The following is a 288,358-nucleotide window of genomic DNA, read 5'->3' on the forward strand; positions in this document are numbered from 1 at the left end:
CTCAAGAGTCAGGTCAGGTGGCCTGGTATTCCCATCTCTTTCAGAATTTTCCACAGTTGATTGTGATCCACACAGTCAAAGGCTTTGGCATAGTCAATAAAGCAGAAATAGATGTTTTCCTGGAACTCTCTTGCTTTTTTGATGATCCAGTGGATATTGGCAATTTGATCTCTGGTTCCTCTGCCTTTTCTAAAAACCAGCTTGAACGTCTGGAAGTTCACGGTTCACGTATTGCTGAAGCCTGGCTTGGAGAATTTTAAGCATTGCTTTACTGTCATGTGCTGCTGCTGCTGCTGCTGCTGCTAAGTCACTTCAGTCGTGTCTGACTTTGTGCGACCCCATAGACGGCAGCCCACCAGGCTCCCCCATCCCTGGGATTCTCATGTGAGATGAGTGCAAATGTGCAGTAGTTTGAGCAATCTTTGACATTGCCTTTCTTTGGGACTAGAATGAAAACTGACCTTTTCCAGTCCCGTGGCCACTGATGAGTTTTCCAAATTTGCTGGCATATTGAGTGCAGCACTTTCACAGCATCATCTTTCAGGATTTGAAATAGCTCAACTGGAATGCCATCACCTTCACTAGCTTTGTTTGTAGTGATGCTTTCCAAGGCCCACTTGACTTCACATTCCAGGATATCTGGCTCTAGGTGAGTGATCACACCATCATGATTATCTGGGTGGTGATGATCTTTTTTGTACAGTTCTTCCGTGTATTCTTGCCACCTCTTCCTAATATCTTTTGCTTCTGTTAGGTCCCTACTATTTCTGTCCTTTATTGAGCCCATCTTTGCATGAAATGTTCCCTTAAAGTGAAAGTGAAGTTGCTCAGTCATGTCCAACTCTTTGCGACCCCATGGACTGTAGCCCACCAGGCTCCTCTGTCCATGGGATTCTCCAGGCAAGAATACTGGAGTGGGTTGCCATTTCCTTCTCCAGGGTATCTCTAATTTTCTTGAAGAGATCTCTAGTCTTTCCCATTCTATTGTTTTCCTCTATTTCTTTGCACTGATCCCTAAGGAAGGCTTTCTCATCTCTCCTTGTATAGACAGCTTGAAATTTGCATCTCTATCGCTCTTCTCTGATGGCTTCTTCAAAAACTCTTAGAATCATTGCCTCTAGTTGACTTCGCACATTTCAGTTGAAAGTTCACTTTAGAAAAGACCATCACTTCTCATGAACATCAGACCTTATTTTTCCTGTGTGCATCCTTTTATTTTCTTATTTATTTTTACCTCCTCTGGCTGAACAACCTGCAGTTGACGCAAAGACTTCATTTTCCCTCCAGCTAAGTTAAATCATTAGGAGCAACTTCAAATTTAGAAAACCATGATCCCCTGCAATTTTAAAAAAATGATTTATTTTTCTGAATGTTCTGGATAAAATCATTAAGAAAAAAAAGATCACTCAAGTTATACTAATTCAAAATCGTTTCCTCTGGTTTTGTAGTTTTTAAACTATGTTGGACTAAAGATATGCCTCCAGGAACAGGGCTTCCTTGATGGTTCAGTGGTAAAGAATCTGCCTGCAATTATGGGAAATGCAGGAGACACAGGTTCAATCCTTGGGTTGAAAAGGTCCCCTGGAGGAGATGGCAACACACTCCAGTATTCTTGCCTAGGAAATCCCATGGACAAAGTCTGGTGGGCTACAGTCCATGGGGTCTCAAAAGAGTCAGTGATGAATGAGCGACTAAGCACACACACAGGAAAGGCTAAAATATTAAGAGCAATTTTTACATTATAGAAGGGGAAAGACATGAGCCAGATCGTTCCGTCTCTGGTGTTCTATCCAGGGGACCCAGAGTTTGCCTTTATTACTGATATGAACTGTAACTAAGTCCCGCAGTTGGGATTACCTATAAGAAGGGCACAGGGTTTGGGAATTCGCACTGGGGGTAATTATACTGGTGGGTTAGAGACTGGGGCCATTTGCAGAGCCAGGAGACTCTCTGAGGGATGAGACAAGAGTTCCCACCAGAAGTTTGGAAAGATGCATTTCATGTTGATGAGTGCATTTGAATTCACCCACTGGGGCTACCCTGGTGGCTCAGTTGGTAAAGAATTTGTCCACAATGCAAGAGACATGGGTTTGATCCATGAGTTGGAAAGATCCCCTGGAGAAGGGCATGGCAATCCACTCCAGTATTCTTGCCTGGAGAATCCCAAGGACAGAGGAGCCTGGCAGGCTACAGTTCATGGGGCCTCAAAGAGTCAGATATGACTGAGCAACTAAGCAGAGCATATTTTACGTAGGGTTGTGAAGCAAGATTTTTAAAAACAAATAATTAAATATTCATTTGCTTTTAAGTGGAAGTGGATGTTATCATTAATTTCTCATCGTATTGTTAAAACATAAACTGAGGCACGTTAAAATTGTCAGGAGTTCATTTGAGTATGTGAGTACATGCGTGCGTGCTAAGATGCTTCAGTGCACCAGTGGTAAGTCGCTTGGGTCGGGACAGGACTCTTTTCGACCCTGTGGACTGTAGCCCAGCTCCTGTGTCCATAGGATTCTCCAGGCAAAAATACTGGAGTGGGTTGCCATGCCCTTCTCCAGGGGATCTTCCAGACCCAGGGATCAAAACTGCACCTCTTACATCTACCTATATTGGCAAGCAGGTTCTTTACCACTAGCGCCACCTGGGAAGTCATGTCCAACTCTGTGTGACCATTATGGATGGTAGCCCGCCACACTCTTCCGTCCATGGGATTCTCCGATCAAAAATACTATAGTGGGTTACCATGCCCTCCTCCAGGGGATCTTCCTGACCCAGGGAAGCTGAGTCTCCCGCATCTCCTGCATTGCAGGTGGATTCTTCACCACTGAGCCACCAGGGAAACCCTTCATTTGAGCATATACCAATTCAAATGGTGCAGCACCAAGCCCAAAATGGTTATTTCTCCAATGAAAGAAGTTGGGGGTAGGTTTTTATAGAAAAGATGTGGAAGCAAAGCAAGGGACTAATTTGATTGACTATTGCTTAGGCAGTTTTCTCAGCTGGGAAAGCCTAGTTGACCCTTTGTGCTGTGTTCTTCCGTGCACTGATTCTGCCTTAGGTTTGGACAGGCTCTCAAGACATTGGAACCACCACAGCACATTGACCTCCTTGTTCAATTACTTGAACACTATCTAAAGATGATATGAAGCTCAAGGATGCTTGTTGTGATTATTTTTCAGTAATAAGGAAAAAAGTATCTCTTTTAAGCCAGAAAGAAAAACACCAATACAGTATACTAACACATATATATGGAATTTAGAAAGATGGCAATGACGACCCTGTATGCAAGACAGGAAAAAAGACGCAGCTGTCTATAATGGACTTTTGGACTCAGAGGGAGAGGGAGAGGGTGGGATGATATGGGAGAATGGCATTCTATCATGTATACTATCATGTAAGAATTGAATCGCTAGTCTATGTCTGACGCAGGATACAGCATGCTTGGGGCTGGTGCATGGGGATGACCCACAGAGATGTTATGGGGAGGGAGGTGGGAGGGGGGTTCATGTTTGGGAACACATGTAAGAATTAAAGATTTTAAAATTAAAAAAAAAATAAAATAAAAATAAAATAAAATAAAATGATGGCCTGGGAATAATTCTATTAAAATGCCTTGTTTTGCTCTTGGAATTACACAAGTAATGTGAACCAAGAGGGACCAAGCCTGTGCATAAACAGATCAAGCAAGTGCTGATGGGGAGGGAGAAGACAAGAGTAGGTGACTTAGGGCAGTGCAGTCCCTCTGCACTCACCCTTGCTGAACCATGTGACAGAGAGGAACGTTCCCATGTCTCCTTTAAGTTTCACGCTGCTTCTATCTCCTGGCTCTTATTCCTACAGCTCTGACCACTTCTTCTCAATCTTCTGTTGTGGTTCCTCATCTTTTCCCCAGAATATAAACCGATGTCCCCAGGGTGGCATGCTCATCTTGCATCTTTTTCACTCCGTGCACATTCTCAAAATATTCTTAAATACATCAGTGAGTGTTCTATCTCATACACGCCTACAACCCCCAGTTCTATGTCTCTCATTCAACTTTCCATCCAGACTCATATTTCTAATTTCTAGGCGATGTCTCCACCTGAATCATTTAAAAGAATTCTAACTCAGTGTGTCCAAACTGAAATTATCATTCTCCATTAACATATTTCTTCCTTTGTGTTATCAGTATTTGATAAAGGTTCCTCAAAGCATGTGGCTTCTTGACCCCTTTCGGCTCTTCTTCACACTTTTCTTCTCTGCTGCTCAGTCACTTCAGTCGTGTCCGACTCTGTGCGACCCCATAGACGGCAGCCCTCCAGGCTCCCCCGTCCCTGGGATTCTCCAGGCAAGAGCACTGGAGTGGGCTGCCATTTCCTTCTCCAATGCATGAAAGTAAAAAGTGAAAGTGAAGTTGCTCAGTTGTGTCCGACTCTTCACGACCCCATAGACTGCAGCCTACCAGGCTCCTCCATCCATGGGATTTTCTAGGCAAGAGTACTGGAGTGGGTTGCCATTGCCTTCTCCTAGAAGGCTAAAATATAACTTTTCATCTCTATTCCTACTTCCATGGTGCAAGTTTTTAAGTTCATTGTCCCTCACCTATTGTTTCAGTAGCCACCTCAATGAATTCCATATTATCAAATAAATGTTTCCTTTTAAAAAACAATTCTTGGTTTCACTGTTACAAGAGTAATAAAAGTAAATTGTTGACATTAAAAAAAAAAAAGATTTAAATTGACAGAGAAAAAGCCACTTAAAATTTCACCACACAGAGACAACCACTAGCTATTTCAATGTTCATATAGAAAGAGATTAATACAACACAAGCTGGTGCTTTAAATTGTAGTCCTCCAGAAGCCAACTCTGAGTGATGCATTTGAGTAGGAATAATTCATTAGAGAGGTGATTCCAGAAACTATCAGGATGAGACTATGATTGTGAGCTAGAGAAATCAAGAGAGCCAAAAGGGGTGCCTTACGTCACAATTGCTGCCGTGACACCAGGCACCATTGCGCTGGAGTATCTGGGAGGTCGTATGGGAAACATCTGAGCCATTTTACCCAGTGCACAAGAAAGCTAGAGTATTCAACCACAAATCTGTGTCTTCCTCTTTGGCTGAGGGCTGCTCCCCGGAGATAATTCCCTGGGCCAGTCACACTCCTGTAGCCAGCCAAGGCTCTAGGGCTGAGGGTTGCAGATGCTTTCATAAGAAGCCTCTGGGTAGAAGACAGCAATGGTGGTGGGGAAAGGGTGGGACATCAACACCATTGGCTTGGCACTACTCTGCTTCCCATCTTTCTGAAGTTTTCCACCAACCTCAGAGTAATCCAAGTGCCTTCTCTTAGCATAACAGACTCTGCCTTTTGTCTGTCCTTGAATATCAACCTCTGAATCCCTGACAATGACACACACGGACGACGTCATGCTCTCTCAGGCCTCCACTTGCCTGTTTGTGCAGTTGCTCCTACCTGGGTTACACTTCATTAGCCCTAAGGATCATAACTCCTCCTTCAAGACACAGTTCGTGAGAGACCTCTTCCCTGGTCCTTTCCAGCAGTGTCACCTCTGTTTGCTCCTACTGCGCATTACATATTCTTCATTATAACATTCTTTTTTTGCATAATATATACATATATGTATGTATAATTATAAAATTGACACTTCTTAAATTTAAACAGAAACAAAAGAACCAAAAAACACATTGAAACTCCACCTTAAAAGATAAATAACTTTAATATTTTGACTTACCGATTATGTATTTTTTCACAAATAAACATACACAATCATATTATTATATGTGAATAGATTGTCCTCTACTGCATTATATTTGTAACCTGATTTTTTTTTTAACTCAACATGTCACTCTCTTCTTTCCAAGCAAGCAAATGTAGATCCTTAGCTTCAAGTGTAATAGTTGGATATGTCTGATTATAAATATGTACTCTAATTTGTTAATCAAGCCTCTATTAGTGGGCTATTAAAGCTGTTTTCAATAGTTTGCTATTATAAGCAACTGCGTAATGGCTAGACCTCATAAGAAAATTACTTATTATTTGACTCTCTTCCCCAAATGGTCTACGGCTACTCAGGACATTGCCTTGGCTCACGCTTCTTTCTTCTGAAAGGGAAACTCTTTTTTTGTTGTTTAGTAGTTATTATTTCTTGTAAAAATCTTTTCCTACAAGAGAGAAGTAGCATTCACAACCCTTTAAAGCATATCCTTCATTCTAGATTGCCCAATTAAATCAAGGAAAGCTTCAAAACACTTTAGGGCAGTGAGTTTCAAGCTTTTTTGACCATGACCCACAATAAGTAACACATTTTTAAAAATCATGAATCAGAACATACTTTTATATAACCAAAAGTTCACTAAATCATACTCTTACAATGTGTAACATATTTTGACATGTTCTGTTCTGTTTTATTTTAATATATTTTAAATGAATATACTGTTATATTTATTTCTTTAGATCTAGATGTAGCCCTCTAATTGATTTTATGAGTCACTCACGGCTTGCAACCCACAGTGTGTAAACAGTCGTAACGCAGCAAGAGAACTGCTGAGGTGTGCCAGTCCTGCTGCGAATTTTTTTGGCTTTTCAACTTTGCTGTAAGCAAACAACTCTGAAGTAATATTTTCTTCTTGTTGCCAGAGGTTTTGTATTTTAGATACCAGTCTGTGCTATCACCACCGCCACTGCACAACCACCTACACATACATTCTCATTGACAGAAATGGCTTTCAGCAGTGAAAATTTGAGGGATATTTATATATATATATATATATATGCCAATTAAAATTATGGCATTGTACGTACATGCACGGGCTTCTCTGAGGTAGACCAGTGATAAAGAATCTGCCTGCAAATGCAGGAGACACAGTTTTGATCCCTGGGTCAGAAAGATCCCCTGGATAAGCTAAGGGCAACCCACTTCCGTATTCTTGCTTAAGAAATCTCATGGACAGAAGAGCCTGACAGGCTAAAATACATGGGTTGCAAAAGAGTTGGACACAACTTAGCGACTTAACAAGAGCAACATACATGCATGCATGCCAATAAATACACACACACACACACTCAATGGTCCAGCGAAGCAGAAACGGAGGCTTAGGAAATAGAATACCTATCCATGAAGTGATACCAGCTAATGGGAGAAAAAGAAGGATGAACCAATTTCAGATAACCTGAGATCCCTGATACAGTTTAGCAGGTGTGTTTTGCCCTGTCAGAGGCTTCACATCAGGACTCCAATACCCCAGGTAGCAAAGATTCCGCCCACCCAGCACAAAGGACCATTGTTGCTCAGGCCCACTTTTCCTTCATTATTGAGACTTCAGCTCACCTCCCTTCCACTTCTAGCTCATCCTCTGTCAATTCCTCTTTATGAGGACCCAGGGGTCTCTATGGGCTGCTTCCTTCTACCAACTACATGAACCTCTGATGGGACAACTATAGGCCTTCAAAAAAGAGCCAAGATTCATATCTTGGGTGACAGGGGAAGCAGTGAAATTTGGGAGGAAAAATACTATCCATTATAGGAGCTTTCAAATTTTAAAAAAATATTTTTTTTTTCTGATTTATGCATTGCCTTATTTTTTTCCTGAGTTTAATCAGTCACATAGCTGATATGTATGTTTAAATCAATCTTTTACTGTAATCAATTGATAACTGAGTGTCTGCTGTGCTTATAGTAGCTACAGGGCATGATTTGAGGTTCTTTGAGGCATATGAAGAAATAAAAGAATGTGTTTCTGGCCCTCAAGAAAAAATGGTTCTGTGGGAAAGATAGGGTTCATGTATATGAAAAGAAAATGTGCAGCAGTTAAAGCTGAAGGCAAATTAAGTAATTTAGAAAATCATTTCTCCAGGAGCTTGAAAGCAAGTGTATAAATGTGGACTCTACCTGGGGAGGTAAAATTTGAGATGGGTCTGAAAGATGAGTAGCATTTAGCCAATGGCCTGGAGAATATATCCTGGTGAACTAAACACAGGCAAAATAGCAAAGAGGATAATTGGTGGGGTTGGGGGGAGCAGTGGGTAAATCCTTCAGGCAGTGGCAGAGTTCCAGAATGACCCTGAAAGTCAAGTTGGGGGCTGGGCCAAGGCAATCTGTTCAAGGCCCAATATATTGCCATGTACTTAGGTTATAAGGACATAAATAAACCCTTTGAATTTGCAGTTTGTCATCTCGTCTCCCATTTTTGATGAATTTTTCGAATGCTGTCTCTGAGCATATATTTCCAAAAGCTCTCCAGACAGCAATTCATGTTCAGTTGGCTCAGCATGGAGCATTCTGTGGAGTCTATAGCTAATGAGCGATTGGAGAGCAAAGCTGAGCAGTGATTGACTGATAGTCACGTACAGGTCCACTGATATTGCTTCAGGGACCTGTGTTGTTGTTTTTTTTTATATCCTTCAGCTTTTCCTTGATGAATTGTTACACTATATATAATATGCAGCCAATAGTCTAATTATAAAAATGTCTATCTCTTGCATACGGCAGGCAGCATAACGTTAAGGGAAGCACATAAGCGTAGGAGATGGAACAGACGTGGATTTTGCAGTTAACTCACTGCACAACCTTGGGCAAATCAGATACTCTCCCTGAATCAGATAATCTCATCTGTAAAATGGGGTGATGCTCTCTATCTCATGGTGACTGTGGGGGATCAATGGGGATCAATCTGAGGGAAATCTATACCGAAAAATTTTGTAAACTGTAAATCACTATGTAAGAGTGGGGTGTGATAGTTTTTGCCTCATCACTACTGCCCTCTCGTTTGTTAAACTACTAATTGGAATGTTACCTAAATTCATCGTTGACTTTTTGTTTCATCAAGCTCTAGAGCAGTGAATCTGATCTTCATGTGGCTCCAGTTATAAGTGAAAATGGGCTTCCTGCATAGCTCAGTTGGTAAAGTATCCACCTGCAATGCAGGATTCCTGGGCCAGGAAGATACCCTGGAGAAGGGATAGGTTACCCGCTCCAGTATTCTTGGGCTTCCCTTCTGGTTCAGCTGGTAAAGAATCCACCTGCAATGCAGGAGACCTGGGTTTGATCCCTGGGTTGGGGAGATCCCCTGGAGAAGGGAAAGGAGATCCCCTGGAGAATCTCCACTCCAGTATTCTGGCCTCGAGAATTCATGGACTTTATAGTCCACGGAGTCACAAAGAGTTGGACACAACTGAGTGACTTTCACTTTCATAAGTGAAAATAATAAGGAAAACAACAATAATGATAAATACTGCTTTTGGTATTACCTCTGTGAAGGGTGCTGTTATGAGAGTTTCATATGTTACATTATTAATCCTCACAACTCCGTGAGGTAGGTACTGCTATTATCCCCTTTACAGATGGGAAAAATGAGACTCCAAGAAGTTGAGTAATTTGTCCAGTAAGAAGAAGAACTGGGAGTCCAATCCAGGCAGTCTGGGTCTAAAGTCTATATTTTAAACTATACCTTCTTCCCTAAGGAAATATAGACACTCAAATTTCATATTTTCCTGAAAGGTCTGTGGATGACAAATTTCAAACTCCCATTTTGGAGGAAAACAATAGTGTTCACATTTAGCATTCTTTAGAATGTATGACTCATTTATACATTTTTTTTTTCTAACACGGTAGCTATATTTCAAGAGTTGCACATACAGAAACCCAAAATGGAATTTCCCATTCCTCACTTTTACCCACCCTCCTTTTTACCCTAATTCTATAAGACCTGTGACAGCTGTGTTTGAAAATGTTAAGGAGGAGATCAGCAGGCCAAACTCTCTCCCACCAGCCCACAAGGCTTCCCCTCCTCCATCACCCTGGACAGGTGACTCCTTGCTGAGAACAGCATGAATGTTCAGATTGTACTACTGCTCTGTTCTTAAAAGTGAATTTGGTTTGGTGAATGTCATCCAACTTAAAAAATCAAAGAGCCTCCTCCAGAGCTGGCAGCTCAGAGCTCTTAGAAAGGAAATTTAAACTGCTTCCATAACCCACAGGGAAACAGCTGCTGAAAGAGCTACACGTGGAGTCAATGCAAGGCACTGCTCAAAACGGCCATCACAGACGGCGATTTTCAGCCGGTGAGCACTCCTTCCCGGAATGTTCCCTTCACAAAGAGGATGCTTTAGAAGGCAGAGCTGCAAAACTATGACTGCATGCCTGAGGTCAGGGCCCCGGAGGAGGCATGAGATTGCTGGAAGGTGTCAGAGGTGGGTCCCAGCCAGAGTAGGGATTCTGGGATCTTAAAGTTCCTTCCAGAAGATTTTGGGTTGCGTGTGGCTCGTTCTTATGGATGTAGAAAGGGAGGGTTTCAGCAACACACACCTCGAACACTCCTCTCTCTATTCCCCATGAAGCTATAATGGAAGAAATCCCACACTCCACAGAGTGTCGGCTTTTTACCTTGACAACATCTCCCCAGGTAATGTTAAAACTATGTCATTTATAATATCAAATGACATTTATTTTAAATGCTCTTTCCTGTTCTCACTCTTTTTCCATGAAAAATAGAGTACTTTTAATTGTTTGGAGGAAAGGCTGTGTCATATACGGTGTTGAGCAATACAAGTATATGAGGAAGGCGAGGGAATGGTGGTAGCTGTACTCAGCAAACCTGAGGGTTGGAAAAGCTACCTTCATTGTCACCATCACCACTTTTTAATGTTTGCGTACATTATATTATTTCATTCTCACCATAACCGTAGCAAGCGGTTACTCTTAGTGTCTCATCCTGAGAAATCTGAATCACAGAATCTAAACGTCTTGTCCAAAGTCGAATCATCAGTTTTTAAGGGTTTGAACCCAGATATACTGGTTCCACAGCTACTACTAGACTGTAGTCTCAAGATCAACTTATAGTTTCTTAATAAATATATATTAATTACTTATTCTGAGCATGTGAAATGGTAAAGAAACAAATCTTTTTTTTGTATACCTACAGCATTAACTTAAATTTAATGATATTGTTGAATCCATAATTTGATTCCTGTTTCATTGTTTTATTTATAGAAATGTTGTTGTTGTTCAATTGCTAAGTCACGTCCAATTCTCTGCAACCTCAGGTACTGTAGCACACCAGGATCCTCTGTCCTCCACTGACTTCTGGAGTTTGCTCAGATTCATGTTCATTGAGTTGGTGATGCTCATTCTCTGCTGTTCCTTTCTCCTTTTGCCTTTAATCTTTCCCATCATCAGGGTTTTTTCCAGTGAGTCAGCTCTTCACATCAGGTGGCCAAAGTACTGGAGCTTCAACATCAGTTCTTCCAGTGAATATTCAGGGTTGATTTCCTTTAGGATTGACTGGTTTGATCTTCTTGCATTCCAAGGGACTCTCAAACAGTCTTCTCCAGCACCACAATTCGAAAGCATCTGTTCTTTGGCGCTCATACTTCTTTATGGCCCAACTCTCACTTCTGCACATGACTACTAGAAAAACCATAACTTTGTTGGCAAAATCATGTCTCTGCTTTTTAATGCACTGTCTAGGTTTGTCATAGCTTTCCTTCCAAGGAGCAAGCGTCTTTTAATTTCATGGCTGCAGTCACTGTCCACAGTGGTTCTGAAGCCCAAGAAAAGAAAATGTCACTGCTTCCACTTTTTCTCGTTCTATTTGCCATGAAGTAATGGGACTGGATGCCATGATCTTAGTTTTTTAAATGTCGGATTTTAACCAGCTTTTCCACTCTTTTGTAGAAATAGGCAGACGTTAAGGGATGTGCGCAAGATGACTGTAAGGAAGTAATGGTGCCCACATCTCGGGACTATCTGGGATACTGGTATCAACAGAAACACAGGAGAGGAGCCTCTTGAAACCTCTCTCTCTCTCTGTCTGTCTTTAATAATAGGTAGACCTCCTCCTGGCAGAAGGCTGAGATAAAGGCAGATGTGGCAAACCATTCCCTTGTTCTTATTGTAAGTTTAAATTTGCTTATGAACTTGAACTTGCTTGGGCTTCCTAGCTCCTCCCCATCTTCCCTGCCAACCTAGCCCTCAGAAAGGCTTGCCCAGTTTCTGAGCTCCACTCACTGTTTGGGTCCCAGAGGGCCAGCTGATGCTGCCCACTCAGGCTCCAGTCCAGCCCTGGGCCACTGGTTCTACCTCACACTCCCTTCCCAATTCCAGGGCAGAGCAGAGAATGGGTCTAAAAGTTGTTCTTTTTCCCTAAGAATCTCACAGTTGTAACCAGGGATTCAAAACACACATTTGTGAAACAATAGACAACAGCAGGAGAGCCTTGGAAGCAAAGAGTGTGTGTAAAGACTTAAAAGGAAAATAAAAAGACAAAATAAAAACCATCAGCAGAGAGTGTAAAGGACTTCAGCATAAATCTAAGCTATTTTCCAGGAATCCTGGTGACAGCTGAGCTTTCTTCTGGCTGCCAGTATCCCTGAGCAATGCAATCTCCCCAGAGGCCAGAGTTTCAACTTCCAATGGAGATCAGCCAATTAACTACCAATGAACAGGTGTGTGTGCTTTTAGCACATGATATGCAAAAGAAATCCACAGGAGGCCTAGCATCCAGCTAGGCAGTACCCCTCCTGGTGATCTGCTAAGGAAGATGGTACAGTGTTTCTACAGCTGAAGATTCTATGATGTGGCTTATAACTCAGACCTAACCATGCCATCCCAGCTCCTTCCTCTTCTTACCCCCACAATCATTACCCTAAAAAGAATTTTCACTTTAGAAAGTGACCTTGGTGAGCTGAAGCTTGTAGTTTTAAAAGCCCCCTAAGGTTTCATTTTGAAAAGTCACCCGTAGACTTTAGATTGACTTTCTCTTGAAGGCAGCTTAAACCTTGTTCATTTGGGAGCACAAAAGAGAAGGTTTAGGAATCCCAAGGCTTCAATTGCCAGCTGTCTCATTTCTCTGCTCACATTTTTTTTTTCTCCTCTCCAGCAAGATTAAGATGAGTGAAATAATTTCTTTCTTTTAAGATATCATTGTAACATTCAAGTTTTCCATTACTGTCAATTTCTTGAAACGTGTCTCATTAGCATTTTCAGAACAGTTTTAAAAAATCCTTTCATCAAGGAAAAAAAATTAAATGCAAGTTAGTTGTCACGGGATTTCATTGACATAAATTTGTCCTCTCTTGTCTTCATTTCTGCCTTCTCAGTTCCTCAGTTTAATATCTTAGAGTCTGGGAATCATACCCAAGTCTCTGATTTGAAGAGCTGGAAAGATGCAGCCTAGATTACAAAGTAAATTGTCTTGGTCACAAAGTATACAGAGGGATTCTGAGACCTGTTTAGACTGCACCCCATAAAACTGCTAAGTATTAAAGGGAGAAGTGCCAAAAGCCCAATCAAAGTCATGTAAACAACATTCTGGAGGAAATCAACCCATGACCCCAGAGTTTTCAGCAAGCGCCACAGGCTTTTCATGGCTTTAAAAAGCAGGGAAGAAGAGCAGGTTAGTGAGCAAACTTGAGGAGCCTTGAGTCTCCTTAATGCCTATGCAGCTATCAGGTAAGAGCTCACTGGTGTTACATCTCAGTGATGAAGACCTAATCAAGTCCTTATTTCTCCTAACCTGAAAGCACTTTTGCAAACGCACCTGGATTAGCACTAAGGAGCTAATTATTTGGGGAGCTGAGATCACTCTTTAGAAGAGGAAACACCTTCTCCCAGGGTCAGGAGCGGCAGTGTCTTTTAAAGCGTTTCCTGGAACCCGGGGACATAAATTTGGAAGCTGCCTCAGCAAGTTGAGCACTCTGTCTCTCTTGGGAATTGGGACACTGTGAGGTAGGAAATGTGGGTCATTTACGTGGCAGTTGGGAGAGAGAAAGAGAAAACATGCAGACTGAGTGGCCTTCGAACCAGAAACGCGGGCTTGGCAAAATCCAGAGTTGTGTACTCCTAATCTTCTATGTGATGATATGTGATATTAGTTTCTATGTGATATCAACTGTAAACTCAGGTTGTTGGAAGTTGTATTCTACTAAGGCAATGGCACCCCACTCCAGCACTCTTGCCTGGAAAATCCCATGGACAGAGGAGCCTGGTAGGCTGCAGTCCTAAGAGTCTCTAAGAGTTGGACACGACTGAGTGACTTCACTTTCACTTTTAACTTTGATGCATTGGAGAAGGAAATGGCAACCCACTCCAGTGTTCTTGCCTGGAGAATCCCAGGGATGGAGGAGCCTGGTGGGCTGCCGTCTATGGGGTCGCACAGAGTCGGACATGACTGACGCGACTTAGCAGCAGCAGCGACAGGGTATGGAAGGCTTTTTGGTATTTTTAAGGGAAGCAGCATTTTTATTGGCAATTTCTGCCCCAACTCTTCACTGTAAAAGAGAGGGCGAAAGCTAAAGTGAGCATCTCTTACAACCTGAGAAGCAGGACTTTCTAGGCCCCATATTTCCAAATATGGTGAAAATTGAATTGAAAAGTGCACCTGGTCTTAGGCGTCCATCATTTCAAAGACCTTCTTTGTACTAACCAACTGTTTGTATGTTGCTTGTACTTTCTTTGTTAATCTACATCTTTTCTTTCTCCTTCAAGTTTAAGTAAAATTTCCTTTGAAGTTTTACCTTGTTTTACAAAAAAATTATTTTGTCTGACAAGGTTGAAAAAAATTCACCTGCTAAAGTCCATCATAGGCTTTAAAATTTTCTCACCTAATAATTGAGCAAATACTTACTGAGTGCCTACTATGCTTGAGTGTGGTTCTAAGAGCTGTGGAGTCATTTGTTAACAAAATTAACCAAATCTCTGCCTTCAGGGAGCTTCTAGGCAAGGCTAAATAAAAAAAACAGATACATTATTATGTATTGTATTAGAAGGTGATAAAAGTTACATGGATATATGAAGCCTGGAAGGAGAATTGCTAGTTGGAGGGGGATGGGCTTCAGCTGGTGTGATAAGAGATGTTGTTTATTCCCCAAGCTGTATCTGAAATGGGAAGCACATGGTAAGAGATAGCTTTACTATAAAGGCAACAGGAAGGAAGAGAAGGAAAGAGTTAGCAGGTCTGGGGGCTGGGACCCCAGGAATTGATCTAAGCTTAGGGAACAGTAAAACACAATTTTTTTTATTGTTACCTCTTTTAATAGGGGGCCAGATCACATAGGGTTTTGAAGGTCATCGTAAAGACATTCAGGCCTCTCTGGTGGGTCAGAGGGTAAAGAATTCAACTACAATTCAGGAGACCTAGATTCGACCCCCGGGTCAGAAAACTCACCTTGAATAGGAAATGGCAACTACTCCAGTATTCTTGCTTAGAGAATCCCATGGACAGAAGAGCCTGGGAGGGGCTACAGTTCATAGAGTCACAAAGAGTCAGACATGACTGAGCAACTAAGCATTAAGTATATACATGCACATAAAGACATGATTTTTATTTGGAATGGGTTAGAAATTCTTGAAGGATTTTAATCAAGAGAGTGATATGAACGGACAATATTTTTGAAAGATGTTAGCTGTAATGTTGAGGCTAAACTCTAGGGAGACAAATAGAAACAGGATTTTGTAATTTGGGGACAATTAAAATTAAATACTTTTAAGAAAAATAAGTTGGAATCATGGAAGGGATATATACACATATATGTGCATGTGTGTGTGTGTATATATATATGTATATATCTGGAGAATGAAATGGCAACCCAATCCAGCACTCTTGCCTGGGAAATCCCATGGATAGAGGAGCCTGGAGCGGGGTGGGGGGCGGGGGCAGGCTGCAGTTCATTGGGTCGCAAAGGGTCGGACACCACTGAGTGACTAAACAACAACAAATATATGTATGTATGTGTGTGTGTGTTGCAGGAAGTGGGATGAGATCTTGTCTAACACCCAGAAATGAATTGTCCAAGGAGTAGGCTCTTGTCTAACACTTGGAAATGAATTATCCGAGGAGGCATATGCACTGATGAAACAAGAGGCTTTATTGGGAAGGAGCACCCAGGCAGGGAACAGCAGGGTAAGGGAACCCAGCAAGACTTCTCTGCCATGTGGCTCACAGTTTCGGGTTTTATGGTGATGGGGCTAGTTGTCTCTGGCCAGTCATTCTGACTTAGGGTCCTTTCTGGTTCTGTATGCATATCTCAGCCAAGATGGATTCCATCGAGAAGGATTTGGGGAGATTTACATGTCATAAGTACTGGTGTCTCTTGCTCCTTTTGACCTCTCCCGAATTTTTCTGGTTGGTGTTAACTTGTTAGTTCCTCATTCCTTACCAGGACCTCCTGATGTAAGATAACTCGTACAATAAGATATCGTACCTGACCAGGATGGGCAGTTTTGGTCAATATTTCCCTAAGATATACACACTTGCCTTTGACTTCTCAGAAGCAAATCCTTTTTCTAAGTCACCTTTCCCTCTTAAATTTCCTTGAGTTTGAACTTAGATCACTTTGCATCAGAATATTCTAATTGGACTTTTTATTGCTCTGAAAAAATAGAAAGAGAGACTTCTCTGGAAGGCTAGTGGTTAAGACTTCACCTTCCAATGCAGGGGATGCAGGTTTGATCCCGGGAAATGGCAACCCACTCCAGTATTCTTGCCTGGAAATTCCCATGGATGGAGGAGCTTGATAGGCTACAGTTCATGGGGTCGCAAAGAGTCAGACACAACTGAGTGACTTCACTTCAGTTCACTTCACTTCACTTAAGGAGCTAAGATCCCACATGCCTAGTGGCCAAAAACCCAAAACATAAAATGGAAATAATATTGTAGCAAATTCAATAAAGACTTAAATGGTTTCCGTCAAAAAAAAAAAAAAAAAAATAGAACCTATAACCTCAAGGCTTTCTCCCCCTGCCCCAAGGCTTTTTTCTTAACACCAAAAAAAAAAAAAAGTTTTAACTAAAAGTTTCTCCAAATGCCTAAGAAAAGAAGCACTTTGAAAATGGCTAATTAATATTCTAATGACCTTTACAAGAGAAAGTATCTTAAAGTGTTCTTGGCATTAGACATTCCTAAGACCTTAATTCTCTAGCATATATACTAATGCCCATACTTGTCTGGGGCTTCACAGGTCGCTCTACTGGTAAAGAACCCACCTGCCAAGGCAGGACACACAAAAGATGCAGCTCGATCCCGGGGTCAGGAAGATGTCATAGAGGAGGGCATGGCAACCTGCTCCTGTATTCTTGCCTGAAGAATGCCATAGACAGAGTAGCCTGGCTACACTCCATAGGATCATGAGTCAGACACCACTGAAGGGATTTAGCGCACACATACTTTTCTAGATGGGAAAGTGACAGGGAACTCAGTAGGCACACCTCATTTTACAGATGGAGAAATGGGCCCAAAGTTACAAAGCAAAAAGGTAGCAGAGTTGAAATTTCCACTCGGCTCTGCGAGGTAAAAGCCCTTTGCTCATGGTTTCTGACTACCCAGAGTGTTGTATGGCATATCCCACAGGAAGCATGTTTGAAAGCATGTCAGAAATCTCAGTTACCTTCTTCCATGGTCTCTGGTTTCTTAGGAAACAAACCTCTATTCCTCTCTTTAAAGAAAAAAAAAAAAAAAAAAAGGGCATCTGATTGGTTGTGACTATGGGGAAAGGAGTTGGAACTAGAAAGGCCAAAGTGTCTGGGGTTGAGAATTAAGCCAGCATACCTGTGACTAGGCCTGGCTGTCGCCCTCAGTTGTCCAGTCTCAACATCATGGATCCAAAACCAACATACCAAGTCACATCACCGCAAGATGAACCCAGACCTGAGGGAGCAGCTGAATTTGCCCTCCCTGTTGTCTGGAGTTGTTAAATAACTCACATAGTCTCAGATGAAGTGAACTGAACTCATCATCCCTTTCCTCCTGAACCGAAACAAGTTAGAAAAACCAAAGGGCAGCCACTGGCTGCAGAGAGGGAGCTCCAGTCTGTCGGAAAAGAAATTGACCGTTTACAAACAACTCCAACTACAAACAGTTTTCCCTCTAAAGATGTGCAGATATCCTTCTGGGTAAAATCGGTCAAACCTGACCTTTAAAAACAAGATGACTGGCTAATTTTTTTTTTTTTTTCAATCTGTCAGATAGGATCTTAATAGAACAACCTTTAGGATATTGTAAAATGAATTTAAAGAGAAAATAATTATTTCAAGAGCAGTGCTAGGAGACTTGGTGGCCCTTTCTGCATGTGCTGCAGCCTTGTGTGTCACAGTCCCTGAAAATCCTGCCTCTCGCACTTGGGACACAAAGCAAGCCAGCCCAGGCAGGCAGGCACTGATTTGAAACCAGTCTCCAAGAAAACAAAGAAAGCTGAGAAGCTGTCAGCAGGCAAGTTTGCTGAAGAGCTCTCAGAGAGGAGCACCCATCCGGACTCCAGGGGCTTTGCCTGAGAGGTGACCAGTCACCTGGGGGGTGGGGGGCAAGAGGCCCCTGACAGAAACAAAGCTCAGGCTGTGGGGAGACAGGTTCAGGCTGATGCTGAGAGAAAGCAGGTCCTCAGGAAGCTGAGGCTATAAATGCTGAGGCTATAAAATGGCACAGAGGCAACCCACTCCTTTGTCTACTGCACAGAAAACTTGCCTTCAAAGGGGGATGTTTTGTACTGTGTGCACATAAAAATTATTCTAAGTAGGAAAAAGTGTTTTTTCATTCTCTGAAAAAAGTTTTCGGAATATTGATTGCACTATCTTCCTTCTCTGTCTTTTTTTTTTTTTTTAACTTTATTTTACTTTACAATACTGTATTGGTTTTGCCATACATTGACACGAATCCACCATGGGTGTACATGAGTTGCACGAATATTTTGTATATTCACTAATTATTTGACCTTACATACAAAAGAAACGGAGAAGGCAATGGCACCCCACTTCAGTACTCTTGCCTGGGAAATCCTGTGGACAGAGGAGCCTGGTAGGCTGCAGTCCATGTGGTCGCTAAGAGTCAGACACGACTGAGCGACTTCCCTTTCACTTTTCACTTTCATGCATTGGAGAAGGAAATGGCAACCCACTCCAGTGTTCTTGCCTGGAGAATCCCAGGGACAGAGGAGCCTGGTGGGCTTCCGTCTATGGGGTCACACAGAGTTGGACATGACTGACGCGACTTAGCAGCAGCAGCAACACAAAAGAAAAGTCCCAAGGAGAAATAGTTCTCGTGTTTTTAAGATATGTGTTGTTTCTTACATCTTTTTAGCTTTTTTGTTGCCGTTGTTAATCTGGAAAAAACTAGTGACCATAAATGAACTGGTTTATTCTGAGAATATAGATTAAAGGGAGGAGTTCACTGACACTTATATGGGGATACTGGGTGACCTCTGGGCAGCTGCAGCAAAAGGCATTCTTAAGGCAGGGTATGAAAGTGAAAGTGTCACTCAGTCATGTCTGACTCTTTGAGACGCCATGGACTGTAGCCCGCGAGGCTCCTCTGTCCATGGAATTCTTCCTGGCAAAGATACTGGAGTAGGTTGTCATTTTCTTCTTTAGGGGATCTTCCTGGCCCAGGTATCAAACCTGGGTTTCCTACACTGGGGATATAAACTATGAAAATAACTTCAAATATACAGAAAATGTTATTTTAAATGTATTTATAGCGTTGATCTTTAAAAATAATAGTAAAAATCATGAAACAGTGAAGAATCTCCATTTGCTATTAAAGTAATGATTATAAACATTACTTGAAATACTTTTGATATGATGTTGAGTGATTTTTAAAAATCTGATTTGGCTTCTGATTCTGGCAATATGGTGAATGGAATTTTCTCCATAACTCTCCCATTGAAAACAATAAAAATGCTAAGTATTGTTTTTTGTTTTGATGAATCTTGAGATATCCAAAACATGTGAAAGAGGCAATTATTCTTAGGTAAGCCAAAGTATAGTCCAGCATTTGCTCTAATGGCATTTGCCAAATCCTGGTAACTTTGAACTTCTGATTTAATAGCTGCTCAGAGTCACCCTACATGAGGTATAAGATATAAACCCTAAGGCACACCTAAGGAGGAAAATCTAATGGAAGACTCCAGCATTAAGCTGGGAGACCAAAGGGCAACATTTTCAGTATAAGAGTACATGAGAAACAAATTCACTGTGCAGGAAACACACACACACACACACACACACACACACACACAGAGCAAGGTAGGGTAAATCAATCTCCCTTGAGAATATATAACTACAAGTCAGTTTTCACATAGGATCATGGTCAAGCTGAAAAATAGAAGTTATTTGCAGGATGCTGGTATCCCAGCCAACATCAGAAGCAACTCCTATCTGAGGAGACCCAGCTTTAAACCACTTCTCAGATAATTCCTACAAATAAAGTTCTGAGGAACATATACTTACAGTCAGATATCATAACATATCATAAGGAATTGCCAACCAGAAACAGCCAACAGCAGAATCCGTATTGCGAAGAATTCAAATATTATCAAAGAGTATATGAAAGGCAAGTTTAACACATCTAAAGAAACAAAAGAGAAGTTTAAAAAATATAAGCAAGGAACACAAAATTACAAAAAGGAACACAACAGTTGTGAAAAGACTAAAAATAATTTTCAGAAATAAAAACATAATTATTGAAATAAATTCACTGGATGGGGTAACTGATTGAACATGACTGAGGGGGAAAATCAGTGAAATGCAATACAGATATGAATGAATTATGCATAATGCCATACAGTTTTAAAAGGAGAGAATACAAAGCAGGGTTAAGAGACACGAAGGACAGAGTAAAAAGTTCCAACAGATGTCTAATTAGAGTTTCATAGGGACGTAAGAAAGAGAACATATTAGAAAGAGTTCAAGAGATACCCAACAGTTTAAAATAAACAACTGATCCTCAGATTTAGGAAATAAAAAAGAATTCCATGCAATATGCATGCATAGTGAAACTGTAAAACAAGGCAGAATTGTAAAGCAGCTAGAAAGTTAAAATGTTTCTACAAAGGCACTGTAAATAGCTTGATTGATTTTTTTTTTCCTACAGTATCAAAAAGCAGAAGACAATGAGTGATATTCTAAAATGCTAAGAAAAAATGACTATCAACTTACATGGAATGTGTGGTGAAATTACCTTTCAACAATAGGAAGGAAAAAATATCATATCCAGGCTAAAAGATACCAGAATTTACCACCAACAGATTCTTATTAATGATGATTCTCAATAATGAGTTTTAAGAAGTGGTAATACCAAATGGAAAGACATAGATGCAGAAAAGAATGGAGAGCAAAGACATATAGATACGTAGGCAAATCTAAGCGAATATTGACTATATAAATATTTTGTCCAAAAAAAGCCCAAATACTAGACCTTAATAGCCTCTAAATGAGAGAAGATGGATTTGATCTGAAGTATTCTGATGTCTTTTCATTTGAGAAGAATTTAAAAATAATGGTTAACATTAGACTTTTAAAGTATCCATGTTAAAATATCTATGGTAATTACTAAAAGAATAGATATGGAAAAATACAACCTCCAAACTTATAGAAGGCAAAATAAAAAAGAAAAATCTAATCACTTTGCAAAATTTAACTATTATAATTAGAAATATACATACATATATATGCTATATATATGTGTCTGTATATATATGTGTGTGTATATGTATACACACACGTACAGTTGACCCTTCATATCCATGGGTTCCACATGCATGGATTCAACCAACCATGGCTTAGAATATTAAAAAAAAGATTTCAGAAGTGTCCAAAGAACAAAACTTGATTTGCCACATGCTGTCAACTATTTACATGGCATTTACAGTGTATTAGGTAATATAAATAATCTAAGATGGTTCAAGATGTGCATAGGTTATATGCAAATAATATAACATTTTATATAAGGGACTGGAGTATCTTCACATTTTGGCATCCTTAGGGGAGTCCTGGAAACAATCTCGCGCAGATACCAAGGGACAACTGTATGTGCGTATGTGTATGTAATAAAACTATTTTAGGGTACTTTTATAGAGATAATAATTGGAAATCAAATTTAAGGAAGTCAACACATTGACTTGATATATTTACTGTTGCAATGTGATTGCCACTGTAGCATTAATTAAGACCTCTAACATATCACATAATTATCCTTTCTTGTAGTAGTGGGAACAATTCAGAACTAGTCTCTTAGCAAGTTTAATATTAGTAATATAGCTTTGATGCCTATAATCACTTAAAATAAAAAGAGATACTTTTTGTGATAAAAAGTGAATCTTTGTGATACTCCCTGGAATTCTCTAGGCCAGAATACTGGAGTGGGTAGCCTTTACCCTTCTCCAGGGGATCTTCCCAACTCAGGGATCAAACCCAGGTCTCCAACATTGCAGGTGGATTCTTTACCAACTTAGATATCATGGAATCCAATCATTAAACTGTGTATTAAACCTCCAGGATATGTTTATCTACTGTATGCAAGAGAGTGTCCTTAAACAACATTTCTCTTATTCCTGCTTCTGCCCCTGGAAATCACCATTCCACATTGTGGTTTTTCAGTCTGTGTGTTTTAGATACTATATATGGGATATCATATAGTATTTGCCATTTTCTGTCAAACTTATCTCACCTAGCATAATGTTCTCAAGGTTCATGTTGTCAAAATTTAGAGCATCTTCATTTTTCTCATGGCTGATACTATTCCATTGTGTTACACACACGGACACATACCGTGTCTTCATTTTTGACATCTGAAATATATATATTTTATTTTATTGAAGTATAGTTGATTCTCAATTAGTTTCAGGTGTAGTTCTTAGTTCAGGCACTCAGTCATGTCCAACTCTTTGCGACCCCATGAACCGCAGCACGCCAGGCCTCCCTGTCCATCACCAACTCCCGGACTTCACCCGAACTCACGTCCATCGAGTCCGTGATGCCATCCAGCCATCTCATCGTCTGTGTCCCCTTCTCCTCCTGCCCCCAATCCCTCCCAGCATCAGAGTCTTTTCCAATGAGTCAACTCTTCACATGACTTGGCCAAAGTATTGGAGTTTCAGCTTCAGCATCAGTCCTTCCAATGAAAACCCAGGAATGATCTCTCTTAGAATGGACTGGTTGGATCTCCTTGCAGTCCAAGGGACTCTCAAGAGTCTTCTCCAACACCACAGTTCAAAAACATCAAAACTTCAGTGCTCAGCTTTCTTCACAGTCCAACTCTCACATCCATACATGACCACAGGAAAAACCATAGCCTTAACTAGACGGACCTTTGTTGGCAAAGTAATGTCTCTGCTTTTGAATATGCTATCTAGGTTGGTCATAACTTTCCTTCCAAGGAGTAAGCGTCTTTTAATTTCATGGCTGCAATCACCATCTGCAGTGATTTTGGAGCCCCCAAAAATAAAGTCTGACACTGTTTCCACTGTTTGCCCATCTATTTGCCATGAAGTGATGGGACCAGATGCCATGATCTTAGTTTTCTTAATGTTGAGCTTTAAGCCAACTTTTTCACTCTCCTCTTTCACTTCCAACAAGAGGCTTTTTAGTTCCTCTTCACTTTCTGCCATAAGGGTGGTGTTATCTGCATATCTAAGGTTATTGATATTTCTCCCAGCAATCTTAATCCAGCTTGTCCTTTTTCCAGCCCCGTGTTTCTCATGATGTATTCTGCAAAGAGTCGGACACAACTGAGCGACTTCACTTCACTTCTAAAGGGTCCTGTAGGTCTTCATAGAACTGTTCAACTTCAGCTTCTTCAGCATTACTGGTTGGGGCATAGACTTGGATTACTCTGATATTGAATGGTTTGCCTTGGAAATGAACAGAGATCATTCTGTCGTTTTTGAGATTGCATCCAAGTACTGCATTTTGGACTCTTTTGTTGACCATGATGGCTACTCCATTTCTTCTAAGGAATTCCTCCTGCCCACAGTAGTAGATACAATGGTCATCTGAGTTAAATTCACCCATCCCAGTCCATCTTAGTTTGCTGATTCCTAAAATGTTGATGTTCACTCTTGCCATCTCTTGTTTGACTACTTCCAATTTGCCTTGACTCATGGACCTAACATTCCAGGTTCCTATGCAATATTGCTCTTTACAGCATCAGACCTTGCTTCTATCACCAGTCACATCCACAACTGAGTATTGTTTTTGCTTTGGCTCCATCCCTTCATTCTTTCTGGAGTTATTGCTCCACTGATCTCCAGCAGCATACTGGGCACCTACCGACCTGGGAAGTTCCTCTTTCAGTATCCTATCATTTTGCCTTTTCATACTGTTCATGGGGTTCTCAAGGCAAGAATACTGAAGTGGTTTGCCATTCCCTCTCCAGTGGACCACATCCTGTCAGACCTCTCCACCTTGACCCGCCAGTCTTGGGTGGCCCCACACGGCGTGGCTTAGTTTCTTGGAGTTAAGTCCATGTGATTAGATTGACTAGTTTTCTGTGATTATGGTGTGTGTGTCTGCCCTCTGATGCCTCTCACAACACCTACTGTCTTACTTGGGTTTCTCTTACCTTGGATGTGGAGTATCTCTTCACAGCTGCTCCAGCAAAGCGCAGCCACTGCTCCTTACCTCAGACGAGGGGTATCTCCTCACAGCCGCCCCTGCTGACCTTGAACGTGCTTTACCATCTGAGCCACCAGGGAAGTCACCCATGGACCATGGCAGAAGCGAGCAGGCTGTGACAGACCATGCAGAAGCCTGGCCGAGAGGAGCTACCCTTCACCCAAAGTGAGGGGCAGCGACCGAGAGGAACTATCCCACACCCAGAGGTCTGGGGCCGCAGCCGAGGGGAGCAACCCCACATCCAAGGAGAGGTGGCTGCGTGGGTATAGGAGGGCCAAGTGGAGTTTCAGGTGTACAGTATAGTAATTCAAAAATTTTATAGATTATACTCCATTTACAGTTATTACAAAATAATTGCTATATTTCTTTGTGCTGTGCAATATATCTTTATGCTTATCTATTTTATACATAGTAGTTGTATCACTTAATTCCACACCACCGTCTTGCCCCACTCTCTTTCCCTCTCCCCAGTTGTATCCACTAATTTGTTTTCTACATCTGTGAACCTGTTTCTATTTTGTATATAAATGTATTAGTTTTAGATATCATACATAGGTAGTAACATACAGTCTTTGACTTCTTTCAGAAACCATAATTAATGCTCTCTAGATTCATCCACATTGTTGAAAATGGCAAATTTTCACTCCTTTCTGTGACTAATATTCCTGTGTGTGTGTATCTACACACACACATTCATCTATTCATCTGTGGATGGGTATTCAGGTTGCTTCCATGTCTTGGCTATTGTAAATCATGCTACTATGAACAATGGTGTGCATGTGTCTATGGAGAATAGTATGGAGGCTCCTTAAAAAAACAAAAAATACATTTGTGTCTCTTTTGCTGTCTCACATACAGGGTTATCATTACCAGAGAGATGATACGGGGAGGGTGGTGGGAAGGGGGTTCAGGATTGGGAACTCATGTACACCCGTGGCGGATTCGTGTCAATGTATGACAAAACCAATACAGTATTGTAAAGTTTAAAAATGAACAATGAACAATGATATTAGAACAAAATTGAAAAAGAAATAATAGAGTTAGTGGGATCCAGCAATCCTACTCCTGGGCTTATACCTGGAATAGAAAAAACTCTAATTCAAAAAGATATATGCTCCCTATTTACAGCTTTTTAAGGAACCTCCATATTATTTTCCATAGTGACTTCACCAATACATTCCTACCAACAGTTTACAAGGATTCCATTTTCTCTATATCCTTGCCAACATTTGTTATTGTGGTCTTTTTGATGATAGCCATTTTGACAGATGGGAGGTGATAGCTCATTGTGGTTTTGATTTACAGTTCTCTAATAACTGATGATGCTGAGCATCTTGTGACGTGCCTATTAGCCATCTGTATGTCTTCTTTGGATAACAAAATGTCTGTTCGGGTCTTCTGCCTATTCTTTAATAGGATTTTTTTAAATGTTAAGTTGTACAAGCTGTTTTATATATCTTGGATATTAACCTTTATCAGTCATATCATTTATACATTTTTTTCTGACATTCTGTAGGTTACTTTTTCATTTTGTTTCTTCTGCAGTGCAGAAGTTTTAAGTTTGCTATCATCCCACTGGTGTTTTCTTTTTCCCTTTTTTATTTGTGCTTTTAGTGTCATTTCCAGAAACATCATTGCCTAGATTAATGTCAAGGGGATTCTTTCCTATTTTTTTTCTAGGAATTTTATGGTATCAGGTCTTATGTGTAAGTTTTTGATCTGGGGCTTCCCTGGCAGCTCAGTGGTAGAATTAATTTTGTGAGTAGTATAAGATAGGAGGATTGCTGGATGGTATGGTAATTCAGTTTTTAAGTTTTTGAAGAAATTAAAGTGCTTTACTGTTATTGTATTCTTATTTATTTCATCCTTCAAATGTCAATATTTGCTGTGTATCCTTGGATGAGCCAGTGTTGGGTACATACATATTTTACATTGTTAAACATTGATGGATTGGCTGCTTTACCATCTGTATAATAACCTATCTTGTGTCTTGTTCCTGTTATTGTGTAAAATTTATTTTATCTCATAAGTATAGCTACCCCCACTTTCTTTTTGTTGCCTCTTTCCTGGAATATATTTTTCTATTCTTTTACTTTGAGTCCCTGTTCAGCTTAAAAGATGAAGTGAGTCTCTGGTAGGAAGGTGGGTATTGTTTTTATTCATCTAGAAATTCAGCCTTTTGATACATAGATTCATTCCATTTACTTTCAGAGTAATTACTGATGTGTAAGAATCTGCTTTGCTGTCTTATTAATTGCTTCCTGGTTGTTTTGTATTTCCATTGTTACTTTTTCCCTCTGTTTCTGCCTACCTTTGTTATTTTCCATGCTGGAATACTCTATTTCCATTCTTTGTCTTTTGTGGAGCTATTTAAGTTTCTGTGTTGTGGTTACCATGGGCTTACAGAAAACATCATATAGATGCAATAGCTCATTTTAGGTTGAAGGCAAATTATATTTGATCACCCATAAAGGTTTCACCCTTTTACTCCTCCCTTTTATATTATCAATTTATCTTTTTATATATTTTTAAAATCAATTTATAGTAGTTATAGTTATTTTACTATTCATTTTCTTTCATCTTTATACTATTGTTGCTGGTTAAAACACCATTATAAGAATTATAGTTTTCTAATCCTGACTACCCATTTTCACCTTTACCAGTGTGCTGTGTGCTTTAATATGTTTTCATGTCACTTATTAGCATAATTGAATTTTCAATTTGAAGACTCCTTTCAGCATTTCTAGGTGGATTTAGTGGTAGTAAACTCAGTCAGCTTCTGCTTGTCTGGAAAAGCCTTAATTCTCCTTCATATCTGAAGTTCAACTTTGATGGATAAAGTATGCTTGGCTGATATATATGTTTTTTCTTTCAAACCTTTAAATGTATCATTCTGTTCTTTTCTGGTCTGTAGGGTTTTTGCTGAGAAATCACTGATAGTCTATTGGAGGGTCTATAGGTTACATTCTTTTTTCCCCTAGCTGCCTTCAAGATTCTTTCTGTTTCCTTTATTCCTCACAATTTCATTATAATATCCCTTAGGGAAAGGCTTTTTGCATTGAGATAATAAGGTAATCTATTCTGATTAGAATTATACAGTAAATATATAAAGAGAAAAAGATTAAATATGAATATGGCAAAATGCTTTAAAAATAGAGACTGGACATGACTGAGTGATTGATACACTAATTTTATGATTAAAAAGTAAGAGATTGTTTACTTGCATTCTGTAACTATGATATCACTAAATCTAGCATTTAGAAAAAACATTTATTTTCAAACTATCAAGACATGTTTGCAAGATTAAGAAATTACCGTAGGAATTGCATCTCTAAGTAGCCTTTCTGAACATCAACAGCCATGAAGCATACTCTTCCTCATTGAAGGGTAAATGACTCTACTAGTTTTCCGTGAAATGTTGTCTTTGAGAGTTCTTGCTACTTTTGCCCCACAACCGATCCACTTGAGAAGTCTGACAGTTCATCTTTCATAATACTTCCTGCATCCATCCTTCCCCTCAGTTCTTAATGAATCCTACTCAGAGTGACAAGGTTGTTCTGCCCATTTACCTCCCTGAAAGTATTATGTTGCCTTATACAAATTCTTCTCAACTCTGAAAATACTTTGATTTTTTTCAACGATTCCAAAAGCGTGGATGGCCCCTCTCCACCCCAATCCCTGTGCTATGCATCTCCTGCTGGCTCTTCACATATCTATACTTCTGACCCAGTTTGAACTCTTACTTTTTCTGTAAATTCTTCTTAGACCAGCCCAAACTCAACTAGTTTCTTCCTCCTAGAATTTTCATTTTTGGCCTTTATCCTTTGTTGTTTTGTATTAAAAGCATTAATGTTTATTCTGGGCTACTATTTAAAATAGACTCACTTTTTACAGCAATTTTAGGTTCACAGCAAAATTGAGCAGAAGGTACAGAGATTTTCATATGCTCCATACCCCCACACATGTATAGGTTTTCTCATCATCAATAACGTCCAGCATAATGGTACATTTATTACAATTGATGGACTAATACTGACACATAATTATCATTCAAAGGCCATAGTTTACAGTTCATTCTTGGTCTTGTGTATTCTTGGGTTTGGATAAATGTCTAATAACATGTACCCACCATTATAGCATCATATAGAATAGTTTTACTGCCCTAAAAATTCTCTGTGATCCACCTATTCATCCTTTCCTCCACATGATCCCTAGTAATCACTGATTATTTTACTGTCTCAATAGTTTTGCCTTTTCCAGAATGTCATGTAGTTGGAGTTATGTAGTACTTAGCCTTCTCATATTGGCTTCTTCCATTTAGTGATATGCATTTGTTTCCTCCAGGTCTTTTTATGCCTTGATAGCTCATTTCTCTTTAGCACTAAATAATATTTCATTATATAGACACACTATAGTTTATTTGTTCACCTACTGGAGGACATTGTTGTTGCTTCCAAGTTTTGGCAATTTTGAATAGAGCTATTATAACCATTCCCATCACTTCATGGGAAATAGGTGGGGAAACAGTGGAAACAGTGTCAGCCTTTATTTGGGGGGGCTCCAAAATTACTGCAGATGGTGACTGCAGCCATGAAATTAAAAGACACTTACTCCTTGGAAGGAAAGTCATGACCAACCTAGATAGCATATTCAAAAGCAGAGATATTACTTTGCCGACTAAGGTCCGTCTAGTCAAGGCTATGGTTTTTCCAGTAGTCATGTATGGATGTGAGAGTTGGACTGTGAAGAAGGCTGAGTGCCGAAGAATTGATGCTTCTGAACTGTGGTGTTGGAGGAGACTCTTGAGAGTCCCTTGGACTGCAAGGAGATACAACCAGTCCATTCTGAAGGAGATCAACCCTGGGATTTCTTTGGAAGGACTGATGCTGAAGCTGAAGCTCCAGTACTTTGGCCACCTCATGCGAAGAGTTGACTCATTGGAAAAGACTGTGATGCTGGGAGGGATTGGGGGCAGGAGGAGAAGGGGACGACCGAGAATGAGATGGCTGGATGGCATCACGGACTCGATGGACGTGAGTCTGAGTGAACTCCGGGAAATGGTGATGGACAGGGAGGCCTGGCGTGCTGTGATTCATGGGGTCACAAAGAGTCGGACACGACTGAGCGACTGAACTGAACTGAACTAATTATAACCATTTGTGTGCAAGTATTTGTGTGGACATAGTTTTCAACTCCTTTGGATAAAACACCAAGGAGTGTGATTGCTGGATCATACGGTAAGTGTATGCTTAATTTTGTAAGAAGCTGCCAAACTATTTTCTAGCATTTGGTGGTATTATAATTCCGGATTTGGTCATTCTAATAGGTATTCATTGGTATCTCATTGTTGCTTTAAATTTCATTTCCCTGTGACATAGGATATGAAACATCTCATTTTACATGCTTATTTGCCATCTATATATCTTCTCCCTAGCTATTTTTAAAGTACCTAATTTTTTGAACCAAATTTCAGCTGTCAACCTCTAAACATTCAATTCCGTCTGTCTAGCCACAATCCCAGCCCAGCTACTCCATAGGTTCTTGCCTTTCATGCTTTAGAATGGCATTTCTACAAGCATTAGGAGAATTTTTGAGATTTTGAGAGTTCCTCTAAGATGTAGTTCAATTCCAGGTTAGCCTTTAAGAGTCATTTACATACTATTTGTTCTGTTACTGGAAACAGATGGAGACAGGTATAGAGGACATAGCCTTTACTCATCGAGGGAGTGAGGACTACAGGAGACCAGCCAAAGGACAGTTCTACAGAAAAGAAAAAAAGTGGTAGAAAAAGACTAGATTTCAGGATGGGTAAATAGTCCATTAATCAGGCTCTTGTAAAAATGCCTATCCACTGAGCTACCTGCCCCTCCTCAGCAGAAGGCAGAAAACAGTAGTTTCTTACATCAGAGTTAGCCCTGAGAAGCTGTCCTTTTTGTCCTATCGATAGCAGGAATTGGCTCATGTGACCTTGGAAGAACAAATTTAGGGCAATATCTTGAATTGATTGTTGTCTAGGTTTTTAAAGAGGAACAAATATACTTCTCCCAAATAAACTAATAGCTTACTTTGGAGTTCAGTTATAACCAAGAAGACTAAAGGGATTTGGTCATGCCTGGGTCACTCCTTAAACTATTGATGGCCAGCTCCTTTACCAAGCAATGGACTTGAGTGACAGCCAGCTAAGAAAATTCAAAGTGCCTATCACCTGAAACAAGGAGAATAAATAAAGTGATTATAAAATTTCCTCAGGCAGTCATACACGATATTTGAACTGATGACTTCATAAAACATTTGGTGATAGAATAACCTACTTTGATAAAGCCCAGGGGTTGTCAGAATATTGCACCCTGATCAATTCAACATCACCTTCATATACAGCTGAGAACATGCATAGATCTCAAAGGGAAAGTTATATATTCCCATTTCCTACCCTTTGGTCAAAGAGGATGTTAGAGTAGACATAAGGAGACGGGGGAGCCCTTTGCTATCCTCTTTCAAATAATTAATGACATAAAGGTGTCTGCTACTCATGGATGACCCTGTACCCACTAAGAAGCAACTCAGCCTCCTCCTTTCACTGTTCTGCCACCTGAGAAAGGTGGGACTGAGAGTCATTTGCTGCCATGCCTGTCACCATGTCTGAACCAACCTGGAGCTGTCAAGCCAGCAGCTCTCCATCGCAGTAGCACACTGGGGTAACAGCTGTCTTTGTTCAGTAGAGATAATTCTTATCCCTGTCTGTAGTTCAGGATTTTATTTTATTTCTATTTTTGACATAATATACAACCTGTTACACATACACCAAATTGCTTTTATGAGGAAGACTAGAAAGAAAATACTTCACATGGCTTTGGTAATATATCCAAGTCTCCTTGTAGCACAGAAAGCATGCCTGCCTCCTGCCTGTAGAGGAGCGGGTCTGAGGGCTCTGACTTCTGTCAAGTGCCGCGCCTGAGTCACTGCATAAGGCATGAATTTTCACAGAAGCAGAAGAGAGTCAAAAGGAGGCAGGACAGTACTACACTATGATCAGATATAATAACACCCTTTTTGTTCATTTTACTTGCCTCTACTCACCAAAAGCTCTGATTATAAATTTAAGAGTAGAATTTACCAGTCACTAGAAGGAGAATAATTTAATGGGAAGTTAAAGCTGTCCTTTGTAACATCCATCTCATGGAATGTGTGTGTTTGCTACTAAGAAGTTTATTAAAAGCCTTCTCATCCATTGTCTCCTTTACTTGAACCATTACATGAAACCGGTATTATATATTCTTTTTCTTTCAAATGAAAAAACTGAGATAATTTAAACCATACAAAATAGTTGTATGATGGTCCTAAATCATACAAAATAGTTCTTTATGCAGGCAGGTTCCATCCTAAATGTTCTTTCAACCCTGTACTTTTCACCCTAGAGCATCCTGCCTCTCTGTACTTTGGAATCTCTTAACTATGAATGTAGATCTGCCACCCATGAATTTGCGCAAACACTTTTATAGTATTGGAACATACAACATAATCCATACCAACTTAGAGCAACCAGTTCCATAAGATTATTTTTTGCTGTGGAAAACAGAGCTCTTCTCCTCTCTGCCCCCTCCCTCCTTTTTCCTTCCCTCCTTTTATTCTTCCATTTTTTTCCCGGGAAGGTTGTTAATGTATTGCTCAAAGGGGACCTTCCCTGTTTCTAGCACTTCTCCATTCAGGAAAGGAGTTTGTGTTCAACCTGTTCCATTTGTCATTATGAATTTTTGTCAATCCTTGCTTGAGCTCTGGCTTTGCATACTGTTACGGTTTTAACTTAATCATAGATCCTGCCTTCCCACATCCGGTGCAGGGCAGAATTTGCTTAGATTGACAACTCCTACAAGATAATTCATTAACATTGGCTCCTCCACTCCAAGAAGCTCACCCCAGGTTCAACACAGAGCACTCCTACTTGCCTGCTCCTTTGTGTATCCTCTTGATAGAGTCTCCTTCCTCTGTTTAAGCTCCCTATGGATAAAGTTGTATTTCTGTCTGCTTCTCATTACAGTACCTAGCTCAATGTCTAAATCTGAGCAGCTAAGGAGTAAACATTTGCAAAATGAAAAGGTCTCCCCTTTCTTGTACTGAGATTCTTTCATTTCTTTTGCATTTTAATGTCCCCTTTCCATTCACCAGTTTCAGAGTCTAGAACTTTACCCTTTAGCAGAAGATTGTTGCTCATTTGCCTATCAGTGTGGGTGCCACATTCCAACTTCCTTCCAAATGCTACTGACAATGTCTGGCATCTTACTGGTCTTTATAGGCTTAGACAGATTTATAGTTATATGGTTCCCTGAAGTGTGGTTAGTAGATGAGAGCTTTTTGAACTTTAATGTATAACTACACAAATAAGTATTTTCTGAAGTGCCTTCCCACTCTTGTTTTCCCAGAAGTTTATAAGCCATTTATCTTCTCATTCCCACAGCCCTATGAGATCTTCTTACAAATACTGCAGCATTCTGATGTTTCATAACACCAATGAATGTGAATTATATAGGTAGCAGAAAGATAGAAAAAATTCCAGATTCCAGATAACATCAGGGCTCACATTCCTCCCACTAAGGAATCCATTTTTCTCTCCCATTTACTTGAAACTTAGGAAGATGGGTTGGCTCCGACCCCTCCGAAAATAGTAGCTTTGACCTATCCTAATTTTAAATACCCAAATGCAGTATGCTTATTCTTTTATCCTCATATCAGTTAAAGACCATTCTAGCTTTTTCTTGCCTTGAGTAAAAATAAGTAGTCCTGTTAGATTCATAGAATATTGTTCTCAACTACTCAAGTCCAAATTTTCATGATAGAGAATGTATCTGATAATTGTTAGTGCTATTTTTGACAGATGTTCAATATGTAATAATGATCTGCTGCTTTGACTAATCCAGCCAAATCAACAGCTTTAAACAGAATTCAAAGGCCAGTTTGGGAGCACTGCCAATATCTATTCCAAGAGATTTTAACAGTAAAAATCCTCAAGTGAAAAAGAGAGAGAAATGTAAATCATTAGACTACTTCCAAAAAAAAAAAAAAAAATCATACCAGGAAAAATAAAGCATAATAAAATGTGGCTAGTATAATAGTTTGTAGGTTCAATATTTACTAGTTTGTATACCATCTGAGCTATTTCCTTTAATCAACCATGCACATGGCACTTTTATTCTCAGGGGACATTATTGCCATGACAACTTTATCAGGCTAAACACTGAAAAGCAGCTCTTGGAGCAATCTCAATATGAGTACGGTTTACAATATTATTTATGTTATTCTTTTATCAACATCCTTGGCATGCCAAACAGAGATGAGAAATTTTTTTAAATGACTATTAAAATCACAATAAAATGTAAAAACTTTACAAAGAGAAGAGGAATAAGCCATTAGGCTGAAAAATGGGCAATCAAAGGAGCTATTGCACTCGGCAGATGGAAAAGCAGCAGGTGCCATGGTGTGATGGGACCTTGCTTCCCATCATGCATGCTCTACAATGATGCAGCCTGACAGGGAAGGGAATTAATGTGTCGGAGCAGGTACTTTCTGTCCATTAGCTGATTCCCAATTCGTCCTCGCAGACTGCTACCCGTGGCTCTTGGATAAAATGGTTTGCAATACACAGCGCCAAAACTTGTATGGGGAAGCACAGCTGTGAGTAGCCCTCTTTCAGTGCCTCAGCTTAACAGAGTGTGAGTGACCAAGTAAATATTTCTCCAGCCCAAACTGGGATTAGCGATTTCAGTCTCTGAATAAATTATTTGAATACAGATGCTGTGCACACATCCAGGTGACAAAGGGCCACAGGCTCTCAGTGTGGGAGATGGAAGGGAACACTGATGAAGAGAATTCCCAAGGTAACAAATTAGCTTTCAAACAAATGAGTCTCAGGAAAGCTCTGAGAGTACACTCAGCTCTCTGCATTCAAAGAAAAAAATGCCAAATTATAAAGGGGCAACTTGAACTGGTGGGTCAGCTGAGACAGACATGGCACATTAGGCATGGTAAACACTGATGCTCTGGGGCTTTGTCATGTGTCAGGCTGGTTCTTCTTTCCATTCCCTTCCCAAGCCTGAGTTTCAGGCTAAGATGTTCCAGATCTTACATGTGAAACCTCAAAAATAGAGTGAAATAGACACAGAGTTTAAATTAAATTTGTGCAATTGGTAAGATTAGGTCTTTCCAGATCTTTGTGCAATAAACTAATGGAATTGCACAGTTGTTTACTGGCCTCGGCTGTTAACACAACTAGACTTATGCTGCTGCTAAGTTGCTTCAGTCGTGTCCGATTCTGTGCGACCCCATAGATGGCAGCCCACCAGGCTCCCCCGTCCCTGGGATTCTCCAGGCAAGAACACTGGAGTAGGTTGCCATTTCCTTCTCCAGTGCATGAAAGTGAAAAGTGAAAGGGAAGTCTCTCAGTCGTGTCCGACTCTTGGAGACCCCATGGAGCCTACCAGGCTCCTCCGTCCGTGGGATTTTCCAGGCAAGAAATGGTAAACCTTATTTTTTTTCTATCCATTTTCATGACTGCACTGGAAAGTCAAAGCTGGCTCTCTCACTCATTATGTATAGTCATCAAAGGAAGGAAATGGGTATGGGCTGCATTTATGTTAAAATTATGTGCATTTCAAAGAAGCATTAACCTAAGAATTCAAGCCTTCTTCATCCCCTAGTTTAGGTAGTGAAAGTGTTAGTCACTCAGTTGTGCCCCACTGTTTGCGACCCCATGGACTGTAGCCCACCAGGCTCCTTGGTCCATGGGATTTTCCAGGCAAGGATACTGGAGTGGTTTGCCATTTCCTGCTCCAGGGTATCTTCCCGACCCAGGGATCAAACCCAAGTCTCCAGCACTGTAGGCAGATTCTTTACCAACTGAACTACCAGGGAAGCCCTTAGTTTAGATAAGGGGCATGTTATTCTATTTCAAACCATCCTGTTTTTTTCTGCACACTTATCACATTGGCATTTATAAATAATTTTCATTTAATTTCTGTCAAATCTCACTAAATTTTAAGTGACCCCAAGGAAAGAAACTGAGTGCACCTTGCCTCAGCACTTAGCAAAATACTAGCCACATGGTAGGAGCTCAGTATTAGTAGAAAGAGAAAGAGTTGGAAGGAAGGAGATAAATAATGCAGGAAGAAAATAAGGAAGATGTCAAGAGAAGACCCAGAAGATGTAAAGTAATCCTTAGCACCTTTATACTTCTCTATATCTTCTTTAGAAGCCTCCATAAAAGCTTTAAATTTATTGAGATGCCGAAACAAACTATGCTAAATAAAGAGGAGGAGGACGAGTGAGGAGAAGTGTATGTTTGCATTGACAGCAATAGGATGGATATCATTGAATGGTATCCAAGGACATCTGAATAGACGAGTATGCATATGCTTGGTCATGAAATTAATTTTATAAAGAGACAATGAAAATGGAAATATTTCAGCTAGAATAGAGTGAGTTTTAACTTAGAGGCCACACCAAGAGAGTTTAAAATTACCCTTTTATGTCTTGTGGTTCTTATCTCAAGTGTTTGAAATAAGTAACTATATTTGGTAGTATTTGACTGTGTGGATCACAATAAACTGTGGAAAATTCTGAAAGAAATGGGAATACCTGACCACCTGACCTGCCTCTTGAGAAACCTGTATGCAGGTCAGGAAGCAACAGTTAGAACTGGACATGGAACAACAGACTGGTTCCAAATAGAAAAAGGAGTATGTCAAGGCTGTATATTGTTACCCTGCTTATTTAACTTATATGCAGAGTACATCATGAGAAATGCTGGGTTGGAGGAAGCACAAGCTGGAATCAAGATTGCCAGGAGAAATATCAATAACCTCAGATATGCAGATGATACCACCCTTATGGCAGAAAGTGAAGAGGAACTAAAAAGCCTCTCAAGGAAAGTGAAAGAGGAGAGTGAAAAAGTTGGCTTAAAGCTCAACATTCAGAAAACGAAGATCATGGCATCCGGTCCCATCACTTCATGGGAAATAGATGGGGAAACAGCAGAAACAGTGTCAGACTTTATTTTGGGGGGCTCCAAAATCACTGCAGATGGTAATTGTAGCCATGAAATTAAAAGACGCTTACTCCTTGGAAGGAAAGTTATGACCAACCTAGATTGCATATTAAAAAGCAGAGACATTACTTTGCCAACAAAGGTCTGTCTAGTCAAGGCTATGGTTTTTCCAGTGGTCACATATGGATGTGAGAGTTGGACTGTGAAGAAAGTTGAGTGCTGAAGAAATGATGCTTTTGAACTGTGGTGTTGGAGAAGACTCTTGAGTGTCCCTTGGACTATGAGGAGATACAACCAGTCCATTGTAAGGAAGACCAGTCTTGGGTGTTCTTTGGAAGGACTGATGCTGAAGCTGAAACTCTAATACTTTGGCCACCTCATGTGGAGAGTTGACTCATTGGAAAAGACTCTGATGCTGGGAGGGATTGGGGGAAGGAGGAGAAGGGGACGACAGAGGATGAGATGGCTGGATGGCATCACCGACTCGATGGACGTGAGTTTAAGTGAACTCCAGGAGTTGGTGATGAACAGGGAGGCCTGGAGTGCTGCGATTCATGGGATCGCAAATAGTCGGACACGACTGAGCAACTGAACTGAGGACATTCAGTTTGGATCTGATCATCCTTTTATTCATCTCTCTCCTCAAATGGAGTACAAGCATACTGACTCTGCAGGATTATGCAAGGCAATGATTACTATACATTTTTAATGTGAAGTAAAACAGTGAATAAAGAACCAATGATAATAATACCTGAAGTGCACCGCACCTAAGAGTTTCCAAGATGATTTAATATTATTATTTAATCCTTAAAACAGTTAGTTAATCTAGTTATTTAACCTTAACGGGATCATTAATCTGGGAGCAAGGATTTACTAATTATACAACATTCATAAAGTTACTTAACTTCTCCATCTCATAGTTCTCTCTACTAAAACCATCAAAAAAGATCAAAACTTGAAAGGATAATGAATGGAAAATACTTTGCTCAATAAATGTTAACCATGATTAGTCTTATTATTATTTAGTGGCACAGATATCACTAACTATAATTTACAGATCCCAATGAAAGAACCTCATAAATTAAATGACTTCATTGCCCCAGAACTCATATTTCTAATTCTGAAATCATCATGCTCTGTACTATGCCAATTTTATTCTAAGCTGCAGTTGACTTTAAAATCTAAGTTTGAGGATGTGTGGCCCCTTTGGAACACCCTTCACCACAGGATCCTAGGGACAGAAACTTGGTGTGGAGCCAACGCATCAAGCCAACAGAATCAAGGTCTTGGAATACCAGCCCTGCTGGAGAGGTCAGCCAATATCAGCTGCTTCCCAAGGCCTCCAGAGAACCTGACATTTTGCCTTTCCTTCAGTTTGGTTCCTGTCAGTTTCAAAAGAGACAAGCTTTTGGGAATGAAACTGATGTGTTTGTGTGACTGTTCCAGGCTGCCAAAATTGACAGTGGCTGAAACTGATGAAAGTAACCAATTTGTCAATTTCCGCAGAAGGAGAGCTTTGAAGACAGAGATTGACTATCCTTTTCCTGCTTGATCTGAAAATTTAATTTTTCCCCAACTTCAAAAAGTTTTGTGTTTACTCCCATAAATTTTATTGGACTGTATTCTGGATACAACCTGAATTGGTCTCACAGTTTAAACAGATGGTCAATTCCATCAAAATCCAATTCAGTGTATTGTTTAGCAGTGTTATTTTACATTGGGTTGACTGACAAATTTATTTTAAATGGCTAAAAAAAGTTATTAAAATGTGGAATCACTTCTAAATCCTGCTGCTTTTGAGCTTTGATGCTTCACAGGGAAACCCCATAGCTTTAACTGATATATACACAGTCAAAAATGCAATCAGATCAGGTCAGAACTCTATTGCACCTGCCAACTATCTGGTTTTGATCATCTTTGCATGAGTAAATCAAAATTATCTTTAGAGACTTAAAATTATACTAGAGGTGTTAGGATTCTTGGGTTCCAAGTCTGCTATTCACCAGCTATGTGATTTTTTTCACATTACCACCTTTGATTCTCAGCCTTTCCCCCTATGTAATGAGGTTAGACTACAGCAGCATTTTCCAAAGTGTGTTCTTTAGAAAAAGCTTTCTTACACGGGACATTAATAAGTCTAACAAAAAATACATGATAACTTTCCACATAACTTTGGAGAACATTAGTTAAATATGCTTACTGACTATAAGACTTCAGATTCTTTATCATCTTAACATGTTTAACGGATATAGTTCTCAGTCATAAACCCGAGTGTACAATAAAATAATGATACTTTCTAGATCCCATCCTGCCAAAGTGCTAAGAATCTTCTCTTCGGTTATGTAGGGGATATTGGTTCTGGAATCTCCAGGGGCAGAGGATATTAGTGGCCCATCTTGTCCTAAGTCATCAGTCCACAGAGTTTGTTTCTGGAACTGTCTACATGAGAGATGAGTCAGCTTTTTCTATAAAGGGAAAGATAGAAAATAGAATAGGCTTTGCAGACCTTTCAGACTCTGTAACGACTCAGCACCACCATTGCTCAGTTCCGTCATTTTACTGCAAAAGAAGCCATATACAATATATAACATATACCAAACTGTCTTCTTTTTTAACCATTTTAAAATGTAAAAACAAAACTGATGGGCTGTATGAAAAACAGATGGTGGGCTGTATCTGTCTTCCAAGCTGTAGTTTATCATCTTCTGGTCTAAATGACTGGCTCGTTGATGCTTCTGTATAAATTTCTTGTTCTGAGCTCCCAGTGTCTCATGATTTGATGCATTTTTTATTTATTCATTCAATATTTATTAAGCACCTATTAAGTATCTGGTTCTGTGAGAGGTGTAGTGTATACAATAACAAATAAAAAAGGCATGGTTCCCACCTCCTTGAACCTTAATGCTTAATTGGGGTGTTAGATACCCCACAGGTAAAGGAATGAAACTATAGTTTAAACTAAGTAAGTTCTACAAGAAGGGTAACCAACCACCATGGTTTGCCTAAAACCTTCTTAGTTTTAGTATAAAAAACTTTGCATCCCCCAAATCCTCTGATTCCCAAACAAACAGGGGTGGATGATCACCCTACAGAGGTAAAAGCTGGTGCTATAAAAGAGAATAACAGAGTGGATATACTTTATATTGTAGATATAGTCTGGAAATCTTTTTGAGGGTGTATCATTTAAATCTGAGAATTGAAAGACAAGGAAAAAAACGGAAACAAAAGAAACCCAGTCATATGAGAGGAAGGAACGAAAAGTATAGGCCAAATAAATCACTTGTTTACAAAAAGCTTTGGGCACTCAGGAAACTGTAAAAAGGAAAAGAAAAAAAAGCTATTTTTAACTAGGGCAGATTAAACGAGATAAATGACAGGTTGAGATAAAATTAGAGCTGTAGGCAACGGACTATTACTCAGCTATTAAAAAAAATGCATTTGAGTCAGTTCTAATGAGGTGGATGAAACTGGAGCCTATTATACAGAGTGAAGTAAGTCAGAAAGAGAAACACAAATATAGTATATTAATGCATATATATGGAATTTAGAAAGACGGTAACAGTGACCCTATATGCAAGACAACAAGAGACACAGATGTAAAGAACAGACTTTTGGACTCTGGGAGAAGTCAAGGGTAGGATGATTTGAGAGAATAGTATTGAAACCTGTGTATTACCTTATGCAAAACAGATGACCAGTGCAAGTTCTATGCATGAAGCAGGGCACTCAAAGCTGGTGCTCTGGGACACCCAGAGGGATGGGATGGGGAAGGAGGTGGGAGGGGGGATTTGGATGGGGGAACACATGTACAGACAGGTCTAATTCATGTAGATGTAGTAGATGTATGGCAAAAACCACCACAATATTATAGGGTAATTAGCCTCTAATTAAAATTTTAAAATTACTTTAAAAATTAGACATGTAGGAATGACTCATCACAGTCCAAGGTAAGAAGTTTGGGTTCTATTCTAAATGTAGTAGAAAATCATTGTCGTTATTCAGTTGCTAAGTTATGTTTGACTCTGTGACCTGCAGCATGCCAGACTTCCCTGTCTACCTCCAGAGTTTGCTCAAACTCATGCCCATGGAGTTGATGATGCTATACAACCATCTCACCCTCTGGTGCCCCCTTCTCCTCTGGCTCTCAGTATTTCCCAGCATCAGGGTCTTTTCCAATGAGTCAGCTCTTTGCATCAAGTGATCAAAGTACTGGAGCTTCAGCATCAGTCCTTCCAGTGAATATTCAGGGTTGATTTCCTTTAGGATTGACTGGTTTGATCTCCCTCCTGTCCAAGGGACTCTCAAGAGTTTCTCTGGCACCACAATTGGAAAGCATCAATACTTCAGTGTTCAGACTTCTTTATGGTCCAACTCTCACATCTGTACATGAATAGATCATTATCTAATTTAAAAGGAAGGTTTTTCAAATATTTTCTGCCTAACCCAAGGATTTATTATTGTTATTTAGTTGATAAGTTGTGTCCAACTCTTTCTGACCCCATGCACTGTTGCCCACCAGGCTCCTCTGTCCACTGGGATTTCCCAGGTAAGAATACTGGACTGGGTTGCCATCTTCTTCTCCAGGGGATTTTCTGGACCCAGAGATCAAATCCAGGTCTTCTGCCTGGTAGGCAGATCCTTTATCACTGAACCACCTTGGAAACATGAAAACATTAATCACAATCCTTTTTTTTTTTTTTCTAAGACATACATTGTATATTGGTTACACCAAAGATGATCTTCATATCTGAGGTTATTGATATTTCTCCTGGCAATCTTAATTCCAGCTTGTGTTTCTTCCAGTCCAGCATTTCTCATGATGTACTCTGCATATAAGTTAAATAAGCAGGGTGACAATATACAGCCTTGATGTACTCCTTTTCCAATTTGGAACCAGTCTGTTGTTCCATGTCCAGTTCTAAGTGTTGCTTCCTGACCTGCATACAGATTTCTCAGGAGGCAGGTCAGGTGGTCTGGTATTCCCATCTCTTTCAGAATTTTCCACAGTTTATTATGATCCACACAGTCAAAGGCTTTGGCATAGTCAATAAAGCAGAAATAGATGTTTTTATGGAACTCACTTGCTTTTTCCATGATCCAGTGGATGTTGGCAATTTGATCTCTGGTTCCTCTGCCTTTTCTAAAACCAGCTTGAACATCAGGGAGTTCACGGTTCACATATTGCTGAAGCCTGGCTTCGAGAATTTTGAGCATTACTTTACTAGCGTGTGAGATGAGTGCAATTGTGCGGTAATTTGAGCATTCTTTGGCATTGCCTTTCTTTGGGATTGGAATGAAAACTGACCTTTTCCAGTCCTGTGGCCACTGCTGAGTTTTCCAAACTTGCTGTCATATTGAGTGCAGCACTTTCACAGCAACACCTTCCAGGATTTGAAGTAGCTCTATTGGAATTCCATCACCTCCACTAACTTTATTCGTAGTGATGCTTTCTAAGGCCCACTTGACTTCACATTCCAGGATGTCTGGCTCTAGGTGAGTGATCACACCATCGTGATTATCTTGGTCGTGAAGATCTTTTTTGTACAGTTCTTCTGTGTATTCTTGCCACCTCTTCTTAATATCTTCTGCTTCTGTTAGGTCCATACCATTTCTGTCCTTTATCGAGCCCATCTTTGTATGAAATGTTCCCTTGGTATCTCTGATTTTCTTGAAGAGATCTCTAGTCTTTCCCATTCTGTTGTTTTCCTCTAGTTCTTTGCATTGATCGCTGAAGAAGGCTTTCTTATCTCTCCTTGCTATTCTTTGGAACTCTGCATTCAGATGCTTGTATCTTTCCTTTTCTCCTTGGCTTTTCACCTCTCTCCTTTTCACAGATATTTGTAAGGCTTCCCCAGACAGCCATTTTGCTTTTTTTGCATTTTTTTCCATGGGGATGGTCTTGATCCCTGTCTCCTGTACAATGTCACGAACCTCATTCCATAGTTCATCAGGCACTCTATCTATCAGATCTAGGCCCTTAAATCTATTTCTCACTTCCACTGTATAATCATAAGGGATTTGATTGAGGTCATACCTGAATGGTCCAGCCGTTTTCCCTGTTTTCTTCAATTTCTACCAATTTCTGAATTTGGTAATAAGGAGTTCATGATCTGAGCCACAGTCAGCTCCTGGTCTTGTTTTTGTTGACTGTATAGAGCTTCTCCATCTTTGGCTGCAGAGAATATAATCAATCTGATTTCAGTGTTGACCATCTGGTGATGTCCATGTGTAGAGTCTTTTCTTGTGTTGTTGGAAGAGGGTGTTTGCTATGACCAGTGCATTTTCTTAGCAAAACTCTATTAGTGTTTGCCCTGCTTCATTCCACATTCCAAGGCCAAATTTGCCTGTTACTCCAGGTGTTTCTTGACTTCCTACTTTTGCATTCCAGTCCCCTATAGATGACACCACCCTTATGGCAGAAAGTGAAGAGGAACTAAAAAGCCTCTTGATGAAAAAAAGTTGGCTTAAAGCTTAACATTCAGAAACGAAGATCATGGCATCTGGTCCTATCACTCCATGGGAAATAGATGGAGAAACAGTAGAAACAGTGTCAGACTTTATTTTTGGGGGGCTCCAAAATCACTGCAGATGGTGAATGCAGCCATGAAATTAAAAGACACTTACTCCTTGGAAGGAAAGTCATGACCAACCTAGATAGCATATGAAAAAGCATAGACATTACTCTGCTGACTAAGGTCCATCTAGTCAAGGCTATGGTTTTTCCAGTAGTCATGTATGGATGTGAGAGTTGGACTGTGAAGAAGGCTGAGCACTGAAGAATTGATGCTTCTGAACTGTGGTGTTGGAGAAGACTCTTGAGAGTCCCTTGGACTGCAAGGAGATACAACCAGTCCATTCTGAAGGAGATCAACCCTGGGATTTCTTTGGAAGGAATGATGCTAAAGCTGAAGCTCCAGTACTTTGGCCACCTCATGCAAAGAGTTGACTCATTGGAAAAGACTGTGATGCTGGGAGGGATTGGGGGCAGGAGGAGAAGGGGACGACTGAGGATGAGATGGCTGGATGGCATCACTGACTTGATGGACGTGTGTCTGCATGAACTCCGGGAAATGGTGATGGACAGGGAGGCCTGGCGTGCTGTGATTCATGGGGTCGCAAAGAGTCGGACACGACTGAGCGACTGAACTGAACTGAAAGATGATCTGATCTAATACAGGGGATGAGTGTGATAGTAGGGTGAACAATGAGGAAGAGAAGAAGTTAAGTGTTAGTAGCTCAGTTGTGTATGGTTCTTTGAGACTCCATGGACTATAGCCTACCAGGCTCCTCTGTCCATGGGGTTCTCCAGGTAGGAATATTAGAGTGGGAAGCCACTCTCTTTGTCTGGGGATCTTCCTAGCCTGGGGATCAAACTCATGTCTCCTGCATTGCAGGTGGATTTTTTTACCATCTCAGCCACCAGTAAAGTATGTAATGTAAGTAAGTAATAAGTAAAGAAAATGCTTAAACTATTCTTTCCAGATGAGGAATTTCTCAGGCTCCCCCTACTAATTTCTGCTTCAGATTCTCTAATAGTCATTCAGTTTCCCTGTGTGTGTGTGTGTGTGTGTGTGTGTGTGTGTGTGATAAGATTTTCATGTGTCCATATGTCTGCTTTGGCTGGTACCTTATAGGCTAGTGATTAGGTACTATGACCTCTCTGGAGTTAATCTGTGATTCTCCCCAGATACTTTGTTTTGGTTGGCTTCTCTTGACCTCACCCACTGCAGCCAGGGCAGTAGAAGATCACTTTCTATACATCTCGAGTTTCCCTGGTGGCTCAGACTATTCCTCCTGCAATGCAGGAAACCTGGGTTTGATCCTTGGGTTGGCAAGATCCCCTGGAGAAGGGAATGATTACCCACTCCAGCATTCTTGCCTGGAGAATCCCATGGACAGAGGAGCCTGGTGGACTACAGTCCATGTGATTGCAGAAAGTCAGGCAGGACTTGGTGACTAACACTTTCACTTTCCTATACACCCTAGGACTGCATCTAGGATGACCGGTCATGTTCATCTCGGTGGGGATGCACTGGAAGGTAATGACTCAAAACATTCATTTGGCATCTTCAGATACAGCTGCAGCCCATCCACATGTTGATCTTTGAAACTTTAAAGAAAGTACAGAAGGCCTTCACAAACACCTACAAGAAACAGCGCAGGCTCTGATTTCTGGCTGAGGTCTCATGTAGGAAAGATGCATTTCATTGACTTGCATTAACAACTCTGGTAATAGGAATGGAGTTACTGACATTTCCATTTCGTGGTGTGAACACTCCATCATAATGAGGGGGGAGTGTGGTTGTTAACTGCCGTGTTGTTAGCACAGGAAAATCAAAATGATTTTTCATCGTTTGTCCCATGTGAAAAACACCCTCATTTAAATGTTCTGAGATTGCTCCCAATCAACTCCAAGGATCAGGCTGGTCCACAAATTTGCCTTTGGTTAGTATGATAATGAGACTTCAACTGCACACCAAATAATTGTATTTACTTAAATTTATGATTGTGCATTAGAGTGTTCAGTAGTATTCAGGAGGTCTTGAAGCCATAACTTACAGCCTCGACCTCACCTTCTTCTATACATTTTACTTTTAGAAACTGCTATTTAAATGCAGATGGCTGTATAAATTTCCACTCCTGACCTGAAATATATCCAGCAATATATGCTATGATTAATTGGTACTTCAGACCTCCGTTTCCCCCCCGCTCAGGAATCATCCATTTTGCAGCCTGTGAGATAAAATGATAGGCTCCTCTCTAGTAACATACATTCTCTCTGCAGCTTTCAAAGACTAGCATCGAGCAGCAATAGTGGACATTTAATCTCTATTCTCTATCACGTCTTGTTTAAAAATTACCTTCAATAGCCAGCCAGTTTGTGAAGGCCACTCTCCCTGAGTTCAGAGTCTCTCAGTCACATTCTTTCTTTTTTATTATTAAAGGCCAAGCTCAGAATCCCTATGTTCATCACCACTAAGTATTGATACAAGCCACAAATACTGCCACTGACAGTAGTTAAAAATGCAGCTAGGTTAATGCTGACATATTGTTATCTTTTGAGGGCCAGTTGATATGTGTTCATTTATAATCTAATTGTATGTCCACTTTTTAAAAAATCAGCTCCCAGTGTGGAATGGATAAAAATACAATTACCAAATGATATGTGTAATCATTCAGAGCTGTTAGCTCTAAAAGGTGATATTGCAGTGACATTGAGAAAATTAGATCTATTCTTCATACAATTATATGGCTACACTTTCACTCTAATGCCATTCTAATTGGAAAGGAACATTGAAATGCGAAGCTGAGTGTGTTTCACTCTCTAATTATCACTGAACAACTCATTCTTAGGATAGGTTTCTGGAAAAGACAGTTGCCAGAATGCTTTGATAATTCCAAATGCTCATTGCTGCTTTCATGTCAGGTAAAGCTTGTTTTCATTCAATAAAATTTAGATGGCCACTGATAACTTATGAGAAATAAAGATTTGGGGGAGTACTTATAATTCTTTTAGTCCATTCATGTCTTTGAAAAGAAAAATTCTATATGGATACACTCCCTCCACTTTTACTTCCAAGTGGACCCTCAAAATGTAAATATTTGCCTTCCTATTTTATAGAGTGGTTGAGAGGCTCAAATTTTATAATAAAAGTACAAGTTATTTTGTAAACTTCTAAGATACATGTAAATATTAGCTGTTACTCTTATAATTGCTATTGTTGTTAATCATCTGTCAGTAGATGTCAAGACTTGATTTAGTGAGTCAGTTGCTTTAGGGTCACTGCCTATAGAAATTATGATGTCAAGTTAATATCTCTGGCCTTAATTAGATCCCTTCTGTACAAGTCAGTGGTGTCTGGATATGTGTGCATTTAATAAGGACCCTCTTCCATTTCCCTATTCTCAGTATCATAGATTTATCTAGCAAACAGTACAGCTAAAGTACTAGTGTGTGTTAACCACTCAGTCGTGTCCAGCTCTTTGAGACCCCATGGACTGTAGCCCATCAGGTTCATCTGTCCATGAGATTTCCCAGGCAAGAATACTGGAGTGGGTAGCCATTCACTTTTCCAGAGGATCTTCCTGACCCAGGGATTGAACCCAGGTCTCTGGCATTGTAGGCAGATTCTTCACCATCTTAGCCACCAGGGAAGCCCAAAGTGCTATTATACCCCATCAATTATTCTATTATTAGACTATAAGCCCTAAGAAGCTGATAACTGTGTCTCTTCATGGAAGGTATTAAATATGTCCATACTGTCTGAACAAAAGAGTGAACACTTCTATTTTGTATTTCTTCCTTCTTTATAAGCATTCCTTATAAAGCATTCCTTCCTTTACATCATTGAGCATGATTATAATAACTGCTTTCAAACATTTGTCTTTGAATTCCAACATCTGACTTATTAGTTATCATGGTGTAAGTTTCCACAGCTTGTCTTTTCCCTTGAAAATGGATCAAGTTTTCCAGATTTTTGAATTGTATTTTAGATATTATGAGTGATGTCATAGGGACTCCAGACTGTGTTATGTTCTTGCAAAGATTACTGATATTTTATTGCTGTTTTAGTGGGTAATTTGGCTTGTCTCAAACTGGAAACTTTCGGAGAGCCACTCAGTTATTTTGGTAGCCAGGCTGCTTTCAGTCTGCCCTGTGCATGTGTGTGGCGAGGGGTCAGTTTGAGGTGTACACAGATTAATATATACAGAACATACTGTTTACCTTCTCTGGCTCTTTTCTTTTTGGGATTCCCCCAAACCCATTCTAGCGGCTGTCATTGGTTCTCCATGCCAGAAAGATTGAAGTTTTATATAGGAATTTTAGCTGCTCCAAGTACACTGACTGCATTCTGACCTTGAGCTAAAAGCAGTAAAAAATGGAAACTCACACCATGTTGTTTTCTTCATCCAAATGTCAATGGCTCTTCAGAATCTGCCTAGATTTTGTTCACTCCTAGGGCCTTGTGTTTTCCATAGTTTATAGTTTTTATCTGTTGGAGGATTTCTTTTATATTCTACGATGCATGATGAAAATTAGATTCAGAGAAGTAGTTGTTGTTCAGTCGCCAAGTCCTGTCCGACTGTTTGCAACCCTTGGACTGCAGCATGCCAGGCCTCCCTGGCCCTCACCATTTCCTGGAGTTTACCCAAATTCATGTCCATTGGGTCGGTGATGCCATCCAACCATCTCATCCTCTGTCGCCCTCTACTCCTTCTGCCTTCGATCTTTCCCAGCATCAGGGTCTTTCCCAATGAGTCAGCTGTGTGTATCAGGTGGTCAAAGTATTGGATCTTCAGCTTCAGCATGAGTCCTTCCAATGAGTATTCAGGGTTTATTTTCTTTAGCATTGACTCTGATTGCCTTGCTGTCCAAGGGACTCTCAAGAGTCTTCTCCAGGACCACAGTTTGAAAGCATCAGTTCGTTACCACTTTGCCTTCTTTATGATTCAACTCTCACATCCATACATGACTATTGGAAAAACCATAGCTTTGACTATATGGACCTTTGTCAAAAAAGTGATGTCTCTGCTTTTTAATATACTGTCTGTTTTTGTTTTAATACACTGTCTATATTTGACTTCCCTGGTGGCTCAGACATTAAAGCGTCTGCCTACACTGCGGGAGACCTGGGTTCAGTCCCTGGGTCAGGAAGATCTCTTGAAGAAGGAAATGGCAACCCACTCCAGTATTCTTGCTTGGAAAATCCCATTGATGGAGGAGCCTGATAGGCTACAGTCCATGGGGTCACAAAGAGTCAGACACAACTGAGCGACTTCACTTCATATTTGTCACAGCTTTCCTGCCAAGAGGCAATTGTCTTCTAATTTCATGGTTACAGTCACCATCAGCAGTGATTTTAGAACCCAAGAAGAGGAAAGTTATCACTGCTTCATCTTTTCCCCTTTAATTTGCCATGAAGTGAAGGGGCCAGATACCATGATCTTAGTTTTTTTAATATTGAGTTTTAAGCTGTTGTGTTTTTTTTTTTTTCCACTCTCCTCTTCCACATTCATCAAGAGGCTATTTAGTTTCTCTTCTCTTAGTGCCATTAAAGTGGTATCATCTTTATATCTGAGGTTGTTGAAATTTCTCCCCATAATCATGATATCAGTTCGTTACTTATCCAGCCCAGCATTTCGCATGATGTGCTCTGCATATAAATAAACATGGTGACAATAAACAGCCTTGTTGTATCCCTATCTCAATATTGAATCAGTCAGTTGTCCCATAGAGGGTTCTAAATGTTGCTTCTTGACCCGCATACAGGTTTCTCAGGGGACAGGTAAGATGATCCGGTATTCCCATCTCTTTAAGGGTTTTCCACAGTTCGTTATGATCCACATAGTCAAAGGCTTTAGCATAGTCAATGAATAGAGGTAGATGTTTTTTTTTCTGGAATTCCCTTGCCCTTGCTATGATCCAGAGAATGTTGGCAATTTGACTTCTGGTTCCTCTGCCTTTTCTAAACTCAGCTTGAACATCTGGAAGTTCTTGTTTCACACAGTACTGAAGCCTAGCTTGAGAATCCCATGGACGGAGGAGCCTGGTGGGCTACAGTCCACGGGGTCACAAAGAGTCGGACATGACTGAGCGACTTCACTTTCACTTTACTAGCACAGGAGATGAGTACAATTGTCCAGTAGTTTTAACATTCTTTAGTACTGTTCTTTTGGGGAGCTGGAATGAGAACTGATCTTTTCCAGTCCTGTGGCCACTGCTGAGTTTTCCAAATTTGCTGACATATTGAGTACAGCACTCTAATAGCATCATATCTTAGGATTTTAAATAGTTCTGCTGGAATTTCATCACCTCCACTAGCTTTATTGGCAACAATGCTTCCTAAGGCCCGCTTGACTTTGCACCCCAGAATGTCTGACTCTTGGTGAGTGGCCACACCATTGTGGTTATCCAGGTCATTAAGATCTTTTTTGTACAGTTCTTCTTTGTATTCTTGCCATCTCTTCTTGATCACTTCTGCTTCCATTAGGTCTTTACTGTTTGTGTCTTTTATTGTGCCCATCTTTGGATGAAATTTTCCTTTGATATTTCCAATTTTCTTGAAGAGATCTCTATCCTTTACCCTTCTATTGTTTTCCTCTCTTTTTTTGCATTGTTCATTGAAGAAGGTCTTCTTGTCTCTCCTTGCTATTCTCTGGAACTCTGCATTCAGTGGTGTATATCTTTCCCTTTCTCCCTTGCTTTCTTGCTTCTCTTTCCTCAGCTAATTTTAAAGCCTTCTCAGACAATCACTTTGCCATCTTGCTTTTCTTCTTCTTTCACTGCCTATTGTACAATATTATGAACCTCTGTCCATAGTTCTTCAGGCACTCTGTTTACTAGATTTAATCCCTTGAATATATTTATCACCTCCACTGTATATTCCTAGGGGATTTAGGTCATACCTGAATGACCTAGTTGTTGTCCCTGCTTTCTTTAGTTTAAGCCTGAATTTTGCTATAAGGAGCTGATGATCTGAGCCGCAGTCTGCTCCAAGTCTTATTTTTGCTGACTGTATACAACTCTGTTTTCAGCTACAAAGAATGTAATCAATCTGATTTTGGTATTGACCATTTGGTGATGTCCATGTGTAAAGTTGGCTCTTGTGTTTTTGAGAAAGGGTGTTTGCTATGGCAAGTGAATTCTCTTGGAAGAATTCTGTTAGCCTTTCCCCTGCTTCATTTGTACTCCAAGGCCAAAGGAGGTCTTCTAGGTCTTCATAGACCCATTCAACTTCAGCTTCTTTGGCATGGGTGGTTGGACATAGACTTGGATTACTGTGATGTTGAATGGTTTGCCTTGGAGAGAAACTGAGATCATTCTGTTGTTTTTGAGGTTGCATCCAAGTATTGCATTTCAGACTCTTTTGTTAATTATGAGGGCTACTCCATTCATTTTATGGGATTCTTGCCCACAGAAGTAGATACAATGGTCATCTGAGTTAAATTCACCCATTCCCTTCCATCTTAGTTTACTAATTCTTATATGTAGATGTTTACTCTTGCCATCTCCTGCTTGACCGTGTCCAATTTATCTTGATTCACAGACCTAATATTTTAGGTTCCTATGCAATACTGTTCTTTACAGCATCAGATTTTACTTTCATCACCAAAAACATCCATAACTGAGCTTTGTTTCTGCTTTGGCCCAGCTGCTTTCTGGAGCTATTAGCAATTGCCCTCTGCACTTCTCCAGTAGCATATTGGACAACTTCTGACCTGGGGGGGCTCATCTTTCAGTGTCATATCTTTTTGCCTTTTTATATAGTTCATGGGGTTCTCACAGCAAGAATACTGGAGTGGTTTACCATTTCCTCCTCCAGTGGATCACATTTTGACAGAACTCTCCACTTTGGAGCTACTGTCTTGGTGGCCCTGCACAGCAAGGCTCATAGCTTCACTGAGTTACACAGGCCCCTTCTCCACGACTAGGCAGTGATCCATGAAAGGGCAGAGGTAGTAAGACTTATCTATAAAACCATAGAGCTTCTTTTAATTCTCCAAGTCATGACCATAAAAGCAAGCAGTCATGCCCATGTTGTCTTTCTTGATTCTAATACAGGATTTATTTTGTCCCAGATTACTCTCCTCTCAGTCACTTTAGCACACTGTGAGTGACCCCTCTCAGTTTAGGCCAGCACTAGAATAAAATTTAAAGATGCACCAAGAGGTGCAATTGCATTAAAGACACTTTCCTTCATTACTGTAGCTTTAATTCAGAGTTTGTTCAGTAAATGCAACAGTAGTTCCAAACTCTCAACCAACAATAGTGGCCACCTAGGATGAGGGATGGTGATATTAGATGATAAATCCAAAGAACAAACAACAAGAAAACAAGCCTACATCCACCTTCTAATTTTTTTTAAATGTACTGGACTATGAAATCAATGCATATTATCATAGTAATTTCCCAGGCTTAAATTTCCTCTTTATAAATGAAATGTTGTATTAAACCATTTCTCTGGGCTCTTGTAGTCCAATGATCTTATTCAATTATTTTCACAAAGACACTGATTACCATTTAGATTGTCAATATCCATTCAGATTGTAGGTCTGGAAACTTAAGGGACTTAAGAGACAGCAAAAGTGAAAGTTTGTGAACCCACTGAAAGGTGTACTGAACTATTAGGATGATCAGAAAATAACCCTTCTTAATTTTCCTGTTTTCAAAATGCTTTGGAGCTACTGTGCAAATTCAGTCATAATCCCCTTCTTAACCTTTGGTTTTCTAGGATTAACTTTTTCTGAGTTCAGGATTTATTGATTCATTACATGGGGGATTTATGCATCTCCAGTAGGTTTTGTAGGGAGATGACTTCTTGACTGTTTCTTTTGGCTTATTTCTTACATTCTCTGAGTATTTGGTCATAAAATAAACATTAGTTTTGAACTGAAAGAATTAAGAGCAATGCTGATGAAAAAGTCACAAATACAACAAACCCTAGGATTATGCTGATTACTCTGTAATTTATATCCATGTGCTTAGATGGGAATAGTAATATGCCCTAGAACTTGTAGACAATGGTATCCCTCTGAGTGTCAAATTATAAGGTCAACACTTAGTGGATGAGTTAAGCTATACTCAGCAAGAGCAAAAGTAGGGTATATTCTCCAAATGATACAGTTTTGTGAAATAAATCTAACAGTATAGTAAAAACCTATTTGTTAGAGGCCTAGACTGTGCTTAGAATTCTAGTTATATTATTCTCATAACAAACTTAGTAGATAGTACTGCCATCTCCATTTTGCAGATGACAAAACCTAAGCTCAAAGATGATTTGTAATTTGTCCAACACCATTTGTCTGGTCAGGATCAAAGCCGGGGCGGGGCTGGGGTGGGGGGGGGGATCTTACTTTGTCTATTTCTAAGCCTATATACTGTTTTCTGATTACAAGGCCTCTCATAAAGCTACAACCAAAAATGACCCCAAAAGGAAAGTTATAGCAATAGGGATGTGTTTCTATGAATATGGAGAAAAGAAGAGTTAAATGGGCAATGAGTGTTTATCAGACTTTTTTAATGCCCCAATACCACTCAACTTTATTCAACCTTTTTTGCACTAATTCTTAGCAGTCTGGTGCTGAAACTCCAAACTAGATGCCAGGCCTTTTTCTATATCATAGGCAAAATTGATTAATATATATATATATATATATATGTCCTTTCTTTGTAGGTTTTGGTCTTCATCTTATAATGTGGTTGAGCCTTGGAGTCTGTTTTCCAGAATGTTCTAATCTCAATTATGGTACATATTTCCATCACTCCTCAGGAACTAATGCCAGATCCTGGCCCTTTTCATCTTCACTTGAGCTCCAATTCACAGTTATCCTTCTGATGGCACACACTTCAAACCACTGGAGAAAACACTCCCAGCCTGCCCCAGCCCTTCTCAGATCAGCCCCTAAGACTCCACCTGCAGTGTCACGTCCATGGTGCCAGACTAACCTTCCTTAAACATCAGGCTCATCTTGACCTCTAGGCCTGTCTCCTCATTTGTAAAACAAGGTGTCTGAACTAGATGATCTCTAAGATTACTTCTTGCTCTAAAACCATATAAATTCTTCTCATGTATAAGTGCACATCTTATTCTAGTATTCTCCAGAGAGTGGAGTGAGACACCAAAACTATTTTCTCTTAGCATGCTTTCTCTGCAGAAAAGTTTTCCAGATATGAAACACTTTTCATTCAAGGTGTCAGTTATTCAAATCTGTCACAATACAATTTGAATACAGACTATTTAATCACAGAAGTGCTTTTAAGTGACCTTGTCATCCCCACTCCATTTGATTTGTTATAATTTACATCCTTTGTACTAAAAAAAAGAAGTATTTTTTTCTGAAGATGTTTCCTAGCTTAGAGGACCCATGGGAAATGTACAATTCCTTGTGAAATGCAAACAGTGTTTCCTTTATGAGTGTTCCACTTTGTTTCAACTTTTAAGGTTACTGAAGTGACAGAATGTCCCCCAAATCTTGTTGTCATTATGAAAGTGGCATTTTATTTCAAGGAATAATAGCTGCAGGAAAATAATTTCACAAGGAAAATGTGAAACTGAGTTCAAAGTTTTGTAAAAGCTAGCCATATTTTCTTGGGAGTCAGGTTATCCCATGTAGTCAGCTACCTTCAGCTAAGGATGTTTTCCTGGGAGTAGGCATTGTTGGAGAGGCTTAAACTTCAGCCTGGCACAGAAATCACTTATCATGAGGTGAGTCAGACATCTCAAGTGGCTATTAATTTTATAATTTATTTTATACTAGTATTAGAGTTCTTCTTTGAATTAAGTTATTACATATGATCCAGTGATTCCATGAACCAACCATCAACTAGTCAACCTCATTAATAGTTTCATGTCTACACAGTTGATACATCCAGCCCTAGTACATACATGCGGCTTCCCTGGTGGCTTAGTGGTAAATAATCTGCCTTCCAATGCAGGAAACACTGGAGACACAGGTTCGATCCCTGGGTTGGGAAGAGCCTCTGGAGAAGGAAATGGCAACCCACTCCAATATTCTGGCCTGAGAAATCCCATGGATAGAGGAGCCTGGTGAGCAACAGTCCATGAGATCACAAAGAGTCAGATACGATTTAGCAACTAAACAACTACAATAAGACATACACATAGAGCATCAGTAATATAAAGAATCATTTTCAATCACTTGATATAAGCCATTCTCCAAATAAAATCACTGGAAATCTCATACAGAATTCAACTGGCCCAAAAATCACAGTCATGCCACACACATACACACAGCCATATGTACATGCTCTCCACCCTGACTCAGGCCAGTCCAGACTGGGATGCGGATCCCTGGATCCTCCTGTTCCTCCCTGTGCCCTCCTCTCTCAACTTTACTACACAGTGACTTTTACAGAAAGGGAAAAGGAGCCCTCTGAGGGGGAACTGGAAAAGGGACAATAGGCAAATTTAGGGGTAGGGGAGTCCACATCTGGGCCTTGCCACAGGGGCCACAAACACCCCCAGTCCCTCACCAGCCAACATTGGATGCAGTGAACAGAGGAGAACAGGGAGGCACAGAGGGCTGTGGGTCTCTATGCCTTCCTTCGCCTGTGAGTGAGTGGAGACCATTACAATCTTTACTCAAAAAAAAAAAAAAAAAAAAAGCCTGCAATGTAGCCACTGAAGAAAAGGACAACTAAAGATGCAAATAAGAATATTCCCATTATTCAGATTAAATCTTCTAGGAATGACCTTACTTTTCTCAACCTCATTCACCTGACTCTCAGTGGTCCATTTTCCTCAAGTTGTGACACTTGAGAGTCCCTTGGACTTCAAGGAGATCCAACCAGTCCATCCTAAAGGAGATCAGTCCTGAATGTTCGTTGGAAGGACTGATGTTGAAGCTGAAACTCCAATATTTTGGCCACCTGATGCAAAGAATTGACTCATTTGAAAAGACCCTGATGCTGGGAAAGATTGAGGGCAGAAGGAGAAGGGGACGACAGAGGATGAGATGGTTGGATGGCATCACCGACTCAGTGGACATGAATTTGAGCAAACTCCAGGAGTTGGTGATGGACAGGGAGGCCTGGAGTACTGCAGTCCATGGGGTTGCAAAGAGTCAGACATGACTGAGCAACTGAACTGAAGTGTGACATCAGAAGTGGAGTCTTACTTCACATTGGTATATTGAATATAAGATGTGTACATATCAGGCAGGGGTCAATTGTGCTGACAAACAATCTTATATTAGAAATTAAAATATTGCTGTGGTCACGTCTTACAGATTAGTGCATGGTTGCTGCTGCTGCCAAGTCACTTCAGTCGTGTCCGACTCTGTGTGACCCCATAGACGGCAGCCCAGAAGGCTCCCCCGTCCCTGGGATTCTCCAGGCAAGAACACTGGAGTGGGTTGCCATTTCCTTCTCCAATGCATGAAAGTGAAAAGTGAAAGTGAAGTCGCTCAGTCATGTCCAACCCTCAGCAACCCCATGGACTGCAGCCTTCCAGGCTCCTCTGTCCATAGGACTTTCCAGGCAAGAGTACTGGAGTGGGGTGCCATTGCCTTCTCCAAGTTAGTTTTGCTTATTTTACTCTGGTGCACATTTCTAACTTTATAAACTAATCTAGATTTTTTTTCATGTTTCAAAAAACATGATAATCTCAAATAAGGCTTGAAAAAATTTCCCAAAAGACTCTAAGAAACTCTTCAGTAGTGTGCTCATTGATTTATACTATTTTGCATGTTATTTGTTGTATGTTTACTTTCAATAACCTCAGTATTAGACACTTTAACAAAAATAGAGTTCCTGACTTCAAGGATCTTTAGTCTAAAAAGGAGAAATAGGAGCAAATGAATAATAGCAGTTCAAATTGGTAAAGTCTATAAAAAGACAAAACAAGAGACAAAACTTTTTTTCTGAAAAGTTTGTCAAGGAATCAGTTCAGTTCAGTTGCTCAGTCTTGTCTGACTCTTTGTGACCCCATGAACCACAGCACACCAGGCCTCCCTGTCCATCACCAACTCCCGAGGTCCCCCAAAACCCATGTCCATTGAGTCGGTGATGCCATCCAAGCATCTCATCCTCTGTTGTCTCCTCCTCCTGCCCTCAATCTTTCCCAGCATCAGGATCTTTTCAAATGAGTCAGCTCTTTGCATCAGGTGGCCAAAATATTGGAGTTTCAGCTTCAACATCAGTCCTTCCAATGAACACCCAGGACCGATCTCCTTTAGGATGGACTGGTTGGATCTCCTTGCAGTCCAAGGGACTCTCAAGAGTCTTCTCCAACACCACAGTTCAAAAGCATCAATTCTTCTGCACTCAGCTTTCTTTATAGTTCAACTGTCACATCCATACATGACTACTGGAAAAACCATAGCCTTGACTAGATGGACCTTTGTTGACAAAGTAATATCTCTGCTTTTTAATGTGCTATCAAGGGTGGTCATAACTTTCCTTCCAAGGAGCAAGCATCTTTTAATTTCATGGCTGCAGTCACCATCTGCAGTGATCTTGGAGCCCAGAGAAATAAAGTCAGCCACTGTTTCCCCATCCATTTGCCATGAAGTGATGGGACTGGATGCCATGATCTTAGTTTTCTGAATGTTGAGCTTTAAGCGAACTTTTTCACTCTCCTCTTTCACTTTCGTCAAGAGGCTCTTTAGTTCCTCTTCACTTTTTGCCATAAGGGTGGTGTCATCTGCATATCTGAGGTTACTGATATTTCTCCCAGCAATCTTGATTCCAGCTTGTGCTTCATCCAGCCCAGCATTTCTCATGATGTACTCTGCATATAAGTTAAATAAGCAGGGTGACAATATACAGCCTTGACGTACTCCTTTTCCTATTTGGAACCAGTCTGTTGTTCCATGTCTGGTTGTAAGTGTTGCTTGCTGACCTGCATACAGGTTTCTCAAGAGGCAGGTCAGGTGGCCTGGTATTCCCATCTCTCAGAATTTTCCACAGTTTATTGTGGTCCATACAGTCAAAGGCTTTGGCATAGTCAATAAAGCAAATCCCTATGACTATACAGTGGAAGTGAGAAATAGATTTAAGGGACTAGATCTGATAGACAGAGTGCCTGATGAACAATGGACGGAGGTTTGTAATATTGTACAGGAGACAGGAATCAAGACCATCCCCAAGAAAAAGAAATGCAAAAAAGCAAAATGGCTGTCTGAGGAGGCCTTACAGATAGCTGTGAAAAGAAGAGAAGCAAAAAGCAAAGAAGAGAAGGAATTCCAGTCCATCTTATTACGCTGATTCCTAGAATGTCAATGTTCACACTTGCCGTCTCCTGTTAGACCAGTTCCAATTTGCCTTGATTCATGAACCTAACATTCCAGTTTCCTATGCAATATTGCTCTTTAAAGCATCGAACCTTGCTTCTATCGCTAGTCCCATCAACAACTGCGTGTTGGTTTTGCTTTGGCTCCATCCCTTCATTCTTTCTGGAGTTATTTCTCCACTGATCTCCAGTAGCAATTTGGGCACCTACCGACCTGGGGAGTTCCTCTTTTAGTATCCTATCATTTTGCCTTTTCATACTGTTCATGGGGTTCTCAAGACAAGAATACTGAAGTGGTTTGCCATTCCCTTCTCCAGTGGACCACATTCTGCCAGACCTCTCTACCATGACCCATCTGTCTTGGGTGACCCCACATGGCATGGCTTGGTTTCATTGAATTAGACAAGGCTGTGTTCTGTGTGATCAGATTGGCCTGTTGTCTGTGATTGTGGTTTCAGTCTGTCTGCCCTCTGATGCCCTCTCTTAGTACCTACCGTCTTACTTGGGTTTCTCTTACCTTGGATGTGGGGTCTCTTCAGGGCTGCTCCAGCAAAGCACAGCCACTGCTCCTGACCTTGGAGATAGGGTAGCTCCTCTCGGCCCCCACCCCTGACCGGACGGCGGGTAGCTCCTCTTGGCCATTCCTGCGGCCATCACAGCTGCTGCTCCTGTGGCCACTGCAACCAAGTAATAGTTGAATAAAATTTGAAAATATTAAAGTATATCATTTTAGAAGTTTTGACATATATATATCCCCTTGAAACTATCAGTACAATCAAGATGGCTCACTCATATGCCCCAAAGTTTTCTCCTGCCCCAAAATTTTCTCCTTCCTCCCACCAATACAAATTCCACCCTACCCTGACAAGTAATCAATGATCTGATTTCTACCACTATCAATTATTTTCCATTTTCTAAAATTGCATATAATATAGTTATGCAGTGTGTATACATGGTCACATATTCTACTGAGAATAATTATTTTAGAATTCATCCATGTTGTAGCATATGTTCATTTTTTTCTTTACTATTTCATTGTATGGATATATCTCAATTTTATTATCTACTTGTTGGACATTTAGGTTATTTCTAGTTTGGGGCTATTATAAATAAAGGTATGAACATTTATGAACAAGTTTGTGTATGAGAATATCCTTTCATTTCTCTCAGGCAAATACTTAGAAATATATGGCCAGGTCATATGGGTCACTTTTCAGGAAACTGCCAAACTCTTCTCCAAAATGTTTGAGACCATTTTACAATCCCAGTGTATGAGATTTCTAATTGCTCTAGTTGGTCAGCACTCTATTAACAGTTTTAGCCATTCTAGTAGCACTATAGTGGTATCTCTTTTTAGCTTTAATTTGCATTTCCCTAGTGAATAATAATCCTGACAACAACTTTCCATGTGCTTACTAGCCATCTGTGTATCATCTTTGGTGAAGTGTCTGAGCAAATGTCTTTCCTATTTTTAAATTTTCTTGATTGTCATTTTATTAAGTTGTAAGACTTTCTTATTAAGTTGTTAGAGTTCTTCATACATTCTCGATACAGATCTTTGGATGGGTACAAAGTGAAAGTGTTAGTAACTCTGTCGTGTCTTACTCTTTGTGACTTCATGGACTGCAGCTCACCAGGCTCCTCTGTCCATGGAATTCTCCAGGCAAGAATCCTGGAGTGGGTTGCCTTCTCCAGGGGATCTTCCCCACACAGGAATCATACCTGGGTCACCCACATTGCAGGCAGACTCTTTACCAACTGAGCCATCAGGGAAGCTTGGTTCAGTACATGTTTTACAAAAATTAACTTTCCCAGTCTGTGACCTGCTTTTCATTTTCTTGTCTTGCTATTTGAAGATCAAAAGTTCTTAATTTTTATAAAGTCTGTTTATTGACTTTTTCCATTTATAGTTAGTGAATATTGTATAATACTTAAGAAACTGTAGCTAAGAACATGGATGATTAGGTTTTTTTCTGAATGTTTAAAGTTTTAATTCTTAAATATTTAGTTCTATGATCAATTTCAAGTTAGTTTTTGTATATGGTATTTGATTAAGAACTGTTCTGTTTTTCAGGCACAATTTAATATAAAGATCATCCTGTTTTCATTGAATTGCCTTGGTAAACTAGTAAAAAATGAATTGAACATATATGTGTGTCTTTATCTGAACATGATTCCAAGGAACCATCTTCTGTCTTCACAGTAATATCATATTGTCCTTATCACTGTAGTTTTAAAATGTTTTGATAATAATATCACTGTCACTGTATAAAGCAGGTTTGAGATATTAATAAAAGTATATTTCTAAATCAGAATAACTAAATACCCTTTGCTCAAAAAAATAAATTAAAATGAAAAAACCAGCACCCTGAAAAAAAATAAATCTTATAATCTCATTGTATAAGACCCCAAATTTGGTCTTCTCTTTCAAAGTTATTTTGGCAATTATAAGCCCATTTCATTTTGATATAAAGTTTAGAAAATTGCTTGTCAACTTCTGCAAAAAAAAAAAAAAAAACCCGAGTGGATTTTATTTGGAATTATACTGAATAGTTAGATCAACTTAGAAAATATTGTTATCTCAACAATACTGAGGATTCCTATCCATTAATATAGCATTTCTCTCCATTTCTTTAGATTTTTTAACTTTTTCCTAACAATGTTTGCCAGTTTGCAGTGTATAAGTCTTGTGCACAATTTTACATATTTATCACTAAATATTTCATATTTTATATAATATTGTAAACAGTATAGCACTTTTAATTTCAATTTCTGATTTCTCATTGCCAGTATATAGAAACACATTAATTTTTCTATATTAATCTTGTATGTTGCAAATAGGCTAAAGTTATTTATTCATTTTAGTAACATATTTATAGATTTTCTAGGATTTTCTACAGTCTATAAATTTACAGTTTTCATTTCAACCTAGATGTCTTTCATTTAGTTTCTCATCTCCATGAACTATTTAGAACCTTGAGAACAGAACTGAACAGAAATGGTGAGAGCAGACATCGTAGCCTTATTTCTAATCTTATGAAAATATCATTTGTCTTTCATCATGAAGTATGATTTTAGAAGTAGGATTTTCTTTGATACTTTTTATCAGCCTGAGAAAATTCATTTCTTTTTCTAATTTCCTGGAGCTGTTACAAGGGAGGATATTGGATTTTTGTCAAAGTGTTTTTCTACATCTTATTTAGATAATGCTATGTTTTCCCTTTCCATCTGTTAATATGATACATTACATTGATGTTACTAGTCTTTAATTTTAGAATAGTTTTAGAGTTATAGAAAAATTGAAAAGATAGTACAGAGTTCTCAATATGCCCTATATCCATAGTTTCTGCTGTTATTCATAATATAGTATTAGTGTGATACATTTGTTATAATTAATAAACTAACAGAGTTAACACTGTTATACAGTTCATAGTTTATTTGTACATGTGTGCTAAGTCTGGGAAGCCCTTGTAGCTTCTTTAGATTTGCTTAATTTTACCTAGAGTCCTTTTTCTGTTCCAGGATTCCATCCAGCATATGACATTACAAGCAACTGTCAGGTCTCTTTAGACTTTTGATTGGGTGGTTTCTCAGACTTTGAGTTTTGAGGAGTATTAGTCAGATGTTTTGTAAGATTCCCTTTATTGTAATAAAATCATGTTTTCTTTTGTGATAAGACTGAATTTGGGCTTCCCAGGTGGCACTGGTGGTACAGAACCTGCCTGCCAAGGCAAGAGATGCAGGAGTCGTGGGCTTGATTCCCTGGGTCGGGAAGATCCCCTGGAGGAGGGCATGGCAACCCACTCTACTCTTCTTGCCTGGAGAAATTCATGGACAGAGGAGCCTGGGAGATTATGGTCCACAGGGTCACCAAGAGTCATACATGATGGAAGTGACTTAGCATGCACACACACAAGACAGAATTTATGGGCTATAGAGAAGAACAGAGTGGTAAAGTGCCATTTTTATCAGATTTTTAAAATCATTTTTAATAAAATCTACTATTTGTAACATCAGCATAATTGGTGTTAACTTTGTTCACCTAGATCAGAAAATATTTTCTAGGTTTCTCCACTGTAAATTTCTCCTGTTCCTCCTTTTTCTCATTGTACTCCTCAGAAAAGAAGTCACTATGCACAGCCCACAATTAAGGAGTAGGGAGTTATATCACACCTTTTTGAGGATAAAAATATTTACGTAAATTATTTGGCATGTTTCTGCACATGTCTCTTCTCCATTTAGTTACTTACTCAGTCATTACTTTTATCAATATTGACTTGGATATTTATGTTATACTTTGGATTATATTATATATAATAATATATATTATAATAAATCATATATTTATTTCATTTTCTTGCTCAAATTGTTAAGCTTGGCCACTGAGGACACGTTCAGGTGGCTCTTGTGTCCCTGACATTTTCTCATCATTATATTTTTGTTTTTGTTTTCTATGTTTGTTTATATCTTTAGTTTCCGGCATTACAAGATTCTCCAGGCTCATCTTGCATGAAAGCTAAAATCTCTCAGTCATGTCGGACTCTCTGTGACCCCATGGACTATACAGTCCATGGAATTCTCCAGGCCAGTATACTGGTGTGGGTAGCCTTTCCCTTCTCCAGGGGTTCTTCCCAACCCAGGGATTGAACTCAGGTCTCCTGCATGGCAGGTGGATTCTTTACCAGCTGAGCCACCAGGAAAGCCCAAGAATACTGGAGTGGGTAGCCTATCCCTTCTCCAAGTGATCTTCCCAACCCAGGAATTGAACCGGGGTCTCCTGCATTGCAGGCAGATTCTTTACCAGCTGAGCTACCAGAGTCTTGCATATTTCTTGCCCATGTCCTAGAATAAGTAATTTCTCCAAGAATCCCTGGTTCTTTTTATAGGAAACTGGTATTAGAAATCAAGTTTCCAGTGTTAGGTGCACATGTTGCTTCTGTTGTTAATAGAAGCATAGAATCATTGCTTCTATTCTATCTCAGTTGACAGAGCAAGGATACACTAGTGTGTATATTAAAATCTGTTATACATATGTCTGTATAATATAAAAATGTATACAACCATGTTTTACTACCTGTATCTGTAATAAGCTAAACATTAGTTTATACTGATGTTCCCAGCTCTAATTCATTATTACCACAGGGATCATTCTAGCTTCCCCCTCTTTCTTACCTTTAAACTCTCACTATAACAATAAGAACTCCGATTTATTTACTTAATTGCCAGTTCCAGCATACATGTATTGCAGTATCAGAATTATTAAACTGTTCTTCATGGGAGACAACTTTACAAACCTCACTACATTTGCTCATAAACAGTTCTTTTTGCTTTTACTACTACATGCTGCACTCCTTTCCAAAGGTAATAGGTCAGCACCTTTCCCTGAAACTTTTTCAGTTAGTTTCATACATTTGTTACACAGTTAGACTGTCTTCTCACACTTCACAGGCCTTCCAAATATTTTCCTTATAACAGCACACATTAAGATTCAGTCTGTGCTGTAAAGTTTTATGGTTTTTGAAAACTGTATACTGTCTTGTCAGAGAAGGCAATGGCAACCCACTCCAGTACTCTTGCCTGGAAAATCCCATGGACGGAGGAGCCTAGTGGGCTGCAGTCCATGGGGTCACTAGGAGTCGGACACAACTGAGTGACTTCACTTTCACTTTTCACTTTCATGCATTGGAGAAGGAAATGGCAACCCACTCCAGTGTTCTTGCCTGGAGAATCCCAGGGACGGGGGAGCCTGGTGGGCTGCCGTCTATAGGGTCGCACAGAGTCAGACATGACTGAAGCAACTTAGCAGCAGCAGCATACTGTCTTGTAACCACCATTACAGTGTCATACAAAGTAATTTTACTGCCCTAAAAATTCCCTATGCCTCACCACAACCTCTACCACTAGCCACTGATCATTCTACTGTCTAAATAGTTTTGGCTTTTCTAGAATCCAGTATAATGGAGATCATACAATGTTTAGCCATTCAGAATGGTTTCTTTCACTTCACAATATATGCTTAAGATTCTCCCATGTATTCATGGCTTATATGTCATTTTAAAAGATTAAATAATATTCCATTATATAGATACATCTGTTTGTTTATTCATTGACCCATTCAAGGAAGTCTTGTCACTTCTAGTTATTGCAGATATGAATAAAGCTGCTATAGATATTTGTGCATGGATTTTTGTATAAACATAAATATTCATATGGATACATACCTAGCAGTGTTATTGCTGGGCTGCATAGAAAGAATGTGTTTAGTTTTATAAGGAGCTGTCAAACTGTCTATCAAAATGGCTCTATCATTTTTCAATCATACCATCAGGGAACAGAATTCTGTTGTTCCACGTCCTCACCAACACTGGTATTGTCTTTTTTGGTTTAATTTCCTTTTGGGATTGTAGCCATCCTAATAGATGTATATTGACAACTATTTTTGTTTGAATTTGCAATTCCCTAATGACAAGTGATATTGAACATTTTTTCATATGCTTATTTGCCACTTGTATATTTTTTCGTGGGGTGTCCAGATCTTTTGCCCATTTTTAAGCTTTTTGTTTGTTTTCTTACTGCTGAGTTTTAGTAGTTTTTTATGTAATTTGGATATAAGTCCTTTATTATATGTGCATGATTAGTCACTTCAGTCATGTCTTTTGTGACCCTAAAGACTGTAGCCTGCCAGGCTCCTCTGTTCAAGGGATTTTCCAGGCAGGAATACTGGCTGGAGTGGGTTGCCATTTCCTACTCCAGGGGATCTTCCCAAACCAGGATATCTCCTCTAGAGCAACCTGGGAAGCCCTTATCTTATATATGGGTTTCAGGTCTGTGTCTTTTGATAGCAGTGACTTTTAAGAAGCAAAAGTTTTAAGTTTCAATGATGTCCAGTTCATTATTTTTTTCCTATTATTGACTGTGCTTTCAGTGTTGTATCTAAAAACTCAATGCCAAACTCAAAATCATGTAGGTGGTCTCCTATTATTTCTTCTAGAAGTTTCATGATATTACATATTATATTTATATGTATGATTATTTTGAGTTATTTTGTCAAAGATATAAGTCTCTAGCTAGTTTCTGCTGCTGCTTCTCCTTTTTATCCATTCCTCCTTCTGTCCATATAGATGTCTAATTTTTCAGCAGCATTTTTCATCTCCAGAAATTGTTTATTTTACAACTAGAAGTTTAGCATTTGTTGAAGAGACTCTTCTTTCCCCAGTAAACTGCCTTTACTCCTTTGTCAAATGTCAATTACCTATTTTTGTGTGGGTCTGATTCTGGGCTATCTACCTTATTCCACTGATTTATAGGGTGGTTTTTTTTCCTTTTTTTTTTTTTTAACAGTACAACGCTAGCTCCATAACTGTGGCTTTATGGTAAGACTTGAACTGTCAGTTCTCCAACTTTGTTCTTCTTGAGTATTTTGTCCATTTCTATTTTATGGAAGGTCTTTTGCCTTCCCTAAAACTTTAGAATCCGTTTTTCAATATTCTATCAAGATTAATCCCTGTTGATGTGAAGGATTACATTAATTGATGTTCAAGTGTTGAACCAGCTTGCATACCTGGAATAAAACCCACTTGGTATTGGTACATAAATTCTTTATACATTATTAGATTTGGTTTGATAATGTTCTCTTAAGGATTGTACCACATATGATCATGAGAGAAGTTTCCCTGTAGCTTTCCTATCTCATAATGCCTTTAACTGATTTTTTTAGGGCAATGTTGACCTTATAAAATGAGTTAGGAAGTGTTCTGTTGCTTCTGTTCCCTTGATATTGAAGAGAATTGGTATTAATTTCTTAAATCTTTGATAGGATTTAACCTGGTATTTTTTTAATATTGATTATTGATTAAGTTTCTTTAATGGATACAGACTTATTGGATGATCTATTTTCCTCATGTGACTTTGGTAATCTCTGTCTTTTAAGGAATTGATACATTTTCATTCATTATTAAATCTGTAGGCATAAAGTTTTTCATTATACTCATATATTGTCCTTTTTATATCTAAGGAATCAGTAATAAGGGTACACCATTTGTTTCTAATATAGGTAATTTGTGTTCTCTCTTTTGTTCTTGATTAATCTGGCTAGAGATTGATAAATTTTATTTATCACACTGAGTAGCTGATATTTGGAGAAGGCAGTGGCACCCCACTCTAGTACTCTTGCCTGGGAAATCCCATGGATGGAGGAGCCTGGTGGGCTGCAGTCCACGGGGTCGCTAAGAGTCGGACACAACTGAGCGACTTCGCTTTCACTTTTCACTTTCATACCTTGGAGAAGGAAATGGCAACCCACTCCAGTGTTCTTGTCTGGAGAATCCCAGGGATGGGCGAGCCTGGTGGGCTGCTGTCTCTGGGGTGGCACAGAGTCGGACATGACTGAAGTGATTTAGCAGCAGCAGCTGCTATTTGGTTTTGTTGGTTCACGCTAATATTTTCTGTTTTCAACATCAATAATTTCCCCTTTAATTTCTATTAGCTGTTTTCTTCTGCTTGCCTTAGGCTTAAATTTCTATTCTTTCTCTAGTTTTCTAAAGTGGAAGTTAGATGTGAGCTGTGATGAAAGACTTTACAAAAGTCTCTAAGTATAATAGTGGATTTGTCTATTTTTCATTGCAGATCTATCAGTTTTTGCTTCCCATATTTTGACACATTATTGTTTGGTGCCAAAATATTAAGGATTGTTATATCTCCTAAGAGAATTGACTTATTTATAATTAAGTGGTATTCTTCTTTATCTTTGATAATTTTTTGTTGTTGTTGTTCTGAAGTCTGCTTTGTCTGAGGTTAATGTAGCTACTCCAGCTGTCTTGGGTTAGAATTAGCATATGATTGTCAATCACTTTACTTTTAACTATTCTGCAATTTTAGATTGAAAATATGTTTCTTATAAAAACGACATATAACTGGATCTTGCTTTGTCTATAATCCACTCTCAGTTCAGCCGCTCAGTTGTGTCCAACTCTGCGACCCCATGGACTACATAGCATGACAGGCTTCCCTGTCAAACACCAGCTCCCAGAGCTCACACAAACTCATGTCCATCGAGTCAGTCAGTGATGCCATCCAACCATCTCATCCTCTGTGGTCCCCTTCTCTTCCTGCCTTCAGTCCTTCCCAGCATCAGGGTCTTTTCCAATGAGTCACTTCTTCGCCTCACATGATCAAATTATTGGAGTTTTGGCTTCAGCATCAGTCCTTCCAATAAATACCCAGGACTGATTTCCTTTAAGTTTGATTGGTTAGATATCCTTGCAGTCCAAGGGACTCTCAAAAGTCTTCTTCAACACCACAGTTCAAAAGCATCAATTCCTTGGTGCTCAGTTTTCTTTATAGTGGAACTTTCACATCCATATGTGACTACTGGAAAAACCATAGCTTTGACTAGATGGACCTTTTTGGCAAAGTAATGTCTCTGTTTTTTAATATGCTATCTAGGTTGGTCATAACTTTTCTTCCAAGGAGCAAGTATCTTTTAATTTCATGGCTGCAGTCACCATCTGCAGTGATTTTGGAGCCCCCCAAAACAAAGTCTGTCAATGTTTCCATTCTTTCTCCATCTATTTGCCTTGAAGTGATGGGACTGGATGCCATGAACTTAGTTTTCTGAATATTGATTTTTAAGCCAACTTTTTCACTCTTCTCTTTCACTTTCATCAAGAGGCTCCTTAGTTCTTCGTTGCTTTCTGCCATAACGGTGGAGTCATCTGTGTATCTGAGGTTATTGATATTTCTCCAAGCAATCTTGATTCCAGCTTGTACATTATCCAGCCTGACATTTTGCATGATGTATTCTGTCTAAAAGGTAAATAAGCAGGGTGAAAATATACAGCCTTGACATACCCCTTTCCCGATTTGGAACTAGTCTGTTGTTCCATGTCCAGTTCTAAGTGTTGCTTCCTGACCTGCATACAGATTTCTCAGGAGGCAGGTCAGGTGGTCTGGTATTCCCATCTCTTTCAGAATTTTCCACAGTTTATTGTGATCCACACAGTCAAAGGCTTTGGCATAGTCAATAAAGCAGAAGTTTTTTCTGGAACTCTCTTTCTTTTTTCATGATCCCAGGGATGTTGGCAATTTGATCTCTGGTTCCTCTGCCTTTTCTAAAACCAGCTTGAACTTCTGGATGTTCATGGTTCACATACTGTTGAAACCTGGCTTGGAGAATTTTGAGCATTATTTTGCTACTGTGTGAGATGATACAATTGTGCGGTAGTTTGAGCATTCTTTGGCATTACCTTTCTTTGAGATTGGAATGAAAACTGACCTTTTCCAGTCCTCTGGCCACTGCTGAGCTTTCTGAATTTGCTGGCGTATTGAGTGCAGCACTTTCACAGCATCATCTTTTAGGATTTGAAATGGCTCAACTGGAATTCCATCACCTCCACTAGCTTTATCAGCAGTGATGCTTCCTAAGGCCCACTTGACTTCACATTCCAGGTCTAGGTGAGTGATCACACTATTGTGGTTTTCTGGGCCATGAAGCTCTTTTTTTGTGTAGTTCTGTGTATTCTTGCCACCTCTTCATAATATCTTCTGCTTCTGTTAGGTCCATGCAATTTCTGTCCTTATTGTGCCCATCTTTGCATCAATGTTCCAGTGGTATCTCTACTTTTCTTGACAAGATCTCTAGTTTTTCCTATTCTATTGTTTTCCTCTACTTCTTTGCATTGATCACTGAGGAAAGCTTTCTTATCTCTCCTTGCTGTTCTTTGGAACTCTGCATTCAAATGGGTGTATATTTCCTTTTCTCCTTTGCCTTTCGCTTTTCTTATTTTCTCAGCTATTTGTATGGCCACCTCAGACAACTGTTTTGCCTTTTTGCATTTCTTTTTCTTGAGGATGTTCTTGATCACTGCCTCTTGTACAATGTCACAAACCTCTGTCCATAGTTCTTCAGGCAGTCTGTCTTTCAGATCTAATCCCTTGAATCTATTTCTCACTTCTACTGTATAATTGTAAGGGATCTGATTTAGGTCATACCTGAATGGTCTAGTGGTTTTCCCTACTTTCTTCAATTTAAGTCTGAATTTGGCAATAAGGAGTTCATGATCTGAGCCACAGTTTAGTTCCAGGTCTTGTTTTTGCTGATGGTATAAAATTTCTCCATCTTTGGCTGCAAAGAATATAATCAATCTGATTTTGGTATTGACCATCTGGTGATGTCCATGTGTAGAGTCTTCTCTTGTATTGCTGAAAGAGGGTGTTTGCTATGACCAGTATGTTCTCTAGGCAAAACTCTGTAGCCTTTATCCTTCATTTTGTACTCCAAGGCCAAATTTGCCTGTTATCCAGGTATCTCTTGACTTCCTATTTTTGCATTCCTGTCCCCTATAATGAAAAGGACATCTTTTTTGGGTGTTAGTTCTAGACAGTATTGTTGGTCTTCATAGAACCATTCAACTTCAGCTTCTTCAGCATTACTGGTTGGAGCATAGACTTGGATTACTGTGATATTGAATGGAAATGAACAGAGATCATTCTGTCATTTTTGAGATTGTACCCAAGAACTGTATTTCGGACTCTCTTGTTCACTATAAGGGTTACTCCATTTCTTCTAAGGGATTCTTGCCCACAGTAGTAGATATAATGGTCATCTGAGTTAAATTCACCCATTCTAGTCCATTTTAGTTAGCTGATTCCTAAAATGTCAATGTTCACTCTTGCCATCTCCTGTTTGACCACTTTCAATTTGCCTTGATTCATGGATCCAGGTTCCTATGCAATATTGCTCTTTACAGCATCAGACTTTACTTCTATCACCAGTCACAGCCACAACTGGGTAATCCACTCTAATCTCTGCCATTTAATGCATGTATATCCCATTCATATTTAGTGATTATTGATATCACTGGTTCAGTATTTACCACATTTATAACTGTTTTCTATTTGCTGTACTTGCTCTTTCTTCTCCTAATTTTTTGCCTTTTCTGACTTTAGTTGAGCATATTATATGAATCCATCTTCTCTCTTTTAGCATATCAACTGTGTATATATATATATTTTTTAATTAGTGGCTACCCTGGAGTTTGCTACATATATTTACAAATCATGTAGGATCACTCTTAAAAAACAGTACATCACTTCATAGGGAGGACATTCCTCCCATCTATTTCTCACTCATATTTAAATCAGTCAAAGATGGCCTTTGTGAATTGGCCTCTAAATTTATTCTTTCACTGCTTTCTGAGATTCATTAGCTTAAAAGTTCATATGTTCCAATTTTTACATATTCAGTTACCTTAATAATAGACCAAACAAGCAGATTTTTAGACATTTAGAGACTGCTATAAGAGAGTTTCTTCATATTCAGACCTGTCAAGGTGTCACTCAACAAAGCTTATATATGTTATTGCCTTTTATGGTCATATTTTTTACTAGATCAGCACCCAAGAGCCCTGAATTTCCTACACTTATAACATTACTGTCATTTATTCCACTTATCTATATTGTATGATGGCCCAATACACTGTTACTATTATTACTATATTACAGTTATCTATTAACTCATTAAGGGATCAGTTATATATACATTTAAAAAATATTTTTTCCATTATGGTTTATCTCAGGATATTAAATACATATCCCTGTGCTATACAGTAGGGCTTTGTTTATTCATTCTATTTATAACATTTTTCGTCAGCTAACCCCAGACTCCCACTTTGTCCATACCCTACCCCACCTCCTCCATTGGCAACCACAAATCTATTCTCTATGAGATGCCAGAGATTTTATTTCTTCTGGTGTTCTTGTTTTTTTGATGCATATTTGTCTTTGCACTTCCCTAAAAACTCTCTCTTAAATAGAGTCTGAGCCTTGGAACTCTTTCATCCTAATTCACTATTATTTTACTGGAGGACTGTTGTGATGGTAGGGTGTGGGAGACAGGGAAATAGTCCATAATCTTCCGTTTTTAACTAGGCCTGCGTCACTGGATGATCTTCACAAGTATTTCTCACCTTTTCTTTTTCTTAAGTGAGATGGAAAGGCTTACAGGTGGTTGGAGTTGAATAATTTTTATTTCCTAACCTCAGACAAGGTTCTGGTAGTCTTTCCCCTCATTGAGCTGGTCTTTCTAATAGAGAATTTTCTAGTCCTTTTTCCCTTTCATAACAGAAACATGAGTGTTTTCATGGCTCTTTACCATGAGTATCTGATTATGTCCAAGTAAAATCAACAAAAGTATATCTCTTCTGCTGCCCTCAGAAGTTTCTCACTCTCATACTAGACCACACTTTGCCTCCAGAAATTCATCAAAGACTGTTTCAGTGTTCTTACCAGTTTATAGGGTAAAGCGTTTGCCTGCAATGCAGGAGACCTGGGTTCAATCCCTTGGTCAGGAAGATCCCCTGGAGAAGGAAACGGCAACCCACTCTAGTACTCTCGCCTGAAAAATCCCATGGACAGAGAAGCCTGGTAGACTACAGTCCATGGGATTGCAAAGAATCAGACATGACTGAGCCACTTCACTTTCACTTTACCAGTTTATAAGAACTGTAACCAGTTCGTAAGCAGTCTGTACCAGCAGCGACTGCTCCATTCAGGCTAGTCTCAGCTGTGATTGTCTATATTCAACCTGTCTCTCCAGATTTCAGGATGTGCTTTGCCCTGAGAACTCAATTCTCTGATTGATCTAAAAAAAAGTCATTAATTTTCCATTTGTTCAGCTTCTTCTCATTGAAAGGACAAGAATGCTTATTTCCAAGCTCTTTATGTGTCAGAGCTGTAAAAGTAAGACCTATAGATTTATTTCTCAGTGTGAAGTTAACCTAGCATTTCATGGATGAAGCTCATTTGATTATGATATATTATCATGTTCACATATCACAGGATTTATTTGCTAAAATTTTGTCAATTTTTACATTTATGTTCACAGGGATATTAGTTTGTAGTTTCCTTTTTTAGTAATGTCTACTGTTGTATTGGGATCATGATAATATTGGCTTCACAAAATTACCCATTCTCTGGATTGGGAATGGGAAAGTATGCCCCCTTCTTCACTTTCGTGAAGGATTTTGTATATTATTGGTACTTTGTACAGTCAGCAAAAACAAAATGGGGAAATGACTGTGGCTAGGATCATTAGCTCCTTATTGCAAAATTTAGACTTAAATTTAGGAAAGTAGGGAAAACCACTATGCCATTCAGGTTTGACCTAAATCAGATTCCTTATAATTATACAGTAGAAGTGACAAATTCAAGGGATTAGATCTAATAGAGTGCCTGAAAAACTATGGATGGTGGTTCATAAAATTGTACAGAAGGGTGTGACCAAAACCAACCCCAAGAGGGAAAGAAAAAGGCTAAATGGTTGTCTGAGAAGGCCTTACAAATAGCTGAGGAAAGAATAGAAGTGAGGGGCAAAGGAGAAAGGAAAGATATACCCATCTGAATGCAGAGTTCCCAAGAATAGTAAGGAAAGCCTTCTGAAGTGAACAATGCAAAGAAGTAGAAGAAAACAATAGAATGGGAAAGACTAGAGCTCTCTTCAAGAAAAGTGAAGGTTATCAAAGGAACATTTCATGCAAAGATGGACACAATAAAGGAGAGAAAAAATATGGACCTAAGAGAAGCACAAAATATTAAGGAGAGGTGGCAAGAATACACAGAAGAATTATACAAAAAGGTCTTAATGACCTGGATAACCATGATGATGTGATTACTCACTGGAGCCAGACATCCTGGAGTGTAAAGCGGGCCTTAGGAAGCATTACTATGAATAAAGCTAACCAAAGTGATGGAATTCAGGCTGAGCTATTTCAAATCCTAAAAGATGATGTGGTTAAAGTGCTACACCTGATATGCTAGCAAATTTGGAAAAGTCAGCAGTGGCCACAGGACTAGAAAAGGTCAGTTTTCATTCCAATGGCAAAGAAGGGCAATGCCAAAGAATGTACAATATTGCTCATTTCACGTACTAACAAGGCTATTCTCAAAATCCATCAAGCTAGGCTTCAACGTTATGTGATCCAAAACTTCCAGATGTACAAGCTGGATTTAGAAAAGGTGGAGGAACCAGAGATCATATTGACAAAATCTGTTGGATATTAGGAAAAGCAAGGGAATTTCAGAAAAAATGTCTACTTCTGCTTCATTGACTATGCTAAAGCCTTTGTGTAGATAACAAACTGTGGAAAATTCTTAAAGAGATGGGAATACCAGACCACCTTACCTGCCTCCTGAGAAACCTGTATGTAGGTCAAGAAGCAACAGTTAGAACCAAACATGGAACAACTAACTGGTTCAAAATTGGTAAAGGAGTACAAGGATGTATATTGTCACCCAGATTATCTAACTTATTTGCAGAGTATATCACGCAAAATGTTGGGCAGGATGAAGCACAAACTGGGATCAAGATTGCTGGGAAAAATATCAACAACCTCAAATATGCAGATGACACCACCCTAATGGCAGAAAGAGAACAGGAACTAAAGAGCCTCTTGATGAAGGTGAAAAAGGAGAGTGAAAAACCTGGCTTAAAATTCAGCATTCAAAAAATGAAGATCATGTATCTGGTCCCATCACTTCTTGGCAAATAGTTGGGAGACAATGGAAACAGTGACAGGCTATTTTTGCTTGGGTTTCAAAAGCACTTCAGATGGTGACTGCAGCCATGAAATTAGCTCCTTCAAAGAAAAGCTACGATAAATGTTCACAGCATATTAAAAAGCTGAGACATCACTTTTGTGGGCCTCCCTGGTGGCTCAGTGGTAAAGAATCTGCCTGCCAATGCAGGTGATGCAAGAGATGCGGGCTTGATCCCTGGGTTGGGAAGATCCCCTGGAGGAGGAAACAGCAACTCACTCCAATATTCTTGCCAGCAAAGGTTTGTGTAGTCAAAACTGTTTTCTCCAGTAGTTATATACAGATATAAGATTTGGACCATGAAGAAGGCTTAGCACCAAAGAATTGATGCTTTCCAACTGTGGTGCTGCAGAAGACTCTTGAGAGTCCATTGGACAGCAAAGAGATCAAACCAGTCAATCCTGAAGGAAATCAACCCTGAATATTTATTGGAAGGACTAATGCTGAAGCTCCAATTATTTGGCCACCTGATGCAAACAGCTGACTCATTGGAAAAGACCCTGATGCTGGAAAAGATTGAGGGTAGGAGAAGGGGGCGACAGAGGATGAGATGGTTGGATGGCATCACCTACTCTATGGACATGAGTCTGAGTAAGCTCTGGGAGCTGGTGTTGGACAGGGAAGCCTGGCATGCTGCAGACCATGGGGTGCAAAGAGTTGGACACGACTGAGCAACTGAACAACAGAGCTAACGACAACAATTATTAGTACTCTTTCTTCCTGAAATATTTGGTAGGATTTGCTAGTAAAGCCATGTGGGTCTGGAGTTCTCCTTGCAGGAAGTGTTTAGCTATAAATTCGATTGCTTTTATACAGATAAGGCTATAAGAAATAATTTATTTCTTCATGAATAAACAGGTATTTTGTATCTTTCAATGAACTTGTCCATTTCATTAAAGTTATTGAATTTGTTTTCATTAAGTGGTTCGTAATATTCTCTTCATGAGATGGTTGGATGGCATCACCGACTCTATGGATATGAGTTTGAGCAAGCTCCAGGATTTGGTGATGAACAGGGAAGCTTGGCGTTCTGCAGTTCATGGGGTCACAAAGAGTCAGATATGACTGAGTGACTGAACTGAATATTCTCTTATGTCTCTAATATCTGTAGAATATTTATAAATGTTGCACCCTCATTCCTGATAAAGGTCATTTTTAATCTCTCTCTCTCTCTTATGTGCATATGTACATATATGTTGATACATGTAGCTATTTGTTCCACAGTCATTCTGTCTAGAGATTTATCATTTTATTGAATTTCTCAGAGAACCAGCTTTTGGCTTCATTGATTTTTATCTACATTTTAATTTAATTGATTTCTACTCTTTATTATGTCCTTTCTTCTGCTTACATGGAGTTTAATTTTTTTCTTTTCTATTTTTTTTTAAAGGGGAAACTAAAGTCATTGTTTTGATACATTTTCTTTTCTATATGAATATTTAGTGCCATAAATTTCTGTACTACTTTAGCTCTCTTGTACATATTTTGATATTTTATGTTGCCATTTATTTTCAGTTCAAAATACTTTTTAATTGTCCTTTTGATTTCTTATTTGAAGTAAGGGGGTATTAGAAATGCTTTATTTCCAAATAGTTATTGATTATCTAGATATCTTTGTTATTAACTTCTGATTTAACTTCTTTTTAGTCAGAGAACAGAGTTTTATGATTTGGATTCTTTTAAGTTTATTGAAACTTGTTTTATGGCCCAGCTTAAGTGGTTTATCTAGACAAATGTTTCAAGTAGACTAGAAAAGAATTGTAGTATATTTATTCAGCTGTTTTAAGTGGAATGTTCTATAAAATTTAATTAGCTATAGTTGGTTGAGAGTGTTGTTCAAAACTATATCCTGAATGATTTTCTGCCTACTTGTTCTATAAATTATTGAGAGAAGAGTATATAATAGTTTGCTCTAATCATGAATTTGCATATTTTGCCTTATAATACTACCAGATTTTGTTTCACTTGTTTTCCATCTCTGTTATTAGGTACATATACATCTATGATTGTTAAGTATTCTCGATTAATTGGTCCTTTTGTCATTTTGAAAAAACCCTCTTTGCCTCTGGTAAATAGTATTTTCTATAAAATCTACTTTGCCTGATATTTATATAATCACTTGAGCTTTCTTTTGGTTAGAGTTAGGACAGAATATCTCTTTTGTTTTTAACCTACTTTGCTTTATATCCAAAGTGAATTTCTCATTTGCAACATATAACAACATATAATTGGGTTTTGCTTTTTTATCCAATATAATAATCCCACTTTTTACTTGGGGTGTTTAGGGCATTTATTTAACATGATTATTTTAACAGTCATGCTTAAATCTACCATCTTGCAAATTGTTTTCTACTTTTCCCATCTGTTCTGTTTCCTTTTCTCTCTTTTTCTGCCTTCTTTTGGTCTTTCTGCTTTTGTTGGTTTCAAAGCTATAATTCTTATTTTGGCTTCTGTTTGATTGCTTTAAACTTTGTGATATACAAGTTAATTACACGGTGGTGGTGTTCAGTTGCTAAGACATGTCAGACTCTTTGCAACCCCATGAACTACAGCACAACAGTCCTTCCTGTCCTCATCTCCTCTACACTGTTCTCTATTGTGGCCATACCAATCTACATTCCTATCAACAGTGTAGGAGGGTCTCTTTTTCTCCATACCCTCTCTGGTATTTATTATGTAAAATTTTTGATGATGACCATTCTGACTAGAGTGAGGCGATGCATCATTGTAGTTTTGATTTGCATTTCTCTAACAGCAATGTGAGCATTGTTTCCTGTGCCTGTTAGCCACTTGTATATCTTCTTTGGAGAAATCTCTAGTTACATCTTCTGCCTATTTTTTGATAGGTGTATGAACTGTTTGTATATTTTGGAGATTAAGCCCTTGTCAACTGCATTGTTTGCAAATATTTTCCCCCATTCTGTGGATTGTCATTTTGTTTGGTTTATGGTTTCCTTTGCTGTGCAAAAGCTTTTAAGTTTAATTAGGTCCCATTTGTTTATTTTTTGTTTTTATTTCCTTCATTCTTAGAGATGGATCCCAAAATATATTTCTGTGATTTATGTCAAAGAGTGCTCTGCCTATTTTCCTTAAGGAGTTTTATAGTATCTGGTCTTAAGATTTTCTATTTGTCAGTGATTTTAAATAATTTTATTATAATGTGCCTTCATGTTGTTTTTTTAACAATATTTTGTGCCTGTGGTTTGTTAATTTTGGTTCTGTGGGTTTGTAGTTTCCATCATATTTGGAAAATTTTAGGCCATATATCTATTTTTTCTCTGTCCCTTGAGGTTCTAATTATACACATCTGCCTAAGTTATCCCACCACTCATGGATATACTATTCTTTTCTTCCCCCCACCTCCCTTCTCTTGTTCATCTTGAATAGCTTCTATTGCTATATCTTCAAGATTACTAATCTTCAGTAGTATACAATCTGGTAAACTCATACACTGTATTGTTTATTTCTAGAAATTAGATCAGAAACTTTTAAAGAAATCTTATGTCCCTATTTAACATGCTCAGTCTTTTTCTGCCTTCTTGGTTGTCTTACTTCCCAGTCTACCAATATCATCATTAATGTCATTTCTGGGTCTGTTTTATTGATTTTTTTCTTCATTACTAATTTCAGTTTCCTGTTTCTTTGTATACCTGGTAATTTTGGGGGGGGGGATGCCATATACTATGAATTTTGCTTTTTGAATGCTATATATATCAGTATTCCTATAAATATTCTTAAACTTTGCTCTGGGATATAGTTAAGTTACTCGGAAGCACTGTTGACTATTGAATAATATGAGTTTGGGCTGCATGGATAGACTTATACGTGACTATTTTGTTTTCCACTAGTAAGTACTATAGTACTTACACAGCCACATCTGTGATTGGTTGAATATGCAGATACAGAGCTGTGACTATGGAGGAACCACATATATGGACAGCTGACATGTGGATTTTTGGTGCTCCTAACCTCTATGTTTTTAAAGGGTCAACTGTGTTTATTTTGCTTTCAAAGCATGCTTTTAAGTTTTGTTTTGGTGTAAAGCAGAACTTAAATACTCTGCCTAATGCCTCAAGAATTATGAGGTTTTTTTTTTTTCTTTCTGGCTGATGAGAACATGAAATATTCCTAGACATGCACAAGCTTTAAAGATTTTTTTTTTTCCCTTAGCTTCCTTCACATAGATTTTCTCCTTAGCTTCAGGTAGTTTCCTCATCTACACATACTGATCAATGCTCAGTTAATGACACTAGAGATTTATGGAGCTTTCTTCATGTATCTATCTCCCCTTTCTTATTCTACTCTCTTTAAATGCAGTGTAGCTCCTTTACTTCCTGGGAATCCTAGCCCCATCTTTTCACCCAAGAAGTTTGTTGGGCTCTTCATTCCTGTGTATATGAATATTATATATTTTTTTCTGAGGTACCACCTGGAGACTCGAGGAAGTAAGGTGGGAATAACCTCAGGACTTAAATTATTTGTTTCCCCTCTCAGTGGCCACTGCCCTGTGTTGCTTAAAACTCCAGTATCTGAACCTGTTCCCTCTTTATTCCATTTCAGCCCAGCACACTTCTCTTTGTCCATAAACTTAAGTAAGTATGTGGTTCTGTTATAAAATTTATTCATCTCATTTTTTTTTCTCCTGAGAGGAAAACATTCAACAAAAACATAGTAAAATAGATTTTTTTAAAAAATCCCCCCATCTCAAGATAGCTTTGCTGCTGCTGCTGCTGCTAAGTCGCTTCAGTCGTGTCTGACTCTTCGCGACCCCAAGGACTGCAACCTACCAGCCTCCTCCGTCCATGGGAGTTTCCAGGCAAGAGTCCTAGAGTGGGTTGCCATTGCCTTCTCCACAAGATAGCTCTGCTGCTGCCGCTGCTAAGTCACTTCAGTCATGTCTGACTCTGTGCGAACCCATAGACGGCAGCCCACCAGGCTCCCGCGTCCCTGGGATTCTCCAGGCAAGAACACTGGAGTGGGTTGCCAATTTCCTTCCCCAATGCATAAAAGTGAAAAGTGAAAGTGAAGTCGCTCAGTCGTGTTGGACTCTTCGCGACCCCAAGGACTGCAGCCCACCAGGCTCCTCCGTCCATGGGATTTTCCAGGCAAGAGTACTGAAGTGGGGTGCCATTGCCCTCTCCTATAAGATAGCTCTACAGACAGGTAATAGTCACAGAACTAGGCTTAGGAAAGCATTTTCCCATCCTACTTCCATCTTAATCAGTCATCTACCACTGTTCTTTGAGATGACAACCTATTGTTGATATTATTTTTTATTGTTTGAAGTCACTAATCTTTTTTCCTTTTATTGAAGTACAGTTGATTTACAATATTAGTTTCAGGTATACAACATAGTGATTCAGTGTTATTATGCTTATACTAAATTGAAAGCTGTGGTATTAGGTATATTCCCTATACTGTATAATGTATCTTTGTAGCTTATTTTATACATACTAATTTGTACCTCTTAATCCCAAACCCCTATCTTGTCCATCTCCAATTTCCTCTCCCAACCAGTAACCACTAGTTTGTTTTCAATGTCTGTGAGTCTGTTTCCATTTTGTTATACATACTGCTGCTACTGCTACTAAGCTGCTCAGTTGTGTCCGACTCTGTACAACCCCATAGACAGCAGTCCTCCAGGCTCCCCCATCCCTGGGATTCTCCAGGCAAGAACACTGGAGTGGGTTGCCATTTCCTTCTCCAATGCTTAGTTTTTACATTCCACATATAAGTGTTAATATACAGTATTTATCTTTCTCTGTCTGACTTATTTCACTATGCATAAGGCCCACCAGGTCCACCCATGTTATTCCAAGTGGCAAAATTTCATTCTTTTTTACGTGAGTACCCACTGTATTTATCCATTCATCTGCTGAAGGACACTTAGGTTGCTTTCATGTCTTGGTTACTGTAAATAATGCTCCTGTGAACACTGGAGTGAATTTATCTTTTTAAACCAGTGTTTTCATTTATTCAGATATATATCAAGTAGTAAAAATGCTGGATCATATGGTAGTTCTATTTTTAGTTAACTCCATACTATTTTCCACAGTGGCTGTACCAATTTATACATTTCCACCAGTGGTGTAAAAGGGTTTCCTTTCTTTCATATCTCCATCAACATAAGTTATTTGTGGTCTTTTGATGATAGATATTCTTACAGGTGTGAGTTAATACCTCATTGTGGTTAAATTTCTCTGATAGTTATATTGAGCAAATTCTCATGTGCCTCTTGGTCAAGTATATGTCTTCTTTGGAAAAACAAATGTCTGTTCAAGTCTTCTGCCCATTTTTGATTGGGTTGTTCAGTTTATTTGTTTGTTTGTTTTGTTTTACTTTTGATATTTAGTTGTATGAGTTGTTTAAAATGCTTGGGATGTTGCAGATATTTTCTCCCAGTCAGTAGTCTGTATTTTCATTTTGTCAGCAGTTTTCCTTTGTTATGCAAAACCTTTTAAATTTAATTAGGGCCAATTTATTTATTTTTGCTTTTGTTTACCTTAAGAGACAGATCCAAAATAAAAAATTGCTACAATTTATGTCAAATAGAATTGATACTTTTGAACTGTGATGTTGGAGAAGACTCTTGAGAGTCCCTTGGACTGCAAGGAGATCCAACCAGTCAATCCTAAAGGAAATCAGTCCTGAATATTCATTAGAAGGACTGATGCTGCAGCTGAAACTCCAATACTTTGGCCACCTGATGCGAAGAACTGACTCATTGGAAAAGACCCTGATGCTGGGAAAGATTGAAGGCAGGAGGAGAAGGGGATGACAGAGCATGAGATAGTTGGATGGCATCACTGACTCGATGAACATGAGTTTGAGTAAGCTTCAGGAGCTGGTGATGGACAGGGAAGCCTGGCATGCGGCAGTCCATGGGGTCGCAAAGAGCTGGACACGACTGAGCTACTGAACTGAAGTTATGTCAAAGAGTGTTATGCCTATGTTTTCTTCTAGGACTTTTATGGTTCCCAGTCTTACATTTAGGTCTTTAAACAATTTTGAGTTGATTTTTGTACTGGGTTGGCAAAAAAATTAATTGGGTTTTTCTATAAGATGCTACAGAAAAACTGTAGAGAACTTTTTAGCCAATCCAAAACATAATATGAGTGGATGTTCTAATCTCATTGTTTTACATGTAGTTGTCATGTTTTCCCAATACCACTTAGTAAAGAGAATGTCTTTTCTCCACTGTATATTCTTGCCTTCTTTGTCATAGATTAATTAACTGTAACTGTGTGGGTTTATTTTGGGGCTCTTTACTCTGCTTCATTTATCTATGTGCCTGTTTTTGTGCCAGTACCACCCTATTTTGATAACTGTACATTCATACTATATTCTGAAGCCAGGGAGTGTGATAACCTCCAGCTTTATTCTTTTTTATTAAGATTTATTTTTGCTATTCAGGGTCTTTTTTTATTTATTTGAATTTTAAGATTATTTGTTCTAGCTCTATGAAAAATGTCATGGGTACTTTGATAGAGATTGCATTAAATATGTACATTAAGTCCTCTATATATGAACAAATGCCTCTCTGAGAGCATGTTTGTAAGTCCAATTTGTTCATAAGCCCAACAAAGTTAGCCTTGGTACCCAACTAACACAATTGGCTATATAGTATTGTACTGTAATAGATTTATAATACTTTTCACATAAATAATACATAAAAAACACAAACTATAAAACATTTTTTAATCTTACAGTACTTTGAAAAGTACAGTAATATAGTACAACAGCTGGCAAATAGGGGCTGGTAGCAGTACCAACCACATCATCACTGCTTTTATACTCACTTCCAGGCATCCCAGGCTTGAAATAAAGATACTTTACAACTATACTCTATATAGTACTGTACAGTAAAATACACAAAAGCATAACCACCTGTAGAAGATGCATGCACATGACAGTGTACACCAGACATGTGAGCTAACTTATATGATTGGACAAATTAACACAAGTTTGCATCTTTGAAAGTTCACAACTTGTATGTAGGGGATTTACTGTAGAGAGCTTTGCTTAGTATGGACATTTTAACAATGTTAATTCTTCCAACCCATAAACATGGAATGTCTTTCCATTACTTTGTATCATTTTCAAATTCCTTCATCAATGTCATGTAGTTTTCAGTCTTTCGCCTCCTTGGTTGAGTTTATTTCTATATCTATTTTTTTTGATGCAATTTTAAATAAGATTGTTTTCTTGCTTTCATTTTCTTATAGATAATTATTATATAAGTAAAAGCAACAGATTTCTGTATATAATTGTATCCCACAACTTTATAGAGTTCATTTATTCTAATAGTTTTTTAGTGGAGACCTTAGAGTTCTCTGTGCAGGAGACCTGGGTTCAGTCCCAGGATCGAGAAGATCCTCTGGAGAAAGGAATGACTACCCACTCCAGTATTCTTGCCTAGGAAATCCCATGGATGGAGGAGCCTGGCTGGCTACAGTCCATAGATCGAAAAGAGTTGGACTCGACTGAGCAACTAACACTTTCACATTTAGGGTTTTCTGTAAACAGTTTCATGCCATCTGCAGACAGTGACTTTTACTTCTTCCCTTCCAATTTGGATGCTTATTTCTTTGTGTGTGTGTGCATGTGTCTGATTGCTATGGCTAGGATTGTCAATATTATGATAAATAGAAGTGGTGAGAGTGGACATGCCTGTCCTGTTCCTGATCTTAAAGGAAAAGCTTTCATCTTTTCACCACTGAGTATATTAGCTGTGCATGTGTGTGAGTGTGTGTGTCACTCAGTCGTGTCCAACTCTGCAACCCCATGAACTGTAACCCACCAGGCTCCTCTCTCCATGGAATTCCCCAGACAATAATACTGGAGTGGGTTGCTATTCCCTTCTCCAGGGTATCTTCCCAACCCAGGGATCAAACCTGGGTCTCCTGCAATGCAGATGGATTCCTTACCATTTGAGCCACTAAGGAAGCACTTGTCATAAATAGCCTTGATTATGTTGAGATATTTTCCCTCTAAATCCACTCATGAGAGTTTTTAAGATGAATGGAGGTTGAATTTTGTAAAAGCTCTTATTGAGATGATCATGTGATCTTTATTCTTTCCTTTTGTTAATATGGTATCTCAGATTGACTTGCAGATATTAAACTGTGCTTACATGTTGTGACTAAATCCTGCTTTATCATGTTGTGTGACATTTTATCTATTGTTGAATCCAGTTTGCCAATATTTTGTTGTTTCTTTGCACCTAACCTATAATTTTCTCTTTGTAGTGTCTGTCTGATTTTGGTATCAGGGTAATTATAGCTTTGCAGGATGAATTTGGTAGTGTTCTGCCCTCTTCGATTTTTGGCAGTTTGAGAAGGTTAGGTATTAGCTCTTCTTTATCTGTGTGGTAGAATTCCCATGTTAAGCTTCCTAGTACTGGACTATTATTTGCTGGGAGTTCTTATATTACAAATTCATTTTCATTTCTAGTGATTAGTCTGTTCAAATTGTTTGTTTCTTCTTGATTTAACCTCAGTAGGCTGTATGTTTCTAGAAACTTGCCCATTTCTTCTAGGTTGTCCAATTTGTTGGCATAAAATTGTTCATAGTAATCTCTTATCATTTTTTATATCTCTATGATATCAGTGGTTATTTTTCTTCATTTCCTATTTTATTTATTTAGGTCTTACGTCTCGTTGAGCCTGGCTAAAGGTTTGTCAACTCTGTTTATGTTTTAAAAACACAGCTGTTGGTTTCGTTTATTTTTTCCATTGTTTTTAAGATCTCTTATTTCTTTCCTCTCTGCTCTTCCTTATTTTCTTTCTTCTGCTGACTTGGACTTGTTTTTCTTTTTCTTATTCCTTCGTATGATAAATTAGATCATTTATTTGAGACTTTTCTTATATATTGAGGGAGGCCCATATCACTATACACTTCCCTCCTAGAATTCCTTTTGCTGAGTCCTGATTTTGGAAAGTTGTCTTTTTTTTTTTTTTTTTTTTTTACTTTATTTTACTTTACAATACTGTATTGGTTTTGCCATACACTGACATGAATCCACCACGGGTGTACATGAGTTCCCAAACATGAACATCCCTCCCACCTTCCACCCCATATCATCTTTTATCTTTATTTGTCTTGAGATATTTTCTGATTTCCTTTTGATTCCTTTACTGACCTACTTTATTATTATTATTTTTAGCAGCATGTTGTTCTGTTTCCACATTTGTTTTTCCCATTCTTCTTCTTGATATGATTTCTTTTCTGTCATAGTACTATCATTGGGAAAAAATGCTGGATATAATTCCTGTTCTCTTAAATATGTTGACTTGCATGGGGGCCTAGTATGTGATCTGTCCTGGAAAACTTCCATGTGCACTTGAAGAAAATGCATTGTCTGCTTTTTTTGCATGGAGTGCATTGAGATAGCTATTAAGCAACTTTAAGAAAGATACCTCATGAAAATCGAAAAAGTCACTTTCAGTCTGAGTATGTCTTTTGCTGAAGTGAGTCTCTTGAAAGCAGCATATAGTTGGGTCTTTTTTTTTTTTTCAATCTGATCAGCCACCCCATGTCTTTTGATTGGAACATTCTTTCTATTGACATATAAAGGGATTATTGACAGATATATACTTATTGTCATTTTGTTACTTGTTCTAGTTGGTTTCCTTTTTTCTTCTTTTTTCTTTCTTTCTGGTTTGATCATTTTCTTTAGCAGTATACTTATATTCCTTTCTCTCTAGTTTTTGTGTATCTATTACTAAGGAATCAATAAATATGGAACTATATCAACTTGTTTTTAGCTGATAGTCACTTAAGTTCAAGCACACTCTAAATGATCTACATTTTTTACTCTCCTTGCCTGTATTTTGTATTTTTGTGTCATATTTTACATTTTCATATTTATCCCTTAACTGTTTATTTTATTTACAGTTGTTTTTTTTAAATTCTTGTCTTTTATTCATTGTCCTAGCTTATTTAAGTGCTTGATCCACAACCTTAACTATATATTTGACTTTACTTGTGGGAGTTTCCTCCTTTACATTTTTTAAAATTAATTAATTTATTTTAATTGGAGGCTAATTACTTTACAATGTCGTAGTGGTTTTTGCCATACATTGACATGAATCAGCCATGGGTGTACATGTGTTCCCCATCTTGAAACCCCCTCCCACCTCCCTGCTCATCCCTCAGGGTCATCCCAGTGCACCAGCCCTGAGTACCCTGTCTCATGCAATAAACCTGGACTGGCAATCTATTTCACATATGATAATATACATGTTTCAATGCTATTTTTTCAAATCATCCCACCCTAGCCTTCTCCTACAGAGTCCAAAAGTCTGTTCTTTGTATCTGTCTCTTTTGCTTTCTCGCATACAGGGTCATCATTACCATCTTTCTAAATTCTATATATATGCATTAATATACTGTGTTGGTGTTTTTCTTTCTGACTTACTTGACTCTGTATAATAGGCTCCAGTTTCATCTACTTCATTAGAACTGGTTAAAATGCATTCTTTTTAATAGCTGAGTAATATTCCATTGTGTATATGTACCACCGCTTTCTTATCCATTTATTTGCTGATGGACATCTAGGTTGTTTCCATGTCCTGGCTACTGTAAACAGTTCTGCAATGAACATTGGGGTACACATGTCTCTTTCAGTTCTGGTTTCCTCAGTGTGTATCCCCAGAAGTGGGATTGCTGGGTCATATGCAAATTCTATTTCTAGTTTTTTAAGGAATCTCCACACTGTTCTCCATAGTGGCAGTACTAGTTTGCATTCCCACCAACAGTGTAAGAGGGTTCCCTTTTCTCCACACCCTCTTCAGCATTTATTGTTTGTAGACTTTTTGATAGCACCCATTCTGACTGGTGTGTGATGGTACCTCATTGTGGTTTTGATTTGCGTTTCTTTGATGAGTGATGTTGAGCATCTTTTCATGTGTTTGTTAGCCATCTGTATGTCTTCTTTGGAGAAATGTCTGTTTAGTTCTTTGGCCCTTTTTTTTTTTAATTTTAATTTTAATTTTTTTAATTTTTATTTTTACTTTATTTTACTTTACAATACTGTATTGGTTTTGCCATACATTGACATGAATCCACCACGGGTGTACATGCGTTCCCAAACATGAACCACCCTCCCACCTCCCTCCCCATAACATCTCTCTGGGTTATCCCTGTGCACCAGCCTCAAGCATGCTGTATCCTGCATCGGACATAAACTGGCGATTCGATTCTTACATGATAGTATACATGTTACAATGCCATTCTCCCAAATCATCCCACCCTCTTCCTCTCCCTCTGAGTCCAAAAATCCATTATACACCTCTGTGTCTTTTTTGCTGTCTTGCATACAGGGTCGTCATTGCCATCTTTCTAAATTCCATATATATGTGTTAGTATACTGTATTGGTGTTTTTCTTTCTGGCTTACTTCACTCTGTATAATCGGCCCATTTTTAAATGGGGTTATTTTTCTGGAATAAACAGAGCTACAGGACCTGCTTGTATATTTTTGAGATTAATAGTTTGTCAGTTGCTTCATTTCCTATTTATTCTCCCATTCTGAAGGCTGTCTTTTCACCTTGCTTATAGTTTCCTTCATTGCACAAAAGCTTTTAATTAAGTCCCACTTGTTTATTTTTGCTTTTATTTCCATTACTGTGGGACGTGAGTCGTAGAGGATCCTACTGTGATTTATGTCAGAGAGTGTTTTGCCTATGTTCTCCTCTAGGAGTTTTATAGTTTCTGATCTTACATTTAGATCTTTAATACATTTTAAATTTATTTTTGTGTATGATGTTAGAAAGTGTTTTAGTTTCATTCTTTTACAAGTGGTTGACCAGTTTTCCCAGCACCATTTGTTAAAGAGATTGTCTTTAATCCATTGTATATTCTTGCCTCTGTCAAAGATAAGGTGTCCATAGATGCATGGATTTATCTCTGGGCTTTCTATTTTGTTCCACTGATCTATATTTCTCTCTTTGTGCCAGTACAATACTGTCTTGATGACTGTGTCTTTGTAGTAGAACCTGAAGTCAGGCAGGTTGAGTTCTCCAGTTCCATTCTTCTTTCTCAAGATTGCTTTGGCTGTTTGAGGCTTTTTGTATTTCCATACAAATCGTGAAATTATTTGTTCTAGTTCTGTGAAAAATACTGTTGGTAGCTTGATAGGGATTGCATTGAATCTATAGATTGTTTTGGGTAGTATATTCATTTTCACTATATTGATTCTTCCAATCCAGGAACATGGTATAGTTCTCCATCTGTTAGTGTCCTCTTTGATTTCTTTCACCAGTGTTTTATAGTTTTCTATATATAGGTCTTTTGTTTCTTTAGGTAGATTTATTCCTAAGTATTTTATTCTTTTTGTTGCAATGGTGAATGTAATTGTTTCCTTAATTTCTTTCTCTTTTCTCATTATTAGTGTATAGGGATGCAAGGGATTTCTGTGTGTTAAGTTTACATCCTGCAACTTTACTATATTCATTGATTAGCTCTAGTAATTTTCTGGTGGTGTCTTTAGGGTTTTCTATGTAGAGGATCATGTCATCCGCAAACAGTGAGAGTTTTACTTCTATTTCCAATCTGGATTCCTTTTTCTTTTTCTTCTCTGATTGCTGTGGCTAAAACTTCCAAAACTATGTTGAATAGTAGTGGTGAGAGTGGGCATCCTTCTCTTGTTCCTGACTTTGGGGGAAATGCTTTCAATTTTTCACCATTGAGGATAATGTTTGCTGTGGGTTTATCATATATGGCTTTTATTATGTTGAGGTATGTTCCTTCTATGCCTGGTTTCTGGAGGGTTTTATCATAAATGAATGTTGAATTTTGTCAAAGGCTTTCTCTGCATCTACTGAGATAATCATATGGTTTTTATCTTTCAGTTTGTTAATGTGGTGTATCACATTGATTGATTTGCGAATGTTGAAGAATCCTTGCATCCTTGGGATAAAGCCCACTTGGTCATGGTGTATGATCTTTTTAATATGTTGTTGGATTCTGTTTGCTAGAATTTTGTTAATGATTTTTGCATCTATGTTGATCAGTGACATTGGCCTGTAGTTTTCTTTTTCTGTGGCATCTTTGTCTCATTTTGGTATTAGGGTGATGGTGGCCTCATAGAATGAGTTTGGAAGTTAACCTTCCTCTGCAATTTTCTGGAAGAGTTTCAATAGGATAGGTGTTAGCTCTTCTCTAAAATTTTGGTAAAATTCATGTGTGAAACCATCTGGTCCTGGGCTTTTTTTTTTTTTTTTTTTAGTTTTTTATTTTTTTAATTTTAAAATCTTTAATTCTTACATGTGTTCCCAAACATGAACCCCCCTCCCACCTCCTTCCCCATAACATCTCTGTGGGTCATCCCCATGCACCAGCCCCAAGCATGCTGTATCCTGCATCAGACATAGACTGGCGATTCAATTCTTACATGATAGTATACATGATAGAATGCCATTCTCCCAAATCATCCCACCCTCTCCCTCTCCCTCTGAGTCCAAAAGTCCGCTATACACAGCTGTGTATAGTCTTTTTTCCTGTGTATAGTCTTTTTTCCTGTCTTGCATACAGGGTCATCATTGCCATCTTTCTAAATTCCATATATATGTGTTAGTATACTGTATTGGTGTTTTTCTTTCTGGCTTACTTCACTCTGTATAATCGGCTCCAGTTTCATCCATCTCATCAGAACAGATTCAAATGAATTCTTTTTAATGGCTGAGTAATACTCCATTGTGTATATGTACCACAACTTTCTTATCCATTCATCTGCTGATGGACATCTAGGTTGTTTCCATGTCCTGGCTATTATAAACAGTGCTGCCATGACCATTGGGGTACATGTGTCTCTTTCAGTTCTGGTTTCCTTGGTGTGTACGCCCAGCAGTGGGATTGCTGGGTCATAAGGGAGTTCTATTTGCAATTTTTTAAGGAATCTCCACACTGTTCTTTTTAGTGGCTGTACTAGTTTGCATTCCCACCAACAGTGTAGGAGGGTTCCCTTTTCTCCACACCCTCTCCAGCATTTATTGCTTGCAGATTTTTGGATCACAGCCATTCTGACTGGTGTGAAGTGGTACCTCATTGTGGTTTTGATTTGCATTTCTCTGATAATGAGTGATGTTGAGCATCTTTTCATGTGTTTGTTAGCCATCCATATGTCTTCTTTGGAGAAATGTCTATTTAGTTCTTTAGCCCATTTTTTGATTGGGTCATTTATTTTTCTGGAATTGAGCTGCATAAGTTGCTTGTATATTTTTGAGATTAGTTGTTTGTCAATTGCTTCATTTGCTATTATTTTCTCCCATTCAGAAGGCTGTCTTTTCATCTTGCTTATATTTTCCTTTGTTGTACAGAAGCTTTTAATTTTAATGGTCCTGGGCTTTTGTTTGTTGGAAGATTTCTGATTACAGTCTCAATTTCCATGCTTATGATGGGTCTGTTAAGATTTTCTATTTCTTCCTGGTTCAATTTTGGAAAGTTATACTTTTCCAAGAATTTGTCCATTTCTTCCAAGTTTCCCATTTTATTGGCATATAGTTGCTGATAGTAGTCTCTTATGATCCTTTGTATTTCTATATTGTCTGTTGTGATCTCCCCATTTTCATTTCTAAATTTGTTGATTTGATTCTTCTCCCTTTTTTCTTTGATGAGTCTGGCTACTGGTTTGTCTATTTTATTTATCCTCTCAAAGAACCAGCTTTTAGCTTTGTTGATTTTTGCTATAGTCTCCTTTGTTTCTTTTGCATTTATTTCTGCCCTAATTTTTGTGATTTCTTTCCTTCTACAAACTCTGGGGTTCTTCATTTCTTCTTTTTCTAGCTGCTTTAGGTGTAGAGTTAGGGTATTTATTTGATTTTTCTCTTGTTTCTTGCGGTAAGCTTGTATTGCTATGAACCTTCCCCTTAGCACTGCTTTTACTGAATCCCATAGGTTTTGGGTTGTTGTGTTTTCATTTTCATTTGTTTCTATGCATTTTGATTTCTTTTTTGATTTCTTCTGTGATTTGTTTGTTATTCAGAAGAATAATAATTTGTTGTTTAGCCTCCATATGTTTGTATTTTTAATAGTCCCCCCTCCACCCCACCCCGTAGTTGACATCTAATCTTACTGCATTTTGATCAGAAAATATGCTTAGAATGATTTCAGTTTTTTTTAATTTACCAAGGTTATATTTATGGCCCAGGATGTGATCTGTCCTGGAGAAGTTTCCATGTGCACTTGAGAAAAAGGTGAAATTCATTGTTTTGGGGTGAAATGTCCAATAGATATCAGTTAGGTCTGACTGGTCCATTGTATCATTTAAAGTTTGTGTTTCCTTGCTAATTTTCTGTTTAGTTGATCTATCCATAGGAGTGAGTGGGGTATTAAAATCTCCCACTATTTTGTGTTACTGTTAATTTCCCCTTTCATACTTGTTGGCATTTGCCTTACATTGAGGTGCTCCTATGTTGGGTGCATATATATTTATAATTGTTATATCTTCTTGGATTGAGCCTTTGATCATTATGTAGTATCCTTCTTTGTCTCTTTTCATGGCCTTTATTTCAAAGTCTATTTTATCTGATATGAGTATTGCTACCTCTGCTTCCTTTTGGTCTCCATTTGCGTGAAATATTTTTTTTACAGCCCTTCACTTTCAGTCTGTATGTGTTGCTTGGTTTGAGGTGGGTCTCTTGTAGACAGCATATATAGGGATCTTGCTTTTGTATCCATTCAGCCAATCTTTGTCTTTTGATTGTGGCATTCAATTCACTTACATTTGAGGTAATTATTGATAAGTATGATCCCATTGCCATTTACTTTGTTGTTTTGGGTTCGAGTATATAAACCTCTTCTGTGTTTCCTGTCTAGAGAAGAACCTTTAGCATTTGTTGAAGAGCTGGTTTGGTGGTGCTGAATTCTCTCAGCTTTTGCTTGTCTGTAAAGCTTTTTTGATTTCTCCTTCATATTTGAATGAGATCCTTGCTGGGTACAGTAATCTGGGCTGTAGGTTTTTCTCTTTCATCACTTTAAGTATGCCCTGCCATTCCCTCCTGGCCTGAAGAGTTTCTATTGAAAGATCAGCTGTTATCCTTACGGGAATCCCCTTGTGTGTTATTTGTTGTTTTTCCCTTGCTGCTTTTAATATTTGCTCTTTGTGTTTGATCTTTGTTAATTTGATTAATATGTGTCTTGGGGTGTTTTGCCTTGAGTTTATCCTGTTTGGGACTCTCTGGGTTTCTTGGACTTGGGTGGCTATTTCCTTCCTCATTTTAGGGAAGTTTTCAACTATTATCTCCTCAAGTGTTTTCTCACAGCCTTTCTTTTTTTCTTCTTCTTCTGGGACTCCTATGATTCGAATGTTGGGGCATTTGACATTGTCCCAGAGGTCTCTGAGGTTGTCCTCATTTCTTTTAATTCTTTTTTCTTTTTTCCTCTCTGCTTCATTTATTTCCACCATTTTATCTTCCACCTCACTTACCCTATCTTATGCCTCAGTTATTCTACTGTTGGTTCCCTCCAGAGTGTTTTTGATCTCAGTTACTGCATTATTCATTATTGATTGACTCTCTTATTTCTTCTAGGTCCTTGTTAAACATTTCTTGCATCTTCTCAATCCTTGTCTCCAGACTATTTATCTGTAATTCCATTTTGTTTTCAAGATTTTGAATCATCTTTACTATCATTTATTCTGAATTCTTTTTCAGGTAGACGCCCTATCTCCTCCTCATTTGTTTGGTTTGGTGTGCATTTAATCATGTTCCTTTACCTGCTGCATATTTCTCTGCCTTTTCATCTTATTTAGATTGCTGTGTTTGGGGTGGCCTTTCTGAATGCTGGAATTTTGTAGTTCCTCTTTACTGTGGAGGTTCTTCTGTATGGGTGGGGTTGGATGAGTGGCTTGTCAAGGTTTCCCGGTTAGGAAAGCTTGTGTCGATGTTCTGGTGGGTGGAGCTGGATCTCCTCTCTCTGGAGTGCAATGAAGTGTCCAGTGGTATGTTTTGAGGTGTCTATGAGTTTGGTGTGACTTTTGGCCGCATGTATTTTAATGCTCAGGATTATGTTCCTGCATTGTTGGAGAATTAGCTTAGTATGTCTTGCTCTGAAACTTTTTGGCTCTTGGGTGGAGCTTGTTTTCCGTGTAGGTATGGAGGCTTTTGGATGAGCCCTTGTCGATTAATGTTCCCTGGAGTCAGGAGTTTTCTGGTGTTCTCAAGTTTTGGATTTAAGCCTCCTGACTCTGGCTTTCAGTCTTATTCTTACAGTGGCCTCAAGACTTCTCCATCCATACAGCACCCATGATAAAACATCTAGGTTAATGGTGAAAAGCTTCTCCACAGTGAGGGACACCCAGAGAGGTTCACTGAGTTACATGGAGAAGAGAAGAAGGAAGAGGGAGATAGAGGTGATCAGAAGAAGAGTGGGAGTCAAAAGGAGAGAGACAGATCTAGCTAGTAATCAGTTCCCTACATGTTCTCCACACCCTGGAACACTCAAAGAGATTCACAGAGGCGGGTAGAGAAGAGAAGGGGGAGGGAGGAGATAGAGGTGACCTGGGGGAGAAAAGGGAAAGTCAAAAAGGGGAGAGAGCAATCAAGCCAGCAATCACACTCCTAAGTAAAAATCGGTACTGAAGATTAGATTCTTAAAGGTACAAAATTGATAACAAAAACCAGAAAGCAAAGATTAAAAATATAGAGTAGAGGTTAGACTCAAAAAATACAATATTAAAGAAACAAAACAAAATCACAAAAATTATAAAATATATATATATGACATTTGCTTTAAAAATAACGTCTTTTTTTTTCTTTTTTTGCAAGGTAATAGTAGGTTATAGATTGGAGAAGGAAATGGCAACCCACTCCAGTGTTCTTGCCTGGAGAATCCCAGGGACGGGGTAGCCTGGTGGACTGCTGTCTATGGGGTCTCATAGAGTCGGACACAACTGAAGCGACCTAGCAGCAGCAGCAGTAGGTTATAGAAATGAAAATTAAAGGAGTAATAAAGAAGTTTTAAAAAAATTTTTTTAATTTAAAAATGATCATAGTAAAATATATCTAGGAATTTCTTTGGAGCTATTGAGGGCAGTGTGGGGTCAGTTCAGTTTCAGATAGTTCCTTGTTCCAGCTTATACTTCTCAAGGTCTATAGGCCTCTTCCAATGTAGTCAGTGCTAACTACAGGGTTTTAATTTGTTGCACCTGTGTCACTTCTGTAGCTGGTCCCTCCTCTTTGTTTATTTTTACTTTCTCTGCTTGCAAGTCTCTTCAGTGTCTAATTTCCGCCCAAGGAGGTGAAAGTGGTCACTTATTTAGGCTAACTTGAGTAGTTCTGTGGGGAGGGAGGAACACTGCAAACAAATACCGCTGGCATTTGTGGGGAGTGCTTGAGATGTCTGGGACACACTGGGCTTGCCCCCACTCACAGTGTGTGTGCTTTCCCGGTCTACACTCCTCAGGCTTCAGGTTGCTCTGCAGAGGAACTGTCTAAAGCAGGCCCTGGGTTGCATGCACTTCTCAGGTCTAAGCCGCTCAGGTTCAGGTTCTTGGGTACTCCACAAAGGCACAGAGTCAGTTGAGCCTGTATTTTGTGCCCTTCCCAGGTCAGAGCAGCTCAGGCGACCAGGTGCTTGGCGAGCGCACTCTCCCACCTAGGCGGTGCGTCTTATCACCTCCCCAGTCCCAGCCCCTCAGTTTCCTGGGTGTGCAGTGCAAGCGCTGTCTCAGGTGTGCCCTGTGTCTCCTCTTGGGGCTGATCTCAGGCTGCAACCCTCCTGGTGGATGTCAACCGTCCAGGATCCCAGGAAGATTTGGTTATTAACTGGGAGCCTGCTCACAGTTTGTTGGAGGATGCCATCTCTGGAGCCAAGACTGCCCCTTGCCTTTTGGCTCTGGCTGTCTCCTGCCTGCTTCTCTGCCTCTGGCCTGCAAATCTTCTGCTTAAAAAATCAGCTGATAGCCTTATGGGGGTTCCCTTACATTTGACTCTTTGCTTTCTCTTGCTGTCCTTCAAATTATCTCTCCAACTTTCACCATTTTAATTGGTGTGGGTCTCTTGGGTTCATCTTGTTTGGAACTCTTTGCTTTCTAGATCTGGATATCTGTTTTCTTCTTTACAGCCATGATTTCATTAAATACATTTTACCATGTTTCTCTCTCTCTTCTATTTCTGGGCCCCTATATTGTGAATGTCAATATGTTTGATTTTGTCTCAGAGTTTCCTTAAACTGTTCTCTTTTTTAATTTGAGTTTCTTTTTGATCTTCTGATTGGGTGGTTTCCATTATACTGTCTTCTAGATTGCTTATGTATTCTTCTGTATTCTAATATGCTGTTTTTTTATTCTCTCATGTTTTTAATTTCTATTATATTTTTCAGCTCTGACTAGATCTATTTTCTAGGTTCTTATTAAAAATTTTTAATTCTGTTCTATTTTTTATGTACTTCAGTTATCCTTCTTGTTACTAATGCTTTGAAATCTTTATCCACTAAATTATTTCTATTTATTTAGGTATTTTTCATGGTTTTTTCTTTTTCTTAACATTTTAAGCAAAATTCTCTGTCTTTTCATTTTGCTTAACTTTCTCTATCTCTGTACAATTAGGTGAAACAGTTACTTATTCCAATCTTGAAAGAATGTTCTTGTATGGGAGTATCCCTAAACATTCTATATGTACCTAGCGGCTTTCATGGGAGAGCTACATCCAAAAGTAAGCATGGATCATGTCTTTCCCCAGGGTTTGCTAATAGCTACAACTTTAGTGGCGGGTGGGACTGGAGATAGAGGGGATAGAGGCCAGAACCAGTTGTGAGCTAGGGCTTCTCCTAGGCTCAGTGGCTGTCACCTCCCTATGTGAATACAGTAAGATCCCAAGATGCTAGAAAAGAAGCCCTGAGGGTCAGTTCTGGGCTGGTTCAGTTCCCTCTGAGTGTGTGCTCTCCTCATCCCAGCAGTGGTACCTTTGTCCCAGAAAGGAGCAGCACTGGAGCACGATGGGCCATACTGGGCACTTGGCATGGGTCTGGGCATATACTGAAGTAGTTCTGGCATGCCAGTCAGAACTCCAAATCAGTCCTGATCTGCCAGTGCTAGGAATGGCCACCCTCACCCTGTTCAGGTCCTATCCAGCTCCATCCCCCTTGATTGTCCATTTTCTTCTTTGGAAACAGCAGCCTTTGCCCTAGTGGGGAAATGTACCAGTGCAACCTATCACTTTTCTTTCCTCTCTATGCAACTCTGTGTAGACTACACTTTACAACCTTTGTTGTATAAGAGTCTTTCTACCAGTCTCCAGTCTGTCTTCAGTGAGAATTCCTCCTCCATACAAATAGATGTATTTGTGATGTCATTGTGTGGAGACGTGAGCTCAACAACCTCTACTCTGTCACCTTTATTTTCCCATCTTATTTGAATAACTAGCTAAAAACAGTACTAAGTGCTACCCCAAGCACTTCTCTATCCCATCTTTCAACACTATGATTGCCTATAGGACCCATTTATGTAAGAATTCTAGTACTTTCCCCACCAACTTCAGCAGAAAACTCTTAGTCCTTGTAAAGTCACCTAGGTGATATGTGACTTACATATCAGTCAGTTCAGTTCAGTTCAGTCGCTCAGTCGTGTCTGACTCTTTGCAACCCCATGGATGGTAGCACTCCAGGCCTCCCTGTCCATCACCAGCTCCTGGAGTTTACTCAAACTCATGTCCATTGAGTCGGTGATGACATCCAACCATCTCATCCTCTGTCGTCCCCTTCTCCTCCCACCTTCAATCTTTCCCAGCATTCAAATGAGTCAGTTCTTTGCATCAGGTGGCCAAAGTTTTGGAGTTTCAGCTTCAGCATCAGTCCTTCTGATGAATATTCAGGACTGATTTCCTTTAGGATTGACTTACATATAAAGACATTAAAAAAACTTGTTCCAGTAGGTTACCCATTGATCGTGGATGGAGGATCTCAATTTAGTTAGATCTCTATTAAATGAGATACTTGGGGAGTAATAAACTGAATGTAAAGGCATTGTTTGTAGCCATGTAAAAGTCATATGTTTTATATGGTGGTGGTTTAGTCACTAAGTCATATCTGACTCTTGCAACCCCATGGACTGTAGCCTGCCAGGCTCCTCTGTCCATGGGATTCTCCAGGCAAGAATACTGGAGTGGGTTGCCATTTCCTTCTCCAGGGGATCTTCCCAACCCAGGAATTGAACCCAGGTCTCCTGCATTGCAGGTAGAATTTTACCAACTGAGCTACGAGGGAAGCCAAGTGTTTTATATAGTGATGTGATTAATGTGCTTTTTTTTTTCGTGCGAAGAGGTTGTTATTTTTTGTTTTCCTTAGTATTCAGTAGAATACACAGAGTCTAAAACCAAAAAACGGCAGAGGTGGTTTTTGTTTTTGTTTTTGTTTTTTCATTTCAAAGGTAACTTCCAAACAAAGTACATAGATTCATTTTACCCTTGAGTTTTCTTTCCTGTGGTGTCATGAAACAATTAACACCAAGGTTTGGAGGTTGACAAACCAGGAACTATCTTTGTATTTTTCTGACGTATAAAGAACTAAATGAGGGATAAAATAAAGACAGATTAAGGATGAGTAGAATTTTCTCCATAGGAACCACAAGCGCTCCAAGTGGTCACTATGCAGTGTTCAGGAACATTGCCAAGTCTGCTATTCTTCACAGTTTGCCCAAAGGAGAATGCTCCTCATTTGCTTCATCTGTTTGCATAGGCACATTCTTAGTGCTAATAAATATGAATACTGATAATAGGAGCTCCAATTTTCATTTGAGCCAGGATCTTAATGTCCAAGTTTTACCTATTGTTAACATTTTTCTTTCCAAGAATAAATACTTTCAGGTTTTATGACATGATGGCAAGCATCTTCAAAACAGCTACCTTCCTTTATACATATCTGTACTACTTGCAGTGCTTACCAAGTGCCTTTGAATATGGCTAAATTAACTGCTAACCAAATGATCTTATTGTGTCAAATTTGAAATTCTTGGGCTTTGCTTCCATTTTTTCTGAAGTTTTTGAATTTGTGTGTTTATGTGTATATTTCTGTGTGTACTCAATTACCAGATGATGAGTATGTTAAGTATCTTCCATTTGACCTTCCTGATCCAATTTCCACTCTTCTCCAAAATGCTTTCTGTTCCCGAGGGCTGCCTATTTGAATTACATCACCCTGCTCCTTCTGTGCCCCCATTAGCATCTATTTGGGTTTATCTAATGGAGATCCTCAGCAGGAGGTAGAAGACTGATCCTGGGGACTTACATGGGGACAGCTGAAGTAAGAATAGATGTATGTGAGGAGTGATAATTAGGCCTTAGTGTGCTTTGGGAAAAGAAGGTTATTGCTGGTTATTGCTGTTGAAATATCTTGTGAAATTTTTAAAGATAACAACAGTGAGATTATCTACTTGACCTTTGCATAGGGATATATAAAGCAGAGGTCAATCAGTGAATGAATGAGTGTCATATTCCTGTCCACTCTGGGTGTACCGCCATGTTGAGCTGAAGTTCTGGGAAGAAAACTGAAGCAGATTCTTCCCCATACTAAATTTTCTTGGAGGTGTTAGTGAAACCCATGGAACTTGAGCAAGCATTGCCCAATGTTAAATATACTATCCAGAGACTTATAGAAAATTAATCTTGTACCTGTGTACTCTGGGGATATTTTTTCTGTTGTCAATCAAATGAAAGTTTATATTTAGGTTTTAGGGATCATATAATAAAAAATATTCAAATGAACCCAAAGAGTATATATAGTAACAATAAAAATATTAAGGTCAAGAAAGAGCTTATATACAATTCAGAAAAAAGTAACAAAATCCAACAAGTTAGCTCAAGGATTTTATTCTGTAAAACAAATCAGAAATAAGATAAGATCAAGGGCATTCAGAAGCAGAAGTTTTGTGGTAATGGTGATAAGGAGAATAGGTGAAGATTTTATGAATTGGCTAAAGATCCCTAATCTTTAAGACCCATGAGTCGAGCACAAGGCTGGAAAATACACTGACAGAATTTGTATACTCAAATTACATAATAGCATTCCACATACAGAAGGCGCCCAATACATATATAGTAGATGTTTGTTAAATATAAAAAATGCTAAATTTGCCTGAATGAGGTTTAAATGTTCAGTGCCTGGCAACAGAATGAGTTATCCCATGAAAATCTCTCCAAGGTGAGTTCTGATTTTTTATTACTAATAGTTCTAGGTGAGAATGTGCTATTATTCAGATCAAGATGGATTATAGGACCTAGTGAGTTTCTCAGTATGCCAAGAATCTGGCAGATTAATTCTGCATATTAAGTATTTGTATTTGTATCAAGGATTTGTATTTGTATCACTTAGAACTTCTTCTCCCATGCTGTAAAACTAGAAAAAAATACACATCACCCCTCAGTATCTCAGTTCCCACTAGGTTAGTATCAGAGAGAAAAGAGAGTAACTATAAGAATGATAAGACAGAAATCAGGATGGAGGGGGAGAGGAGAAATCAGTTCATCCTTCTTTAAAGATTTCTTTAACATTTAATTTCCCTCTTACCTGCAGGCAGTTTTCTAAAGGTGCACATTTAACTTCTAGGTTAAATATGAAACTTGAAACCATTGGTACTGTGGCATAAATTAAATAAGGAGAGAATAGAGAGTGATTTGTTTTTCTCCTGGAATAAAACCCCAGTACTCCTCCAGGGTTGTGTGAAAGGCTGAGGAATCTGTGGTATAAATACTTTAATTAGCTGACAGCTTGTGGGATGAATTACATCTGATCTCTGTTCATGATGCTTGTATAATAAAGGACTTAATTGTTTCATTTTTTATAGTATAATGGATGGGTGGAAGAGGATGATAATTTGAGAATTGATTCATTTAAAGCGGTGATTGCAATATTGTTCTGAAATGTAGACTATAACATGTAGAAGGTTATAGAGAAAGTAGGTAGGTGTCTTCAGCTTCTGGAGACTGTACCTTTGCCCTCTGTCTGGTTGGGAAGCTGACATTTCACCATCAAATAGCGCTATAACTTTTGTCTTTTGCCATCTTTTGCCATCAAGAATGTAACAGCCCCTTAAGAAAAAGTTGTTTATTTGTAATTGGAGGATAACTGTGTTACAATATTGTGTTGGTTTCTGCCATACCTCAAATGATTCAGCCATAGGTATACATGTTCCCTCCCTCTTGAGCCTCCCTCGCCCATCCCACCCCTCTAGGTTGTCACAGAGCCCCAGATTTGAGCTTCTTGAGTCATAAGGAAATTTCCACTGGCTATCTAATTTTACGTATGGTAATAGCCTCTTAAATGGTCTCTCTGCCTTGGGTTTTATCTTCGTCCATCCTCCACTCTACAGCCAGAGTGTTCCACCAGTGATGGTACTCTGACTGGGCTTTTCTCTATTTGATAATCATTCAGTGCTGCCCTGTAAGGTAAACTACAGGATTTTTAACACGGACTTGAAATGCCTGAGCCTGCTCTCAGTGGCTTCCTCCCCTCCCTCTGTCTTGCGCGTTATGCCTCAGTAGCACCCAAGTACTGAAAAGTCCTTGATAAAATCACATTTCTTCTCTCTGAATTTCTGCTTATGCCATCTCCTCTACAAGCAATGCTCTTTTGCTCTCTCTAGATCTTTCTTTCCCAACTTTTATATTGATCTTTTAAGAAGACTCAGTCATTATCTCTTCTGACCATCCCACCTTCTTCCTAGCTGTATGCCCCTCATTAATGCCTCCAAATGATCCTGTAAGTAGTCTATCAAAGCATTTCTCCCACTTTATTACAAGTGTTTATGAAAAATATCCCATTAAATGGTGAGTTATTTAAAATCAGGTCCTTGTTATATTCACCAGGACAGAACAGGTGTTCATTAAATGTTCATTCAATAAATAAATGAATGAAAATGTGTTTTACTCCATTTGTTCAACAATATTACAGTAAAAGTAGCATTTTACCAAATATTAAGTGAGTTTTGAATAAATCACATATACACAACTAACATTTGTGGAGTGAAATGCCACAAAAATTAAATTGGTGAGGAAGAAACCTGGACATATGTGCTATCCAATGTAACTGATACATTTAACGTTTCATTTAATTGTTACAGTTCAGTCACTCAGTCCTATCTGACTCTTTGCGACCCCATGGATTGCAGCATGCCAGGCCTCCCTGTCCATCACCAACTCCTGGAGTTTACTCCAACTCATCTCATACTCTGTCGTCCCCTTCTCCTGCCACTTTCAATCTTTCCCAGCATGAGGGTCTTTTCAAATGTGTCAGTTCTTTGCTTTAGGTGGCCAAAGTATTGGAGTATCAGCTTCAGCCTCAGTCCTTCCAATGAATATTCAGGACTGATTTCCTTTAGGATGGGCTGGTTGGATCTCCTTGGGGTCCAAGGGACTCTCAAGAGCCTTTTCCAATACCAAGTTCAAAAGCATTATTCTTTGGCACTCAGCTTTCTTTAGAGTCCAACTCTCACATCTATATATGACTACTGGAAAAACAGTAGCCTTGACTAGATGGACCATTGTTGGCAAAGTAATGTCTCTCCTTTTTCACAACCTATATAGGTTGGTCATACCTTTGCTTCCAAGGAGTAAGCATCTTTTAATTTCATGACTGTAGTCACCATCTGCAGTGATTTTGGAGCCCCCCAAAATAGTCTGTCACTGTTTCCACTGTTTCCCCATCTATTTGTCGTGAAGTGATGGGACTGGATGCCGTGATCTTAGTTTTCTGAATATTGAGTTTTAAGCCAACTTTTTTACTCTCCTCTTTCACTTTTATCAAGAGGCTTTTTAGTTCTTCTTCACTTTCTGCCATAAGGGTGGTGTCATTTGCATATCTGAGGTTATTGATATTTCTTCCAGCAATCTTGGTTCTAGATTGTGCTTCATCTAACCCAGCATTTCTCATGATGTACTCTGCATATAAGTAAAACAAGCAGGGTGACAATATACAGCTTTGGCATACATACTCCTTTCCTGATTTGGAACCAGTCTGTTGTTTCATGTCCAGTTCTAACTGTTGCTTCTTGGCCTGCATACAAATTTCTAAAGAGGCAGGTCAGGTGATCTGATATTCCCATGTCTTGAAGAATTTTCCAGAGGTTGTTGTGACCCACACTGTTAAAGGCTCTGGCATAGTCAATAAAGCAGAAATAGATGTTTTTCTGGAACTTTCTTGCTCTTTTGATGATCCAAAGGATGTTGGCAATTTGATCTCTGGTTCCTCTGCCTTTTCTAAATCCAGCTTGAACATCTGGAAGTTGATGGTTCACTGTTTTAGCCTGGTTTGAAGAATTTTAAGAATTACTTTGCTAGCATGTGAGATGAGTGCAATTGCGTGGTAGTTTGAACATTCGTTGGCATTGCCTTTCTTTTGGACTAGAATGAAAATTGACCTTTTCCAGTCCTGTGGCCACTGCTGAGTTTTCTGAATTTGCTGGCATATTGAGTGTAGCACTTTCACAGCATCATCTTTTAGGATTTGAAAAAGCTGAACTGGAATGCCATCACCTCCACTAGCTTTGTTTGTAGTAATGCTTCCTTAGGCCCACTTGACCTCACACTCCAGGATGTCTGGTTCTAAATGAGTGATCACAGTATTGTGGTTATCAGGATCATGAAGACCTTCTTGTATCATTCATATAGACCTTCTTGTATAATTCTTCTGTGTATTCTTGCCACCTCTTCTTAATGTCTTCTGCTTCTATTAGATCCATACCATTTCTGTCCTTTATTGTGCCCATCTTTGCATAAAATGTTCCCTTGCTAGCTCTAATTTTCTTGAAGAGATCTCTAGTCTTTCCCATTCTATTGTTTTCCTCTATTTCTTTGCACTGATCACACTTTCTTATCTCTCCTTGCCATCCTTTGGAACTCTGCATTCAAATGGGTATATCTTTCCTTTCCTCCTTTGCCTTTGGCTTCTCTTCTTTTCATAGCTGTTTGTAAGGCCTCCTCAGACAGCCATTTTGCTTTTTTGCATTTCTTTTTTCTTGGGGATGGTCTTGATCCCTGTTTCTTGTACAATGTCATGAACCTCCATCCATAGTTCTTCAGGCACTGTGTCTATCAGATATAATCCCTTGAGTCTATTTGTCACTTCTACTGTATAGTCGCAAGGGATTTGATTTAGGTCATACTTGAATAGTCTAATGGTTTTCCCTACTTTCTTCAATTTCAGTCTGAATCTGGCAATAAGGAGTTCATGATCTGAGCCACAGTCAGCTCCCAGTCTTGTTTTTGCTGACTGTACAGAGCTTCTCCATCTTTAGCTGAATATAATCAATCTGATTTCGGTACTGACCGTCTGGTAATGTCCACATGTACAGTCTTCTCTTGTGTTGCTGGAAGAGGGTGTTTGTTATGACCAGTGCATTCTCTAGGCAAAACTCTGTTAGCCTTTGTCCTGCTTCATTCTGTACTCCAAGGCCAAATTTGCCCATAACTCCAGGAATTTCTTGACTTCCTACTTTTGTAATCTAGCCCCCTATAATGAAAAGCACATCTTTTTGGGGTGTTAGTTCTAGAAGGTCTTGTAGGTCTTCATAGAACCATTCAACTTCAGCTTCTTCAGCATTTTTGGTCAGGGCATAGACTTGGATTACTGTGATATTGAATGGTTTGCCTTGGAAACAAACAGAGATCATTCTGTCACTTTTGAGATTGCACCCAAGAACTGCATTTTGGACTCTTTTGTTGACTATGATGGCTACTCCAGTTCTTCTAAGGTATTCTTGCCCACAGTAGTAGATATAATGGTCATCTGAGTTAAATTCACTCATTCCAGTCCATTTTAGTTTGTGGATTCCTAAAATGTCGATGTTCACTCTTGCCATCTCCTGTTTGACCACTTCCAATTTACCTTGATTCATGGACATGACACTCCAGGTTCCTATGCAATATTGCTCTTTATAGCATCGGACTTTACTTGTATCAGCAATCACATCCACAACTGGGTGTTTATCTGCTTTGACTCTGTCTCTTCATTCTTTCTGGAGTTATTTCTCCACTCTTCTCCAGTAGCATATGGGGCACCTAGGGACCTGGGGAGTTCATCTTTCAGTGTCCTCTCTTTTTGCTTTTTCAGACTGTTCATGGGGTTCAAGGCAAGAATACTGAAGTGGTTTGCCATTCTGTTCTCCAGTGGACCACGTTTTGTCATAACTCTCCACAATGACGCATCTGTCTTGAATGGCCCTACAGGGCATGGCTCATAGTTTTATTGACTTAGATAAGACTATGGTCTATGTGGTCAGATTGGTTAGTTTTCTGTGACTGTGGTTTTCAGTCTGGCTGCCCTCTGATGGAGAAGGCTTATGGAAGCTTCCTTATGGGAGAGATTGACTGAGGGGAAACTGGTTCTTGTTCTGATGGGCAGGGCCATGCTTAGTAAATCTTTAATCAAATTTTCTGTTGAAGGATGGGGCTGTGTTCCCTCCCTGTTATTTGACCTGAGGCAAAACTATGGTGGAGGTAATGAAGATAATGGTGACCTCCTTCAGAAGGTCCCATGCATGCACTGCTACACTCAGTGCCCCCAAACCTGCAGCAGGCCACCCCTGATCCATGCCTCTGCCAGAGACTCCTGCACACTCATGGGCAAGTCTGGGTCAATTACTATAGATGTCATAAAAAATAAGTAAATAAAAAACCCTCTTTGTCCTACCTATATTATGATTTAATCTAGTGACTTATCTAAGGACTTCCCTGGTGGCTCAGATGGTAAAAGTGTCTGTCTACAATGTGGGAGACCCGGGTTCAATCCCTGGGTTGGGAAGATCCCCTGGAAAAGGAAATGGTGATCCACTCCAGTACTATCGCCTGGAAAATCCCATGGACAGAGGAACCTGGTAGGCTACAGTCCATGGGGTTGCAAAGAGTCGGACACAACTGAGCTAGTCACATTTACAGAGGAGGAAGATGTCTTGCACAAACAGATCTGACTCTCATACTGAGCCTTTCAAACACCATTATACATCTAGAGCCTTGTATTGTAAATAATATTCTGTGAATATTGGGGAGTATGTATCTTTTTGAATTAGAATTAGATGGATCCATAGGGTATTATAATTACTGAAATAAATCAGACAAAGACAAAAGCGGTATGCAATAATATATGTGGAATCTAAAAAAAAAAAATGCAAATATAACAAAAGATAAGACTCACAGATAGTCTGGTTCCAGACTAATTTAGCTGCCTCCTGAGAAACCTGCATGCAGGTCCAGAAGCAACAGTTAGAACTGAACATGGAACAACAGACTTGTTCCAAATTGGGAAAGGAGTTCATCAAGGCTGAATACTGTCACCCTGCTTATTTAACTTGTATGCAGAGTACATCATGTGAAATGGCAGGTTGAATGAAGCACAAGCTGCAATCAAGATTGTTGGGAGAAATAGCAGTAACCTCAGATATGCAGATGACACCACCCTTATGGCAGAAAGTGAAGAAGAACTAAAGAGACTCTTGATGAATGTGAAAGAGTGGAGTGAAAAAGCTGGCTTAAAACTCAACATTCAAAAAATGAAGATCATGGCATCCAGTCCCACCACTTCATGGCAAATAAATAAGGAAAGAATGGAAACAGTGACAGACTTTATTTTCTTGGGTTCCAAAATCACTGCAGATGGTGACTGCAGTCAAGAAATTAAAAGATGCTTGCCCCTTTGAAGAAAAGCAATGACAAACCTGGACAGTATTAAAAACAGAGACATTACTTTGCCGACAAAGTCCATCTAGTCAAAGCTATGGTTTTTCCAGTAGTCATGTATGGATGTGAGAGTTGGACCATAAAGAAAGCTGAGCACCAAAGAATTGATGCTTTTGAACTGTGCTGTTGGAGAAGACTCTTGAGAGTCCCTTGGACTGCAAGGAGATCCAGCCAGTCCATTCTAAAGGAGATCAGTCCTGGGTATTCCTTGGAAGGACTGATGCTAAAGCTGAAGCTCCAGTATCTTGGCCACCTGATGCCAAGAGCAGACTCACTAGAAAAGATGCTGATGTTGTGAAAGATTGAAGGCAGGAGGAGAAGGGGACAACAGAGGATGAGATGGTTGTATGGCATCACGAACTCAATGGCCATGAGTTTGAGCAAGCTCTGGGAGACGGTGAGGAAAAGGGAAGCCGTGCGTGCTGCAATCTATGGTATCACAAAGAGTCAGACAGAACTGAGCAACTGAACAACAATATAGATACAGAGAACACACTAGTGGTTACCAATGGGGAGACAGAAAAGAAGAGGGGCAAAATAGAAGTAGAAGATTAAAAGGTGCAAAGTATGTATAAAATTAATAAGCTATAAGGATATATAGTACAACACAGGAAATATAGCCAATATTTTATAATAACTTCAAATGGAAGATATTCTATAAAAATATTGAATCACCCTGTTGTATACCTGAAATTAACAGTATTGTAAGTCAACTATACTACAGTTAAAAAAAAAAAAAAACACTCTGCAAATGCTCAAATAATCCTAATGCTACTGGCCCTTGGCCCTTACTTTATGTGGCAAGGCTAGAGAGCTCAACTCCATGTAGAGTAAAATGGCTTGCAGGAAATTGAATGTCACAAAGTCAAAGTATTTTATTGCTGTGCACATAGCTAACCTGAAAGTTTCTGCCACCTTGTGTTAATATTTAAGTGGATTTTAGATAATATTGTTGGCTCATAGTTTGATCAAGTTATCATTTGTCATGATCAAATTGAATTATGAAAATTTCAACTCTTTTTCTCATAACAACTTCAGGAATGTTCATTTTATTTTTATTGTTTTTATTTTATGTTATCTTTCACTGGGCTTCCGTGGTGGCTCAGAGGCAAAGAACCTGCCTTTCAATGCAGGAGATGTAAGTTCAGTCCCTAAGTTGGGAAGATCCACTGGAGGAAGAAATGGTAACCCACTCCAGTATTCTTGCCTGGAAAATCCCATGGACAGAGGAGCCTGGCAGGCTGCAGTCCCTGGAATAGCAAAGAGCCAGACATAACATCAGCTGAGCACACAAGCATTTTGTACTAGCTAATATTTTAGAACCAAGCCCATATTTCTGACCTGTGAGTCACACAGGAGGCCTCTCTAGATTTACAAACCATATTCAGGCATCAAAATCACAGTGTTTTGGGAAAGGTCATGTTCAATATAGACACTTGGGAGGAAATGAGAAAATATGATAACACTCAAGACCATGAAAGAGGAATTCAATAGGGTTAAAATAAATTAACTAGAGGAAATCTAAACCAGATCAATCAAAATTTATTTTTTTCAATCAAAATTTTAAAAAAAATTATTGGAAAAGAAGTCTAAGAAGGAAGTAAAATCCAAATATTTAGAACATTGGTGTTTTAAGATACAAATATTCAAAATTATATATGTGAGGAGAAAAAACAAGAAAAAGAATAAGGAACAAATTAGACTAACCCTCAAATTTGATAGAATTTAAAACCAAAGAGAATAACCTTATACAGTATGTATGTCAGTACCATCAGGCGGGGAAGTCTTTCTAAGTGCATTATGTATCTTATCTAACTTAATTCTCTCAAGAACCCCATGGTGAGCCCTTTTATTAACGAGAGATGATGAGAAAGAAATAAAATTACAATGCTGTTTAACAAGTTCTTAGGAACAAAGTGGTACAATAACCTACTTTTAAAAATATAGCCCTTTTAGAGATTCTATAATAAAAATAAGAATTACTCATTTTGTTAACATTTATTGGGCAAGTAACAAGAAAGCACGTGTAAGGATATTACATGTATTATTTAATTTTAATAATAATCCTATGAGTTAGGAGTGCTACTACTGTTTTCCTTTTACTGATGAGGAAATTAAGATTTAGTGAGATTATGTAATATCCAAAATCACCTAGCTAGTAGGAAACAGAACCAGAACTCAGCATTTTCCTAACAGCAGTTGGTTCGTTTCCAATTTTATAATATTTTTTTTAAAAAACTGTATTCTCGCATACAGGGTCATAATTATGCAGCAAAAGAGACACAGATGTATAGAACGGACTTTTGGACTCTGAGGGAGAGGGAGAGGGTGGGATGATTTGGGAGAATGGCATTGAAACATGTATACTATCATGTAAGAAACGAAGCGCCAGTCTATGTTCGATACAAGATACAGGATGCTTGGGGCTGGTGCATGGGGATGATCCAGAGAGATGATGTGGGGTGGGAGGTGGGAGGGGGATTCAGGATTGGGAGCTTGTATACACCCGTGGTGGATTCATGTCAATGTATGGCAAAACCAATACAGTATTGTAAAGTAAAATAAAGTAAAAATTAAAAAATTAAAAAATTAAAAAATAAAATAAAAAACTGTATTCTCATGCACATCCAGGAGAATGAAAGTTTTTTTAGGTATATATCTATAAGTGATATTGACAGAGTATAAGAAATATTCATGTTCAACTCTGCTATGAAATGCCAATCCACATTTCACAGAAATTATACAATTTACACCCTCTTCAAAAGTGAATCAGTTCTGCATCCTTGCCAAAACCTGATACACTGTGATAGTTTAACTTTTCCTTATTTTATGGTTTAACTTGTGTTTTCTCTGGTTAATAATGGATTGAATATTTTCAAATGTTTATGGATCATTTTTGATCCATCATCTGTGAAGTTCCTTCTCATTGCTTCCCCTCCTCCCCATTTTCCTACTGGGATTTCTTTTTTGTCTTTTTTTTTTTAATTGGAGGATAATTATTTTACAATGTTGTCTCTGTTGTACATCAAAGTGAATCAGTCATAATTATATATCCTCCCCCTCTTGAGCCTCCCTACCCCCATGCTCCACTGCTCTGGTTCATCACAGAGCTCTGAGTCAGGCTCCCTGTATGATACAGCAGGTTCCCACTAGTTAGTTATTTTACACATGAGAGTGAACATATGTCAGTGCTACTCTCAATTTGTGCTACCCACTCTGACCCCTGCTGTGTCTACCATCCCTTCTCTACATCTGCATCTCCATTTCTTCTCTGTAAATTGGTTCATTAGTACTGTTTTTCTAGATTCCATATATATGTATTAAGATATGATATTTGTTTTTTCTCTTTCTGACTTACTTATTTCTGTATAACAGGTTCTAGGTTCATCCACCTCACTACAAGTGACTCAAATTTGTTCCTTTTATGGCTGAGTAATATTCCATTGCTTGTATGTATCATATCTTCTTTATTCATTCATCTGTCCGTGGACATATAGGTTGCTTCAATGTGGACATATAGGTTACTTCAATGTCCCTGAGCTGCAATGAACATCAGGGTGCATGTGTCATGGAATTATGGTTTCTGTAGGGTATATGCCCAATAGTGGGATTGCTGGGTCATATGGTAGTTTTACTTCTACTTTGTTATGAAATCTCCATACTGTTCTCCATAATGGTTATACCAGCCTACATTTCCACCAACAGTTGAAGATGGTTGCCTTTTCTCCACATTCTCTCCAGCATTTATTGTTGCAGGTTTTTGTTTTTTTTTAATGACTATGGCATTGTGAAGGGGATGACAGTGGATGAGATGGTTGAATGGCATCATTGACTCAGTGGACATGAGTTTGAGCAAATTCCAGGAGATAGTGAAGGACAGGGAAGAAGCCTGTTGTGTTGCACTCCATGGGGTCACAAAGAGTCAGACACAACTGAGTGACTGAACAACAAAAACACTCTGATTGGTGTGAGGTGATACCTCATTGTGGTTTTGATTTGCATTTCTCTAAAACTGAGTAATGCTGAGCATCTTTTCATGTGTTCACTGGCCGTCTGTATGTCTTCTTGGAGAAATGGCTGTTTAGGTCTTCTACTCATTTTGTGATTGGGCTGTTTGCTTTTCTGGTATTCAGCTGTATGAACTAGTTGCTTATATATTTTAGAGATTAATCCTTTGTCAGTTGCTTTGTTTGCAATTATTTTCTCCCATTCGGAGAGTTGTCTTTTAAAATTGTTTGTTGTTTCCTTTGCGGTGCAGAAGCTTTTAAGTTTAATTAGGTCACATTTGTTTATTTTTGTTTTTATTTTCATTGCTACAGGAGGTGGGTCAAAGAGGATCTTGCTGTGATTTATGTCCAGGTGTGTACTGCCTGTGTTTTCCTCTAAGAGCTTTATAATTTCTAGGCTTACATTTAAGTCTTTAATCCATTTTGAATTTATTTTTGTATATGGTGTTAGGAAGTATTCTATTTTCATTCTTTTACATGTAGCTGTCTAGTTTTCCCAGCACCGCTTATTGAAGAGGCTGTCTTTTCTCCATTGTATATTTTGCATCTTCTGCCAAAGATAAAGTGCCCAAAGGTACATGGGTTTATTTCTGGGCTTTATATCTTATTCCATTGGTCTCTATTTATTCTTCTGTGCCATGTACTGGGGTTTCTTTTCAACTCACAGTATTTACATACTATAATATTTGTTGTTTATATGTATTGTAAATATCTTCAAGTTTATATCATTTTATTCAGTCTCTAAATGGTCTTTTTTAGCAAGAGAAATCGTTGAATGTTTTCCTTTTATAGTTTGTGTTTTTCATATCTTTTAAAACAAATCTTTATCTACTAAAGGTCTAATAAGTGCAAGATTGCCTTCTAAAAGTTTTATTATTGCTTTCCTTTCACACTTAAGCCTCTAGTTGTCCTGAGTCTGGTTGTTAAGTGGATGTGAGGTAGGAATTTCTGACAGATATAATCAGAGCCCACCTTTATTTTTTAACCTAACTCAGAGCTCACTAAGAGTCCTACACTGGCTTCCTACCTCAAACATCTACCTGTCAGGAGGGGCTTCTTGGGGCTTTCTTTAACTTCCAGCTGCTGTAGTGGTTAAAGCAGGTTTGGCCCAAGATAGGGCTGGCTGAAGCAGACAGAGGGTCAATGCCCCTCCACGCCCTGCCAAATGACCAACAAATGAGGGAACAGATTAACTAGAAAAGTAATTTGCTGCCCCCTAAAGGGGATGGTTGTGAACTATGTTTCACACCATCTCTCAGGGAGTTCTCAGTAGACTTGAGCCCAAGTTTCCAAAAGTGATGACCACTTATTTACATACTTTGCCAACAAAAGTCCGCCTAGACAAAGCTATGGTTGTTCCAGTAGTGATGTATGGATGTGAGAGTTGGACTGTGAAGAAAGCTGAGTGCCAAAGAATTGATGCTTTTGAACTGTGGTGTTGGAGAAGACTCTTGAGAGTCCCTTGGACTGCAAGGAGATCCAACCAGTCTATCCCAAAGGAAATCAGTCCTGAATATTCATTGGAAGGACTGATGCTGAAGCTGAAACTCCAATATTTTGGCCCCCTGATGTGAAGAACTGACTCATTTGAAAAGACCCTGATGCTGGGAAAGATTGAACGAGTGAGGAGAAGAGGACGACAGAGGATGAGACAGTTGGATGGCATCACCGACTCGATGGACATGTGTTTCAGTAAACTCTGGGAGTTGGTGATGGACAGGGAAGCCTGGCATGCTGCAGTCCATGGGGTCGCAAAGAGCTGGACATAACCAAGCAACTGAATTAAATTGGCTTTGTTCCCCCTTCCCTGTTGCATTTCCTTACTTGCTGATTTATTTCCTGAGATCATCTCTCAGAGAAATAATATTTCCAAATTCTTAATTTAGGTTTGGTTTTGGCTATAACCCAAACTGTCCTACAAAGCAGACCCTCAGGAAAAGATCTAAAACTAGGTCACTTGCTAGTCATATGGCAGGAGGTCTCTCTGTTACTGGTAGTAAGTAAAGTGGCGATGATCCCTGGTATGCTGCAACATCACACTTTAAGACCGCTACGTATGACTTCCTGAGAAGAAGCACAGATGAAAGGAAAAGACTGCCCCATATATAGTCCCAGCATTTGAAATTTACGGGGGGAAATGTTGATCAGGTAGTGAAGTTGGCTAGACTTTGTTAACTACCTAGGAAACATGAAAATGGAGAAGTTAGTGTCACTCAAATATTAACTTAGGGATTGTTGTGACAGGCACATGGCCTCTGTTGAATATTTGAAGAGACCCTCATCTCCTGCAGCTAGAGGGTGAGATGTACTGAAAATCAGGATTAATATTAGATTGCACAGATGGCAAGAGTTAGGAAGGAGCTGAATAAATAGGCATGACAAATCTACGCTAAAAGTAGTGTCCTGATAAAACAGGAGATAGAACCATGAATTCTGGGGTGGAGATCCTGAGCTCCTAGATAGCTCTAAACCCTATGGGTCACCAAAAGAACTTCCTAGCTCTTTGTGAGAGTAGATCAGATATAAATTGCTTAGAAACCATGAAAAGGTGATGATTCACAAGATGAGCTTGTTCTCCTTAATACAAAACAATTCAATGTCTCACCTCATTGATTGTATTTAGACTTGGAGCCTGTCCTGATACACTGCTGGAATGATACCTTGCAGCTTGGAAATGATGCTTCCACAGTAGCAGTGCTCAAAGGGTAGTCTATAACTCTGTAGGGATCCTACAGACCCTTTCAAGGAGTTTATAAGGTTAAATTATTTTCATAATAATTCTGAGATTAATTTTTAATCTTCTGTTTGTTGACATTTGTGCCAAAGCAGTAGTGTATCAAATTCAGGTGTTTTAGCAAAAATCAAGGCATTGACACCATACTGTACTAGAATTCTCCACTGCCAGTTTTAAAAGTCAGTTTTCTAACAGATGCTCTTGATGAAGCAGTCAAAATTATTATATTATTAATCTTAAAAATCTTGACACTGGAGTAAGTGTATTTTTAATACTCTATGTGACAAAACAGTGAGTATGAATAAAGCTTTTGCTGCATACCAAAGTATGATCATTACATCACGAAAAAGCACTTCGGCAATTATTTTACTTGAAAGCTGAACAAGCCTCTTTAAGGGAACAGGATTTTTCCTTGAAATAACCACTGACAGGCAAAAGATGGTTATTCAGATTTGGTTATTTGGCAGTCATTTTCTCAAATTAACAAAGTAACCCTGCCATTTCAAAGAAAATAAAGTATTTGTTGCCAATGATGACAATTTAAGTTTAAAGTAAAAGTTAGAATCGTGGGAAATTTATATATTATATACCGATCTTGAACACTTCTCAACCTCAAGACTTTCTGAGATCAACAATTTCATTAAAAAGCATGATTTAAAAAAAGAACATGATTTTCTTAATATTGTATAATTAAATGAATAAACATTTAGAAGATCTGCTTAAGTCAGTGAGCTAATATTTTGTAAATGCATCGGTATATGGAGAAGGAAATGGCAACCCACTCCACTGTTCTTGCCTGGAGAATCCCAGGGACGGTGGAGCCTGGTGGGCTGCTGTCTATGGGGTTGCACAGAGTCGGACACGACTGAAGCGACTTAGCAGCAGCAGCAGCATGATGTTTCAAGATCATGCATGACAAAGATTTATTTAAAAGTTCACAGTGAGCTAATGGATTTTATTTATTTATTTTTCTTTCTTTATTTTGTAATTGAAGGATAATTGCTTTATAGAATTTTGCTCTTTTCTGTCAAACCTCAACATGAGTCAGCCATAGGTGTACATACATATATCCCCTCCCTCTTGAACCTCCCTGCCATCTCCCTTTCCATCCTGCCCCTCTAGGTTGATACATAGCCCCTGTTTGAGTTCTCTGAGATATACAGCAAATTCCCATTGGCTATCTATTTTACATATGGTAATGTAAATTTCCATGTTACTCTCTCCAAACATCTCACCCTCTCCTCTCCTCTACCTGTGTCCGTAAGTCTGTTCTCTATGTCTATTTCTCCACTGCTGCCCTGCGAATAAATTCTTCAGTACCATCTTTCAAGATTCCATATATATGCGTTAGGATACAATATTTATCTTTCTCTTTTTGACTTCAGTTCCAATCAATCGCTCAGTCATGTCCGACTCTTTGCGACCCCATGAATCGCAGCACGCCAGGCCTCCCTGTCCATCACCAACTCCCGGAGTTCACTCAGACTCACGTCCATCGAGTCTGTGATGCCATCCAGCCATCTCATCCTTTGTCGTCCTCTTCTCCTCCTGCCCCCAATCCCTCCCAGCATCAGAGTCTTTTCCAATGAGTCAACTCTTCGCATGAGGTGGCCAGAGTACTGGAGTTTCAGCTTTAGCATCATTCCTTCCAAAGAAATCCCAGGGCAAATGCATTCCTTTTTATGGCTGAGTAATAGTCCATTGTGTATGACTGCACAGTCCATGGGGTTGCAAAGAGTCAGACACAAATGGGCACCATTCACATATGTACCACAAATTCTTTATTCATTCATCTGTCAGTGGACATCTAGATTGCTTCCTGTTCTAGCTATTGTAAATAGTGTTGCAGTGAACATTGGGGTACATGTGTCTTTTTCAGTTTTGGTTTCCTCAGGGTATATGCCTAGGAGTAGGATTGCTGGGTCATATTATGGTGGTTTTATTCCTAGTTTTTTAAAGAATCTCCAGACCACTTTCATAGTGGCTGTAGCAATTTACATTCCCACCAACAGTGCAGCAGGGTTCCCTTTTTTCCACACCCTCTCCAGCTTTCATTGTTTGTAGACTTTTTGATGATGGCCATTCTGACTGGTGTGAGATAATATCTCATTGTAGTTTGATTTGCATTTCTCTAATAATGAGCTATATTGAGCATCTTTTCATGTGTTTGTTAGCCATCTGTATATCTTCGTTGGAGAAATCTCTGAGTAGGTCTTTTTCACACTTTTTGATTGGGTTTTTGTTTTTCTGGTATTGAGTTGTATGAGCTGCTTGTATATTTTGGAAATTAATCTTTGTCAGTTGTTCCATTTGCTATTATTTTTTCCCTTTCTGAGGGCTGTCTTTTCACCTTGCTTATAGTTTCCTTTGCTGTGCAAAGAGCTAATGGATTTTAATGTAATAGGATGCAAAGTTCATGGAAATTATTTCAAATGCCATATCACAACTATGTTTTAAGAAACCACTACTTGTCAAGTTTTAGTATAATCCTAAAAAGTGTTCACAAATATCCAAAAGGGTTATTATAATCTCCTTCCCTTTTCCAAATACATATTTTTTTGAAGTTGGATTTTCTGTACACATTTCTATCAAAACATGTTACTACAGATTGAATCCAAAAGCATGGAATTTTGGATGCTATTTAGTCACGCATCCAAAAGATGTAAAACAATGCCACTATGCTCACTAGTTTAAAAAAAAAAAAAAGTGCTTCAGCACTCCCCTACTGTGGGGCAAAGGTCCTGGTGTGGGGGAAAAAAAAAAAAAACACTTAAAGGGGAAAGAAGCAGCTAAAGCCTGACCCTCTGGGCTTGTGCTCCAGCAACTTGGGAGCAGACCCTACCCCTGATGAAGTGGTGATGGCCACTAAGCACAGAGGAAATCCCACCTCACACCGTGCCCAGGTTTTAGCTTATCCATCTCCACCCCACATCCACAACCAAGGTGACAGCTGCCAGCACACCATAAGGAAAGAAATGACTGGCATCAACAACAAATCCACCCCTCCCCTCAAAGGCAATGGTGGCACACAGTCTGCACAGGGACATTCCTACATAAGAACATACCTTCGAGACTGTAATGGGTGAATGGTTCACCTAGGCACATAGAAGCAGAAAAAGTTAATTAAAAAAAAAAAAAAAACAGAACTAATATCAGTTGAAAGAACAAGAGAAAACCCCTGAAAAAAAATAATGAAACAACTTACCAGATAAACAATTTTAAACATTGGTAATAGAAATGCTAACTGAATTAGAAAAAGGGATTGATATAAACACAGATCATTATATCAAGGAACTAGAAAATATAAAAAGGACCCAATCAAAGATAGATAATTCCATATCTGAATTAGAAATCACTATAAGGAATAAATAGCAGACTAAGACACTGAAGTATGTAACCTGGAAGATGGAATTATGGAAACCACCTATCAGAACAGCAGGCAGAAAGAAATTTTTTAAAGTAATATATGGGACATCAGGGACAACATTAAATGTACCAACATGTGCATTATAGAGGTTCCAGACAGAGAGAGAGAGAAGGGGAGTGAAAATGTATTCAAATAAATTATGTCTGAAAATTTCCCAAATCTGAAGAAGTAAACAGACATCCAGTTACACGAAGCACAGAGGGTTCCAAACAAGAAGAACCCGAACAGATGCACACCAAGACATATAATAATGAAAATGGCAAAAGTTAAAGACAGAGAATTCTAAAGCCAGCAAAAGCAAAACAAAAAGTCAGATAAAAGGGAATCCCCACAAGGCTGTTAGCTGATTTCTCTGCATAAACTTTGAAGGCCAGAAGGGTGTGACATGACACCTAGAACACACTGAAAGGGAAAACCTTCACCATAGGATGCTCTACCCAGCAAGATTATCATTTAGAATAGGAGAGATAAAGAACGTCTTAGATAAACAGAAACTGAAAGGGTTCATCAATACTAAACCTACCCTAAAAGGAATGTTGAAGGGTCTTTTCTAAATATAAAAACGTAAGAATCTATAGGGTAGGGAAAACTCCATCAGGAAAGGCAGATATATGCTAAAGATTGAAGATCACTTGAATAAGAAAGACAAAAAATGTAAAAGCAACTATAACTACAATAAATAGTTAAGAAATAAACGTGAAGTAAAATAAGAAACCAAAAACAAAATGTAGAGGAAGGTCCTATCAAGCTACCAATGGTGTTTTTCACGGAGCTAAAACAAATAATTTCACAATTTGTATGGAAATACAAAAAATCTCAAATAGCCAAAGCAATCTTGAGAAAGAAGAATGGAACTGGAGGAATCAACCTGCCTGACTTCAGGCTCTACTACAAAGACACAGTCATCAAGACTGTGTGGTACTGGCACAAAGACAGAAATACAGATCAATGGAACAAAATAGAAAGCCCAGAGATAAATCCACACACCTATGGACACCTTATCTTTGACAAAGGAGGCAAGAATATACAATGGAGTAAAGACAATGTCTTTAACAAGTGGTGCTGGGAAAACTGGTCAACCACTTGTAATAGAATGAAACTAGAACACTTTCTAACACCATACACAAAAATAAACTCAAAATGGATTAAAGATCTAAACATAAGACCAGAAACTATAAAACTCCTAGAGGAGAACATAGGCAAAACACTCTCTGACATAAATCACAGCAGGATCCTCTATGACCCACCTCCCAGAATACTGGAAATAAAAGCAAAATAAATAAATGGGACCTAATGAAAATTAAAAGCTTCTGCACAACAAAGGAAACTATAAGCAAGGTGAAAAGACAGCCTTCTGAATGGGAGAAAATAATAGCAAATGAAACAACTGACAAAGAATTAATCTCAAAAATATACAAGCAACTCCTGTAGCTCAATTCCAGAAAAATAAACGACCCAATCAAAAAATGGGCCAAAGAAATAAACAGACATTTCTCCAAAGAAGACATACAGATGGCTAACAAACACATGAAAAGATGCATTGTCAGAGAAATGCAAATCGAAACCACAATGAGGTACCATTTCACGCCAGTCAGAAAGGCTGTAAGCCAAAAGTCTGCAAGCAATAAATGCTGGAGAGGGTGTAGAGAAAAAGGAACCCTCTTACACTACTGGTGGGAATGCAAACTAGTACAGCCACTGAAAAGACAAGTGTGGAGATTCCTTAAAAAACTGGAAATAGAACTGCCTTATGACCCAGCAATTGCACTGCTGGGCATATACACTGAGGAAATCAGAATTAAAAGAGACATGTGTACCCCAATGTCCATCGCAGCACTGTTTATAATAGCCAGGACATGGAAGCAACCTAGGTGTCCATCAGCAGACAAATGGATAAGAAAGCTGTGGTACATATTCACAATGGAGTATTATTCAGCCATTAAAAAGAATATATTTGAATCATTTCTAATGAGGTGGATGAAACTGGAGCCTATTATACAGAGTGAAGTAAGCCAGAAAGAAAAACACCAATACATTATATTAGCGCATATATATGGAATTTAGAAAGATGGTAACAATAACCCTGTATGCGAGACAGCAAAAGAGACACAGATGTATAGAACAGTCTTTTGGACTCTGAGGGAGAGGGCGAGGGTGGGATGATTTGGGAGAATGGCATTGAAACATGTAGAATATCATATGTAAAACAAATCGCCAGACCAGGCTCGCTGCATGGTAGAGGATGCTCGAGGCTGGTGCACTGGGATGATCCAGAGGGATGGGATGGGGAGGGAGGTAGGAGAGGGGTTCAGGATGGGGAGCACATGAACAGCCATGGCAGATTCATGTTAATGTATGGCAAAACCGATAAAATATTGTAAAGTAATTAGCCTCCAATTAAAATAAATAAATGTATATTTTAAAAATGTAGAGGGAGGGAATAAAAATATGTATCTTTTATAAGTTACTGTTAGTTTAAATCAAGTATATATAGCAATTGGTCAATACATATGAATCCTATGGTAACTACAAATTGAAAACCTACAACAGATACATAAAAGTCAAAAAGCAAAGGACCCAAGAATAATACAGAAGAAAATCATCAAACCAAAATGAAAAGCAAAAAGAGTAAACAGAAAAAACTAGAGAAACAACTGGAAAAGAAGTAATAAAATGCAATAAGTAATTCTAACAACACAAGAGATGACTCTACACATGTACATTACCCATTGGTCAATACCAAAATCAGATTTATTATATTCTTTGCAGCCAAAGAAGGAGAAGCTCTAGTTCTATACAGTCAGCAAAAACAAGACCTGGAGCTGACTGTGGCTCAGATCATCAGCTCTTTATTGCAAAATTCAGGCTTAAATTGAAGAAAGTAGGGAAAACCAGTAGACCATTCAGGCATGACCTAAATCAAATCCATTATGATTATACAGTGATGAATAGATTCAAGGCATTAGATCTGACTGAGTGACTGAAGAACTAAGGATGGAGACTCATAATGTGGTACAGGAGGTGGTGACCAAAACCAACTTCAAGAAAAAGAAATGCAAGAAGACAAAGTGGTTGTCTGAGAAGGCCTTACAAATAGCTAAGAAAAGAGAAGTGAAAGTCAAAGGAGGAAGGGAAAGATATACCCATCAGAATGCAGAATACCAAAGAATAGCAAGGAGAGATTAAAAAAACTTTCTCAAGTAAACCATGCCAAGAAATAGAGGAAAAAATAGAATGTGAAAGGCTAGAAATCTCTTCAAGAAAATTGGAGATATCAAGGGAACATTTCATGCAAAGATGGGCACAATAAAGGACAGAAACAGCAAGGATCTATCAGAAGCAGAAGAGATTAAGAAGAGGTGGCAAGAATACACAGAACTGTACCAAAAAAGTCTTAATGACTCAGATAACCATGATAGTGTAATCACTCACCTAGAACCAGACATCCTGGAGTGTAAAGTCAAGTGGGCCTTGGAAAGCATTACTAGGAACAAAGTTTGTGGAGGTGATGGAATTCCAGCTGAGCTATTTCAAATCCTAAAAGATGATGCTATTAAAGTGCTGCATGCAATATGCCAGCAAAATTGAAAAACTCAACAGTGGCCACAGGACTGGAAAAGGTCACTTTTCACTCTAATCCCAAAGAAGGGCAATGTCAAAGAATGCTCAAATTGCAGTACTATTACACGCATTTCATATGTAGCAAGATTATGCTCAAAGCCCTTCAAGCTAGGCTTCAGCAGTATGTGAACTGAGAAATTTCAGATGTTCAAACTCAATTTAGAAAAGACAGAGGAACCAGAGATCAAATTGCCAACATCCACTGGATCATAGAAAAAGCTAGGGAATTAAAAAAAAAATCTACTTCTGCATCATTGACTATGCTAAAGCATTTGTGTGGTTCACAACACACTGTGGAAAACTCTGAAAGAGATGGAAATACCAACCCACCTCACTTGCCTCCTGAGATGCAGAAAAAGAAGCAGCAGTTAGAACCTGTCATGCAACAACAGACTGGTTAAACACTGGGAAATGATAAGGACAAGGCTATATATTATCACCTTGCTTATTTAACTTACATGCAGAGTATATCATGCAGAATGCCAGGCTGGATGACTCCAAGCAGCAATCAAGACTGTCAGGATAAATATCAATAACCTCAAATATGCAGATGACACCACCCTTATGGCAGAAAGTGAAGAGGAATTCAAGAACCTCTTGGTGAAGCTGAAAGAGGAGAGTAAAAAAACTGGCTTAAAACTCGACATTCAGAAAATGAAGATCATGGCATCTATCATGGCAAATAGATGGGGAAAAAGTGGAAACACTGATAGATTTTAGTTTGGAGGCTCCAAAACCACTGTGGATGGTGACTACAGCCAAGGAATTAAAGCCTTTTTTTGCTCCTTGGAAGAAAAGCTATGACAAACCTGGACAGACTATTAAAGAAACAGAGACATCACTTTGCTGACGAAGGTCTGTCTAGTCAAAGCTATGGCTTTCCAGTAGCCATGTATAGATGTGAGAGATAGATCATAAAGAAGGCTGAGGGATGAAGAATTGATGCTTTTGAGCTGTGGTGTTGGAGAATTTCTTGAAGAGTCCCTTGGACAGCAAGGCAATCAAACCAGTCAATCATAAAGGAAATCAACCCTGAATACAGTTGGAAGGACTGATGCTAAAGCTCCCATACTTTGGCCACCTGATGCAAAGAGCCAACTCACTGGAAAAGGCCCTGATGTTGGGAAAGATTGAAGGCAGGAGAAGAAGGGGATGACATAAGATGAGATGGTTGGACGTTATCACCGACTTGATGGACATGAGTTTGAGCAAACTCCAGGAGATTGTGAAGGACAGGGAAGCCTGGCGTGCTGCAGGTCATGGGGGTCACAAAGTGTCAGATACAGCTTAGCAGCTGAACAACACATATCTTTCACTGATTACTTTAAATGTCAATGGACTAAATGTCCAGTCAAACACATAGCATGGTTGATTGGAGAAAATAAGACCCTTTAACTTGCTGCCTATAGGATAGTTACTTCAGGGCAAAGCAATGGAAAGATATCTAGTGGCTCGGATTAGAAGAATTAATATTATTATAATGTTCATACTATCTAAAACAATCTACAAATTTAATGTAATCCCTATCAAAATCCTTAACAACATTTTTCACAGAACTAGGACAAATAACCTTAAAATTCATATGGAAACACAAAAGACCCAGCATAGCCATAGAAATCTTGAGTAAAAGACTAAAGTTACAGGTATCACCCTCCCTGATTTCAAAGTATATTGAAAGACACAGTAAGCAGTATAATACTGGCAGAAAAACAGACATATAGATAAATGGAACAGAATAGAGAGCCCATAAATAAATGCATGTACCTATGATCAATAATCCATGATAAAGTAGGCAAGAATATACAATGGCGAAAAGACAGTTTCTTCAACAAATAGTGTTGGAAAAATGGGGCAGCCACATGTAAAACTGTTAGGTTAGAACATTTCCTCACACCATACACAGGAATAAACTCAAGATATTTTAAAGGCCTGAAGCCATAAAACTGGAGGAAACAATACACTGTTCATGGGAATGTAAATTGGTACAGCCACTATGGAAAATAGTATGAAGGTTCCTCAAAAAACTAAAAATAAAACTACCATATGACCTAGCAATTCCACTCCCAATGTATATCGTGAAAAATTGAAAACATTAATTTAAAAAGATACAAGCACCCCAATGTTAATAGCAACACTATTTATAGTAGCCAAGTGGTGGAAATAACCCAAGTGCTCATCAACAGATAATCGAATTAATAAAGTGTGGTATATTACTCAGCCACAATAATTCTGCCATATGGAACAATGTTAATAGACCATAATAGAGAATATTATGCTTAACGAGTTGTCAGACAAAGACAAATAGTATATGATGTCAATTAATATGTGGTATATAAAAAATAATACAAATGAATATATATGTATATGTAAAACAGAAACAGATTCACAGATATGGAGAACAAGTTTGTGGTTACCAAAGGGGAGAGGAACAAATTAGGGATATGGAACTGACAGATTATATAAGCAGATATGCATAAAACAAGCAAGTAATAGGGGTATATTATATGGCACAGGAAATTATAGCCAATACCTTATAATGGAGTACAATCTACAAAAATACTGAATCACTATGCTGTACATCTAAAGCTAATATAAAATTGTAATTCAACTATATTTCAATAATAACAATACTAAGAAGCTCTCTGTAGACCATAGTGGGGGACAGAAGACATCATTTTAGTGTCAACAGAGATGACAGAATTCCACAACAGCAGAGTCCAAATGCTGACACATACTAATCAGAGGAACAGCGGTGATAATTATCAAATGGTCAACATGAACGGAATGGCAACCTGTGGATTGCCTTGATTCACTGAATTCCTCATTATAGCTAAGAGACCATAGTATTTGTATGAGGGAAATATATAAGATGATGATAAAATTCTTTATCGTGGAATTTTTAAAAAGATTTTTAAGATAGAAAGCAGAAGACTGCTGTCAGTGCTTCAGTGTAAAATCACAGAACCTTGCCCAGTTTCCTGACTTGAGCCATTTCTCAGAGTCCATCTATTGAAGGACAGGTCAGACACTTCTGAGGAAGGACCCTATAGTCCTACTGCAAGTATGTACAAGTATTCCCCCAGTACTTCCTCAAAAAGGTCCGCATTAATTCAGGGGGCTTATATACTGGAGAAGGAGGAATACTCAGAGCTTTTGTGGGCTATTGAATACAGAGTCTGAGATGACAGGAATGCCAAAGGTGCAAAAATGCCAACTTTGTCCCCATTAGGGTGTTACAGAATGGAGATCATGAGTCCTATAGACCAAATACATGTAAGTATCTCACAGAGGGCCCATGAGGTCTGCCATCTACTCTGTGTTCACTTCACTAGTGCTTGAATAAATAAACTTAGCAGCTAAAAAAGCTCTCATCTTCATTTTCCAACCTGTGGAGTAACAGCCTTTATAATAGAAAAGGCAAAATTGAAGCAATTGCAACTGTACTCCCCTAGCCAAGATACTAAATTGTAAGTAAAATCATAACCCAGCTGGAACTTCAGAGAATTGAAGATTTAAAGGATAAGGGATGATTGTTTCCAACCTATTTCTGTTTAATTCACTGGTATGGCCCTGCAAAAAACCAGATGGATATGGCAGATGGTGATAGGCTGCAGTAAACTTAACAAATGGCAGCCCCAATCATAGATGCTGTGCTGAAGATCGTATCTTTGCTAGAGCAGATGAACACAGCCTCTGATTTGTAGTAGCTATTGATTTCTTTAATGTGTTCATTTCAATACTCATCAGAAAGGAGAATCAAAAACAGTTTGCACTCACCTGGGATAGATGGCCATATATGTTCACCATCTTGCTATATAGTTCTGCTAGCCTTCCTCCTGTCTGCCATAATACAGTACAGCACCTAGATCATCTCAGTATCCTTTAGGCCATTACACTAGTCCATTATATTGTCAACATGTTAAAATTAGACCTACTGATCATGAAAGTGACATGTGTTCTAGATGGCCTGCTAAGACATGTGTATGTAAGAAGATAGGGAATTCCCAAGATTCAGGGAGATTGTTGAAGACTTTAGAAATCTTGTGGCAGTCATGAATGTACCATTCAGGTGTCTCACCCCTCCCCACTCCCTTTTTTGATGTGGACCATTTTTTAAGTCTTTATTGAGTTTGTTACTATATTGCTTCTCTTAATGTTTTGTTTTTGTTTGGCTGTGAACATATGGGATCTTGGCTCCCCAGCCAGAGATCAAACTCCCTGCACTAGAAAGCGAAGTCTTGAGCTGTGGACCACCAGGGAGGCCCTTAGATCTCCTTTAAGAGAACTGGCTGCAGGGAGCGTAACTGCCTGAGAATCTCAGCTTGCCACCACTGGGAACCACCACTACTATTGTACAGTACCACGTTTCCCCTGGTCAGTAACTGAACACTGTGGGCGTATAAATGCAGACTAATTTCTGTGGTATGTGGGCTGACTGCTCTAATGGGTAATTTTGACCCATTACTTATATAAGTATTGACTGGTTTAGTCACTAAGTCATGTCCAACTCTTGTCACCCCATGGACTCCTCTGTCCATGGGATTCTCCAGGCAAGAATACCGGAGTAGGTTGCCATTTCCTTCTCCAGGGGATCTTCCTGACCCAGGAATTGAAGCCGGGTCTCCTACACTGTAGGCAGATTCTTCACCAACTGAGCTGTGAGGGAAGCCCAGGACTAATATAAGCCTGACCATGATTTTCTTAGAAATGTGTCCAGTCTGTTTTCCTTCCCAGTCTTCCTTAATTTCCCTTCTCTTATCACAGATGTCAGGCTTGCATCACGTTCAGAAGCCCTGCACTGCCCACTCCAGTTTATTCCCCTTTACCTTCCCCTAGTACCCTCCCTCCCATAAATCTCTTGCACACCTGATCCAGTCTCAGGGTTTGCTTCTAGTAGGACCTTAGTTAACACAAGGTCCAAAGATCTGGAGCATACAGAACATTTTCTTCAATAAAAAAGGACACCTTATTACAACTTGTACACTAAAAAACAAGCATACGTTTTGTAGGACTCTTAAGAGTATATACCACATATGGAAATGATCTTCCAAACCCTGTCAAATGAAATAGAAGGCTACCAGTTTTGAGTGGAGCCCCAAGCAAGCATTGAGGGTCTATCCACCAGAGTTATTTATTACAAGCTGAGTGTTGTCAAGTCCACTGCCTTAAAATTGATTTAGAGCCAAAACAATCTTTACTGTATGATGACAACAGGACATTTGGAGTCCCAAGGGAACAACTTGGTTACACAAAGATGTAACCCAAACCCCATTGTTGCGCAGGTATCTTCCATCAGCTCACACTTATGATCTCATTGGAGTTTCCTTATGGCCAGCTGACATACAAAGAAAAAACCTAGACAAATTACAGATGGTTTGGCACTATATATCAGTCCTAGTTTAAACTTGACAACTGCTATACTGCAGTTTCATTCACAACTGTTACAGTTGTGAATGGAAATGCTTATGGGCAGAAACTCAAGTACTGGACTTGTTTTTCACTTTATGCGAAGGGGGTAAGTTGTAAGAGCTAAGGACTCTTGGATAGAGCCAAGACAGAAAGTTCTTGGGTGGAGAAACTACACGGACTTTTGGGCAGAAAATAAAAATGGCATAGCTACATGGTCAAGGTCTAGAAAGGAATAGATTAGAGGAGCAGAGACAAGGAATTCCAGGGAAGAAGGATGTGAAAGGACCAAAAGGAATAAGCAAAGAGTGTGAGGATTTCTTTGGTTAATGGCTGCCAGATAATGCAGGCACTGAAAAACCAGGTAAAAAGAGTGACCCACCAAGTGAAGGTCAGTCAACCTCTGTCTTTGGCTACCTAGCCCAGTGCTAGCCCAATGGGATGATGAATGAAATAGTTTAGGTGGTAAGGATAGAGGTTGTACATGGACTCCCTCTCATCAAGGCTAACACAGATATTATCACTAGTGAATATCCAACTTGTAAGCAGTAAAATGTATGCAGAATTCTCAAAATGCCATCTTTTAAGGAGAACAAGTTATCCACTTGATTGGAAGGTTGATTACATCTGAACCTTTCAACTCTGGAGACTGCAGTAATCTATTAAATTGGAATATGTTTGTATTCTGGTTGAGTTTGTATTCCCAGGTCACAGCACTTGTGCCAGTAACAACTATCTGAGGGCTCACATAGTTCTAATTTATTCATAAGAAATATTATACAAGATAGTTTCAGGACAAGGACCCATTTTTATATCAAAGGAGATGGAACAATAAATAAGTACATGATGAAAGATGGGTGTGTACCATATCACCAGGAAGCTGCAGGCCTGACAAAATTTTACAGTGGCTGTATTAATACCAAGTTAATGTACTAGCTTGGGGATAACACTCTGCAAACTGTGATAGCTATGATAAACCAATTGCCTTTTTATTTTCTGAGTATAAAATATAACCAGAAACCATAGGCTATAAATATGATTAATCTTCCTAACCATAAATCCATGTGATCCAGTTGTCAAATTTGTCATTTCCATACTCATAACTTTAGGCTCTGCTAGATTAGAGGTCCTGGTTCCCACGGGTACTACTAGGGTGATTGTTGTTGTTCCATCACTCAGTCATGTCTGACTCTTTACACCCCATGGACTGTAGCATACCAGGCTTCCCTGTCCTTCACCATCTCACAAAGCTTGCTCAAACTCATGCCCATTGAGTCAGTGATGCCATCCAACCATCTCATCCTTTAACGTCCCCTTCTCCTCCTGCCTTCAATCTTTTGCAGCATCAGTCTGTGTTGTGTTAGTCACTTGGTCGTGCCAGACTCTTTGTGATCCCATGGACTGTAGCCCATCAGGCTCCTCTGTCCATGGGGATTCTCCAGGCAAGAATACTGGAGTGGGTTACCATTCCCTTCTCCAGGAGATCTTCCCGCCCCAGGGATCGAACTCAGGTCTCCTGCACTACAGGCAGATTCTTTACTGTCTGAGCCCACTGATCCTTTCTAATGAGTCACCTTTTTGCATCAGGTGGCCAAAGTATTGGAGCTTCAGCTCAGCATCAGTGAAGCATCACTAGGGTTATGAAGTGAAGTGAAGTGAAGTCGCTCAGTCGTGTCCAACTCTTTGAGACCCCATGGACTGTAGCCTACCAGGTTCCTCCCTCCATGGGATTCTCCAGACAAGAGTACGGGAGTGGGTTGCCATTTCCTTCTCCAGGGATCTTCCCAACCCAGGGATCGAACCCGGGTCTCCAGCATTCCAGGCAGATGCTTTAACATCTGAGCCACCAGGGATAGTAAGTCTTTAATTGAATCTGATCAATGTGAGCTCCAGTGGACCAACAGGCAAAAATAAAGAAGACAGTTCCTATACTGGCTAAAACAATACAGCCAGTGAATGTAAATGAGGAGCTGAGATTGCTGCTTTATATTGGGACAGAATTATGTCTGGAATGCTTAGGTCTTCTGGTGTATCTCTTGTACCTGGCATGTTTGGTGATAATAGTAAATGGGCATGATAAGGATGAGTTAAGCAGAGGTTCAGGCCTTGAGGGGCTAAAGATGTGTTTCACTTCACTGGGCAAGAAATCTATAATAATATAAAGTCTGGATAAGGGTGAGGAAAGGGGATATATGAATGTTAATTTCATCCTTGGGATTGACTGAACAAGAGTGACTAGTCTGTCTCACTGAACTCTTTCAGGATTTTTGTTGTGAGGTTGGGAAGGGCTGATACCTTTAAGAACCAGAGATAGGATATGGGGAACTTAAATTGGGGCCTAAGGAGCACTAAATGATATGCACAATGAAAAGTAATGTTGGAGCCCTCCTCAAACAATTGTTCCTATCCCAGAGGATATTTGCAAACTTGTTGGACAATTTCTATACATACCAACAATGGCCTGCCTCAGACACCCGCATCCCTACACCTGAGATCTCTTTCTCACTGTGGGACCATATTTATCTGGTAGACACGGGCAAAACACAAATCCCCAAGAGGTAATACCTGTTGTAGCTCTAAAGATAGCCCCAAATTCTTTGACACTCCTCACATCAAGAGGTGGGGTCTCTTCCTCCTCCCTTGCATCTGGGCTGGCTTTGGTGACCTGATTGAAGTAGAAATGACCCTGCATGCATTCTGAGGCTAGGTTAGAATATAACACGCAGATTCTGCCTTTTTTTCTCATCTTGGGGGCCTGACCCACAATATAAGAAAGCCAACTTTCTTATATAAGAAATAAGAATATAAGAAAGCCTCATATTCCTTTAGGATATGAGGAAGCCATATAAAGAGACCACCAGAAGGTGTTCTAATTGCTAGCCTTTGATTCTTCCCAGAACAAATGCTAGATATGATGGAAGAATCCTCCAAATGTTTCTGGTCCCTTCTATTTGAGTCACTGTCGGTCATTTGAGTCTTAGTGAAGTCTCTAGGAACTGTGGAGCAGAGACAAGCCATCTCCAAATTTGTCCCATTCAAGTTTCTGCCCGTAGAATCCATGAACATGATAAAACATTTTGGTTTTCTGTTTGTTTTGGTTTGTAATGCCCCTATTCTTAGGGTGGTTTGTTACTAGCAATCAACAACCATTACCTGGCCCTGGGATCAACCATCAACCAATGAGAGATAGGAGGTTGTCAATATATACCCAGCTTCTTTATCCTTTAAATGTTAAAGTGTTCCACAGAGTGTCTCAGGAATTTCCCAGCAGGACTGAGTCCCCCTTGTCCAAAGAGGCAATCAATTTATGAACATACTCTTTATTTGCCTTCATCTCTTTCCTTCTTTGGAGAAGGCAATGGCACCCCACTCCAGTACTCTTGCCTGGAAAATCCTATGGATGGAGGAGCCTGGTAGGCTGCAGTCCATGGGGTCGCTAAGAGTCAGACACGACTGAGAGACTTCACTTTCACTTTTCACTTTCATGCGTTGGAGAAGGAAATAGCAACCCACTCCAGTGTTCTTGCCTGGAGAATCCCAGGGATGGGGGGGCCTAGTGGGCTGCTGTCTATGGGGTCACACAGAGTCGGACACGACTGAAGTGACTTAGCATTTCCTTCTTTACTTTCTCCATCTCTGACTCTGCTTCCCCAGGATCTCTCAAATAAACTGCTTGCACCCAGATCCTTGTCTCAGGGTCTGTTCTTGCAGAAATTCAAACCAAGAGTGGATCCATTTGTATTTTGCTGTTTTCCAGTTTCTGTACAGACCATATCTGTCCTCCATGTTATTTATTGAAAACTCATTCTCTCTGCTCTGATGAATAGTACCACTTCTGTTACAGATCAACTGTCTACATATAATTATTTTTCTGGGTTGAAGTTTCTGTTTCATTGATGTATTTATCCCTGCACCAGTATTAACATTCCTATCTGTTAAGGCCAGTCCTCTCATTTCTCTTTTCTTATTCAGGAAAAGCAGTGAACATTCATGTCTAGATATAAATTTTATAATATGTTTGTGAGTTTAAACACAATACATATTGGAGTTTTTATTAGAAAGATATTCTATAGCTCACTTTGTGAATAATTGATACCTTATGCTACTGGATGTATTAGTTAGAAATATATTGTTGTGTAACATATTACAAAGTGCAGTAGCTTAAAACAACAGTTACAGTTGTATATTATTTCTCATAATTTTTGTGAGTCCAAAATTTATTGGGAAGCAGCTTTGCTGAGTAGTTCTGCCTCAAGGTCTCTCATGAGTTTCTACTGTAAGTCATCTGAAGACTTGACTGAGGGTGAAGGATATACTTCCAAGATGGCTTCTTCACCTAGATGTTGGCTAGAGGCCTCAGTATGAAAGATCACGACCCAGATAATCATGATGGTGTGATCACTCATCTAGAGCCAGACATCCTGGAATGTGAAGTCAAGTGGGCCTTAGAAAACATCACTACGAACAAAGCTAATGGAGGTGACGGAATTCCAGTTGAGCTATTTCAAATCCTAAAAGGTGAGGCTGTGAAAGTGTTGCACTCAATATGCCAGCAAATTTGGAAAACTCAGCAGTGGCCACAGCACTGGAAAAGGTCAGTTTTCACTCCAATCCCAAAGAAAGGCAACACCAAAGAATGCTCAAACTACCACACAATTGCACTCATCTCACACGCTAGTAAAGTAATGCTCAAAATTCTCCAAGCCAGGCTTCAGCAATATGTGAACCATGAACTTCCTGATGTTCAAGCTGGTTTTAGAAAAGGCAAAGGAACCAGAGATCAAATTGCCAACATCCGCTGGATCATGGGAAAAGCAAGAAAGTTCCAGAAAAACATCTATTTCTGCTTTACTGACTATTCCAAAGCCTTTGACTGTGTGGATCACAATAAACTGGAAAATTCTGAGAGAGATGGGAATACCAGACCACCTGACCTGCCTTCTGAGAAATCTGTATGCAGGTCAGGAAGCAACAGTTAGAACTGGACATGGAACCACAGACTGGTTCCAAATAGGAAAAGGAGTATGTCAAGGCTATATATTGTCACCCTGCTTATTTAACTTATATGCAGAGTACATCATGAGAAACGCTGGGCTAGAAGAAACACAAACTGGAATCAAGATTGGTGGGAGAAATATCAGTAACCTCAGATGACACCACCCTTATGGCAGAAAGTGAAGAGGAACTCAAAAGCTTCTTGATGAAAGTGAAAGAGGAGAGTGAAAAAGTTGGCTTAAAGCTCAGAAAACAAAGATCATGGCATCCGGTCCCATCAGTTCATGGGAAATAGATGGGGAAACAGTGGAAACAGTGTCAGACTATTTTGGGGGGCTCCCAAATCACTGCAGATAGTGATTGCAGCCATGAAATTAAAAGACGCTTACTCCTTGAAAGAAAAGTTATGACCAACCTTGATAGTATATTCAAAAGCAGAGACATTACTTCGCCGACTAAGATCCGTCTAGTCAAGGCTATGGTTTTTCCAGAAGTCATGTATGGATGTGAGAGTTGGACTGTGAAGAAGGCTGAGTGCCGAAGAATTGATGCTTTTGAACTGTGGTGTTGGAGGAGACTCTTGAGAGTCCCTTGGACTGCAAGGAGATCCAACCAGTCCATTCTGAAGGAAATCAACCCTGGGATTTCTTTGGAGGGAATGATGCTAAAGCTGAAACTCTAGTACTTTGGCCACCTCATGCGAGGAGTTGATACATTAGGAAAGACTGATGCTGGGATGGATTGGGGGCAGGAGGAGAAGGGGACGACAGAGGATGAGATGGCTGGATGGCATCACGGACTCAATGGACGTGAGTCTGAGTGAACTCCGGGAGTTGGTGATGGACAGGGAGGCCTGGCGTGCTGCGATTCATGGGGTCGCAAAGAGTCGGACACGACTGAGCAACTGAAATGAACTGAACTGAACTGGGGTAGCCTCAGTGCCTTCATGACATGACAGCTCATTCCCTCAGAGTGACCAAGAGAAAGAGCAAAGAGGAAGCTGTACTGCCTTTTTTGACTTAGTCACACGCAATCACTTCTATATATTCTGTTTCTTAAAAGTGAGTCACTGAATCCAATCTACACTGGAGGATAAGAATTTATTTATGTCTTTTAAAGGGAAAAGTATAAAATATTTGTTTAGATGTTTTAAAATCCTCCCATTGTATCCTATCAATCCATGAACATAATATATATTATGTATATATTATATATACTATATATATATTTTTTTTAATTTCAATAAGGATTTGTCACTTCTCCTTGAAATCTTTGAAAAATTTTATTAGGTTTATTCTGAACTGCATTAAATGAGTTGATGTGGTTTTTGTTTTATTTTGCAAATTGTACCTTTCAAAGATTGTCATTTTATATTTCTGACTGTGCTATAGAAATAAAAAAAACTTATTTTGCATGCCAAACATTGACAACAACCTTGCTAAGTTCATTGGTGTATTTTCTAAGTATATAATCATACATTAGTGCATCAATTAAGGTCACAGTAGGAAGCTGGTGGCATCCTAAAACTGGGTTATTAAGGAGAATTGAACATTATAGGGACTCTTTACAAAGTGGAAAGAATATATTTAGGGAAAGCAAAATTTCATGATGAAAAATCTACAGCTAATAACCTACAGAGTGATTACCATCCCCTTGCCTGAAGGGGCAAAGTAGGGCAGTGGTTACTTGAACCTCAAGGAACAAATGTATGGAAGGGCAACCTGGTGAGATTATTGGTGTTTATTAGAGGGAAAAAGAGAAGGAACCAGGGAAACATATACCCCAGCCTTTATTTCCTATCTTCCAATATTCTATTGATATATCCTATTGGCTGAATTCAAGTAAAGGCCAGAAAATAAAAGGGTTCAGGGGTTTTCATGGCAGCATCTGCAGGCAGCTCTACATCTGGACCCAGTTCACAGGTAGGTATCAGACCAATTGCCTACTCATATGTAAGAGACTGGTATTCTCTGCCCATGGGGTGAGCAGAGGGCTTGAACACAATTCATTCAGGTCAGTGACCTGGCACAGACTAGAATGAAGTAGGTGAAATGAAGAACCAAAGGGGAAAATGAAAGGCATTTACCACAATCTGCAAAATCAATGTCAATTTTATTTCTTCTTTCCTAATCCTTGTTCCTTTTGATATTGTTTGTTAATATGCCTGTTTTGATGGAAGAAAAAATGTCATACAAAATGAAAAAATATATACATATCTGGTGAAAAACTTCCCAAATATAATGTCTGTAAGTCAACAGAATCTGACACCATGTGTCCTTAGGTACTAGGAGAACTAGCAAGTAAATCTACAGGCCCCCTAGAAATATATTGATATTAGGATATATATGGAAGTTAACCCAGGAAGTTAAGAATGGGTTAATTTAATATTAAAACTTGAAAAGAGACTAATACAATTTGTTACACAATGCCCAATCCCCTAGGAGACTGAAAGATCATAGATTGTGATCATTTGGCTGTGTGATAATTAAATCATGCCACTAACGATTGGGTTTGCTTTTTTGAGGGATTTACAGATCACATTGAAAATGGAAAAGTTATAGATATTTCCTGTTAAATTTTAGCCTCATGAGATATCATCATACTAGGGTTTGAAATATTAATATATAGTCCTCATTCCAGTACTATTAGCTGGTAAAATAGTTGGTCTCTCTCTGGGGTACCTAAACTTAGTTCAGTTCAGTTCAGTCACTCAGTCGGGTCCAACTCTTTGTGACCCCATGAATCTCAGCAGGTCAGGCCTCCCTGTCCATCACCAACTCCCAGAGTTCACTCAGACTCATGTCCATGGAGTCAGTGATGCCATCCAGCCATCTCATCCTCTGTTGTCCCCTTCTCCTCCTGCCCCCAATCCCTCCCAGCATCAGAGTCTTATCCAATGAGTCAACTCTTCACATGAGGTGGCCAAAGTCCTGGAGTTTCAGCTTTAGCATCATTCCTTCCAAAGAAATCCCAGGGCTGATCTCCTTCAGAATGGACTGGTTGGATCTCCTTGCAGTCCAAGGGATTCTCAAGAGTCTTCTCCAACACCACAGTTCAAAAGCATCAGCCTTCTTCACAGTCCAACTCTCACATCCATACATGACCTCTGGAAAAACCATAGCCTTGACTAGACAGACCTTAGTCGGCAAAGTAATGTCTCTGCTTTTGAATATGCTATCTAGGTTGGTCATAAGTTTTCTTCCAAGGAGTAAGCGTCTTTTAATTTCATGGCTGCAATCACCATCTGCAGTGATTTGGGAGCACAAAAAAATAAAGTCTGACTCTGTTTCCACTGTTTCTCCATCTATTTCCCATGAACTGATGGGAACAGATGCCATGATCTTCGTTTTCTGAATGTTGAGCTTTAAGCCAACTTTTTCACTCTCCTCTTTCACTTTCATCAAGAAGCTTTTGAGTTCCTCTTCACTTTCTGCCATAAGGGTGGTGTCATCTGCATATCTGAGGTGATTGATATTTCTCCCAGCAATCTTGATTCCAGCTTGTGTTTCCTCCAGTCCAGCATTTTCTCATGATGTACTCTGCATAGAAGTTAAATAAGCAGGGTGACAATATACAGCCTTGACGTACTCCTTTTCCTATTTGGAACCTGGCTGTTATTCCATGTCCAGTTCTAACTGTTGCTTCCTGACCTGCATACAGATTTCTCAAGAGGCAGGTCAGGTGGTTTGGTATGCCCATCTCTCTCAGAATTTTCCACAGTTGATTGCGATCCACACAGTCAAAGGCTTTGGCATAGTCAGTAAAGCAGAAATAGATGTTTTTCTGGAGCTCTCTTGCTTTTTCCATGATCCAGAGGATGTTGGCAATTTGATCTCTGGTTCCTCTGCCTTTTCTAAAACCAGCTTGAACATCAGGAAGTTCATGGTTCACGTATTGCTGACGCCTGGCTTGGAGAATTTTGAGCATTACTTTACTAGCGTGTGAGATGAGTGCAATTGTGTAGTAGTTTGAGCATTCTTTGGCATTGCCTTTCTTTGGGATTGGGATGAAAACTGACCTTTTCCAGACCTTTTCCTCTATTTCTTTGCATTGATCACTGAAGAAGGCTTTCTTCTCTCTCTTTGCTATTCTTTGGAACTCTGCATTCAGATGCTTACATCTTTCCTTTTCTCCTTTGCTTTTCGCTTTTCTTCTTTCACAGCTATTTGTAAGGCCTCCTCAGACAGCCATTTTGCCTTTTTGCATTTCTTTTCCATGGAGATGGTCTTGATCCCTGTCTCCTGTACAGTGTCACAAACCTCTGTCCATAGTTCATCAGGCACTCTATCTATCAGATCTAGTCCCTTAAATCTATTTCTCACTTCCACTGTATAATCATAAAGGATTTGATTTAGGTCATACCTGAATGGTCTAGCAGTTTTCCCTACTTTCTTCAATTTAAGTCTGAATTTGGTAATAAGGAGTTCATGATCTGAGCCACAGACAGCTCCTTGTCTTGTTTTTGTTGACTGTATAGAGCTTCTCCATCTTTGGCTGCAAAGAATCTTTTTTGGGTGTTAGTTCTAAAAGGTCTTATAGGTCTTCATAGAACCATTCAACTTCAGCTTCTTCAGCATTACTGGTTGGGGCATAGACTTGGATTACCATGATATTGAATGGTTTGCCTTGGAAACGAACAGAGATCATTCTGTCGTTTTTGAGATTGCATCCAAGTACTGCATTTCGGACTCTTTTGTTGACCATGATGGCTACTCCATTTCTTTTGAGGGATTCCTGCCCGCCCGCAGTAGTAGATATAATGGCCATGTGAGTCAAATTCACCCATTCCAGTCCATTTTAGTTCGCTGATTCCCAGAATGTTGACGTTCATTGTTGCTATTTATTGTTTGACCACTTCCAATTTGCCTTGATTCATGGACCTGACATTCCAGGTTCCTATGCAATACTGCTCTTTACAGCATCAGACTTTGCTTCTATCACCAGTCACATCTACAGCTGGGTATTGTTTTTGCTTTGGCTCCATCCCTTCATTCTTTCTAGAGTTATTTCTCCACTGATCTCCAGTAGCATATTGGGCACCTACTGACCTGGGGAGTTCCTCTTTCAGTATCCTATCATTTTGCCTTTTCATACTGTTCATGGGGTTCTCAAGGCAAGAATACTGAAGTGGTTTGCCATTCCCTTCTCCAGTGGACCACATTCTGTCAGACCTTTCCACCATGACCTGCCTGTCTTGGGTTGCCCTGTGGGCATAGCTTAGTTTCATTGAGTTAGACAAGGCTGTGGTCCTAGTATGATTAGATTGACTAGTTTTCTGTGAGTATGGTTTCAGTGTGTCTGCCCTCTGATGCCCTCTTGCAACACCTACCATCTTACTTGGGTTTCTCTTACCTTGGGCGTGGAGTATCTCTTCACAGCTGCTCCAGCAAAGCGCAGCCACTGCTCCTTACCTTGGATGAGGGGTAACTCCTCACCGCCACCCTTCCTGACCTTCAACGTGGGATGGCTCCTCTAGGCCCTCCTGCGCCTGTGCAGCCACCGCTCCTTGGACGTGGGGGTTGCTCTTCCCAGCCGCTGCCCCTGGCCTCGGACGCAGGGTGGCTCCTCTTGGCCGCTGCCCCTGACCTCTGACACGGGGTATGTCCTCTCGGGCATTCCTGCGCCATCACAGCCTGGCACTCTCAGCTGCTGCCCCTGACCTCGGACGTGGGGTAACTCCTCTTGGCCGCCGTCCTTTGGGCATGGGGTCCTCCTGGCTTCTGCCCCTGACCTCGGACATGGGGTAGCTCCTCTCGGCCGCGCTTAGTGCTTAGTGCTCCAGTTGCAGCCTCCTGCGCTTAGTGCACTGGTCGCACCTAAACTTGCTGCTACTGTCGTGTCCGAGTCTGTGCGACCCCATAGACGGCAGCCCACCAGGCTCCCCCATCCCTGTGATTCTCCAGGCAAGAACACTGAATAAAAGTAGTATCACAAAGTCATCTACCAGGATCAAGGTGAATCATTATTCTTATCAAATACTTGGAAAGGTCTTTCAAAAATATGTCCATCAAATTTCTGAATATTCTTTAATTAAGAGACACTCAGATTCTGAAAGACTTAGACAATATTTATCTTGGAAAAAATTACTTTAAAATACCTGTAATCCAATAGCTGCAAATGTAAAATTGGACAGTTGGGCCTAAAATGTATATACAAGCACAGCACATGGGAAAATGATGAGGTGCAAGAATAGTTCCGAGGCCTCAACTTCTTTCTCTCCAAAGCATAGTGAGGGTACTCCTGAAGTGTACAATGCATTATATATGTATTCATGAGATGCTCTTTCAGGAGAATCAGGATTAAAAAGGAACAGAATATTATTGAGAGGATGACATATGGAAATATTACCAGAAAAGTTTATAGAAAATAAGCAGACTTTATAGGAAATACCACAGGGAATCCATACAGAGAACTGGACAGACATACAGGCTCTGGAGTTCTTCTGTCCTGGTTCATATCACATTTGCATCACCCACTGCTGTTTCTCCTCAGAGGAGTTCCTTAATTTTTCAAAGCTTCCATTTCTTTGGTTGTAAGATGATAGTAACAATTTTATGCATGTAATGGCACTGTTATAAGAAAATAAATGGGATAATAACTGTAAAGAATTTAGGACATTACCTGGCATCCGGACAGTGCTAGAGGGACTCCTCCAGTGAGAGGTAGGCTATGAATTTCTGTCTGTGACCAGAGGCTGAGGAAGAGGCAGAGCAAGGAAACTTAAACTCCATATTAAAGACAGAAGTTAGAAATCTATGACTTCAGGGAGTCTTCTAAGTATGCCCCTTTGATACACATTATACCAAAAAAGAAGTGGATTAAGACAGTTGAGCTGGGAAGATATGGCCAATTCACAGTGGAAACCAATAATATCACTAATAATAATAGATCTCCACTCATCCTTGGAAGGAATAATTTGTTAAACTTCTTAGGCAGATGGGTTTGGGTAAAGACTTCATTCACCCCAGACATGGGTATGCCCAAGAAACCACAGATGGTGGATAGCCACTCACCTGCCCCCAAAAGGGTGAGATTAGCAGGTCTCCTAATCCACTAAGCTGATATTTCACTGAAGGGGCTGTGCCTACTTAAAGTTGTGCAGTGCTTTTGACTTTTTGCTACCCCATGGACGGCAGCCCGCCAAGTCTCCTTTGTCCATGGGGATTCTCCAGGCAAGAATACTAGAGTGGGTTGTCAGGCCCTCCTCCAGGGGATCATCCCAAACCAGGGATTGAACTGGGGTCTCCTGCATCACACACAGATTCTTTACCAACTGAGCTACCAGGGAAGTACTTAGGATTAGGGTAAGCAAAATTACTTAAGATGATAGAGGATAAAGAGGAGAAAGACTAAGGTCAACCAGGAGCATCATCCTTTTCCCCTGTTTCCTCACAAAGCACTTGCCCTCTTTAAAAAAAAAAAAAATTATATTGAGGTATAGCAAATTAACAAACAATGTTGTGGCAGTTTCAGGGGAACAGTAAAGGGACCCAGCCATAAATATACATGTATCCATTCTCCCCCAAATTTCCTTCCCATCTAGGCTGCCACACAACATTGAGCAGAGTTCCTTGTGCTATATAGTAGGTCCTTGTATCTCAATAAATGCTCTTCAAAATAGCAAAGAATATTTGTTTGATAAAATTTCAAATTATTACACTTTCCAGGATGTTCCTATGTTTTGACCTGGCCCTGACCATATACTAAATTTTCCTGAGGCTGGCTGTCACCTTGTCCTATTACCTAAATCCCCTGCTACTTCTGCGCTTGTTTATCCTTTATGAACTCAATATTCTGGAGGAGGAAAGATAGGAATGGAGACATAGGAAATTTAAAAAAAAGAAATACTTAAAATATTTCTGTCTTAACAAATTTAGTGAGAGTGCAGAAGGAAATAAATCAAGTCTTTGGAAGCTCTGTGTTTTGATTTGGCATGTCCAGGCTCTATTTTCCTAGCAGTAGAATTCTTTTATATACTTGCTCCCTGAGGGGTCAAGATCCAGAGGCTGAAAGAGTGTCTTCATGGTTAAATTTTTATTTTTCAGCTCTCTAAGTTACAATGTCTAACTAAAGAAGTAGTGATCTTCCAGACACTATTCAAACCCCAAACTAGGATGAAATCCTTCAGGAATATGTAACTGTTTCAACAAGGTGACATTACAGGAGTGAGGAAAGGCCTCTTGGATCTGTTTAAGGAACAGAGGCTCAGAGACTCTTTGCGTTTGAGCTTTATTTATATTCCCTAATATTAGGCACTCTTCTAATTTGGTGATTTTTGATTAGTGGGAATAAATTTATGTCCATGTTTAATCATCAACTGTTCAGAGTAAAGACTCAGTTCTATAACAATCAAATCCAAAAACAAACCTCCCAATGGATACATTAAGCATTTTTACATTACTAAGCATTTTAATAGCACTACCCCAAAGTAGTATGCTTATTATTACTAGAAAAGCAAAAATTCTCATAAAGCTTCTAAATTTTGACTTTCATATCTATACAATTGAAATGCTGGACCACAAAAAAAGAATTTTTTTTCCCCAAACTCCATTTTGCCAAGTATCAAAGTTCCATTATGTGCCTCAGTTACCACTGCATGGAAAATCTCCCAGAGCACTTCATTTGAAGTTTTACTTGTATCAGTTTTCACATGTTATCATTAAGATAGTATTTAATAATGTAATCCATTGTTTTAAATTAAAGTTTGAAAATATTAGACTAGAAAATCCCTAAGGTTCCTTACAGTTTTCATATTCTTTAACTTTACTAATTAGGGATTATTTAACTAGCAAACAGAAAGCTAAGGTGTGGCTTGATTCATATCTTCACTACCACGAGCAATTCTATGAAAGGAAAGCTTATTGGCCATTTTCAATGTCCACAGGGCAGCAACATGAAAGAAACAGGCTTAGATTAAAAGAGGAATGTTTAATTTAAATTTAAGGCTAAGATTTTTAACCATTATAATGATGAACAAGGAAGATGGAGTGGGTAATCATCAGCTTTGGAGAACTGGGAACATTTTCTTCAGCTGTGGAGTCAATTACTTTGACTCCATGATGAGAGAAGTCAATAACTTTTAAGAAGCTGGTGGGGGAGAAAGATATCTCTTATTTGATGCAAAGATCAGTCTAAGACCTAACTGCAGAAGCAGCTTACATTAGTGATCTTTCTGTGCAGCTAATTAAGGCTGCCTGGATGCAAAGAACTTGAGCACGGTTACTCCATGTATAAAACAGGTATACATAGTGGTTCTCAACCTTGGCTGAAAACCAGAATCACCTAGGGAATATAAAAACTATGGATGTCTGGGCTCCAACCCTGGTAACTTGTTTGTGGGAAGAAGGTTGCAAACCAGGGATGAACAGGTATACATCGAAGGAGAGAGGTTATAGTTTGATTGACTTTAGTATTTTGTTTTGGCTTTTTTTTTTTTTTTTTTTAAGGAAAAGGCAAGAAACAAGCTGGGAGACTAGTTTTAGAGAATAATTGATAGCTTTGACATGTGGTGTCTATGTGCTAGGAGAAGGACAATTCAACTAGCATGGAGTTAGTGGAATGTTAGTGATAGTGTTAGTCACTCAGTTGCATCCAGCTCTTTGCAACCCCTGAACTGTAGCCCGCCAGGCTTCTCTGTCCATGGAATTCTCAAAGCAAGAATACTGGAGTAGGTAGCCGTTCCCTTCTCCAGGGGATCTTCCTGACCCAGGGATCAAACCTGGGTTTCCCACATGGCAGGCAGAGTCTTTACCCTCTGAGCCACCAGGGAAGCCCATGATTTAGTGAAAGGTTGGGGAAGGTTATTGGGGAAATGTTAGGAAATTATAGGAAAGAACATAAAAGAATGGAGAAGAGCTCTTAGGCTAATAAATCTATGGTGAAGAAGCTACTTTGTTAGAGGGTGGCAAAGACAACAAGAATTTTGAGAGGGGGAAAATGAGAGGTGACAGGCTGGAAGGGACCAGGCATTGGATGTTAAGTGACAGCACAGGTGAAGCTGGAGTAAAGACTTCAGTCTCGCCTTGCCTGGGTCTGAGGCCAGTGAAAGGAGTAACAGTTGTTGGAAAACAGTGCTGACCAGAGCGATGGAGCTGGCCTCAAGGGAGGGAGAATCCACGGCCTTAAGAGCAAGTCAGTGAGTTTGTTAACAAAGCCGGGAATTGGTTAAACAGGAAAACTCACAGGAAAATGTCTTCTCAGGAATCAAGAATCTGCTGCTGAGGAAATAACTAAGGAATAACACCTAACTGTGTGAAGAGATCTTAAGACAGCTCGTCTGGAGGTGCCAGCTGGCTCTGGACTCAAGAGAAGAAGCAGGTAGGTGATTTCAAACTCTTTAAAATAACCACTCCAACCTTTCTGACACCAGGGACAAGTTTTGTGGAAGACAATTTTTCTATGGAGCAGGGCTTGGGAAGATGGTTTCAGGATGATTCAAGCACATTACAGTTATTTCTAATTTAATGCTGCCGCTGATCTGCCAGGAGGTACCAGATTTTGGTCCAGAGGATGGGGACCCCTGGGATAAAGAAATCCTGGCCCCAGTCCCTTCTTTAGTGCTGAAAATCATGTTTTAGATGGTATTAAGCTTTTTTTTTCTTATATGGAGTTAACTTCTGTGGCTTCTGCTTGTGTTGCTCTCGGGGAAAGTTCAGGTAGGTCCCACTAGGTGTTCCAACTGTATTTCTGCCTATCAGGTATAGTTTCAATAATTCGTATTAAATTGTATAAAGTTGAATATGTCACCACTGTTAATTCTGTCAAACATACAATCTAGACTTGAAGGTATAGTATCACTAAGAATAACTTTAATTCTATTCCTTGCTAAAGAACTCTTAAGACAAAAGATGTATTCTGAGGTCTGATTCTTACTACGGAGATCAGGCTTTCATTGACATATTAGTACCCGAGCCTTCTGCAATGAGTGGCACCACTCAGCCTCTGATTCCCAGGTGTAGTCTTCCACAGCAGTGTACGTGTAGTCTGATAGAATATTTTACCCTCCCGAAAGCGAGGGTAGTGTGGGGAAAGGAAGCAGTCAGAGAAGTAATTAAGTCCCCATAACAACGGGCACTGGATCAGTGAATAAATCTCCCTCAGGCTTGCCCCGTTCTCGAGATCTGGACAGCTCTTCTCCCTTCCCATCCTCTTGCCTCCCCAACCTCTTCTATTTCAGAAGCAGAGTCCTCCTCTCAGCTTTTCTGTCTTTTCAAGTTATGATTGATAGTGTATGTAAAAGACTTGGAATCAAGTCATGAGAGGATGCAGGGAGACATAAAAGCTGATCTCATCTTACTAAGGGTTTGAAAATAGCCCTTTGAAGTACTTAAAAAAAAAAAAAACTGCCTTGTGCATTGTCTTAGTCTTTTCAAATTGCTATTTCAAAACAAAAAACTACCACAGACTGGATGACTCAAATGCCGACCATTCATTTCTCACAGTTCTGGTATTTGGGAAGTCTAAGATCAAGGCACACGCAGACTTGGTATGTGGTGAAGTCTTGTTTTCTGGCTCAGAGATGGCTGTCTAATTGCTGTGTCCTCACATGGCAGAAGCAAGAGAGCTCTCTTGAGTCTCTTCTATAAAGGGCACTAATCCCATTCACAAGGGCTCCGCCATCATGACCTAGTCACCTCCCAAAGGCGCCAACATAGAATTAAGGGGAACACACTCAGTCTATAGCATACATTTTTTAAAAAATCAGAACTCAAGTTTGGATCAAATTCCTATTTCACAAACTCAATGGTCAGTGTCAATGGCCAGTGGTTTAATATAATATCTCAAGGCCTCTGTCATACAACAGAATTATATTCCTAGTTTACCAATCCCAGAAATATATCCATTTGTCACTTTTGCTCTTAGTATGGACTACTACAAGAGACAATAGAAAAGGAACTTGAGGTTAATTCTTAAGCTTCTGTGGTATAACATATCTCCACTTGTTGCCTCTCCTGAAACAGCAGTCAGTAAGCAACCAGGGTTCTCACACAAGAACCTGAGTGGCACAGAGTGTAGATAAGGTCCACATGACCTCACCTACCCTCGCCATCCAAGTACAAAATCTTTAACATATTTAACAACGTTGTGTCAAATTGTTTCCCAATTATGGATTCTCTTTTGAGTAATTAATTAGCAGTGGTACAAGAATTTTATTTTTACCAATAAAACATATCATAGAGAAACTGTCTCTTTGTCTGAATGAGCTCAGTCTAGAAATCCATGTGCTAATCTTTCCTCCCCATCTCAACAACAACAACAAAAATATCAGCTTAGGCAATTTGTGAGGTATTTTGGTCACTGAAAGGATTTTCCTATGCCTATGACTGGAAAAGGTCAGTTTTCATTCCAGTCCCAAAGAAAGGCAATGCCAAAGAATGCTCAAACTACAACACAATTTCACTCATCTCACACGCTAGTAAAGTAATGCTCAAAATTCTCCAAGCCAGGCTTCAGCAATATGTGAACCATGAATTCCAGATGTTCAAGCTGGTTTTAAAAAAGGCAGAGGAACCAGAGATCAAACTACAAACATCCTCTGGATCATGGAAAAAGCAAGAAAGTTCCAGAAAAACATCTATTTCTCCTTTACTGACTATGCCAAAGCCTTTGACTGTGTGGATCACAATAAACTGTGGAAAATTCTTAAAGAGATGGGAATACCAGACCACCTGACCTGCCTTTTGCGAAATCTGTATGCAGGTCAGGAAGCAACCGTTAGAACTGGACATGGAACCACAGACTGGTTCCAAATAGGAAAAGGAGTACGTCAAGGCTGTATATTGTCACCCTGCTTATTTAACTTATGTTCAGAGGACATTATGAGAAATACTGGGCTGGATGAAGCACAAGCTGGAATCAAGTTTGCTGGAAGAAATATCAATCACCTCAGATATGCAGATGACACCACCTTTATGGCAGAAAGTGAAGAGGAACTAAAAACCCTCTTGATGAAAGTGAAAGAGGAGAGTGAAAAAGTTCGCTTAAAGCTCAACATTCAGAAAACAAAGATCATGGCCTCTGTTCCCACCACTTCATGGGAAATAGATGGCAAAACAGTGTCAGACTTTATTTTTTTGGGCTCCCAAATCACTGCAGATGGTGATTGCAGCCATGAAATTAAAAGACGCTTCCTCCTTGGAAGGAAACTTATGACCAAACTAGATAGGATATTGAAAAGCAGAGACATTACTTTGCCAGCCAAGGTCTGTCTGGTCAAGGGTATGGTTTTTCCAGTGGTCATGTGTGGATGTGAGAGTTGGACGGTGAAGAAAACTGAGTGCCAAAGAATTAATGCTTTTGAACTGTGGTGTTGGAGAAGACTCTTGAGAGTTCCTTGGACTGCAAGGAGATCCAACCAGTCCATTCTAAAGGAAATCAGTCCTGGATGTTCATTGGAAGGACTGACGCTAAAGCTGAAACTCCAGTATTTTGGCCACCACATGCGAAGAGTTGACTCATTGGAAAAGACTCTGATGCTGGGAGGGATTGGGGGCAGGAGGAGAAGGGGACGACAGATGATGAGATGGCTGGCTGGCATCACCAATTCGATGGATATGAGTTTGAGTGAACTGCAAGAGTTGGTGATGGACAGGGAGGCCTGGCGTGCTGCGATTCATGGGGTTGCAGAGTTGGACACGACTGAGTAACTGAACTGAACTGAGTCAATGAAATGTTCTTTCGCCATGGAAATTATTTGAATTCTTGGATGTCTCCTAAGCTGGACAAAGGGGAACAGCTCCTGGATAGAGGTGTCAATATGAACTTGTCACTGTCTGCTGGTATTATTCAATAACTCTGCATTCTTCTTTGCTAACATCTGTTCCTTCCCCAAATACCTAAAATCAGTCACTGATATCAGGCCCCTAGAATGCTGTATTTGGTAGAGAATCAGCTGTTTTCTCAGCTTGTGCAGAGCACTGCAAACCCTAGTGTGGAATATAAAGTGTGTTAGTCATTCAGTTGTGCCTGACTCTGAGATCCCATGGGTTACAGTCCACCAGGTTCCTCCGTCCATAGGATTTTCCAGGCAAGGATACTGGAGTGGTTTGCCATTTCCTTCTCCAAGGGGTCTTGCCGACCTAGGAATCAAACTTGGGTCTCCTGCACTGCAGGCAGATTCTTTACCAGGTGAGCTACCAGGGAAGCACTATATGGAACACAACTCAAGTATTAATTGTTGGTCTTGAACACATCCCCTTGTTGTTCTTGCTCACTCGTTCAGTCATGTCTCGACTCTTTGCAACCCCATGGACTGCAGCATGACAGGCTTCCCTGTCCTTCACCACCTCCTGGAATTTGCTCAAACTCATGTCCACTGAGTCGGTGATGTCATCCAATTCTCATCCTCTGTCCTCCCCTTCTCCTCCTGTCTTCAGTCTTTCTCAGCATCTTGGTCTTTTCCAATGAGCAGGGTCTTTTACAGTGAGTTGGCTCTTTGTATCAGATGGCCAAAGTATTGGAGCTTCAGCATCAGTCCTTCCAATGAATACTCAGTATTGATTTCCTTTAGGATTGACTGATTTGAACTCCTTGCTGTCCAAGGGACTCTTGAGTCTTCTACAGCACCACATTTCGAAGGCATTAATTCTTTGGCACTCAGCTTTCTTTATACTCCAACTCTCACATCTGTACATGACTACTGGAAAAAGCATAGCTTTGACTATACAGACTTTTGTAGGCAAAGTAATGTCTCTGTTTTCTAATATGCTGTCTAGGTTTGTCATTGCTTTTCTTCCAAGGAGCAAGAGTTTTAATTTCATGGCAACAGAAGCTATATGAATCAGCTATCTGATTTTGGAGCCCAAGCAAATATAGTATGTCACTGTTTCCATTGTTTCCCCATCTATTTGCCATGAAGTGATGGGACTAGATGCCATGGTCTTAGTTTTTTGAATGTTGAGTTTTAAGCCAGCTTTTCACTCTCCTCTTTCACCTTCATCAAGAGGCTCTTTAATTCTTCTTCACTCTATGCCATAAGGGTGGTGTCATCTGCATATCTAAGGTTACTGATATTTCTCCCAACAATCTTGACTCCAACTTATACTTCATCCAGCCCAGCGTTTCACATGATGTACTCTGCATATAAGTTAAATAAGCAGGGTGACAATATACAGCCTTGACATACTCCTTTCCCAATTTGGAACCAGTCTGTTGTTCCATGTCCTATTCTAACTGTTGCTTCTTGACCTGCATACAGATTTCTTAGGAGACAAGTAAGGTGGTCTGATATTTCCATCTCTTTAAGAATTTTCCATAGTTTGTTGTGATCTATGTAGTCAAAGGCTTTAATGTAGACAATGAAGCGGAAGTAGATGTTTTTTTCTGGAATTCTCTAGCTTTTTCTATGACCCGACAGATGTTCTCAATATGATCTCTGGTTCCTCTGAAGCCTAGCTTGGATAATTTTGAGCATTTCCTTGCTAGCATGTGAGATAAGTGCAATTGTGCAGTAGTTTGAGCATTCTTTGTCATTGCCCTTGTTTGGGATTGGAATGAAAACTGACCTTTTCTAGTCCTGTGGCCACTGCTGAGTTTTCCAACTTTTCTGCCATATTGAGTGCAAAACTTTAACAACATAATTTCTAGGATTTGGAATAGCTTAGCTGGGATTCTATCACCTCCACTAGCTTTGTAATGATGCTTCCTTAAAAATCCACTTGACTTAACAGTCTAGGATGTCTGGCTCTAGGTGAGTGATCATACCATTGTGATTATTTGGATTATAAAGATTTTTTTTAATGGTTCTTCTGTGTGTTCTTGCCCCTTCTTCTTAATATCTTGTGCTTCTGTTCAGTCCATACTGTTTCTGTTCTTTGTTATTATTTATTTATTATTCACATCCCCTTAAAGATGAGCAGACTCTCTCTCCCTGGAAGGTGAACCTCTTTCCTCTCATGGCCTTTTCTGATTCCTGTCTCTACCTGGAAGAGACAAGCTCAAGGCTTCAGTTACCTAAAGCTTATCTTTTGCTATGGAATTATGACCTCTACACTCTACCAAGGGGCAGTAGAATTCTCATTCATCAAGTGAATTAGAAAATACTGTATAGATAAAGAGCTTTGCTCCTCCAGAACCTTGCCAAAGAAATATGGCCCAGGTAAATTACATACCAGAAATGATGTGATTCCGCAAAGTCTTTGTCCATCATTCACTAGGAATTTCTCTTGACATGCGCTAGTCTTGTTGAAGAAAATTTTCCTGAACAGATAAGTGCTGTTTTACCCTTGCCAGTCATGGAGATGATATAACAACTGCTCCTTAATCTTAATATAGAGCCACTGAGTCCTTCTTGAACACTGTCAGCACCCATTTAGACACTACTGATGGGCATATCACTCTTGACCTGGAAGTGTTGCTATTTCAATAAGAGAAATAGTGGTGATAAGAGTTCTGAATCACTCTTTGGTTGCATGAAGGTCTAGCAAATTATCCCCATAATTCAGTTACTTAAATTCTGATCTTATAAAATCAGTATTGTGATTTTGACCGTTCAATAGTAAACATAGGCTTCCTCAGATGATGATCACTGAGAAGCCCCTTGAAGACAAATGACGTTTACATAAAATATTTAAATATTATTATATTACATAATAAATAAAATCAATAAAATAATAAATATTAACAATGTTTCAATACTATTATATTATAGTGTATATATATATATACTATTAACATATTGAATATTATTATATGCAATATGAGATGTTCTCAAAAAACATTTTGAGTACAATTTCCCTTGGACAGCCTGCTAATTCAGATCAGACAATCTGGCTCTTAGCATATAATTTGTACATCATATATCAAGGCATACTCCAACTTCTATTATCATTCAATACCGAATCAAATTTAGGAGGCATTACTTACTGGTTAACAATTGTTCACCGTGAGCAAGGTGGTGAGGTTGTCACGCAAATGCAAACCTCTTGCTCATCAACAATACTGTGACATGCTAAGACCTGGCTAAACTTCATTATGATTCCTATACACCCTATCTCTATTCAAGTCTATGTTGTAGCTCACAATGGCTCAAATTGTGAAAGAAAAAATGTTACAACTCTTTATATAATCAATGCATTTTCAATAATAAACAGAAGTTGCTGATGATTTCTCTCCCATGAAGCTTTCTGATAGCTAATTTGTACTGTGAATCTCAATAGTTTTGTCCCACTATGAAGACATATCTGAAAATACAAATGTTACTTATTCACCTAATTTGCCATTGATAGTGGAACCTTTGCCAGAAATTCAACTTTTATTTCTCTCTGAGCATAAATATTTGCCATCACTGATCTTACAAGGTTCTCAGTGGTAGAGATCCACATCTGTGTTTCCTATCAGAGTGTATTTAAGGGCCTCTGGCTTCAGATTTTTCTATTTCTTATGACAAAATTCATAAGAAGTTCGAGCTAGATGTTATCTTTTTGCATGAAAAGTTAAGTGGCTTGCCAAAATCTCGTGCCTTAATTGAAAATGGTGCAGAAGTTTCTGCCACTTGATGCAAACTTCTTGACAAATAAGGAAGTGTGGGCAAACTGCCAATCGAACAGAACCCAATTCATATTTTTATTTCCTGCCACTTTTTTGGCTGCTTGAACAAAATAATTACTCATTCTCTCACCTCAGCACATAAACTGACATTCTAGACTTGCATTAAAGACCTGTTAAAAATTTCTTAATGATGTTTTAACTTGCGGGATTTCTTGTTCATATTATGAAAGTGCCATCAAATAACCATTTATTTAATTGGCAATGATAAGAAGGCTTACTTTAACTGCAGCTGTGTGCCTGCATATATGGATGATGACTTTCTCCAAAATATCTTTACAACTATCCCCTAAGTGAGTGGGAGGCCAGTCTGACCCTTTCTGGAGTCCAGTGACTGACCATCAGACACCTTGTGATAGAGAAAACATATCATTCCAGGAATAGCTATATTCTGCCTTCTTTCTTTCTTGATATCACCTAAGGCAGCCTCAGGCAATTTGGGGATCTAAGCATGATTTAAAAACAAACAAAACAATACACTTGGAGGTTTTTCTTCCACAATTCTGCAGGTGCTAGATGATGAACTGAGACCAGACCTCCATTCTATCATGTTCCTAAGCCAAATATGCTATGAAGTCATGAATTTTAATAAAGGCATTTTAAAATTCAAAGGGGTTATTTTACTTATATCCAGCTTCATTCAGCCTGGAAGATTTCTTTTTAAAAAGGTATATCCAGGCTTTAGCTTAGATGAAAGAATCATGTCATTAATCCCTTAAAAATGTGGATATTCCTTTTGCATTTTCTGCTGAGCAGGTCTGAGGCCCTGCTAAGAATTTTAGATGACTTCTAGACCTTGCAATAGCTCCGCAGAGGCTAAAAGCAAGACATTTATTGATTTCGTGGCCGTTTTCTACACAACCAAGAGTTTCTAGAGCTCCTGATATGTAAGATCCGTGCCTTCCCTGAGTCCTAAAACTGGGAAAGTGGTGAAATTAGGATGGGGCATTTATTAGTTAGTTGATCATTGCCTTAAGATGACAGATGTGCTAAAGTGATGATAAGCCTTTATCTGAGCCCCCATAAAGTCTTGATTTTCTGCCCAGAGAGGGGACAAATCCAGAACCAGAGCTCTTAGGATTTATGAAGGCTTTTATCAAAGGACTGTCCTCCAACATTTTCAGTGGGTAAAAGAAAGATTTATGTCTTATCTACAGTTTTTCCAAACCCCATATTCTTAGAGTATAGGTATTCTGTAGAATTGAGAAGACATCCATTTCCAAAAGACCCATGTAATATGGTGGTAAAAAAAACTATCCTATTATGACTAGATTGAATTTAACCTGAATATTTTATATATGCAATCCAATTATATGTATACACATGTGGGCAAATCTATTTATACATATATATACACATACGTACAAAATGATTATGTATATAATCAAATCTTGTACATATATATAAACTCAAATCTTGCATATATAATCCAATCTTATGCATAATCAAAGTATAGATAAAATTAAATTATATGAAATCAAATTATATATAATCAAATTATAAAATATAAAATGTATGTGTTAATATAGATCTATATATACTGTTAACATTTATTTTTATTTTTTGAGTTGAAGGGAGATAGATTTTTAAAAATTTTTTATTGGAGTATGAAAGTGAAAGTGAAGTCGCTCAGTCGTGTCCAACTCTTTGCGACCCCAGGGACTGTAGCCTACCAGGCTCCTCTGTCCATGGGATTTTCCAGGCAAATAGTACTGGAGTGGATTGCCATTTCCTTCTCCAGGGGATCTTCCTGACCCAGGGATCGAACCCCAGTCTCTCGCATTGTAGACAGACGCTTTACCGTCTGAGCCACCAGGGAGTATAGTTGATTTCAAATATTCTGTTTCTGCTGTACAGCAAAGTGAATCAGTTATACATATACATATATCCATGCTTTTTTAGATTCTTTTCCCATAAAGGCCATTACAGAGTATTAAGCAGGATTCAGTGTGCTATATAGTAGGTCCTTATTAGTTATCTATTTTATATATAGTACTGTGTATATGTCAATCCCAGTCTCCCAATTTATCCTCTCCATCCCCTGCTGCTGCTGCTGCTGCTGCTACTGCTAAGTTGCTTCAGTCGTGTCCAACTCTGTGCGACCCCATAGATGGCAGCCCACCAGGCTCCCCCGTCCCTGGGATTCTCCAGGCAAGAACACTGGAGTGGGTTGCCATTTCCTTCTCCAATGCATGAAAGTGAAAAGTGAAAGTGAAGTCACTGTGTCGTGTCTGACCCTTAGCGACCCCATGGACTGCATCCTACCAGGCTCCTGTATCCATGGGATTCTCCAGGCAAGAGTACTGGAGTGGGGTGTCATCACCTTCTCCACCCCATCCCCTGGTAGCCATGAATTTGTTTTCTACATATATGACTCTATTTATGTCTTAAAAATAAGTTCATTTGTACCATTTTTTTAGATTTCATATATAAGCAATATCATATTTGTCTTTCTCTGTCTGACTTACTTCATTTATTATGACAATCTCCAAGTTCATCCATGTTGCTGCAAATGACATTATTTTGTTCTTTTTATGGCTGAGTAACATTCTGTTCTATAAGCGCGCCACATCTTCTCTATCCATTTCTCTGTCGATGGACATTTAGGTTTCTTCTATATCCTGGCTATTGTAAATAGTACTGCAATGACCACTGGGGTGTGATCTTTTCAAACTATGGTTTTCTCTAGATATATGCCCAGGAGTGGGATTGCAGGATCATATGACAGCTCTATTTTCAGTTTTTTAAGGAACCTCCATACTGTGCTCCATAGTGGCTATACCAGTTTACATTCCCTCCAACAGTGTAGGAGGGTTCCCTTTTCTCTATACAGTCTTCAACATTGTTTGTATCGATGATGGCCATTTGGACCAATGTGAGGTGATATCTCATTGTATTTTTGATTTGCATTTCTCTAATAATTAGTGATGTTGAGCATGAGCATTTTATATATTTGTAGCATTAATTTAACCATCTAATTTTATATTGTTCTTAACTTGCTTTAATATAAGAACCTCACTGACTTCATAAAGTAGGCTTCTAGACTATTCCAACAATAACAGCCCTCTCCCCACAAATCAGTAAACCAATATGTAGATTCTGTTAAGGCTAAGTATAGTCATTCCTGTAATATATAAATAAATGGGGGAAAACACAAAATATATGTCCATTGAATCCACTGAAACATCGGTTTGCATTAACAAGCCATTAATCAAGTAATATATATAAGCCTTCTCTTATAACAGTGGGTCATGGTGATTTGTGTGTCTTTGAATGATTCAGTGTTGTATCAAAGCCAATAACAACTCAAAATATTTAAGTTTTTCCTTTCTCTGACACATTGTCACCCAACATTATAGCAAAAATATGCAGATTTTTTCATGGATTTATCCTAAAAGGGACTCATTCTTCTCTTCAATCGAGAAGCTCTGGGTCTTTTAGCAGACTTAGGTAATAAGTTGAATTCTTACTATGATAGCTCCATTCATATTTCTCTACTGAACCTATGCCTCTTAAGCATAAATGGTTATACCATCTAAAGTAGTTCATCCCTAAAGGTTATGTGATTCTTTAGCAATTATAACAGATTCATTCAAGTTAAAGGTCTAATTATTATTCCACTCTTCTAACAGAGAAACTTTACATACCTTTATCTTCAATAAGTCCATGATTACTACCCTGGACTCCCATCATTCCTATAAAACTGGGATGTCTTATCATTGGTATCATTTCTGGCTTACAAAGAGAATATTCACACAGATCTCAAGATTGTTGAACCCTCCTAGGAAATATGGTTAAGGTATGAGTGAATGCATTGTTTGCAACAGGTGAACACCGTTTCCACTTTTCTGTGGATAGGAATGAAGTCTATTGTCTATTATCACAGTATTAGACTTTTAAATACATGTAAGAGTTGACTCCAAACTATAATTAACAAGAGAAGTGGGGAGAGATCTCAAGTGTTTGAGATCTCAAGTTTATTATTAAATAATAAACTTTCGGCAATACTACCATATTGACGAAATTGGCCTAACCAAAGCTTCTTTCTGTCTCTGATCAAAATTCTGTATCATCCTTTTTCATACATGTAATTAAGGTTTCTTCCATACAACTCCGACAGATTCTGTAACTCTCCTGATATATAAGCTGTCTCTCCCTGAAAGTGTTAGTCACTCAGTCATGTCTGACTCTTTGCAACCCCATGGACTGTAGCCCACCAGGCTCCTCTGTCCATGGCATTTTCCAGGCAGGAATACTGGAGTGGGTAGCCATTCCCTTCTCTGGGATTCTTCCCATTCCAGGGGTAGAACGTGGTCTTTGGCATTACAGGTGGATTCTTTACCATCCAAGCCACCAGAGAAGCCCATCTCTTCTAGAACAGATCTTCAAATTTTCCCAAAGAACATGTCAGGAGTTCTTGTTTTGTGTCAGGAGTAATGAAAGTGTGCTCTTAGAGGCAATTGCCCTAGGTGAAATCCTTTAAAGTGCTTTAAGCAGAGGAAAGTTGATTTCTTTAGATGAGAAGAGGCTGCTTTCCCAAGTTGGGAGTTGGGAGATTTTAGAGAAACACAGTTCTCAGTTTCTTATACCTAATAAGATGTTCTCATGTCGTGGCTAATGACCTCAACCTATTTCAGTCAATGCCCTAATACTAGCATAAGGTTTGACAAAGTAATATATCTCTACATCCAGCACAGTTGGGAATAGGATCTGATTTTTGATCATGTTTTCACAGTGGCTATGTAAGTAATGGATTCCTTTGTGTTCTCTCAGGAAGCTTTCTGAGATTCTCCACCAGTTCCTTCAGCTGAATGTTCAAGCCTGTAGCCTATGTCTTTTAATAAATTCTTCACATTTAAAGGCAGCCAGTCTATAGTCCTCACACTCACCACTGCTCCAATACCATTAAGTAGCTATGATAATTTTCCTAATTTTCATGTGCTGACATGATATCACAGATACCCACCAATAATGTTTTGAGGAACTATGGTATCACTAAAAGTTCTAGAGGATTAGCATCCCATTGTCCCTCTGAAAGAGGATATCTATGCCTCATCAAACTCAAACCCTCATTTTCTTTTCTAATTTTCTTGGGGCTGTTTCTGATAACAATGCTTTATCAGTAATAATTTAGGCTGTAACTAGAAGGAATACTCTGAAAATATTCTGAAGAGAATGTAGTGAAGCGACTACCTGTAGATTATTCCTAATTGAATCATAAAAAGATACTGAGATACTCAAGGATGAGCAAGGTCAGGAAAAAAAGTTATTCTTAGGATTTCAGAGGCCATAGGAAAGTAATGTTATCAAAATTTGGTGAGACTTGGAGCATGAATAAAGGGCTTTTTTCCCACTCAAGCTGTTAGAAACTAAACCTGGTTTATGGAACGGAAGAGATTACAAGAAGCAAAGCCATGTTTTCTTTAAAACAAGTCTTATATAGCAAAGCATCTACCTGTCTGTGTGATATTTGCATGGACCAGACATCTGTGACCCCCTCTTTGTCAGGGTACTCAGGTTTCTCTGCTCAACCTGCCTTAATGAGAGGAGAGTAGTCTGTTGCCCATTCAGTCTCTCTTGCAGCTTGCTAGTGAATCATAAACTTGCTTTGGGACAGTTTCCCATCACAGAAGGAGATAAGGAATTAAGACTCACCACATACTGTGTTCATAGTTGGCTGACAAGAATCTGTTTGTATAATTTTCAAAGACTTCCAAGTCAGTTAACAAAAATAGCAGACTCCACAATCATTATAAACATTATCCCTAACTCATTAAGTTTCCTGTTGTTTCCCCTTCTACTTACACAGCATCCTAATTCACTAAAGAGCTGAACCTACGTGTTGGAATGCTTGTAAGATTTCCAAGATTATGAAGTTATTGCCCCAATCAGTAGGGCTCCTTTTACGCTCTGACGATCACGTGGCCTAGAATCTGTTCATGTTTGGGAACGCATGTAAGAATTAAAGATTTTAAAATTTAAAAAAACAAAACAAAACAAAATAATAAATAAGCATGGGGTTTTAGCAAAAAAAAAAAAAAAAGAATCTGTATCCATTTGTGTTTCTACTTTTTAGTACCACTTCTGTACCAACTGCTTTAAGAAAACAAAGTAACCCTCAAAAGTGTAGACTGAGACATGTACTTGAGTACAAGTATTTTATCTGAAAATTGATCCCACAGTAGAAGTTTGGAGAAGGAGAAAGAAAGTGAGGAGGAAAAGCTGGTGTTAAGAAGATGAACATGACTAATGAAGTGCCCTATTCATCAGAAGACCTTACAGCTCACACAGGATACTTCTCTGTATAGTTTGACCACTGAAGGCTAGAGCACTGTTAAACTGTCTCCTGCCTCTAACTGGTCAAAAGGTTCCTCTGGGAGTGTTAACTATACACTTCTGGGCTCTACTTGTTTAGGTACACAGCAAGATTACTTAGCATTAGAAGACCAAAGGATACAGAGTGGGAAGATGCCCTCCATTGTAAATGAGGTAATGGGTAAATGTGCTCTTAACAAGAAATAAGTCTGAGCCCCCACAACTGTCCACCACAGTTGATATCACATGGCCTGAAAGGCTATGTATGACAGGGGCACCAGGATTATCTGTATAGATGGATAACTGAGCAGACAAGAAAAGTATGACTGCAAATGTGAAGAAGAAGGGTGTCATGTCTATTTAAGGTCTGAAAATTTAACACACGTTTTGATAAAGGGGATTTTCCTGAGGCCTCTAAATGAAAACAGTGTCCTTATATCTGTAGATAAATTCTTTAATGTTGATAGTCTGAGAAAAGGCCAATCACACATGATACAGAGGCTCTAGCCTTTCAAGAGGAACGCATAAAGGAAGTTAACACAACTTTTTAATTTTTTACACATACACATTAATGTAAATATTTATTTGGTTCACAGAGTAGTTTCAAATTTTATAAAAATCAATTCATAATGGTCAACTCACTAAATGCTATTGTTCAGGTGCTCAGTCATGCCCAACACTTTGCAACCCCATTGACTGCAGCAAGCCAGGCTTCCCTGTCCTTCACTCTCTCCCAGAGTTTGCTCAAACTTATGTCCATTGAGTTGATGTTAGCATCCAATCATCTCATCCTCTGTCACACCCTTCTCCTCCTGCCCTCAATCTTTCCCAGCATCAGGGTCTTTTCCATTGAGTTGGCTGTGTGCACAGGTAGTTCAAAGTATTGGAGCTTCAACATCAGTCCTTCCAAAGAATATTCAGGGTTGATTTCCTTTAGGATTGACTCCTTTAGGTTTGATCTCCTTGATGTCCAGGGGGACTCTCAAGAGTTTCTCCAACACCACGGTTCAAAAGCATCAATCCTTTGGGCTCAGCTTTCTTTATGATCCAACTCTCACATCCATATATGACTACTGGAAAAACCATAGCTTTGGCTATACAGACCTTTGTCAGCAAAGTGATATCTCTGCTTTTTAATACACTGCGCAGGTTTGTCATAGCTTTTCTTCTAAGGAGCAAGTGTCTTTTAATTTCATGGCTGCAGTAACTGTCTGAAGTGATTTTGGAGCCCAAGCAAACACAGTCTGTCACTGTTTCCATTTTTTCCCCATCTATTTGCCATGAAGTGGTATGAATGAATGCCATGATTTTTTTGAATGCTGTATTTTAAGCCAGCTTTTTCACTCTCCTCTTTCAAATTCATCAAGAGGCTCTTTAGTTCCTCTTCTATTTCTGCCATAAGGGTGCTGTCATCTGCATATCTGAGGTTGTTGATATTTCTCCCAACAATCTTGATTCCTGCTTGTGAATCACCCAGCCCAGCACTTTGCATGATGTAGCCTTTGACTGTGTGGATCATAATAAACTGTGGAAAATTCTGAAAGAGATGGGAATATCAGACCACCTGACCTGCCTCTTGAGAAATATGTATGCAGGTCAGGAAGCAACACTTAGAACTAGACATGGAACAACAGACTGGTTCCAAATAGGAAAAGGAGTACATCAAGGCTGTATATTGTCACCCTGCTTATTTAACTTCTATGCAGAGTACATCATGAGAAATGCTGGGCTGGAAGAAGTGCATGCTGGAATCAAGATTGCCAGGAGAAATATCAATAACCTCAGATATGCAGATGACACCACCTTTATGGCAAAAAGTGAAAAGGAACTAAAAAGCCTCTTGATGAAAGTGAAAGAGGAGAGTGAAAAAGTTGGCTTAAGCCCAACATTCAGAAAACTAAGATCATGGTATCTGGTCCCATCACTCCATGGGAAATAGATGGAGAAACAGTGGAAACAGTGTCAGACTTTATTTTGGGGGGCTCCCAAATCACTGCAGATGGTGATTGCAGCCATGAAATTAAAAGACACTTACTCCTTGGAAGGAAACTTATGACCAACCTAGATAGCATATTGAAAAGCAGAGACATTACTTTGCCAGCAAAGGTCTGTCTAGTCACGGCTATGGTTTTTCCAGTGGTCATGTATGGATGTGAGAGTTGGACTGTGAAGAAAACTGAGTGCCGAAGAATTGATGCTTTTGAACTGTGGTGTTGGAGAAGACTCTTGAGTCCCTTGGACTGCAAGGAGGTCCAACCAGTCCATCCTAAAGGAGATCAGTCCTGGGTGTTCATTGGAAGGACTGATACTAAAGTTGAAACTCCAATATTTTGGCCACCTCATGCAAAGAGTTGACTCATTGGAAAAGACCCTGATGCTGGGAGGGATTGAGGGCAGGAGGAGAAGGGGATGACAGAGGATGAGATGGCTGGATGGCATCACCGACTCAATGGACGTGAGTTTGCGTAGACTCTGGGAGTTGATGATGGACAGGGAAGCCTGGCATGCTGTGATTCATGGGGTCACAGAGAGTTGGACACAACTGAGTGACTGAATTGAACTAAACCTGGCGTATAAGTTACATAAGCAGAGTGACAGTATACAGCTTTGACATAATCCTTTCCCAATTTGGAACCAGTCTGTTGTTCCATGTCCAGTTCTAACTGTTGTTTCTTGACCTGCATACAGGTTTCTTAGGAGACAGGTGAGGTGGTCTGGGACTCCTATGTCTTTGAGAATGTTTCAGTTTGTTGTGACTCACACAGTCAAAGTCTTTAGTGTAGTCAATGAAGCAAAAGTAGATGTTCTTCTGTAATTTCCTTGATTTTTCTATGATCCAACAGATATTGGCAATTTAATTTCTGGTCCCTCTGCCTTTTCTAAATCCAAGTGGTACATCTGGAAGTTCTTGGTTCATGTGCTAATGAAGCCAACCTTGAAGGATTTTGAGCATTATTTCCTAGCACGTGAGATAAGTGCAATTTGTGCCATAGTTTGAACATTCCTTTGGCATTGCCCTTCTTTGGAACTGGAATGAAAAAAACTTTTCCAGTCCTGTGGCCACTGCTGAGTTTTACAAATTTGCTGGCATATTGAGTGCAGCACTTTTACAGCTTCATCTTTTAGCTCAGCTGGAATTCCATCACCTCCACTGGCTTTTTTATCATAGGAAGGCTTCCTAAAGCCCACTTGGCTTCATACTCCCGAATGTCTGGCTCTAGATGAATGATCTCATCATCATGATTATCTGGGTCATTAAAACCTTTTCTGTACTATTCTTTTCTGTATTCTTTCCACCTCTTCTTAATACCTTCTGTTTCTGTTAGGGCCATATTGTTTCTATAATAGCCAAGTTTAAAATTGCCTAATAAACTTTGTTTTTCAAATGCCAGTTTCTCTGACTTCATAGCCACAGCTGACAATGAAACCTTAAATCAATATTTGAGGTCATTATGATAGAGACATAGGCCCAAAGCTCCCAGGATGATGGTCCCTGGCTGGAGTAGAATGCATTGCTTCAGAAATAATGTTACTTTGACTAATCAATAGGAAGTTTTTGTCTATGACTCTAGCAGGTTTCCCAGGTGGCTCTAGTGGTAAAGAACTCACCTGCCAATGCAGGAGATATAAGAGATATGGGTTCGATCCCTGAGTTGGAAGATTCCTTGCAGGAGAAAATGGCAACCCACTCCAGTATCTCACCTGGGGAGTCCCATGGACAGAGGAGCTTGGTGGTCTGCAGTCCACAGGTGGCAGAAAGTCAGACATGACTGAAGCAACTTGGCATGCATAGTTAACTTCATGTACAAACAAAACATTTCTCCCATTTCTGTTTCTGGCTTAGTTGTTATTTGTGCCCATATTCTTACCTATTAGAGGTAATCCTACAAGATTTTGTCTACTAAATTTCAGCTGAAAACACTTAACCTCTTCAATCTGTTTACCTAAAGAATCTAATTAAAAACACATAAAGTTCCAAGCAAAATAGGTTAATTTTGGCTCTGTTACTAATCCACATCTTGGGTACGTTTATTAATCTCCTGTAGTCACCTGCCTGCAATGTGAAAGACCTGGGTTCAATCCCTGGGTCAGGAAGATCCCCTGGAGAAGGAAATGGCAACCCACTCCAGTACTCTTGCCTGGAAAATCCCATGGACAGAGGAGCCTTGTAGGCTACAGTCCATGGGATCACAAAGAGTTGGACACAACTGAGCAACTTCACTCACTTTAGCCACCGTTATTACATCTCATCTGTCTATACTCTACCAGTCAACAAAGTCATGAAATTTACAAGTAGTTATAGGTAGTATGACCAACCTAGACAGCATATTAAAAAGCAGAGACATCAGTTTGCCAACAAAGGCCCATCTAGTCAAGGCTATGGTTTTTCAAGAAGTCATGTATGGATGTGAGAGTTGGACTATAAAGAAAGCTGAGTGCTGAAGAATTGATGCTTTTGAACTGTGGTGTCGGAGAAGACTCTTGAGAGTCCCTTGGACTGCAAGAAGATCCAACCAGTCTATCCTAAAGAAAATCAGTCCTGAATATTCATTGGAAGTACTGATGCTGAAGTTGAAACTCCAATACTTCGGCCACCTGATGTGAAGAACTGACTCATTGGAAAAGACCCTGATGCTGGGAAAGATTGAAGGTGAGAGGAGACAGGAACAGAGGATGAGATGATTGGATGGTATCCCCAACTTGACGGACATGAGTTTGAGTAAGCTCCGGAGGTTTGTGATGGACAGGGAAGCCTGGCGTGCTGCAATCCATGGGGTTGCAGAGTCAGACAGGACTGAGAGACTGAACGGAACTGAACTGATATGTAGTAATAATGTGGGTATACTGTATTTACTGCTTCTGAGTTAGTGGAAGGCACACAGTTTGAGGTCATTCAGCAGTTTTCCTGGCATTTTTTACCTGAACAGCATGTGAGGCAGTACTTCCATCCAGCTGCCAGAGAATAATACTCATTCTGATTCAAGTAGACTCGATACTCTGATTCAAGTAGGAAGCTCTTGATGACTTCTCACTGGTAAAGAAGACAGATCAGTCCTACAGTTTTTCACCCAAATATGATATGCCCAGATTTTTTCTTGATCCTATACTAAATAGGACCCTTCTCATAAATGACAAGAAAAGTAAGAACATGCCACTTTATTATTTGTCAGCAAATATTAAATAAGTTAGAATGTAATATGACAGATTTTTTTATTCTATTAAACTTCTTAAAAAGTGAAAGAGCCAAAAATCATTAGCAAAGATTTATTATAAATAATCTGGAACAGAAATAAATATTTGTAAACTAAAGAAAAACTTTAGTGACTTAAGATAAAATATCAGTATTTCACAACATAAGAATTTTTTAATTAGAAAATTTCAAATGAAATGTTAATAGAAGTAAATATTAAATGATAAACCTAAATGAAAAATTAGCAAAAATAACTACATAAAATGAGACGCAAATCAACTCAATTTAAATTCAGTTTAACACTAAATAAACTACATTAAGGAGAAAGACTTATTATGCCCAACAGATAGAAGGGGAGAGAGTCTGCCATCTAGAGTTCCCCAAGCCAGGTCCTCACATATGGAGAAGCACATGCATGCCTCAGGGGCCGAATATGAAATGCACCCCCACCTCCTTATACTGCCCCCAGCCATCCCATCACAACCACCCAAAGCAGAGTTGTATGTGCAGCCAGCACTTTGGTCTGGGCTTCTCTGGAGCCCTTGGTGCAGCTTCCCAGGGCATTTGCTCCTTCACCATCATCCTGGATGAGAAGCTCTTGATGAACTGAGAACTGGCAGTCTTCCTGCTTTAGTCTCAGAACAATGGGCTGCTCGAGATCATGATGCAGAAGAAGACGGCCAGGTGAAGATTTCCAATGATCTACTCTGAGCCTTGTATTACTTCAAGGACATGAAAGCCATCGTGACAAATATGACCACCAAGAAAAGTAACTGCAGCTACACTCATGATTTCAAGGAAAAGGATGGCTACAAATTGCATGTTAAGATCACGTATGTGGACAAGATGCGCCAGAAGCCCACATTGAAAGAGGTTTTCTAGTAGTTGCCTCATCACTTACACGGATAGGATTCAGGCAAATGCAGATAGAGAAAAGGATGAATAAGCTGTATAAGGAGACATCCCTGGAGAAGATTAGTTCCAGCAGCATACCCCTGGTTATGTGCAGGTTTTGTAGGAGAAAAGAAAAAGGCCCCAGAGATAGCATCATCCTGCAGTGGGCAACACAACAATGCCAGCACCCATCATCAAGTGATCCAAACTTTTCATGTCTGATTCCTCCCCAAATTTAAGTAAATAAGTTCCCTTCTTGTTTTTATTCCCTTGGTCGTGGTGCACATTTGAGGGTTAGACCTGAGAGAAGGGACAGACCATTCAGGTAGGATCTCCAGCTTTGCTGCTGTCAGAAAGGCTTGCCTCTGACTCATCTTCAGCTATGTGGCCTCAGACTTATCAGTGAACCTCTGAGCCTTTCTTTTGACATTTGAAAAATAAAAACATCCATTCTTCATGGAATGGTTTCCAAACATCAGATGGCCTTGTATATTTACTTAGCAGGTCATCTGCTGAAATTCTGAGGTAAGCAAGCCCAGTGGATCGCAAACACACATGGCTTAGTCTCTGGCACTTGTTGGATGAGAGTTGGCCATTAAATGACACAAATTATAAGAGATTGTTTGAAAATGTACCCAGGATTTGTTTTAATCAGGTATGGTAAGTCACAAACAAGGAAATGACTGTCATGAAGGAAGAAGTTTTTAAACTCACAGATCCCTAGAAAGAGGCAGCACAGCACAATAGGTCATGGGAAAACAGTGGGGTCAAAAGGCAGAGGGAACAAGGGGAAAATGTGAGTTAGGGCCTTTATTGTAGTTAGCACAATATAGGAAAAGCAAGGCAAAGTCAACAGGCTTAAGATTGGCTAGCTTGAATAGTTTCACTAGGTTCTGGGGTAAAGGCAGTATCTGTATTTGTGGTACCGGGTCCTGGGGAATAGTTGACCCAGTTGTGAGAGCCAAGTGGGGGATATTAACTCCTCATCAGATATATGATTTTCTGGAGTAATTGGAATGGAATAATTTCTCCATTCCATAGGTTGCCTTTTTGTTTACTGATTACCTTCTTTGCTGTGAAGAAGTTTTTTAGCTTGATGTAATCCTATTTACTTATTTTTGCTTTTACAGCTTAGTTATTAGTGTTGTATCAAAAAATGCATTACCAAGACCAATGTCAGGGAGATTTTCCCCTATGCTTTCTTGAGGAGTTTTATAGCTACAGGTCTTCGGTTCAAGCATAATTCACTTTGAGTTGATTTTTTGTGTACGGTGTAAGACAAGTATCTACTTTTATTCTATACATGTGGAGACCCAGGTTTTCCAACACCTTTTATTGAATAGACTATTGTTTCCCCAATTTATAATCTCACTGCTCTTAAAGATTCAGTTCAGTTCAGTCACTCAGTCATGTCCGACTCTTTGCAACTCCATGAACTGCAGCACGCCAGGCCTCCCTGTCCATCCGCAACTCCCGGAGTTCACTCAAACTCACGTCCATCGTCCATCGAGTCAGTGATGCCATACAGCCATCTCATCTTCTGTTGTCCCCTTCTCCTCCTGTCCCCAACCCCATGCTGAAGATTAGTTGATCATATATGCATAGGTTTATGTCTGGGCTCTCTATTTTATTTCACTGATCTATGTGTCTCTAGTTACCCAGTACCATACTATTCTGATTTCTATAACATTGTAATATAATTTGAAATCATGAAGTGTAATGGCCTCAGGATTTGTTTTTCTTGATCAAAATTGCTTTGACTATTAAAGGTCTTTTATGATCACTTCTGAATTTTAGGACTTGTTTTCTATTTCTGTGAAAAATCCATTAGAATTTTAACAGGAATTATAGCAAATCTGTAGATCATTTTGGGTAGTATAGACATTTTAACAATAATAATTATTCCAGTCCATAAACCCAAGTTCTCTATCCATTTATTAGTGTTGCCTTCAATTTATGTCATCAATATTTTATACTTTGCAACGTTTAGATATTCATTTCCTTGGTTAAATATAGCACTAAGTATTTTCTTCTATATGATGCTATTGGAAATGGGATTGTTCACTCACGATTAGTATTGATATATAGAAATTTGAATGTTGATTTTGTATCCTGACACTTTATTGAATTCATTCATTAGTTCTAACAGGATTTTTTTGTGCATCTGTAGGTTTTCTACATGTAAGATTACATCATCTTCAAGCAGAGATAAATTTACTTCTTCCTCTCCAATTTGGATGCCTTTTATTTCTTTTCCTTGCCTAATTTTTCTGGCTAAGACTTCTAATCCTGTGTTAAATAGAAGTGGTAAGCGTGGACATCCTTGCCCTGTTCCTGATCTTAGCTGAATCATTTTCAGTTTTTCACCATTGAAATTGGTGTTAGCTATGAGCTTGTCATACATGGACTTTATTGTGTTGAACTAAATTCCTTCTATGCCTAACTTGCTGAGAATTATTCTCATGAAATGATGCTAAATTTTTTAATTGTGTTTCCTACATCTAGTGAGATCACCATATTATTTTTATCCTTCATTTGTTAATGTGTTTTCTCACATTAATTGATTTGCATATGTTAAACCATTCATACAACCCAGAGATAAAAATAAACCCCATTGTTCATTGTGTATACTACTAATACTTCTGTTGAGAATTTTGGTAAACATTCACCAAGGATATTGGCATGTAGTTTTCTCAGTCTTTGTCTTTGTCTGGTTAGGTGTCTTTGGTTAGGGTATCAAGTTGATATTGGCCACATATCAATAAAATGCATTTGGAAGTGTTCCTCTGTGTTTGGAAGAAGAGTTTAAGTAAGATTGGTTATCAATTCTCTAAAATCTTTTGAAGAATTCACTAGTGAAGTCCTCTAGTCCTGGGCTTTTCATGTTGAGGAGTTTTTTGTTTGTTTGGTTGGTCAGTTTTATTTATTTATTTTTTACCAATTCAATATATTCTATTGCTACTGGTTTCTTTAGACTTTCGATTATTTTTACTTATTCTTGGTAGGTTATATATTTCCAGGAATTTATCCATTTCTTTTTGGTTGTCAATTTGTTAGTGTATAATTGTCCATAGTGATCTCTTATCTTTTTTTTTAATTTTCATGACATAAATTGTGATGTCTCCTCTTCCATTTCTGACTTTGACTCTTGTCGTTTTTCTTAGTCTAGCTAAAGTATGTCAATTTTGTCTTTTAAAAAATAAATTTAATTTGATCAATTTTCTATTACTTTTCTACTCTGATTTCTTCCTGCTCTAAATTTTATTATTTATTTCCTTCTGCTAACACTGAATTTAGTTTGTTCTTTTACTAATTCATCGAAGTATAAATTTAGGTTGTTTATTTTAGATCCTTCTTCCATTTTAATGTTGGCATTTATTTCTATAAATTTCTTTTAGTATTGTTCTTATTGCATCCCATAAGATTTAGTGTGTTGTGTTTTTATTTTTATTTGTCTCATGGTATTTTTTGATTTCCCTTTTGATTTCTCCTTGGACCCAGTGGTTCTTCAATAGTGTGTTTAATTTTTATATATTTGTTATTTTTTTCTATTTCCCTTCTGTATATGATTTATAGTTTCAATCATTTGTTTGAGTGAGATATTTGGAATTATTTCAATCTTATATTTGTTAAAACTCTTTTGTGATCTAGAAGGTGAGCTATTCTAGAAATATTTCATGTGTACTTGAGAAGAATATATGCATTCTGCTACTGTTGTATAGAATGTTCTATACATGCCTCAGCATATAGTTGAATCTTCTTTTTTAATGCATTCAGCCACTCTGTATATTTTCACTGGTGGGTTAAACCCATTTACATGTGAAGTAAGTATTGACAGGTAAGGATTTACTATTGCCATTTTGTTCATTTTTTTCTGTCTGTTTCATAGTTCTTTTGTTCCTTTTGTCCCATCTTGCTATATTCCTATATAAATTGATGATTTTTATAGTGATAAACTTTGATTCTTTCACCTTTATCTTCATGTATCTACCATATATTTTCTTTGTGGCTATCAAGAGAGTGGCTTAAAATTTCTTATAACAGTCTGTTTTAAGCTGGTAGTAACTTAACTTCAATTATAAGCAAAATCTCTACACTTTTATTCTCCTCACTCCACACACACTTAATGCTATTACTGTCAAATTTTAACTCTTTCTAAATTGTGTGTCTAGTTACAAATTTTGTGGTTATAATTTTTCTTAAAACTTTATCTTTTATACTAGGATTAAAAGTGATTTATATACTATTATTATGGTATTACATCATTTTGTGTTTGTCTCTGTTTTTGTCTTTACTGATGAGAATTATATTTTTATATAATCTTGTATTATTTAGCATACTTTTATTTCAACTTGAAAAACTCCCTTTAACACTTTTTTTTAATAATACTACATATTCTGCCTTAGAGATGTATGCATCATTAGCAAACCTATCTAGAGCATCTTCGTACTTCTTTTTCAGTAGTGATTCCATTGTATGATGTACTGTGATTTATTCAACCAGTTCCCTGTTAAATAGACATTTTGGCTACAAAGTGATGTTGTTATTTATTCATTATTTTTCGCTGCACTGAGTCTTCATTGCTGTGTGAAGGTTTTCTCCAGTTGCGGTGAGTGGGGTCTACTCTCTAGTTCTGGTGCACGGGCTTCTCATTGTGATGGTGTCTCTTGCTGTGGACCATAGGCTCTAGGGTGCACAGGCTTCAGTAGTTGTGGCCCATGGGCTTAGTTGCCCCATGGCATGTGGATCTTCCCCAATCAACATTTGAACCCATGTCCCCTGCACTAGCAGGTAGACTCTTAACCAGTGAACCACCAGAGAAGTCCCCTTTAACACCTTTGTAAGGCAGATCTAGTGATTATACATTTCCTTAGCTTTTGTCTGTCTGGGAAAGTTTTCTAACTCTCAATTTCTGAAGGACAGTTTATATAGGTTTAGTACTTCTTGGTTTGCAGATTTTTTTCCCCTTTCAACACTTTGAAAATATCATTCCAGTCTTTCTTGACATATATGGTTTCTTCCAAGAAATCTGCTTAATAATCCTATGGCAGTTCCCTTGTATGTGACGAGTTAGGTTTCACTTGCTGTTTTAAGAATTATTTTTGCCATTGACTTTTGATAGTTTAATGCATCTTGATGGTAATTTCTTTGGGCTTTAGTTGGTTGGATTCTTTAGGTTTCACAAATCTATATGTCTATTTCCCTCCCCATATTTGGAGGGATTTTCAGCTGCTATTCTTTAATATTTGTGTCTCTGTCTCTCACTCTCTCCTTGCTCCCAAATGTGTATACTGTTTTGTTTAATGGTATCTCATAAATCCTGTAGGTTTTCTTCACTCTTTAAATACCTTTTTTTCTTGTTGCTTCTCTGAAAGTACAGTTTAGAATGACTTCTCTTCAAGTTTGTTCATTGTTTCTTCTGCTACATTGAGTCTGTTTTTTAAGTTCTCTGTTATTTTTTTTTGTTTATTTGATTGATTTTAATATAGTCATTGCATTTTTCATCTCCAGAGTTTCTGGTTTTGCTTTTTTTTTTACGGTTTCTGAATCTGTTGAACTTCTCATTTTGTTCATGAACTTTTTAAAAATTTAATTTAGTTGTCTACATGTAGTCTCTTGTAATTCACTAAACTTTTAAAAGTAACTATTTTTAACTCTGGGAAAACATTTCACAGATTTCTGTAAGTTCTTTTATTGGAGATTTATTTTGTTCCTTTAGTGGAATCATGTTTCCTGATTCTTCATGACTCGTGTAGCCTTGTGTTATCTGCACATTTTAATAAGCAGTTACTACTTCCAGGTTCCATAGAGTGGCTTTAGCAGGGAAAATCCTCCACCAGGCACTCTGGCCCCAAATTCTGTACAGGCTGGTTGGTAGAATCCACAGGTGGACCACATGGGACCCAGTGCTGGGGCCTGTGGGTATGCAGACCAAGTGCTAGGGTCTGTGAGTGGACATTCCTGGTGCCAAAATCTGTGAGCAGGTGATCCATGGGCAAGCAGATCTGCTGCCAGGGAGCCACAGGCCAGAAGCTGAGATCCATGTGCTGGTTGCTGAGAGCCCTCACCATTTTTCTTTGTTTTTTAGCTGCCCCCCAGCTCTCTAGCTATGTGTTAGTGTTCTGGGTGAGGCATGATAGAAGCAAGACTCTCAAGTAGCACTCCCAGAAAGTTGAGGAATCAGATGTGCATTTCAGTTTTCTTTCCCCCATTGGAAACCTGTGTGCTAAGGGGAGCTCTGTTGGTGCAGTGCTGTTCTGCTTTGGGGGAGGAATAATGTCGGTAAAGTGAAACTGTCTTTCTTAAACTTTTTGATGCATCTTTTCACAATTCTGTGCTCTACTCAAGTGCCATAACCATCTCCTAGATTCTATGTTCTCCTAGACTGCTCATGAAAATATTTTCAACTGTGGATGGTTTTTAAATTCATATTTCGTATGCAACAAAGACTAAAATCTCTCTCCCATCCCACAATCATGATGATATTGCTCTAATTTAAAGATATTTAAATCATTCAAAGAATCTTCTTTGATCTCAGTGGGGTAAAATTAGAAATCTATAGCCAAAAAGAAAATTGGAAAGTCCAAATACACGGAAATTAAGTAACATACTCCTAAATAACCAATGGGTTAAAGAAGATATCACAACTCAAACGAAGAAATACCATGAGACAATTAAAAAACTATCACAATATACCAAAACCTAAGGGATGACACAAAGGCAGTATTCAGAGGGAAATTTACTACTGTAAAATCTATGTTAAAAAGAAAAGGAGAAAATATCTAAATCAATTACCTAACCTTGCACCTTAAGTAACTATAATAAAGTAAAACAAACAAACTAACTAACTAACTAAACTAAATGAAAAGCTAGCAGAAAGAAGAGATCCATAAAGATTAGAATTCAGATAAACAAAACAGAGGATAAAAAGGAAATAGAGAAAACCAACAAACCCTAAAGCTGTTTCTTTGAAAAGATAACAAAATGACAAACATTTAACTAGACTGACCAAGAAAAAAAGAAGACTCAAGTTACCAAAGTCAGAAATGAATGTAGAAGCATTACCACAGACTTTATAGGGGGAAATATTATAAGAGAATATGATTAGGCAAATAACAAGCAAAAATATTGAGACTATAATCAAAAATTTTTCAATAAAAGCCCAGGACAGATGGCATCACTGGTGAAGTCTGCCAAATATTTAAACAATTAACACCAACAATGGATTCTTAGTTATGATACCAAAAGTACAAGTAACAATAAAAAAAATAGATAAATTGGACTTCACCAAAATTAAAAATGTTTGTGGATCACAGTATACTATCGGGAAGGTGAAAATACAACATATAGAATAGGAGAAAATATTTGCAAATCATATATCTCATAAGTTCTAGTTTATGGAATATATAAAGAACTTATACAATTCAAAACATAAAGATAAACGTTGCTGTTGTTGTGTTCATTGCTAAGTCATGTCTGACTCTTTGAGAGTCCATAGACTGCAGCATGCCAGGCTCCTCTGTCCTCCACTATCTCTTGGAGTTTGCTTAAGTTCATATCCATTGAGTCAGTGATGCTATCTAACCATCTTAGCCTCTGACACCCTCTTCTCCTTTTGCTTTCAGTCTTTCCCAGCATCAGGCAGGGTCTTTTCCAATGAGACGGCTTTTTGCATCAGGTGGCCAAAGTATTGAAGCTTCAGCTTCAGCATCACTCCTTCCAGCCAATATTCAGGGTTGAATTCCTTTATGACTGAGTGGTTTGATCTCCTCGCAGTCCAAGGGACTCACAAGAGTTTTCTCCAAAACCACAATTTAAGAGTATTAATTCTTCGGCACTCAGCCTTCTCTGAGTTCCAACCCTCACATTTGTACATGACTACTGGAAAAACCATGAAGTGATGGGACCGGATGCCATAATCTTAGTTTTTTGAATATTGAGTTTTAAGCCAACTTTTTCACTCTCCTCTTTCACTTTCATCAAGAGGCTCTTTAGTTCTTCTTCACTTTCTGCCATAAGAATGGTGTCATCTGCATGTCTGAGGTTATTGATATTTCTCCCAGCAATCTTGATTTCAGCTTCTGCTTCATCCAGCCTGGCATTTCACCTGATGTACTCTGCATATAAGTTAAATAAGCAGGGTGACATTATAGAGGCTTGATGTATTCCTTCCATGATTTGGAAACTATCTGTTGCTCCATGTCAGTTCTAACTGTTGCTTCTTGACCAGCACACAGATTTTTCAGGAGGCAGGTCAGATGGGCTCGTATTCTCATCTCTTGAAGAATTTTCCAGGGTTTGTTGTGATCCACACAGTCAAAGGCTTTGGCGTAATCAATAAAACAGAAGTAGATGCTTTTCTGGAACTTTCTTGCTTTTTTGATGATCCAACAGATGTTGGCAATTTGCTATCTGGTTCCTCTGCCTTTTCTAAGTCCAGCTTGAACATCTGGAAGTTCATGGTTCACATACTGTTGAAGCACGTGTTGGAGAATTTTGAGCATTACGTTGCTAGCATGTGAGATGAGTGCAATTGTGCAGTAGTTTGAGCATTCTTTGGCATTGATTTTCTTTGGGATTGGAATGAAAACTGACCTTTTCCATGATCCCCTCATGGCAAATAGACGGGGAAAAAATGGAAACAGTGAGAGACTTTATTTTTGGGAGCTCCAAAATCACTGCAGATGGTGACTGCAGCCATGAAACTAAAAGATGCTTGCTCCTTGGAAGAAAAGCTATGACCAACCTAGACAGCTTATTAAAAAGCAGAGACATTACTTTGCCAGCAAAGGTCCATCTAGTCAAAGCTATGGTTTTTCCACTGGTCATGTATGGTTGTGAGAGTTGGACCATAAAGAAAGCTGAGCACCAAAGAACTGATGCTTTTGAACTGTGGTGTTGGAGAAGACTCTTGAGAGTCCCTTGGACTGCAAGGAGATCCAACCAGTCAATCCTAAAGGAAATCAGTCCTGAATATTCATTGGAAAGACTGACGCTGAAGTTGAAACTCCAATACCTTGGCCACCTGATGTGAAGAACTGACTCATTGGAAAAGACCCTGATGCTGGGAAAGATTGAAGGTGGGAGGAGATGGGGATGACAGAGGATGAGATGGTTGGATGGTATCATCAACTTGATGGACATGAGTTTGAGTAAGTTCCGAGAGTTGGTGATGAACAGGGAAGGCTGGCATGCTGCAGTCCATGGGGTCGCAAAGAGTCGGACACAACTGAGTGACTGAACTGAACAAGTATTGGAGCTCCACATTTAAAACTGTCTAAAACTGAACTAAACTGGAAAAATCATAGCTTTGACTATACACACCTTTGTCAGCAAAGCAATGTCTCTGGTTTTTAATATGCTGTTTATGTTTGTCATAGCCTTCCTTTGAAGAAGCAAGCATCTTTTAATTTCATGATTACAGTTACAGTCCACAGTGATTTGGGAGCCCAAGTAAACAAAATCTTTCACTGCTTCCACTTTTTCCCCTTTTATTTGTCATGAGGTGATGGGAACAGATGCCATGATCTTTGTTTAATGTTGAGTTTCAAGCCAGCTTTTTCACTCTCCCCTTTCATCTTCAACAAAAGGTTCTTTGGTTCCTCTTTGCTTTCTGCAATTATGGTGCTATCATCTGCATATCTGAGGTTGTTGATATTTCTACCAGTCTTGATTTCTGCTTGTGATTCATCCCACCCAGCATTTCCCATGATGTACTCTGCATAGAAGTTAAATAAGCAGGGTGACAATATACAGTCTTGTCATATTCCTTTCTCAATTTTGAATCAGTCTATTGTTTCATGTCTGGTTCTAACAGTTGCTTCTTGACCTGCATGTAGGTTTCTCAGGAGACAGGTAAGGTGGTCTGGTACTCCCATCTCTTTAAGAATTTTCCAGTTTGTTGTGATCCACACAAAGGCTTTAGCATATTCAATGAAGCAAAAAGAAATGTTTGTTTCTGAAATTCCCTTGCTTTCTCCATGATTGAGTACATGTTGGCAATTTGATCTCTGGTGGTTCTGTCTTTTCTAAACCCATCTTGTACATGTGGAAGTTCTTGGTTCACATATTGCTTAAGCCTCACATGAAGCATTTTGAGCATAACCTTGCTAGCTTGTGAAGAGCACAATTGTGTGGTAGTTTGAACATTCTTTGGTATTGTCCTTCTTTGGGATTGGAATGAAATCTGACCTTTTCTAGTCCTGTGGCCACTGCTGAATTTTCCAAATTTGCTGGTATATTAAATACAGCACTTTAATAGCATCATCTTTTAGGATTTTAAATAGATCAGCTGCAGTTCCATCACTTCCAGTAGCTTCGTATGTAGTAATGCTTCCTAGGGCCCAAGACAAACTACTCAATTAAAAATAGATAAAGAAATTCCACAAAAATTTCTCCAAAGAAGATATACAAATGGCTGATAAGCACACCATTAGTCACTTGGGAAATATAAATCAAGCCACCATAGGATACATGCATATTACTTTATACCTCCTAGGATGGCTATTAATAAAAAAGAAAGAAAAATCCAAGTGGTTTCACTATATAAAGAAATTGAAAATCTTGTACACAGCCAATGCAAATGTAAAATATTAAATGCCAGGAAATATTAAAGCCACTGTTAAAAACTTTGGCACTTTTCTTCAAAAGTTAAATGTAAACTTACCACATGATTCAATGATTCTGCTCCTAGATATATATTTAAATACAGACAAACATGTATTCTAGCCAATACTAATATACAAGTGTTCATAGAAGCATTATTTACAATCAGATCAGTTCAGTCGCTCAGTTGTGTCCAATTCTTTGTGACCCCATGTACTACAGTATGCCAGGCTTCCCTGTCCATCACCGCCTCCTGGAGTTTACTCAAACTCATGTCCACTGAGTCAGTAATGCCATCCAACAATCTCGTCTTCTATCATCTCGTTCTCTTCCTGCCCTCAATCTTTCCCAGCATCAGGGTCTATTCACATGAGCCAGTTCTTCACATCAGGTGGCCAAAGTATTGGAGCTTCAGCTTCAGCATCAGTCCTTCCAATGAATATTCAGGACTGATTTCCTTTAGGATTGACTGATTGGATCTCCTTGCAGTCCAAGGGACTCTCAAGAGTCTTCTCCAACACCACAGTTCAAAAGCATCAGTTCTTTGGCGCTTAGCTTTTTTTATAGTCCAACTCTCACATCCTTACATGACTACTGGAAAAACCATAGCTTCGACTAGACAGACCTTTGCTGGCAAAGTAATGTCTCTGCTTTTTAAAAAGCTGTCTAGGTTGGTCATAACTTTTCTTCCGAGGAGCATTATTTACAATAGCCCAACCTAAATGGCCATCAACTAGTAATGGGATAAACACTGTGATATATATTCATACAGTGGAATGCTAGTCATAAAAGGGGATGAAGTGCTGAACATGCTACAACATGAACTTGAAAAACATTATGCTAAATGAAAGAAGTTAGACACAAAAAGTCATATATTGCATGATTCCATGTATATGAAATATGCTAATGTTTCCCTCTCTCCTCAGCATCTGAATAGATGGAGACTGAGAGGCAAGTCAGTTAGTTCCCCTGGAATACCACCCTAGATTGGACAAACTGAATTTGTCTGGTATATATTATGAGAAACCTCCTTTTTGGTGCCTAGGTCTTATTTCCTTGACATGAAGGACTTTCTGTGATAAGCATCCCTAAAAGGGTCTGGTTTCCAAAATGTATTGCTCCACCAAGAGGCTGGATAGGTTGTCAGTTTTACGTAGAAAGTCTTCATAACTCTCTCTCCAAGTGATTTCCTTGTTTCCGCCCTGCCTCCTGAAAATATCCATTTGGTTAGTAGATGAACATCATTTGATATGTGACCCATGAACATCAGTTTGTAGATCTGGAGCAGGCTTGCATCATGGACAGGGAAAGAGACAAAACAAACCAGCACTGCAAATGGCTTCTCTATGCCATATGTACAAAGGGTAGAAAAGCAAGGTTAAAATATGGGTCTATGAGTGTTCTAGAAATGAACTATAAGTATCCTTATGCAACTTCCCCAGAAATAAGTTCTTGATCATATAGAGAAGGAGCAGAGGGGTGGTGCCTCTGACACCCTCTCTTACTCCCCTAGCAGCTTGCAAGTAGCTATATGTACACCTTAGGAGGCGGGGGATTGTCTACGAGTGTGCACATTAAACCTTCAGTGAGGGCATCTCAGTTCAGTAATGCCTCAGAAGCACTGTGGTTGGCTTCTTAGTAAAGGGTATTAAATAGCTTAATGGAACAATCTGGGAGGCCTGAGACTGTTTTTAACTTTCTTAACATAATCTGATATAAACTTCTAAATTACTTTGAGGCAGTTTTAGTATGACTGACTACTTTTTTGCCTTTGGCCCAACATGATTATCTAATCTTGGCTGATGTGTGAGAGGAGCAGCTTCTGTGGAATAAACTTATATAAAAACAATGCCAGAGAAATAAATGAGAAACTGGAACAAATCAGTGCATGGCCTCCCAATTAGGATCCTCTCTGGGGCCATTCAGAAAACAAAGCAAATAGGCCATTCTGCCTGCTGAGAATAATTCCAGCAAGATCCCATCGTCTCCCTGTTCCAAAGCCAGAATTGCCAGTTTTCCACAAGAGACATTTATAGGGAAATATATTGTTGACTTCTGTGCCTCTGTAAATGATAGTCTGCATTGAAATAGCCTATTTCCTGAACCATCTGACAAGTGGTGTTGATTAGCAGGCACATGTGAAACTTGGGACCTTTTATGCACAGATATTTGTTGAGACTTCTGCCCTCACATCACTGTAACAAACTGATCAGAGTGAGGAACAAAATGTTCATGGTAGGGTGTACTCAGGACTTCTGGAACACCTCTGGCTTTAGGTCTCAGTGTTCTGAATTTTTACTGCAATGTGTCTATGCCACTTGCCCATGTATGAAGTTCCATACAACCTGATCCAATCTGAGTGGAGAGCATGACTTCATTAGTTCCATTTTTCAGTCAGGATTTGAATCTCTGACCATATGGACAATTTATTTTTCTCTTGGTGACTGATTCTATGCTTATTCTCTGTGCTTGTACACAGGTCTTGACTGAGACCAACCTATTAGGCTCATTCTTAGGGCTGATAGATATGGTCAAAGATGAAGATGATTGATACACTGTCTTTACATTGCAATCTCCTTAATCATTATTCACAGTCAAGGAGATGTTAACTAAATAAACATTAGGCATGAAGGTCAAACCCTGCCTCTGGGAGCAGGAAGTCTCTAGGAGGGGCTCTTGAGAGTATTGAACATGAAGATATAAGCTCTAGAATATCTGAAGGGTACCTGAAAAATAAACACTCATCTGACACATTGTCAAATAAAGTAGTGCCCATAAGCCTTTATTAACAATGATTCAATTTGTGGGAATTCCCTGGTGGTCCAGTGGTTAGGACTCCATACTTTCACTGTCCAGGGCCCAGGTTCAATCCCTGATTGGGGGAACTAAGATCCCACAAGCCATGCCAAGAATCCATGATACAATTTGAGTAATAAGAGCTATTATTCAAGTCTATATGCACAGTTTATATAGACCAGTATAGAAACACAGGGTATAGACTGGAAAATACCTTGTATTCTTCCTAAAGATCTCCATTGCTTGATGGTTTAGGGTCAAGTGAAGGAGGTGGTATACTCCAAGAAAGAGTGCCCATAATATTTGGAACCTCAAGCTGGACACAGAAACCAAAATAGTGAGAAGTATCTGACAAATATGACAAAAGGTAAGCTACAGGCACATTTTCTGAACAAAGCTCTACATTGTGAAGAAAGCACGATCCAAGAAATTTATTTGAAGTTTCTCAAAGAGACACCATCAATACTGCAGTGTGAAAGAACTTTATTTATCTGGGTGGGAAAAGTTGGAAACTGCATGGCACTCTGGTAGAAAGCCCTTTGTTTCAACTTGCAAGATTATCTTACGTAAGCTCTCAATGCCATTCAGCACCAAGACCACCACTCTCTAATTATTTGCCAAGGAAACCCAGATTGTGCTACCTACCATTATGTGAAGTTATTATTTTTTTCTTTTTAAAGTCTTTTTACCATTTTTACCTTTTGTGTCAGAAATAACAGTACTAAAAGTTTCATTTGAGTATCTTAATATAAGTTTAAGCTAAAGGCAAGATAATCCCCGGTTCTATTACCCTTTTTCATATTTTCTACAGGCCTGTCTAATTGGTTTATTCCAAGTAGACAGCTAACATTTGAGTCACCTGGGGAGAGCAAAGTGTTACAGCATGCACATAGGAATGCTCCCTTTTCATTCTCCATGCTTCTTTTATTGCTATCAGGGTACCAGGAACTTAGGAGGGTCTGCCCCATGTGCTCTGGTGGTGAATGATATACCTTCGTGGCCTGCCACACAAATGGCAGAAGACACTGGAATGAGGGGAAGGGATGAAGGTTGATCAGATCTATTTCTGAGACTGTAATCAATATTCCTCTCAGGTACAGTGGATATTGCTGGGTCCACCATAAAGATAGGAACTAGGCCCTTCTCTGGAGGTTTTCCTTCAAAACAAGTACCATGGCCAAGGCTTTGTACTTATCCTTAGGCTGCTATGGAATATCTTATTCTCTTTGTGAAGAGTTCCTTTGCCACTTTTTGGAGCCATGTGAAGCAGGCAGCAGGCTCTAAAGAGGAGGATGAAAGGGTATTAAAGAATGTAAATCCCCTCATGGGGAGGAAGACAAACTGTTCTCCTAGAAGCAGGAGTTCTATCCCTCACAGTCATTCAATGTAGAATTCCTCCCTTCTGTCTAGGGAGATATCCGGTAGGAAAGTATATCAGAACCTAGAGCTTTTCACAGCTCTTTTAGTAATAAAACAACCAGGAGCTCTTATTAAAGCTCACATGGCTGTCAGGATCACTGTCATGATCATTGGCTAACCTTTGGAAGCAGTAGGGTATGGTGGTCAAGAATAAGAGTTCTATGGTGACCAGGAGGTAAGGGTAGGAAAAGGGATAGTTAGAGGATTTGGGTGGACGTGCACGCACTGCTATATTTCAAATGGATAACCAATAAGGACCTACTATATATAGCACAGGAAACTCTGCTCAATGTTATGTAACAACCTAAATGGGAAAATGTATAACTGAATAACTTTGCTGTACACCTCACACTATCAATATTGTTAATCAACTGTACTCCAATATAAAATAAAAAGTTGAAATGAGTTCTGGAATCAGAGTTGAAATTCTAGCTCCATGGTTTCCACAAGATTATATAGCTTAAGTTAATCTTCATGGCTCAATTTCCTCTTCTTCCAAATGAAGGTAGTAGTACCTAGTTTCTAGGCTTCTGAAGATTACTGAGAGGGACTGCCCTGGTGGTCCACTGATTAAGACTTCACCTTCCATTGCAGGGGATGCAGGTTCAATCCCTGGTCAGGGAGGTAAGATCCCACATGCCTTACAGGAAAAACAAAACAAAACATAAAACAGAAGCAATATTGAAACAAATTCAATGAAGACTTTAAAAGTAGTACACAGCAACAACAACAAATCTAAAAAAGATTTTCTCCGGTGATCCAATGGTTAAGACTCCATACTTCCAATGCAGGGGGCATAGTTTGATTCTTGGTCAGGGAACTAAGATTCCCACATGTCGCATGGCCAAAAAATCAAATTACCATTTTTTTCATTTTAAAAAATAACATGAGATAAAATAATCATCATATTGCATGCATGCTAAGTCGCTTCACTCATGTCCAACTATTTGCAATCCAATGAGCTATAGTCCACCAGGCTCCTCTGTCCATGAGATTCTCTAGGGAATACTGGAGTAGGCTGCCATGCCTTCTTCCAGGGAATCTTCCTGACCCAGGGACTGAACCCACATCTCCTGCGCTTCCTGCATTGCAGGCAGATTCTTTACCATTGAACTACCAGGGAACCCCACAGTCATCAAATTGGTTAGCTTCTATTAGTATTGAGTCCAGCAAGTGTTAAATTTGACAAACCAGTGGATTAGTATTAGTTAATCTTTTAACCAATTGGCTATTGTTTTGGGGGTTGATATTTACTACCAAGGGGCTTCCCTGTAGCTCAGACGGTAAAGAATATGCCTGCCATGCAGGAGACCCCAGTTCGATCCCCAGGTTGGGAAGATCCCATGGAGAAGGGAATGGCAACCCACTCCAGTATTCTTGCCTGGAGAATCCATGGATAAAGGAGCCTGGTAGGCTACCATCCATGGGGTCACAAAGAGTTGGACACGACTGAGCGACTAACACTACTACTACCACGGATCAGCTATTCGGATGAGGTACAACGTCAATTACTTAAGGGAATCAATACACCTTCAGTCAAATGTGACTGTGGAGAGTGAGAGAATATGCACAGCTCTGACTTCTATGACCTTCTGAAGTACTTTCTGGTGGTAGACATGCAGGAGAGCCAAGCAATGCTCAAATATCTTCGTAACACAAGATCATGTGAAAATATATCCTCTTCGGTAGTGGGGTTGAGACCCAGGCTTTCGCTTCTTTCTGAGGAGGCCTTTTGCTGGAACTGAAGGTAAAAGAAAACTCTCCATTCAACTGAGGCATATCCCTGCTTTAGACAAACTTTAAGCAGCTGCTAAAAAGGCCCTATTAATCACTCTGAAATATAATACAGATGGCTACATGTTTCCATGATGCTAAGATTTTAGAATTCCCTAATAGATGACTTTGATGGGATGAAAAAGAGTCATTAACATGGCTATAGAAATCTAGCTTCCCCAGGATAAGGTGCCATTATATATGAAAACATTTCACTGATAATTTTAAAAATTGTCATAGTGAAGAGTTGTCTACCACTTTTATTTCACTTGACATTGTTTAAGACTAATTCGTGTATTTTCACATATGCCTATCATTCATTCATTTTTACTACCTTATAACATTCCTCAGTTTTTTTTTCTTCTGGCTACTTTAGTTTCCTTACAGAAATGGTAATTCTGAGAAGGGAAAGACTGACTGTATTTAGTTGTAAAGGCAAAGCAAATCCTGTCAGGCAATTTCAACCTTCTGCTTGATATTTTTACATCAAAAACCCATTTCTACTAGGGCTAAGGATATTTTTCTTGGCTGATGCACCATAGTCGGGAATTATTTAATATGAATTGTTGGAATATACCTTGGGAGTGACATCTCTAATTTTATATGGCTCCAGCTAGTCTTGGCAGCACATTAAGACCTAATGTGATTTGTTCTATAGTTAATTATACTGTGTGTTGGGAACTTACCAAGTCAGAGTCTGATGGAAGAGTATGAATAGCGTTGAAGAAGGAAACAGTAGGAGGAGGCCATAAAATTCCATATAGTTCAGTTTGTCCTGAATACAATCTCAAAGCTCTGTGTTAACTCCAAGTAAGTCAAATAGAAAATCTCTTATGTTAATAACCAAGCCAGTTGACCTCAGGAGTGCTTCCGTATATGGTCTTATGCTTCTCCTCAGCTTGCAAAAACTCATCTTGGAGCTCTTTTCATGTCACGTCTTGGCCACTGATCAGTAGCTATGATGGTAGCGGAGGAAATGATATATTAAAAAAGTTAAGTCTGTTTACAGTAGAAGAAACTGATTTAGTTGGAAAGGGAAGAGCTGTATGTTAATTGGACTGCAGAAGTTTTTTTTAATGTGAAAATTTTAATTACACTGGCACTAAATGCATAAATTACCTCTGATTATCTTGCAATAAGAGATTTTCCTTTTATATCTGATCTGTGATTATCATAAAATAGTGAACAGATTAGTTAATTTAAAGAGGACTTTTTGATATATGGCACCATATTTTGGATTTCCTAGACCTCTAGGGTTTAGAGAAGTTTTATGATAAACTCACCTAAATTAGGTAGATGCAACTTTTGGCTCAGACAGTAAAGAATCTGCCTACAATGTGGTAAACCTGGGTTCAATCCCTGGGTTGGGCAGATCCCCTGGAGAAGAGAATACCCACTCCAGTATTCTGGCTTGGGAAACTCTGTGGACAGAGCAGCCTGAAAGCTTCAACTCTGGGGCTTCCCTTGTGGCTCAGCTGGTAAAGAATCTGCCTGCCACCCACTTCAGTATTCTGGCCTGGCAAGGCAAGTTCCATGGACTGAGTGACTTTCACTTAACTTCACTTCAAGGCACCTCAGACTACTGGATCTACAAGATTAAATCTAATGGTAACTAAAGACATCTCTTTGCCACATACCACACTATATATATATTATTTTATTTGTCTACTTTTGATTATTTTAATAACTCACTGTAGGGTGGCATTTCCATTTAATCAAAGAGGAAGCTAAAGCTTATCATAAAAAGATATTATTGTTAACTTTGCTCATAATTGGTAAATTCTAGATTGGAGATTTTCTAATAGGAAACAGTATGAAAGGTAAAAAAAAAAAAAAAAAGATTATGAAAAGACAGGATATAAAGCCACATTGGCCCTGAGGACAGGTAAAAGAATTTAGAATTAATGGGTTCACCAATTCAATTCTCGAGAAGTAAACTTAAGATGAAGTTTAGGGTATGCAGTGTTTATTAGGGGTTGACATCTATGAAAGAAAGGATTAGAAACAGGATTGGGAAGAGGAAAATGTTTATTGCAATGCAGGTACAACAGAGGCTCAATCTACCTGGTGATCGAGCTCTCAAGAAAGTATCGGCTATCAGCAGCGTCCATCATTGGTCCCAAATGGCTATGCCCCTTTCAGTCTCCAGACATAGGCTTTCCAAGGAAGGGTGTGAGCTTGGGTGTATTGGGTCTCAGCAGTTAATGCAGAACCTGAAGAAGCTGATTACTGGAGGCTTTCTGGGACCCCCATGTTTCCAGTAGCTGGCAGAAAGTTTTCTTTGGAAGAGAGATCTGGTTGGCGCATCTCCATGTCTACTGCAAATGGACTACAGTACAGTGGATCCTATATCCTCTTTTATCTGAACAGGATTATACTATCCAGTTGACTCAACTAACCACAGTCAACAGATGCCTTCCATGGTTGTGCTATTGTATCCATGTGATAACAGCCTTAAAATTTTACTGAAGTAAATAACTGGATGGAAAGGGCCACTGAAAGGGAGAAACTGACAGAAGACAGTGTTTAGAAGGGACCTTAGAATCTTAGATGCATGCTTTTTTCTTTATGAGATCCCCTGAACAAGATCAGATCTATTTATGGATGAAGCCCTTACTGCTTCAAACTAATGAGAAGTCCATTGGTTGATAAGAGGATGTTATTCAACCCAAGTTCAATTGTCTTTCTATTGGCCAGTGTGTATCTATGGCTACAAGGATAACCTCTTAGGCAACATATCTTTGGTCTATTCTTTAATTTAATTTTAATTTTTTAACACTAAAAACATTTTATATTGGGATATAGCCAATTAACAATGTTGTGATAGTTTCAGGTGAAGAGTCAAGGGACTCAGCCACACATATACATGTATACTTTGGTCTGTTCTGGAGGCATTTCATAAAAGTGAGCTGAAAAGATAAGCCACAACTTGCAGGGTATCTAAAGCTCTCCAGATTATGGTTGAACTTGGGATTCTGATAGTAACAGCAAAACTAATACTGGCAGACATTCTAGATTTCCAAACCTTCCTGCTTTCCCCAGAGGCCTGCATAATCCCAGTTAACAGGAAAATATCAGCTTAATCCAATATAGCCTACTTAGCACATTATCTCTTTCTAGAGTTTAATTCAACATTACATATTGAACAAACTCCATATACCAAGTCCTATGCTAGGCTCTATAGACATTTTCTTTATATAACATAGCAGATATCTAATTCTCTAACAGTTGCAAAAACTAAAAGAAGAGAAGCTAAAACTCTTGCCAAGTGATTCATCTGACAAACAGCTGATTTGTCTTGCTTCAGAGACCTTGGTAATTATAACATATTCTGTGCAAGTATATGAACACATACTAATATCTAATTGCCTGAATATTAGGGAAAGGAGATGACAACTGAATTCTCAATGAGGATTTTTCAGAAAATGTAGTATTTTTGAATACTACATAAAACACTCTTGACCTCCAATTTTGATACCATTTCTTGTTGTTTAGAGTACAAATGGGGTACCTGTTTTCTGAATATAATATAATAAATATCTGGGCCTCCTGAAAAGAGCTTTGTAAGATGAGGGGGAAAAGACTGGAGTTATCCCAGACACCAGTGCCTTAAATTCATATTGGCTCCTTGCTCTGGATACGTCTTCTCCAGAGGTGGAGGCATGAGTGGCCAACAAATCTCCTGAAGCCTCAGCAAAATTTGATCTCCTGCTCTGATGATACCTTGGTCTAGCCCTGGTGTCCCACGGTGAGTGAAATTTCATAGAACCCCTCTGTGAGTAGGTAGAAAGAGGAATGTGTGAGAAGAGCAAGCTTTCCTTCTTCTCAGTCACTTGTTGGAGAACTTCCTGTAGATCACATATTACATGTGGACTATGTGTATTACACGCATACTCAGATTCTGACACAAGGTGATGAACCACTCCAGTGGTGCAGGAAACCTCAAAAGACTTTGAAAAGTCAGGGTGGGAGGGAAACTTAGTCCTTTTCTCTCAAGCCACCAGATCCAGACACACACAACATCAAGTAGGTGGTAGCAAAGGTGAGGAGATTTTCCTCAGCTTTAAAGGCTGACTTTCAAAGAAATGATAGACTGAACAATAGCTCAATCAGCCACATCAGCCATATGAGCTTTCTTCCTAGTTCTTGTTCCACCCAGCTCAACGTGAAGCAGGACAAGTAGAAGATACAATTCAGAGGGTCATTCTGGTTCTCACTGGGGCATGAATGTTGAGGTGCCCATCACTTTCTAATGACAAGTACCCAGGTGAGATAAACAGGTACCAAGTTTGCCATCCTGTTTCAGGGTAAGGAGATATTCCATTGGCCATAAACTTTATGATTCTGAGACTGAGATAGAGCTTCAACTCTTGATGGAGCTAGAGTTTAGGCAGGGGGGTGTCCTTTCAAATCAACCAAGCTGCTTTCCTTAGGCACCTATGATAGATTATTTTAGAATATCCTATCAAGCTCTGGGGTAATAAATTAGTGGAATTTCTAACCCAACTGAAGATCTAAAGTTTAGCTACAGTTCTACAGGACACATTTTGTTGTTGCTGTTGTTCTATCACTAAGTCATGTCTGACTCTAGCCCCACAGATTATAGCATGCCAGGCTCCTGTCCTCCACTATCTACTGGAGTTTGCTCAAATTCATGTTCATTGAGTCAGTGATGCCATCTAACCCTCTCATCTGCTGCCACCCTCATCTCCTTTTGCCTTCAATCTTTCCCAGCATCAGTCTATTCCAATGCTTTTCACATAAGGTGGCCAAAATGTTGGAGTTTCAGCTTTAGCAACAGTCCTTCCAATGAATATTCAGTGTTGATTTTCTTTAGGATTGACGAGTTTGATCTCCTTGCTGTCCAAAAGTCTTCTCCAGCACCACAATTTGAAAGCATCAATTCAGTTTTCAGTCTTATGATCCAACTCAAGTCCATACATGACTACTGGAAAGACCATAACTTTGACTATACAGATGCTTACCAGCAGAGTGATGTCTCTGCTCTTTAATATACTATCGAGATTTGTCATACCTTTCCTTCCAAGAAGCAAGCCTCTTTTAATTTCATGACTGCAGTCATCGTCCACAGTGATTTTGGAGCCCAAGAAAATAAAATATGTCACTGCTTGTTTCCACTTTTTCTTCTTCAATTTGCCATGAAATGATGGGACCAGATGCTATGATCTTAGTTTTTTAAATTGCGTTTTAAGCCAGCTTTTTCACTCTCTTCTTTCAACTTCAACAAGAGGCTCTTTAGTTCCTCTTTGCTTTCTGCCATTAGGATGATATCATCTGCATATCTGAGGTTGTTATTTCTCTTGGCAATCTCGATTCCAGCTTGTGATTCATCCAACCTGGCATTTCACATGATGTAGTCTACATAGAAGTTAAATAGCTGGGTGACAATATACAACCTTGTCATACTCCTTTCCCAATTTTGATTCAGTCAGTTGTTCCATGTCCAGCTTTAACTATTGCTTTAGGACCTGCAATCAGGTTTCACAGGAGACAGGTAAGGGGGTCTGGTATTTCCATCTCTTGAAGAATTTTCCACAGTTTATTGTGATCCACACAGTCAAAGGTTTTAGCATATCCAATGAAGCAGAAGCAGATGTGCTTCAGGAATTCCCTTGCTTTTCCTAAAACCCAATGAATTTGGCAATTAGATCTCTGGTTCCTCTGCCTCTTTGACACCCAGCTTGTACATCTGAAGTTCTTGATTCACATACTGCTGAAGCCTAGCTTAAAGGATTTTGAGCATAACCTTGCTCGCATGTCAAATGAGCACTCTTGCACAGTAGTTTGAAAATTCTTTGCCATTGCCCTTCTTTAGGATTGAAATGAAAACTGATCTTTTCCAGTCCTGTGCCCACTGCTGAGTTTTCCAAATTTGCTGACATACTGAGTGCAACACTTTAACAGCATCATCTTTTAGGATTTTAAATAGATCAGCTGGAATTCCATCACCCCCACTAGCTTTGCTACTAGTAATGCTTCCTAAGGCCCACTTGACTTCACACACCCGGATGTGTGGCTCTAGGTTAGTGACCACACCACTGTGGTTATCTGGGTCATTAAGACCTTTTGTATATGGTTGTTCTGTATATTCTTGCCACCTCTTCTTAATCTCTTCTGCTCTATTAAGTCCTTATCATTTCTGTCCTTTATCATGCCCATCCTTGCATGAAATGTTCCCTTGATATCTCCAATTTTCTTGAAGAGATCAGGATTAAAAATGATAGGTGGTAAGGACCTCATATTCAAAAGCAGAGACATTACTTTGCCAACAAAGGTCTGTCTAGTCAAGGCTATGGTTTTTCCAGTAGTCATGTATGGACATGAGAGTTGGACTGTGAAGAAAGCTGAGTGCTGAAGAATTGATGCTTTTGAACTGTGATGTTGGAGAAGACTCTTGAAAGTCCCTTGGACTGCAAGGAGATCCAACCAGTCCATTCTAAAGGAGATCAGTCCTGGGTATTCTTTGCTAGGAATGATGCTAAAGCTGAAACTCCAGTACTTTGGCCACCTCATGCGAAGAGTTGACTCATTGGAAAAGACTCTGATGCTGGGGGGGATTGGGGGCAGGAGGTTAAGGGGATGACAGAGGATGAGATGGCTGCATGGCATTCTTGACTCAATGGAGAGTTTGAGTGAACTCTGGGAGTTGGTGATGGACAGGGAGGCCTGGCGTGCTGCAGTTCATGGGATTGCAAAGAGTTGGACACGACTGAGTGACTGAACTGAACTGAACTGAAGGACCCCTCCTAGATTAAAGGTATGTTCATCCTCACTGGAGTGAGTGTCCAGAGGAGCCCTGAGGGTCCTTTATCAAGTTTTCAGTATTGTCATCATAGAGATAAGAGTAACTGGTACTGAACGCTCCCTATCATTACTGCTTTTGCATATTCCTTTAAGAATTTAGCTGGGACCTTACAACATACTGGGCTTCCCTGATAGCTCAGTTGGTAAAGAATCTGCCTGCAATGCGGGAGACCTGGGTTTGATCCCTGGGCTGGAAAAATCCCCTGGAGAAGGGAAAGGCTACCCACTCCAGTATATTGGCCTGGAGAATCCCATGGACTGCATAGTCCATGGGGTCGCAGAGTTGGACACAACTGAGTGACTTTCACCTCACTTCACTTCATCAGGAAAGGCAAGAAGCTCTTGCACTTTTCTAGCAGACATTGTCCTGCAAAATTGTTTGAACTGACCAATGAAGTCCTAAGGTTGAACTTTGGATACTTCTTCTTGCACTTAGGTTTTTATAATTGATCTTGGAGACATGAGGTACATTTTATGCTGATTCACCTATGAGTATTGCCAAAACCAAGGAAAATCTATAATCCCTGGCTTCCTCCTGAAAAATGAAACTGAGATCCAGATTTTGCTCACTCCTACTAATTGTAATGAACAGATTTTTCAGTTTTGCTAGTAACATAGATACCAGAAATACAACCATTGTCTCTATAGTAATTCTGTAGTTATTGGAGATTAGATTTCCATTTCTCCAGATTTTCAGGAGAGAAAGAGCTAAACAAAGAATTAATGTTAGAGATCTGTACCTTTACAAAATATAATAATAATTTGAAGAGAATCATTAGTGCCATTTCTAAGCCCATCAATAGTCCTGGGGCTATTAGAGAACGAAACTAAGAACCAATGGTTCACTGCCAGTGATACAGTCCAGGTGTTGAGTTCAAGCTATAGATGGCAGAATAAAGTAGTGTTATATACCTACACCAGTGTATTAGAGTTAAACTGAAAAGTCTAGAGCAGGTCAGTATCTACCATGAAATCATATTCCAAATAACAAGCAGAGATTAAGTAAGATGCAGGTAGATCAAGTTGACTTAGACAGTTTTAAATGTGGAGCTCCAATACTTGTTCAGTTCAGTTCACTCACTCAATTGTGTCTGACTCTTTGCAACCCCATGGACTGCAGCATGCTAGGCTTCCCTGTTCATCACCAACTCTCGGAGCTTACTCAAACTCAAGTCCATCAAGTTAATGATACTATCCAACCATCTCATCCTCTGTCGTCCCTGTCTCCTTCCTCCATCAATCTTTCCCAGCATCAGGGTCTTTTCCAGTGAGTCAGTTCTTCACATCAGGTGGCCAAAGTATTGGAGTTTCAGCTTCAGCATCAGTCCTTCCAATGAATATTCAGGACTGATTTCCTTTAGGATTGACTGGTTGGATCTCCTTGCAGTCCAAGGGACTCTCAAGAGTCTTCTCCAACACCATAGTTAAAAAGCATCAATTCTTCAGCGCTCAGCTTTCTTTATAGTCCAACTCTCACATCCATACATGACTCCTGGAAAAAAAAAAAAAACACAACCATAGTTTTGACTAGATGGACCTTTGTACTATGTAATCATACTGTGCATTAAAATTTGGTATACTACTACTGTACTAAGAGAGCAAGAATCCCTAAAGCTATTCTGTTAGTTAAAAGATAGGCTAGAGCTGTCAAAAGGATAGTGATAAAAGTAATTATCTTCAAGACTGAGCAACTGGAGGTCATGACAAACCTGACTCACTTTTACTAAACCTTCTGTTCCACAGCTTCTGTGAAGCCAGAATGCATAGATGCAATGGCAATTAATATTGAAAATAATTATTTTGGGTCACATTATTTTTTCTAGCCACATGTGAGATATTGCAACATGATAGAGTTCTGAAGTACCCACTCTGGCTAGGGTTTCAGTTCTATGTTCTCGACAATGTAGGTCTTAATACTCATGGGACCTTGGCCTGCTAAATTGACTTTTCCTTGCTATAGTCATTTGGGGCATAGGTTATAATGGTTTGGCTCAAACAAGCCTCAGGCATTCATTCCTGGGGATAAGGTATGATGGGACTGGTTATGAAAGGGTATTATATTCCTTGCCAGCTTTTACTTATTTGCTGTTTGGACAACATTTATTTTTCATTCTAAAGCTCAGTTTCCCATATTAGTTTTATTTTAAAAGTAAAATAACAAATGCATGTGGTAAAGAGTATAAACAGGACAAAAATGACACAAAGTGAAACTAAAATGTCTCTCCAAGTCACCTCCACAGAAGCAACTACTGTTAATAGGTTCTTGTTTATACTTCCAAGAAATTGTACTGCATTTACAAAGACATTATTCTCTGCATTGTTATTTTCTTTTCTCACTAGCAACTTAGAAAATTTCTTCCATATTAGTACATACTGATTCATTTAGCTATTGCAAGAATTTAGATATTTTCTCATTTTAATTGAGATATAATTGACATACAGTATTGTTTAAGACCTATAGCAATGATCTGACTTACATATATTGTAAAATTGTCATAGAAAATTTAACATCCACCATCTCATATAGATACAAAAAAGAAAAAAAAATTTTGCAATGTGATAACTATTAGGATTTACTTTCTTAACTTTCATGTATACCATGCAGGTGGAGAAGGCAATGGCACCCCACTCCAGTACTCTTGCCTGGAAAATCCCATGGATGGAGGAGCCTGGTGGGCTGCAGTCCATGGGGTCACTAAGAGTCGGACACGGCTGAGCGACTGAACTGAACTGAGGGCTTATTACAGGATATTGAATGTAGCCCCCTGTGCTATACAGTAGATTCTTGTTTATCCATTCCATACACAATAGTTTGCATCTGCTAGTCCCAAACTCTCAATCCAACCCTCCCTCACACCTCTTCTCTCGGCAACCACAAGTCTGTTCTCTATGTCTATGATTCTATTTCATAGGTAAGTGTCATATTTTAGATTCCACATATAAATGATATCATATAGTATCTTTCAGTTTTTTACTTACTTTGCTTAATATGATAATCTCTAAGTCCATCCATGTAGCTGAAAATGGCAGGATTTTCTCCTCTTTATGGCTAGTATTCCATTGTATATATGTCCACATCACTTTTATACATTCATCTGCTGCTTGCATGTCTTGGCTATCATAAATTGTGCTGCTGTAAACATAGGGGTGCATGTATCTTTTTTAATTATAGGTTTTCCAGATATATGTATATAATTATGTCACCTGAAAATAGATATAATTTTACTTCCTTTCCAATTCTAAAGGCTTTCATTTCTGTTTCTTGCCTAATTGCTCTGGCAGAGACTTTCAATACTATATTGAATAGGAGTGATAAGCGCTTCTGAAATGGGCAACCTTATCTTGTTCCTGATTTTACAGCAAAGCTTTCAATCTTTCACTGCTAGTATGATCTTAGCTATGGCCTCATTATATATTGTCTTTATTATGTTGAGGTACATTCCTTCTATACCTATTTTATTAAGAATTTTTATCATGAACAATGTTAAACTTTGTCAAGTTATTTTTTCTGATATTGAGGTGATGATATGATTTCTATCTTTTATTTTGTTAATGTGATATATCACATTATTAATTTATGTTTGTTGAAGCATCTCTGTATCCCAGAGATAAATCCAAGTAGATCATGGTGAATGACCTTTTTAATGTCCTTCTGAATTTGGTTTGCCAGTAAGTTACTGAGAATTTTTTCATGTACAACATCAGGGATATTGTTTGTAGCTTTTTTTTTTTTTTTCTGGTAGTGCCCTTTTCTGGCTTTAGTATCAGTATAATGCTGGCCTTGTAAAATGGATTCGAGAGTATTTCTTCCTCTTAAAATTTTTTGAAAGAGTTTTCAAAGGATTGGCACTAATTCTTATTTAAATATTTCTAAAATTCACCTATGATGAAATCTGGTCCTGGAATTCTGTTTTGTGGGAGATTTCTGATAACTGATTCAATCTCCTTACTTGCAATTCATCTGTTCAGACTTCCTACTTCTTCCTGATTTAGTCTTGGTAGATTGTATATTTCTAAGAATGTTTCCATTTTTTTCTAGGTTGCTCAGTGTGTTGATGGACATTTGTTCAGAGTAACCTTTTGTGATACTTTATATTTCTATGGTATCAATTATAAAGTCTTTTTTTCTTCCATGTATAATTGTGCTGATCTAGGGATCCTCTATTTTCTTTGGTGGGTCTAGCTAAAAGTTTGTCAATTTTATTTATCTTTTCAATAATCAACTCTTAGTTTGGCTAATCTTTTCCATTGTTTTCTTATTCTCTATTTCATTTATTCCTGCTCTAATTTTATCCATCCTTCTATTCAATTGGGCCCAGTTTGCTATTTTTCTAGTTCTTAAGCCATGGTGTTAGGCTGATCATTTGAGAAATTGTGTGCTTTTGGATGTAGGTGTTTATTAGTGTGAACTGCCCTCTTGGAACTTATTTTGCTGCATCCCAAAAGTTCTCATATGTTGTGTTTCCATTTTTGTTTTTCTAAAATTGCTTTTAAAATTCCTCCTTAATTTCTTCTTTAATCTTTTGGTTGCTCAGGAGAATGTTGTTTAATATCCACATATTTCTGAACTTTCCACTTTTCCTATTGTTTGTGATTTCTAGCTTCATGCCACTTGCTCAGAGAAAATACTTGATATTAATTCAGTCATCTTGAATTTGTTAAGACTTTATTCTTTGACCTAACATGAGTATCCTAAAAAATGTTTCAAATACACTTCAGAACAATGTATTCTGCTGTCCTCAGAAAGGACAGCTCTCTATATGTCCGTTATATAAGTACATATATGTACATATGCTCTCTGTATGTCCATTAAGTGCATTTGATACACAGTATTAATCAAATCTTCTGTTTCTCTATTAATTCTCTGCCTGAATGATCTATCCATTGTTGAGAGTGGGGTATTAAAATCCCCAACATTTATTGTATTGCCATTTTCCTTTTTCCCTCCATTTAGCTTTGTCAGTTTTACTTTTTATATTTGGGGGTTCTGATGTTGGATACATAAATATTTTAAACTGTTGAATATTCTTGGCAGATTGTTCAGTCTCTAAGTTCTGTCTGACTCTTTGCGACCCCATGGATTGCAGCACGCCAGGCTTTCCTATCCTTTACCATCTCCCAGAATTTGCTCAAATTCATGTCCATTGAGTCAGTGATGCCATCCAATCATCTCATCCTCTGTCGCCCCCTTCCTCCCCTGCCCTCAATCTTTCCCAGCATCAGGGTCTTTTCTAATGGGTTGGCTCTTCACATTAGGTGGCCAAAGTATTGGAGCTTCAGCTTCAGCATTAGTCCTTCCAATGAACATTCAGGGTTGATTTCGTTTAGGATTGATTGTTTTGATTTCCTTGCTGCCCAAGGGATTCTCAACAGTCTTTTCAGCACAATTTGAAAGGATCAATTCTTTCTTGGTGGATTGACCACCTTTTTATCATGATCTGTTTTCCTCCTTTATCAGTCAAAACAGATTTTAACTAAAATAGATTAAAACATAGCTACCTGCTTTCCTTTGGGGTATTACTTTCTTGAAATATCTTTTTGAAACATCCCTTCATTCTCAGTCTATGTGTATTTTTCAGATTAACACATAGGTAGCATATTGTTGGATCTTGCTTTGTTATCAAGCTATTCTAGTCCAATCAAGTCTTTTGACTGGGGAAATTAATTTACATGTAAAGTAATTATTGATAAGTAAGTTTTATCGATAAAAGTAAAAAAAAGTAATTTTAATCAATAAAAGTAATTTTATTGATAAAAGTAAGAACTTACTATTGCCATTATGTTAATTGATTCACCCAGCCCATGAAATAATACATCTTTCCAATTGTTCATGTAGCTTCAATTTCTATCAGCAATGTATTATAAGTTTCCAGAGTATAAGTTTTTTTACCTCCTTAGATAGATTTATTCCTAAGTAATTTATTCCTATTTTATTCTTTTTGATATGATTGTAAATGGAACACTTTCTCATTCTAATAGTTCATTTGTTAGTATATAGAAACACAACAGATTTCTGTATTTAATTTTGTATCTTGTAAATTATTATTAGTTCTAATAGTCTTGTTAGCATCTTGAGGATTTTACAAATATATGAGCTTCCCTGTGGCTCAGCTGGTAGAGAATCCGCCTGCAATGTGGGAGACCTGGGTTGGATCCCTGGGTTGGGAAGATCCCCTGGAGAAGGGAAAGGCTAAGAATTCCATGGACTCTATAGTCCATGGGGTCACAAAGAGTCGGACATGACTAAGCGACTTTCACTTTCAAGTAAGTTCTCTACCCCCTTCTCTCTCTCTTCTCCTTCTGAATTCCTATAATGTGAATTCTAGTTTGCTTGATGCTGTCCAAAAGGTCTCAAACTATTCTTGCTTTTTAAAATTATTTTTTCTCTGTTCAGCTTGGGTGATTTCCAATCCTCTGCTTCCAGTTTGCTGACCCATTACTCTCTATCATCTAATCTACTATTGAATCCTATAGTGTGTTTTCTATTTAGTTATTGCATTCTTCGTCTCTGTTGGGTTCTTCTGTATGTTTTCTAACTTTTCCTTAAAATTCTTACTCTATTCATCCATTCTCCTCAGTCTGTTAAGCATATTAATGATAATTACCTTGAACTCTTTAATGGGTAAATTGTTTACCTCCACTTCACTTATTCTTCTGGGGTTTTATTTGAAACATACTCCTCCCTTGCCTCATTTTTCTCAAGTCTTTGTTTTTATTTCTATGTATTATGTAGGTCTGTTATGTTTCTTTGTCTTGGAGAATTGGCTTTATGTAGAAAATGTCCTATGGGCCCAACAGCACATTCTCTTCTGGTTACATAAGCTATGTGCTCTATGGGTGCCCCCTATGTAGGCTGCAAGGGCCTTTATGTTGCGGTGGGGTCAATTACTGTGGGTGTGCTGTGGGCAGGACTAGCCCCCAGACCAGCTGGCTTCCAGACTCTTCTTCAAGTGGAGGCTGCCAGCCCGTGGGTGCAGTCAGGTCTTGATTACATGGTTCAGAGAGTCCCAAGGCCGGGCCCAGCCCACTGGTATGTGGAGCTGGATTGGGGTACCTGGCTGCAGGGCCCAGGGGACCCAGGGTTGGTGCTGCCCCTCTGGAGGTTGGGACAGTGACCCAGGGTGGCTGGCTGCATGACCAAGAGGTCCCAGGGTTGGTGCTGCCCCTCTGGAGGTTGGGACAGTGACCCAGGGTGGCTGGCTGCATGACCAAGAGGTCCCAGGGTTGGTGCTGCCCCTCTGGAGGTTGGGACAGTGACCCAGGGTGGCTGGCTGCATGACCAAGAGGTCCCAGGGTTGGTGTTGGCACACTGGTGAATAGACCCAAGTCCAGGGCTACTGGCTACAAGTCCTAGTGGACCCTGGAGCTGGTGAGGCTTGATACCTATGCAGCCATTTGCTCAACCTGGGGAGTCTCAGGACTGCTGCCAACCAGCTGGTGGGTAGGTATACCTCTGGTGCTAATTGGCTAGAGGGAGGACTCTAAAATGGCACTTTCCATCACCAGTGTCCTTATGTTAGAACAAACTCTCCAAAATGGCTATCAGAGAAGGCAATGGCACCCACTCCAGTACTCTTGCCTGGAAAATCCCATGGATGGAGGATCCTGGTAGACTGCAGTCCATGGGGTCACAAAGAGTCAGACATGACTGAGCGACTTCACTTTCACATTTCACTTTCATGCTTTGGAGAAGGAAATGGCAACCCACTCCAGTGTTCTTGCCTGGAGAATCCCAGGGACAGCGGAGCCTGGTGGGCTGCTGTCTACGGGGTTGCACAGAGTCAGACACGACTGAAGCAACTTAGCAGCAAGGAGCAACTAAGCAGCAAGCAGCTTAGCAGCAAGTAACTCCTTACAAGGAGTCCCAGTTGTGTCCTGTCTCTCTGGCAGATTCTCCAAGGTCAGCAAGTGGGTCTCACCCAGCCTCTTTTCAAACTAGTGCTTTTATACTGAGTCTCAGAGTGTGAGATTTTGCATGAGCCATTTAAGAGCAGAATGTCTGCTTCCTACAGCCCTCCTGCTCTCCTGTATGCAAGTCCTACTGGCCTTCAAAACTATAAACTCTGAGGACTCATTCCAGGTGCAGGCTGTGGAGTCCAATGTGTATCTTGGACCCCTTGGTCCTTGAGTAAAATCTCTTCAATATGATTATCCTCCCATTTGTGGGTCTTCTGCCCAGAGATGTGAGCCTTGACTATTTATACTGCATCTCTACCCCTCCCACCTGTCTCATTGTACTTCCTTCTTTATATCTTTAGATGCTGAAAAATATTTTCTGCCAGTCCTCAGGTCATTCTCATCAATCGTTGTTCTGTAAATATTTGAAATTTGGGTGTGTACATGAAAGAAGGTGAATTTAAGGTCCTCCTTCGCCACCATTTTGACTACATAATTCTTTTGTGTTTCGGTGTCTCTGAGTATGTTTTGACATCTTTATCATGTTCTCTTATATAATTAATATTGGTTTTTCCCTTGTGGTTACCATGAGGCTTACATAAAATATTATAAAATTATGACATCTTATTTCATACTGATAACAACTGCAATAGAATTCCCAAGCTTTAAACATTTATTTCTCCTCCCCTTCATACTTTAGGTTTACAGCTTGCACTTTACATATTTTTAATATTGTATCACTATAAAAGATTACTGTAGCTATTTTTTCTTTTTAAAAAAACTTTAATCTAGAGTTGTAAGTGAATGACACCCCATAAAGTGTCTGCCTGCAATGCAGGAGACCCGGGTTAGATCACTGGGTCGGGAAGATCCCCTGGAGAAGGAAATGGCAATCCACTCCAGTACTATTGCCTGGAAAATCCCATGGACAGAGGAGCCTGGTAGGCTACAGTCCATGGGGTCACAAAGAGTCTGACACGACTAAGCGACTTCACTTTCACTTTCACTATTACCATATTACAGACTCTAATTTTGCTTATATACTTATCATTACAAGTGGGTTTTATGTGATTTTTAAAATATTTTTATGATATTAATGTCTTTTTATTTCCACTCAAAAAGAAAAAACAATAAAACTCCCTTTAGCATTTCATATAGGGCAGGTCTGTAACACTCTGCCCTTTTTTTTTTTTTTTTTTTTCCCCAGGAAGCCTTTATTTCTACTCCATTTTTTTTAACATATTCATCTTTAATTGAAGGATAATTGCTTTACAGAATTTTGGTGTTTTCTGTCAAACCTCAACATGAATCAGCCAGCTTTTCTTGGTACAGAATTCTTGGTTGATAGTTTTTCTTCTTTCAATATTTTGAATATATTATCCCAATCTCTCTTGGCCTGAAAACTCTTTGTTGAGAAATACATCAGTAGTCTTAGGAGGGTTCTCTCTTTTACCATTTATAAATACTCTCTTTTCTCTTGCTGCTTTCAAAATTCTTTGTCTTTGACCTTTGAGAAAATAATTACATGTCTCTGTGTAGTCCTATTTGGATTTTAACTATTTGGAGTCTTTTGAGCTTCATGGATCTGAATGTTCCTTTCTCTCCTCGGGGTTGGGAAGTTTTCAGACATTTTGCTTTAAAGATACTTTCTATCCCACTCTTTTCTTTTGCTTCAGTAATTTCTATAATCTAGATATGATTTCTCTTGATTATATCTGGTAACTTATCTAGGCCTGTTTCACTCTTTTTCATTCTTTTCTCTTTTTGCTCCTCTGATTGGATAATTTCAATGGTCTTGGCTTCTAGGTCAATGATTCTCTCTTCTGCATTGTTGAGTCTGATTTTGAAATTCTCTATTGAATTCATTAGTAATTGTATTTTTTAGCTCCAGAATTTGTTTTGATGGTTTCTATTTTGTTCTTATACTTCTCAATTTGTTCATGTATTGTCTCTAAAATTTTGTTTGTCTGTGTGTTCTTGTGGTTCACTAAACCTTTAAAATAGGATTATTCTTAATTCTCTGATGAACAGTTCATAGATTTCTCTTTTCTAAGGGTCAATTATTGGAGCTTTATTGGTTTCCTTTGGTGGTATTATGTCACCCAGATATATTGTGATTCTTGATTTGTTATGTTGGTATCTGCACATTTCAGTGAGCAATATCCTCTTCCAGACTCCACAGATTTGCTCTGACAGAGTGAGTTTTTCACCAGTCAGCTTAGTTTGTGTTTCTGTGTGTGTCCACTGACAACATGCTTGGGCATATGGGGCTTGCTATCACAGTATTTTTATGCACAAGGCCACAGCCTGAGTCCAAAGTTGGAGGAGGTTTGGGGTACTACTGGCTGACAACAGTTGCATAGTACTGTTGGCTTTCTTCCCTGCCTACCTGAGGCTGTGGGTGGGCTTCATGGTAAGCCTCAATCAGGCTTACTAGATGGTCAGCACTGGAGAACTGGGTACTATACTCAGCAGTAAGTAGAGCTTTGAATTAGCTGCTATGCCTGGCAGAACACAGCCTGGGACCCAGAGTGGGCAGTTTGTTGTTTGGGGACCCAAATCATGTAAGACTCTACTCTGAATTTCTTGGCCTCATGGGCCCATTAGTTAGGTTACATATGTGCTTTCTGTTCACATGACACTGTAAGTAGGGCTGTTAGATGAGTTACTTAGCTTCCTGTGGTTAGGTTCCCTTGTCAGGCAGGCTGCAAGCTGCATTAAGCCAAAGCTGTGCAATAAGTTTGTCAGCTAACTGTGCTCCTCCACCAGCAGCGAGTATGGAAAGCACCTCTGAGCAAAGCACCTCCGTAACAGTCACTTGACTCATTTAATCATTGAAGATATGGCAGTTAATGATATGGCAAAGGATGTGTTCAACTCTGGATGATGCAAATATCAGCATTCTCTTAAGTACTCTGGGATTTCAGAGTGCTAACTGAAATGTTTGCTTTTAGAGGATGATGTTTCACCAGAGCTGGGTTAGCACTATTGGTTTATTTATACTGTGAAAGATGATAAAGAACTTTTAAATTTCCGCTGACCATGGCAAGACCTTTCCCCAACTATTTCTCACCAATCACCTTGGTAAACTCAATTTGGCCTACCATCTGCTAAGCTGAAGCCCCAGTCTCGCATCTGTCTTGTGATTAACTGAAGTTCACTTTACTCAGACCTTGTGAGACTCTGAACAGTGAAAAATTCTGAGAATGAATTTGAACTTTGAACTGCTTTAATCTATCCCATTAAACTTTAAGCTATGTGTTCCCTGCAGAGCAGTCATCTTGTCTTTTAGTAAAACCTTAAGCTAATAGCTTTTGGTGGGTTTTCCTCCTCCCACCATTCTCTGGCACTATTGTTTAGTCTTCTCAGAGATTGCATTCATTTTTAAACAATACTTGTTTTACCAAGATTTAAATAAATAGCAAATAAAAGTATTCTCTGGTAAAGTTCAGGAAGGACTGTGAACTTTGGAAGTTATTTTGAAATATATAAACCTCTGCTCCGTTTCACCCAACCTAGGCATGCACTTTAGAGGTTTCACGGGACTAAGGAAATTCCCCTATGGTAAGAAACCATGGTAACCAAGGAAGTTCACAATCTTCATTTTGCAACAGGAATTACAAAAGCAGACTGTCCTGATTTAGAAGCTAACTTAGCAGTCTTAAAGCTTTAGTCACTATATTTTGCACAGATTGGGCAAAAAAATTCACTTGTATACTTTTCAGACTATTACATGGTTCAGTCTAGATCCTGAATTACCAATTGTCAATATCACAAAAAGTTCTGGGAGAAGATCAACTACACAATAATAGAAATTTATAGTGCAGGATAGAGGCATGAAAGCAACCATCTGAAGTAAATTTTTCTTGAACTTGGCCATGCATATTTTGATATTTCTCTCTCTAAAATTCTTATCCTGAGAGCCTAGGTAACAAAGAGAATGAGAAAGGTGAAATCTGAATGTGATGGAAGAACAAATTATTGGTAGCTTTATATTTGTTATCATAACAGCTGACATCTTAGCCTGTCAGGTCTCTTCAATGTGACGTTATTGATTTCTCCTTTATACTTGGTTCATCTTGCCCATAGGAAATATGTGGGTAGAGATTCCAGGCCATGTTTCTGATTAGTTTTGACAAATAGACAGGGCCTGAGTTTCCTGTCAAACTATCACTATATCTTAAATCCTGCTTGAGCAAAATAAGACCCAATGGCAGATAGCATCTGAAAATAATCTTTGCCTCTTTCTTTAGTAATATTTGCTTTCTATCCTGATTTAAATTATATTTAATTTGATACAGGCTTATTGAAGGCTTGATCACAGGTAGAGTTCTATAAACACCTTACACATTTTCTTTCAAACCCCATGGTAATCAAGACAAATCACAAAATGTCTGAAACAAGGTCATCCATGAAGATTACAAATACCAGTTCTGGCTGGGTTGCTGGAGGTCAAATATCATAACCCCGTATTTTGCAATGAAACAGAGAAGATGATCATGGAAGTGGGAAATTTAAGGCAGTCTTTCTAGTACGGTAGCCAGAAACACAATTTAAAAATCTAAAATCATTTCTGTCCTTAGGAGACAAAGTAAGGTTCCAAGAGGTTCTGAAATGTGGCTTGAGTCTTCTGATCTTTTGTTTTGGGGTCTTTTGATGGGGTAGAAGAGGCTATCCTGAAATTTCACAGAAATTGTAACTAAAAGTGTATTATCTCTGCAAATATAGCTCCATGAAAAGCCACCTAGCCTCTCTCATTGCAACCCAAGTTGCCATCCTGAATTACCAATGCTCTTGATGCAATTCTAGAGCATATATACTTCTAAATTTATCATAAAATATTTATCACCTATGAGATGTTACCTGAAGGTTCCTCTAACATGTCACATATCCTTCAGGACATTTCCCTCACTGAACTTCTTAATAGTCAATAGCTGTAGTAAGCTAAGAAACGAGAAGGTATAAATGAGGTCAATCTAAGAAAAGGCTGTCTTCAGCTTTTCTTAAATTAGATTGCTGTCCTTTATGGAGAGCAATTTGAATATAAAAGGATTCTGGTATTTTAAGACAGTACTCTGATTTCTATGGGATATAATAGAGAGAAACTTACCTGATGCATGGAATATAATGAAGAGGCATCCTTAGCAGTTGTTTCAGGCATCCTTAGCTGTTGATATGTTAAGTCCAGTTGATACCCATGGGTAATGGAATTATTTCCAAAGAAATTTACCAAATTAGGTAGCAGAACCTATGAAAGATATTATAGGAGTCAAAGAGGGCAAAATTAAAGACTCAAGCCACATTTTAGAACCAAAAAGGAGCATAATTAGTTTCTTAGTACAGAGAAGATTCATGTATGATGATTTAGTTCAGTTCAGTTGCTCAGTCATGTCTGACTCTTTGAGACCTGGTGAACCAAAACACGCCAGGCCTCCCTGTCCATCACCAACTTCCGGAGTCCACCTAAACCCATATCCATTGAGTCGGTGATGCCATCCAACCATCTCATTCTCCATCATCCCCTTCTCCTTCTGCCCTCAATCTTTACCAGCATCAGGGTCTTTTCAAATGAGTCAGCTTTTCGTAACAGGTGGCCAAAGTATAGGAGTTTCAGCTTCACAATCAGTCCTACCAATAAGCACCCAGGACTGATCTCCTTTAGGATGGACTGGTTGGATCTTCTTGCAGTCCAAGGGACTCTCAAGTCTTCTCCAACATCACAGTTCAAAAGCGTCAATACTTCTGTGCTCTGCTTTCTTCATAGTTCAACTCTCACATCCGTACATGACCACAGGAAAAATCATAGCCTTGACTAAATGGACCTTTGTTGACAAAAGTATTGTCTCTGCTTTTTAATATGCAGAGTACATAGTACTCTGTACTAAGTATGATGATTTGGGGAGACGTATTGGACATTGAAGTTAAGAAATGAAAATCCAAGAAAATTATTGGATATTTTTGAAACTGACATATACTTGACATAATATTGTATTAGATTTTGGTGTACAATGTAATGATATATGTATGTATTGCAAAATGATTCTTATAATAAGTTTAGGTAACATCCATCACTTCAAAAAGTAACATTTTTCTTTCAATGAGAAATTTTAAGATCTATACCCTTAGCATATTTCAAATATACAATAAAGTATTGTAAATTATTGTTACCACATTGTACAGTATATCCCCAGTATTTATTTTACAACTGGAAGGTTGTACCTTTTGATCCCCTTCATCCATTTCACCTACCACTGGCAACCAACGATTTATTCCCTATACTGTGAATTTCTATGAGTTTGGGTTTTTGTCTTATTCCACATATAAGTGAGATCAGTCATTGTTTCACTAGATGTAATGCCATCACATTCCATCCATGCTGTTGCAAGTAGCAGTATAATAATTCACTCCTTTTTATAGCTGAGTATATGCCATAGTGTGTGTATGTGTGTGTGTGTGTGTATGCAAGCATGCCACAATTTATCCATTCTGTCTATTCATCCATCAGTGGACATCTAGTTTGGTTCCATGTCTTGACTAACGAGAATAATGCTGCAATGAACACATGAATGTAGGTATCTCTTCAAGATGGTGATTTCATTTCCTTCAGAGATATACCCATAAGTGGACCTGCTGAATCATATAGTAGATCTATTTTTAATTTCTTAACAAATCTCCATACTGTTTTCCATAGTAGCTGCACCAATTTACATTTACCAACAGTGCACAAGAGTTCCCTTTTCTTCACATCTTCAGTATCTTTTCATATGCCTGTTAGCCACCATTTGTATGTCTTCTTTGGAGAAATGTCTATTTGTGTCTTTGCCCATTTTTTTATTAAGTTGTTTATTTTTTGATATCAAGTTATATGAGCTGTTTATATATTTTGGATATTTACCCTTGTTGGTCATAACATTTGTAAATGTTTTCTCTGATTCTGTAGGTGGTTTTTCCTCTGGCCTGATTTTCTTTTGAAAATTTTAAGTAACAAATGAAATGATTACAGAACTTATAGGACACTAAATTGGTACTTTAAAAAAAAATTTTTTTTAAGCACAGGATAAAAATACAAAAATACAGGTATCATGATGGAAAAATTAGTAAAGGACTTGGAACAAAGATCTAGGAAACTAATGTATAAATAATAGAAGTTCTAGTTGAGGATAGGAAGATATGTACCATTAACATGGAAGAAAGAGAGTCATTAAATAGAATAAATTTTTCATGAAACCAAGTCCAAACTGAGTTTGAATGCTGAAAGGACTCAATAAATTCCAGGACGAATTGCTACAGAAATATCAACTTTGTCAAATTTTAATTAAACTTTTCTGAACTCCAAGAACAAAAGAAAGTCTTGGAAGGTTCTCAATAGGAAAACAAAACAATGAGTAACAACAATAAAATAAGTAAGTGGCAACATTGTAGATGCAATGGCAGTTTCTCCTAGCTTCCAGATTGACAGCAGAATATCTCTGCTCCACAGAGGAGCAGAGTCCTTATAACTTGCAGTCCTTATATCTCAAAAAGACATAAGGAAGATATAAACTCAGAATTCAGGCATATCTACTGATAACACACATTTACAGTATCTGGGGAGAACATTTGAGAATATCTTCAAATGACTGCACAAGAAACAAAACCAACATGGGGGGAAGATATAGAAAGGAAAGAGTGATGAAAAATAAACCTTGAATATAAATTAAAAATATTAGATTATCTGGGAATACACAGCATTGATGACATAAAAGGACAATTCCTGGGGTCGCAAAGAGTCAGACACAACTGAGCAACTGAACTGAACTGATGGTATAATTGGGCTTCCTGCGTAACTCAGCTGGTAAGAACCTGCTGGCAATGCAGGAGACCCCAGTTTGATTCCTGGGTCAGGAAGTTCCTCTGGAGAAGGGATAGGCTACCCACTCTAGTATTCTTGGACTGTCCTGGTGCCTCAGACAGTAAAGAATACACCTGCGATGCAGGAGACGTGGGTTCAATCTCTGGGTTGGGAAGAGGACATGGCAGCCCACTCCAGTATTCTTGCCTGGAAAATCCAAGGGATAGAGGAGTCTGGTGGGCTACAGTTCATGGGGTCGCCAAGAGCTGGACATGACTGAGTGACTAAGCACAGCACAGCACATGGGGTATAATTAATGAATTACCACAGCAAAATCTCAAAGATGTCAGAGAGGGCTGGAGGAAGATGCAGCAATGAAAAGGCAAAGTAAAAGCAGTCAAAATCCTCATGGAGAGAACCAAGCAAAAGAAAACACAGGGTGAGGAATCAAAGTATTCTGTGGGTCTTATCTTACTGAGACGTGGGTAGTAGCTGTTTGTTCTACTAGGTTACTTTTATTTTCGTATTAAATTGATTGTGAGAATAAAAAAAGAAATACAAAGTACTAATGATTTATATAAGAATATAGTTGAGAACAAATTCATAAAATCAGAAAAATATTGGAAAAATAATATAAAGATGAAAGAAAATTAGCTAAGTATTCATTTTACTGAATATACTGGACTGAATGATCCTTTGAAAAGATAGATTGTCAGACTAACTTATATAAAAACCCAGCTATATACTTTCTACAAGAAATACGTAAGCTGAGATGATACAAATTAAAAATAAATGTATGGGCAAGGAGATTCCAGACACGCAAATAAAAATAAAGAAGTGGTGGACATATTAATACTAGCAATAGCTAGGATAAGATACATTAATGATATACTACATCATCAGTTCAGTTCAGTCACTCAGTCATGTCCGACTCTTTGCGACCCCATGAACTGCAGCAGTCCAGGCCTCCCTGTCCATCACCAACTCCTGGAGTTTACCCAAACCCATGTCCATTGAGTCAGTGATACTATCCAACCATCTCATCCTCTGTGGTCCCCTTCTTCTCCTGCCCTCAATCTTTCCAAGCATCGAGGTCTTTTCAAATGAGTCCCCTCTTTGCATCAGGTGGCCAAAATATTGGAGTTTCAGCTTCAACATCATGTCATAGATGTGTATTATGAAATATATATACATATAAAGGAAAGCATTATTTGAACTGAAAGAGATTATTATGAATTTTAAAGTAAAAGACTTGTTTTATCTCTTATAATGGACAGATGGAGACTATAGTAAAGACATAGCAACTAAATTGATTTTTTAAATGGCAACTCACTCCATTATTGTTTCCCGGAGAATGCCATGGACAGAGGCATCTGGAGGGCTATAGTTCATGGACTTGTAAAGAGTTGGACATGACTGAGTGACTCACACACACATAGTATTCCAAGGATATGACATTAAAATGTGTATCATCTGAGGACTATTTCTTACAATTAAATCTATCATATTCTTGACCACACAAAGTTAGTAGATAACCGGCAAGATTTTTTCTTAGTTACCTTTTTAATTATCAGCTGTTGTGAGACAAATAATCTACCGATACACTTTGGCCACCTGATGTGAAGAGGTGACCCTCTGGAAAAGACCCTGATGCTGGGAAAGATTGAAGGAAAAAGGAGAAGGGGGAGACAGAGGATGAGATGGTTGGATAGCGTCATGACTCAGTGAACATGAGTTTAAGCAAACTCTAGGAGGTAGTGAAGGACCAGGAGCCTGGCATGCTGTAGTCCATGGGGTTGCAAAGAGTCGGACAAGACTTTAGCAGCCTGAACAACAACAATACATTCTTAGGGGGGAGTACTCCAAACTTTTTAAAGTCTTTGCCTTAGTTACATAGTTGAAATAATCTGAGAACAGTGACTGCAAGATAGAAGTATGGTGCTATATTTACTGCCTACTGTGAAGAAGGCTGAGCGCCAAAGAACTGATGCTTTTGAACTGTGGTGTTGGAGAAAACTCTTGAGAGTCCCTTGGACTGCAAGGAGATCCAACCAGTCCATTCTGAAGGAGATCAGCCCTGGGTGTTCATTGGAAGTACTGGTGCTGAAGCTGAAACTCCAATACTTTGGCCACCTCATGCGAAGAGTTGACTCATTAGAAAAGACCCTGATGCTGGGATGGATTGGGGGCAGGAGAAGAAGGGAATGGCAGAGGATGAGATGGCTGGATGGCATCACCGACTCAATGGACATGAGTTTGAGTGAACTCTGGGAGTTGGTGATGGACAGGGAGGCCTGGCGTGCTGCAATTCATGGGGTTGCAAAGAGTCAGACATGACTGAGCAACTGAACTGATAAAACTGTTAGGAGATTTAGATATTTCTTTTTTCTTGTTTAGATTCCACATATAAGTGAGATCATAAAGTCTTTGTCTGACTTTTTCCTAGCAAAATGCCTTTAAGATCCATTCATGTTGTTGCAAATGACAGGGGTATCTTCTTTTTATGGTTAAATAATATTTGTTAGTTTCTGAAGATCCTTTGTTTTTCTGTGGTATCAGTTGTAATATCTCTTTTTTCATTTTCTATTTTATTTATTTGAGTCCTTGTTTTTTTCTTGAGTCTAACTAAAGGTTTGCAATTTTAGGTTTTCAAAAAACCTGCTGTTAGATATTGATTTTTTTCTATTGCCTTCTTAGACTCTATTTCATTTATTTCCACTCTGATCTTTATTTCCTTCCTTATACTAAGTTTAGGCTAATTTTTTCTCCTTTTTCTACTTCCTTGAGGTAGAAGCTTTGGTTGTTTATTCGAGATATTTCTTGTTTTCGATGTAGGCATTTGTTGCTATGAACTTCCTTCTTGGATGCTTTTGCTACATACCTTAGGTTTAGATTTGTTGTATTTCTATTTTTATTTTTCTGAAGGTACTTTTTAATTTCTCTTGGTTTTTCCTTGACCCATTGTTTATTCAGTAACATGTTTAATTTCCACATATTTTTTATTTCTGGAGATTCAAACATTGATGACATTGTTTCTAGGGAGTTTATAGTAATTTTGGAAATATGAAGTTGAAGAGGGTCATCAATCATCTGGGGAACATTTGAGTGGTTTACATCACCTTGGTTTACAGGGCCATCACTATATCCCAATGGGTAGTTAATCTCTTCTAACCTGACTTCAAACTTGGAGATTGTTATATATACTTAAATAATGAACTAGAAATAATAGTAAGAAACTCGGATCCAGAGCTAAGCGGATCACCCAGATGGTCAATGGGACAAATAAAAACAAAATAGTGGCTGGTTTATACAGTATTCAGTCCAGTATCAACTTATCACCTATAAGTCAGGAGAAAGAAATTTAGTATATTCAAAACTAACAGGCAGAAGATTACCATTTCCATTGTGCTTGAGTCCAGGTATACTATTGGACTGTGGTAGAAGTACAAGTTCTGCTTGGGTCAGTCAGGCCACCAATCTGGATGAGATAGAAGAGTCTGGAGTTGGGAGCCAGGCCAGGTCCTCCATACTAGGTCAAGCTTACCCATCCATAATTCATAAATTTTAGCTCTACTTATGAACACTCATTTACAAAACTACCTGCCTGTCAGGACTTAACCCAGCTATAAATCTAGTTAAGATAGCACATTCCATATAGAGAGTGTTAATTACAGACATTTTTACGATTAGATTGGACCCAAAGTAAAGTCCTGGGAATTCACAGCCCACTACAAATATGTTTTTTCCTCTACTGAAGTTGATGAAAAGTTTTCTTCTAGAGCTTACCAGGACAGGAATAGCTATAAATCCAAATACTGATGAGAAACTACAATGATCATTCTCTTCTACCTGGAGAATAGCCCTGGTTAGGGGTACTGGTATCTTGAAAAAAGAATATGGCCAATTGCCTTCAATCAGAGCTTACAGAAAACATATGGAGGTAGCAGGACATGAGAGAGAGGAGGACAGAGCCAGTTTGGTAAAATATTTGAAGAACCAGTGAGATCCTGATAATAAGACAAAATGAAGATGGTAGCACAAGGTCAAATTCTATGAAACTCATTTTATGTAGAGATTAACTATGGTTTTCCTATAATTCTCACATACTTGTCTTGGTGGCTAATAATCAATATTACTTTACAAAATACTTGGCTATACTACTTTCAGAATTTATGATCTTGGGATCAGATTTTTTAATGAGTGGTGAAAGTACAACTACAAGATAAACTATACTTACTTGACTTGGGATTTTTTCAGATACTGGTGAAAGGTTAACTACTACCTTTAGTTAGCATCAAAATATACATCTTCAGCACAAGAGCAGTGAAGTTAGGGAAAGAAGAGAGTAACCAAAATTGTAGAATTAATGAGAGAAATGTTTAACCAGTTTAAGCAAAACCAAACTGGCTCCTTAATACCATCAACATTTGCCTTCCTTCCTACTCTGTTTTTTAAAGGCCCTTTATCCATCCCAAAGACTAAGGTTCTGTTATGACTACAGATACTTACAGAACAGTTTTCCATTAAGGTTAAGTAATGTGTAATCTATCCTATCTCTTGAACAAAAATCAGAGGACTCCTGTTTTTCATGAACTATACATTGACATTTCACATGAGGTGAAACCATCATTCCAGACCAAGTTTAGATAATGTAATCACAGGGTCATTCTCTGTCCTCTACCAGTGTGATAACCTTACGTCCAAATCATACAAAAAATTTGAGTTATATTAGGGGCATTAAGAAGTAGAAAGCATTTGGGGTCAGATCTGCATCTAGTTTGAACTCAAAATTCATTATTGGTCATTTAATGAATATGCCTTATCTTAAATCGGGCTTCCCAGATGGTGCTAGTGGTAAAGGACCCGACAGCAAATGTAGGAGATGTAAGAGATGTGGATTCAGTCCCTGGGTTGGGAAGATCCCCTGAAGAAGGACATGGCAACCCACTCCAATATTCTTGCCTGGAGAATCCTATGGACAGAGGAGGAGCCTGGCAGGCTACAGTCCATAGGTTGCACAAAGTCGGGCACAACTGAGCGACTTAGCACGCAGCACACACCTTAAATTGACTTGACCAAACTAAAATAGATACCATTTGTCTGTAGAATAGCAGAGAAAACGAAGTGAAATCGTAACAACATGGTTGAGCTTAAATGTATGTGCTCAAATGTGTCCAAATCTCCGTGACCCCATGGACTGTATGGAGTCCACCAGGGTCATCTGTCGATGGAATTTTCCAGGCAAGAATATGGAGCGGGTTGCCATTTCCTATTCCAGGGTTGTACTAATTCTCCTAAATAAAAAATTTCAGGGTCCTACAAACATGAAAGAGACATTAGAACATGTGGAGAGAGGGTCAGAATGCCAATGTTTCAGGCACCTGGACTTGGTTCAGAAGACTTCTTGGCATTTTCACTCCTTTTCCAACTGACAACAAAAGGACATGTTTATGCCAGCTAATAGCATCACCTTGTCTCTAAGCAAAAATGTTAATTCAAATCTCTGGAATAGATTTCATGAGGCGCTTCTAGTACTAGTGCTACTTGTACCACTCCCCATCCTAAGATAGAGTAGGCTAACCATACACACAGCAATGACCCCTTGTTAGATAACACTGTCACCCTCTTGCCCAGGAAAGATTTTCAAAGATGTCTACATCATCTTCGTTGAGAGCAGTCCAAAACAAAAACTTCTGGTTTCAGGTATCCTTCCTTCATCAGGGTTGAAGGCCACTATGTGAAAGAGTGACATGGGAATCACTGGAGCTTACTCCATAATGCCAAGAGAACAAGGTCACAGTCATTAACCAATAATGAGATGGTCATTCATGAGGTGTATGTGATGACACCATCAGGACTGGGCCCATCTGGGAATCAAAACAAGGATTCTGGATCTTAAGCCAGTCAAACTAGTAAACTTCTGCCTACAGTTTTCCTTCCACACTTTATACCTTGTTACAGTAGTACGTCTTTTGTCAGCTGTTCAGCATATCTTATATATAATCAAGAATAAGAGATAGAGGCCATTCTAGGATGCCAAGTCTAAGAAGCTATTTAGAGAACCATGTAAAATGGAAAGTATAACAGGCTCCAGAAAGAGAACTGCTGGAGGCTCATGACCCAATTCAATCAAACTTTTAGTCTACAAAGATGCAAAGCGGAATCTTTGTCAGGCATACCATTAGGTCTCAAGTAGCAATTTGTGAAGAAGAAAAGATGCTTTGGCACCTCTTATCTTAAATATAGGTTGTGTATTCTTAAAAGGAGTGATATCTCCCCCACGGGGCTAAAAATTGGTTCTTAGGGAGCAAAAAAATCTCACTCATTTTATGTATAAAGCATAAATTATACACAGTATATGAATAAATACACAGTATATACGTAATATATAAATTGTACTGGGTACAAATAGAATAAGTAGGTAAAACAGTTTCTTAGGGGATAATAACAAAGGTCCATCTAGTCAAGGCTATGGTTTTTCCAGTGGTCATGTATAGATGTGAGAGTTGGACTGTGAAGAAAGCTGAGTGCCAAAGAATTGATGCTTTTGAACTATGGTGTTGAAGACTTCTGAGAATCCCTTGAACTGCAAGGAGATCCAATCAGTCCATTTTAAAGGAGATCAGCCCTGGGTGTTCTTTGGAAGGACTGATGCTAAAGCTGAAACTCCAGTACTTTGGCCACCTCATGCAGAGTTGACTCATTGGAAAAGACTGTGAAGGTGGGAGGGATTGGGGGCAGGAGGAGAATGGGACGACAGAGGATGAGATGGCTGGATGGCATCACCAACTCGATGGACATGAGTTTGAGTGAGCTCCGGGAATTGGTGATGGACAGGAAGGCCTGGCATGCTGCAATTCACGGGGTCGCAAAGAGTCGGACACGACTGAGTGACTGAACTGAACTGAAAAACAAAAAAAGGTTAAGAAATATTGATTTGTATTATACTGACTTTTTTAAACATGGCATTTTTGAGTTAATATTTACATTATATAAAATTCACCCTTTTAAAATACACACTTCAGTGGATTTTAGTATTGCCACATAGTTGTTCAACTTTCAATGATATCTAATTTTAAAACATTATTTTCATCCCAGTAAAAAACACTGAACTCATTTGTAACCATTCCTCACTCCAGTCTCAGCTATTGATCTATATTCTGTCTCTATATTTTCCTATTCTAGACAATTTATTTAAGTAGAATCATATAATATTTTGTCCTTTGCGAGTAGATTTTTTCACTTAGCATAATGTTTTCAAGGTTCTTTCATATTATAACATGCATCAGTACTTTGCTCTTTTTATTGCCATATAGTATTCCATTGTATGGATATCCTTCATTTGTTTATTTATTCCTCATCAGATGTCTATTGGGTTGTTTCACCTTTTGATTATTATGAATAATGCTGCCATGAGCATTTGTGCGCAAGTTTTTGTGTGAACATAATTTTCCTTTCCCTTAAAGATATATATATATATATATATATATATATAGGTAGTAATGAAATTGCTGGGTTATATTGATATTATATCTTACAGTTGTGCTGAACTTTGTTAGTTCTTACAGATTTTTTGTGGATTCCTTAGGATTTTCTCTATACAAGATAACGTTATGTATAAATATCATTTTACATCTTTCTTTCCAATCCGGATGCCTTTAACTTCCTTTTCTTGCTAATTGCTCTGGCTGTAACCTCCAGTACAATGTTCGATGAAGTTAGTTAATAGAAGCAAACACCCTTGTCTTATTTCTGACTTTAGGGAGAAAGAATTCAGTCACTCACCATTGAATATGTTAGTTGTGAGTTTTTAATGAAAAGCCAAGTGTCAGTTTCTCAGTCATGCTCAACAATTTGCAACCTTATGGACTGTAGCCCACTAGGTTCTGCTGTCCATGGAATTCTCCAGGCAAGAATACTGGAGTGGGTAGCTATTCCCTTCTCCAGGGATCTTCCCAACCCAAAGATCAAACCTGGGTCTCGTTGGTTGCATTACAGGTGGATTCTTTACCATCTCAGCCACTAGGGAAGCCATAGATGATCTTTATCAGGTTGAGGAAATTCTCTTCTATTCCTAGTTTGTTAAGAGTTTTTATTATGAAAGTATATTGGGTTTTGTCAAATACTTTTTCTGTGTTTATGGAAGTGCTCATATGGTTTTGTTCTTTATTCTTTTAATGGCATGTATTGCAATTCATTCATTTTTGAGATGCTAAATGAATATTACATTCCTGGGATTAATCTTATTTGATCATGGTATATAAATCAGTTTGCTAGTATTTTGCTGACATTTTTGTCTTTATATTTATGAGGGGTATAGCCACATAGTTTTCTTGTGATTTTTTTTATCTGGTCTTAGTATTAGGATAATACTCAACTTGTAGAATGAGCTGGGAGTATTTCTTGTATTTCTATCATTATGAAAGAGTTTGTGAGGGATTATTACCAATTCTTTTTAAAATATTTGATATTATTCACCAACGAAGCCATCTAGGTCTAGGTTTTTCTTTATGGGAAGTTTGTTGCTTACTGAAATTTTTACTTGTTCAAGTTCTATTTAGATAATAAATTTTCCACTGAGTATAATTTATCTGATTTGTTGGCATAAATTGCTTACCGAATTCTCTTATGATACTTTATTCTGTAAAGTTGTTAGTGATATTTTCTCATTCATTCCTGTCAGTATTATAGTAAGTTGAGTCTTCTTTTTTTCCTAGTCTAGCAAAAGGTTTGTCAGTTTTATTCTTTTCAAAGGACTGGTGTTTGCTTTCATTAGTGTTCTCTACAATTTTGTTACTTTGTATTTCATTTATTTACATTCTAGTCTTTATTATTTCCCTCCTGTTTATTTTGGTTTAATTTTACCTTCTAGTTTCTTAAAATGAGAGGTTAGGTTATTAATTTGAGTTTTTTATAGTATAGACATTTATATGGTGATTCAGATAACTGAGTCGTTTGTGTCCTTCTAAAAAAGTTTCCTCTTATTATCTAAGTTGTTGGCATAGTATTGCTCTTACGTTGTATTGCACTGTCATTTTCATTTATCTGGAAGTTTCTTGTTGGTTGGTTATGCATGTATTGTTTCATTTCTATGATTTGTGTTTTCTAAATTTCTTTCTATTGTTGATTTCTAATCTTAATACACTGTTTTTCAGTATCATACTTTGTATGATTTTAACCCTTTTAAATTTGTTAAAGCTTGTCTTATAGATTCACATTTGGTATATTTGGGAGAATATTCTGTGTTTAAGAATAATGTGTATTCTACTCTCGTTGGGTGATGTGTTCTATAAATATTAAATCTAGTTAGTTTATAGTATTGTTCAAATCCTTTATTGTTGGTCATCTGCAATATTGTTATATCCTATTTTGAAAGTTGTATATTGAAGTTTCCAAATATCACTGTCATCTTCTCTTTAATTTTGTCAGTATTTGCAGTAATTTTGAGGGCTTGTTGTTAGATGAGTGTATGTATGCACATGCATATATAGAATTTATAATTATTAACATCTTGATGTATTGACCCTCTGGTCATTGTAATTAGTTTCCTTTTGACTCTAGTAACAATTCTGTCATATATTCATTTTATAGGGAATTAGAACAGCCACTAGAGCTATCTTTTGGTTACTCTTTCATAGTATGCCTTTCCCCATCCTTTTACCTTCAACTTATTTATGTCTCAATCTAAAGTGTATTTCTCATACACAGCATATAATAGTATATTTTTTTAAACTATGAGAAAATGCTGCCTTTTGATTAGAATATTTAACTATTTTACATTTAATATAACTATAAAATTTATAGCTCTCATTTTGGTACTGTTTTCTATATATCTTTCTCTCTTTTTCTTTTTTTAGATTGAGAAAGTTCTCTCTTTAGGTTTTAAATAAGGAATGGGTGTTGAATTTTGTCAAATGTTTTTTGGCATCTATTGAGATGGTCATATGATATTTCTTAAGTCTGTTGATTTAGTGAATTATATTATAATTTTAGGATGTTGAATCAACCTAGCATTTCTAGGATAAAACCAATATGGTTATGATATTTCAACTAGATATTTGAATGTATCTGCATAAAATTATTAATATTTAATAACATTACACTATCATTCTTTTAATATTCATATATATTAATATGACATTATTATCCTATTAATATCTATAGGATATAGTCTGTTCCCACTATCATTTTTAAAGACTTTTTAAAAATAATTTTTAGTTTTATTATGTTATTGGTAAATAGCACTGTGTAAGTTTAAGGTATATAGCATAATGATTTGATTTACTTCCATCATAAAGTTTAGTGAACATTCATCATTAAGTATAGGTGCAAAATAAAAGATACAGAACAATGTTTTTTTTTATTCTAATGAGAACTCTTAGGATTTACTCTCTTACCGTTCATGTTGCTAAGAGAACATACAGGAGTGTGAATTATACTTACATGCTGCATGTTATATCCCTGGTAATTATTTATCTTATAACTTGAAGTTTGTACCTTTTGATTGCCTTCATCTGATTCTGCCTCCCCCCACCTCCATTCCCACCTCTGATAAAACCACAAATTTGGTCTCTTTTTCAATGAGTTTGTTTTTGAAGTATAATTAACCTATAGCACCGTTAGTTCCTGTTGTACAACATAGGGATCACATATTTCTTTACACTTCAAACTGATCACCATGATAAGTCTTATTATAATATGTAACCATACAAAGATACTACATGGTTATGGACTGTATTGCCTCCACACTGTATATTTCATACATGTTACTCATTTATTTTGCAACTGTAATTGTTCATGTTTATCTCCCTTACCTATTCCTTTCCTCATGCATTCTCCCTCCCCTCTAGTAAATGCCTGTTTGTTCTCTGTATCTTAACTCTTTATATTATATTACATTTGTTCATCTATTTTTTAGATTCTACATGTAAATGAAATTATACAGTATGTGTTTTTCTGTCTGCCTTATTTCACTTAACATATATCCTCTAAGTCCATCCATGTTGTCACAAATGGTAAAATCATGTTCTTTATGGCTCACTAACATTTCATTGAGTGTATATACCACGTCCTTATCCATTCATCTACTGATGTTCACTTTGGTTGCTCCCATATCTTGGCTTTGTAAACAATGAACATGTGGGTGCATATATCTTTTCTGATTAGTGTTCTCATTTTGTTCAAATGAGTATCTGGGAGTGGTATTGCTGGATCATATGGTAGTTCTGTTTTTAATTCTTTGAGGAATTTGCATACTATTTTCCATAATGGTTACACCAATTTACATTCCCACCAATAGTGTACTATGGTTTCCTTTTATCCACATTCTTGCCTACGTTTTCTGACATCAACTCATAATGTTGTATTTGGAAAATATGTTTGATGTTTCAGTTTTCTTAAATTTTCTGAGGCTTGTTTTTTAACCTACCTTGTGATCTGTCCTGGAGAATGTTCCATGTGACTGGAAAAGAATGTGCACTCTGCTTCTGTGTACCATACATATATATATATATATCTGTTAAGTCCATTTGGCATACTGTGTCATTTAAAGCCAGTGTTTCCCTGTTGACTTTCTATCTGGATGATCTGTTGTTGATGATAATGTTGTGTTAAAGTTCCCTACTATTACTGTGTTACTATCAATTTCTCCCTTCATGTCTGTTAATATTTGCTTCATGTATTTAGGTGCTCCTATGTTGGGTGCATATATATTTACAATGATTATATCTTCTTGAATTGATCCCTTGATCATTATGTAATATCCTTCTTTGTCTCATTACATTTTTTGTCTTGAAGTCTAATTTGTCTGATACAAGTACTGCTACCTCACCTTACTTTTCATTTCGATTTGCATGGAATAGCTTTTCCATCCCTTTGAGTCACTGTATGTCTTTAGATCTGACTCAGTCAGTCTTTATCTTTTGATAGAAGCATTTAGTGCATTTACATTTAAATAATTATTGATAGGCATGTGCTTGTTCCCAATTTGTTAACTCTTTTGGGGTGTTTTGTAGTTCTTTGTTGTTCTTCATCTTTTGTTCTCTGACCTTGTGATTTGATGACTATCTTTACTGCTGTTTGGATTCCTTTCTCCTTTTCATGTGTGTATCTGCTGCAGATTTTGGGTACAGGGTTAGTGAGAGGTGGGTGTGGGTGTGTGTGATGATTATAAGTGGCTGATCTCTCAAGTTCAAACACATTTTGAACCCTCAATTTTTACTCCCCTCTTCCAATGATTACTGTTTTTTGACCTTATATTTTATACTTTTTGTTTTGTGTATTCCTTAACTAGTTGGGGGCTCCCTGGTGGCTCATAGGTTAAAGCGTCAGACCCGGGTTCAATCCCTGGGTCAGGGAAGATCCCCTGGAGAAGGCAATGGCAACCCACTCCAGTAGTCTTGCCTGGAGAATGCCATAGAGGGAGGAGCCTGGTAGGCTACAGTCCATGGGGTAGCAGAGAGTTGGACACCACTGAGCGACTTCACTTTCACTTTAACTAGTTATTGTGGATTTAGATCATTCTACTACTTTTGTCTTAGCTTTATACATGGTTAGTTTACTATGTCTACTGTGTTTTGCATCTGTCAATGAGATTTTTCCTTTAGTAATTTTCATGTTTCTAGTTGTGACCTTTTCTTTTTTTGCTTTGAGAGGTCCTTTTAATAATTTCTTGTAAAGATAGTTTGGTGATGCTGAAGTCTTTTAGGTCTTGCTTGTCTCTAAAACTTTAGATCTTTCTGTCAAATATAAATGATGGGAGAGTATTCCTGTTTGTAGATTTTCCTTTCATCACTTTAAAGATATTCTGGCCTACAGAATTTTTGCTGAAAAGTCAGCTTCTAGATTTATGGAAATTCCCTTGTACATTACTTGTTGCTTTTCTCTTGCTGCTTTTAATATTCTCTCTTTATCTTTAAGGTTTGTCACTTTAATAGGAGTATGTCTTGGCATGGTCCTCTTTCAATTGATTCTGTTTGAGACTGTCTTTGCTTCTAGTAGCTATCTGTTTCTTTTGCCAGGTTAGGGACATTTTCAGCTATTATGCCTTTAAATATGTTTTCTGCCCCTCTCCCTCTCTTCTCCTTCTGGGACCCATTTAATACAAATGTTAGTATGTTTGATGTTGTTTCAGGAGTCTAGTAAATTATCCTAGTTTTTGGTTTTTTGGTTTTTTTTTTTCTGCTTAGCTTCTATCAGGCAAGTGTATGCGTCTCAGTTCTTGTCTCATCACCACAATGATTTGGAGCGACAGACTTTAAAGCCCTCGGTGTATCACAGCTCCCAGGTGTTGCACAAACCGTGTCATAGCTCTTAGAGAAATCAGTGTTACAGCTCTATTTTATTTAGAAGATAGCAGGAGAATCCATCCTCGAAGAAGAGAAGAGAGTGGAGGAGTGCACCAGCTCGCGGTGGGTGGGGGGTGGGTAGAGAGAGAGAGAGAGAAAGAGTGTAGGCACGCAGGAGAGAGAGAGAGCCCTTTGGCTCCTCTTTTTATGTCTTTTTCTTCCCCCGGGCCTGCCCTATGCAAATTAGGGTTTGTCAGGAGTGCTGTTCTACCTGAAGTCCTCACTCTGGCCCTCAGACCTTCCTTTGACCTTCCTCTGTTCTATTTTCGTGGGTTTTTCCTTTCCTTGTCTTTTAGCCACCACCATTTTGGACTCCTTTTCCCTATTCTAACTACCTAACACTTCCAATATTCTGTCTTCTGGATCACTGATCCTTTCCTCTATACCTTCTAATATCCTGTTGATTCCGTTTAGTGTATTTTTCATTTCAATTGTTATAGTCATCTCTGGTTCTTCTTTAAATTTTCTAACTTTGTTTTAAAAACTTCTCACTCTACTCATCTAGTCTTTTCGTCAGTTTTGTTTTTTTTTAATAGTTTTTACAATCATTACTTTGAATTCTTTATTGGGTAGGCTGCCTATCTCCACTTTATTTAGTTCTTCTTCTGGGGCTTTGTCTTGTTCCTTGCTTTGAAACATATTCCTCTGTTGCCCAATTTTTCCTAATTTGCCATTTTTATTTTCATGTATTTTATAGGTTTCATGTATTTTATTGTTACATTTCCTGAACCTGGAGAAGTGGCCTTTTGTAGGAGATAGCCTATGAGTCCCAGCAGTGCACTGCCCTCTAGTCACCAGATCTATGTCTTTCTATATACCAGTGCTATGTGGCCTGTCAGTCCCTCTGTTGTGGTGTGCCGACTATATAGGCAGTCTGGTATGTATAACTGTTGGTTTTCCAGACCATGCTTTGTACAGAGGCTGTTTGCCCCTGGTTACTGAGGCCAGGTCATGAAGCAGCTGGCTGTGAAACCCTATAGGATCATAGGGCCAATACTGGTGAGTCTGACCCCAAATTTCTTTCAAATTACTGCTTCTTCCTTGAGTCCCAGAAGTGTGTGAGATTTTGTGTGCATCCTTAAAGAGTAATATCTCTATCTCCCATAGCCCTCTGGCTCTCTAGAAAGTAAGCCTCATTGGACTTCAAAGCTAAATGTTCTTCCCAATGCAGCATCCACAAACTGAAGAGCCTGATACAGGGCTTTGGCCCCTTGCTCTTTGGAGAGAACCTCTGCAATTATAATTATCCTTCTATTTGCTGGTTGCTGCTAGAGGTATGGCTCTTGACTGTACTGTGACCCTGCTCCTCTTACCCATTTCCTGGTTTCTTATTCCTATCTTTATTAGTTATAGAAGATATTTTCTGCTAAATTAAAGTCTTTCTCATCAATAGTTGCTCTGAAAATAATTGTTAATTTGGCGTGCCTGTGGAAGCAGGTGGGCTCAGGGTCTTCCTACACTGTCATCTTGGCCACAAACCCTGCCAATCTGCTATCTTATGTCTTATACCTTTTCTTTTGTTCTGTTTTTGCTCATTTTTTGTTAAATAGATGCTCTTAGTGTACCATTTTATTCCCTTCTTGTTTCCTTTTATTGTATTTTTGAAAATTTCAAACCATTTTTATTGGTTTTCCTGAGGATTATAATTATCACTTTAATTTAGAAAAGTCTAGTTCAGATTAATTCTAATTTATTCAAACAGTGTATAGTAACTTTGCTACAATTTATTTCTATTCTCTGTCCTTTTATGTTATAAAAATAACATCCCTTATACAATATACAACCTACTTATCAACACATCTTTAGTTTTATGAAGTTGTCTTTTAAAGCAGATAGGTACATGTGTTCCACCCATGGTGGATTCATGTTGATGTATGGCAAAACCAATACAATATTGTAAAGTAATTAGCCTCCAATTAAAGTAAATAAATTTATATTAAAAAAATAATAAATAAAGCAGATAGGTTAAAAAGTGTTACAAACAAAAATGTATTTATACTGTCTTTTATATATACTTGTGTAGTTACCTTTATTGACACAATTGTTTATGTGGATTTGAGTTACTTTGTGGATTTTCTTTTCGGCTTGAAGTGCTGCTTTCAGTAACTTTTATAGGAAAGGGCTTGTTAGTTGCTCAGTCTTGTCTGGCTCTTTACCAAACCATGAACTGCAGCACACCAGGCCTCCACAACACAGCAAAGCAGTACATAATCCTTCACCATGTCCCAGAGTTTGATCAAACTCATGTCCACTGAGTCAGTGATGCTATCTAACCATCTCATTCTCTGTTGTCCCTTCTTCTCCTGACCTTGATCTTTCCCAGCGTCAGGGTCTTTTCCAATGAACTGGCTCTTTGCATCAGGTGGCGAAAGTATTGGAGCTTCAGCATCAGCCCATCAAATGAATATTCAGCATTGATTTCATTTAGAATTGACTGGTTTGATCTCCATGCAGCCCAAGGAAGTCTCAAGAGTTTTCTCCAGCACCACAGTTTGAAAGCAGCAGTTCTTCAGTGCTCAACCCTCTTTATGGTCTAACTCTCACATCCATAACATGACTACTGGAGAAACCATAGCTTTGACTATACCATTGTCATTAGTTTCCCAATGTTGAGTTTCAAGCCAGCTTTTTCACTCTCCTCTGTCAGCTTCAAGAGACTCTTTGTTCCTCCTCACTTTCTGCCATTAGGGTGGTGTCATCTCCATGTGTGAGGTTATCGATATTTCTCCCAGCAGTCTTGTTTCTAGTTGAACTTCAGTCAGCCTGGCATTTTCCATGAATTACTTTGCACATAAGTTAAATAAGCAGAGTTTCAATATGCACATTGACGTACTCCTTTACCAATTTGGAACTGGTCCATTGTTCCATGTCTGGTTCTAACTGTTGCTTCTTGACCTGAATATAGGCTTCTCAGGAGGCAGGTAAGGTGGTATTCCTAACTCTTTAAGTATTCTCCACAGTTTGTTGTGATCCACACAGTCAAAGGCTTTAGTGTAGTCAGTGAAGCAGAAGTAGATGGTTTTCTGGAATTCCCTTGCTTTTCCTATGATCCAATGTATTTTGGCAGTTTGATCTCTGGTTCCTCTGCTTTTTCTAATTCTAGCTTGCATATCTGGAAGTTCTCAATTCAGATGTGTTGTAGCCTAGCTTGAAAATTTGAGCATTACCTTGCTAACATGTGAAATGAGTGCAATTGTGAAGTAGTTTGAACATTCTTTGGCATTGCCCTCCTTTGGGACTGGAATGAAAACTGATCTTTTCCAGTCCTGTGGCCACTGCTGAATTTTCCAAATTTGCTGGTGTATTGAGTGAAGCACTTTAACAGCAATACCTTTTAGGGTCCGAACTAGCTCAGCTGGAATCCGTCACTTCTACTAGCTTTGTTTGCAGTAATGCTTCCTTAGGCCCACCTGACTTCACACTCCAGGATGTCTGGTTCTAAGTGAATGATCACAGCATTGTGGTTATCTGGGTCATTAAGACCTTCTTGTACAGTTCTTCTGTGTATTCTTGCCACCTCTTCTTAATATCTTCTGATTCTGTTAGGTCCACACCATTTCTGTCCTTTATTGTGCCCATCTTTGCATGAAATATTTCCTTGGTGTCACTATTTTCTTGAGATCTCTAGTCTTTTCCATTCCATTGTTTTCCTCTATTTTTTGCATTGTTCGCTTAAGAAGGTCACAGCTGCTAGTGATGAATTTTCCTGGGTTTTGTTTATCTAGGATTGCATTTTTTGTAATTTTTGAACATTTTTTCTGGTCATAGAATTCTTGATTGACATTCTTTTTCAAGTATTTGAAAATGTCATCTCACTGACTTCTCCATAATCTTTGGGAAGATAATTGATAATCTCTTAAGTGATGCCTTGTACTTCATTTTTCTGTCACTGCTTTCGACATCCTTTGTCATTTTCTTCTTTCTTCTTTTTTTTTTTTTTTTGGTTAGTCACTCAGTCGTGTCCAACTTTTTGCAACCCATGAACTGTAACCCACCAGATTCCTCCATCCATGGGATTTTCCAGGCAAGAATACTGGAGTGGTTAGCTTCTCCCTTCTCCAGGGATCTTCCCAAATCAGAGTTAAAACCCAGGTCTCCCACATAGCAGGTGGATTCTTTACTAGCTGAGCCACTTTCTTTTTAAGGAATAATAATAATCCATTTTTTAATCCATGTGTGTGTGTATCCACATTTTCTTTATTCATCCATTGATGGACATTTAGGTTATTTCCATGTGTGGCTATTGTATAAATACCAGTAAATAATGCTGCAATGAACATAGAGGTGCAGGTATTTTTCAAGTCAGTGTTTTTACTTCCTTCAGATAAATACCTGAACTTGGATATGCTGGATTATACAGCAGTCTCTATTTTTTGTTTTTTGAGGAACCCCCATCTTCTTTTTCATAGCAACTGCAACAATTGATATCTCCACCAACAGTGTACAAGACTTTCCTTTTATCCACAGTCTCACTAGCATTTATTATCTCTTGTCTTTTTGATGCAAGCCATTCTAACAGGCATGAGGTGGTATCTCATTATGGTTTTGATTTGTATTTGTGTGATTATTAGTGATGTTGAGTATCATTTCATGTATCCGTTAGCCATTTGCTTGTTCATCTTTGGGGAAAAATGTCTATTTGGTTTCTCTGCTCATTTCTAAACTGGATTGGTTTTTGCTATTGACTTTTATGAGTTCTCTACATAGTTTAGATATTAATCCCTTATCAGATATGTGATTTGCCAATATTTTATTCTATTCTGTAGGTTGCCTTTTCATTTTGTCAATGGTTTTGCTGTGCAGAACCTTTTTAGTTTGATGTAGTTTCACTTGTTTAATTTTTGCTTTTGTACCTCTGCTTTTGATATCAGATTTCTAAAAAAAAAAAAAAAAAAACTGTTAGGACCAGGAGCTCAAGGAGATTATTGCCTGCATTTTCTCCTAGGTGTTTTGTGATTTGATATCTTACATTAAAATAGTTAATCCATTGTGAAGTGACTTTCATATGCAGTATAAAATATTTGTCCAGCCTCATTCTTTTGAAAATGGTTGTCTAGTTTTCCCAATACCATTTTTTGATGAGACTACTCTTTCTCAATTGTATATTCTTAGCTCCTTTGATGTGAATTGGCCATACATGCATGAGCTTATTTCTGAGTTTCTATTCTGTTCCATAAACCTATGCATCTGTTTTTATGCCCATACCATACTGTTTTTGTTACTATAAGTTTTTGATATAATTGAAGAAATCAGGAATCATGATGCCTCCAATTTTGTCCTTTCTTCTCAAGATTGCTTTGGGTATTCAGTCTTCTATGCTTCCATACAACTTTTAGAATTTTTTCTTTTTTTACTTCTTTGAAAAATCCCATTGGAATTTTGATAGGGATTACATGGAATCTGTGCTTGGATTTTAACAATATGGGCAATTTAACATAGTGATTCTTCCAATTCATGATCATAGAATATCTTTCCAGTTATTTGTGTCTTCTTCAGCTTCTTTCATCAGTGTCTTATAATTTTCAATGTAAATATTTTCACCTCCTTGGATAAATTTAGTCCTAGGTATTTTATTCTTTATGATGCATCTGTAAATGGCATTGTATTCTTAATTCCTCTTTGTAACAGTTTGTGGTTAGTGTACCAAAAAAACCAATTTTTTATATTAATTTTACATCTTTCAACATTGCTCAATTTCTTAATTAGTTCTAACAGTGTTTTGGTGGAGTCTTTAGTGTTTTCTCTATATAATAGCAGATCATCTGCAAAGAGACTTTTGTATTTTTCCCTTTCTGATTCGATGCCTTTATTTATTTCTCTTGCTTAATTCCTTTGGCTAGGACTTCTAGTACCATGATGAATATAAGTGGAGTGAGTAGAAATTACTGTCTTATTCCTAATCTTAGAAGAAAAGCTTTCACTTTTTCAATTTTGAGTATAATGTTAGCTGTGGGCCTGTTGTATATGGCTTTTACTATCCTAAGATAGTTTCCCTTTATACCCATGTTGTGGAGTGTTTTTTTTATCACAAATTAACTTGGATTTTGTCAAATGCCTTTTTGTGCATCCATTAAGATGTTTCAAGTGATTTTAACCCTTTATTTTGTTAATGTAGAGTACCACATTTATTGATTTGCAGATGTTTAACCATTTTTGCATACTTGGAAATAATTCCACTTGATCATAAAGTATAGTCCTTTTAATGTACTGTTGAATTATTTTGCTAATATTTTTTAGGATTTTTGTATCTCTGTTCATCAAGGATGTTGGCCTATAATTTTCTTTTCTTGTAGTGTCTTTATCTAGTTTTGATATAAGGGTAATGCTGGCCTTAGAAAATAAGTTTACAAGTTTTCCCTTCTCTTCTATTTCTTGGTAGAAATAGGTACATTCAGATTTTTCTTTCCTTCCTTCTTTAGTCTTGGTAGTCTATTTATTTCTAAGAATTTATCTATAGCTTCTAACTTTCCAATTCATTGGCAGATAATTGTTCATAGTAGTCTCTTATGAGCTTCTGTACTTCTGATATACCAAGTTTAACGTCTCTCTTCACTGCTGATTTTGAGTCCTCTTTTTCTTGGTAAGTATAGATTACTGTGTTTCAATGATCTTTTCTATTGTCTTGACAGTCTTTATTTGACCTTTATTTTTGATCAATCTTTATTTCCTCCATCCTTCTAACTTTAAACTTATTTCTCTTTGATGTTAAGTTTTTAAATTTTTTTTCATAATATAATGATTTATTGCTGTGAAATTCCCACTCAGAACAGCTTTTACTGCATCCCATAAATTTTGGTATGTTGGATTTCCATTTTCATTTGTCTTATGAAGTTTATTGAAATCTTTTAAGTTGTTCTTTGAACCAATGTATATTCAGTATTATGATGTTTAATCTTCATGCATTTGTGTATTTTCCAGTTTTAACTTGTAATTAATTTCTAGTGGCATATCAATGTGGTCAGAAAAGATGCTTGGTATGATGTGATATTCTGATATTTATTGACTTTTCTCTGTGGTAATGTAAGATCTATCTGGGAGAATGCTCTATATGTACTCTTGCTTTTGGATAGAATGTTCTGTAAGTTATACAGACATATATATCCAGCTGATGTATCATGTTTCACTTTAAAGCCAATGATTCTTTATTGACATTCTGTCTAGATGATTTCTCCATTGATTAAAGTGGGGCATTAAAGTCCCTCACTATTATTGAATCACTGTCTATTTCTCCCTTAAGTCTGTTAATATTTGCTTTATGTATTTCTTTGCTCCTCTGGCTGTGTGCATAAATATTTACAAATGTTATATATTCCTGTTTTAATGACTATCATTTTACAGTGGGCTTCTTAGTCTCTTATTGCAGACTTTGTCTTAAAGTCTATTTAATCTGATATAACCACCGTAGTTTATTGTTTTGTTTTACCATTTACATGGAATATCTTTTTCTTTTTTCTTTCCTTTCAATCCATGTGTGTTCTTAAAGCTAAGTGAATCTCTTGTGAGCAACATATAGATGGGTCCTGTTCTTTTTTTTTTTTTAAATATATTTAAGCCACTCTGTCTTTTTATTGGGAAATTTAGTCCATACATTTAAAGTGACCATTGGTAGATTTGAACTTGTTGCTGTTTTGTAACTCCTTTCTTCCTCTTCTCTTGATCCTTTCCTTTATGATTTGATGATTATCTGTAGTTTTATCTTCGATTCCTTTATCTTTTTTGTGTCTACCTTTTCTTTGTGGTTACCATGAAGCTTACAGAAAACCACTTGCATTTATAAAAGTGTATTTAAAATTGATAACAAATTAATTTGGATAATTCTAAAGTTCTACATACTTACTCCCCTTCCCAACATTTAATGTTTTTGATATCACTATTTTATCTCATGTCTCCACTAACAATTGTTATATTTATTTTGCAACTTTTAGCCTTCATACTAGATTTATAAGTGATAAATCTACAACCAACACATTAAATTAATCTTTATTTTAATATATATTTAACTTTGCCAGTGAAATTTACTTTCATATGTTTTTCTTTTAGTAATGAGAACATTTATTTCAGCTAAAGAAAGTCTTTGGCATTTATTTTAAGGCTGATCTGTTAGTTGTGGAGTTTGTCAATTTTTTTCTTCTCTGGAAAACACACTCTCCTTCATTTCTAAAGGGCACCTTTGATGGAAAGAGTGTTCTAGGTTGGCAGATTGTTTTTCCTTTTAGCATTTAATATATTATGTCTCTTCCTTCTGGCTACAGATTTCTGCTGAAAAAGCTGTTAACAGCCTTATGCAGGATCCCTTGTATATAACAGGTTTTCCTTTTGTTGCTTTTATAATTCTCTTCTTGTCTTTATCTTTTGACAGTTTAATTATGATGTGTCTTGGTATGGGTCTTCTTGCATTAAACTTTTTGAACATTAGGCGTTCCCTGGTTCTGGATGGCTGTGTCCTTGGGTTAAGGAAATTTCCAACCATTATTTATTCAGATATGGTTATTGCCCCTTTTTCTCACTCTTTCCTTCTGTGGTAAGTCATTTCAGTTGTGTCTGACTCTTTGCGACTCTATGGACCTTAGCCTGCCAGGTTCCTCTGTCCCTGGGATTCTCCAGGCAAGAATACTGGAGTGGGTTGCCATGCCCTTCTCCAGGAGATCTTCCCGATCCACGGATCGAACCTGTGTCTCTTAGTCTCTTGCGCTGGCAGATGGGTTCTTTACCACTAGTGTCACCTGTGAAGTGAAAGTTGCTCCGTCGTGTCTGACTCTTTGTGACCCCATAGACTATAGCCTGCCAATCTCCTCTGTCCATGGAATTCTCCAGGCCAGAATGCTGGAGTGGGTAGCCATTCCCTTCTCCATCCCAGAAAGATCTGGGACCCTGTATAATAAAGTATTGGTCATCTTTTTCTCAAATTTATTTCATTCAAATATAGTTGGTGTACAATGCTTGTGTTCTTTTCTGCTGTAGGGCAAAGTGATTCAGTTATACGTATATATACATTCTTTTTCATAGTCTTTTCCATTGTAGTTTATCACACATATTGAATATAGCTCCCTATGTTATACAGTAAGACCTTGTTGTTTATCCATTCTATATATAATATTCTGCATCTGCTAACTCCAAACTCTCAATCCACCCTTCCCTCACCACCACCTTCCCCCTTGGTAACAAGTTCATTCTCTATGTTTGTGAGTCTGGTTTATCATTTCAGTCACTCAGTCATGCCTGAGTCTTTGCAACCCCATGAACTGCAGCACACCAGGCCTCCCTGTTCATCACCAACTCTCGGAGCTTGCTTAAACTCATGTCCAACGAGTTGGTGATGCCATCCAACCATTTCATGCTCTGTTGTCCCCTTCTTCTTGTGCCTTCAATCTTTCCCAGCATCAATCTTTTCCAATGAGTCAGTTCTTTGCATCAGGTGGCCAAAGTATTGGAGCTTCAGCTTCAGCATCAGTCCTTCCAATGAATATTCAGGACTGTCTTCCTTTAGCACTGAGTGGTTTGATCTTCTTGCAGTCCAAGGAACTCCTAATAGTCAGTTTTATAGATACGTTCATTTGTGTCATATTCTAGATTCCACATATAAGAGATATCATATGGTATCTCTTTTTATCTTTCTGACTTACTTTACTTTGTATGATAGTGTCTCGCTCCGTCCATGTTGCTACAAATGGTATTATTTCATTCTCCATTCTTTTTTATGGTGGAGTAGTATTCTACCATATATATATACCACATCTTCTTCATTCATTCATCCATCAGTGGGCATTTAGGTTGTTTCCACATGTTGGCTCTTGTGAATAGTGCTGCTGTGAACATAGCGGTACATGTATCTTTTGAATTATAGTTTTGTCTGTATATATGCTCAGGAGTGGGATTGCTGGATCATATGGCAACTCTATTTTTAGATTTTTGAGGAATCTCCACACTGTTTTCCACAGTGGCTGCACCAATTTACATTTCTACCAACAGTGTAGGAGGGTTCCCTTTCCTTGACAACCTCTCCAGCATTTGTTATTTGTAGACTTTTTAATGATGGCCATTCTGAGTGATGTGAGGTGGTACCTCATTGTAGTTTTGATTTGCATTTCTCTAATAGTTAGGGATACTGAGCATCTGTTCATGTGCTTGCTGGCCATCTGTGTATCTTCTTTGGAGAAATGTCTACTTAGAGCTTCTGCCTAAGAAATGGAATATTTCCTGCCATATCAGTAATGGATGTCACAGTCATCAGTCATTGTAGCCCTTCAACTTGAGCCAATCAACCCTAAGAGAACTCAAAAAGGAGAATACTTGCCATCTAGTAGCCATCAGAATACAGCCACATCCTATAGTGACCCCCAAGGAACTCTGGACATGAAAACAGGATACTGGCCCCAGATGGCTGAGGTCCATATCAAAGGAATGATGCCCTTGAGCCCAGACTCTTGTATCTTCCCATACATAAAAAAGTGCTAAATTTCTTAACTTGGGTTATCTGGTTTTCTTGAATAATAATTTTTTGATGTTCAGACTACCTACCCTTTGTTGCAATACTTCTAAATAACTTGGCTCTTCCCCTCACCTTCTTGGAGCAATTCTCTTAGGGTGGCTTGAGATGCTGTCTCCTAAACCAGAAGTCCTAAAAATTTCCAGTGACTAAAACATAACTCACAACTTTTAGATTGCATGTAATTTTTTCAGTCGACATGCCCATTTTTCAACTAGGTTGTTTTTTTGTTACTGAGTTTCATGAGCTGTTTGTATATTTTGGAAATTAAGCCCTTTTTGTTCTCATAATTATCAAATACTTTCTCCCAGTCTGTAGGTTGCCTTTTCATTTTGTTTATGGTTTCCTTTGCTCTACAACAGCTTGTAAGTTTGATTAGGTTCCATTTGCTTATTTTTGCTCTTATTTCTATTGCCTTGGGAGAGTAATTTAAAACATTGGGGTAATTTATGTTGGAGAATGCATTGCCTATGCACTCTTCTAGGAGTTGTACAGTGTCATGTCTTTTATTTAATTCTTTAAGTCATTTTGAGTTTATTTTTGGGCATGGCATGACTGTGTATTCTACTTCATTGATTTACACATAGTCGTCCAACTTTCCCAACACCGCTTGCTAAAGAGACTCTTTTCTACATTGTATATTCTTACCTTCTTTGTCAAAGATTGATTGCTGTGTAGATTTATTTCTGGGCTCTCTGTTCTGTTGCATTGATCCATATGTCTGTTTTTGTGCCAAATATTGGTCATGTTGATATTGTCCATAAGTCCCTTAAGCTTTCTTTTTTTAAAAAAAAAAATTTATTTTTACTTTATTTTACTTTACAATACTGTATTGGTTTCGCCATACATTGACCTGAATCCACCATGGGTGTACATGTGTTCCCAAACATGAACCCTCCTCCCACCTCCCTGGGTCATTCCCGTGCACCAGCCCCAAGCATCCGGTATCCTGCATCAAACATAGACTGGCGATTCGTTTCTTACAGGATAGTATACAAGTTTCAATGCCATTCTCCCAAATCATCCCACCCTCTACCTCTCCCTCTGAGTCCAAAAGTCCGCTCTACACATCTGTGTCTCTTTTGCTGTCTCGTATACAGGGTCATCATTGCCATCTTTCTAAATTCCATATATATGTGTTAGTATACTGTATTGGTGTTTTTCTTTCTGGCTTACTTCACTCTGTATAATCGGCTCCAGTTTCATCCATCTCATTAGAACTGATTCAAATGTATTCTTTTTAATGGCGGAGTAATACTCCATTGTGTATATGTACCACCGCTTTCTTATCCATTCATCTGCTGATGGACATCTAGGTTGTTTCCATGTCCTGGCTATTATAAACAGTGCTGTGATGAACATTGGGGTACATGTGTCTCTTTCAGTTCTGGTTTCCTCGGTGTGTATGCCCAGCAGTGGGATTGCTGGGTCATAAGGCAGTTCTATTTGCAATTTTTTAAGGAATCGCCACACTGTTCTCCATAGTGGCTGTACTAGTTTGCATTCCCACCAACAGTGTAATAGGGTTCCCTTTTCTCCACACCCTCTCCAGCATTTGTTGCTTGCAGACTTTTGGATCGCAGACATTCTGACTGGTGTGAAGTGGTACCTCATTGTGGTTTTGATTTGCATTTCTCTGATAATGAGTGATGTTGAGCATCTTTTCATGTGTTTGTTAGCCATCCGTATGTCTTCTTTGGAGAAATGTCTATTTAGTTCTTTGGCCCATTTTTTGATTGGATCGTTTATTTTTCTGGAATTGAGCTGCATAAGTTGCTTGTATATTTTTGAGATTAGTTGTCAGTTGTTTCATTTGCTATAATTTTCTCCCATTCAGAAGACTGTCTTTTCACTTTGCTTATAGTTTCCTTTGTTGTGCAGAAGCTTTTAATTTTAATTAGATCCCATTTGTTTATTTTTGCTTTTACTTCCAGAATTCTGGGGGGTGGATCATAGAGGATCCTGCTGTGATTTATGTCGGAGAGTGTTTTGCCTATGTTCTCCTCTAGGAGTTTTATAGTTTCTGGTCTTACATTTAGATCTTTAATCCATTTTGAGTTTATTTTTGTGTGTGGTGTTAGAAAGTGATCTAGTTTCATTCTTTTACAAGTGGTTGACCAGTTTTCCCAGCACCACTTGTTAAAGAGATTGTCTTTACTCCATTGTATATTCTTTTTTTTTTTTTAAGTAAAAGGCTAAATTTTAGATAGAGAATTTTAATTAAATTGGCACAGTTTATAAAACCAAACAGATAAAGTGGACTTTGTCAGTGTATTTTCAATCCTTGCCTTAACAGGCTAATGAACACAACTTGAAACACGTGTGAATCCTCCTCTGTTCTATGAGACAGTGAAGGGACCTTTTCAGTATTTAAATATATTAATATAACCAGTTATAGAAATCTAAATATAAAACCAATCTCTTATAGGTTTTGAGAAGGAATGCACCATCTCCCTAAAAAGTTTCATATTCCTTATTCAAGTTCAATCATCTCTTTAGAATGGGAAAAGTGACAGTACTTGTTGAACCAGAATTACTATCAAAATTTAAAAAGCTGACTATATTTATTTAGCCACAGACCAATCTTATTTAAATCAGGACTGTCCAACAGAATTATTCCATCAGCCATTCATGATCTGAATTCTAGTGTATGAGATCAATTTAAATATGGTACACATAAAAAGTCATGAGACACTTCTGTTTCATAATAAATAAGGCAGTGGCCAACTATTACTCATTGGTAGCTTTTTTGAGATAAGCTATCAAGTCCTCCCTCTCTCCCTTCTTCTTAATGCCAGCAAAGATCATCTTGGTTCCAGGGATGTAGTTCTTGGGATTCTCCAAGTACTCCATCAGCGTCTCCTCTCCCCAGGTGATACCTTTGTTTTTGTTGGCATCTGTGTAAGAGAATCCAGCAGCCTGACCTGTCTTTCGTCCAAACAGACCATGGAGGTTTGGCCCAGTCTTGTGCTTCCCTCCCTTTTCCACAGTATGGCACTGGGCACACTTCTGAACAAAAATCTTCTTGCCCTTTTCAACATCACCCATTTTAAAATCGTTCTTTTTCCGTGCGCGACCGAGAAGTTCCCGCTCACAAGCCAAACGTCCAGCTTTCTATCCATTGTATATTCTTGCCTCCTTTGTCAAAGATAAGGTGTCCATATGTGTGTGGATTTATCTCTGGGCTTTCTATTTTGTTCCATTGATCTATATTTCTGTCTTTGTGCCAGTACCATACTGTCTTGATGACTGTAGGAAACAATTCCATTCACCATTGCAACGAAAAGAATAAAATACTTAGGAATACATCTACCTAAAGAAACTAAAGACCTATATATAGAAAACTATAAAACACTGATGAAAGAAATCAAAGAGGACACTAATAGAGAGGACACTAATAGATGGGAGAAATATACTATGTTCATGGATCAGAAGAATCAATATAGTGAAAATGAGTACTACCCAAAGCAATCTACAAATTCAATGCAATCCCTATCAAGCTACCAGCGATATTTTTCACAGAACTAGAACAAATAATTTCAAGATTTGTATGGAAATACAAAAAACCCCGAATAGCCAAAGCAATCTTGAGAAAGAAGAATGGAACTGGAGGAATCAACTTGCCTGACTTCAGGCTCTACTACAAACCCTTAAGCTTTCTTCATTCCTGTTTTTTTTTTTCTTTCTTTTTGCTGCTCTGATAGATACATTCCATGCATTTCAAGTTTGCTCTCCTTTCTTCTGCTTCATCTAGTCTTCTGCTGAACCCCTTCATTTATTTTTCTGACCAATTATTATATGTCTCAGCTCCATGATTTCTACTTGTACTTTCTTATATTTTCTGTCTCTTTGTTGAAATTTTCACTTTATTCATGAATTATTCTCCTGACTTTGGTGAGCATCATTATGAACAGTCATAATTTTGAACTCTATCAGGCAAATCACTTATCTGATTTCATTAAGATGTTTTTCTGGGATGCAATCTTGTTCTTTACTTTGGAACATAGTACTCTATTTCTCCATTTTCATCGAATCTCTTTTTTTCTCTGCATTAGACAAAACAGCCACCTCTCCTGAGTCTTGGCATGTCATCAACCTTCAGTCTTATATTTCCTCCTTGCATAAGTTCTTAAGGTCAGTCAGGGATGAGTATCTTCTCTTTTAGCCTGCACCATACCCCATTCAGATCCTGAGGAATATATCTGTGCTTTACCATGTCTTCTATGGCTAGATAGTTTTTCAGAATTTCCTCTTGAATTCATGGCTAGGCTCTTATTTTCTGCAACTGAAATCATAGTCTTAGACTGTGTGGTACTGCCAGCAGATTTTACTGTTTTTGGTAATGCCAAAGGTTAAAGGATTTTCCCCCTGAGATGAAATCAAATAGACACAATACCCTGAGCATAGATGTTTCCCAGTGAGCTAAAGTTGGGACAAAATATTGTCTGTGCTGTGGAGATGATGTATTTAAAGCAGCTGTAAAAGAAGTTCAGTTGTCTTACTAACTTTGAGGCTATTGGCTTTTATAGCTACTGTACCAAAGTGGTTAGAGAGGAGAATATAAATAACCCCAAATTTAAAAAAAAAAAAAAATTAAGGTTAAAAAATTTAATATCGCACCATTTTACCAAGGACCATTAGTTTCCCTGGGATAGGTGATTTGCAGTCCCATCTCTGATTCTCACTAATATCCAGAGTTTTGAAATGGCTGATTGTAGTTGTTTTGCCAGTAACATCATGGTTTTGTTTTGTTTTGTTTTTTTTAAAGGGAGAGTTCACTAAGGTCCTCTATCATTCTGGAAGTCAATCGTTATGCAGACTTTGTACTCTGCTTCAGCATAGCTTTTGGGACAACTGGCTGAGGCAAGAAGATTAGGTAAGCTACTCATGTTCACAAGTAGCTGCAGCAAAGAGGAGCTGATCCAGGTGACTGAGAATTCATCCTATGAATTCCATAGAACTGTGTAATCAGAGGAACAGACAAAACCATAAAATGGTATCTCAACAACTGACTAGCCTGAATAGTAAAAGAGGGCACAAAGTAGATGATTTATTTGTTTAGTTTTGTAGCAGATTCTTTTGAAACTCTTGGAAATACCCTCTTTGTCTGTTAATAGTACTTGTGAAAAATTATCATGCTTGATTGTAGTTTCCTGATTCAAGTGCCTGTCACATCTCTAAGCTTTCCTTTCCTTGGAATTCTGAAATGTCACTCAACCCAAATAATACAGTAACAGCCCAGGAGAAAACAGGAGTTATATCCATAAAGGATAACTCTCACCAGGGGGTGATGAGAGCCAGTGCATAAATGCCTCTGCCTCCTATTCTCCAGAGGGTCAATTGTGAAGGTGCTGTGGGAAGTAGAATTGATCAAGAGTCTTCTCAGGCTGTATGAGTAACAGGATAGTTGGCTATGAATTCCCAAGTACTACCCGCTGTGAGGATAGTAGGTAAAATAATCAATGAGGGTCACACTTAGGCGTGGATAGGGGAAAGAGTACCAAGAATATTGGGATAGGAGTAGACAACAGTAGTGTGTTGGTGGCCCAGTTACATGGTACTTAATTTTCTACAAGTTTCTACCCATTAGGTAGACATTAGAGGAAATATTTAAGCTTTCAGAGAAAAGATAATATACCTTAACAGAGAATCTAGTGGACATGGAGAAGAATCATGAGAATTCACTGAGAGAACTATGTTCATTTTAGGTAAGTTACTAAGTGCCTTGCCTTGATTCATGAACCTGACATTCCAGGTTCCTATGCAATATTGCTCTTTACAGCATCGGATCTTGCTTCTATCACCAGTCATATCCACAACTGGGTATTGTTTTTGCTTTGGCTCCACACATTCATTCTTTCTGGAGTTATTTCTCCACTGATCTCCAGTAGCATATTGGGCACCTAATGACCTGGAGAGTTCCTCTTTTCGTATCCTATCATTTTGCCTTTTCCTACTATTCATGGGGTTCTCAAGGCAAGAATACTGAAGTGGCTTGCCATTCCCTTGGAAGTGGTCAAACGGGATGGCAAGGGTGAACGTCGACATTCTAGGAATCAGCGAACTAAAATGGACTGGAATGGGTGAATTTAACTCAGATGACCATTACATATACTACTGCAGGCAGGAATGCCTCAGAAGAAATGAGGTAGCTATCATGGTCAACGAAAGAGTCTGAAATGCAGTACTTGGATGCAATCTCAAAAACGACAGAATGATCTCTTCGTCTCCAAGGCAAACGATTCAATATCACAGTTATCCAGGTCTATGCCCCAACCAGTAATGCTGAAGAAACTGAAGTTGAATTGTTATGAAGACCTACAAGATCTTTTAGAACTAACACCCAAAAAAGATGTCCTTTTCATTATAGGGCACTGGAATGCAAAAGTAGGAAGTCAAGAAACACCTGGAGTAACAGGCAAATTTGGCTTTGGAATGCGGAATGAAACAGGGCAAAGACTAATAGAGTTTTGCCAAGAAAATGCACTGGTCATAGAAAACACCCTCTTCCAACAACACAAGAGAAGACTCTACACATGGACATCACCAGATGGTCAACACTGAAATCAGATTGATTATATTCTTTGCGGCCAAAGATGATGGAGAAGCTCTATACAGTCAACAAAAACAAGACCAGGAGCTGACTGTGGCTCAGATCATGAACTCCTTATTGCCAAATTCAGACTGAAATTGAAGAAAGTAGAGAAAACCGCTAGATCATTCAGGTATGACCTAAATCAAATCCCTTATGATTATACAGTGGAAGTGAGAAATAGATTTAAGGGTCTAGATCTGATGGATAGAGTGCCTGATGAACTATGGAATGAGGTTCCTGACATTGTATAGGAGACAGGGATCAAGACCATCCCCATGGAAAAGAAATGCAAAAAAGTAAAATGGCTGTCTGGGGAGGCCTTACAAATAGCTGGGGAAAGAAGAGAGGCAAAAAGCAAAGGAGAAAAGGAAAGATATAAGCATCTGAATGCAGAGTTCCAAAGAATACCAAGAAGAGATAAGAAAGCCTTCCTCAGCAATCAATGCAAAGAAATAGAGGAAAACAACAGAATGGGAAAGACTAGAGATCTCTTCAAGAAAATTAGAGATACCAAGGTAACATTTCATGCAAAGATGGGCTCGATAAAGGACAGAAATGGTCTGAACCTAACAGAAGCAGAAGATGTTAAGAAGAGGTGGCAAGAATACATGGAAGAATTGTACAAAAAAGATCTTCACGACCCAGATAATCATGATGATGTGATGACAAATCTAGAGCCAGACATCCTGGAATGTGAAGTCAAGTGGGCTTTAGAAAGCATCACTACGAACAAAGCTAGTGGAGGTGATGGTATTCCAGTTGAGCTGTTTCAAATCCTGAAAGATGATGCTGTGAAAGTGCTGCACTCAATATGCCAGCAAATTTGGAAAACTCAGCAGTGGCCACAGGACTGGAAAAGGTCAGTTTTCATTCCAGTCCCAAAGAAAGGCAATGCCAAAGAATGCTCAAACTACCACACAATTGCACTCATCTCACATGCTAGTAAAGTAATGCTCAAAATTCTCCAAGCCAGGCTTCAGCAATACATGAACCGTGAACTCCCTGATGTTCAAGCTGGTTTTAGAAAAGGCAGAGGGACCAGAGATCAAATTGCCAACATCCGCTGGATCATGGGAAAAGCAAGAGAGTTCCAGAAACACATCTATTTCTGCTTTATTGACTATGCCAAAGCCTTTGACTGTGTGGATCACGATAAACTGTGGAAAATTCTGAAAGAGATGGGAATACCAGACCACCTAACCTGCCTCTTGAGAAATCTGTATGCAGGTCAGGAAGCAACAGTTGGAACTGGACATGGAACAACAGACTGGTTCCAAATAGGAAAAGGAGTACGTCAAGGCTATATATTGTCACCCTGCTTATTTAACTTATATGCAGAATACATCATGAGAAACACTGGGCTGAAAGAAACACAAGCTGGAATCAAGATTGCCAGGAGAAATATCAATAACCTCAGATATGCAGATGACACCACCCTTATGGCAGAAAGTGAAGAGGAACTCAAAACCCTCTTGATGAAAGAGGAGAGTGAAAAAGTTGGCTTAAAGCTCACCATTCAGAAAATGAAGATCATGGCATCCGGTCCCATCACTTCATGGGAAATAGATGGGGAAACAGTAGAAACAGTGTCAGACTTTATTTTTGGGGGCTCCAAAATCAGTGCAGATGGTGACTGCAGCCATGAAATTAAAAGACGCTTACTCCTAGGAAGAAAAGTTATGACCAACCTAGATAGTATATTCAAACGCAGAGACATTACTTTGCCAACAAAGGTCCACTTAGTCAAGGCTATGGTTTCTCCTGTGGTCATGTATGGATGTGAGAGTTGGACTGTGAAGAAGGCTGAGCACCGAAGAATTGATGCGTTTGAACTGTGGTGTTGGAGAAGACTCTTGAGAGTCCCTTGGACTACAAGGAGATCCAACCAGTCCATTCTGAAGGGGATCAGTCCTGGGTGTTCTTTGGAAGGAATGATGCTAAAGCTGAAGCTCCAGTACTTTGGCCACCTCATGCGAAGAGTTGACTCATTGGAAAAGACTCTGATGCTGGGATGGATTGGGGCCAGGAGGAGAAGGGGACGACCAAGGATGAGATGGCTGGATGGCATCACGGACTCAATGGACGTGAGTCTGAGTGAACTCCGGGAGATGGTGATGGACAGGGAGGCCTGGCGTGCTGCAATTCATGGGTCGCAAAGAGTCGGACGCGACTGAGTGACTGAACTGAACCGATGCATATGTTAATCTCCCAGTTTATTCCTCCTGTCTCCTTTCCCCCCTGGTAACCATAAGTTTGTTTTCTACTTATGTGACTCTATTTCTATTTTGTAAGTAAGCTTACTTGTACCATTTTTTTTAGATTCCACATATAAGTGATATCATATGCTATTCATTTTTCTGTCTTCACTCAGTATGACAATCTCTAGGTCCCTCCATGTCACTGAACATGGCATTATTTCATTTTTAATGGCTAATATTCCACTGTCTATATGTACCACATCTTTATCCATTCTTCTGTTGGACATAAAGGCTGCTTCCATGGACTGAACTTTGGGGTACATTTATCTTTCTGAATTATGGTTTTCCCAGAATATATGCCCACTTACTGGGTTTCTCAGCTTTAGGATTTGTTTGGTTCTTTTTGTGGTTTCTTTATGACAATTACTTTGGATTCTCTATCAGTTAAATTGCAATATTCTGTGACTTTAACTTTGGTTTTTGGAGAATTGTCACTTTCTTTTTCTGATACCATATGTCCAGACTTTTTATGATGCTTGATGAATTTTTCCTGTGCTGGTAGATTTGAAAGTAGGGAATAATTTCTTCGGGTAAAACATTTTTTACTGGATTCTAACAATTCAACCGGTTAGTAATTAGGAGGCTTTTTCAATAGGTGGCATTGAAGAAAACATTTTGAGAATAGGCATTTCCCACACTCCATTACCTCTTCCAGAGTTTCCCCCAGGGCCATCAGGTTGTGGGCTCCACCACTGCGGGTGGGGGGAATTGCATGTGTCTCTGGAGCTGGAAGGCCAGTGTTTCCTGTCCCACTGCCTCCCCTGCTGTCACCGGGCTCAGCTGCCATCGCCTGAAATTGCATGCTCTGCATTGACTGTTCATCTGGCTCTGCCTCTTCTATGTGTTGATTTGATCTCTCTAGTATCCTAGTGTGTTGGGCAGAGCAACCTTTGTTGAGTTAGGGGTGTTTTCATGGTTTTAGACTGAAGGAGAGAGACAAAGGCAACATCTTACATTGCCATGATGCTGACATCACTCTAACTGCCTGAAGTGTACCAATCTTTCTGTGAAAGAGGTTTATTTGCTTACCTTAAGTCTGAGGGGCAGGCTTCTAATTTCACATGCAGCTAGGGGTCAACCGCAGTGCTCCAGAGATAGGGGAGCTAGCAGGCACCGTCTTTGCAATCTCCCTTTGTAAGGTCCCTAGAATCTCTTGAAAAGGAACTTATGTACATGTAAGCAGCCCTGGTTTTGTGGCTGTCACTTCGGAGGTATGCTTTCTTAGCTGGTTCGAGGGGCCAGCATTGTTTGTGTGTGAGTCCCATAGGAGGGTAATGAGTAGAGAAATAGTTTTTAATCAGCTATGTATCTAGAGCACAATGCAGAAGCAGTAGAAATGTCCAGAACATGTGAACGTGTTCAACAGGACAGTAGCAAACAAAGAAACATTTTCTAACTGGTTATGGGCTCAGTGCAGAGGGAGTGCCCAGAAATGTTCATCTCCCAGTCTTCCTCTGAAAGAGGTATATTTTCATACTTTAAAAGCTGCTGACTTATATCCTTCCTTTTAGGACACTATAGGTCTTTGCACACCCTCAAGGATTGGGAGTCACTAAAAACAAAAAGAAATTGCTTGGGCAATTACAAAAGATTGAAAGGCAGCAAAGATCTAGGAAAGGGCTGAGCACAAAGCTTTTTTCTCCTACACAAGCTTAGTCCTTCAGGACTAGGAGAGGTGGCTGCTTTGTCTAAGGCAGAGAAACCAACAAAGAGTCAAAATGAAGAAACAGATACATATGTTCTAAATTTCAAGGTTAACCCCCAGAAAAAAATACCCAGTGAAATACAGGTAAGTGATTTCTTTGACAAAGAATTCAAAATGAGTCATAAATATGCTCACTGAGTTTAGGAGAATACACACAAAGTAAGAATTTCAACAAAGATAGAAAATATAAGTACCCAACAGAAATCACCAGCTGAAGAATACAATAACTTACCTAAAAACTTACATCAAGGGTTTGAACAGCAGACTAGATGAGGCAGAAGAAAGGATCAGTCACTGGAAAACAGGGTGGTAGAATTCATCCAGTTAAAGGAGCAAAAACGAATGAAAAGGAACAAAGAGCTAAAGGGGCTCATGATCAACAGACCCCAGAGGAGATGATAAAGGGAACAGCCATCCAGAGTCAGGAGGGCCAGAGAGTTCCAAATGAGAGAAACCTAAAAAGATCTATACTAAGATACATTACAATTAGTCAAAGACAAAGAGAAAATCTTAAAACTAATGAGAGAAAAAAACGCTGTGGGTTCCCTTTTACATAGCAGAAGATCCTCAACAGCTTTTTTCTGCAGAAATTTTGAAGGCCAGAAGGGAAAAACATAATATATTCAAAGCCCCAAAAGGGAAAAAAAGATACCAAGATTCTGTCCATCAAAGCCGTCCCTCAGATTAGAGAGAAAGAGCTTTTAAGGCAAGAAAAAGATGGAGTTTATCATCAATAGACTGGCCTTACAATAAATGTTAAGGGGATGACTTTCAGCTGAAACAAGGGTTCTAATTAGGAAAATAAAAATATAAGGAAGTATGCATTTCACTGGTGAAGCTAAATATATGTTAAAATTAAGAATAATGTATTGATGGTAGGTTAATTACTTATAAGTCTAGTATGAAGGCTAATGACAAAAACAGTACAAAATAACTACAATAATTTGTTAATGGCTATACAAGATAAAAGGATATAAATTTTGAGTTATTAATAAAATGAAACATTGGGAGAGTAAAACTTTAGAGCTTTAGAATGCAAATTCAACTTATAATTTACTGTTGTAAGAATTGTATAAACTATTTTTTATTTGTTAACCACTAATAAAAAAACTCTAGTAGATACACAAAAGATAATAGAGTCTAAGTGTTACACTACAGGACATTATCAAATCACCAGAGAGAAAGAAGGAATGCAGTAATTATTTGTTTAGAAAGAAAAAAAGAATGGCAATAATAAGCCCACACTTAACATTTACAGAACAGTCCATCCCAAAGTAAGAGAATACATGTAGCTCTCCAACACATGGAACACTCTCCAAGATAGAACATATGTTTAGAACATATGTTAAGCCACTAAAAAGTCTTAATAAATTCAAGAAAATTGAAATCATATTGAGCATCTTTTCCCACACAATGGTATGAAATTAGAAACCAGTTACAAGAAGAAAACACACTAATATGTGGAGATTAAACAACATGCTAATGAATAACCAATGGGTCTAAAGAAATTTTTAAAAAATTGAGACAAAGATAATGTATATACAATACACCAAAACTATGGAGCATAGGAAAAGTAATTCTAAGAGGGGAGTTCATAGCAATAAACATAAAAAACCATAAAAGATCTCAAAACAACCTAACAACATCTCAAAGAAATAGAAAACTAAAAATACACTAATAGAATCAAGGAAATAAGATTAGAGCAAAATATACGGACTAAAGATAAAAGATTTATGAAACTAAGAGCTGGTTTCTTTTTTTGTGTGTTTGTGTTTTAGAGCTAATTTCTTGAAGAGACCTTTAGCTAGACACACCAGGGGAAAAGACTCAAGTAAAATTAGGAAAAAGGAGAGATTACAATAGACAAACAAATGATCAAAAGAAACTACTTTAAACAATTATAAGTCAACAAAGTAAACCTTATAAAAGGATAAATTCCTGGAAACACAATTTACCAAAACTGACTCATGAAGAAATAGAACATCTGAACAGACTGATTACTAGTAAGGAAATTGAATTGGTAGTCAAGAACCTCCCCAAAAAAGTCTAGGACCAGATGGCTTTACTGGTAAATTCTATTAATCATTGGAAAATAATTCCTACCAAGCCTTCTCAAACTCTTGAAAAACAGAAGATGAAAGAGCATGGCCAAATACATTTTATGTAGCCAGCATCATTCCTTGATACCCTAGTTAAACAAAGACACTACCAGAAAAGAAAGTACTGTACAGACCATTATCTGTGATGATATGGATACAAAAGTCCTCAATAAAATATTAGCAAACTGACTTCTACAGCACATTAAAAATATGAAGGATAAAAATTATTTCATTTCAATAGATACCTGAAAATCACTTAACAAAATTAACCATACATACATGGTAAAAACTCTCAACAAGGTGAATATAGAGGGAATGTAACTTAATAAAGGCAATATATGATAAGACTACAGCTAACATCATACTCAGTGGTCCCTCTAAGATCATGAATGAGGATGCCCGCTCTCACCACTCCACTGTTTCAACATAGTACTGAAAGTCTTGACCAGAGCGATTAAATAACAAAAAGAACTGCTTGGCATTTAAATCAGAAAAGTAAAACTCTGTTTACAGTTGGCATATTATATACAGCTAGAATCAAGATTGCTGGGAAAAATATCAATCACCTCAGATATGCAGATGACACCACCCTTATGGCAGAAAGTGAAGAGCAACTAAAAAGCCACTTGATGAAAGTGAAAGAGGAGAGTGAAAAAGTTGGCTTAAAGCTCAACATTCAGAAAACTAAGATCATAGCATCTGGTCCCATCACTTAATGGCAAATAGATGGGGAAACAGTGGAAACAGTGTCGGACTTTATTTTGGGGGGCTCCCAAATCACTGCAGATGGTGATTGCAGCCATGAAATTAAAAGACGCTTACTCCTTGGAAGGAAAGTTATGACCAACCTAGATATGAAGTTGCAGGATATAACACTATGTTTGTTATGTACTTGAAACTCAAATAATATTGTACATCAACTACACTTCAATAGTAAAAACGTAAGCGAAAAAGAATCATGTCATTAAGTTCTAGGGAATATTTCTGTTGCTTTTGAATTTTGATTGAAAAATAATAATGCTTTAGTTGTCATACGTCTCCCCCTGGAAGCATCATGTCACTGGGTTTTTGTTCTGTTTTGGGTATCAAGCCATATAACAGCAAGGATGTTCATTCTTCCCTCAGGGAAAGAATCTACACTGGTTGTAAGGAGTTGCCATAGGAGCCACTGGAGCGTTCAAGCCAGGGCCACACTCTTCCTGAGCAGCCCCAGCCAATGACTGAGCACATACATGGCAATAATACTAGACCCAAAACATTTCAGCCCAACATGGGACTTTTCTATAGTAAATCTTAGCTGGGCTGGGAGCCCCAGGGCATTCTCAGAGTTGCATCATAGTTTCAGGTTCTTCCTCTCCCCATCTTTTTTCACTGTCCTGTTCTTTCACAGGTATAAGACCTTGATCATGGCCTGAAGTCTTTCTCTAATTCTGCTCTCTCCTCCCTTTATCTTTCACAGTAATTCTCTTCTACTACTAATTCCATCTTAGCATATGCTTCCCAAAGTTCTAGAAGCAACACAATTGGTATAATATTAGGAGTGGTCTAAAAAAGCAGGAGCTAAGATGGGATTTTGAAAATAGATTATTCATTACCAGAGTGGTAAGGTTGACCCCCTCTCAAGTGGAATATGGGACATGGATAATCCATGGCATAAAGTGGCAGCCCTATTACTAAATAGTTCACCAGTGGCCACTTAGGGAAATACTGTGGTTGGCAGAACACCCTGGGTATTGCTGATTCAGACTTTGGTCTTTAGGTGCACCGTTCCTCTATACCCTTGGGATTGGCTATACATATACCTTTTTTAAAAGATGGCTTGATACCCTGCAGAGAGATCATGAGAAAATAAGAGTGATAAAGGCTAAATTCGAGGGCAGAAGTCTGTCTTAGATTAATTACTTTCAAAGAGGCTCTTATCTCCTGTTGTGAAAGATAGGATGAAGCCAGGGAAGAGACTAAAGATCTGAATTTAGGATTACTGAACTTCAAAGAAGGTTGAACTCTCAGCCAAGTAAATCTATTATATTAAAGCTAGAGCCCTGGTTTGGAAAACCTAGAAACCTGATACAGGACAGGAAAATCTGGGTGGATACCTGGGGGGGGGGGGCGGCGGGGGGGGGCAGTGTGAGGAACTCTGCCCATGGCTAAGGTCATGAGGAAGGAGGCTTGGCATATGCAAAGGCATGATCAAGCCTCAGGAAACCCTCTGTTCCCGAGCATCTACCCCAAAACCAGAGTCTGTTTTATGCTCTCCCCCATAACCGTTTCTCTTGGAGAAGGAGTAAATGTGCAGCTCCAAGGCAATAAAAATTCCTGGGTGTGACAAGAGTGTTTCAGCTTACGGACTCCTCTGAAGGTTATCTAGCCTGCCTGTATAGGTTCGTCAGGCCACATGTGATTGTTTACAGCCTCCCAACCTGAGAGGCATGAGATGTTTTAGACTTACTAAAGGCAAATTCTTTTGGGGAGTTGGAAATTATTAGTATAGTGGGTTGGTTAGGAATTATATTGGTGAAGGGTTTTTCATTTGTTGTGCAATAATTGCTGCTAATTCCCTACCCTGGGTGTGACAAGGGTGTTTCAGGTCAAACCTCTCTGCTGACAGACTAGCTTGTGTGACAGGTTTATCCATACTCCTGCCACTACGCACATGATTGTTTACTACCTCTCAACCATAAACAGCACAGAGAGTTCTGGAGTATTTTGAGAGTCTTAATTAGCATAGGGCTTTTTCTTCTTGTTGAGTCAATGATTGCTGCCAGGCCTCCATATCCTTAGGCACCTGGGAATATATTAATCAATGTATTTGGGATATAGAAAAGGAAACATAGTAGTTTTTGATGTTAGCAATACTAGACTTTTTGAGTTAATGGATTTTCTCTTTTGTAATAGATCACTGTGCTTTGTTATAAATCACTGTGTCCTTGCTATGTAAAAATGTAACTTTATCACTATCTTAAGACTAAATAGATCTTAAGGGGAACATTGGGGAAAGGATTTTCATTTGTTGGGCTGATGTTTGCTGCTAAATCTCCATATTCCCTGCCCTTATAATGAATATAACTAGCATATAGGAGAAATAAGCATTAACCTTTAAGTATATAGGAGAAATAAGTATTAACCTTTAAGATTAATCATGTTAACCTTGGGCTAAATAAATTCCTTTCTTGATTGTAACTCACTACACCCTCATCCTATAGGAATGTAACTTTATTTGGAGGGTGGTGCCTGGTTTAAGAAAAAACACACTTGGAAAAAATAAGTTTTTGGTTATCAGAAAGAAAGGATCATAAAATCCCTAAGACCTTTTCATATGAAGCACCTGATTTTGATAAAGGCCAGGACTGCTGACCCCCGCATGACTCTGTATTCATCCCTATATGTAACAAAAGGTATATAAGCAAACCCAAAAATAAAGAAATTGGATCAGTTTCCGGAAAGACTGATTCCCCCATGTCATTTCTTTCTTGCTCCCTGTCTTTCTGGCTGAATTCCCATCTGGAGCATGGATGCTATTCTGCTTAGACTAAGTTATTCAGCCTCTTTTTCTCCACTAATCTTCCTACTACACTATCCATTTCTAATCTCTCTATATATCTGTAATTAAATATGTATTTTTCCAAGGACGCCGACTCTGTCCCCAACTTCGAATTCCCTGGATCCACCGGGGCTGGACCCCGGCAGATACCTCCTGTACACTGTGGCTCTCTGGACTACCCTAAAGTCCTCTGAGCCTCCAGAGACGGTGCAACTGTCCTTTTTGGAGCTAGCTCCACCTCTACTCTCACTCTGTGAGAAGGCACTATATAATCCTCTCCTATGCAAAGTGGCGGAGCTCTCATTAGAAACTTCCCCCGGATGTGTAATTGGGGTTATTCCATTATAAAATGGCTAGGATGTCAGGGTCACAAGGAAGAAAGAGATTATAACTATAGGAAATTATAAGAATTAGTCAACGTGTGCCAGGACAGTACCTAGAGATTGGATTTTGAGTCTTCTTTGACTGGAATATATAACTGGATAAGAATCTGTTGACTTAGGTACACAAGATTTAAAATATGTCCCACCCTTCCAGGGACTAGGACAAACACTGCTAAAGTAGCACTTACTTAGAAGCCTAGAGATGGTGTAAAAAGAATGTACAATGGATAAAAGTCTCAACAAGTGGTGCTGGGAAAACTAGATAGCTACAGGTAAAACACGAGATTAGAACATTACCTCACGCTATGTGCAAACATAAATTTAGATCTTTAATCTATTTTAAAACCTGAAACCATAAAAATCCTAAGAAAGAATACAGGCAGAATGCTCTTTGACATAAATCATAGCAATATTTTTTTTAGATATGTCTCCTAAGGCAAGATAAATGAAAGGAAAAATAAACAAATGTGACCTAATTAAACTTAAAAGCTTTTGCAAAGCAAAGGAAACCACTGACAAAACCAAAAGATAATCTACAAAATGGGAGAAAATGTTTGCTAATGATGTGACTGACAAGGAGTTAATATCCAAAATATATAAACAGATCATACAACTCAATATCAAAAAACAACCCAATCAGACATTGAATAGAAGACCTAAATAGACATTTCTCCAAAGACACAGATGAAAAGATGCCCAGCATCACTAATTATTAGAAAAATTCAAATAAAAACAATGAGCTATCACCTCACACCTGTCAGAAAGGCTATCATTAAATGGTCTACAAATAACAAATGCTAGAGATGATATGAAGAAAAGGGAACCCTTGTATACTGTTGGTGGGAATGCAAATTGCTATAGCTCCTGTAGGAAGCAGTATGAAGGTTTCTCAAAAAACTGAAAAATAGAAGTACCATATGACCCAGGAATCCTACTGCTAGGTATATACTCAAAATGAAAACACTAATTCAAAAAAGTGCATGCACCCCAATGTTCATAACAGCGCTATTTATAATAGCCCAGATGTGGAAGCAACCCAAATGTCCATCAATAGATGATAAATTCACTTATATGAATATTTATAATAATCCATATATATGTAGAGTATTACTCAGCCATAAAAAGAATGACATTCTGCCATTTGCAACAATGTAGATGAACCTAGGGAACATAATGCTTAATGAAATGAGTCAGAGAAAGACATGTGAGATCACTTACATGCACAATATAAAAAATAACACAAAAGAATATACATGCAAAACAGAAACAGACTCACAGATACAGAAATCAAACTTGCAGTTACCATAGGGGATAGGAAAGGGAGAGGAATAAGTTAGGGATATGAGATTAATGGATACAAACTTGTCAGTACATATAAAATAGAAAAGCAATAAGGACATGCTGTATGGCATAAGGAATTATACTCATTACCTTGAAATAACTTTCAACGGAGTGTAATCTGTAAAAATACTGAATCACTATCCTGTATATCTGAAAACATAATATTGTAAATCAACTATAGCTCAATTATAAAGAGAATGATTATCCATTCTGAGCAAAGTTGTAATGCTTGTATTGCCAAAGTAGATTATGGGGTGACTCATATTATGGCAAAGATGCATCCTGAAAATGACTGCATACTATTGTAAACTCAGCCAAGTAGAGACCATAATTGTGGCTATTGCCAATTAATGAGAAAATTGTATACAGCCATTGATTAGGTAAGCGTAGTTTTTTTCCTATCCAATTCAGGAAAGGGTATCAAAAATAGCCGTAGGGGTAACATTCACATGAAATGGACAAGAAAATACAGTTATAAACCATGATAATTCTTCCTTGCTATTATAATATAGTCAGAAGAGATCTGGATCATATGAATATGTATCGAGCATCACATTGATCCCTTTTACCCATGAAAACATACTGATTGGGCAGGATGTGTGAGCTGACTAGTATACTAAAGGCTTTGATAAGAACCATGTTTTCTGGAAAGCAAGAGAGAAATCTTTATAAGATTCAGGAATCTAATTTTAATAGTTTCTAGAGTTCTAGTGACCAGGAATGCACCTAGGTATCTCCAAAGTAAAACACAAATTGCTGCATCTTACATACTTTGCCAAGAAGAAGAAAGCACAGCGCTTGGTCAGCCTCTTTGCATCCTGGAGACAGCAATTCCTTATCTGAGACAGGGGTCTGGTCCAAAAACTAGGTGATACAAAAGGTTGCCAGTTTTAAAGTGGAGCCTGGAGCAGAAAGGTACTCTTTGGCAGGTCCAGACTATGATGCAAGCAACTTTACATCTTCAGTTAGATGACTCAGTAGTCCTGATGTAGTCAATGGTGAGAATGTTTCATTGTCGAGTTTATGGGAAAGCCTCTGGGGTTCTGAAGCAAGGCCATGTCATTTACAACACATATGTCTTTGAGAAACAGTTGAAGGAAATGGCAACCCACTCCAGTGTTCTTGCCTGGAAAATCCCATGGACAGAGGAGCCTGGTAGTCTGCAGTCCATGGGGTCGCTAAGGGTCAGACACGGCTGAGCAACCTCACTTTCACTTTTCACTTTCATGCATTGGAGAAGGAAATGGCACTTTTCCCACTCCAGTATTATTGCCTGGAGAATCCCAGGGACAGGGGAGCCTGCTGTCTATGGGGTCAAACAGAGTCGGACATGACTGAAGCAACTTAGCAGCAGCAGAGAAACAGTTCCTGGTATGTTATTAGGGATTGGTAAAGGTGGAATGCTTGACCATGGAACAGTAAATGACCATTTGTCTTACCCTGTTATAAGCTGGGTATTATCTGGCCCATTAACTCACAGTGGATTTGCATGGCTTATCCAATCTTATAAGGTGGAAATGGTACACTGGAATTGAGCCTAAGCAGGCATGCTAAATCCTCCCATAGAACTCCACCAATCACTTCTCTGTCTCCTAATAAGAAGGTGTACAGAAGTAGAAAGAGTGAGGGAACAAGTTATGGCCCAGCTTCTCCTGTCACGAGCAGCCTGGGGTCACTGCTATTGCCAGGCACCCACCCAGAGAGAGAATCAAGAACTGGTGACCACAGAGTTCCCAGTACACAGCTGGCCTCCTCTGTTGAGGTCTTGCCATACTGGGTTTTCTTTGCCAAGTGAGAAAGCAATACAATCAAATGGTAACATATATGTAAAGATAGATGCCAGCTCCTCTATGGGAAGGGAGGTTTCAGATATCTTGAAGTAAATGTGCTAGTCTTGGCTCTCTTCTTGGGTACAAATAGTACAGATATCCCTTTTTAATTAGGGATTGTATGTTAACTAGGGGATGTAAAAGTGTGTTTAATTCCTGGAGTGGCATTCAGAAGTAAGGAGAACTGATCTGAAACAACGCAATCCTATAACCTGTGATGACACTGTATAGAATTTTGACATAGCATTTCTCCCCTTTCATCATAGGGAATTGGAATGCAAAACTAGAAAGTCAAAAGATACCTGGAAAGACATGCAAAGAGCTTATTTGTACTATTTTAGTGAACTGGACATTGGTCAATTAACTGTTTGGCCAATGAAAGTTACTTCCTGTGCTCTTTGAATAAAAATTTTAATTTGAGAATTCATAAGACAAGAGCTAAGAAGGAAGAATCGTTAGTTTAGCACCATTATTAACACATGATAATACCTCAGGCACTTAATATTCCTATCACCTTCTAATTCTAGATGAGGAACCTAAGACTTCCTTCAATCACTTACGGAGATATCGGGATGTTTTAGAGAACAAGATCAGATCAGAGAACAAGATCAGAAACTGGGCCTGAAGATCAGAAACTGGGCCAGAAACTAAAGCCTATGAACTTTTTTGCTATACTAGGCTGCCCAGTGTTTGAGGAAAAACTGCCTTCTAAGCAAGATTTGAGAAGTCAGTTCATTGTGTTATAACATTTTGGCAGCACTGTAGAAAAATAAAGTGAAGTTGCTCAGTTGGGTCCAACTCTGTGACCCCATGGACTGCAGCCTACCAGGCTCCTCCATCCATGGGATTTTCCAGGCAAGAGTACTGGAGTGGGGTGCCATTTCCTTCTCCAGGAGATCTTCCCTACCCATGGATTGAACCTGGCAGACACTTTACTGTCTGAGCCGCCAGGGAAGTCCACCACTGTAGAAACCAGTTTCTAATACGACATTGAAATGTGCAAAGAACATGACAATATTCAAAGGTCCAAATGAGATGAGTTCACTGAAAATTCAACTTCTTAAAAAAACCTAGACACCTTGAAACTGAGTCTATAGACAGGACGAGAGAGAGTGGGGACAAATCTGGTCCCTGCCTTATAATAAAAATAACAACAATCATGGATTCCTGATGTGTCAAAGCCAGTTGAATAGGAGATGCTATCATGGGGCAGATGAACCATGTTTTAATTCCAGTGCTGGCCCATAAGGGGAAAGTAATTTTATCCAAGACTACTGGCATGAGGCCAACAGTCTAGTTCAACCCTGAGTATTCTTTCTAATCACTATCCCAAAGGCTTCATAATATGAACAACCTGTGTAAAGCAATAAACTGTGGCCTCCTAGAGAGACTACCACATTGTAACCATATATAACAGACCACATCAGTGCTGCCCACAAAGTGTTTACAAAAATTAAAAGGCCTAGTAAATTTAGGTTTCTGGAAGCTACCATGGCCTTATTCTACATGAGTCCAGGGATGTTTCTGGTACTAAGTCCTGAAGCAAGATAAACTATCCCCATAAACCACCACTTTCCCAATGCTTTCTCAACAAGCCCCAGCCTAAGCTCAGATGTATTAGTTCCTTGGGATATAACTGTACACACATGAATTTTCTTCTCATCTTAACCAGATTGCCTGCTTAGGAATCCACACCAGCTCATCTCAAGGGCCTGATCATTCTCTGCTGGAACAGGATATAAAAGCTGCTACAAGCCATGCCTAGCTGCAAGCCATGTGCCAGAGCTGCAGATACCCAAGAGCGAGCACCGTGGGGGAAAGAATATTGAAAGGATCTGTAGAATGACAGAATATACTTGCCTGATTCTTAACCACCCACTTCTTAGGTACATGACAGATAAATGATCAGAGAGGAGATATTATCTGGATGATATATAGATATGGGGGACAGAACAGATGTTCAGGAAAATACTATAACAAGGAGAGAAAAGCAATAAGCGAATAGACATACTTCTATCTATGACAATATAAAAATTAACAGTCTGGGAAAAATACCTCCTCCTCCTTTCTTTTCTGACCCACCAGAAAAAAATCCTGTAAATGCTCTTGCCTAAAGGGAAAAGAAGGGACAAGTCTATAGTTAGGTTTATTATTTTTGTACTGAGATGAACTGAGCCATTTCCCCAAGAAGAAAGAATCAAAGACAAAGAAAGTGAGGAGGTGGGAAGCAATGAATAGGAAAGTGTACCCAGTAGAGGTGTGGACTGTGTCAGGGTGATGGGTAGTTCGAGGGAGCAGATTTCAATAAGTGTTGCTGCAGACCATGGCTTTCGAAGAGCAGAGTAATTACAAAGGATGGAATTCCTTCTTATTCACTTTTGAATCTAGACATGTGCCTCTGTAACATGCCACTGCCTTAAGATTTGAGCTGCATTAGTCTCCAACTTAAGGTGGGCTCCTGTCATCTGCAATCTGAGAGAGTTTAAGAATGGCTTTCAGTGTTCATTTTATCCTATTACTTTTAATGATTTTTAAAATTTACAGTTTCATTTCTTTCTCTCATAAATGCAGCCATTTTATATGTTATCATGCTTCTCTTTCCTTATAAAGTTCATATTTTCTCAAAAGTCTTGTCTCAAATGAAGAAAATCATAGGAAATGTTTCAGATACGTAAAGGGACACAGTGTATATGCCTTTCTATGTTCTAGACTGGAGAGAGATTATTTATTCTGACTTAATGGCTTTTAGTGCCAAGCAGGAAAAATGAGGAACAATTGCTAATTACAAGAACGAGAAATAGGAGTGATACTAAAGGATGTTTGGAATGCTATGTGAGCACATAGAAGGGATTTAATCTAGTCTAGGGAGTCATTGGTTACACACAATCAACAGCTTCCCTGGGAAGGCTTTATTAAACTGAGGACTCGAGTGAGTGACTTTGGGTACCTTATTGTCAAACTAGTACATTCTTTTTTTAAAAAAAAAATGTCATTCAACACTTAATAAATTAGGCAAGAAAAAGACTTTTTACATAAAGATATAAGATAGACTCCCCCTATACACAATAGGCTATGTCATTAGCAACCTAATATCTGAGCTCTATGGGTTTCATAATCAGTTTTAATTTGTCACTTAGACAAAACAGTCAAACTGATTTTGTGCATCTTTTAGGGAATTGTTTCTCCATTCCCTTACCTTCACTGAATCTCATTTTTAAACTTTAATCTGCTAAATCGTGAATCAATGAGAAATGATAAACTAATTGTCAACAATAGCTCTTTTATAAAAAAGCGTTAAGGGAGACACAAGACTAGAAACTTGCAAATTCTGCATAATAAACAGGTGACCTGAGTCTTTTGGGATGAAATAACACCAGAGCCTTATGTTTTCCAGAAGTTTAGATCTTTTCAATATTCTTCTGGTAATGTTTACATTAGCACTTCATCCTGAGGGAAGTGAGTATATATACTGGCCTTGACTATTTGACGTTGCTGTGCTGGTGGTGACTGGCTTTCCTAAGCAAACTGTGTTAACTGTTAAGGTGGTGTCTACACTTTACCTCCTTCCAAGTGCCCACCCATATCAGGAAAAAAGCATTGCTGATTTAGACTTCAAATACTGAGCTCCCCTTTCCCTAAGTAGCCCTGCATTTAATCCACATAGTGAGGCCGTGGCCACTCTTGACTTCCATCTCACTCTGCTGCTTGCTTACTACCAATAATTTAAAGAAATGCTCTAGATGGAATGGTATCCTTCTTTACCTTCTAGTGCTAATACAGACTTTTCCTTGTTTTCATCTCAAGTAACTTAAGTGAGGTTTTGTTACGGGTGGGAAAGAGTTTTACCCCTGAGCTCATCTTCCACAAGAGCCTCGGAAGGCTAGTTTGGGATGAATGTAATACAAGTCAGGTTCAGTTAGGCATGTTCCTTTTCTTCTGTTTTGTACATGCCTGCTGGGACCTTTTAAAGAGCTTTGAGCAAATTCAACCATTCATCCATATAAAAGTACAAAAAAATCAGTTCTCCTCTTTACCACCCACAATGGTGCAGTTAGGGAAGAAGAGAATGCATTTAACCCCATCTAGACTCGCAGCCCCCACTCTGTGGGCATGCTTTCAAACATTACTGCACTGCCCTCACTTTCCAAGCACGCAGCCTGGTGCAATCAATTTCTGGGAGTTTGACTGACCTCCTTTTCTCTGCCATTCAGACTTCCTCTAAGCAGGCATACCTCTAACCCTTCGCATCTAAATTCTCTAAAAAAAAAGAAGCCAGATATTTACAAATGGTTAGATAAATGTAAAATGGGGATAGTTCTTCCTTAAGAATTGTTAACCAGGGGAGGGAGGTGGTGAAACTTGGATGCTACTACTACGATACCAGGTGCATAGTCAGCACTAACGTCCGGGATCTTTCAGGCTGTGGTGTCTTTCATAGCACACTGTGTTCCAAGGTTCAGATTCCGCTTATGCTTCTCTTTTTTTAATCCCTGCCATGTCCTACTCCATAGGCTAAAAGGGTTTAGTTTTTAAAGGGACAGTAATAAGCAAAAGGGAGAGATTATCGTGTTCACTGTTTCTTTCTGTCCCTGCTTTCTGAAAAACCTGATCTGTGTAAAGCAGGCTCTGAGATGAGTAAAAAAATTTTTCTTTTTTTTTTTAAGAGTGCTCTTGGGACCCTCAACTGTAGAACGGAAGAGAAGCACATAGAAATGGGCAGAGGGACAAGGCAATTTGCAATGCTATTTGGGTGGAATACCTATAGGAGCTCTTAAGATAAAATTACCCTTCAGGGCTGCCCACATTTGCAACAAGAGGGCCAGGCCTTTATAAGCCCAGGACAATCTTTTATGAGATGCAGTCCATCCAGGAAAGATGTATGACTTTGGGCAAATTTGTTCTCTGCCACGGAGAAACCCCTGAAGGTGGCTGATAGCTGAGGGCCTGCAGCACTCTCAGCAGCTTGCAGACTCAGGCCTTCATTCCTGAATGAGGATCTGGGGACCCTAAGGCAGTAGCCATCCCACTGCCTGATGTGTACCTGTAGAAAAGTTTATTTTCAAGTTTCCAAAGTTTTAAGCTTGTAGTCTGAGACAAGTACATAATGTCTACATAAAAGTTGGAATATTTGTGAATATTGTTGACCAAAAGAAAATTCTCTCAATCCTGACTGGGCCTGTCATCACTGAAGAGTCACATATACCCTTAAGCAAAGCATGTTCATTATTATCTATGTCTATTCAAAAGGGAAAATAATTGGCGGAAGCTTTAAACTAGTCTTCTTCTGAGGACCTCACTGGTCTGACCTTCTTAAGTCTACACAAAACTGCAGGAGAGCTAGTAAAGAGAGACACTGCTTCCCAACAGATTGTCATGGTAATGTAGTTGGATTTTGCCTTTCTAACTAGTATGGAGTAGTGGAGGATGAAAAAGCAATGTGGAAATGCTTAGCTATTTGCAATATTGCAGTGCAGAATGAGTAATAGAGGCTTCTTTTATTTAGTTTTAGAATAAGGAGAAATCACTGCAGACCATTTAAGGAAAGACTTCAGAGGTGAGACTCTTGACAGGCCTGTGGGAGATGAACAGAATCCACCTGGAGACAGTAAGGTAAGGTGAGGTAATATAGTGAGCAAAGATAAAGCTCAAAATGCTCAGAGGATACTGGGAAATAAATATATCTGCCTGGCTGTAACTGCTTGTGAAATAGAAACAGGAAGAGGCTGGGACCAGATAATCAACTCCTTCACACCCAGGACAAAATAATGCCAAAGGTTTGAGGAGGAGACTCACAAAAGCAGTGTCTCATGAAAGCAAACCTAACATATGGTGGGATATTAGATGTGGCAATAAAACAGACTAACAAGTTACATAATGTCCAGGTATAAGACAATGGCCACAGTAGCATCAGTGAGAATAAAAGGGGAAGGTATAATAATCTTTGAGGAAATATCCATCTTCTTTATCCCTGTGTAATCCCTTAGGATCTGGACTAAATGAATCTGAATATAAATAAATTCTATTCTTTAGTGTGACATAGACTGTGGTAGAGCACAGTCCACATGATTAATCTTTTCAAATGCTATTAACTTATTTGAGCTTCTTGGCATATTTCTACAGAGCTGTAGCTTGATATACATGATTTTCTACCATAGACTACAAAGTAGAAGATTTCATTTATTCCCCATTACCCCTTGACAAAGGATTGGCAGAAGAGAAAGTCCTAGGTGTTACTTCTTGCATGTCTATAATTCCTTATAGTATAAACAAATATTTTCTGAAATGTTACATGTTATAAACATAATAAATATTATCAATATATATGGATTGACTGAACCACTGGATAGTTTAGTCCACATACATTCCTAGTAAAAAAAAAAATTCAAAGACTATTTCCCCAAGAAGCTTCCTGAAGACTAAAGAGAGTCTTATGTCAACCTCAGAACAAATAATTGATCTTTGGGAACCCAAAATTGAATGTACTAGAATACTGGTCCCTTACTATTTCCAGTTAGTTTCAATGCCACTTTAAAAGCCACACCAAGAAAGGAGAGATTAACGGACAGAAGCAGGAGGAAACGGAACTCACCTCCCCACATAAATACATCAAATATGCATCTATGCGTAAGGCGATTCTCATTGAAAACTAACTGGAGACTGGCAGAAAGACTCTTGTTACAACTAACACTCTAAGAAATACACACAGGATTGAGCAGAAAAGGAAGAGATGAGATCAAGTCAGGACCTGTGCTGCTGGGCTAGGACTCAGAAGGGGAGGGGGATTATAAGGGCTGGGAGATCATCTATGGGAAGTGAGCAATTCGAGCCACATATTGGGTACCCCAACTCTAGGACTACCCCACAAGTCCCTCTGGCTGGTTGGAGGGCTCATGGGACTAAAAGGAGAGCTGTGGGAAGTCTGAAATCCACCCACAAGGAGCACACACATACACTTGCTTACTCCAGAAGCAGGGCAGTGAGGGAAGAATGAAACTGTATAGGATGTTGGCTGGTTTCTCATGACCACCCCAACCTACAACAAGTGCCTGCTCCAGCCCTGCATGCTTCACAATGGACCTCTACGCTGGGGCGAGGGCTGCTGCAGCCAAGGGAGGGCTCAGTTGTGAAGGACAAAACTGGTAGATCTGAATAGCATCTGAGTAGGAGAGGAGCCGCCATTACTGTCATGAAGCGGTCCCACACTTTGCTGCTGTGGCTGCTACAGCCCATGCCCAGAACCCCTGAGGCAGGGGAAACCGAGGTGGGAGTGGGCCACAGCAACACTTAGAGCAAGCAGAGCCAGCTCAGACTCAATGCTCTGGGCTTCTGCTCCAGCAGGGTGGCCCCAACCACACCCCCAGTAGCTGGTTCTGATGGATGCCCAGTGGAGAAGCCCCAGCTCACACCAGGCACTGGGCACAGCCCCTTCACCTTCATCCCCACCTCTCTACAAGATGATAGCTGCCAAAACACCCTGGGAAAAGACAAGATTCATGCTCACATCAGATCCAGCTTTCCCAAGACAGCCAGTGGGCACCCACAGACTGTTCAGGGACACACCCACACAGGGATACCCCCTTCAAGACTCAATAGGTAACTGTTTCATCTAATTTCATAGAAATTTAAGCAAAATGAGAAGAGTTTATTTCAAGTGAAAGGATAACAGAAAACCCCTTGGAAAAAAAAAACAACTAATAAAATGGAAATAAATAACTAGCCAGGAAGAGTTCAAAGCAGTAGTAATAAGAATGCCAACTGAATTAGGGAAAAGAATAGATGAACACAGTCAGAATTTTAATTAGAAAATATTTTAAAAATAATCTATGATGATGGTCATCAACACATGAAAAGAGCCCACTAAGCTCCTCTTTCCATAGGATTTCCCAGGCAAGAATACTAGAGTGGGAAGCCATTTCATTCTCCAGGGGATCTTCCTGACCCAAGGATCAAACCCACAAAAAGTAGCTCATACAACTCGTAAAGTAGTACAAGTCAATTTTAAAATGGGCAGAACACTTAAAAAGACATTTTTTTCCAAAAAAAATATACAGATGGTTAAAAGGCACATGAATGAAGCTAAACACTGTCAATCAGCAAAGAAATGCAAATCAAAACCACAATGAGATATCACCACACGTGTCAAGATGGCTATCATTGGAAAAAATCATAAATAGTAAATACTGATGAAGATGTGGAGAAAAGGGAACACTTGTACTCTGTAGGAATGTAAATTGATGCAGTCACTATGGAAAACAGTATGGAAGTTTCTCAGAAACCTAAAAATAGAACTACCATGTGATCTATCAATTCTATTCCTGGGTATGTACCTGGAAAAATGAAAAACACATCAACCCCAACGTTCACAACATTATTTAAAATAGTCAAAATATGGTAGCAACCTAAGTACTTGATCATCAACAGATGAGTGGATAAAGAAGATATGGCATACACACATACACACACAAAAATAATACTGAACTATAAAGAGCCTTTTCTAAATTCAGCTTGAACATCTGGAAGCTCAAGGTTCATGTATTGCTGAAGCCTGGCTTGGAGAATTTTGAGCATCACCTTACTAGCATGTGAGATGAGTGCAATTGTGCCAGTAGTTTGAGCATTCTTTGCATTGTCTTTCTTTGGGATTGGAATGAAAACTGACCTTTTCCAGTCCTGTGACCACTGCTGAGTTTTCGAAATTTGCTGGCACATTGAGTACAGCACTTTCACAGCATCATCTTTTAGGATTTGAAATAGCTCAACTGGAATTCTGTCACCTCCTCTAGCTTTGTTCATAGTGATGCTTCCTAAGGCCCTCTTGACTTCACATACCAGGATGTCTGGCTCTAGATGAGTGGTCATACCATTGTGATTATCTGGGTCATGAAGATCTTTTTTGTATAGTTCTTCTGTGTATTCTTGCCACCTCTTCTTAATATCTTCTGCTTCTGTTAGGTCCATACCATTTCTGTCCTTTATTGAGACCATCTTTGCATGAAATATTCCCTTGGTATCTAACTTTCTTGAAGAGATTTCTGGTCATTCCCATTCTATTGTTTTCCTCTATTTCTTTGCACTGATCACTGAGGAAGGCTTTCTTATCTCTCCTTGCTATTCTTTGGAACTCTGAATTCAAATGGGTATATCTTTCCTTTTCTCCTTTGCTTTTCACTTCTCTTCTTTTCACAGCTATTTGTAAGAACTCCTCAGATAGACATTTTGTTTTTTTCATTTCTTTTTTGGGGGGATGCTCTTGATCCCTGCCTCCTGTACAATGTCATGAAACTCTGTCATAGTAAGCTGGATTTAGAAAAGGAAGAGGAATCAGAGATCAAATTGCCAATATCTATTGGATCATTGAAAAAGTAAGAGAGTTCCAGAAAAACATCTATTTGTGCTTTATTGATTATGCCAGTCTTGGACTGTGTGGATCACAACAAACTGTGGAAAATTCTTAGAGAGGAATACCAGACCACATTACCTGCCTCCTGAGAGATCTGTATGCAGGTCAGGAAGCAACAGTTAGAACTGGATATAGAACAACAGACTGGTTCCAAATCAGGAAAGGAGTACGTCAAGGCTGTATATTGTCACCCTGCTTATTTAACTTATATGCAGAGTACATCATGAGAAACACTGGGCTGGATGAAGCACAAGCTGGAATCAAGATTGCTGGGAGAGATATCAATAACCTCAGATATGCAGATGACACCACCCTTATGGCAGAAAGCAAAGGGGAACTAAAGAGCCTCTTGATGAAAGTAAAAAAGGAGAGTGAAAAAGTTGGCCTGAAACTCAACATTCAGAAAACTAAGGTCATGGCATCTGGTCCCATCACTTCATGGGAAGTCAAATAGATAGGGAATCAGTGGAAACAGTGACAGACTTTATTTTGGGGGCTCCAACATGACTGCAGATTGTGACTGCAGCAATGAGATTAAAAGACACTTGTTCCTTGGAAGAAAAGCTATGACCAACCTAGACAGCATATTAAAACTCAGAGACATTACATTGCCAACAAAAGTCTGTCTAGTCAAGGCTATGGATTTTCCGGTAGTCATGTATGGATGTGAGAGTTGGACTGTGAAGAAGGCTGAGCACCGAAGAATTGATGCATTTGAACTGTGGTGTTGGAGAAGACTCTTGAGAGTCCCTTGGACTGCAAGGAGATCCAGCCAGTCCATCCTAAAGGTATTCATTCCTGAATATTCATTGGAAGGACTGGTGTTGAAGCTGAAACTCCAATAATTTGGCCACCTGATGCGAAGAACTGACTCATTTCAAAAGACCCTGATGCTGGGAAAGATTGAAGACGGGAGGAGAAGGGGACGACAGAGGATGAGATGGTTGGATGGCATCAACAACTCAATGGACATGAGTTTGAGTAAACTCCGGGAGTTGGTGATGGACAGGGAGGCCTGGGGTGCTGCGGTCCATCAGTTCGCAAAGAGTTGGACATGACTGAACAACTGAACTGAACTGAACTATACTGTACTGTTAAAGAGCCTACGAATTCTGCCATTTGCAACAACACAGATGGGCTAAGAGGGTATTTTACTGAGCGAAAAATGTTAGACAGAAGACATAAATTCTGTTATCACTTATATTGTGGAATCTGAAAAACACATGAATGTAACAAAACAGAAACAGATTCACAGATATTGAGAACAAAACTGGTTACCAGTGGGGAGATGGACGGAAGAAGGGCTAAGATAGGCATAAACGTTTAAGATCTACAATCTACTTTTTATGAAATAAATAAGCAACAAGGATATATTATACAGAACAAGGAAATAAAGCCATTATTTCATAGTAACTTTTTAAATGGAGTATAATCTATAAAAACATCAAAGCACTGTTTTGTATATGAACTATACTCAATAGAAATAAAATAAAACCAAGATTATATGAAGGACTTTTCATTATCACTGACTACTAGGAGCAATTTCTATATATATTCAGCTCTTGGTTTAGCTCTACTCATGTGGTATAAACGATCAGACACTACTCTCAGGCACAATGCTATTTTCCCATTCTATTCCTCAACCTTTATCAGTTATTTCTTCAAACAAGTTGCCCTAATTTTTAGGGCTTCTACCATCTCATCTGTAAGAGTAAGGATAGTATCTGAAGTAATTTGGACAAGTTTACAAATTATTGTTCACTAGAGCAGGTTTAATTTCAACAGGTTTTACAATAATCACAAATAGGTATTGTCTTAAATTCAGTCTTCCTGAAGACAGAGACTAAGGGGAGATAAAATAGTAACTTCTCAGTAGAGAACTTGAAAAATACTATGTCAGCTAGGTAATCATGGTCAACATCACACAGATAAGTCATGTTGGTAGTATATACCCTAAAACAGTGCAATGAAAATGACATTTTATTTTTTCATCTTCCTCCCCTAAACCTGTAACTTCTGTTTAATCTTTTTATTAGCACCGGATAGCACATTTTAGAATGCCATTCTACAAAATATCTAACCAGTGTTCCTCCAAACTTTCAAGGTCATCAAAAACAAGGAAATTCTGAGAAACTGTCATAGCCTAGAGAAAACTGAAGAAACATAGCAACTAAATGTAACGTAGAACCCTGATGAGATTCTGAGACAAAACAAAATAAAAAGGAAAGACATCAGTAAAAAGCTAAGAAAAATCTGAATAAATAATGGATTTAATTGAGAATAATATAGCAATACCGGTTCATTAATTATAACAAATGTACCATACTAATGTAAGATAATAATAATAGGAGAAACTGGGTATAAGATGTATATGAACACACCATAATATCTGCATTTTTTTGTAAGTGTAAAACTATTCTAAAAAAATACTTTATTTAAAAACAAAGTAGAAGAATTCCTTCCTAAAAGCTCAAACTCTTAGTTTAGAGATCTATTAAATATATAAGGAAGAAAATCCCTAAGATGTATATTTGCACATTACTTCAGATCTGATCCAATCCTTTCATCCTCACCTCTCATTCCAGGCCCCCTCTACCAGTTCCTTCCAGGCTTCTGCCACTTTTGCAAGTTTACTGCACCCTGTCATGCCCCCATCTTTTCTTACCTTGGGCTTCTCTGACATCACAGCATGAGACACACAAGGAAACGCAGGAGCAAAGCACACAGGAAGAAGCTTAAAGGACTCACCCCAACAGACACTCAGCACTGGGTGCAGGCCTCCTTGCCAACACACTGACGTCTGAGTCATGGATGAGAGACCCTGTGCCCATAAATTCTCCGTTATTCTGCTTTTATTCTCCCGTTCTTTTATCTAAACTCCTTCAAGATAGTCTTTGACCTGAGTTTTCCTGGTTCCCAGAGTACAGATAAGCCAGGTCCTCCATTTCCTTTGGCATGTGAACTGTTTCCTCTTGACACAAGGATGGTATTTCCATGCTCAGGTTGTGCTAAGACCTGGCCTTGATTGGCCTGGAGACCTGCAGTGGAACTTGAAAAGAATGAGCATCATTTTATAAGACACCTGCCTTAAAGTCATCACATGGTCTTCAGCCCAAAGGAGACAATACTCCTTTCTTCAGGCTAAAGGATGCTACTCTCTGGCAGGAACAAGAGAGCTACTTTACCTTCCTGGGAGGTGGGAGCCAGGGAATCTGAGTTGTTATAGTTTGGACCTCCCTAAATATAGACCTGAGGCAAAGGCTTGTGTTTCTTGGGATCACTTCCCAAATAAACTACCTGCACCCAGTAAAGAAGTAGGGATAGTGAAAGAGAAGAAGGAAAATGCATGAAGATTGCATTACTGAGTGGGATGCTACTGTGAGCAGCTTTATTGCTGGATCCACACTGCTTTAGGGGTGCTTGTAGAATATGTAATTTTCTACAAAGGGAGCCGAAGAGCTCTGGAGTGTTTATCCACCAACTTCCATTCCTCACTGGTTAAAGGTTATCCCAGTGGTATTTCATGTCAGCATTTCTGGGCTGCTCTGCACATGTTTAGCAAGCTCCTGAGGCACTAGAGAAAGTCCCCAGGCTGAGAAGCAGAGAGAAGCAAGTCATGAGATGATAAGCTGTCAGTAAGGCACAGAAACTATCCCCCACTGCTCCAGGTGAATTCAGGCCTTGAATTTACAGGGTGGGCTTACAGAGTACCTACCATTCCAGGGTTTTAGGCTTTTCAGGCTCATATGTCCCAAAGTCTCCATCTCAGCTCTCAGGATCTTAATCTTGAACTACCAGGGCCCAAGACAGGGAACTTACATACTACTTTTTTTTTTTTTTTTTTTTTTTTTAAAGATAACCCTAGAAAGCAGGAGTAACTGCTAAAGGAAATGAAGCAGGAAGGGAGGAAGACCCAAAGCAAACATATGACTGATTGTTCAAGCCCATGAGACTTCCCCTCAAAAGCCACATACAGTATGTCTAGAGATCATCTGTGGGTGAAGGGAGAAAGCAGAGCCAGTAAGTAAATATCTGACCAATGGGAATGGACAAAGTTTTGCTCTTCAGGGTATTAACTGTCTACACTTCCATGATAAATATGTGAGGGCTCCAAGAGGAATAAGAGAGTGGGAGGCCAGAGGCACAGCGGAGGCTGTGGGACTGCTCCTGTGTAAAGTGGCTCATAGTGCACACAGGGCTGGTTCTCCACTGCTGCTGCTCAGTCGCTTCAGCCGTGTCTGACTCTGTGCAACCCCATAGACGGCAGCCCACCAGGCTCCCCCGTCCCTGGGATTCTCCAGGCAAGAACACTGGAGTGGGTAGCCATTTCCTTCTCCAATGCATGAAAGTGAAAAGTGAAAGTGAAGTCACTCAGTCGTGCCCAACTCTTAGCAACCCCATGGATTGCAGCCCACCAGGCCCCTCCATCCATGGGATTTTCCAGGCAAGAGTACTAGAGTGGGGTGCCATTGCCTTCTCCGGTTCTCCACTAGTAGCTGGTAAAAGATGAATGAGGCTGAGAGGATGTGAAGTTGTGATGGGATACATCTGACCAAGAGGCTAAACAATATAGAACTAAAATATTGGCACTAACATGGAAGGCGATGCATTAGAATTCTTTCCATCTTTATCTTCCTCCTGACCAATACAAAGTCTAAGCTCAATCTTCCTCTAAGTCAATATTCATGTTAACTCATAAAGATGAGCACTAAAAACCAGATATAGAATCAATAAGTCCCACACCAAAAGACGAAAAGGGGCATAGAGAATTCAATCAAACCAAGAATCCAAGTGAACAGAGGAGGAAAAAGGGGGAAAACAAACTTGTTCTAAACCATGAGATAATGGCATCATCAAATGCAATGATTAAACATGTCTTTAAATAATAGATAAATAATCTGACTGGCTCTTTAAAAAACTGACTATTCACTGACTAGGGTCACAATTTGAAAATAAATTAATGGAAGAGATACTCCTATAAAATACTAAATAAACATTGTTAATGCCAAGATATCTATGTAAGATTGAGTAGCTATATATCGATATATGATATTAATCCCTAATAATGCATTTTTACTAATAGAAAGTGTAGCATGAACTTGTATACCTATCTCTCTCTAGTCCCTAAGTCATGTCAGACTCTTGTGACTCCATGGACTGCCAGGCTCCTCTGTCCATGGGATTCTCCAGGAACGAATACTACATATAACAAACTCTCAATATAAAGTAAGAACTGGCAGAAGCTTTTGTTATGATTGTAGATTTTTCAATTTCACCTTATATTTCTATTATAATTATCCAAAATTAATAAATAACTTCATATGTACAGAGAATATCTGAACCACTAACAAACCTATTCCAGTAATATATCTAGAAGAACACTACAGCTAACAAGAATTGGACATTTATAAAAGTTGATTTAGATGCGTGATATATATTAGTTATTTTATTCATATATTTATGGATAAAAGACATTTTTGCTTTCTAAACAATTAATATGCAGACCTTGGAGTCTGACTGTAATGCAATTAAATAAGAAATCAATAAAATTTTCTACAATAAATTGAGAAGAGCTTTTACTATTTTGCCTACTTTGATGTTTAATGAAACTCCATGTACTTATGCAGCCTCATTTATTAACTCAGAGCCAATTTTATCTGTAGCCCACTTACTTCCCTATTCTCATATTATTTTGAAGAAAATCTGATAAATCAGCCCTTAGAAACACACTGAAATAATTATGAATAAAATAAGTACTCTAACCTGCTGCTGCTGCTGTCACTTCAGTCGTGTCCAACTCTGTGTGACCCCATAGATGGCAGCCCACCAGGCTCCCCTGTCTCTGGGGTTCTCCAGGCAAGAACACTGAAATTGGTTGCCATTTCCTTCTCCAATGCATGAAAGTGAAAAGTGAAAGTGAAGTCGCTCAGTCGTGTCCAACCCTTAGCATGAACTGCAGCCTACCAGGCTCCCCCGTCTATGGGATTTTCCAGGCAAGAGTACTGGAGTGGGGTGCCATTGCCTTCTCCGTACTCTAACCTACAGGGTGTTTAAAATCTCTATACCTTACAAGTTTGCTTACATAGTTCTTTTGACTTTTGTGAAGATTTAGAAACAAAGAAATAAGGATGGCAAACAAAGAAAAATTCCATTCTACTGGAGCATAGAGTATGTGTATTGGTGGGGAGAGGACGCAGCAGGTAGTGATAAATGGACAAAAGGCGCTGAATATAAGGCACAGAAAGAGGCCTAAACATGTGGTACCTGACAGAGGTGGTATTACTGGCCAGTTAAGAACTGCTGCTCAGTAAATGTCAGATCCGCACAGGCCAGCATAAAAGCAGTTTTCTAGAAGGACAAAATTTTCTTTAAAATGAGTGTCTGTGAGACCTGAATATGAAAAGCAAAACTTTGAAAACTGAGAGAAAATATAGAAGAATACTTGAGGAACTCACAACAGGAAAGGATTTATTAGATAAAGCAAACAAAGCTAATAAAGGAAATCTGTTTAAACTATTTGTCTCTATGTGACAAATATAATTACATTAAAATGTAAAACTTACAAGCCACAGATCAAAGGGAACATAATTGGAACAAGAACAGCAAAGTATTATATTCAGTGTAATTGAAAACTTCCTATAAATTGATAAGAAGAGACAACCATAGAAAAATGGGCAGAAAGGATGAGAAAAATTCACAGGAGAAAATCAAAATGGCCTTTGGCTTCAAAGCTCTTAACCACACTAAGTACCAAAGGAATTCAAAATAAATTTACCTTGCAATCTAGAAGATACTCAGCAGACTGACAAAACCAAGAGTTGGAATTTTCAGGCTTTGTTACCAGACTGTTTATGAAACTATAAACTGGTGCAGTTTCTCAGGAAATGTTGCCAAAGTGCTCCACAAAAATTTTTTTCTGGGTCATAGGTTACATACACTTCTGGAGAATTCCATGTGTTCCAGACTTGAACAATGACACACACAAAAATCTATAATAGTGAAGAACAGGGATCAACCTGGATGTCAATTTTTTTAAATGGATAAACTGGGTTATTATCAATAATGCTATGCTCCTCAGTGGATATATGTATGTGTATTTGTGTGTATATATATCTACACACATATCTACACATATATGTAGGTGTACACATACATATATACACACAAGCATGCACATAAATATACATATACTTTGTATAAAAACATGGATTGTTCTTTAAAAATTAAGTGTGGGAAAGGAGGCAGGAAAAAGCAAGGTCTGAATATATTTAGCATGAGAGAATTTATGTAAACTTTTATTTTTACAAAAAAATGATAGTGTTTTAGTATATATTTTTGTAGGTTTTCTGTGTAGACAACCATAAATATATGCTGCTTCACAGGAAAGAAAAAAGAAAAACATCTGGAACATAGCTTTTGCAGAAAATTTTCTTTCATAAAATAAATTTTTATATAGAACTGCCAAGGGTTCTGACACCAAGCTACAAAGTTCTAATTTTGTAACCTGCTGCTGCTGCTGCTAAGTCGCTTCAGTCGTGTCCGACTCTGTGCGACCCCAGAGACGGCAGCCCACCAGGCTCCCCCGTCCCTGGGATTCTCCAGGCAAGAACACTGGGGTGGGTTGCCATTTCCTTCTCCAGTGCATGAAAGTGAGAAGTGAAAGTGAAGTCGCTCAGTCATGTCTGCTGAACTATTATAACCCTAGAAACAATTGTTATCAAAGAATCAATGTCACCATAAACATTGAGAGCAAACCACTGTGTACAAGGCTCGGGATGTGAGAGCTTGAGAAAGTAGAAGGGAAGAATGGAAACCAGCTTTCTTCTCCCTTTAAGGGGAAGGAAGAACTGATGGGACAATACCTTCTCCCAATTCCCATGCACAAACTGACTGCTCCTCTGTTTCTTATGGAGTACCACAAAGGAGGTAACTTGACAACATTTGTGAGCTTGATTACTATGCTTGGTCAGACAAGTATTGTTACAATTACACTTTCACCCATGAATGAGGAAGACAAAAAAGTCATAGAACCAGGATGGAGTCGAGCCAGAAACTAGATCAAGTTACTTTCACAAAACCTACTGACCTTATTGTACCATCATATTTCATCTAGGAAGAAAATCTCTTCCTCTTCAACACTGTCCTTTATTTTTTGATTCCTGCTATTAGCTTTTCAAAAGAAATACTGGCAAAAAAAGTGTTGTTTGCTGACTACAACCTGGACAAGTTCTTCCTTGAAAGGTGGGGAGTACTTTTACATGTCTACCAACCACAATAGATAATGCAGACAGCCTCCAACTGTCAGTTCCTTCAAAGTTTGCCTCAGGATCAAAGAGCTGCCTTCCCCAAGGTCATCCCCTTCCCCCAGAAAGCCCACACTTGGGGACTGAGTAAGAGAAAAGTCTAAAGGAGACCAGTATGGAGGCCCCTTAAAAAACTAAAAATAGAACTACCATATGATCCAGCCATCTCACTCCTGGGCACTTATCCAGAGAAAAATGTGATTCAAAAGGTGATACATGCACCCCAACATCCACTGCAGCACTATTTATAATATCCAAGACTAAATGTTCATCAACAGATGAATAAAGAAGATGTGGTACATATATATAATGAAATTTTACTCGGCCGTTAAAAAGAATGAAATAACGTCATCTGCTGCAACATAGATGGATCTGGAGATTAAGTGAAGTAAGTTAGACAAAGAAAGACAAATATCATATGATGTCACTTATATGCAGACTCTTAAAAAGCATGATACAAATGAACTTTATAAAACAGAAACAGACTCACAGACTTAGAGAACAAATTTATGGTTACCACTGGGAAAAGGTTGGAAGGAGAGATAGATTTGGAGTTTAATACTGACATGTACACACTGCTATATTTAGAACAGATAACCAACAAGAACCTACTGTATAGCACAAAGAGCTCTGCTCAATATTCTGTAATAACCTAAATGGGAAAAGAATTTGAAAAATAATAGATATATGTATATGTATAACTGAATCACAACCAAAACTAATACATTGTTAACCAACTATGCTCCAATATTAAAACAAAAAAAAAATTGCAATTCCATTCCAAGTAGTCACAACTTAGAGGCACAATACTATCTCCAGAGCTCCCTGCCAGGTTACCCAAAGGTTCTGTCAGCTCTACGACATTGCTTTTTTTGTTTGTTTTTAGTACTTCTATCCAATCTTTCTTTCTCCCATTCTCTTCCACATGTTATGTTTCCTAATAAATATAATGTACCCCAAGCTTATCTCAGTGTTTTCTTGCAGAGAACCAAACCTAAGAGAATTGGTATTGGAAATGGTTTGAGAAAGTAGGTGATAAGATAGGGGCTCTGGAGCTGGCTGCCTGGTTGGCAATGAGGATCCCAGTACTAATAGTAGATGAAACACAAAGAGAGACTCTGGCACAAGGTAGCAGTCTGTTGTTAAAACTGGCAGCATAGCCCAGCTGAGGATATGTTTGGTTGAAGAGAGAAGCAAAGGGCTATGCCACAAAGGAGCTGCAAAACACAATGAGTATGTTTGAGCAAGAATCAGAGTACAGGTGGGACTAAATGATAAGTCCGCCTGATAAAAGGGGCCGGGATACTCCCAAGTCAATCAGCTCTTCACTTAAATCTCTGGAGTATGAAAACTGCACAAGAAAGATGTTGATTTGAGGGCATTCTCCTGAGACACATGATTTAACATCCTTGCAGAGGTTTCCACACCCAACAAATGGTGTGACCTTGTGACTATGATGACTCCTAGAAATATAAAACAAATGATGATCCATGCTGGAGAGATTGAAATGATAGAATTTCTATGGAAGATAGAGGAGGAATCAAATAAAAGGCTGAGGCAAGTGAGCATCCTAGAATGGTTATACTATATTCATTTATAAGACTTGCCAGATGATTACTTTCCACAGGACAGCCCATCACAAATACCATTTACTAAGGCCAGAAAGAATGTGCTATTGGGAAGGGTGCTACTTAGCTAAATTGCTGAAGGCGATGGCACCCCACTCCAGTACTTTTGCCTGGAAAATCCCATGGACAGAGGAGCCTGGTAGGCTGCAGTCCATGGGGTCGCTAAGAGTCAGGCACGACTGAGAGACTTCCCTTTCACTTTTCACTTTCATGCATTGGAGAAGGAAATGGCAATCGACTCCAGTGTTCTTGCCTGGAGAATCCCAGGGACGGGGGAGCCTGGTGGGCTGCCGTCTATGGGGTTGCACAGAGTCAGACACAACTGAAGCGACTTAGCAGCAGCAGCAGCATTACTCTACAGGTGAGAGATGATATTTGGAAAATTATGGTATATGGGCAGAAGTCAAGGCAGAGTGTCATAATTATCATAATGAGTGCCAGGATTGGAGTGGCAGTCAAAGGAACCTAACTCACAAAAAGGTATGAAGATAGTTAATGGAACGTGGCAACCCTAGAGCAAAATAGGTGGGCAGCCAACAAGGATACTATTCAACTTGTACCAACCAAGGGATGCAATGATGAATGACAAGGAGTCTGAGGGAAGGCATCCCATTAAAGGGTCACAATCCATTGTGCAGTTTCTAGTCCTGAGCTAGTTTTTAGACTCAAACCCCATTTATTGAAGAGACGACCAGGTCTCCAGGATCCTGCAAAGCCATAGCAAGCATCCATGGTAATGATTCCTTTGTCCAAAAGGATTCGGGACCATTTACTCAGGAAAACTATATACTGAGGAAAAAAGAATTCCCAGTCTTTTGATGAGTGTTAAAGAAAGGGAGTCAGTTGATGATGAAACTTGGAAGTTCAAAATATGATAATGGCCTCTGTTCACATTGAGCCGTATGAAAACCAAATAATAAATGAAATCCTGACTTGAGTCCAGGTTTCAATGGGTCAGCTGGATCTGCAGACCTATATATTGGTCCTTTCTCCCATAAAGTATGATTGGGATTAGCATGTTTGAAAGTGGTGCAACTCCAATTTTGGGGTCATGGCTCTTCCCACTATAAACTGAATCCTATAGGCTAGGTGGAAGCTTCTAAAACTGCCCTTACCAATGGCCAAAGCAGTAAATAAAAAAACAATATCACGTCTTGGGGAGGGACATAGTGGCTATTCGGGTACCTTTAAAGATTTCAAGGATGCAAGGATGGTTATTCCCATTTATCCCATCTAGTCCCTACCAAAACCAGACAGAGTTTTGGATAACTATAGACTACTCAACCAAGTAATAGCTCCAGTCACAGCCATGTACACTCTCAGTGACTCACTGGGAGCCCTTAATTTATGCTTCTTTTTTTTCTGCACTTCCTGGCAAAGTCACAGCATGGAAGGGTACTGGGGCCCAAAGAGCTAACACTTTCACAGAGGACATACCAAGAATCCTCAATTGTAAACTGACTCATGGGCACTTAAGCCTCTTGCATCAAGGGTCTAGCAAGTAAAGAAGAGTCAAAATCCTGACAGAGAGAACTGACCTTGATCATCAGGAGGAGGTAAGACTACTCTTACACAAGCAACTCTCTTAGGTACTTCTTGGGATTTAGTCGCTCAACTGACTCTCTGAATGGACAAATATACAAGCCTAGCCTGAAAACAGTATGCTATACAGGGGCTCAGACAATTCAGAAGAAAATCTCTGAATAATTTAATATTTAATAATAGTTATGTCAAACTTAAATCAATGCCTCTGATATAAATATGGTTACTATATATCCTAGAACCTAGAACATAACATCGTATTGACTTCTTTTTGCTAAATTTTAGACTATTGGGTATTTTTATTTCCAGTGAAGTGGTAAAACGATAAACATGAATTTATTCATTTGTAAATTTTTATCACTTTTCACATCACAGAACCTTAGTTAAAAATAGGCTACAGTGTTTATTGTTCAGAAATATTGTCCCTTTTAAGTAGGAGTTACCACAAGAATGGGCTTGTGTTCGAACCTATTTTGTCGCTCCTCTCTGAAGGTCACTATAGATACAATTAGAAACTCAGACTGTGACATCTGTATAAACACTGCCCAGGGTCAGAAGACGGGGGAGACACAGAATGAGGAAGAGCCTTTAGATACATAACACACATTCAACTGAGGTCCCCTAGTGGCTGTGAAAATGTTAACCAAGTTCTTCTGCAGCCCAGTTTTTCCAAATTTTAATAGAAGTTTGGTGGAGATGCAGCTGGTTCCACTCCATATTTCATTTCATGGATCCACTCACTATTTGCCTTCATTTCACTTCTTACCCTTGCAACACAAATCTGCATACTTTTGAGGCATCCTGAAACTTCCATCTCAGACCCACTTTATTTACCAACTAAGGTCACCTCCTCTCCATACTGGAAATACACAAACTGTGCTCTTTCTAGGGTTATTTTTCCAGATCCTTTCTATAGGTTTAATAGTTAAGGATAATACACACTTTTGCTACTTCAAAGTCATCTCCTGATCAAATTTTCATATCATTGAAAATGGATTCTCAACTTCTTTTGCTTGGCTTCTATCTAATTTTCATCTTTCCGGGATCAGCACATTCCACACAATTGACTAGAGAATTATAATACAGTAACTTTATCTTTGGTGTACTGGTTTTGACCTTAGTTGCTTTCTAGTTCAAACAAGAATTCAACAGAACCCACGGTTCATGTTGAATGGAGTTTAACTGAACAACCCTAATCCACAATGCTGCAAAACATATTGATTATTGTATCTTCAAATGGTAACATATTCAAACAATGAGCATTTCTTGTGCAAATGACTTAGCTTAAAAACTTCACCAACTTCTGCTTAAGAGAAAATTTCAAGGGGAAAAGTAACTTTCATGATATTGATCTTTAAGAAGTACTTCCTGTATTGTAATCAAACCAAGCAAATATATAGTCTGAAACATCAAAGACATATATCCTTTGAATATCAGCATGATTAAAGACTCGTTCAGTGTTATTGACTTCTTTACCTTGCTGTGACAGTCATAGAAGGGACATGTCGTAATACAAATGCCTACATTCTCATATACCTCTGAGACTTCTGGCAAGCAGTAATCAATAGTAAGGACACCCTGAAAAACGTTACCATGGCAATGCTGGGAACAGATAAGATGGAAATGGAAGAGATTCAACACTATCAGCTCTTACTCCCATAGTCCTGCTTGATCAGGAAACCAATAACCTCTTATCTTTACCAAATTTTCAGCTTAGTGGTTAGTACAGGTGAATATTAGTTATGATCCTTCTAAGAAGCCTTCAATCAGCTAAGAGCAATACTATAACAGTTCAAAGTTAGACATTTTTGAGAATGAAGGAATAAAATTTCAGCATGGTATCATTTAGTTAGAACAGGTTAAGATGCACTGGAAAGGTGAACAGGTTAAGGTTCACTGGAAATCCATGGTTTTCCTCTACTGTAAAGAACCATCTGACAAGTTTTATTGCCCTTTCCCCACCATTCAAAGCTGGATCCTTATTATTCTATCTGTGTGAGTGATTTAGAGCAAAATAAAAAGAGAGAGAGAACTCATTTATTTTATTCAGAATGTAATGAATCAGAATCATTTTAAGGTAAGGTAAGGTGAAGTCGCTCAGCCGTGTCCGACTCTTTGCGACCCCACAAACTGTAGCCTGCCAGGCTCTTCCACCCATGGGATTTTCCAGGCAAGAGTACTGGAGTGGGCTGCCAAGAGTCATTTTGAGCATCAACGAATGCTCCTTCCTGACCTGTAGGTAAATCCAGTCAACATTCAAATGTTTTAAACTCTCGGTATCTATTACAAGTTCATCTCAAAACTTTCCTTTTTTTTTTTTTTTAATAGTTTTTTATTTTTTAAATTTTAAAATCTTTAATTCTTACATGTGTTCCCAAACATGAACCCCCCTCCCACCTCCCTCCCCATAACATCTCTGTGGGTCATCCCCATGCACCAGCCCCAAGCATGCTGTATTCTGCATCAGACATAGACTAGCGATTCAATTCTTACATGATAGTATACATGATAGAATGCCATTCTCCCATATCATCCCACCCTCTCCCTCTCCCTCTGAGTCCAAAAGTCCATTATACACAGCTGTGTCTTTTTTCCTGTCTTGCATACAGGGTCGTCATTGCCATCTTTCTAAATTCCATATATATGTGTTAGTATACTGTATTGGTGTTTTTCTTTCTGGCTTACTTCACTCTGTATAATCGGCTCCAGATTCATCCATCTCATCAGAACTGATTCAAATGAATTCTTTTTAACGGCTGAGTAATACTCCATTGTGTATATGTACCACCGCTTTCTTATCCATTCATCTGCTGATGGACATCTAGGTTGTTTCCATGTCCTGGCTATTATAAACAGTGCTGCAATGAACATTGGGGTACATGTGTCTCTTTCAATTCTGGTTTCCTCGGTGTGTATGCCCAGCAGTGGGATTGCTGGGTCATAAGGCAGTTCTATTTGCAATTTTTTAAGGAATCTCCACACTGTTCTCCATAGTGGCTGTACTAGTTTGCATTCCCTCCAACAGTGTAGGAGGGTTCCCTTTTCTCCACACCCTCTCCAGCATTTATTGCTTGTAGATTTTTGGATCGCAGCCATTCTGACTGGTGTGAAGTGGTACCTCATTGTGGTTTTGATTTGCATTTCTCTGATAATGAGTGATGTTGAGCATCTTTTCATGTGTTTGTTAGCCATCCGTATGTCTTCTTTGGAGAAATGTCTATTTAGTTCTTTGGCCCATTTTTTGATTGGGTCGTTTATTTTTCTGGAATTGAGCTGCATAAGTTGCTTGTATATTTTTGAGATTAGTTGTTTGTCAGTTGCTTCATTTGATATTATTTTCTCCCATTCAGAAGGCTGTCTTTTCACCTTGCTGATATTTTCCTTTGTTGTGTAGAAGCTTTTAATTTTAATTAGATCCCATTTGTTTATTTTTGCTTTTATTTCCAGAATTCTGGGAGGTGGATCATAGAGGATCCTGCTGTGATTTATGTCGGAGAGTGTTTTGCCTATGTTCTCGTCTAGGAGTTTTATAGTTTCTGGTCTTACATTTAGATCTTTAATCCATTTTGAGTTTATTTTTGTGTGCGGTGTTAGAAAGTGATCTAGTTTCATTCTTTTACAAGTGGTTGACCAGTTTTCCCAGCACCACTTGTTAAAGAGATTGTCTTTACTCCATAGTATATTCTTGCCTCCTTTGTCAAAGATAAGGTGTCCATATGTGTATGGATTTATCTCTGGGCTTTCTATTTTGTTCCATTGATCTATATGTCTGTCTTTGTGCCAGTACCATACTGTTTTGATGACTGTGGCTTTGTAGTAGAGCCTGAAGTCAGGCAAGTTGATTCCTCCAGTTCCATTCTTCTTTCTCAAGATTGCTTTGGCAATTCGAGGTTTTTTGTATTTCCATACAAATCTTGAAATTATTTGTTCTAGTTCTGTGAAAAATATGGCTGGTAGCTTGATAGGGATTGCATTGAATTTGTAAATTGCTTTGGGTACTATACTCATTTTCACTATATTGATTCTTCTGATCCATGAACATGGTATATTTCTCCATCTATTAGTGTCCTCTTTGATTTCTTTCATCAGTGTTTTATAGTTTTCTATATATAGGTCTTTAGTTTCTTTGGGTAGATATATTCCTAAGTATTTTATTCTTTTCGTTGCAATGGTGAATGGAATTGTTTCCTTAATTTCTTTTTCTACTTTCTCATCATTGGTGTATAGGAATGCAAGGGATTTCTGTGTGTTGATTTTATATCCTGCAACTTTACTATATTCATTGATGAGCTCTAGTAATTTTCTGGTGGAGTCTTTAGGGTTTTCCATGTAGAGGATCATGTCATCTGCAAACAGTGAGAGTTTTACTTCTTCTTTTCCAATTTGGATTCCTTTTATTTCTTTTTCTGCTCTGATTGCTGTGGCCAAAACTTCCAGAACTATGTTGAATAGTAGCGGTGAAAGTGGACACCCTTGTCTTGTTCCTGACTTTAGGGGAAATGCTTTCAATTTTTCACTATTGAGGATAATGTTTGCTGTGGGTTTGTCATATATAGCTTTTATTATGTTGAGGTATGTTCCTTCTATTCCTGCTTTCTGGAGAGTTTTTATCATAAGTGGATGTTGAATTTTGTCAAAGGCCTTCTCTGCATCTATTGAGATAATCATATGGTTTTTATTTTTCAATTTGTTAATGTGGTGAATTACATTGATTGATTTGCAGATATTGAAGAATCCTTGCATCCCTGGGAATAAGCCCACTTGGTCATGGTGTATGATCTTTTTAATGTGTTGTTGGATTCTGATTGCTAGAATTTTGTTGAGGATTTTTGCATCTATGTTCATCAGTGATATTGGCCTGTAGTTTTCTTTTTTTGTGACATCTTTGTCAGGTTTTGGTATTAGGGTGATGGTGGCCTCATAGAATGAGTTTGGAAGTGTACCTTCCTCTGCAATTTTCTGGAAGAGTTTGAGTAGGATAGGTGTTAGCTCTTCTCAAAATTTTTGGTAGAATTCAGCTGTGAAGCCGTCTGGACCTGGGCTTTTGTTTCCTGGAAGATTTCTGATTACAGTTTCAATTTCCATGCTTGTGATGGGTTTGTTAAGATTTTCTATTTCTTCCTGGTTCAGTTTTGGAAAATTGTACTTTTCTAAGAATTTGTCCATTTCTTCCACGTTGTCCATTTTATTGGCATACAACTGCTGATAGTAGTCTCTTATGATCCTTTGTATCTCTGTGTTGTCTGTTGTGATCTCTCCATTTTCATTTCTAATTTTATTGATTTGATTTTTCTCTCTTTGCTTCTTGATGAGTCTGGCTAGTGGTTTGTCAATTTTATTTATCCTTTCAAAGAACCAGCTTTTGGCTTTGTTGATTTTTGCTATGGTCTCTTTTGTTTCTTTAGCATTTATTTCTGCCCTAATCTTTAAGATTTCTTTCCTTCTACTAACTCTGGGGTTCTCCAATTCTTCCTTTTCTAGTTGCTTTAGTTGTAGAGTTAGGTTATTTATTTGACTTTTTTCTTGTTTCTTGAGGTATGCCTGTATTGCTATGAACTTTCCTCTTAGCACTGCTTTTATAGTGTCCCACAGGTTTTGGGTTGTTGTGTTTTCATTTTCATTGGTTTCTATGCATATTTTGATTTCTTTTTTGATTTCTTCTGTGATTTGTTGGTTATTCAGAAGTGTGTTGTTCAACCTCCATATGTTGGAATTTTTAGTAGTTTTTCTCCTGTAATTGAGATCTAATCTTAATGCATTATGGTCAGAAAAGATGCTTGGAATGATTTCGATTTTTTTGAATTTATCAAGTTTAGATTTATGGCCCAGGATGTGATCTATCCTGGAGAAGGTTCCATGAGCACTTGAAAAAAAGGTGAAATTCATTGTTTTGGGGTGAAATGTCCTATAGATATCAATTAGGTCTAATTGATCTAATGTATCATTTAAAGTTTGTGTTTCTTTGTTAATTTTCTGTTTAGTTGATCTGTTCATAGGTGTGAGTGGGGTATTAAAGTCTCCCACTATTATTGTGTTATTGTTGATTTCCCCTTTCATACTTGTTAGCATTTGTCTTACATATTGCGGTGCTCCTATGTTGGGTGCATATATATTTATAATTGTTATATCTTCTTCTTGGATTGATCCTTTGATCATTATGTAGTGGCCTTCTTTGTCTCTTTTCACAGCCTTTGTTTTAAAGTCTATTTTATCGGATATGAGTATTGCCACTCCTGCTTTCTTTTGGTCTCTATTTGTGTGGTATATCTTTTTCCAGCCCTTCACTTTCAGTCTGTATGTGTCCCTTGTTTTGAGGTGGGTCTCTTGTAAGCAGCATATAGAGGGGTCTTGTTTTTGTATCCATTCGGCCAGTCTTTGCCTTTTGGTTGGGGCGTTCAACCCATTTATGTTTAAGGTAATTATTGATAAGTATGATCCCGTTATCATTTACTTTATTGTTTTGGGTTCGGGTTTATACACCCTTTTCGTGTTTCCTGTCTAGAGAATATCCTTTAGAATTTGTTGGAGAGCTGGTTTGGTGGTGCTGAATTCTCTCAGCTTTTGCTTGTCTGTAAAGCTTTTGATTTCTCCTTCGTATTTGAATGAGATCCTTGCTGGGTACAGTAATCTGGGATGTAGGTTATTGTCTTTCATCACTTTAAGTATGTCTTGCCATTCCCTCCTGGCCTGAAGAGTTTCTATTGAAAGATCAGCTGGTATCCTTATGGGAATCCCCTTGTGTGTTATTTGTTGTTTTTCCCTTGCTGCTTTTAATATTTGTTCTTTGTGTTTGATCTTTGTTAATTTGATTAATATGTGTCTTGGGGTGTTTCGCCTTGGGTTTATCCTATTTGGAACTCTCTGTGTTTCTTGGACTTGGGTGATTATTTCCTTCCCCATTTTAGGGAAGTTTTCAACTATTATCTCCTCAAGGATTTTCTCATGATCTTTCTTTCTGTCTTCTTCTTCTGGGACTCCTATAATTCGAATGTTGGAGCATTTCATATTGTCCTGGAGGTCTCTGAGATTGTCCTCGTTTCTTTTAATTCGTTTTTCTTGTTTCCTCTCTGATTCATTTATTTCTACCATCCTATCTTCTATTTCACTAATCCTATCTTCTGCCTCTGTTATTCTACTATTTGTTGCCTCCAGAGTGTTTCTGATCTCATTTATTGTGTTATTCATTATATTTTGACTCTTTTTTATTTCTTCTAGGTCCTTGTTAAACCTTTCTTGCATCTTCTCAATCCTTGTCTCTAGACTATTTATCTGTGATTCTATTTTGATTTCAAGATTTTGGATCATTTTCACTATCAATATTCGGAATTCCTTCTCAGGTAGATTCCCTACTTCTTCCTCTTTTGTTTGGTTTGGTGGGCAACTCTCCTGTTCCTTTACCTGCTGAGTATTCCTCTGTCTCTTCATCTTGGTTATATTGCTGCGTTTGGGGTGGCCTTTTTATATTCTGGTAGTTTGTGGAGTTCTCTTTATTATGGAGCTTCCTCACTGTGGGTGGGGTTCTATCAGTGGCTTGTCAAGGTTTCCTGGTTAGGGAGGCTTGTGTTAGAGTTCTGGTGGGTGGAGCTGGGTTTCTTCTCTCTGGAATGCAGTGGAGTGACCAGTAATGGGTTATGAGACATCAAGGGCTTTGGAATAATTTTGAGCTGCCTGTATATTGAAGCTCAGGGGAGTGTTCCTGTGTTGCTGGAGAATTTGAGTGGTATGTCTTGTTTTGGAACTTGTTGGCCCTTGGGTGGAGCTTGGTTTCAGTGTAGGTATGAAGGCATTTGATGAGCTCCTATTGCTTAATGTTCCCTGAATTCAAGAGTTCTCTAATGTTTTCAGGCTTTGGATTTAAGCCTCCTGCTTCTGGTTTTCAGTTTTATTTTTACAGTAGCCTCTAGACTTCTCCATCTATACAGCACCGATGATAAAATATCTAGGTTAAAGATGAAAAGTTTCTCCACATTGAGGGACACTCAGAGAGGTTCACTGAGTTACAAGGAGAAGAGAAGATGGAGGGGGTAGTTAGAGGTAACTGGAATGAGATGCGGTGAGATCAAAAGAGGAGAGAGCAAGCTAGCCAGTAGTCACTTCCTTATGTGTGCTCTATAGTCTGGACCGCTCAGAGGTATTTACGGAGTTATACGGGGAAGAGGAGAGGGAGGAATTAGACAGAGGTGACCAGGAGGATAAGAGAGAGGAATGAGGAGAGAGACAAATCCTGCCAGTAACCAGTTCCTTAGGTGTTCTCCACCGTCTGGAACACACACAGATTCACAGAGTTGGATAGAGAAGAGATGGGGGAGAAAAGAGACAGAGGCCACCTGGTGGAGAAAAAGGAGAGTCCAAAGGAGGAGAGAGTGGTCAAGCCAGTAATCTCGCTCTCAGGTAAACTTGGGTAGTGAAGTTTGGGTTTTTAAATGTACAAAATTGACAACAAAAACCTAAGAGCAAAGATTAAAAATCTAGAGTAGAGGTTGGATTTTAAAAAATACAATATTAAAGAAAAGAAGCAGAAGGAAAAAGGAAGAAAGAAAAAAAAAGAATTATTTAAAAAACAAACAAACAAAACAAAACAGAAAAAAAACAAAAACAAAAAACCACCAACAACCATCCAAAGGCTATATATGGTGTTTGCCTTAAAAAAAAAAAAAAAAAAAAGTCTTTTTTTTTTTTAAATAGTAATAGTAGGTTATAGAAATAAAATTTAGAGGAGAAATAGAAGACTTAACAATTAAAAAAAAAGTTAGGAAAAAAAAAAGAAGAAGAAGAAAAAAAAGAAAAAAAAAGGAATGATTTTTAAAATATTAAAAATATATCTGGCCCTTCTCTGATGTTTTGGGCCGTGTGGGATCACTTCCAAGGTGGTTCCCTCTGTTTAACTTCTTGTTTGCTGGTTTTTTAGGCTCACTAGTTCAGTCGCGCTGTGGGGAGGGGGGATGCTGCAAACAAATAGCACTGTCGTGTGCACAGTGTCTCAGCCCCGCCTGACCTGTCCCTTCTCGCAGCGCATAAACCGCTCCGGCTCTACGATGCTCAGCCGGGAACCGTCTGGGGCCGGCCCTAGGCTGCGTGCACTTCCCCGGTCCAAGCCGCTCAGGTTCGGCGCTCAGGCCGCCCTCAGAGGCACAGATTCGGCTGGGACTGCGCTTTGTGCCCTTCCCAGGTCCGAGTAGCTCAGGAGTTTGGCGAGCGCGATCGCCGCGGCGTGTCACCTTTTCTGCCGCTGCTGCTCAGCTTTCTGGGTAAACCGCTGGCGTCCCCCGTGAGGCAGATTGTGAGTGTCCAGCATCCCCAGAAGTCTTAGCAAAGAGGCCTGCTTGCAGTTAGGTAAGTAAAGTCTCTCCGGGTCTGCAATTGCCCCTTTCCAGTCCTTACGGCTCTGGCTGCCTGTCCCCGGCGGGGGATGGTCTGCAGCCGGCTTTTTCCATTCCGTCCTTTGTTCTGTGCTCGGTCCTGGCGGTGTCTTATGTTCGAGCTTTTCATGTGGTAGCTATCCCACAGTCTGATTTGCTAGCGCAAGTTAGATCGTTCTGGTTGCGCGTGGGGCGTTCCTGCCGGATTCTTACAAAGCGCTGCAGCCCGCGCCTCCCGCGCTTCCCTGCCCTGCCCCCACTTCCCAGTGGCGGATGCAGGCGTCTCTGCTGCTTTTCCGCTGGGGGAGTTACTGTTGGGTTTGTAATCTCTTGGTTTTAATTATTTTTTTATTTTTCCTTCCTGTTATGTTGCCCTCTGTGTTTCCAAGACTCGCCACAGACTCGGCAGGGAGAGTGTTTCCTGGTGTTTGGAAACCTCTCTTCTCAAAATTCCCTTCCCGGGACGGGCTTCCCTTCCCGGGACGGAGCTCCCTCCCCACCTCCTTTGTCTCCTTTTTCGTCTTTTATATTTTTCCTACCTGGTTTTGAAGACAATGGTCTGCTTTTCTGGTTGCCTGATGACCTCTGCCAGCCTACAGAAGTTGTTTTGTGGAGTTTGCTCGGCGTTGAAATGTTCTTTTGAGGAATTTGTGAGGGAGAAAGTGGTCTTCCTGTCCTATTCCTCCGCCATCTTTATCCCGTCCCATCTCAAAACTTTCCAATCGATCATAGCCCCAGGGACTCATGCCTTCCCTAAACCATCTGTTAAATGCCAGGACTGAGTGCCTGGGACAGCTGAGGCTTTTTGTGAATCCTAGCATCTAGCCAACAAAGATCACGGTGGAGTGAAATTTGACACTTGATATTTTTCTACTCACAGGATCATGTAATGTTAAACTTGAGTAGACCTGAGGTCATGTAATCTACTCACCCTCTTTACATAAAAGCTTAATTATACATAAAGTTAATGACTCCCATTGGGTCAAAAGATCATGGCATGGCAAACATACTATAAATAAGACTTAATCCTGACACAGTTGGCAAATACTTTGTCATTTCTGAATCAGATCGTCTGAAATCCCCCAAGAAATAGCTCTCTGTATTACCTGATGATGAATTTTGCAATCCATGACTGTATCAACACGCTACAGACTCACAAAACAAATCTACTTTGACTCCATACCCTATTTGTGGCACAAAGACTAGTCACCTGCTTCTTCCAGCCCATCCTGTAGTGCCAGATTTATGGTGCTTTTAAATTCTGCCTGCTAATCCCTTGCTACCCTGCTTTTCCAAATCAAATTCAGTCAGACTTATCTAGCTCTGTCTGAATGTGTCCCTTGATTGAGTGATGTTAGTTCAAGAAAAAACACTCAAATCAATTTAATGCAAATTCCCATTCACAGCCTGGTTGACCGATCAGGATACTGACAATAATAGATTGGAGTACTTAATTCCTAAGGCATGTGACTCATCGAAGGCTTAGTAATCAATTTCGATTGCAGCAACTGCATAATTCATCTTTGGCTCATCTTAAGCTCTGGAATACCAAGTACTTGTTCATTTTTTAAAGGCCTACACATTCTTTTCCAAATAGCAAAGCCCTTTCCATGCCTCTGCAATCATTTTCTTATCTAAATTTCCATATGCTGCCCTGGCAAGGTGTCCCACCTATGAAGGCTTTAGATCAATAAAAATAATTGGCATGTTTTGCTTCCAGTTGCAGATGCCTGGAATAGATTATATGCCACCCTGGCAGACAGTGGAAAGATGAAAGAGAGGGTGGTCCCTGTCTCTATCCACATTAGCCAGTAACTGTATTTAGGACAGCCAGTAGGGGTTCTTATACCCTGAACCCCATTTCCCACAGATCCCCAATCTATCTTCAAAACACTGAAGTAAAGGGAAGCATATACAAGTAGGCAACTAGCAGATGTCCTTTCCATTTTATGAAAAGCATGCCATGTTTCATCCAGACTGCATTTGTATCTGCATTCGTCACTTTTTGTGTCTCTTTTCCTTTGACAGAAGCAATATGTTGAGAGCAGATTATGCTCTGGGAGTTCTCTGGCAACCAGGTAAGTTTTTGCCTCAGCTCTTAAAATCTACAAATAACAAGATTCATAAGAAATTAAGTCAAGTAAATCAATTGAAGAGAAGCAATCTTTGTATTAACTTTTTTGCATGGGAGCAAATTCTTACTCAGAACTTTGTTCTTACTTAAGTAGGAAAAAAAGCAGGCATATTTCTTCTATGCCCTGATGTTCTCCAAGTGCAGAAAACCATATGCCTTGCCCAGTCATCCATGGGTGCTGCCGTGGACACTGTACTGGGATATTTCTGTCCTTTTCTCAATAACCAATACAAATAACCCCTGAGAACATGTTTCTCTCGCACCCTTGGCCCTATCTCTTCTGATGTGAATCTATATCCTCTCATTTGATTAATGAGGAAACTCATGCCTAGAAGAAGAATTAGAATGAGACAAAGGTGTTAGTGAATCTTTAAGGTTCTTCTCTCCTCTGAATCTGGAGGGAAAACATGAAAAGTTAAAAGAAAGCACTTATGGAAGTATAAGGAATAAAAGTCCTTCTCAAACTTCAGAGGACTCAATCAATTCGAAACATTCTTTTAGTAATCCAGTGTTAAATTTATACATGAAAATATGTACATATAAACATTTTATATGCTGAATGTATGTTTTATAATGTTCTAAGTATTATAGCTAAGAATAAATTCCCTCTTCATAAAACGTACTTAGTTCAGCTGCTGTAAGGGAACACCATAGACTGAGTAGCTTACTAAAAAACAGTAGTTATTTGTTTCTCAAGGTTTTGGAGGTCGAGAAATTGAGATCAAGGAAGTTGCAGATTTGGTATTTGGTAAGAACTCTATGTCCTCACTCACATGCAGAAGGGATCAAACACTTCTGTGGGGTCTTTTTATAGGAGCACTAATTCCATTTATAACCTAATCACCTCCCAAAGTCCCCACCTTCAAATACTCTCACATTTGGCAATTGGTCTTCAATATATGAATTTGGGGAGGACACATTCAGTCACACTGCACTTAAAAATAAATATAGTGAATATAAGCCTAAGGAGGTTTTGGTGTCCTACACCTGTAGAAACTTAGCAAATACAGGGAGACTTCTTATGGAATTATAAAACAAAAGCAGATTTACAAATTTATTTTAAGACCCACTAAATAATAACATGCTAGTTAACAATATTAATGTAATGTGATTTGGGGTTTAAAAATTGTTCTATCATTAACCACATTGAAGATTTTCCACTTGCCAACTTGAATCTTTGGAATGAGCTTAATGGACCATTATTTTTAATTGTTAAGGAAAATAACATGGGCTACAGATAATATTCTGAGCCATATCCTGTGAGAGATCTTATAGGTATTGAAACTCCCACCAGGTAGAAGAAGTTAACTATATGATGACCAGACTATAGCCATGACATAAAGTGCTACAATTCCAAGAACTGGTCTCAAGAAATGGGAACAAGTTGACCCTAGAACTGAAGGTTAATAGCACTTCAAGCAACCAAGATGACGCTGATCAGAACACCACATGACCAATTTCAAGATGGCTGTCAGAACTGACTGTAGGATTTCTGCATGTATCACCCTCCCTCTGTCTACAAAATCTCTTGCCCACTGATTGTCAGTAGGCAGGAATCGGCTGTTGGACAAGAGTCCACCGTCCCCCCAGCCACCCCAGTTGCCAGCATCCAAAATAAAGCAAACTTTCTTTTCCACCAATCTTGTCTCTTTGTTGGCCTTTGGGTGGACCAGACTCTACTTTTGGTTATAGTATTGATTGTATATACAGATTCATTCTTTTTTTTTTTTTAACATCAAAATGGATGTGCTATCCCTGAAGTTAGTTCTAATATCAGTAAGAGAAAAACATGAGCACAGTCAATTAACCTTTAAATGCACATAAAGTATACAAATTAACATCACTAAACAATAGAGAGAGTAAGATCCTAAAATTTTCTGGAAGGGAGAATAAGTTACAAAAAAGGAATGAGAATCAGAGTATCTTCAGAACTCTCAACATCAACACCAGATGCCTTAAGGCAATAGAACAATGCCCTTAAATTTCCGAGGAAAAAAATATATATATTGTTCTACACTCATACTTGATGGGTGGTTTGTGTAGGCAGGGAAATACAGGTTGAAAAAGACATTTTCAGGTCTAGAACTAAAATATACCTTGAGTGTGCCTTTTTTCAGATGCTACTGGAGGATGGATTCCGTCAAATCAAAGTTATAAACAATGACAATGACAACAACAACAACAACAGCAAAAACTAAGATAGATGATTCATAAAATGGAAGCTCAAACACTGGAGATCAGAGAAGGAAAATGCTAGATAAGTAATAAGTTATACTCAGAGAATAATCAATCTCAGTTGGTGCCAGAGCACAGAGACTGCAAGAGGAAATTATCTGGGAAATAAAGAGAGCTGATGGATTTGTATTTTGGCATTTAGGAAAAAATCAGTTGGTTTTCAAAAGCTCACCTGAACTTTTTTAAAAATAGATAAATAGAAAAACACTGTACGAAAAGAGAATCTTCATTGTAGTATATTACCTGGCTCAGTAGAGGGCAATATTTTTATAGCCATATGCTATCTTCCTTTGACTGATAATGATGTTGAGAAACTCATGAGAAGGCCAGAGGCAGGAAGCTGGACTAAATAATCAACATCCATAATAAGATACAGTATCCCAACTGATAAAGAAATAGAAGGAAACTACCACTGCGTAGGTAAATTCCAGATAAAATGGTTAGGGCACACCAGTGGAGTAGGAGGTACAGGGCAGAGAAAGAGATCATTGTTTTTTTTAAGTCTTTTAGCACTGTCAAACTTTAAGTCCATAAATGTGTTACTCTGAATAATGCTTTAAAAATATAATTTAAGGCAAACTGATGGAAAGGATCCCCAACATACTGAATAGATTGAATGAAATATGAGTTATACCTAAACACAGAGACCTTTATCATCATTGGAATTTCTAAATTATACCATCCTACATAAATGCCTTTGTAAGGAACAGTTCTACAAATATTTTAGTGACAACAATGTATTGTTGTGTCATTTTGCATTCAGTACATCAAAGTTCTGAGTGAAATTTTTGGATTTGCGTCTTTATACATGAGTAATAGACTGACTGAGATTAGACTTAAAAGGGTCCTAATAGGAAAAAACTGACACACCCAATCAGGTATCCTATGAATAGTCCCTCTATTAAAGGTCCCTTTGGGCTTCCCTTGTGGCTCAGCTGGTGAAGAATCCACCTGCAATGTGGGAGACGTGGGTTCGATCCCTGGGTCAGGAAGATTCCCCTGGAGAAGGGAAAGGATACCCACTCCAGTATTCTGGCCTGGAGAATTCCATAGACGATAGTCCATGGGGTCACAAAGAGTCAGACACAACTGAGAGACCTTCACTTTCATTTAAAGGTTCCTCAGAGTATGGGTATGTAGAGACAAAAGACAGGATATGCAGTGTTCCCTGGGTCTAGCAACGTTCCAACGTTCCCTAGGTCTGAGGGAGAGAATAGTTATCAGAACCAGAAAAGTTAGTTAGATAAAAAGAAATTAATGGCTATATTAGACCTTAAAACATGGAAAAGTCTCCTAAAAGCAGCAATGTTTCAGTAATCTAAGGTTGTCTACTTCTGAAAGAATCCATTCATAATAACTGGTTTCAAAAGAACATTTACATAATATGATAAATGCCATTCATTATCTATGGGATGAATCTACAAACCAGAGCATGGAAGACTTAGTTATAATTTATTTTTAAATCAAGCTTTGGCATTTACAATCTTTTATGTAACTATAATTAACAGATTTGGTACAAGAGATAAGAGGTTGGGTAAATTTAGTAAATTCTTCATCTTTCCCAGCAGAGACAATAAATCCTGTCTAAACACTCATTCTTTTATTTCTTTTCAGCTTTAAAGCTATGATGCGAACTATAGAATTAGTATTAAGTCGTTGCCTCCTGGTAGAAGGGCTAGAGCTTGGGAAGGAGACATGAAATTCCTATTTTTACATCCTTATGTATTGTTTGGATAGTGAACCAATTATGCACATATTAAAATGTCAGTGTGTGGAGCACAGTAAGAATACCACTGTGGTTGTCCAGCAAAAGGGACATGGAAGGCAGAGGCATACTGCAGACCAAGCCAGGGCACAGGCCGCGTCATCTGTTCAGGATCTCCAAACACGGCTAGGAGTTTTTTCATTTCTCCCGGTGCCCTGGTCATCCTAGTCAGGAGCCACAGGAAATAAAAGCAGAAGAAAGGTAAAATCCTGGATTTATCCCTTGTTTCAACTTGAAACAATGATGACTTGTTTCAAGTGTTTAGAATATTTTATGTCTATCTCAGACCTACTGAGGACTCAGTAAGATGAGGTTAGTTCTGGAAAAAAACATAAGGTTGCATGTTCTCATTTGCTGTGGCCTATGAAATCTATACCCCATATACTTAGAGGTGGTGATTAGCCACAGGGTAGATGAATAAGAATGAAGAAAGGAACCAAATGAACAACGCAGGAGACCAGGAAGAAAAGCTGGATGACTAACTTTCATAAGGAAGCAACATAGTACGACAATGCTCTGGATGAGAGCAAGCCTGATAAGCATGAACAGGTCCCCTCTTAGCATGTACGCCCCAACAAGTGTATGAAGCCAGCACAGGGAATAACCTCACCATTTAAATGATGTATATCTAAGTTTCTTCACATGTGCCTCATGAATACAAGGCCCTCTGAGAGCTTAGAAGTAAAAATAGTGTAGATTGCATATTGCCATGGATTGAAGTGTGTCCCACCAAAACACACTGAAGCCCTAACCTCCCATATATGATGGTATTTGGAGATGATACCTTGAGAGATAATTATGTTCAGTTGAGGTCATGACAATGTGGCCCTTGTGTTGGTATCTGTGCTCTTAAAAGAAAAAAAAAAAAAAAAGGAAGGGGCATCAAAGCTGGCTCGCTCTCTCTCTGACATGTGAGGAGAAAGAAGGTGGCCACCTATAAGTTGGGAAGAGAGCCTTCACCAGAACCCAACCTCACTGACACACTGTTCTTAGATTCCAGCCTCCAGAAATGAGAGAAAATAAATCTGTTATTTAAGCCACACAGTCTTTGATAATTTACAACAGCAGCCCAAGTTGACTAAAATGATGGTTTAGACAAAGTTTTACTGTCTGCTCACAACAAGCCACAGTGGAAAGCACTGGATTCCAGCCCTAAAAATAAAGTTCTGGCCACAGAAAATAATTTGTCACGTGAGAAAACTAATGTCTGTCAGTTACTGAATCACCCAGGAATGCTTCCCACTATAGGAAAACCTGGCACTTCCCTGGTGGCTCAGATGGTAAAGCATCTGCCTAGAATGCGGGAGACCTGGGTTTGAGCCCTGGGTTGGGAAGAAACCCTGGAGAAGGAAATGGCAAACCACTCCAGTACAATTGCCTGGAAAATCCCATGGACAGAGGGGCCTGGTAGGCTACAGTCTATGGGGTCACAAAGAGTCAGACATGACTGTGCAATTTCACTTCATAGGAAAACCCAGCTTAGAGGTGCTTTTAAAATGGAGGTTTATTTCTCTCACATAGAACTCTAGAGGTAAGCTCAATATCAATGTCATGGGCCCAGGCTCTTTTTTCCTTCATCTTTAAAATATTGGATTTTTGTCCACAAGCTTTTAAAACTGTGTTAGCAAGATGACCTCCGTGCATCTCATTTGACTTCTAGGCAGAAAAGATGAGGAAGGAATAAAAGTCTATCCCTCCCAAGGTTTTGCTGAGAAAGGCTTCCCTTTCTGAGTAAAAATGGAAATGATCCACTATAGAACCCATAAACAGTACGGAAAGGCAAAAAGATATGACACTGAAAGATGAACTCCCCGGGTCTGTAGGTACGCATATGCAACTGAGGAGAGTGGAGAAATAGCTCCAGAAGGAATGAAGAGCCCAAGCCAAGGGGAAACAATGCCAAGTTGTGGGTGTGCCTGGTGGTGAAAGTAAAGTCCAATGCTGTAAAGAACAATACAACAAAGGAACCTGGAATGTTAGGTCCATGAATCAAGGTAAATTAGAAGTGGTGAAACAGGAGATGACAAGAGAGAACACTGGTATTTCAGGAATCAGTGAACTAATAAAACAGACTGGAACTGGCAAATTTAATTCAGATGACTATTATATCTACTATAGTGGGCAATAATCCCTTAGAAGGAATGGAATAGCTCTCACAGTCAACAAAAGAGTTTGAAATGCAGTGCTTGGGTGCAATCTCAAAAACGACAGAATGATCTCTGTTCATTTCCAATGCAAACCATACAATATCACAGTAATCAAAGTGTATGACCCAACCACTAATGCCAAATAAGCTGAAATTGAACAGTTCTATGAAGACCTACAAGACCTTCTAGAACTAACACCAAAAAAAAAGATGTCCTTTTCTTCATAGGGGATTGAAATGCAAAACTAGAAAGTCAAGAGATACCTGAAGTAACAGGCAAGTTTGGCCTTGGGGTACAAAATGAAGCAGGGCAAAGGCTAACAGAGTTTTTCCCAGAGAATGCACTGGTCATAGGAAACACCCTCTTCCAACAACACAAGAGAAGACTCTACACGTGGACATCACCAGATGGTCAATACCAAAATCAGACTGATTATATTCCTTGTAGCCAAAGATGGAGAAGCTCTATACAGTCAGCAAAATCAACACCAGGGGCTGACTGTAACTCAGAACATGAACTCCTTATTGACAAACTCAGATTCAAACTGAAGAAAGTAGGGAAAACCACTAGACATTCAGGTATGACCTTAATCAAATCTCTTATGATTATACAGTGGAAGTGACAAATAAAGGAATTAGATCTGATAGAGAGAGTACCTAAAGAACTATGGACTGAGGTTTGTAATATTGTACAGGAGGCAGTGACCAAAACAATCCCCAAGAATGAGAAATGCAAAACGGCAAAAGGGTTGTCTGAGGAGGCCTTACACATAGCTGAGAAAAAAAGAGAAGCAAAAGACAATGGAGAAAAGGTAAGACATATCCATATGAAAGCAGAGTTCCAAATAAAAGCAAGGAGAGATAAGAAAGCCTTCCTTGGTGATCAATGTAAAGGTATAAAGGAAAACAATAGAATGGGAAAAACTAGAGATCTCTTCAGGAAAATTAGAGATACCAAGGGAACATTTCATGCAAAGATGGGCGCAATAAAGTACAGAAATGGTATGGACCTAACAGAAGCCGAAGATATTAAGAAGAGGAAGCAAGAATACACAGACCTATACAAAAAAAGATCATAATGACTCAGATAACCATGAAGGTGTGATCACTCACCTAGAGTCAGACATCTTGGAGTGAGAAGTCAAGCGGGCCTTAGGAAGCATTACTATGAACAAAGCCAGTGGAGGTGATGGAACTCCAGCAGAGCTATTTTAAAACCTAAAAGATGATGCTGTTAAAGTACTGCACTCAATATGCTGGAAAATTTGAAAAACTCAGCAGTGGCCATAGATTGGAAAAGGTCAGTTTTCATTCCAATCCCAGAGAAAGGCAACACCAAAGAATGTTCAAACTATCACATGATTGCACTCATTTCACACGCTAGCAACGTAATGCTCAAAATTCTCCAAGCTAGGCTTTAACAGCATGTGAACTGAGAAATTCCAGATGTTCAAGCTGGATTTAGAAAAGGCAGAAGAACCAGAGATCAAATTGCCAACATCTGTTGGATCATAGGAAAAGCAAGAGAATTCTAGGAAAAAACATCTACTTCTGCTTAATTGACTATGCTAAAGCCTTTGACTCTGTAGATCACAACAAACTGCTGAAAATTCTGAAGAGATGGGAATACCAGACCACCTTACCTGCCTCCTGAGAAACCTGCATAGGTCAAGAAGCAACAGTTAGAACCAGACATGAAACAACAGACTGGCTCCAAATTGTGAAAGGATTACATCAAGGCTATATATTGTCACCCTGCTTATTTAACTTATGTGCAGAGTATATCATGCAGAAATTCTCAGCTGGATGAAGCACAAGCTGGAATCAAGATTTCTGGGAGAAATATCAATAACCTCAGATATGGAGATAATGCCACCTTTATGACAGAAAGTGAAGAGGAACTAAAGAGCCTCTTGATGAAGGTGAAAGAGGACAGTGAAAAAGTTGGCTTAAAACTCAACATTCAAAAAAACTAAGATCATGGCATCTGGCCCCATCATTTCATGGCAAATAGATGGGGAAACAATAGAAACAGTGACAGAACTTGTTTTCTTGGGCTACAAAATCACTGCAGATGGTGACTGCAGCCATGAAACTAAAAGACGTTTACTCCTTGGAAGAAAGGCTATAACCAACCTAGACAGCATATTAAAAAGGAGAGACATTACTTTGCCAACAAAGGCCCATCTAGTCAAAGCTATGTTTTTTCTAGTAGTCATGAATGGATGTGAGAGTTGGACCATAAAGAAGGCTGAGCACTGAAGAACTGATGCTTTTGAACTGTGGTGTTGGAGAAGACTCTTGAGAGTCTCTTGGACTGCAAGGAGATCAAACCAGTCAATCCTAAAGGAAATCAGTCCTGAATATTCATTGTATTGACTGATGCTGAAGCTACAATATTTTGCCTCCTAATGTGAAAAACCAACTCATTAGAAAAGACCCTGATGCTGGGAGAGATTGAAGGCAGGAAGAGAACGGGATGACAGAGGACAAGATGGTTGCGTGGCATCACTGACTCAGTGGACATGAGTTTGAGCGAGCTCTGGGAGATGATGAAGAACAGGGAAGCCTAGCATGTTGCAGTTCATGCGGTCACAAAGAGTTGGACATGACTGAGAGACTAAACAGCAATATAGTTCATTTGCCAAAACTAATTCATGTTCCCTGACCTTCTTTCCCCATACTTATATCAATCTGAGGAAATATCTAAGTGCTTTAGCAAAACTATAATTTCTCACCTAAGATAAGAGTCTAACCAATCTGAGATCATAGGTGGAAACAGAGTTGCTACCTGAAAATTACGAGTGCTCTAGGAGGAAAAAATCATGGGTAGCAAAGCAATATATCTTGCAAACTTACCTTCCTTGCCTGCTGTACTTGGAATAACTTAAGGGAAGATGAACAAATAGTTCATTATACTATCAATGTAGCTTATATTTTTATTTAGGATTTTCCCCCAATTTGTATCTTACAAGTAGGGCCCCTCACATCCATCTCTAGGGTAATTTATCTTAAGTTATCCATTAAATATTAAAACAAAGTGACATTTGAGAAGGGCAATAGTGTAGCTGATAACTAACTGAGGGTGATGAAGGCTCCCAGGTTGAGCTGCAGGAAGAATAGAACATGAAGTTACTAGAGTCAGTATAAGTAAATTCTACTGAAGCTTCCTCAGTTCTTCCTGAGAAGGAGTAAGCAGCTATTAGACCCTATCAATATGGATGTATAATCTCTACAAGAAGTAGGGGGTAACAGTTGCACTGTGCAAAATACTTGGAACCAGTATTGCTTCAGCAAAGTTATACAAGATTTTTTTTAAAAAAAGCAAAATATGGCTATTGATGTAAATTCCCAGTATATCTACAACTAGACCAATAGCACTTTGCTGACAGTGAATCTCTTTCGAACTGTTAATAGCCACCTGCTATAACTTTATATGTGAAGTCAATGAGTTTCAAGATTTGAATTGTGAGTTTTCAGAAACCCCATATGTAATCTTTTTTGTTAGATAAAGTTGTATGCAGAAAGATATAGAGGTTTTTATAATGCTGGTAAGTGCAGTCCTGCTTTTTGATGGAGTTTCAACAATAGAACTAGTTTATTACACCCTCGAGCTACATCCCTATCTGATATGGTACAGTAATGAGATTTTTAATACTTATTAACCTCATGAATTTTGCAAACTGATAAAATTGAGAGAAGGAACATCTATTGCATCACTGAGACTTTATTCAATGACTCTGTGTCTAATATATTAAGAATATCACTATTGCCTCCTTTCTAATGCTTAAAGTATAATTCTGATCTCTCTCTCTTGAATCTTCTTTTTAAACACAAGTCTTTCTGACCATGAAGTATCATCCTTTGTGTCCAACTTGGATACACGTGTTAAAGCAAAGCCTGATTTAAGTTCAAGCTAGAAACAAATCACCCTTTCCCCATTACTAACTCTTACCTTGCTTTGAACATCAAAATGATTCTTTAAAAAATATTTTAAATAAAATACTAATGTGACCTCCTCCCCAATATCCCAATAATTTTTAAAAAATAAGGAATGCAAAATTTAGATTAAATGATACCAAATATTAAGTACTTATATGCCGTGCACAGTGCTAAGTGATTTATTAAATCAATGCGCACAACAACGCTAAGGCAGGTATTTTTAACTCCTTAGCCTCAATTTCAGTATCTGTAAATAGAGATATGTAATTTGTCAGTATCTATGACACCTGTGACAGAGAAGGCAATGGCACCCCACTCCAGTACTCTTGCCTGGAAAATCCCATGGACAGAGGAGCCTGGTAGGCTGCAGTCAATGGGGTCGTGAAGAGTCAGACACGACTGAGTGACTTCACTTTCACTTTTCACTTTCATGCACTGGAGAAGGAAATGGCAACCCACTTCAGTGTTCTTGCCTGGAGAATCCCAGGGACAGGGGAGCCTGCTGGGCTGCCGTCTCTGGGGTCGCAGAGTCAGACATGACTGAAGCGACTTAGCAGCAAGAGCAGCATACCTGCAAAAGAGCCAAGGATTTGGACCTTCTCCAAAGATCCAACTTTCCCAAAGTCACCAGTACTTTGCTAAACTCATGCTACAGGGACAAAACTCTTCATTCACTCTATCTACTTATTCCTATAGATTTAGATACGGATTCTGCTTCTTAGGGTTCCGATTTACAGCCAGGAAAACAAAAACATCGTATAAGCAACAGAAACAAATGTTGATTACTGTGTGCTGGGGGAACCAAGAAAGGATTCACAGAATGTGCCACAACAAGCCTTAAATTTGAGTAAATGAATATAAGTTGGTATTAAATACTCTCCACACTGTATGCTGTTGTAAGCCTGGCTCTGAGAGCTGTCTGCATTTTTTGTTCCTGAAAGCCTGAATTATATAGATCAGCACTATCCTATAGAATTTTCTAACAATGATAGATAATGGAAATTTCTCTCCATCTATGCTAACAAATATGACAGCCAATAGTCATAGTTACATACTGAACACTAGAGATGTGGCTACTGTGACTGAGGCAATTTTAACTTGACTTACTTTAAACGTAATAGTCATTTTTGCCTAATGGTTCCCATGTTGGGTGGCACATACCTACAGTTTTGTTTTTTTTTTAAATATGGCCTGTTTGCATGCCTTGGATATTTAAACTAAAGCTGGAGTGCATGTGTGTGTGCTACGTTGTTTCAGTCGTGAAGTCCGACTCTTTGGGACCCTGTGGACTATAGCCTGCCAGGCTCTTCTGTACGTGGAATTCTCTAGGCAAATACTAGAATGGGTTGCCATGCCTTCCTCCAGGGGATCTTCCTGACCCAGAGATCAAAGCCCTGTCTTGCATTGCAGGCAGTTTCTTTACTGTTGAGCCACAGGGAAGCCCACAAAGTTGAAATGGAGGAACACTGTTCCAACTGGGTGGAAAAGTAAGAGGCTTGGAGGAAAACGGCTAATCAAGAAGATTTTGTACACTTGCTAACAGTTTAGAATTTTACCCTGAAAGTAGTAATATGTAATAAAAAATATTTAAAATTACTTTCTTTGACAGTCTTTTAGGAATCTTCTGATTGATATACATATGTATATCAATATGATATATATATGTATATAAGCATATGTATATAGGTATAGATATATATGTGATATGCATATGTATATTGATATACGTATGTATTTAGTATATGTACATTTATATATTGTACACACAGACACACAGAATTTGGTTTAAGCAAAATGTTAAACAGATGTTTCATTTATTCAACTGCTTTTACCATAAAGGACAAATATTTTTGCCAAGAATTAGAAAAATTATTCTTACACTTAAAACAGTAAAGAAGACTTTACTCAGGGTTTTTGCAATAGATGTGCAGACTATTGCCATGGGGGAGGAGAGATGAAACACAACTCAGAATATTGTAAAGATAACTGAGGATTTATGACTATGGGAGGTAGGGGGGAGATGGATGGAAAATTACCAAGAAGGGGTAATTCTTGCTAAACTGAATTAATAGGATTCTTGCTGAAGGCAGGCCAGGTGATCAGTTGTCATCTGGGAGGTTGTAAGGGATGAGGAGCTAGATCAGGTACAAGGATGATCAAACATCCAGGGTAAAAGGATTATGCCTAAACTGACTTAGCAGGATTCTTGCTGCAACTAGGCTGGGAAGGCCCAAAATGGTAAAACCAAGGCTAAGAGTTAGTCTAAAGGAAGGCTCAGGGGAGCTTGACTGAATTTTGATAGAGGAGAGAGTCTTTGTCACAAAAACCGCAAAAGAAAATTAATGCTAAGCCCTTCACTGGAATAGCAGATGACAGGTAAATGAGGCATTTTCAGAGAAGCTTATTTTCCCTAAGTAATGTGAATCTAGCTAAGGAGGCAAAGAATCTGCCTGCAGTGCATAAGACCTGGGTTCAATCCATGGGTGGGGACGATCCCCTGGAGAAGGGAATGGCAACTCACTACAGTATTCATGCCTGGAGAAACACATGATGTACCCTGAAATTCCTACTATTCACTCTTCTTAGCTTTCCCCAGAAGAAGCAGTAGGCTTAATATTTACATAAGAAGAAACAGCCCTGAGAAAGGGATCATCAGTAAAATAGAAGAGTGGTCTATACGTGCTGTTGTGAAGGGATGGCCATCATTACTTAATCCTGAGGACCAGAATTCTCATCTTCTGCCAAGGAGCTTGCCCTCCCCACTACTTTCTTTAACCACAATGCTTTATTCCTTTCTGGTTACAATAGATTGGTCTGCTTCTGACTTGCAAAATTGGGGTGTGACTTCTTTTCAAAAGAAAGGAAAAGGAATTGGAGTTCTCACATAGCAGAAAAGGAGTTGATCAGACCATGATGAACTTGGCCCAGAAGTAGGGTGGAAAATGTACTTTCATGATTTCTCCTACAGGAACTCAACTGAAGGAGCACCTCTGCTGTTTTGGCTACCTTGAAGCTCCAGTCTCTCAGTCCCCTGCTAGTTTTCTTGGGGTTTATCTTCCTGCAGCTCCATACCCCTGCCTCAGGGACTTCCAGCTTGCTCACTGTTGTATCATTAGAGGACTTATCATATAGCACAAAATGAAAAGCTATGAGTAGTGAAAATTTTATTTTCATAAAAAGTTGAAAGATCATGTTGCTGTTTGGTAGAAACCAACACAAAACTATAAAGCAAGTATCCTTCAATTAAAAATAAATACAATTTTTTAAAAGTTGAAAGACAAGAGCCATGATTCTCCAAGCTTTGGTATACCTGCCTTCCCTTGTAGCTCAGCTGGTGAAGAATCAGCGCGCAATGTGGGAGACCTGGGTCCAATCCCTCGGTTAGGAAGATCCTCTGGAGAAGGGAAAGGCTACCCACTCCAGTATTCTGGACTGGAGAATTCCATAGACTAAGTCCATGGGGTCGCAAAGAGTCAGACACGACTGAGCGACTTTCACTTTCACTTGTACATTGAAAGTTTTTCCACTGCCTAACGGAGACCTGCCTTCTGTTTCCCCAGCCTCTGAGAAAACCTCTCATTTCCAATGCCTCCTCCATCACTAGCTTAGCAACTTTTAACTGCAAAAGTGACTACTTTTCCTACCTGCTTTGCCACCTGTAATACTGAGCTCCTAAAAACTTTGTGACAACTAGTACTGGTTCATTTTAAAGGACGAGACAGGTTACTTTTGTTTTACATTCCTTTGTAGCATCAGCCTGACTGCACAAGGTTAGAAATTAAGGGATGGAATATTCATTTCCTGTAACAGATAATCATAAATTCTCATAGGATCCATGGGACTTTCCAGAAGTCTGTTTAGAATACTTTGCGGTAACTAGTTAACATTGAAGCCAAGCTGGTGAAAATAAATGAAATGTTTGAGGCTGCATCGAAGCCTAAAATCTTTAGAGGGTGATATATAAACTTACAGTGGATTTTTTAAAAATGAGTTTGCTGTAATTGTGAATAATGACTTGGAATCATTGTAGTTTGGGGTGAGGGAGAAAGAGACTGTAGTTTAGAACCAGACCTAGAATGAAATATATTCATGCCCTTGTCCTGTTCATACAAGAAAGCAGGCGGTCAGGAAAAACACGCAGAAGCCCTGAGCGAGATAATGGGATTTCTCTTAATTTGATTCGCTGTGGAGAATGCTGGCCTATTTAATACATCCATGTGGAGTTGCTGTTTATATTTTGGTTTCTAATTAGCATAGTCATTCTGAAGCCTCTAGCTCCCTTCTCCTTCCATATAAATCTAATTTGGCCTTAAGGAGGGTTATTAGAGCAACACAAGGAGCACAAACAAAGGGATATGTCTGCCAAACAGCAGGCAGGCTCAGTGCATCTGGGGCAGGCAGGCAGCGGGCGGGGGGCAGCCAGGCCGGAGTGCAGAGCTGCGGGCACAGGAGTGACGGAGCCTGGACAACAGATCAACCACCAGCGTCCCTCCAGCCCACCCCCACCAACCCACCCCACCCTGGCCTGGGCTACCTGGCCAAGGCAATCTCATAAAAAGAAACAAAAAAAAAAAAAGGATGGTATTGAAGGGATGTGAAAGCTGTAAAGAAAAGATTTAAAATTGATTTTGAAAGTTTCTTAACTGGGCCCTAGAATGGATGGTCTGTATTGAAGTAAACGCTTAGTCTCCCTCCTAAAACTCCTTGTAAAGAGTGACATTTCAATTTTCCCTGGCTTTGGGGAGCTTGACTTTTTTTTTTTTTAACAGCTCTACAACTCAGTCTTAGAGAAGCACCTTCTAGCAGTGATAATAAAGTACACTGAGGGGGGATATGGACAACATTGATAAAGAGGCACTAATCCTTATTCTGTGTGAAAAATAGTCTGAAGGCAGATTCTATCCCAAAGGGGAAGAAAGAATGCTAAACATGACTAGCAGTGACCTATTTTTCACCAAGCAGTTGGAGCTCAAGCACATTTTGATGAAAATGTTCATGGGGAAGAGCAAAGGACTTAAACTCTTTGTAAAGGGCATTGAAGTACTAACTTAAAATTCTGTGATAACTCTAAAGAGGTTCTTTTGAGCAGATTTAGGGGCTCTACTAACATTGATCGGGTGGGTCCCCTATAGAATGCACATTCATGGTTTGCAGTTTGTCTTAACTAGTTACTGCCTCTCTTATAAAGCTGGTAGCAGCAACTTCCAAGCAAGGGCTCAGCGAGCCTTGTTTGCAAGGGTCTATGGGAGCGCTGATGAGTATAATTTACTGCAAAATGTCCCCCCTACTGTGAGGAGCAGAATGCTAATGATCTGAATCTATTCTTTGTCCAGAACACAAAGAATTACAGCTCCTCTTAGAACACACTGAAACATCTTTAGGATTAAACTTTTTAAAAATGCATTCTGTTGCATTCTGCACATTCTATTTAGATGCATGTCTATCAACAATGTACTGCATACTGACAGTGTTAAAAGCTGCAGACACATGAGTGCCGATCCCAATCTAAGGAGAAAATGAGAGAGGGAGAGAGGGAGGAAGACAAGAGACAGGAGGGGAGAAAAAGAGAATGAATTCAAAAATTAAAACCACTTTGCACCACGTAGTAAATTTTTAGTGTCACAAGGA

General features: G+C 38.8%; 1 protein-coding gene across 1 annotated transcript; it reads right to left on the minus strand.

The window, feature by feature from the left end:
- Positions 1 to 223,255: 223,255 nt before the first annotated feature.
- On the minus strand, positions 223,256 to 223,586 carry LOC128053843 (cytochrome c-like). Its single transcript, XM_052646295.1, has one exon. It carries the CDS (start codon positions 223,571 to 223,573, stop codon positions 223,256 to 223,258), a length of 318 nt encoding a protein of 105 aa, XP_052502255.1. The 5' UTR covers positions 223,574 to 223,586.
- Positions 223,587 to 288,358: the final 64,772 nt, after the last annotated feature.

This window comes from Budorcas taxicolor, chromosome 10 (assembly GCF_023091745.1).
Source record: "Budorcas taxicolor isolate Tak-1 chromosome 10, Takin1.1, whole genome shotgun sequence".
NCBI lineage: Eukaryota > Metazoa > Chordata > Mammalia > Artiodactyla > Bovidae > Budorcas > Budorcas taxicolor.

Bases quoted from the DNA above. Each gene is read 5' to 3' on its own strand.
- LOC128053843 (XM_052646295.1), bottom strand. From the start codon at position 223,573: ATGGGTGATGTTGAAAAGGGCAAGAAGATTTTTGTTCAGAAGTGTGCC.